At 40.2% G+C, this 288,358-nt stretch overlaps 4 protein-coding genes across 4 annotated transcripts in view; 2 read left to right on the top strand and 2 right to left on the bottom strand.

The window, feature by feature from the left end:
- Nucleotides 1–9,089, bottom strand: part of hephl1b (hephaestin-like 1b) — a 14,120-nt gene extending 5,031 nt beyond the window's left edge. The window contains exons 1-11 of the mRNA XM_070916755.1: nt 8,917–9,089; nt 6,942–7,186; nt 5,258–5,470; nt 4,657–4,872; nt 4,270–4,524; nt 3,560–3,728; nt 2,339–2,478; nt 2,095–2,226; nt 1,081–1,286; nt 540–684; nt 157–369 (exon numbers count right to left, since the gene is read on the bottom strand). Coding sequence (XP_070772856.1) covers nt 157–369; nt 540–684; nt 1,081–1,286; nt 2,095–2,226; nt 2,339–2,478; nt 3,560–3,728; nt 4,270–4,524; nt 4,657–4,872; nt 5,258–5,470; nt 6,942–7,186; nt 8,917–9,089 — 2,107 coding nt within the window. The remainder of the gene's footprint in view (nt 1–156; nt 370–539; nt 685–1,080; nt 1,287–2,094; nt 2,227–2,338; nt 2,479–3,559; nt 3,729–4,269; nt 4,525–4,656; nt 4,873–5,257; nt 5,471–6,941; nt 7,187–8,916) is intronic.
- A 1,858-nt stretch (nt 9,090–10,947) lies between these two features.
- tmem135 (transmembrane protein 135) lies at nt 10,948–17,196 on the top strand. The gene is made up of 15 exons (XM_070917130.1): nt 10,948–11,085; nt 11,505–11,632; nt 12,480–12,572; nt 12,807–12,840; nt 12,934–12,999; nt 13,931–13,977; nt 14,117–14,158; nt 14,252–14,407; nt 14,485–14,554; nt 14,648–14,815; nt 15,057–15,120; nt 15,249–15,325; nt 15,682–15,780; nt 15,890–15,957; nt 16,580–17,196. Exons 1-15 carry the CDS (start codon nt 10,948–10,950, stop codon nt 16,713–16,715), a joined length of 1,386 nt encoding a protein of 461 aa, XP_070773231.1. The 3' UTR covers nt 16,716–17,196.
- Nucleotides 17,197–20,431: 3,235 nt separating this feature from the next.
- Nucleotides 20,432–32,754, top strand: ltn1 (listerin E3 ubiquitin protein ligase 1). The gene is made up of 32 exons (XM_070917262.1): nt 20,432–20,473; nt 20,688–20,894; nt 21,120–21,218; nt 21,521–21,751; nt 21,850–21,902; nt 22,007–22,187; nt 22,547–22,720; nt 22,936–23,126; nt 23,537–23,684; nt 23,779–24,036; nt 24,198–24,509; nt 24,850–25,068; nt 25,180–25,221; nt 25,331–25,520; nt 25,669–25,908; nt 25,987–26,140; nt 26,309–26,459; nt 26,631–26,841; nt 26,960–27,116; nt 27,453–27,566; nt 27,682–27,809; nt 27,903–28,038; nt 28,162–28,306; nt 28,660–28,873; nt 29,074–29,311; nt 29,430–29,507; nt 29,657–29,843; nt 30,017–30,182; nt 30,275–30,495; nt 30,889–31,083; nt 31,308–31,475; nt 31,864–32,754. The coding sequence occupies exons 1-32, from the start codon at nt 20,432–20,434 to the stop codon at nt 31,924–31,926; spliced, it is 5,313 nt and encodes a 1,770-aa protein (XP_070773363.1). The 3' UTR covers nt 31,927–32,754.
- Nucleotides 32,755–66,904: 34,150 nt separating this feature from the next.
- On the bottom strand, nt 66,905–255,766 carry cadm2a (cell adhesion molecule 2a). The gene is made up of 11 exons (XM_070917304.1): nt 255,706–255,766; nt 123,664–123,690; nt 113,437–113,586; nt 100,702–100,854; nt 97,511–97,648; nt 86,453–86,614; nt 85,867–85,957; nt 85,580–85,758; nt 81,601–81,714; nt 67,799–67,921; nt 66,905–67,023 (listed from the first exon to the last, which is right to left on the bottom strand). The coding sequence occupies exons 1-11, from the start codon at nt 255,764–255,766 to the stop codon at nt 66,905–66,907; spliced, it is 1,317 nt and encodes a 438-aa protein (XP_070773405.1).
- Between the last annotated feature and the right edge of the window lie 32,592 nt (nt 255,767–288,358).

The raw sequence follows: 288,358 nt of genomic DNA, 5'->3' as shown, positions 1-288,358 counted from the left end.
ATTCACACAAGGTTATCTAAGCATGTTTATAAAGAACAAAACCTGAAGTATGGATGACTCCTGACAATGTGGAGTGAGGGAAAGGGATGTGGTTTCTGAGTGGCAGCACTGTGTGTGTGTCAGTCTGTTTGTGAGTGTGTGTCCAATATGACCAACCAGGAGTGTTTGGCTGCATGGAGGCAGTCGCAGTGGTGTGAGGGAACAGACTGATAGTGTCACGCGTTGTGCTCTGCTTCTTGAACGTGTTCCCCTCGAAATAAACACCATGGATGTCCACCTCTGTACCTAGCCCAAAGGTGTACCACCTAACTTTGTCCCCGGCACACATCTCCAGTCCGCGAAGGTTCCCATACATGCGTCCGTTCACAGCTGAAATGAAATGAAAGGGAAGATTCAAACCGAAAATAATAAAGAAATACCAGAAATGGCACAAGGGTCAAATTCTATGCGAGCTACAATCAGCATCAATCAAATAACATTTAAATCAAATACAGACAATGAGGTAAAACTACACACCCCTTGCCCAACACATTGATTACCATGCATCTTATTGCTCTCCTCAAAGTCCTCGTCTTCTGGATTTGTCTTGTTGCTGCCAAACATCTCGATATTCTCCTCCAAATACCAGCTCATGTTTTCATCCATGACAGAAAACAGAAGGAAGAACTCCTTATCCACGCCGTTCTGTTAAACAACGTACACACATTAACAGTAAGGACGTGTCGGGGGTTGCAGTCACAGTTAACAGCTTAAAGACAAAAAACGTATTACATTGTTTTAAACTCTTACACACACCGTTGAACATGCAAATGCGTCTACCCATATATGATGTAAACTGTTATACGCTATATTATCTTCAGCACAATGTATTCTCCTTTTAGCTATCTTATCTGCAATGGCCCTATTTCCAGAAGTCCGAAGAATACGTTTCATTTAACGTTATTTAATTGCAATAGTGTTGAGACAAATATGCAATTAATCGCCTGGAAAAAACAAACATTTACCGGTTAAAGCTTCTAAAATGCGAGAATTTCATGTATTTCTCTGTGTGAGAGAGTGTGTGCAATAATAAAGCAGCACCTGGGTTCCTTTCTCCCCCAGCGTTCCTTTCTTGCACACGAGCAGAGGTCCCACTAATCCAGAGTTGGTGTCCACGGCAGGATCGGTGGCAGAGTAGTATAGGTAAGGGACACAGGGAGAATCAGATGAAGATGGACCTTCTAGCACCTGCCAGGTGTAGGTGAAGCTCTCCCCTGGACCAACGTGGGAGCCTGGCTTGTCGACACCTATGGTATTGCACACAAAGGACTAAAATAATGAGATCCGCCGTCACTTCAGTCATCTGTTCATCCACACAGACAACAGTCAAAAGGATCGTCATGTTCTCTCATCACTCTGCTTAGTTCAGTGCTGTGTTCTCTTTCAGTGAAAATAATTTCAGTTCGTTTAAGGTGATGACTGTGGTTACATGCAAAAATTAAAACTTGTATTTGGCACCTTTGTGTGGTAATACTACTTTGAAAATAGATTCAGCAATGTTGCTAAACTCTGTCAGTGCTGCTGATATGAAGAATGTATTTTAGTTACCTATAATTAACAACAGCAGCAGTATCATTCTTCTAATGTACGTTTTAAGCATCTTTAAATAAAAGAGCCAATTGGTGTTAGAAATAGGCTTTTGCAGCCTATGCTTGTAAATTGAGCCTGACAACAGTTTTTATCTTTTAATTTGAAGTATTTTGAAATTCAAATCCATTCTATCGCACTGCAGTTTGTGCATGACTTTTATTTTTAAGGGGGTGCAGATATTATCCCTTCCTGCTTAACCTTTCAGCATGAATTCTTAGAGAAAAGGAAACGTTCCTCAGCAGCCAATTCGTGTTTGAGCTTTGGGTCTTTGTTCAAATGAGATTAATTCATTAATCTCGCCAACACCAGAGGCACAGACTGGGATATTTTCTTCAGTCTTGAAGCAATGTTCATGCAAATTTATGCCTCTGTCAATCTGAATTCTTAACCATTGGTAAGAGCTTCTGTATATCATAGCTCCTGAAGTTTTCCGTGGCTGTTCAATGCAACTGGCTGCTTCCTCACCGTCCTCATAGCTGCTTCCCTGGAAGTGTTTGTTATAGTGCAGGCCATGAGGCTGGATGCTGTAGTTTCTATCAGCTCTATTCATGAACGTCACTCTGAGAGTGTCTCCTTCCTCTGCCCTCAGGACCGGACCTGGACAAAAGAAGAACATTGTGACAATGTGACAGTGTACCACTAAATAAGACACGTAAGATGTGATTTCTGGCAGAAACTTCAGGAGCTTGACGAGAAAAGGAGGCCTTACCTAAGATTCCCAGGTGTTGAGAATCAGGTGTTGGGTCTTTTGTGGTGGTGAAGGTATTGTCTGTGTATTCTTTGTATATCACTTTCTGGTAGCGACCTCCAATCCTTCCACCATCTCTGCCAAAAAACATCTCGGATGCACTATCAGAGGAAAGATATTACGCACATGATACTGTAAGTGAGGAGGGCAGAGAAAGAGTGACTTGTGTTGCAATAAATATGTGGCACGGGTGAAGCAGCGTCGTGGCTTTTCATTGTACAGATAAAGGGAACCGAGCAAACAGCTGGCCAGGGGTTTCACTGTGTCAGGTCAGGGAACAATAACAAAGACACAATAACAACTGAGTCACTGCATCACTATCCACACCGTTTATTCTAGACACAACAAAACTGCCCTACCACAGGAATGACTAGCTCACATATAACCAGCCCCATCCAGAGGCCATACACACAGACTTTGTTCAGGGGTTTTGCACGCCTTAAAGGGATAGTTCACCCCTTAATAAAGTAATGATTATCTGCCTGTTCTTTCTTCTCCAAAACTACTGAGGTTGCACTTTCTAAATGCAAAAAATGTCCATCTGATACGTATTAGACTTTCAGACAATGCAGTTCCCTGGCTATAAAACACAGGTCTTATTTCGTAATAGGTGGCTGGTGACATTTGATGGATATCTAATGGTTTTATGACAGTTGTAGAGATTTGTTGCTGTTGCGTCATATTTTGGATTGACCCTGAGCCTCATCAAAAAAAAGAAGACATATTTTCAGTTTGTTAAAAAGACGCATATTTTGTTGTTTTTTATTTAAACATGACATCAGGATAGTCTCATATTGTAAAGTCAAGGATGTATAAAATTGTGTGTTTGGCAACGACTATATTTACTATAAGTAAAAGTTATGTCTTCTTTGGCTAAATTTGGACAAAAACTAATATCAATTTTCAGCAACTCTTTTGGGCAGACTGACGAATCTGATGACGACGCCAGATTAGGCAGTAAAACAAGATAAATGATCATGAGCCCTGATAACCTACATAGCTAGGAGACAGCTGGCATGGAACCAGGTGGGCCCAGCTCACTATGTGTTTGGAACAAACATCAGTTTTGAATTACATTGGGCTAAATAATGAATTTTTATCTTGCAGTGACCCTCGCTGTTACCATTGCTTTGATTGGACGCAGCAGTATATCACTAATAATTTGATAAGGTGTCTGCCCACCTGTTGGCCTCAATAAGGGATACATTATTAATCAGATCTTTTCCCGAGGGAGCATAGCTCCACCGGATTTTCTCTGCTGCCAGGTAGTAATTCCTCACAATACCGCTCATCACTGTGGAGCTGGCCTCACTGCCACAGGACTTCACTTCATAAAAGGCCTGCATCCCGGCTGGAATAGAATAATAGACACAAACACAAATATTACACAAACCAGAATTCACACAGTAAAAGCTTGTGGTGAAACTTGACCTTCGGAGCCTCAGGAAGTCTAAGGGTCTGGTTTAATAGTCTATAAAATAATCACTATTCCAGGATTCAGTAAACACTTTTAACTTCCTTATGTTTTCCTTTAGCACGAGAATTCACTTACAGAGCCTGTGATTTGTATCGTAAATATATTTGCATATGTTTTTTAAAGCCACTGAGATATGAATAGGCCCTCATGGAAAGCCTGGTATTATACATAGGAAAGGTATTTCGCAAAGTGTCAGCATTAATCAGCAGGTGTGACACCTATGTTCACTGGACTTTGGACAGCCTTAAAAGACAAGTCCTGGCGTGTTAAGAGCAGAACTAGACGCTCTGATAACATCTTGCTTTGACAAAATAACAGATGTGGACCTCACAAAAATGCATTCTCCCGTCAACAACTCTGAAGTCTCAGAGCAGAGGTCAAAGCCGACACAGAGGTTAAAGGTCAGGTGTCCTACCCTGCAAGTGGTCATTAACCTGGCAGGTCAGCAGCCACTTTCCTCTGGCTTTCGGGACCATTTCAGCTGTAGCGAACGTGGCTGGGAACAGGCTGAGGACGTCAGTGCGGTGGCCACGGTCCAGCAGTGTATTCCCGTGGAAGAAGGCAGAATGAATGTCCACCTCGTTACCCATGCCAAACAAATGCCAGGCTACTGCACGGTGCTGGCATAGCTGGATTCCGGGCAGGTTACCAAACATGTACCCACTAATAGCTATCACACAGAGAAAAACACAGACAGAGAGAACACCCAAGTTAAAGGATTGGGGCAACAGGGTACAGGGGAGGTGGGATAGAAAGAAAATTGAGACGAGTACATTTAGATTTTGTGAAAATAATCTCTCACCATGCATCAGGTTTGACTCCTCAAAGTCTGGGTCTTCTGGGTCGACTCCAGCTGGATCAGAGCAGGAAATCCGAATGTTGTCCTCCAGGTACCAACTCAGGTTTTCGTCCACCACATTGAACATCAGGAAGACATCCTGCTCCACATCATTTCGGGCCGGCTCTATGACAGACTCTGGCTTTGTCTGGACTGGGTCGTTAGTCTCCTTCAAGATTCCTGCGCTCATAGAGAGAGATGAGACACAGAGGAACATGCAGGATGGGGGTAAAAAAAAAAGAACATTTAATCTTACTTTTCCCACCGTCTCAGCATCCATCCATTCTCCCTCTGGTTTCCCACCATATTTGTTTTTCTTATGAAGCTTTCTTTGGCAGTTTTTCATTGTAGTCATTAAATGCTTAAGGATAGTTGGTGTAACTTTCTAAAATGGGTGTGGAGAAGCCATTGGTGACTGTTATTATGATATACATACATATAAATACAAATAATGCATACAGAGAGGTATCCCAACAGGCAATATATAAAGACACATTATGAGAAACATTTCTTCTGATGTAAAATCAATAAGGTTAAACAGCATGTAAGTCACATATTCTCATACCTTTCTTGCAGGTGAGCAGAGCCCCGATTAGTCCTGAGGCAATGTCCTTGGGGGCATCTACATGAGAGTGGTAGACCCAGGTCAGGCAGTTGGCATCGTCATCTGTGGGGGCAAATTCTGGTCTGACCTCCCAGCGGTAGGTGTAGCTGCCTCCCTGAGGAACGGAGTCGTCCCTCTTCAACCTGTTTGATGTCCCATCTGGATAGAGAGCCCCTGGAAGACAAATACAAGATGTTTATGCTGAGATCTCCGTTTCCTCTGAAGTTTAGAGAGCTGTTCAGCCTGCATGCTTTCACTTTATGTCAGTAGGAAACAACATGGTCTTAATGCTATGTTAACAAGCACAATTATGAATCTGAGTGCTGTAGAATGAGTGATGAATGAGAATTTAGGAAATATTAAGCATGAAATAAATAATTCATCAACTGCAAATAGGTTTAATAATCACATGGAGGTTTCCCAAATCAAGGTCATATCCATTTCCTCTGTAGGTCTTATCTCTGTTAAGCTTTAAGCCTCCACGCCTGTGTGATCTATAAAAACATAAATGACCTCAGGCTCAGTGACAGATATCACGGGTACACTGACCTCTGTATCAATTAGTAATCGTCACATGACGTGATTTAACACAGAATTAGCTGATTTTAGCAGTGTCATGTCTTGATTTGTTGACACCACAACCCACCACTTCCTCTCCCTCCGCCTCCTCCTCCTCCACCTCCTCCTCCTCTATCTCAACATCTCTCTCTCCATTCCTGTTGTTTATGGAAACTAGTTGGTCACTTAACAGAAATGTTCTATCTGACTGGTAGAGAGATTGATGTAAATCCCTAAAAAAAGCAGGACATCAGTCATAATCAGCTTGAAGAGGGAAAACAAAATATCAGTTTCAGTTTCAGTTTCAAGGCTCTGGAAATTCTGAGGCAGGATGTATCTCCCCAGAACAGTGGGAGGTGGGGTCTTGCTCCTTAACAAAGAGCTGCAGAGTTCAGAATACTCAGGAGACGTATCTGACACTTTTTGCATGCTCACACAAGCCAAACAGTACTCTTTTCGTCTGTATCACATTTGCTAGTCTTCAGCCTGCCAGTGTCCTGATAGCAGAGACAGCCTGGCACTGAAGCAGGGGAGCAAAACATGCCAAGATGCCATCCTTTCAGAGTAGCTTTACACAAAACCACAACATAAAAAAAAATCACATAGAAGAGATTTCACTGAATGACGTACCTGAATATGCAGACAATGCCAAATCTCTTGATAATGGCTCCTGTATGGCATTATATTATGAAAAAAACAACATATTTTTTTCCAGGAGAAATAAGCCAGGGCCTGACTGAAATACTCACATAAAGAAATTTAGCAGAACAGTGTCACTTGTTGAATGAATCAGAACCTTTGTTAACAGTCAGACTTACTCCCTCAGACATCTGTAGTGATATCCAATCATTGCAGTCATTCCTGAAGCCTACTCTGTTGTTAACACATTAGTGCACAAACTGCCAAACTACTATTCATTCTGGAAGGAAATCCATTTAGTAGGAATTAGGAACTACTAGGTATCATTTGCCATGAACAGGTGTTGTCTGTCTGAGCGATATCGAATTGATTTTGCACACGTACATCTCTGTGTAAATACATCATGTGTGTTTCTATGTGTACATATATGCATTATGTAACACTATACCCTCTGTATTCTTCTCATAGAAAACTCCATGGGGATGCATGGAGTAGTTCCTGGTCGCAAAGTTCTTCAGGTGGACCACAATAATGTCATCAACCTCAGCTCGCAGTATGGGCCCCAGGAAACCCAACCAGGCAGGTCGGGGGGCCTGGTGGCTGTATGTAGCATCTGTATACTGTCGGAACATGGCCTTCTTATAAACACTGCCGATACGGTGGGGTCCCCTTTCCAGGAATACAGATGCATGCCTGAAGTAGAAGTGGAAGGAAGACAAAAAGAATGAGAGATGCAGACGCAGGAGAGGACAGGAGAGAAAGAGACAGCTACTAATCCTGTTTTGTAGGGCACTTCTTAAGGTCAAGGTCAGGTTGAAGTCATATTATACAACACAGGATTGCACAATGGCATGCAGTTTTATCTCTCTATCATGCTATATGCAAAACCTTTTTTTGCAATAACAGAAGCAAAAATAAGTGCAAGGAATGTTAAGGTACAAATAGTAAAATATAATCGCTAACATTTCATTTTAAAACATACATGAACTAGGATGTAAATCACTGTAGATGTAATGCCACAGAACAAATTGTTTCTGGTTGCAGCTCTCTAACAATTACACTTGTCATTATTGTGATTACAAGTTTCTGTGGGCTAATAACCTGTTACCTGAGCTGGGACGACACAGTTTTGCTACTGTATATCCAGCTCACAACCAAAGCAACGGGGAGGACAAAGAGCATTACTTTTACTAGATTCACTGACGACCGTGCTGACAGTCTGATGAAGGGGCTTTCACGGAGCACCTGGCCAGAGCAATTTAGTGCTAATGTGCTTCCTCCACCTCCCATTAACTCATCCCTGTTATACAGGATGTATGAAAACAAGTCTTTTTCTGACCATTATAGGCGTGTTTATTTCAGTCATGACGAGATTTGAGACAATCATCTCAATCACATTTGATACAATCATTGAAATGCCATGCAACTGCATCACAGTTATAGTAAAACACATCACATCTGGTATTACATTTTTTATGAAGGGCCACATACGAGAGCCACCAAGTGGAGAAAGTATCATTAATAGAGTAGGCTATATAATATCTGGAGAAGATAAGAATTATTGTTCAATGTATGCTAAAATAGCTTGGTTTGAGTATGAGTACACGTGGCTGCGCCTGTGTGTATTTGGTATTGGCCACTGAGTGTTGGGTAAGCTGGCTGGCTAAGACTGGAAACTCCAGTATTACGTAAGGATGCAACAGTTTCTCATAATTATCTCCATCATATGATAACAGGCTTTTATTTCACCATGAGCTTTTCTTTAATATCAAGTCCATCTGCAACAACTGCTGAAACATCACTATGAACAATATGACAGTCAAATCAAAGTCAGTCACAATAGTGAAGCATTCAGAAAATCCTCAGAAATCCCAGACTCTGATCATTTTCATTCATTGCACCCTCATACATCTTTCTGTTTATTCTTAAAGTACAGCAGCCTTTCATCTATGTGACATCACGGTATTGGTGTCTCTTAATCAAACTCTCCTCTCATTTATTTGAAGGGCAGCTGCCTGTGTTTCCTGAATGTAGTTTGGTTCAGTGTAACACATGGCAAAGGAAGCCTCTAATCTCATGAAAGAAGACAGTCATTCACTGCAAGTCACTCAAGTACTGTCATCTTTCCTGTGGATCTGCCAGACTGCCAGCAAAGCACACAACAATACCTTGAGAGGTCTAGACACTGTCACACCCTGGCAAGATGACATACTGTAGAACTTTTAGCCTAAAACGTTTCCTGTAGTAATCTCTCGATTAGAAAGAGGGGCATCTTTCGGGTATTTTCACATCACTTAATCACTTTAGGCTCAGTACTCCGTATGTGAATTTGATGCGACTTGAAAATGATCAAATGAGCAGGTGATGACATTAATCTAATTGACAATAATTATCCAAAATAACTTGACTGTATCGCAACTCACTCATCATTTTCGACGTCTTTCCCGTTTAGCAGGTTTTTTCCACTGGGTGCATAATTCCACGAGTCCTCAATGATCCCCACATAGTAAACTCTCTCCCTGCCGCGCTGCCCCTCCGCACCGGGGGAGAGAAGAAACAACAAACAACTCGCAAACAGCCCCGAAGCCCGTGCCATGTTCAGAGGGTCGCTCCGTCAGATCAGAGTGTTTAGCGGTGTTTTTTTGGGGTTCAAGAGCAACAAGTGGAAAACCTCCGTTGACGCTTCCATACAAGCACGTATTACTGTAACACTGCGCGCCGGAGCTGCAGCACTTATGAAACTCTGCAAAAGGAAAACAGTTGGCCCATTCAGCCAGAGAGCAGCGATGGTGTGACCGCCTCCAGTGGTGTCAGACGTGCAGGGATAATAACCGCTGTTCTCGCTTTTAATTATTATAAGATGTTATTGAAATGGCCTCCCGGGAAATTAAAAAGTAATTGATCTACTTATGTTAAAATGCAGACTCAAGCACCATGGGGTCGTCTGAATTGGCTGTCAAATTTTCCAGAGGTGATGAATAAGCACGTTAGTCAGCTGCAGATCTCTGTGTGCTCTGGGATGATTTCGTTTCTATTTGGTAATAATGCAGTTATAAATATTGATAATCCATAAATAAATAAATAGATACTTGTAGGTTTCACACCTTCTAATGACAACCAACAAGTCAAGTTAATAAATGGATTTTGGTCCACATTCTTCACAATTTTTGTCAGACACGGTTTTGCTTGACTATAAAGCAGCTGCCAGAAGAATTGTACACAATAACAGGCGGTGCGTTATATCAGCACATTACATTATATCTTCTTGCAGTATTTATTTTAAAGCCAACTCATCCTAATAATGTACATTCCCCTCGTCCCAGCACCTACATCCCTGCATCTGCCTGAAGCTTTGTGTCATACTTTACATCAAAGCTGACACCTGCTGACCAACTCTGAGCAGTACAACTGTAGAGACCAAGGTGGGTGAACGGATGTCTCTGCCTTTACGAAGTAAATTCAGGAGGACACCTTGATAATACACAAACGTGCATTCTACTCACTCTGGTCTTATCCTCATTTGGTTAAGTGAGCGTGATCCTTGAGCTTCCTATTTCTGATAATCCCGACAAATCTCTCAGTACAATCTGCACCCCAAGTGCGGTAGTGATATGCTCCCTCTAGTAAACGTATAAAGTAGCATGAAATGGAAATACTCAAGTAAAGTACAAGTATATTACAGTGTAACAAAATATGCCAGATTTAGTGTGTAATTATCTCCACTACAACCAAATGTATGAAAGAAACACTGGCAAAATCTTGCTGGTGTGTACATTCACATGTCTCCTCTTTTACAGAGATGGTTAACATGTTGTGTCAGACTAAGCCTGATCTGAATCCAGATTTAGGCAGTTAGTTGAAGATTTAGGCAGATTTACGCATTTAGCTGAAGCTCTATGCACAGTGGGGGAGCGGAACTGTGATGTTTGTAGCATGTTAGCAAAGAATAAACCTCACATCTTGTCAACCTATCTCTTTCATACTAATCTTGCTAATTCTGGTTTTAATGAATAATGGGATTTTTGTCTAAGTGCCTGAGTCATTCTACTGAATAATTTAGTTTTCAAAATGATCCATAGGCTACATTTCTTTTCAAATTAATTTAAATTGCAGCTGTGCCAGTGGTCCGTTTCTGTTGTCCCTATTTCTGGCACATATGATATTGATGATCATGATTAGATGATTACGTAAATTAATACTGTGTTGAGTCACACAAAATCCAGAAAATCTGCAGTGTTTTACGATGACTTCATAGTAAAGCACTAAATACGGACAACAATTCGCTGATCTTCAATAAACCACTGATTCAATACTTTATTGATCAGAAGGATGGTCCAGTCCCGACAGCGCCGTGCACGTGCACAGCTCGTGTGCGTGACCGCGCTCCCCTCACAGTGAACGCGCACGACAGCGCGTCGCCGTCCTGCTGTTGGTTGTCAGTGCAAGTTACAGATATGGCTGCCCTCAGCAAAATACCGCACAACTGCTACGAGATCGGTCATACCTGGAACCCGTCGTGTGTGCAGTCTGCTTTGGAAATAACCAGGGGTGCTCTGGAGGTCTCCTTCAAAATCTACGTCCCTCTTTATCTGGTAAGTTTTGCCGTTTGAGCTGCAGTGTTTGGACTTGGAGACTCTGAAGCTAAAGTTAGCTAGCAAACCAAGTATGCTAAGGCTAAGTAGTTCAGAGGGAACGTCTGCAAAGATTAGTCGCTAGTTTACACTCGGGGGGCCAAGTTCAAGTTCATGCACGTGCACCAATTTAGTGAAAGAGGCAAAAACATCTCACGCGATCGGTTGCCACAGCTTGACACGCTCATGAGTAACGGGCTAATTACCAGTCAGATGAAAACACCATCTGATAACGTTAAGTTATGCCAACCGACGAATTCCAGAGTTAACTCGTTTGACCAGTTATCGACTAGTGCACTGTAAACACTTTTCTATGTTTTCTCAACTCTCATGCTAGAGCACCTACAACAGTGACTGCCACTCAACTCTATGTATTGCAGATAGCAGCAGTTCTAAGGAGAAGAAAGAAGGATTACTATTTAAAAAGGCTTCTCCCTGAGATCCTGTGGTCTACCTCTTTCCTCACTGCCAATGGAGGTCTCTACATTGTTTTCTTCTGCATTATCAGGTTAGTAGGTCCAACAAATGTCACACAGATGCACACTGTTAATCACACAGCTCAGTTGAAATTAAGATGATGAGATGCAGAGGTTTCAGAAGCCAAATGTTTGTCATTGAAACTGAAGATTTTGTGGTTTACACGGTAACATGAAATACGCAAATTCACACAAGCCCAAAACCCAAGCAGTCGCTTAGTGTCTGTGGTTAGATGTTATCTCAGGGTCTGTTGTTTTTCAGTTTTCTGAGTTGCTTAAATGTGCCCTTTGGAGTTTCCTCCACAGATGTGTTTACATTTGCATTTCCTCCTCATTAAACATTTGCAAAGCTGTTTTTTGTTTTTTTTAATGTTTTAAATCCGGCTTATTTACACCCATGTTTACTAGCTAGTAGTCTTGTTCTCCATTGCCTTCGTTGGCACATTGTGTTGTTTCTTTGGGCTTTACGGGCACCTGTACATCAGTGGAATGGTGTATGTGTATCAGGACACTCAACCTTGAGTAGTTATATGGGTCACTGTTTTTGTTTTAGTCCCCGTTTTGTTTATCTCGAGGATGTGAGTGGGCATGCATGCATGCATGCTCCATAACACTACTAGAGGTAATAAAGTCCACAGGGTATCTTTTAAGCTCAAAGTGCTGCACATAATTAAAAATGACTACATAGACTGTCCCAAGCTATACAGATATTTTAAACATGCCATTTAGATAATATTTCTTTTTCGATTAAAAAAGTAAAAGATATAAGATCAGACCAAAACATTGCTTCTTTAAAGAAATTTGGTGCTGCCAGTGCGCTTGAGTCCCCTTCTTTCCAGAAAAAAACAGTGAAATAATGTTGTATATTTCTAACTTTAGGAAACTGTTGGGAGGGTTCTACTCCTGGTCTGCCGGGTTTGGCTCGGCACTGCCTGCCTCCTACATTGCCATCCTCCTGGAGCGCAAGAGCAGGTAAGGTTTACTTTTGTTTATTTTCACTAGATTTTTCTTCTCCTACTCTCTGAAAGTCTTTTCATGTTTTGAACTAAAACACATTTGCACAACACTTCACAAAAATTACACTTGCTTTTTGGGACCTAATGAGGTTGTTGGGTACATCTCAAGTATCAGGCATGGCCTTGTAAATAGTGATTCTGTGTTTTACTGAGAATCTGTATGTCTCTCTCTCCTTTCTACCCCCGCCAGGAGAGGCCTGCTGACAATATACATGACAAATCTTGTAAGAGCGACTCTGTTCAATTAAACGTAAAGAGATACTGTATATCTGATGTTGCCACACAATGTGTATGTAACAGTGCAATCTTGTTGTCAGGCCACTGAGACTTTGTTCCGCATGGCAGTGACACGAGGCATCATCAAACCCATCAGACATGGCGAGGTAAGATGAAAGGGAGGTTTGGGCAAGCTGAAAGTAAAGGGAGCTAAATAATACAACAGATAAGACAGGAGGGCCGCGTCTCTCCTCAGGGACTCTTACGTCTGTCTTAACCCTCTGTTATTAAGTGACTGTTAAACCAGCTGTAGAATAATGTCTGCAAAACACCCCTGACCTCACTTCAGAAACATTTTATTCTGTGGGATTATTGCTTTCAAACAGTGCTAGCAGAAACTCATGCTACAGTGAGCAGTTGTTTACGCTGGTTTGAGTTCAGTACATCAAAGTGCTGTGCTGACAGACAGCAGGGAAGCTGCCTGTTTACACTGTGCTTACACACACAAGTTTAAGACTATGTACAAATATACACCAAATGTTCAGCAGCTCCGACTTTATTCCATAGTGTAAATATACAAGTGATGGGAGCTCTTCGTTAATAATTCTGTCATTGATGCAAACAACAAGACTCTGTTGGGTAAAACGTGTGTCCAGCTGGTGATTATCAAACATAACTTAAGTCTGCTGTCTGACCAGTCTGAGAGTTTTCTCTCTCACATCCTCACCTGACTGAGACAAACTCTTTCCCAGCTGTAAACGCTAAGAAGGTTTTCCTTCTTCCTGACATGGTGACATGCTGCTCTTCATAATTACCACAAAGCCAGCATACAATCTGATCAGTCAGTCAGTGTCGCCTGCTGAGCTGAATCAGACACATCCCGTCTGGTGATCAGTTAAGTCACTGGATAATGGTACATTCGGTTCACTTCAACCGAATGCACAATTGAATAATATTGTTCTTAAAATGGAAAAGAAAACAGCAAGTAACCACTGATGACCTTCATCACAGATTTTGCCAGATTGTATCATGGAGGTGAAATGGCCAGATACTTTAGTTTCACCTGTTGTCCTCTCTCTGACTCTTTTTTTCCATTAGGTGCTCTTGTTCTGCATAACTGCATCGCTCTACATGTTCTTCTTCAGGTCAGAGCAGCACAGTGGACGGATTCTTGCAGTGAAATGTGAAACATTGGTCAATTGATTATTATGAATAGCCTTTAAATATTAAAAACAAGAGCGAATGTTTAAGAGTTTGAGCTAAACTTTGTGTTTTATGGTGCAGGAGTAAAGATGGCCTCAAAGGCTTTGCGTTCTCTGCATTAAAGTAAGTTTTCCCTGTTCCCACTGATGCCTTGATATAGATTACTGACAGTGTTTTGGTGAAGCTTAGTGAGGTGGTGTGCGTTTTCTGTCACAGGTTCATCATTGGGAAAGAAGAGATTCCAACTCACTCTGTCACGGCAGAACACATCTGCACAAGGCCCAGTGAGAGGGCAGCTGCTATAGAGACCGCAGACTCCAGCTCCAAGAGGAACATCCTCGTAGCCTACACCAGGGAACTGCTAGAATCAATGTGAGAGAATACACACACATCTACACAGACACACATGGGGAGTGCCCAGTATTAACTTTTTTTTTTTAATAATTCAGATGCAAAAAGGGTCCAAGACACAGATGTTGTAAACATTATCAAGACAACTGCATTTCCTACTGTGTTAAAGTAAGACACTTTTGTTCTCCTGATGGATTTATTATACTCAAATTCTATATTGATGCATTATGAAATACTTATTTCTTTTCTTTCATTGCCCAGGGTTTTGTGAGGATGTTCAGTGTTGGCTACCTGATTCAGTGTTGTCTTAAAGTGCCCTCAGCATTCAGGCAGATGTTCTCGAAACCCTCACGGCTGCCCTCCCTCTTCTACAACAAAGAGAACTTCCAGCTAGGGGCCTTCCTAGGATCTTTCGTCAGCATCTACAAGGTACATTTCATACTTTGTTCAGGTTTTTTCTTTTCTGTGACATCCCATTTGTTTACATTTGGGTTAGGGTCAAACATTAGGGTTTGATTTGTAATCTCTAATGATGATGAGCTCCTCACATAGTTGGCATTATGTTGGCTAACATTTCCCATCTTTTTTTTCTATCTTAGTGTTTCTTTTGTTGTCAAGTGAGTATTATATATTTTTTTAATTTTTATTCATGTGTTTCTCTTTCACTCAGGGAACAAGCTGCTTACTGCGCTGGCTGCGTAACATTGATGATGAACTCCATGCACTGATAGCTGGTAAAACAGGATTGCGTAAACTGTCAAATAATATCCCTGTAGAGCGATCCTCCTACAGGTTCTGTTGTGTCTCAGCTGATTTACTCTGTTTGACAATTGTCTCTTTCCCTTTCTCCGTGTCTTTCAAGGTTTCCTTGCTGGCACCTCAATGTTCTTCTACAAAAGCACAACAATATCCATGTATCTCTTCACTAAGCTGGTGGAGGTAAAAGAAGCAGATTCATATGTTGCATCACAGAAACAAATGTTACTGATTACATAAAAGAAAATGACATTGTCAAGAAAATATACACACCAAAATGAATCTCTCATCTCAAGGATAGACAAACAGTATTAACAGTAACAAGAACAGTACTGAATATCATACAAAATACAACTCAACTCTCAAATAATAAATAAGCTTGCATTAATATATAAAATGTAAGGGTTTACCAATAAATACTGTAATTTCATCACAACAGTAGATTGGCTTGCATGGTAGTAACATTGTCTGCTTATCTGGAATTTATCTGTGTTGGAGAGTTTATCATTAACAGCACATGTAATAACCTCTGTCTTTAGACCATGTACTTCAAGGGCATTGAGGCTGGACGGTTCCCTTACTTTCCTCATGCAGACACGGTCCTCTATGCCATCTCCACTGCCATCTGTTTCCAAGCCGTGAGTAACACACGCACAAAAGTGCATAGCTGTTCACATAAATATGCTTCATACACATTTTTTTTTCGCTGAGTAAGGATATAATGTTTGACTCATTGCTGTTACACAGACTGTGATGGAAGTGCAGAACCTCAGGCCTACATACTGGAAGTTCCTGCTGCGGTTAACTAAGGGCAGGTATGAATGTCAGCTGTCGACCAATGTCTGGTTTGAGAGTCAGTCATAATTAGAACATCAATTGCACCTTACTACTACTAAAACTACCTTAAGAGTTTTATTTTAAAATTGTGTTTCCTTTTCAGAGAGAAATGGCTGCTTTATTTTGTACAGAGCATTCTTTAAATGTTACTAAAGCGGATAAGATGGTCCGTGACCTCAGTGGCCTTCAACAGTGTTGTGCTTGGATAACAGCAAATATGTTAACATTGACTTAAAAATTATATTATGAACCTGATAAAGATTTCTCTAAATAAGATCAGAGGAGGCATCATTTGGTTATGACATGGAGTGATCAAATAGTGGCTTATAATATAATTTTTGCATGACAGATTTATGGTGATGACAGAATTGCAGAGGTACTCTGACATTGTGACATACTGTGGAGGTGTTTCATTAGTTATTAGTTGGGCTGTGACTCATGGTGTGCTACAGGTAAACTATAATTCACAGTTACTGTGTAGTTATCCCAAGTAAACAATTTAATCCAATTCTGTCTTTTTAGATTGTCAATAGTCAGACTGTTTCTGGAAGTTGTACTTTTCATGATGGTACAGAGATTCTTTTCTGTCTCCTCTCCTAGGTTTGCTCTGATGAACCGACAGTTGCTAGATGTGTTTGGGACTCACGCCTCCAGGGAATTTAAAGGCTTTGTGCCCAAACTGGACCCTCGTTTCACCACGGTGCTTCCACCAGGAGCAGACATCCAACTGGGATGATGTGGGACCAGACTGGGAGGAGCTTTAGGGTTACTTTAACAGGATATGGACAGTTTGGCTGTTCTTTCTGAGTAACTTAAGGATTTTTTAAAGGTGTTGTAAAACCTTAGAAGTGGTGATGTCATGTTATGAGATGGGATGTGCTTTGGAAGATGTAAAAGCCCGATATCTGTCCAAAGCAGGGTGTCAAGTGCGGTGTTGCACAAGCACATTTACTGACTGGGATTGTATGGACACAGGTAACTGGTAAAATAAATGAAACACATAATTTAAAGTATATTAATAGAAGTCCTAATGAAACCCTTCAAAGCCATCTGAATGATTTGTTTATATTTTGTCAAGTTGTCAGTTTGCATTTGGCAGGGTGACATTAACCTCTTCATCAGGGGATGGATGGTAGTAGTAAGGTAGACAATCTTCACCCAAATCACAAATAAACCCCAAAAATGGTTTATTGGAAAATAAAAAGGATTTCACTTCAGATCCAACAACATTCCTTTCATCCTTTTAATCATAATATTTCTTCATTTTGAAAGTTACCTGCAGGTTTGTACTGACTGAACACGTTTGGTTATTTGGATGCTTGCTTTCATGTCAGAGGAAACTCACTCACTAATCTTTTTGGAGTTGGCACAGTGATGTCTGATTTTGACTCTGACTTAAGAGGAGAACAAATCAGAAATGATTCCTCCGTTATCATTTCTGAATGTGTACTTTTCAAGACAATGGATGCAATTTATGATATGTATATATATATGTATCATATATATCATATCATATATATGTATGATATATATATATATGTATGATATATCATATATAATTTTTTGTGTGTTTCTTAAACTACATTTGACAGTAATGATTGCAATGGAGTGAGTCACCTTTATAGATACTTAATGGGAAAGAAAGAAAGCATCAAGGAGCATGCTAAATTTGGATGTTAATTTTGTGGGGAATATGGTGTAATACCAATAATTTTACCTTGGAGACTCAAAGTGACAATAAATACAGCTAAGGAAATGTGGAGTAAATCCATTGTTTGTTTGATTACTTTAAAACCTGCATTTGTAGTTTGCAGATTCCTCCATACTGTATTTTTAAAAAGAGATTGGTATATTGTAAATGTATTAAAAAGTTAATGTATAAGAAACAGGTCATATATCGTGCTATAGCTTGAGGTTGATGGTGCAGTGAGAGTTTGGGAGAGAGCAGTTTTTCCATACTATGTGCATATGTCTGAATCTTTACTAATGGCCTGTTTTTAAGTGTGCAAACTAACATGGACGTACAGCAAACAGTAATGATCTTTCCATTACTCCCACCACCCTGCTGTCACGGTGATACTTTGTCAATCCTCGAGGTTTGGCACATGGTTACAATCAGATACTTGGTGTCTCTTCCACCTCTGGTTTGCAGTAAAACACATACATGTACCCTCTATTTAATGCAGAAACTGTTTAAATGTCACAATGGGTTTGACATGAGAATAGGCTTCTAAGTTTAGAGCCAGCCTTTCATTTACAAATGAATTACATGAGCTACGTCGCTGTGCAACACTGAAGAGCCAAGACTTTGGAGTGTGATGCACAGGATGAATTGCTCACATGATAACGCATAATTTGTAGATCCATATAATGCAAAGTCTGAATCATTTGTTAATGAACTTAAATAAAATAAAAGTTCTGAACCACAAAATATATTGTCTACACAGATTTCAAAAAGTTATTGCCACAGTCAACCTGATCCATCCTTTTCATTTCATTCTCTGGAGGTGTCTAGGTTAGAAATGACTTCAATATTACATTTTCACCTATACAGGCAGAAACAGTTTGATTAAATATGAGGTTGTTTCACATGAGCTAGAAAAAAAACAGCTGACTGTTTGCAATTTAATTAACACCAACTGTCAATTCCAAGGTGAACCTTATCGTTTAAAGTCCACATTGACGGAAACATTGTTTACTGAAGGATTTGGTGCCACATTGAAGCGTTTGCCTGAGGCTAACAACTGATCACTTTCTGTGAATAAAAAAGCACACAGCTCAATCTGCTTTTGTTTTTCACTCTTGTTGCTGAGAGATGAGGATGTCTGCCAAAAACATGTTTTGAGTTTTAAATCTTTCATGTTCTTGGAAAAGTATGAATTACATCTTTTACTAAGTGATAAATAGTCACAGTAGTTCTGCAGTTATTGAAATAATGGGAACAGTGGGTACTAATGCAGGTCATGTAAAATGTATGTGTCAATGCAAATGACACTACTGCATCTTCAATTTTGTGAAGTGGACCATTCATGACAACTTCATTCCACATGTGAAATGATAACATATCATTAGTCTGTAAAACTGTTTACATCTTTTAGTACAGAGCTCATATTTCTAGCAGTTGTTTGAACTGCCAGTTTGTTTACTTAAAAAATTGCATTGAGTTCTTCAACCCAACCCAGATTTAGATGTAAAAAGGGTGTATATTAAAATATTTTTCGATTTCAAGTGCATGACTTGTTCGATTTTTTTTTGTGCTGAGTTTGTTCCCATATCATTTTAAAGTTAAGGATTATCTGATGAAGATCACTACCGAAGGAGTTTGAACTTCATTGAGGGCAGAGTTTCTCTGCCAAGGGGTGATTCATGATTAACCGTTAAGGGGGGAAATAGTTGTGTAAGTTGTTCTCTGATTTTTGTCTGTGAAATGCCTCACCTGATTATGAAATTAAACAACATAAAAAATAAAAAACACTGTATCTGGACTACTCTGTATATGCAGATGGTTACATTTCTAGACATGTGTTCCCTTTAAGGGGAACCACTTATGTTGAGAATACAGCACATAGACAATCCACACTGGCATTCATTTGGGATTTGTTGTCAGGGTTCATGCTAGAAGATAAAGCCAACTGTAAGTTCAGCAGCTGTTTTTAAAGACTCCTGACCTTCCCTTTGGTGCCACCATCAGGCCAACATTTCCACTCAAGAAATCTAATGGGCAGCAACAGCTATGAAATTTACTGACTAAATGTATGCTCTCTGAAGGGACACTTTTAGACCTTTCTTCTTCCATCACCCTCAGGCCAAAACGAACTTCCTCTTGTCTGATAAAGAATCTTTATTATTTACAAGGCTGCAGTGCCTGCCATTTGTCTATAGGGGGCAGCGATGAGTGCACTTTTAGTTTACTCCAAATGGAAGAAGAAGAAGTCCATAACGGAAGTAAATATATACGTGTCAAGTAGACACATGTAAGCACCTCTGTTTCATGGTTTCCCATTCAAAGTAAAAGCGTGTGACTTTCAACTGATCATGTTCATACGTTGTCATTTAGTTTTTTGTCTTATTTTGATCTATAAACCGTTATTGGATTTGCGGGATTAATATTTGCCATACATGTCTTATCCTGTTTATTCTGGATAATCCATAGATCTCAATATTCACAGTTTTTATTGGGAAAATGTAAACAGGTTTGTCACGAAATGTCACAGTTGTACAGTACAGTATGGCTAACTCTGAGGGCAAGAAGCTTTTTTTCTTAGTACATACCTTAGACATATTCGGGTTCGCGAGGATGATGCTTTATTTTGAAAGATTTAGACAGGACGTCTTCAATTCCGTAACATCAGCACTATCAGTGGCTTTCGCTCTGTCTCATTAAATACTGCCAACGCTAAAAACTACAGAGTTATCCTACGAAACGAATACTTTTAAGATTAATGCGTATTCATGGGGGGTAAGAATAAACAGCGAACTAAAGGAAATGTTCGGGTAAGTACCAGTTTCACGTACAGTGTTAAAGTAAGATTGCTAGCCACAAACCCGAGCACAAGCTAATATAAACTTCATGTTAACAGCTAAGTTAACGCTACGTGTGGCTGTGCTGTCCCATCTGTTTCATAACCGCGACGTTTCTGTCTGGCTAACGTCACTACTTTCATGGGATTTTCTATAAGTTAACCAGGCGTTTGTCTCCCGCTACCAGCCGTCCAGTAGCGGCAGAGCTGCTGAGGTACTGACCCGGGAGGGTGGTGTCATCCCGGGGTTCGTGGGCTTCGACTCAACGGTCACTTCGGAGCTGAGTTATGTCCCCGCTGTCCACGGCGCCGAGGAGATAGACAACCTGGTAGATGCAGATTTCCGCCTGGTGCTCAGGAAACTCTCCAAGAGGGATGTTGTCACCAGACTGAAAGTGAGTTTAAACTCTAACTGTAATTAACTTCATGGTCTTCTATGTAGAGCCAACCACATATAACACTCGAAGTACCATGTCAATATGTAAAACATATATGCTGCAACCTACCACTTAAAATAACATAAAATTCAGTGTACATTATACTCATGTTGGTTATGTTGAGGTCACCTCAGGGTGTATTTTGGTCCAGGTTTGTGTCTTGATGCTGTGTACTCTTCTCAGGCTGTGCAGGACTTTGGGTCAATGTGTCAGGAACGGGATGCTGAAGAGGTGAAAGGGGTCCTGCCATACTGGCCCAGGATTTACTGCAAGATATCAGTGGTGAGCTGACCTTCACCACACGTTCATGAAATGCCCTTTTTGTATCAATGTCACTTTTAACATACATTCTGAGAGTACTGCATAAATAAACACTTCAGTCAATCCCATCCTACCTAGCAAATAAAAGTAAAGTTTGCAAATTAAGCAGAACATGTATTAAATTAATGATGAGGAATGTCTCTGAAGGTGGCCTGGAACCATACTCAAATTAAGGTTGACGTTTTTAATGGGACTTTCATGTGCGAGAGTGCAAGTGTTTGAGGTGTGTCTACATTAGGAAAAATTGTCTTCATCATTGTCAGGACCATGATCGCCGGATCAGGGAGGCCACCCAGCAGGCCTTTGAGCAGCTGGTGCTGAAAGTGCGTCGCAGCTTGGCCCCCTTTCTGAAGAGCTTGATGGGCCACTGGATTCTGTCCCAGTGTGACACTTACACACCTGCAGCGTCTGCTGCGTGCCAGGCCTTCCAGGCTGCTTTCTCACCCACCAAACAGCCCGAGGCTCTCAGCTTCTGCAAGGATGAGATCCTTAACGTGAGTGATAGTTGTGGCCTTAGAGCGGACAAAGGGATGTGCGCTGTAATCTAACAAGCTAAATGTAACATTAAATTGTTGTTATTTTTATGATGCAGGTACTTCAAGATATTTTGTTAAAGGAAACGGCAGACACACTGAGCGATCCACAGTAAGTTAACAGTTTAGCACATTATAACTTCTGTGTCCATTCCTCTCGCTGTGTGGGCACAACAATAATATATTCTGTCAGAGTCACTGGTACTTGTTCTCTAGAAGTGTGACAGAGGAGGAGAGAGAAGCCAAATACTTGCGCATGCTGACCAGCTCACTGTTGGGGGTGAAGAGACTGCTGTTCCTGCTGCTCCAGGACGACAGGACGGCCATGGAGCAGAGACTAGCACATCTAGTTAACTCTGGGAAGTTCTGGAAGTACAGTAAACACAAGACACCACAGGTACTGAGTATGAGTATGGCATAACTCCACACAAACACCCTAAGTATCAGAATTTATCATTGGTTTCATGGAATTTATTTTAGATGCTCTTGTTACTGTGGCTACGTAACACTACATAAAGGTAAAATGTTAAGCTTCCTTCTAGGTTACAGACAGATTATGTAGAAGTGTTTTATCCTATAAAGTTAACAAAATATAAACTACAATCTGTCCCGCACAAATGCTTGAGTTCATTATAAAGTAAAATAATAATTCTGAGATGTTAGATTATATCTGTTTGTCCTGCCAAATGCCAACTAACACATACATGCTCATAAGCTGTTGTGAAGAAGATATTTCCTCTATGTGTTGCTCCACAGGTGCGAGGGGCCTTTTTTGAGATGGTGTGTGCTCTGTGTGAGTTCACTCCAGGACTTGTCCAGGCTGAAGCAGCACGACTCTGCCCCGCTGTTCTCCTCAGCATTGACGACACAGATCCTGTGGTGCTGCCTCCTGTGTGGGAGGCGGTTCTTCACGTTGTGTCTATGATCCCTGTAAGCTTGTGTTTAAAGGATGACCTCACATCAAATATTGTCAGCTGTTCTATGATGCTGGCTACCCTTTATGTTATTACAGTAGACTTAATGGGTAGTGCAAGGAGGAGTCATATTAACCACTCTATTGGGAGTAACAAATGTGTAGATACTGATGTTTCCCAACTTATAGTTAAAATTGCTTCTAATTTTAGATTTCCCTATTTTTATATCAGGATTGCTGGACTCATGTGAATGCCAAGAAGGGTTTCTTACCTAAACTTTGGGCTCTGTTAAAAGAGGGTGGCAAAGGCATGGCTAAAGCACTGCACCCTAATCTAATGCCGCTCCTCAGCAAACTGCCCCAAGAGGTCACTGATCCGACCTTGGACTTCTACGCCACCTTCTTCACTTCATTCATACAAGGGTAATTTGTTTCTTTGTGTGTGTGTGTGTGTGTGTGTGTGTGTGTGTCTGTACACTTGGGCTGGGGGATAATTCAATATCATAATTTATTGAATTTCAGGGGAACCGTGTTATGACAATATGCTGTAATATATCTGTAATTCTGTTGGTCAAATTAATAATTGTATGCTAATTTTAATCATAATCTAAGAAAATTGATGATTTAATGATTTCCTCATGGAATGATGGAACAGTGAAACACAGTTCATTGCCGAGCAGTAGCTTGATTAGTTTGTGTGTGATTTTGCATATATGTGCCATATCTTCAGATATACTGATGATGAATGATTCACTCATTCTCTTGTCATAAGTTATAAATCATAATTCCCGTTTCACACCCTATAACCTTAAGTATCTGTGTGTTTGTCCCAGTCTGTCTAGTGAACGTGCTGCGACGAGCCCATCGGAAAGTGCAGTTGTAGTGACTTCTGTTGTTGAGTGCTTGAGGTACTGCATACTGCACAATAAAGAAGAGGAGGTGGCTCAGAAGAAAATCCGGACCATGCTTATCTCACAGCAGGTGGGATCACAGTTGCACATACTTTTCCCATCATGTCAAGTCCACTTAAGGCCCTACATTTCTTACATTGTTTTATTGTTTATCTTTTTTGTAGCTGCTACCACTACTAGAAAAGGCTCTTGGAAATCCCTCCCTTCAGAATGGTCCTCTTTTCCTTTTGGTCACTGAAATGCTTGTTTCCTGGGAGAGGAGGGCAGGTTTACATAGTGAAGAGGAAGCAAATGACAGCAAGGAAGTCTTTCAAGGGCTTCTGGCAGACTTCTGGGAGGAGCTTGGTCTTTTGTTTGTGCGTTATGCCGACAATGAGGAGGCCGATCCACAGGTTTTGGAAGGGGTAGCCACCTTGCTGCAGGTGAGTTTGGTTTTGGGGAATACCTGGTACACACAACCTCCCCACTGAAATCTCCATGTTGGTCAATATGGATGTCAGAGCCATTCATGTCTTAAAAAGTGGCAAAAGTGAAACCGAAAATGCCTAAATAAATCTATTCTCACTTTCTCGCCTGTCTCTAGGTAATGCGTTACCCTGAGAGAGTGCAAAGAAAGCATGTCCAGAAGAAGAAATCTGTCAAGATCTCTTTTACTAAGCCGGAGGACAATGAGATAACTGAAGTTGAGCGGGATAGTGTTGAGAAGCCTGTGCAGACAGTGTCGGAGCTTGTGAACGAGAAGACATTTGGGACCCCACAGACCCAGCATTTTGAGGATGTAGTGTGCCAGCTGGCACAACTGTGCCTGGTGCATGTGAATGAGAAAAACTCAGAGAGACATCTTGTTTTCCTCTCCCTTCTCCTGCGGTCTTTCCACACACAGAGGGTCTTCAGTGTAAGTCATGTTTATGTCAGATTACAGATGAAAGTGTATTTCAGTGTCAGTCGTTTTTATCTTTGTAAGGCATTCTGTAAGTTTAAGCAGTTCTGGTCAACTAATCTGCAGGATTTTTATGAACCGTGAATTTGTCTTTGTCATGGCCAAGTCTGTGTAAAATATGTACAATTGAAAGGAATGAGTCTAGCACAAAAACTTTCCAGTGTTAATTTATTTGAACATGCAAAATCAGTGGTATGGCCCTTTTGGATTAAATAATGGAAAGTATTACGTTTTCTAACAGCTCTTACAATTCATTGATGTAATTAACCTTTCCCCTAAACTGTGTCTGTCTTAGACACTGGTCAAATTGGACAATAAAATAACAAAGGACGGTGAGCAGCGGGATGAGGTGAATATGAAAAATCCAGCAATGCAGTTCCTGCTGGAGCGGGCGGTGGTGTGGCTGGCTGAGAAGGGGCGCAGAGACACTGAGCACCTGGTGGAGATGGTCTTCAGCTCCCTCTACTGCTGCAGCTGTCAGGAGACCACCCGCATCCTCAACCACATCACCACGGTAACATATGACCTGTTGTTGATTCACGTTTGTTGATGCAGCGTGATGATCCCTCCTTTTATCGTAGGTTGTTTCTTTGCTGGCATTCATGCTCTACACTCTGCTTTGTAGATGGATTTACAATGGGGAATTATCCTGCAAATCATACAAAGGGTATGTATCATTCTGTTTACACAGACTAATATGTAATATAGGTATTATCTACCTATACATGAAATGTACACTGTTATAATCTGTGCAACTCTGCTATCCGTCCTGTCAGGCATGTGTAGATCCTGAGACTCTTAAGAGCTGTAGTGATTGGCTGAAAGGTTCAGTTCTGGGCGAGCAACTCCTGGGATTGACTGAGGAGCTTTGCCAGTTGGGACTCCGCTCTCCCAATTCTACCTCTTCTACAAGCAACCACAGTTGGACGCTCATCAGCCTGGTTCTCTCTCAGCACCACAACAATGGTGAACACAAACACACACACCAGTGGCTGTCATTTTTGTCTATAGAAAAGTACTTTTTTGCTGGACTCTAGATGCACATCATTTGTGGATTTTCTTATCAGTCACCAAACTACATACATAATCATCTTTTTGATCTGTTTTTGCACAGAGCCTCTGATAGGGGAGGTGTACATGGAGAAGATCTTAGAGAAGCTCCACGCCACTCTGTCTGAGACCAAGAGTCTGTCAGATGCAGGCAACATGGAGCCACTCATCTCCTTCATCTGTGATGTGGCCTCCACATTCTTCTCTTCTGTACAAGATTGTCTTCTACTACTCTCTGCTGAGGAACTCTTGCTCACTGTGTTCCAGCTCACAGCCCAAGATCAAACACACACTCACCTGTCTGGTAAGTACTCACACAAAGCACAAACATATATGGTCAGGGATGCTAAATTACTAATTTTTGTTGATTTCACTTTGAAAGACTCCCTTTTAGATAAGCTGAGGAAAGTGTGTGTAGCTGGGGTCCAGTCATGGGTCCAACACTCTGAATATGAGGTCAAGGAAGGTGGTTTCCTGCACAGTGCAGCCCTTTGGGTTACAAACCAACTTCTCACCGTCTCTCTAGACATTAAAAGGTAACAAAACACTTTCCTCTGACATGGTTTTTAAAAACCCAAGTGGATTTGTCCGTAGTCTTTCCCCAAATTTGGGCCTGTTCAATGTGTCTGAATCTGTACAACCATATATTAAGAATCTGTGCCAAGGCTTTGTTGTGGTTCTCAACTCATAACTTGTTGTTTTAGTTTGCAGGTTCTAGTTCTGGCTGTACAGAGCCTAGTGGAGACAATCATCTCTGTCTGCGATCAAGACTCTCCCCTCCTCGTCCAGTTCTTTACCCAACTGATGCCCAGCCAGACAGAATGGACAAGAATCAGACAAGCCTTACCTCCTCAGGTGAGCCAGCCAGTCCATTGTGCTTACTCAAGGAAAATAACTAATCGAGGCACTACCATACATTGGTTATGAAGAACTTGCAGTAGAAGGATTCTGCTTTAATTAAATCCACCACACGAAAAACACTTGACATTCATGAGTTGTTCTTCCCCTTTTTTCTGTCCTCTGCAGTGGGTCAAAACTCCCTTGCTTTCCAGCCATCACCGAGGAGTTTGCGAAAAATCCTCCATGGACATCTGGAAGTTTAGGGTGTCAACCTGGCTGCCAGCCCACCTATGTGTCTGTGCCCTGTTGGGGAGGGTGACCCTGACTGTTGCACTCATACCTCGTGACCGAAAGGGGGCAGAATGTCCTTCACACTTGCCAAACCTTACATACACAGGTACACATAGGACATGAACTACATTTTTCTTTGTGTTTTTCATGTTTTGTTTTTTTCTGTGTATGTCAATCTGTGATGCTGTTTAATGTGTTTGTAAATGTATGCTTTTCTTTGGCAGTTTCAGAACTGTTGTATGCACTGCAGTGGTGTAAGGAGGTAGAGTACAGCCCTACTATAGTGACTACCTATCACAGCCTGCTGACTGACTGGGGGCTGTCAGAAGGACTCCACAGCCAGGTTCCAATGAAAGCTCTTCTGGAGACACTCTACTCACGGTGAGCTACAATCATTGATTTTTGAACAAGAAATTAATTTAGTACCCGGCAGAGCAAGCAGAAACAAACCCACACGAGATCAACACGTAATGATTTTTTACATAAACAGAGCTTTCAGTCGCCTGGATCCATGGAGCCTCTTCTAAAGAAATGGGTGTGATTCATTTGTTGGACTACACTTTATCTGGCAATCAATAAAAAATTGCTTTCTACCAAAAAGAACTGAATAGAAATTTAACACAAAATCAGCACATATGCACATTTTTAGTTCAAGGCAATTATTTGAAATAATATCTACAATAAATTGTATATATGGATTGTATTGTTAACCTGTAGGTCAGTGGAGGATGGAGGTCTATGGTCTCTGACTCTTGAAAACTACATCCACACCAAAAACTTGGCAGCCACTCACAGTGCAACCGTGAGGAAGCTTTACGGCAGTGCAGACAGGTGAATCCTTTGTCTGTTAATGACATTTTAAATGTGTTTAATGTCACATTCAAAGCTGTTGTTTGACCACTCTTACCGCTGTGTTGTGTATTGAAAATTGTCTGTGTTGGGTCAGTTTGTTCCCAGTGACTCAAAGCAAACTGAGCACGCTCCAGGTGCTCTGCCCCACCATGACCAAAGACGACAGAGAGACTCTCGTTGCTCTGGCTACTGCTGGAATAATCAACTGGCAAGAGAATGACAGTGAGAATACACTCATAAACACACACATAAATGCATACAGGGACATTTTGGACTTGAACCAAACAAATAATAATTTTGGGCTGTGTGTCACAGATGTGTATGGGTGTCTGGTGGTGCTGCTGTGCTGTCTAAAAGCTAACACACAAGTAGAGGAGGAGGTTGTGCAGGCTATCCTGGCCACTGTGATGGAGTGGAGGAACAGTAAGGAGGACTGGTTCCTCTTTGGCAGGTAATCTAATCACATAAAAAACCCAAACATTTACATTTGTTCTCTTTCTGTCTCTTGAAACACTGTTCAAGTTTCGATATTTTCTACTTTTATATCTACATTTGTCACATCTTTGTATTTCAGTGACCTGTCTAAAACAACTGCAGAACAGATGAACCTTACTGTGGAGATGATGCGTTTCCTCTCCTGGCTGGTGACTCATCGTCCGACAGCTCTCGGGGGCAGCCAGTGGGACTTCTTGCTCTGCGCTATGTTAGCCTGGTTGGAGGTGAGACAAAGATCATACATATTTTGTTGTTTTGTGACTTTGAGGGCAGAGGCCAGGGTCAGCTACAGAGTAGTGCCTCCAGGAGCTGGTAAGGATTCAGTTTCCAGGACAGTGGAGCGGGTGGATGCTCCCTCTCATGGGGTGTTGAAATACTGAGGTATTTGAAATGTTAGAGTACTCACTATGCTATCCAGCTGCCCCCTAATAAAACAATATTTGCTTAATATTTATATTGTTTGGTTAAAATATTACTTTTTTTGGGTTGCACATTTTCAGCAACTGTAATTCTATTTATGGCTCACATCTGCTGTCCCTAACTATCTTTGAATTTATTTGATTGCTTCCAATCGCAGACTGCCAGCGACAATGTGTGCAGTCTGTGGAACCCATGGGTACAGCTGTTTGTGTGTGAGAACGCTGCATTGATAGTGAAGCTGAACCAGTTCTTCACATCGTCTTTGCCTGATGAACTGGAGAAGCTGCCGGCAGACCTGTCTGGTGAATGGACAGACTTCTTTGTGGAAGGAATCTCCAACCTGCTGTTGCCTCTGCCCATCAGTATCACCGGTGCGTGTGTGGATTTTAGGAGGTTATGATACAATCTCTGGGAAACAAGTCTACTATCTAAGTCAAGCACCAAAACTTACCTAATACTTGCTTTTCATTTAGCATATCACTAGCTAACATGGTAGTTGCCAAATGAAGAACATTTACACGTGTTTGACTCTCCCAAACCTGTCATCTTTCTGTTTGTTGTCTAAATGCAGATGCCTTCACTGAACCAGACGACCCTGTGTTCCCTTTGGTGGTACTGCAGTCAGTCGGCGTGGCTCTGACATATGTGCCTGTGCAGCAGCTAAAAGAGAACTCCCTGCCACCACGGTTCATAGTGGACCAGAATACAAACCTGCCAGAGCCCCTCCAGACGCTCCTCAACACTTTCTGTCCTCTGCTGCTGTTTAAGGCCAGGCCCCTGCAGATCACTGTGTACCACTTGTTAGAAAAGTAAGGGTTTTGTTTGAGAGTGTGTATCAGTGTGCAAACGTGGGAAACAGTGTTACACACACATATAAGAACATATAAAACAAAGAAAAATGAACATACCTCCTTATTGTCAATACAGGGTCATGCCTCAGCTGCCCGAGTGTGATGGAGAAGGAGACAACAACAAGTCTGATGATGATAGAGATGAGCCATGTCTGTAAGTCAATGGGGGAGATCATAATACTGTGGGTTTTTGTTAGTTACTGGATTATAGGTATTGTCGTGTGAGTTCTTACAGTACTAGACAAAACTATTTTTGGACTATATTTTTTGAATCTTACAGTTCTGTTTCATTTGTGTGTCCAGTTCTCCTCCAGCATCTCTGATGGCCATTGTGTCAACCTGTGAGGAACTGTGTGATAGTATCCTGGCAGGGATTCAAGTAGGAGAGTTTGCAGTGGTCCAGCCTCTCAGTGTGGAGTACTCCTGCATCCTAGGGTACTTGCTGGCCTGGAAGCTGCTCCTCACCTTTTTTAAGTCCTCACCCTCCCATGTAAGTCATGATAAATCCTGGCCTCAGATGATCAGATATTTGGTACAATATGTACAGTGTTTGACTTAGTGTATGAGAGTGTATACAAGCAAACAGAGAGTGTGTTTTGATGTGAGTAATGTTGATATCAAAGTATTGTCAAAGTATTGACTGCTCTTCTGATTTATCTCTAGCTGCGTGCCCATTACGCCCAGTATCTTAAGAGAAGCTGCTCCCTTAACAAGCTCCTCCTTCACCTCTTCAAACTGATGCCTGAGAACCCCATCTACCCAGGCCAGGGGGCAGAGACAAAGGAGACCAAAACCTTCTTTACAGAGAGCCTGTCTCTGGCTGTTGACAGTAAGTAGCACACACACTCACACGGCCTACTGCACGTGGCTGTGAAATGTAAACAGGCTTAGATTTTCCCCTTCTGTGTTTCTTGCCTGCAGAAAGCGAGAGGGTTGAGTGGGAGCTCCCTCATCTGGCTTGCAGTGTGTACTACAACACAGTGCAGGACCTGCCTGCCATGGTGCGGCTGTGGTGGAACGGCCAGGAGAAGAGAGTGAGCGCAGCTGTGGAGAAGTTCACTATCAAATACGTCAGTCCTGTCCTCTCAGCCCAGGAGATCTCATCTGTCCACTCCAGCACTCAAATGTTTGACAGCATGACTGTAAGTTAGCAAATACATAACTGTGTGTGTGTGTGTGTGTGTGTGTGTGTGTGTGTGTGTGTGTGTCTACAACTACAACTTTTACTAGGTTTAGGTTACTTATTGTAATGAAACATGTTTTGGGGGGTGCCACTTTCTTGATAACTCCAGCATATCCGATCATTGCGTTCCTCCTGTACAATCTGATCATCTGATAGATCATCTCCAGGACATTGCACAAAGGATAGGTGTAATAACCATTTAAATTGAACAAATCCTGTGGTGCAACACCTGCATCCCATTTGTAATATAATGATGCAATAACAATAGGCAGACAATAGATTGTAAAGCAGATGTCTGATGATTCGACTGAAAGGCAAACAGTGTATTTACTTATTTATCTTATTGCCCCAGGTGAAGGCACGCTCAGCAGCGCGGGAGGTGATTGCTACCTATTCTGTGGATGATATCTTCATCGAGTTGGTGATTCAGCTACCACAGAACTACCCTCTAGGCTCTATCACTGTAGAGAGTGGGAGACGTGTGGGAGTTGCCGTACAGCAGTGGAGGAACTGGATGCTGCAACTGAGCACCTACCTCACACATCAGGTAGACACACAAACATACAGTGGATATAAACGCAAGAAAATGGTGTTGTAAGTAGTCTGTTGCTCAGCCTGAAGGCCTGCAGCCAGATTATGTCCCTACCAGTGAAGTTTTCTTGAGCAATACAGGCCAAGATGGCTGTAAAGATAGTTTTCTTTCTAGGGACCGGCAAAGAAAAATAGGATGAAACAATTCAGAAAAATGTTAATGTGGGTTTGTGTGTTCAGAATGGCAGTATAATGGAGGGCCTGGCTCTGTGGAAGAACAACGTGGACAAGCGTTTTGAGGGAATAGAGGATTGTATGATCTGCTTCTCTGTTATCCACGGGTCCAACTACTCCCTGCCCAAGAAGGCGTGCCGCACCTGCAAAAAGAAATTCCATTCAGCGTGTTTGGTGAGATATATGTGTCAAGATCCTCAGTGCCTTTTCTGTAGATATTAAAAATAACAATTTACATTGATAAACTTATTTAAAAACAGAATTTTTGATCAATCATAACAGAGAGAGAACAATAGCACTGGCAACTGCAGTTTGTCTGTATATAAGTAATGTGGTACAATGATGTTTCATGAGGATCTTTTCTTTTACTTGGACCTAATTGAAGGCTTAATTCGTAAATCCACAGCCAACTATTGGTTGCATCACATACACTTTCCATCGTAAATCTTACAAATACCATATATAATTTAATACATGACCATTGTAGTTTAAAGTGAACATATTTGACATTGTTTTGTTGTTGTCTTTTACACTGTTATATTTTTTCCTCCTCTTTCTACAGTACAAATGGTTCACATCCAGCAACAAGTCCACCTGTCCACTGTGCAGAGAAACCTTCTTCTAACATACAGTCCGTTGATCATGGCTTAAAGGGTGACAGTTCTTCGGTCAACCAGCACTGGATCGGTTGTGATTACATGAAGGGGTTTATTAAGATACTCTTCTATGTTAAGGTCTAATTTATTAGATCACAATATGGGTTGAAATTCTTTCTCAGATGCTGTCTCTGACTGAAATGGCAGACATTGTTTGGTTCAGAAAAATCATGTTTCATGTGCTCAGTCTGAACTAAAGTACAGTAAAATCTAGTGATAATTGTATGTCCATATTCCGTAGTATGGGTTGATAAGCTGTCAACAGTTTAATACCAGTGCTCTGCTGTACTCTATATGCGCAGCATCACTAGCTCCCTGCTGATGTTTTTCTGTTATTATTAATGAGTTTTTATCTGTTTTTGCAGACTTAATTTTTTATCTTTTGAAACATGCAGGTGTGTAGAAGAGGCTGAATCACAAAGTTGGGAAAATCAAAGCTGGCCAGGTGCTTTATTCGAATATGAGCACCTGTTGAAATGAGTCATTTTACAAACTAAAACAAAGATGGTCGAAGTATTGCTATGCCCAGGACAGGTTTCACAGATATTTCCTAATATTTAGGAGTGTAAAGAGATTATGTCTCTGTGTCTTAGTGACATGCCTTTATACTATTATGACATGGTGAGATCACCTATGAAAAGCCGAGGAAAGGGAACTTCTTTAGGGTTTAGGTTTTTCATTTCAAAATGCCAATGCTCACAAATATCAAAACCTAATGACGTGTGTCTTCCCCTGTGCCTGCATACAGCTGTAAATGATGCTGGAAAGTAAATAAAATACAAATGGATGGATATTAATGGATGCGATTTGTCTGCGATTTGTCTTTGATTCAGTACTTCAGTAATTCAGTAGAGGGGTCAAACAAAGCATACGCACAGAAAAAGTGTGAGCCACATTCCACACAGAAACTGATATTTATATTAAAAAAGTGTGCAAAATGCATGCCTTACAACACATACAAATATTTCTGAGTACTTATCTGAATGTGATTAGAACTCAGCGAGCAATGTCAAAGCTTTATAGATAGATGCATCATATACTAGTTTGTAATGGCATTGTATAACAACACTAATGGCTGATCTGGCAGCCGTACAGGATGTTAGGGTTAGCAGACCGAGTACAGAACGAAGCACAGTGCGTGAGTTTTCCCGATGACCGAGTCATGTAATACAGAACAATGCATATGCAGCGATATATAAATCTGGCATAAAGTCTGCTCATGCATATTTTTACTTTGTGCATACACAGACTTTTACTCTTGAATCTACAAAGTTTTATACATCTGGCCCCAGGTGTATTGTTATGCTCATGATCCATTAAATCCCTTTGCCAAAGCTAGCCTCTTTTTATACGTTAATGGCAATCATCATCTAGGATATTGCAGTTTCCAGGGCTTAATTCTGTAACTATAAAGACTTAATGATCACAAAAGAAACAAGCTGAAGAAATGTATGCATAGTTTAAAGGATAAACCTATTGGGACTTAACATGATTAGAGAATTTATTCCAACTGGGGACAGCATTCCCCTCTCTGCGTGGCTATATAAAAGTATATAGGTCAACAAATGTGACATTTATGATATGCCATCACTTTATGTTAGATAACTTTACTCAAAGTCAACTGTAATGAAGCCCAAGTGCCTCCATGAACTGTTACGTTAACCTGAGCCTCCAATTACAGTTATATGGTACTTCCATACAACTATTACTGTAAGTTAACCTGTGCTAGTTTCCAAGAAAAGACTGTAATTAGCCTCAGCCTGTGACTGCTGGCACCAGTCTCCCACGCTCATTTATCTTGGGTCTACCTCCTCCTCATGTTGAATAATTTATCTGTTTAATGGAGGCCTGCTCTCATCACAGTTGTTCCTATGGAATTAATTATGACAGATTAAGCATGATCAATGAATTAATCCCTATCATTCAGTCCGCCGTTTATGTGTGTATGCAAGTGTGTGTGCACTTGTAATTCATTATTGCGGTCAAAATTTATCAATACATACAGCCGGCATCCATCATCATCTGCCCTTGACCTTTTTAATAGCCATTGATCTGTTTGCCAGGCATAAATATTTATACTGAAGTCCCCTTCTCTCACAAGTTCTGACACACACACACACACTCACATGGACAGCCTCAAATCTTATTGTTCATTATCTGCTTGATTAAGCCGTGGTGCAAATGTTATGAACTACGGTACAGTCCTGTGTGCAACCTATTCTTTTCATAATGTAGGTCAATCCTTACCAGAAGATGGCAGCATAAGCACAAGACACGGCTGTGAGGAATAAAACTACTATTTGAGGAGATGTGTACATGTTAACCTGAAAGAAAAGGGAGTACCGATCTGGACTCTCTGGGAAGAGTAAATTACCTACAAAAATCAAATTTGTGTTGTTACATTTTCTGTCTCATTTAGTTTTCCAAACAAATAATCTTTGAGTTCATCCAAATAATTAATGGGGAATTTTATAAGGGAATTAATAAGGGATCCCATAGGGATTATTAATGTGCCATCTTTAATTACTCAAATGAATTTGATGAATAAATCCAGTCACAATGCTGGGACCTATTTGATATGACAGTTGGAGAGCCAGGTTAAATGTTGCTCACATACTTGACTATGAGGATATAAATAGTTTTCTAGGGATGGGTGCCAGTCGACATGGAAATCAGTGACGTCAGTCATTCTAGAAATAGCTGAAAACAGATAAGTGGTATTGAAAATGTGATGTCACACTACACTGAAACCTACAGACTTTGAGTGTCCTCAACTACTTAGCTATTATAAGATACTATATAAGAATTTGTTGAATAACTGAATATCACCAAAGCATCAGAAATCAAACAGTGATAATCAGGTGATGAAGATTTAACTTGTGGTGAAAAAGACAAAGATCAGATTCTACCCGTGTCTCCTTCCTTATTACTGAAAGTGAGATGCCATCCATCCATTAGCTATCCTACACTGACCCACTTGCATGAAACTGCTGTATTAGTACTAGCTAATTAGCAGCCAACCTGTCTACAACCAGTCAGTTCACTGGCCTTTCTGGCCTTCAAACCTGATTGGCGGGGGCTTGGTTACTTCATAATTAGCCAGGCCTACATAGCTCTCATTTAGCTCTCCCTGACCCATTTGTGAGCCTATTAGCATTCCAAGCCATTTGTAGGAGGCTGGTCCCTGCCCAGTCACGCCACTCCTCAACACTGCAGGCAACTGCTCAGCTCTGGAAATGGCTTTGAATTAGTTAGTGTGTGTGTGTGTGTGTGTGTGTGTGTGTGTGTGTGTGTGTGTTTTGTGCGTGTACACATGCATGTGCCTATCAGTATGACTCTGCTGATATTAGTACTATTGAAATGAATCCCACACAGTCATTTTATTTGCCTCTGTGCAGCCGGTCTCCCTCAACCTCCTCCATCTCGCTCTGTGCCCCCCTCCCACGTTCCCCATCATACAGCACACTGCAGGAAATAACACACTGCATACAATCAATGTCTGAATTTGTTGAATGTAATCCTGGGAATTTATCGGGCTCATTTATCCTAAACTAAAGCAGGGAACTTCAATTCTATTGGCTCTATTTTCTCAACTGCACTCAAAAACAAATTGATCAATTCTATTAACATTTGCTCTTTTCATATAATGAACATAACAAACAATGATTATTGACCTCAATCTATTGGCTCCTAGACATGCATTTGTATCACTCATTAAGGCTGGGAAAGACTGCCTGGTCTGCCACAGTTTAAATCTACGGTTATTACTCTGTCATCACGTACAGGCCTTTTATGGTTTTCTATTACCGCTGCCATGTTATAGCAGCAATGGAGGAAAACCAAAGACCAGGTGGCTGAGTGTGCTGTTTTCAAAAGACTCTGGCTGTGATTCAGAACCACAGTGAGAAGATTTAAAGAGAAAATTCTATATTTTAAGACTATAGAAATGAGAAAAAAAGCAAATCAATAAAGAATGGAACATGCATGACATATCATTTTGTAACAGTAAAAAGAAGAATTGTAAGGTCTTGTCTAGTTTGATCTAGAAAAGGATTCAGTAGTCATGTGTGCATATTCTATTTGTATGACTATTAGAAACATTTTATCATTTTATGGTAAAACGTTTTATCAGAATAACTGCAAAAAGGCTAAATCCACTCAATATCTTAGAAGCACAGCCAAACACTTTTTAAAAGTGCATTTTAAGCCCAATTGACCTAACTCTTTCCCATGATGAAACTTATCAGCTCAAGGGGCAATGCATGGCATAGGACTATTTAAGTATTCTGAAGCACTGCTTAAGTTCACAGTCAAGCACCAGCAGCACAAGCCTGCCTACAAATAACACTGGCGCTGTACTTTATGTCCTACCAGAAAACCTTCTGTGTGTAGCTTCAGTCGACCAACCCCAAAGTGGGGCCCTGGTCTACATGGAGATAACACCACATGAGACGCGTAAAAAGGAATGTGAGCATGACCAAATCCTTTTAAATGCAACTAGGACAAACACATGAGTGGTACTTCCTGAATATTTTAGGTTGTGCATGTGTGTGTGTGTGTGTGTGTGTGTGTGTGTGTGCTAACTCCTGAATATGAGCTAAATAAAGGCAGGGAATAGGGACAGCATGGCTTCACACTTCTGGCAATCACTGCGATTTCATTCTGCAGTGTTATTGTTATATAAAGTTGCAGGGCTTGGGTATCTATGTGCAGTCTTTATGACACACAGTGCAGAGGTGGCAATTAGAGTTCACATAAGACAGACCCCTATCACGCCCAATTCCCTAAATTTAAAGAAACCCACAGGCATGTCCATATATTGTACAAATGCTCTATATATTATGATAGAGGCTAAGAAAATGGACTTCTATACCCTGTGGCAAAATTTGATTTACTGTTCTATTTAAATGGCTGCACTGTTTCTGAGAGGTTGGTGTTTCCATAAGCCTAAGGGTGTTTAGATGCACCATGCTGTAAAGTAACCAGACATTTAACATACAGCATAGAGGGCCCACTGAGTAGAGGAAAACACTGCACTTAGCTCACCGAAATCATACCCTGCATTTAAATCCAACATTTGGATAATAATTTCCACCACAAAATCTTCCATTTTCCATTCCATTTTTGCAGACACACATTTAAGAAGTTGTTGTTGTCTACGAGGAGCTAACTACAAACTTTTTACAGCTGCATTTTTAGCCAAGCTAGCAGTGTGGCTCCAGGGACGGCAATGTAGGTCGGTTGGTCAGTCTACCGCTTACTGTGTCATCAACATACATAGCTAACATTCTCTAATAATTAGCAAATGTTAGCATGCTATCATGCTAAGCTAAGATGGACATCATAATCATTATCTGCTAAACATCAAGCTTTCTAACTAACATTGCCATCATGAGCATGTTAGCATTTAGCTCATCGCACCAGAGCCTCACAGAGCTGCTAGCATGGCTGTAGACTCTTTTTATAGCAAAAGACAGATTTTTTTTCAGAGTGTCCCTAAGAAATAATTCAGAGAGATAGAGACACAATTTTACCTTTTTTAGTTAGTGGACTACCTGTCCCTCTCTGCTTCCGCTGTAGTATCTACTGTGGCGAGTATATCAAAATTTGATCCAGGCTGGTCCTGCTTGTTCGCATCAATCATCAGAATGGCTCAGCTGATAAACAAGTATACAGCGCGATATGATCCGGTGCAGTGCCACAAACTAAGTGAGAAAGCATCAGATCCTTGAAGTTTTACACAATTAGGTAAATCCTAATTGGCAATTACTTTGATTTGTAATCCTAACGGTATTTAATGAGCTCATTTAATGGTGCCATGGAGCATGATAGAGTATGGTAATTGGTTTTTATAAGAAGTGTAAAAATCAAGGTGTGCTTGTGAGGTGGGTGGTGCCACTTCTTCGCCAAGCTATTATGGGGCATTAAGAGAAAGTTTTCTACAAAAGAAGTTAAGGAAAGAATCTTGAAACCCCAGCTGCAGTCCATCGGATAAAAACAGACACGCATGGAGTTTTGAAGTGAGATGTTTTGGCTCTGGCAGCCCTCTTCTTAATGATCATCCCCTGATGATGATGTGTTTATGTACATCCATCTTCAAGGGTAAAACTAAAAGGTAAAAAGAGTCATACAGCTGCCCTTGCAGCTTTTTTACAGCTGTAAAAGTGGACGTCTCACTCTCCCCTTCTAACAAGGTCGGAGCTGTCAGGAAAGAGTGAGGCCGGGGAGCTAATATACTCAGGCCAGGAGGAAGAGTCATCCCTCATACGCGCAGCAGACGCAGGACTGGAGGAGAGAGAGGAGGGAGGAACAGTGTGAGACCGAGAAAAGAATGGAGATGAGTGAGCAGAAAGGGGAGAAGATGAGATTAGGACAAGTCAGACAGGGAAGACAGAGAGAAGAGGCAAGGAGATAATGGAGAACTGGAGCAGGGAGTCGGGGATGAAGAGTGGAGAGGCGACGACTGGAGCTGGCTGCCCTACCCTAAAGCAGTGTTGATATGACAGTTGTCTGAGGCCAAATCTGAGGCCAACTAATTCCACAGATAAATGCCTCTGGCTTTACCAACCTTCACTCTGAGGGATGCATGCACGCTACTTTCTCTCTCTTCTTCTCTATCGGAGAGGACGACTCTTTCCTAACACGCTTTAGATAAGTTATATCTGAGCTGCTCATTATGAATTCCCTACAAAAGGAGACCACTTTTGGCTGATCTGAAGCATAATTCATTCTCGTGCTGTGTTCTTACATGGACTTTATCTTTGTGACATTAGTGCGGCTCAGCCATGCTGGCACCCGTCAGCAGCACTCATGTACACTCATGCCCTGCTTATCATTTTTGTGTTGGATTGGATGTATTCAGCTAATGGCTTATAAATAAAACTAATTAAGCTTATGATAATGGAATGATAATTTAACATCAATTACTCAGTCACTGCACAACTAGGACACTTTGGTATTTCACTGAGTCAAGAGCAGAGAGAGGGGGCAGAGAGATACCTGAAACCAGTGCTGCCAGTGGGCTAATACTCACATTATGTCTACATTATCTCACTGCGCAATGGAGCCATATCAAGGCTAGCAAAATAACAAGGTAATCAATTAAGTTAACCATGCAATTAAGTTAATTAATTGCTTGTATGCCCAGGAGTTTCCTGGGGCTTGTGCTGTGGACCGCATTACTACACTGGCCGGTGATTAGATTACAGAGTTAGTAATGCCATTTGAGGCTCAAGTGTTAGAGCTGCAAAGTGGAGTCCCACTGGTTGCTGTAAGCTTCTGTCTCCAAATTAACAGTATAATGCATCTGACTACATCAGCAGCATAAATAAGGAAATTGTTTGTAGGGATACAAGTTCCAGTGGATTGAGACACTTTCTTTAAGCCAATGTAGTATAGAGTTAAATCTCTTTTGATGGAATCTTCATAAGAATAAAGATGGTATCGCTGCAGCGGAGAGTGCTTTTGTTTGCTGAGGAGGAAGTAAAGCAAAATTGCTTCGGCGTCTAACAGACGAATGCATTAGATACTTTGCTTACTGTGCACAGATAAACAGCTGATGGGAACAACACAACAGGCCTTCCAAATCCTACAGACGTAAAAAAAGAAAAATGAAATGCCAATGTTGAGGTGCAGTTTATTTCAGATACAGTTCCCTTTGTGAGTTTTCTGTATGAACTGTTAGCCTAATTTAAAAGGCAATGGTCACACTGTGATAACAAGGGAAACTCACTCATGTACACTATATCACCAGCGTGTCGCCTCTCAGGGGTAAGAAAATATGTATTATCAAAAAGTCACAAGTCTATACTAAAAAACAGTGCAATGCAATAATAACAAAGGAAGAAAAAACAAGTTCCATACACCACTTAGGGCCCAGATTCACATCAGACACAATGTCCAATCGCATGTTTTTGCAGTTTGAGCCTGTGAAATTGTCTTGGTTATCTAATGTCAAACTTCCAAACTGCAACTTTAGTTGGTTTTGTCACATATTCCATTATATTCTATGTTTTTAACAAGGATGGATACAAAGGCACCAAGTATTGAACTGAACAGTCTGATGCCACATATCACAACCTTTATGACACAACTTAATTTGAGTAGTTTGTGCATGAGCCTTTAGTAAAAAGAGAAAAACAAAATAGCATAATTCTGATAGAAGATGATAATGTATTTTTATGGTTTATACGTGTTATTATTTGCTGTGTTTAGGCTTTTGTTAAACCGTGTTGACACTAGCCAGCTCAGTAAGCATTCATCTCAATGATATTGCTGAATATGCAAATCAGAACTTAATTGGTGTGCCATGATTACTGAAACCCAAGTAAACAATCATCCCAAATCCCTCATCTGTTTATCAATTCATCTCGCTGCCATTATAATTCATCGCAAACTGAGTTAAGGTGTGGAAATGCAATACTTTGACGGAGCACAGGATAAAATGGCAGACTCCCAGCACGCTTTCTGAACTCTAAAACGCTTTACTGCTGGAGTAACATTTTGGTCCAGACAGACCTTCATCAGACCTTTATCAGAAAGTACAAAGAACAGGGTGTACAGAATTTGGTCCATATATAGGTAGGCTATAGGCTATAAACAGGCAATCAACATCAATACGCAATGGCTTAATTCATCATTCATAGAGATAATCTTTTGCCTTTACTTCCACTAACTGACTAAAGATAAAGATGCCACATTGTGATTCAAGTTATCAACCATTACTCACTGAAAGCTAATGTATAGCACAGCCACGCGACATACCTTTACATAGAAATATGTTGTGCCCTTTAGTAGTATCATTATGTTCGTCTTTGCTTGCTCAAGAGAACAGAAATGTTCACATTCTTTACAGAACATCTTTTTGTTTGCACATTTTCCAGAGTGGATATTTTCCCTTTCAGCACATAAAGTGTTTTAACTTGAGATGTACAAAACACACACACACTTGCTACTACACCAGACGTCTTGGTTGGATTTTACCCGAGCAGAATGTGTCCCTGTCCCTCCTCCGTTTTCTCTTGTATTATAATGAACATGCTGACAGTCGAATTAGCATGGTGTCACTGTGGTAGTATGCTTCAGCGACGTGGCTGCACAGCTGTCCCACTGTGATAGCACCCCATACTCTGTTAACGGATCATAGTAAAGCCATGGCAACATGTAGGATGGTATGCAGTGTAGTAAGATGAATGTATCTTTATTTGGATTCTCACTATTGTGCCTTCCAAGTCATTTTATTAAAATTTTGGGATTTTTTGAGAGCTTCTTTTCAGCCACCTTTTTCTTTTTACAGGATTAAGAACACTTAATTTGCCTTGTGCAGAAAATGTACAGGAATATCTTCAGTGATGACAACTACAGTTAAATTGACCAAAAGGGATTTAAATGGTTGTTTCGATATAAGGCACCATTAGGTGATGCATCGATGGTTTTCTTTTAACCAGTAACACATTTTATATCCAGGAATGTAAGTTATCTGCACTAATAGGACCATGTTCAGTCTTTTGTCTGGATATTTCACACACACACACACACACACACACACACACACACACACACACACACACAGAGCCATGTTTCAGAGGACATTACATTGACTTACATTGATTTCCTGGAGACTTTCCCAAACCCTAACCATAGCCACTACTTGCTTAACCCTCACCCTTACCCTAACCCTAACCTAAACATAACCTTACCCAAACCTTAAACCAAGTCTTCACCCTAAAATTGAATGATTTACGTTATGGGGACTTGTAATTTGTCCCCAAAAGGAAGACGAGTCCACCACAATGTGTAAACAGATTTATGTCCCCACAACAATGTGAGTAATACAAGGCCACACACACACACACACAAACACACACACACACACACCATGCTTGAGGCCTGCACCTGAGTCCTTGTACTGCAGGTGAGGGAAGTGGAAAAAATGCTCATTTTAATTGAGTCCCCCTGAGTAAGCTGGGGAGTTCACCCATCACTCTAACACATGGCTCCTATTTTTAAACACACACACACACACACACACTGGAGAGACCTACTCTTTAATAGGCTCCCCTGGGTTATAATGTTATTGTTGATTTCCTTGCAGAAGACACAAAGATGTACATAATCAAATTCAGATGTAAGCACGCACAGACACACTCTGCACACATGCATGAATGCATGAACACTGGCAGAACCACAAGCAGATACTCCTCACTCTCGCACACTCTCACATACACACATGCAAACACAAACACACACACACACACGCACACTGAACAGTATCTAGACTTCCAACATCATCCTATTATCATTGTCAAATTATCTGTATAAACCCGGATATGAACCAAAGTCTGTGGTAACATGAATGTGAATTGTATTGCACGTAAGTAAGAGTCTATTCAGGGAGGGATCATAGGAGGAGTATTTAAACTGTGACTGAATAAATCTTTTCTTTTTGTTGAGTTAAATCAGTTAATAGAGTGCTTTAATGCAAACGGTCCCGAATGTTCTCCTTTTTAGGCACTTTATCTTGTCCAGTCAGCATGCACTTAGTGAGGCAATAAAAAGCAAGTTTGTTGTTAGCGTCTCCTTCCTCCCCATCTGATTTATTGCAAGAGATATTTTTATGGAGGAAAAGTGCATCTGTGTTGGTAAAAGTTAAACAAGGACACCCATACAGCATTGTGTTATGAGTTTAGTTTGATACAATTGTATTGTTGACTATGTGCTAAACCTTTAACATATATTTTGCAATGTTGTACACATTGTGCTGTAGGCAACAGCTGCTTTTTGTTTGCAATGTAATTCTAGTCAAGTGCCACTGCGACCTTGTCTGTGCCATAATGTCAATCACATTAAGTCCCAAAGAATGACTGAGAGCAATTCTGACATGAACCCTAGCGCAGTATGCACTGCACATGCCTTGCCTACATATGTCCGAATATCAAGTCAGGAAGATTGACTTTGAACGGTTTTGACACCAGGCCTGCTGCAAAATATCTGAAAAATGGAAACTAAATGGTTGCTTGATCATGAATGAATTTGAAATTTATGATTTTAACAGCTCCAAAAAAAAAAAAAATAGGACATGAATCCTGCTATACATTCAGTATTGTATTCATAGATAGTCCTCACAACAGACATACTATTGTATTATATTGTAAATGTAACCATCTGTAGCACTGAATGCATGGCTCTAAACATATTTTGGACCTGATGAGGATTAGTTACCATCTTTGCCAAAGCACATATAACATAATTGGTCAATGTCAACATACGTACAATACATATATATATATATATATATATATATATATATATACATATATCATACTCTTCTAAGACATCATCAAGACGGAGCCTAATAGTCCAGATTCAAATTATAATAAAGTAACTGCATAAAGGGCAGACTGCACTTGGATCAATGTATAATTAAACTGGATCAAATCTTAATCAGGACCATTCTGTTTTCAGACATCCCATTGATCAATAACAGGTCTATTACAGAAAGTACCACTTTAAAGGAAGCGTGTTCTGTGTTGCTGATGTTGGGAAAATAGTAGAAAGGAACTGAAGAATAATCACAGATACACAGACATGACAGCCAGCTGATTGTGACATTTTATAAGCTTCCCCTCAAAGCTAATAAGCACTTTCTATCACAGCTCATTAATTAATGTTGCAGTACTAAGATTGGGAGATGACTAACCGCTGGGAAGAATGGAGAAGTGGTTTATGTTAAAAAAACAGCAGCTTGCAGATTCATCTGGTTCCCAGGCTAGGAAAATACCAAATCTAGAGAAGAATGCTGAACAAAGCAGACAAGAGATGTTTCAGTGGCAACATTTATTAACAAAATGTGTGTTCACACTGACCCACTGTTTTAATATTGGTGTGCAGAAATCTACATGCTTACTTCTTAACCTTAGGTCCCCCTTTGTTCCTCACTCCATGTTTTGGCAAAGCAACATACAAGTTTTGTTATTTTATGTTATTTTTTGAATAACATGCATTTTGTCTACAAATGTAGACACTGGAGTATCCAGGCCCTAATAGTCAAACCATCCAGTCTTTGTTTGTGTCCCTCTCCAAGGTGCTGAAACAGTCATACCCACTTCCTTGATCTGTGTTTGTATAAATTTAAAAGTAAGTGACCACTGGCATGACTGCTGCCACATCATTTCCCCAATGACGGTTCCTGTAGATTTTACTCATAATGCTTAACATTGTGGAGGCCACAGTTTGCCTTTTATGTACAGATGTAAGATGAAACTCTGTGTTGGCTGCAACAGACTTCAAGCTTTACTCAAACACTTAGCTTTAGGAGTTTTTATAGACATGACGAGGGCACACTTTCCTTCGCTTCATTATTGTAAAATATTTTTGACCCCCTCCCGTGACCCCCTCTAATTTGCATGTCACTCAGACAGATGAACAGACGAGGTAATCATTTTTCTTTTCATTTTTTTTACAGGCGTCATGAGGGTTATAAAACACATCTAAGACTTGCATGCAGTCTTGTCATTAGTATTCATCTAGCGGAAAGATTGAAAGAAGTTTAGACTGGACAATAAAATTGTCTCTCAGATGTTTTTTTTGACAGAGAGTGCCCGGAAGCTAGGCTTAGTGACATCAGGTGAGCTCTTCCAAGAGCAACGCTTCAGATAAAACAGATAAAACTAAAAAGAAGCAGCACATCTTAACGTCAATATGTTGAAGACCATGCAACTGAACTATTACACAAGCCCTTTTCAGCTGGGTGCTGTAATTTAGATAGCAAATTCAAACAAAATATAAATAAAACAAATAATGTTCGATTAGGTTAATTGATGACTCTAAATTTCCCCCTACGGGCATTTGACTGTGAGTGTGAATGGTGGTCTCTGTGTGTCAGCCCTGCGATAAACTGGCAACCTGTCCAGGGTGTAACCCACCTCTCGCCCAATGTCAACTGAGATTGGCCCCAGCCCACCACTACCCAACAAGGGATAAGCAGTTATAGTAAATGGATGGATGGATTGATGGATGTTCAAAGTGATTTTTAAGTCTTTCCCTTGTTCTACCACCTGCTTTTTTGTTAAAGTGATTTCCTTTGGTGTTGTTATCCAAATCTGTACTCTAACTTGAAGAAGGTACTCACTCCCTGAAGAAGGCTGTGGCTTTCAAATTTGAGTCCAGATTTGGTTGTATAATGCTTTCTACATATGCAAACTAGAAGTTTAAAATGTGTGTAAATTGTGTTTACAGCACAAATTAAGAATCATTTGCATTATCAAATATGATATGAGGAAATCTATCCCCAAAACTGACAGAATGAAAGTAGCCAATGTGTTGTTTAGGTAATTACTAGAGAGCACAGAAAATCAAGCTCACTTTGATACATTTCACCCATTTGTTGATACAATGCCAGCTTTCCAGAAGAAGAAATGGGTGCCAAACTCCATGATAATTTCACCATATGGCAGTTCAGAACTCATGCATCACAATCACACAGTTAAACAAGCTCAAGTTGTACAGAAGATAGGACATGTTGCAGGTCTTTCCACTATATTTGGCACTTATTTTATATGCATTTTTTTCACTTGCTTCCTTGAACTGAAATGTGTCTGATGTTTTGCCCTTTTGATCTTTATTGATTTTAAGTAGTGTTCTATGCTTTTTGATTTACATTTAGCTTTAAATCTGGTTCACTGACACATTTGCATTTTAATGCCTCCCCTGCACTGTGCATAATCATGCGTATTGATGTGAGGATTACACGAAAATCATGTGCCTGGTACTTTGACATCCTATTTGCACTTTTGAACTTTAATCCAAAAAAGTGGAAACCTTGATGTCGGTGTCACTGCAGCTTCTGTAAATGTATCTGTTTGTACTTCACCTCACGTTCCCTTAGTATGGACATGAAATTTACTAACATAAATATAATCTTTTTTAGTGTATGTAAGCTAATCAGAGCAGAGCTGAACTTCGCATCTGATAAGCACATACTGTGCACACACACATACACACACAAATGCACAGACAAAAGTGCAAAGGCACACTGAAACACACACATACTTTCACTTTGGCAGCTGATCTAAACTGGGCCAGGCAAGGCCTTGGAGGGAGAATGAAGCAGTACAGAAAGTACAGCAGCCAAATGGAGAGGTGGAGGGGCCAGAAGGCTGGTGTGACAGGGGAAAAGGGAAGAAATAGGAAAAAGCGAAGAGTTATGGGAAAGTGAGACGTGAGAGGGGAGATAAAAGAGGACAAAGCTTATGAAGCCCCTTTACCTTAAAAACACATTGACTTGAAAGGTTTCCTTTCAAATGAATGCATATATACAGTTAAAAGTTAAGGTGATTCTCACTTAGTCGAACATTTCACCTCAGCATTAGGCCAAGAGGGTCTAATCCCTGTTGAAACCGAGATGCCTGCCCTGCTGAAAGTGTCCCGACACTGTCTGGCCTACAGGGGTACTACGATGTATTGTCTGAATTAAGAAAAACAAGGTAAAATGTCTAGACTTATGTCAAGATGTGTATCCTGTTCACATTTCTAAAGTCAGTATTTAATATTCAAACAAGTATGCAAGTATCCACCAACTACTTGGACATCAGTACAGTTTGTTTTTCTTTTCTTACCTCTAAATCTTACATCGCTTTGTCTACTCACATGGCTTTGAGTTTTGAATTGCTAACGACAGTCATGACTAGACTTAAGGCTGTAAAGGGGCACAAATGTCCTTATGCCTTATGATGCTGGAGCATGTCTGCTCTCTTACAGCGTTTGCAGTTTGGCTTCTAAACTAGAAGTGTATTACAGAAGTCAAACAAAAGGTGTTTGCTTGCGGTCTAGCACTGGGTCCTTTTTGGCCCATCTTAATGACACATCTTCAATAAATATTTATAAAGGGCACTGGGGGATATTAAAAAACATGACATGCTAAGATGGCTTTATTCCCATGAAGATAGAGATCTATGTAGAGTTAGAAAAGGAAGAGAGGTGAGAGAATGTAGGCAAGGCAGTCATTTGTTTGGTGATGGCAGGCCAACAGATGACTTTGGCAAGGACATGTTTGATAGACGTCTGTTACACAGTCTATGTAAACAATTAATGTAACAACCTTAAGGGCAATACAAGGACTCTTTCTTATGGAAGAGCATTATTGAAGAAAACAATGTTCAAGACTCTTTATGTGTATGCACTCACTTTACTCAGTTTAGCTGTGAAAAATGTTGCTAAATGAGACAGTAACAGTGACAGTAATACTTTACAATGGCTTGGTTTAGTAGTTGTTTACAAGGCACATCATCACCATGTATCTGACTTGGCTGAGCTGATTCTTGGTTGAATGTTTATCTATGAAGAAAATTGATTTTGTGAGATTTAGCCTGGTTGTACAAAGCTAATTCATAAATAATACACTAAGGTTGTGTTAGTTTTGCTTTCCCCTAGTGGACTAGTAGTATATAACCTGAGGCCCAAGGATGCATGCACATTTGTTATGTAAGCAGAAGGCTTGTGCATCCCATACACTTCAGTTAGGTTATGCATGCCTTGTATTGAATATTTTTGGTATGGGCCTAGAGTAAGTTAGCACTGAGGAGTTTATGGTAAGAAATGTTTTAAAAACAAGCAACAATACATAGTCTCCTAGCAAGAAGAGACAATACAGAATAGAGGAGACAATTCAGTCAGTCATTGATTGCAAAGGATTTGCAACCAAATATTGATTAGAATGACTTCATTTAAGTTTATGTTAACTTGTACTTGGTGCAGAGAATAATGACATACCTATACATTTAATAGCTGATCTAGTACAATTAGAACCTGTTAATATGGCAAGCATTAGGGGGCAGTCCACCTCCACTGAAATGAATCTCAAAGACGACATTTGCGTACAGGGATGGAGGTCAGAGGTCAATAACTATCCTAAATGTATGTAACAGCTCTTCTCTTTGGATGTAGCCTATAGAAAGCCCTTTACATACAGATAATCTAAGACGTAAGATCGACTGCTTTTTAAATACAAAGTGAGAACAAAAAATAGCAAAAGAGATTTTTTGATGTATTCCAATAACCCAGACAGCAAAATGATATTGATTCACCCTAAAATCAACATCATGGATTCAGTTTTATGTTAAAAAGACATTGATTCTTGTCACACTGTACTTGTTCTTGTTATTCCCTGGTCTGATACAAAACTGAAAAGTCAAAATAAAAAAGAAACAAATATCAATTTTATTTGAATCATATCTTTGGTTGCTAAGATATTACATCAGTATAACATCAATTACATTTCATATTTTAGGTCAGTTAAATCACAATAAATTGTATATCACTTGAAAGGGCAAATATAAATATAGATAAACAACAAATGAATACAACAGAAAACGATTAATATTTATCATTAACTATTCAGGTTGGAAGGGCCAATTTAGCTCAGTTAGTCTGCTGTTACAGCTCAGGAAGATGCCCTGCATTTCTGTACTTTATCTGTAAAGTAGTGGTATTATTTTCTTAAACACAAAATCAATCAAACAAAGACAGAGGATAATTACTGCATTCACACATTTCATAATCTAGATTGAAAAGGAAAAGCATTATAGTCAGTAATTATATCTGTTATCGTCAGTAACGCCTGTGTGTGTGTGTGTGTGCCTGTGTGTATTTTCTTTGAGATGTTGTGGGGACCATAATCAGTTCACACAGTCACATTATGGGGACTCAAATTTGGTCCCCTCTAGGTAAACCCTTCCATTTTATTATTCCTCCAAGCTGACAAAAACTGCTCCATGTGTGTAATGGTGTGTGTGACTACACTACTTCAAGAGAGAGAGAGGTGAGGTAAAGTACTCTCACAAAAACAGGGAACTCTGCACTCTTTAAAACGTTCACTTGTCAAGGATAGTTTGTGCTTTTAATTTGAAAGTAGCCATGGGACACAGTGTCTGTTGAGCTGATGGTGGTATGGACTTCAGCGTCAGACTCCTACAAACAAGCAAAAATGTGTTGATGCTGCAACTTTTCCATACACAACATCATAACTGCAGCAACACACCAAACCTGACGTCAAACCACACCTTTAATGAGACACTAAATGTGCAGAGCTGGGCAGAGTGTAACTTTAATGATGTGCATGATTCAGAGTTTCCCCTGTGTACCTTCCTTCCATCAGCAGCCTTGACTCAGGACACTCTGCTCTTTTTAGGGGAAGGGAGGTTGTACTCGTCTATTTATTTTGTACTTTTTGCACAGGTGTCGTCTCTGCACAGACTGGCATTCAGCTGTGCTATTAAGTTTATTTTAAAGAATTGAAAGTCACACAATGTAAACACACATGTTGTACATTGTCAGAAGAAGTGTATGTCCATTACAGGAACATGTAGTCCCTGTATATTTGTGTATATTTATGTATTCAGGGCCCATTTAATCCTCTAGTTATGGTCATGATACATATCAAGAGATGTGGACAGGGACTGGCATAAACTCTGGGCAGAATGGGGCCAGTAAGACAGTGATTTTGGCCATCTGATAAAGTGTCTGGTCTCCTGTAGTATAACTCCCCTTAAAACACCCTACTTGCGGTGCTCATTTGTTTCATGCACTCCATATTGTCGCATAATCTGAGCCAGCTACTGCCATGTTTTTTTGAGACTTTGTGGTGCCGTGTGTTATTTAATGGCACTTATTATGACCCTGCAGGATTCATTAAAATTAAGATGCAACTCTGATTATGTTCAACATCTGTTTCATATTAAAAGATGCGCTCGCAGGTCACAAGCCCCTGGGGATAGTTTCTCCCTTGATGCTAAGAAGACATTTGACCATTAGAGATGGATTAATTAAGGTCTTTGCTCCACAACATCCAGGCTTAAATAAAACCTAATTTTCATAATTGAGGATTTTAATATCCTGTCTATGGTTTAGTGGTGACAGGTGATGCATGCTTGTTCAGATTTAGAGTCTCCAGGCTCTCCTAGGATCACCCCCTAGAGTTGTCTTTTATCTCCTCTATTATTTTCCTTATCTCTGGAGCCCATTATCAAAGCAGTATGAATCTGCGGGCCACCAGCCAATCACAAATTATGATACTTCCCATTTTGTCCCTCGTTCTGCTGATGACATCTCGATTTTAAATGTCTAAATATATAATTTCCACTAGGAGATATACTGTGAATCTACTCAGTATGCTTTGACACAGGTATAAGAGGGCTGATTGACGGAACCAGACATTTAGTGTTTTATCTGAGATCTTCAGAGGAGAATTTCCCTCCCCAATAGGTTCCCTCTTGTAGTGGACGTCTCAGCTTGGCCATTAATCAAGTCATATCAGTGAAATGTCTCAAAAGTTTGCTGAAGCTAAATGCAACTCATCCATCACATTACTGAAAAGCTTCATATGTAAGCGATGTAGACATTTTTCTTCTCAATCCCTTGTCAATGGAGGATATGATCTATATGCAAAGTCAGATTCTCCCCACACTTGATTAGTTTGTGAGGTCCTCCAGAAAGAGAGAGCAGGGGATGAAAGACAGAGGGTAGAAAAACAGGGGAAGGTACAAGTGGAGTGAAGGGGGAGAGGGGGTAGGTAGAAACAGAGAAAGAGAAAGGTAGAGAGGAGGGGAGAGAGACATAGAGGGAAAGACAGATGGAGAGGTAGGAGGGAGATTGGGTTACTTGCAGATAACATCGCTGTGTGATAGATTCTTGCGGAGACTAAATTGGGCTCGTGGGCTGAGAGGGAATCAGTCTAAGTCCTGAGTGACAGGCAAAGAGAATGCTTATCAATGACTGGTGAGGGGATATTGGACAACTCCTGAATGGCCTCATGATAAAGCTGCTCATTTGTGTGTGTTCCTTGAGCGGCGCGCGGCGCGGTAATCGATAATTCTTTGACATCAATTCAAAATGCACCATTTCATTTTTTGTCTAATCTGTAGTTAGGCTGACATAGATATTAGTCTGACCATTATAGCTGCACTTTAAAAAATGAACAGCAACTCCCTACAGGCACATGGAGCCTCAGGGTATAATACTTTTATCTTGGTGTTGAGCACACAGGATATTTAGTCCAACATCTGCACCAAACCTTGACAATCATCAAAGGGAAAGAGAGGTCAAGTTAAAGGAATAGTTCAACATTTTTGGAAATACACTCACTCGCTTTTCTGCCGAGGAGATTGAAACCACTCTTGAAGCTACCGCTAGCAGCTGATAAGATTAGCCTAGCATCAGCACACATACACACACACACACACACACACACACACACAAAATAGTAAAAATGGGGGATTATGAGTTTGACTATGTCTTGGCTTGGCATGGTAACATCTGCCAAGCAACCAGTAGAGACTCCAGGAAGTTCCTGCATTAAACCAAAAATATATAATGCATTTTAGGTGCAGGTAGGCAGACTTTGTTACCTTTGGACAAAGCTATGCTCGCTGTTTCCAATCTTTGTGTTAAGCTAAGCTTACCAACTGCTGGCTCTAGCTACATATTTATGAGAGTGATATAGCTTTTCACATCTAGCTCTCACTAAAAAAGCACATTTCCCTGAATGTCGATTCCTGTAGTAACGTGTGCTGATGTTAATGACAAGGTGACCAGAAAGTCACTACGGTTCTTCTTTGTGGAGTCAGGGCATTTGTACCCATTTTCACCTTGCTCCCCCTCTCTGTCTCTGTCTGTCTGTGCTCACTGTCCCACTAAACTGGCTTTAAAAGCTCCGACCAGATGGCTCAAGAAAATGAATGGCTGTGCCTGTATATGTGTGTGTGGATGTGGGTGGGTGTGTGTGCGCAGTGACACATTCAGGGTTAAGAGGGACATTAGTGAAAAGTGATTTTGACAACCCATCAGGGTAAGAAATGTCTTAGTCCTTCACCTCGTTCATTCATCTCTATCTCTACATCTCTCTCTCCCTTATTCAATCGCGCCTTTGCTCTCTATATTTTGCATGAGCATCTATTTAGTTCTCAAACACGGTTATTTTAAAGTGCTGCCTGGCATGTCTCAGCGCTGTGAAGTAAAAATGAGCGCTGGGAAGAACATAAAGAACATAAACACCTTTTTTTACAGACTGAACGGAGGAAATATGTGCCACTTTCGTTTTCTGAGGGAATAAAGGTTGTGTGGAGTTGTTATTCCTATCAACTTAAACAGAAACTGACACCGAAAAATATTTAATTTGCAATTGACTTACTTTTAAGGTCGTATTTTAAAACATTGTAAACATACATTCCAAAAATCAGCGACATCAGTTTTACGCAATAAATTATTCCTCATCTCTTTCTGATGTGAAGCACACATTTCAGAGAGAAGACAGCAATTGTGTCTGTTTAATGTTTTCTTAAAAATGAGAAGAAATTATGCAAATTGTAATTACACAGATCCTTTCTATCTGTCAAATTCTCAATCATCATCATCATTCCCCATTTGAGCCTTAAGTCAAAGGCATACCTCGGCCAATTCTCCAAAGAAACTAAGGTATTGTTTTGACTGGAGGGGAAAATGCAAATTTTAATATCTTACTTTCATAAAGTTTCCTCTGCAAATGTTGGTTAACAGAGGAGACTACATATTTGATATGACATATGTAGTCTCCTCTTTGCAGAGGAAACTTTCTGACTGCTTTTGTGTCTCACTTTCAAACATCTTTGTGTATTGAAACCTTAATGATTATATCTGTGTTGGTAATGATTATATCTGTGTTCGTATACCTGTACATTCTTTGTATGCATTTATGTGGGAAGCCATGCATACATGTGGTGTACAAAGTAGAGCTTGCTGTGACTAGAAGTATAATGGAAATTGATTTATCATGCTACACAAATATACAGCATGGATAAATGATAAAGAGGATTCATAGTGCATATTTTTCTCAAGGGAATTCACTTCTCTTCTATGTCACAGACATATAAATCACCTCCAGGAGGGAGAGTGACAGCATGATAGTTTCATGAATTAATAAAGCTCTTGCTATACAACAAAGCCTTCCGGTTAATCCAAATAAGGTCATAACTCAGTTGCGTTTGTTTGCAAGAAGTCACACATGTACTACACGCTACACACACACACACACACACACACACACACACACACACATACACAAAAAGCTGCAACCACTGCTCTATTGCAGCATTTTTCATTGAGGAGATAGCACAGTGTTAATACTTATTATTCAGAAACAGTGGGGAGGTGTCGAGCTCAGCAGTCTACCCATTTTTTAATAAACAGCCCACTGCTGAGCTAAATCATATCATGGTGACTGTGCGTGTGTGTGTGTCTATCAGTGCATGTGTTCGCATTAAAGAAACACACTACACACAGGAAAACTAGGCAAAGTGAGAACAAAAGAATTTATGTTTTTACTATTTAAAATGAAACAATTAAATTGCATAATTGGATTCATGTCCTGTTTTAGTGGATTAAAAAAACGTTAACACATCTTTAATTTTAAATTGCAAACACTGAGAACTTGGCGCTCCGAGTTTCTCGTGCTATTGGGAAGGAACGGCAAGAGCAAAATGATGAAACACTGCATTTGCAATTTTTCCCACAGACAGAAGCATTGAGCTGCACTCTTCAAGGTGACGGGGAGAAAGTGAAATTCTGAACCAATTCAGCCCAGACCGAAATGTGTACTGTGAACAGCCAACATTAGGAGAACTATCTAATAATAAGTCAGTGCAATGGAATTTGTGAGCGAGTGACAGTCAACTCAACCATCATCCATGATTTAATCAATGACCAATTAAATACATCTACACATTTTTTTGTGTATGTGTTTTATTATAGGTTTCCCCATCACGGTGCATTACATACATATAGTTGTGCTTTTATGCAGTGATGCATTTTTTCAAATTTTGAATTAATGTATTTTGGAGAATATTTATCAATCAATCACAATGCTTACATACTGCTTTGATGGTATAACATCTGCTTTAGAAACAAAGTTAGAAATTAGAAATTAGAAACAAGTTTATAGTCACCTGTCACCTATGCAGTGTCACAAAATTACTTATTAATTCAAGACCTCAGTCCCAGAAGACAGAAGCCTATTGTTTATTCAAGCATTCAGTGTTATCAAGGCGATAAGGACATGTACACATCTGAACCATTCTGTGAGGAAATTACTGATTTGCTTGTAAATATCTCCAGGAGTGCAAGGCACACAGTCATATAGCCGGAAGGCAAACACATTATAGTGAAAAGCATTCTGAGGTCAGGCACATACTGTAGGGTCTGTAAGGATGAAAAGTCAAAATGTTGTGAGATGTTTGCGGTTTTTAAATAAGTCTCTGTGTTTCCATCTCTTCAGCAGATCTGCTTCCCCACAAGCCAAAACATGATGTTCTGGAGGGCTGTGCCTATTACTTCTACGGTAAGAAAAAAAAGTGGAGACACGCTTCTTCAGAATACATATTTATGTTGCCACAGGAAGTCAAATAGGTCGTCATTGTGCTGTCACTCTTTTGGTAAGCACACACTCAACAGCTACTGTTTCTTTGCTAAATAGCTTTCTGACTGACAGATAATCTTTTGGATCTTTTCTAGATTGTGCACAGGAGTGATGAGGTGAGTTGTATGGATGTCAGTTGTCATCATCTACATTTGAGACTTTTAACCGCTAATTTGAATTAATGAATTTAATAAGCTCTGCATTTTGTGGGAGAAAATGTATTGCTCAGTGTTAATTGCGTGCAGTATGTCATTTAAGTGGCATACTGCTGTGCTGTTTTACTGGAAACACTCAGCATTGATTTAATTAGTTGCCCTTGCCACAAGGATTACAGTGATTCTGTATTTTAGTGATCTATATTTAATTCCCTCCTAAATGAGCAGACTCTTAAAACATCTTATATGGCAGAATCTGAATTGCAATGGTGGAGATTTCCTTTATGTGGGTGAGTCATTTGTGAATGGGATTCAGCTCTAACAGTCTGTTGTTACACTTGCACCTTGTTTATAAGCATCATACTGCATGTTTTTGAGTTATAGTAATTTCTCTCTGTCGGAATTAAAAAGGGAATGAAAGGTTATCACAGAGGAATATTAACTAACAACAGATTGGTTGAAAGTCTCTGAATGACATGACAGCAGAAGGTTTCGACAGTGCTTCCTCACAATATGTAACATTAGCAATGATTTCTCAGCAACACCATGGCAACAGCATAAAAGCCAGCCTCCCGCTATCTCACTCGCAAGCGGGGGTCTATTGACAGAGACGGCAGCATTTAGTCAGCTCAATGAGGATGTGACATGCAAATCCCTCCTGGTCTGCAGCATCTGCTTAATACTGACCCATGTCCCGATGCACTGGCGGCAGCCACTGCCATAACATCTGTTTAAAGGTGACCCTGACCCCTGTGTAGTACCTCAGTGTAAAATCGTACCTTTCTCTCGACATAGATCATTACCTCTGGCCAAACCACGGGGGGCAGCGTGTGCAAAGTGAGAAGCATGTGGAGTCAGAGCTCAGTGAAAAACATCTGGTTCATCATGACACTTTTGCCCCCGACCTCTGATAGAGCTACAACTTCTTCCAATCCCTTTTTCATTCTTACAGCAGGGTGGGGTCTGCCTGCTAGGTCTCTATGCAAGGTGAAATTTTTAATTAATTTTAATAAAATGAGTTTTGGAACCGCACAGCGACTTTAAAATGTTCTGCTGCTGTCTTAACTACTTCAGGATTTAAAAAATCATAGTACATGAGGTCACATTTCTGTAAAATGGGCTCTCTGCAGTGCCTGTTGTATAATTCAAAACTGTGTCAACAATTATTCAGAATTTAAAGAAAGAAATCTGATGCAAACTAACACACAACCAATGTTGAATATATGATAACAAAGTAGTCCAAATCTTATGTATGATTGCGTGGTAAAAAGCAGCACTGATATGATAAAAGTAACCATATAGAGTTTGACATATAGAGTTCTTTAGGTTAACAGTTGATTTGATAAGGCCTGAATATAGAAGAAGTTGTCTTTAACATTTGACCAATAAAAAGTAGAACTCTTAACTCTGTTCAGTGAAGCTCTGAGGTAAGAATGTGGGCATTCGTATGAAACATGGTTTAGATCAGACCACAAAGATATGGTCTTTCTTCCAATGGAGTGATTGGTAATAACAGGTTATTCATGACATTGTTCAGCAGAATCTATTCTGAAATAAAAATTCAAAACACAAGGTTCAGTGAGCATGGCTTATGTTTGTCTGTCTCATACAGAGAAGAACAAAAAGGGGAGAGACAGTGAAAGGGAATGATTGCTCCTGCCAAATCGAAAGATGCAATGCTTTTTGGTTTGTACTTGCAGCAATTACATAACACAAGCTGCCAGCTTACTGATAGTAAGTGGTGTGTGTCAGTGTATGTTTATCTGTACACTATATGTGCGCATGCAATAGAGACACAAATGCCAAGAGAGTGTTATCGGTTTTAATAAACTATCAAAACTCTTCAGCTATTTAATGAGGCACCTCCATTCAGACCACCCGAGCACACACACACGCACGCACGCACGTATACACACACACACACACACACACACACACACACACACACACACACACACACCCTGACTGCCACAAAAACTCTCATTTAACACTGTGCTTTCTCATCATTTGGAGCTGTGCCCTAAAATGCACAGTCTGGAATGGACAAACCTGAGGCCTTTTATATCCTCCATTAGTTGTGCAGCAGATATAAATTAGCAGTACCACTGCAGCCACGCCAGCATCCAGCCAAAGGCCGACTAATGCTTTGCAATCCTCCATAAAGCTCACATTCCACCATGATACACTTGTACTACACGGGTGTCTCCCATAAAAAAGAGCTTCATAGGCATTTGGACAGACACACAGTGATGTTTTGGCTCTGTGCTGTTATTACTTTAGATGTGAAACAGCACAGATGCTATTAGTTTCATGTCCAGACTGTCAGATTTAATGGATACGTTCTTCCACATAAAATGAACAGTTGGAAAACTCCTGTCACATTTTCTCAACTTTTCCAGTGCACCAAAAGCTGTACAGACTGTCACGATAAATAAAGATGATAAGCCTATTTTTATACACAGATTTGTAAATAGCAAAATCAATTAATTTGCTTTAATCTTTTACAGTTTTTATCAGATATCTTTACCTTTATTTAATACCATTACCATATAGAGGTAGACAGGGAACACAAGGACAGAGAGGGGGATGCAACAAAACCAGTTATGTGGTCGTAAACCACAAACCACCATTCATTTGCTCAGGTCTTTGACATTTTTACGGATATGTGAAACAAAACACACTAAAACACAACTGTTTGCAATTTACCTATACATTACATACATTGTTCATCATCTCAGCAGGATTTCATGTCAGTAAACATTTTGCAGTTTTTTGTTATTTTCATAAATATTTATTTACACGATATTAGACACAAATGCTCCTCCAGCAACACCCTGCTTCACACTCGCAGTTACACACATCTGGTCGACAAGCTGCTTTTTACTACTAGCAAGTCAGGTTTGCTCACTGGACGTACATCAACAGGTAAGGTCACACACTCAGAGTTCTACCAGTGTTGTGATGGCTATGGTATATCGCACTTCAACTCTCACCTAACAAAAGTGGCCTCACATTAATTATTTTATTGTTTTGTCTGCATGACTTTTCATACTCTGAAGGCTGTAACCTAAATTGGTGAAGAAGTACATCTGACACTTCTGTCCCTTGTGTTCAGGCTTAATGTTCCTGTGTTGTCATCTCTGGCATCAAATGTGTGTCCATGCTCTTTGACAAGTTAAATGCACCAAAAATGTGTGACATCACGCCTGCTCGCACAGATGAGGCTCTTAACCTTTAGACTACTGCATTTCTAGATTTTATTTTGTTTTCACAACATATGAAAGATGTCTATATTCACTGCATGTCCCCTGTCAAACGTCTTAACTGGAGGTCACCTGCCAGGTCACCTCTGGTCTTTGGCCTGAACTTCAGAAAAGTCAAAGAGGTGTTGTTTGAGGATCTCAGTGGGTTCATGGGCTCATGTGGGGAAAAGTCCCTCAAAGCAAAGCTTGTAGACATCAAAGCCTTTTTCTGCACAAATTCTCACTGATGGCATCTTGAAGCACAGCAAACAGGTCATAGTGTGTGTGTGTGTGTGTGTGTGTGTGTGTCTGGACTATGTGTGAGTGTGATTGTGGCTACACATGGTCAGCACAATTACCGAACATCAAAGGCTACTAACATCTCTGCTGTCATCCCTGGTCGATCCCTCCAAAGCGAGTCATCCTGCGGAGTAAACGGAGATCTGGCTACACAGGGATGCTGCGGAGGAGGTTGGACAGGAGGGATGAAGTAGGAAACGAAGATGAGTTAAGGGGCCTGTGTCGAGGGCAGGTGATATAATGGAGGCAAAGCGATTAAGAAAAAGATTGGGAATGATAGAGGGATGGAACGAAGTGGCTCTGACTGAAGGAGTGAAAGGAGGCGACCAGAAATGCGGGCAACCGGATCCACATCATAAAGAAGAGGAATGTATTTGCATATGGAGCGGCTGATACCTTCGAGACAGCTCCAGCTCTCGCAGCTGGCAGACTGACAGCACTGGGCAGGTGTGAGGCTCGGCACCGTGGCACATTCAGAAAGTGACACTTAACGAGAGTTGTGTGTGTGTATGTGTGTGTGTGGGTGTGGAGGGGGCGCCATTCATCTTAAACAGCCCTTTGTGCAGCAGCCTTCAAAAATACAGACATACTGTATCAGTTCTCTCTCTTTTCCCCAGTGCATCCATCTGCGTCCTTTCTAATTGCCGTTCCCTTCTCCACAATTTTCTTTTCTTTCCTCTCCCAAAGTTTAACCAAAGGGGCAGGTAAGTGTTTTATCAACTGAACAGTGAACATTCATGCAATTACATTATATGAAAACCCGCGGTATGTGTCTGTGCTGATGACTGATTTTAAGGACTTATTTCATTATCTTTGGATCTCAGCTTTATATCAAACTGTCCTACATGACCGTGTTTAACTTGCCACTGTGTTGCTTGGCCAAGAGGTGGGCTATTCTTCATTCTGAAACAGTCTTGCAGTGACAAACCTAAATGAACGCATCAATCAATATTCCCCCTTACTTTCCCATCCTGCTTTATTCCCATGTCATTTCACTGGTGGCGACAAAGCGGCAAATTTTAAAACAAGCAGCACAAATTGGCCAGTTAAGGGCAATACATTCTGTCATCTTACTTTAGTTTAATATAACACCTCTGTATCCGGTTTTGCTCTGGGGCTTTTTGAATGACAAAATTTGCCTTATCAGCGAATCCCTTGGTAACTAGACAAATTGGAGGTCATTTGTTATATATTTGAATGTTGAGCCAAAATCACCAGTTGTTTCCTTTTGTGGAAAGAATACAGAATAATGGCTTCCAGTGAAACCTCACTGGCCTCTTTTCACCAAGAAACGTATTGACGAATCAAATATTTATCGCAGAGAGTTAAATAACCGAGAGCAAGGAAAGAAAAATACGTTCAGAAAGCTTGTATTTGCAGAAAGTCTAAACTCTAGCTGTAAGGCTTTTGCGATTCTCAATAATGAGTCTGAAGAATTGAATTGTTGCTGTTCTGAAGAGATGAATGTGTTCTATGTGGGTAATATGGTTAGCAGCATTTACTTTAACATTACATTTAGGGTGTGATGGGCCATGAAGCATGATGTTGTTAAGGTGTAGAATACAGACGTTCAAAAATACAGGGGTGGGTTTGTGTTTTGTGACAGCTCAGTGTTGCATGCTATTCATCCATTGCATGGCCTCAAATCCATTGGTGCCTGTCATCCCACCTGTCTCTTCCATCTGTCCTGTTATTCTTCTCCGCCGTCTAACAAAACTGGGAATATTACAAACTTAAAAACTTTCAGCAAAACTTGGGAAATGTTTTCACTTAATTTTCACCAGGGAATGCAAACACTTTGTTTGTTGGCTGCAAAAATCTGCGTCGCAATTAGGGAGGATGAAAAACAACATTGCGCATGAAAAGCAATTTCTGTCTGGTCTTCCTCGACCTCCGTGTCCCAGTTCACAAAACTGCTCTGACTGATTGAGTGGTAATTGAGTTTTTCCCTGACCCCTCACTTTTCATCAGGAGAAGAATCAAACCTCATGCAACCCTCTCCAGGCAGCATTTATTCCTGACAGGTGGGCTGATTGCTGCTTTCTTCAGTCAAACATGACGTCTTATAGCCATTACCTAATTCCCCCCTCAGTCATCATCCTCCGACTCACTGAAAGGGCGGGTACCTCTCCCTCCTGTCTGTCAGGCTCAGTTGCATCTGCACCTTTTCTCAGTCTCTCCCTTTTCATATTCTTATATCCCTCTTCATGTGCTCCATCTTTCCTTACATTTACGCACACTCGTCACCCTTTCACCACCACCAGACGTGGCCATATCCCCAGCCAATACCATAAATAAAAGTACTAAAGGCTTTTACAAGTGAACACTTATAGATCTTATTATTGCACTATACCATGCATGCTCAAGGGTTTCAGTTTCAGGGATTTACTGTGACGCATTCTGAAATCTAAAGCTGTGAGAAAACTTGCAGAAACTATACTTATATATACATATACTTATTATAGCACTATATGTGAGTGAGGGTTCATTCATGAAGTGACCCTGGACAGAAACTTTAAGAAGTTTGGTCCTTTACCTCTCACATTTGTTTTTTTCCCCCAGCAGCATGGACTTTAATGTCAAAATGAATCACAGGTTTTCCTCTTTCTTTTCAATCACTTTTCCCTACATCCCTCTGTCCTGATTTACTGGGACTCGTTTTAAAATTCTTCTACTGTATGTCACAGGTAGAGCTGTTTTTGTAGGTACAGACCGTCGACTAATACGGGAAAAACACTGCTCAGACAGCTGAAAGGCTCCACATGACAAACTGAATGGCATCATAACACCACCGCCACAGCGTGCAGATAGGGGAGCAGAAATGCAACATGAATTATTCTTGTTAATAAAAATTCATGAACATGTGTCTGTGCATGTGTTTGCTTGTGTTTCTGTGTGTGTGTGTGTGTGTGTGTGTGTGTGTGTGTGTGCATGGATCCTGGTGAGAACAAATTCAGATGTTTCCAAAGCAGCAGTATTTATAGTGTATCATCAGTGCTTATCTCTCAGTTCAGAGGTAAGAGGCCTCCAGAAGGAAAATGATGATTAAAAAAAAATAGAATCAGTCTTATACAGATGTTTTGGCAACTATTTATTCAACAATTTTTATTTCATACATGAGAACGAAGCTCTAAAATTAAATATAATAAATCCCACAGACAATGGGAGTAAAACACCTCCATTACGGTGCTATATATCGAATCAAGCCCTCTCAGTACAGCTTGATATGAAACCCCTTATTTCACCAAGGTACATCAGAAGCTGAACTAACATGTTTCTAGCTCTAATCCTGATCTTTACTGAGCTTTACTGTGGATATCTTGTATTTCGTGAGTGAGAGTGCGTTACAACTCCTTCCATCTAAAGACTGATATACATAAAGATGTGTGTTGCTACAAGGAAAACATTATGATAGAGGACAAAAGCATCGAACTGCTTACATAGCATAAGCTAAAATGATATAACATTGTGCATAAACACAACTTCTATCGTTCTTGTAACATGATTATTTGCAGCATATTTCTAACTGTCAGTATTTCAAGTCAGTGATCATATCAAAAAACTGTTTCTCAAGTCTAATATCCCAATGACAGCAAGATGACAGAATTACTGAAGAATCACTGAATAATTTTATTAACATTGTGATAGTCTTAAACTCAACAAAATACATGGTGTCAGCATTCAGGGACTAGCAGAGTGAGAAGTACTCACAAGTCCCCGTCTTAAGACAGAAAACAAACAAAACAAAACAAAACAAAAAAAATCTCTAAATGAAATATATTCCTGAGATGCAAAACAAAAGAAAAACAAAAGATCAAAACATGCGATTGTGTCACATGTTGCTGTCATCACCGTGACAATATGGAGATTGGGCTGATTCTAGTGTCAATATTGCAGAGGAACAAAGAAGTGCACTGAAGCTAAATTGTACAGCAACGACGTATGAAGGGTCAGAGGAGGAGAGAGAGGACTGGACCGGGCCAAGTCATGCTATTAAGACATTAAGACCATGAGTTAAAACTAAATGTAAACCCATACAGTTAAAAAAAGAAGAGTTTTAGATTATGACTCATAGTGGCCATTACCTTCTCCTTCCTCCCTTTTTAATCAGGGATTCAGAGCTGATATTCTTAGTTGACATGGACCTCTAATTTCCTGAAACGGGGGACAAATGCTAGCGCAAACCCAGGGCCAAATGTTTGCTAGACTGACTGCAATATTCTGCTCCTGGGGCAGTGCAGTGTGCTGAAAAGGCTGTAGTGGGATGAATACATAATGCAGAATCAGCAGGTGGAGTTTGGACAAGCCTCAATAATCACCAATCACATCGGCTCGTCTCATCCCTCTTTAAAAGAAGCAGACGGGCAGGAGGAGGGTAAAGAAGCAAACTGGAGGTGTGGAGTCGCAAGGCACAAATAAACAGCTCCCCAAAACATGGACATCCAAGGATGTTCTGATGTCTGATTTTTTTAGTTGTATTTACATTTTAGGATACACTGAAATCTTATGACATGATGTTATTTTACAAGGTAATGATATCAGTGCACTTAGTCAACATCCACAGTAACTTGCAATATAATAAAATGTGTTTCAATTATTACTGTCACACATATGATTATGGCTGCTGATGGCTGCAGGTTTAATCAACTGAATTAGAATGATCCTACAATCTAGAAGCAGTTGTGAATGACAACACTGCTAGAAATCCCCCATTAATTGAACCCATTACAAACTGTTGTAGGTAATTTATAGTGAAAGAGGCAAAACTCATGTATACATGAAAGTTTTGTTGTGACTTTTGTCAGTATGTACCACCACCAACATGAAAATTGTGTGAAATTACTTGCCAAAATTACTGCCAGCATTGCACTGCCTGATCTGCACAAACACATAACCTCAGCTGCACCACTCCCACCTTCAGTCAAAGAAATTGGGGTTCGTTTTGGAGCCAGGAAATTACCGAGCAGAGACAAGTCTAAAAAATGGACTTGAGCCCAATGAAAATGACACTGCGACTACATTAGCGATGTTACTGTCTTGCCGCCAGGATGAAATTAGAGGCCCAGGATGTAGTGGATATTAACCGAACCGATATATATGTTGGAAAGCAAAGAGGCAACAAGTTTAAAGCTTATTTTCAACCGTCAACGAAAAAAAGAAATAACAACTAATATCTGACCCCAAGCTGTAAAAGAGCTACAGTCGATTCTATCATAGTAAAATAGTGCATGATGGTATGTGCCAGGCTGTTAGAATAACAAATTAAAAAAAGATTCAGGTTTGGTCTAACTATCATAAAAAGCCATTTGCAACAAATTAGCTCATTACTGTCATGTCAAAACAAATATTTACATGTGGTTTTCAGGAAGAAAAACAAAACTAATTTCACCATTTACTAAGAAATATCCATCAAATTAGTCAGAGTGCATAATTCAGTAAACGGCACCTTCATTTCTAATGCGCACACCGACTCATCATCACTGCAGACCTGGTTATTTGTGTTCATTCAATATAAAACAGCCTGTTTCTCTGACTTCAGAATTGATAAATCGATTCGACCACCACTTATTTCTAAGCAACAGAAAATTTGATTGACACTGCCATAGATTTAAGACACAATGAGAAGAACTAGATAGAAAGGTAGAAAAAAAAAGAGAGAACAAGACATTACATCGTTGTGATACATTTTTCTATACACACACGTGATACAGAAGGTTTCTAAAGACCAGAGCCAGTCTAGAACGCTTTAGTCTGGATTTACTGAAGGTCCGTGGTGAGGCTGAAGTTAAACCTGTAAATACTGCCGTATTGATTGAAGTGCACTAAAATTTTAAAATATGGAAACTGTGGCAAAGCTTCTGCATTTTTAAAACGAATAATGAATGTATTTTAAAATGTAATATGCAACCTAAATGCAGGCTAAAACTGAGGCGATCGATCTAATGATTCCCAACTTGCAATTCACTCCAGCAGTGCCTGCGTTACAACACACAGAAGGACCTTACTTGCTGACCTTATTTGCATAATGTTGTAAATTGGCCATCGAATTGAAGACAGCTGGGCCCACTATTTTATTGCCCTTGGTAATAATTTGCTCGCTCTTAGCAGATTAGTGCCTTGCCTTTAAGTCTTTAGTTCCAGAGGCCGCAGTGTTTATGGCCCTTTCACAGGAGCGTAAATCCGCCAAAAACCTGCAAACTGATGAAAGAAGAATGATAGGGATATATGAAAAGAAGCAGAAGGACATGCTATGTTTGTCGTAGTGTGTGTGAAACTTTCATTGCCTCCAACATGAAGGTAATGTTTCTTTTAACGTCTTTAAACTCTGATTGGAATTTAAAGATTTGGTGAAGACACATTTTCTTCCATTTCTGCAGACAAAAGGTACAAGACACCATAATTATTTTTCTTCCAGATTTGTTTCATTGAGTTTTGTATTTTTTCTTGTTTTTGTTGATCATACTTTCTATATTTAACACCAAATCCTTCCGATCTGTAAAACCTAAGAGCACGCCATGAACACAAGAAGCCACTGCTCTCCAAAATTAAGTTACAAACATACTTTCATTGTGATTCTCTCTCAAATAACTTCAGTTCAAATAAATTAAACGTGAAAAAGAACCAAACAAAAACATGCCAATGTGTATTACCAAAGTTTAGTTTTTACACATTATATACATGCCTTGTGCCAAAACAAAATACATTTGTTTTTCTAATAAGGACTATGCAATGAAAAAATAAAAAAAGCAAATAGATAAGGTGGCTAATATACAAATTTGAAGGAATATGGGAATCCAGAATTTAACAGCAATTTTCACAATCAACCACATTTTAGCAGACACAATATACAGCAGGGAGCTTAGAACCATTTAAACCAAAAATATTAGAAACATTTTTTTTTTTTATAAAAAACATGATTTACCTTACATTTTCAAAAAGATGCACTGTATTTATTTTTTCCCCAGAACTGAATCAAAGACAGCCTTGTCGTCTTTCCACTACCCATTTGAATAGAAGAACCGTTCCCAAGGCAATCTAGTTGTTGGCAAAGGAACACAGTTACTCATTCAGACATTTTTGTGCTTCTCTATTTGTCTTCAGTTTTTAGTTTTGGAAAGGAGGCCCCTGCAGATCTATGACCCAGCACTCACACACTATCTCCTTTTTCTTTTTTTTTTTCTCGCTTGAAGACCCCATGAAATGGAAATCAAAGTTCAGTTAAAGGAGAGCGACTCTGCCTCAATGGAAATAAGAGGAGCAGTTAAGCCGTTTGAGAGGTGGGAGAGTACGACATGTTGGTGATATATACAGTTTAACTAAACTGTTTGAAAGTGGTTGAAGGTAAATTTGTAGGTGACAATACAATCAGAAAATGTGACTTTAGTCAAACTGAACAGTATTTGTATAAAGTTATATTATGATTGGATGCTTATCTATGAGCCAGTAAATTAAGAGATATTCGTATACAAACCACTGTGGAAAGCTGCCTGGACCTCAAGCTTACAAGAGGCATCAATCAAAATTACATTACTGAGAGAGAGAGGAAAATTGATTTAATACTTAAATTCCCCGAACATACTGTAACTGTGTACTTGTTTTTGTCCCATATTAACTCCTAATGTTTAATTTTACATTTCACGGGGTCCGTAAGCCTTAAAATGATTCCAATGTGACATAAACAAAATAATTCAAAAGTCAAAAGCTAAACGCATTTCAATACAATTTATACAACTTTTAGAGAAACAGGAGATTGACTCATTCTGTACACCTTAACCCTTTATGTGGATCACAAACTACTGTAAGCTGTCAAGAGGACACTGAAGGTGTTGGTGTTTCGCTAAACTGCAGCCTGGACAGTGCAGGAATATACAGACAAAAGTACACAGGGACAGCAGATTTAGCAAATGGTTTTATATACTTGATTGAGTTTATTTGATGGAATGCTTCCCATCTGTGTGTAGTCTCTGTTCTAAACAATACCACACTACCCTTTATTACCCCTACCCTAATAATGAAAATCATAATTTTACACTTATCTGACAAACCTTGCTACAGTGTTACACAAAACCTTCTTCTTATCTTACAAGGGTCAACTGTTTAGTCTATTTAGAGGGGGATGGGGTTGGGTCATCTAAAAGTACCATATTCAGTGTGATAGACAGTATAGTATAAGGCGTAAACAGCAAAGATCTTCATTCAAATAAAAAAGATGCAATGCATAATTAAAAGCTGTGAGCTAAGCAATGAAATGATGGTCCAGTTAACCATCTACGAAGCATTTACATTGCTACTGACAGACGATACATGAAGGCATTGACAGAAGTTCAATGGCGTCTGTATTTTTAGGCACCGTGTTGATGTGAGATATGATATGTGTTGGTGTACGTGTGTGAACAAAGGGGATATAGTATTGTGTTTGGGTGTCTGCTTGGAGGGAGAGAGGATGAACTAGGGGTCATGTAAGAAGCAGTCATGGTAGATATACAGACTTCCAGGCATTCATGTCAAAGATGAGGAAAACTATGAGAAAGGGGACAACTTCAGCAGCAACGGCAAGCTGCCTGTGAAAACTGGCTGCCAAAAAAACAAAAGAAAGAAATAAAGGACAATATGTAAATGATCAAAAAAAGGCAATAATAGGAAAACACTTGGGGAACCTCTCTGTCTGTGGACTGCCGGCAGGTTCCTCGTTGACACGACGGGGGCAGTGGTCAGAGGTGGAGAAGGTACGGGGGAGACAGAGAAAAAGAGATACAGAGATTGAAAGAGGGGAAGGGAAAGTAGAGAGCTGCACAGCTCCCCCTGCAGTCTAAATGAAGTATTCTTTCTTTTCTTCTGCATGCGCATGGTTGCCCTCAGCGTTGATGATGGCTGTGTCGGCGTCGGGCGCATCGTCTGCTCCTTTGGCCTCATTTGTCAAGTATGTTCCTGCGGAAATGGAAAACAAACCTATATCAAGGAAAACAAATACCGAGCAGCCCTGTGTGGCGTTTTTTTGCCTGAGGCGAAAAACACATCTGAAGACAACATCAGTAATGCTCCATAATTCATATACAGAACGAGGAGAAGCTAGGGTAGTACGGGATATGTAAATACAGCAGAGAGTAAGTGTGTTAAACCTTGCATCAACAAACACCTTTATTGTTCTCAGGGTAGAGACAGTCAAGGCTTAAAGTTAGACATCCAAATAATGCGATGCAACTCTCAGTTTTAACTAAGAGCTCTATTTTGTAGCATCGATGTTGGAAACTGACTTTGGACCCTCAGCTGTTTTGCTCTTTTTCTTTCTTTTTAGCAGAGTCACTTCATGTATTACCCAGGCATGCCATATATTGAAATGCCATCAATTTGCATGCGAGTCGTACTATACATGTTTTAGGACAGTTTAAATGCAAAAAAACGTTTATGCAATTTCATATCTCTCTCCCCAATATAATATTAATATTCTAAATAAATACAATGACATTTCTGGATTGTTTTTGAAAAATAGAACAAATAATAACCCAATGAGTCTTGTGTATACACTAGTGGCATCATACTATGCGTGCAGGATTTGAGCCTTTATTCTTTTATCTCCACTGCAGGTATGTCATACACTTGTAACTTGGGAATTGGGGAAGGACTCTGAGGTCTACTGGGACGAGTAGGACATGCTCCACTAGTTCCATGACCCTTGAGAGACTCAAGTCCACTGTGGTTTTACCTTTATGCCTGGCCAGGTATCTTCCCAGAACGATGATTAAACACAAGGTGACAAAGACCACTACAGCCACCACTCCTCCGATCAAGGCATGGTCAGTGCCGTGCTGCCCCACAGCGTTGGGATCTGAGGACAGACAGAGAGAGAAACAAAGAGAGCAGATGAAGGCGTCGGTTGGTGAGGTGAGGGCGTGAGGGCAGAGGAACAGCAAAGACAGACAATACAAAACAGAGCAAGGAGGAAAAAGAAGATTATTTCCAGCTCGTTCCTGCTCTAATGAGCTGCTGTCATTCTTCTCTCCTTTCACATCATGCAGTCAGAGCAGAGCTGCCTAGCTCTCTGAGAATAATAAAATGGAGAGAGAGAGGAAGAGAGACGGACACGACATTGACACAAAGAGCAGCTACGGGCAGACACACATTCGCCCTGCAAAATGAAGGAAAAAGAGAATGAAAGAGAGACTCTGAAAAAAAGAAGTGAATAATTCAGGATCACCCCCACGGTGCTGCAGGAGTCCCCAACATGCAAACCAGGGCAGCAGTGAAAGAGTAGTACACAGTAAATAAATCATCAGATGGAAAATAAAAAGGAGAGATCAATCTTTTTCTGTTTCTTGGCGAGGAAGGATTGTTGTTAGGAAAATGAATTGGGTGTTCGAGAGTTGCTACAGGTCCCCAGCTGTTGGAAAAGCAGCCGAAAAGATAGCGGAGTCATGAAAGAGTGAAGGATCTGCATGATGAGGCTGTTCATGCCTCATGCAAAACCCATCAAAGGTTTCCCTCGACTTCAACAATAGCTTATTTCCTTTATTCACCTCGACTTCCCTTTTTCACAAAGCCTGGCTCGCAGGCTATTCAAGGTAAGAGTAAGGACGTGACACTGTCGGTGTCCACTGTAGGTGAATCAAAAAAAAGTTGACAGTGATAGCGGTGGGGGAGATGGGTAATGGAATAGTTATATTATTCATATCAGTCCATGACACCTGAGAAATTAGCACTCATCTCATTATCCTCCTCCGAGTGCCAGGGCATGCCATATACAACCTGTCACTTTGTGTGTACGTGGGCTCATGATAGCTAAAATATGGCAATGTCAGAGCAGAGTAAGCAGTGATAGAGGGACACACAGAACACGTCGTACATTGATACAGTTTCTCTTCAGTATTCTTCTTTTCTTTCTGCGTCCGCCCATGTGGCCAAATTGAACAGCTGGCTCGCTCTCGCTCCATAACTCTCCACGGTCTGAGTGACCAAGCCGCCACACTTCACTGCTTCCCAGTGGACAAACACACACTCATATAGCGACACACACGCTCATATACACACAGACGTGCGTGGCGTGGCTTCACTGTGCTGCAGTTCTGCTTGGTCAGTGGAGCAGACAGTAGAGGAATGTTCCCCTGGCACGGCCCAGCAGGGCGAGGACTCGGGCATTTAGTTACACACATGGCTGTGTCTCTTTGCCTCTATCTGACAGGACAGTGAATGTTTTTTGTTTTTTTTTACCATCATACACACTCACTGTCCTACTGCTGCGCTGCAGTTCAGCTGTTAAAACCCAGTGCAGGCACAAACAAGCCATGACCATATATGTCAGCCTATAGAGTAAGACACACTTTGGCCATGCGATGTGTTGATGTCATGTCCAAGAGGTGTGGAGGTTTGGGCTGTACGTCAAAGCCCTTGACACTTGCTGCTACTGTATCACTTCCTAAAAGGAATACTCCACCGAAAATCTGTTTTCTGCGTAGAGTTGAAAGGCTGCTCTGAAAAGATTGTAGCTTGATCATTTTTTTGCTCAGTTACTTACAATCCATGCTATTGCCTCCTCATAGCTCCAAAGCTCCACCAGGAGTAGCACATTTAGTGATTTACTGGCATTGTTATTATATATTATTATATCATATTATTATGGATTATTAGATGTTTTGACGCTTTTTTACTCTACATGGCCATTTTGTAGCTACTCTGAATCCAGGCTGACTACAGTCAGTGAAATCACCTCAAGTGATTACTCTTCACGTGTAAATACTTTTCACGCGAGTGCCTTCAAAACATCGTTCACCTATTGTGTTCTCATATGTATTCTGTTCTAGTCCACTGCTACTCACAGAAGGAGAAAAATACAGCAAGTGCGAATGAAGACACACAGAGAAAGGAAATGAAAAAACAGAGATTGATGGACAGGAAAAGGCTGAAATTTCAGTTGGAGCAAGATGGAAAAGGAAAGACGACAAGGAGGAGAGGGGATCTAGAGAGGAGGGTTATACATTTTTATGGCTCCAAAACACATTATCTTTTAATAAGGGCACATACATTCTTCTCTGTGTGATTTAATATGAGAGCGTGGCAGAGCAAACTCCTCTTTTAATATTTATAACACTCTCCTTGTCGCCCGGCCTTGCGAGTTGGGCTTGTTTAATAAATTAAAGGGGTTCAGGGCATCTGTGAGCCACTGCTTGGCCGGACTGAACCAAAAGTGTAGCTCTTAAACTGCCCCACTAACTCCTCATCTGATTCGTTTCATTGATGCTGGCTCCATATGGGGTTACCATGAAAGGATATGTGATAGTGATACTGTATGGGCTTCCAAGAGGATGTGTAAAGTCTGGAGATGGAAACAGTATAATTTAGAGTCATATTATCCGGTCAGATTAAATGACAATAATCATATAATTACATTTCTGGAAGGAAGGTGAGGCACAATGTACATCAAAATAAAAGCATGTGATTATCTGAATCTTTTATAAGAATATACCATTAAAGTTGTCTATATGTGTTCTTTCTTCATAAGACATATCTGGTCAGAACTGGCAACATGAAACATATTTCTACTCCAAACTCTGTTGTATTACAGTAGAAATGCATTGCTAAAAGATTTCAGGTTCAGGAAATTATTATGTACCTAGCACAAAGCCAGTTTACACTTGCGTAGATAGGGCTACTACTGGTAACAAACGGGCAAGAGCTTTTTACAGTATTCTCATTCTTCAAATACTTACATTTGCTGTGAATGTGTGAAGAACTTCACAGGAGATGTTTGCCATACTTTAAAGCACTGTTACAGCATCTCTTGGGCATGACATTATACCATCCTCTGCACTGCCTTTCATCTAAAGTCGTCTTATAAATTGACAATCTCAACTGATCAGACGCAGCGTCCTTAAATCCACTGTATCAGCATGCAGCTCAAATGGCCTTTACACACTATAGCTTGACATACATCTCTCTCTTTCTCTTTCCCCCTTGGTATTAAATTTGTTAATATTAAAATTCATCCCCTACAGGCATCTTTTTCTTCTTTTGGATTACACTTTTTCCTCTTTCTATCTTAGATATAGCTCTGCAAAGCGATGGTTCCAGTTGCTCAGATCAATAAAGCAGCAGCTAGCTTAAGCATGGGCTTATAGAGCTGCAGTGTCCTTGTGTCTGTGTTGTGGGTCAGGGAATCTTTGAGCGTGTGTGTGTGAGCACAGCATTGCTCTAAAATATTAGTTTGCATTAACAGGAACTCAGATTCATGAGCAACACTGAAAAAAGCCCCGGGAGGTAAGGTGTGACTTTTATGTTTTGTAGTTTGTTGCAGTTAATATTGTGTTTCTTGTGTATTTACGAGATAATGACTTTTATATAAGATGTAGCCTGATTACCTGAAATAAACTGTGACCAAAAACAAAATAAATAACACCTTGCCTCGCCTCGCCTCTAATGACTTCCATAGTGTTAGAAAACATTGCACATCACATCATTAAATGTGAAACATAAAGAGACACATATTACTCCACATTAACTCTGCTGCAGTGATGGTGAGTTAAAGTTAGAGACACAAAAGAGAGAGTGCCTGCAAACAGAAAGAAAGTGGTGAAAAGTGCCTGCAGACTTTACTTGTTCGATGAGTCAATTATGCCCAACTTTTTGGCTGAGACTGGAAATTCACCAATCTGCATCTAATGCTGGCTTTACTGCCAAGATGAAAGAGTCCCTGGAGGCTGTAGCAGAGGGCCAAAAGACACATGTGCGTACACTTTTGAATGCATGCACCCATGCATGTGAGAGTGTGAGAAAGACAGAGAAGAGGAGACGTTACATGTTTGTGTGTGTTTGTGTGTCCTTGCACATTAATGCTAGCTGGGTCAGAGTGGATTAATTAGATTCTGAAAACAAATTACTTCTGCTAATCATTCAATAAAGCCCACACGTGGACTATCTTGAATATTCAACAACCTCCTTCTCTCTTCTCAGAGTGAAAAGAAATTGTGGTCAGCAGGGTAACGGCATGAAGTTATAAGCAAAGCAAGATAATTAATCATATGAATTCATTAAGTTGCATGCAAGAATCAATCTATCAAAGCAGCCCTACGTTCAGCAAAATCCATAACCTCTTCAAAGCAGCAATAAAATACAACAAAGGAAGAGGCAGGGAGATAACATCAATGTTGCACCTGTGGTAACCCAATCATGACTATATTGCTTCTGCTTTTCTGCCATAAACTGCATTATGCTGCTGGTTAGTTTGGAAGAATTGCATTGTGCGAGGCAGAACAAGAGCAGCAGAAACAGAAGCCCACACAGAAACAAACAGGTGATCCTGGAGGAAGCAAGTTGCCACCACAAGCCCAACATTCCCCCCGAGGGAGACAAGCAGAGAAAAATGAACAAAGGACCAAATAAAACTTCATGTCAACAAATGAAAATTAGACTGCCTCAAATGTGTGTGTGCATGTGAGTGCTTCTTCAAGATTGCTGAAAGTCTCCCCTGCCATTGAGATTTAATGAATAGAAGGGCTATTACATGTAATTCATAACACTAGCCCCAGGATCTAATGATTTCCCTTTTTCTGTTCTACACTTTATTCCAAATTGTTGCTATAATTCTTCCCCAAAGCGAGTTAATGTGACAGGTCATCAATAATAATTGCCCAGCAATAAGTGGAAAGACCTTTGCATTATGTTTTAATTTCTCCTGTGCTTCTCAGCTTTATGGTGGAGAGTGGAAGACAAAATGGAGAGAAGATGGTTGGTACTGTTCAATATTTAACCATCCCCTCCCCCCCGGGGATGCTGCAACCGGAACCTAGCCTTTCTGGTTTAAATACAGCGACTAACCAGCTGCCCTGGACACTTGCCCTCAAGAAAATATGTCTTTTACTCATCATATGGCCTAACCTGTGCCCCCCATTTAAAACAAGATCAATAGCAATGGAATAAAGCAGTTAGGAATCCCTCCAAGGGATGAAAATTGTCCCTTCCCTTATTGGGTTTTCACAAAAGGTTTGTCCTCTGGTCCAAAGCAGCTTGAGTAGGTGAATGTGGGGTTAAAGACATAAAAGATTACCTGTGGAGTGCAACCTGCCCTTTTCATCCCTAAATAATTGGTAACAGCTATAAAACAGGAGCTGTCGAAATTTCAACAGTCTAGCCTAAATTTTAAATTATTAACAAGAGTAATATGTCTCATATGTGTTTAGTTTTGATATCACCTTTAGCTCAATTATTCTTATTAACTCCAAATTTCTGCTGAAACGTTTTTCATTTTTTTAAGATGTGAAGGACGTACAATTTGGTAAAGGTAGAATTTCACATGGATAGCTAGAGTATTAGATATTTCATACTATGTTTTCATTTCAGTTTAGCCTCTTCTATTCCTTTCTGATGGATCTGAAAAACCGACCAAAATAAAAACACCTAAAAAAATGCAAACTTTTGATATGCATGCTAATATCTTCAAAGTATTTGTAAAAACTGATTAAGTGGGTTGAGGAAACAATTCCCAACAGTTGGATGAAACCTCTTACTTAGACAGCACCTCTGACTGAGACACATGAGCAGCTTTAAGACACATTACACAAAGGATCTGTGTTCCCTACTGCTTTCCCATCTCATATACACTATATTGCCAAAAGTATTCACTCACCCATCCAAATAATTGAAATCAGGTGTGTCCAATCACTTCCATGGCCACAGGTGTATAAAATCATGCACCAAGGCATGCAGACTGTTTCTACAAACATTTGTGAAAGAATGGGTCGCTCTCAGGAGCTCAGTGAATTCCAGCGTGGTACTGTGATAGGATGCCACCTGTGCAACAAGTCCAGTCGTGAAATTTCCTCGCTCCTAAATATTCCACAGTCAACTGTCAGTGGTATTATAACAAAGTGGAAGCGACTGGGAACGACAGCAACTCAGCCACGAAGTGGTAGGCCACGTAAAATGACGGAGCGGGGTCAGCGGATGCTGAGGCGCATAGTGCGCAGAGGTCGCCAACTTTCTGCAGAGTCAATCGCTACAGACCTCCAAACTTCATGTGGCCTTCAGATTAGCTCAAGAACAGTGCGTAGAGAGCTTCATGGAATGGGTTTCCATGGCCGAGCAGCTGCATCCAAGCCGTACATCACCAAGTGCAATGCAAAGCGTCGGATGCAGTGGTGTAAAGCACGCCGCCACTGGACTCTAGAGCAGTGGAGACGCGTTCTCTGGAGTGATCGTGCTTCACCATCTGGCGATCTGATGGACGAGTCTGGGTTTGGCGGTTGCCAGGAGAACGGTACTTGTCTGACTGCATTGTGCCAAGTGTAAAGTTTGGTGGAGGGGGGATTATGGTGTGGGGTTGTTTTTCAGGAGCTGGGCTTGGCCCCTTAGTTCCAGTGAAAGGAACTCTGAATGCTTCAGCATACCAAGAGATTTTGGACAATTCCATGCTCCCAACTTTGTGGGAACAGTTTGGGGATGGCCCCTTCCTGTTCCAACATGACTGTGCACCAGTGCACAAAGCAAGGTCCATAAAGACATGGATGAGAGAGTTTGGTGTGGATGAACTTGACTGGCCTGCACAGAGTCCTGACCTCAACCCGATAGAACACCTTTGGGATGAATTAGAGCGGAGACTGAGAGCCAGGTCTTCTCGTCCAACATCAGTGTGTGACCTCACAAATGTGCTTCTGGAAGAATGGTCAAAAATTCCCATAAACACACTCCTAAACCTTGTGGAAAGCCTTCCCAGAAGAGTTGAAGCTGTTATAGCTGCAAAGGGTGGACCGACGTCATATTAAACCCTATGGATTAAGAATGGGATGTCACTTAAGTTCATATGCGAGTCAAGGCAGCTGAGCCAGTACTTTTGGCAATATAGTGTATCTCTTAGAAGGAAATCATTAGGTGAAGTCATTACTGTTGCCTATAACAGACAGCTAATTTAAGATGGGTTGATGCTTGTGAGGCTGGTTAGCAGTCTCAGCCTAGGTCAGCTGGCGCAAGTCTCAGGAAGCCAAACAGGGTAAGAGTGGTCCTGTCTCACTATTCACATGCAGCTTTTGAGCCAGCACTCACTTGAAAAGGGAGGAAGCTTAGATGCATCCCAACTTTTGAACACTGATCAATCCCTTGTCTCTGCTCTTGAATTCTCCTCGAGAGTGTAGTTACTGCTATCATCTTCAAGAGGAGAGGAAAAATCATTTGTGTTTTGCTTTAGAGCACTAACCATAAAAACCATGACCGTTGTGGATTACCATGGTAACCTCCACTGGTCCCCACTGACAGTTGAAACATCAGGAAGCAACCAACCTTCTGGTATCAATTCAATTACACAACAACTTTGATGAAGAGTCTCAAGGTTGTTGGTGCATTTCTTTACTTTTATCTTCTGTTCCTCTCAGGGAACAACTAATGGACCAAAGAAAAGAGAACTTTTACTCTGCAAGGCGGTGGATGGGTATTATTTTAGTTTTTCTGTCTTCTCTACAGGCAGAGACACTAGGCATGAATAATTGCTGTCTTCTCGGCAGTGGGCCCTTTTTCTCTGGCAATATCAGGCTAGAGGGGCTGGGGTTGGCCACACGAATGCTGATTATGAGAAGTGAATAGTAAATATTTTAAACACCAAAGAAACCCTTGTGCATGAGTCAACCTTTCAGCTCCACAAGGTCAAAGCTAATTTGCAAGCCATGAAAAAGCATTTGGCAAATTTTAGAGAACTCAGTGGTGGTGGTGGTGGAGGGGGTGTGTTCATGGAAGGGGGGTCTGATGACATTGCACAGACCTCTGATAGGTAGCGCAAGAGTTATTATAGCCATTAAGGCTGGCTGGGCTATTGAAGCAGTGTGTGTGTGTGTTGGGCATACCTGCCAGCACTTCATTAATAAAGTGAATCAGAGACTGCAGTTGTGCATCAGTCCTGGCATTATACAGTATGGACGAAAAACAGAGGAATCTCTTGCATATATGTGCACTAGCTACACTCCAAAGGTCAGCAACAGTTAAGATAAAAGGCATGGGTTACTGTCAAATTTACATTTCCCATTAGAACCGCTGAGTCAACAGTATAAAATATTTATTCACTAATATTCCTGCAAGGGTGAGTAAATGCTTCCATTAATGCCCACTAATTATTACTGTAACCATATCACCAAAACTAGACCTGTAAAAAGCTATTATTGTAATATCACACAGTAAAGCAACATCACATTTCATGTCTTACAAACACATTCTTGTAAATACAGAGAATTTAATCCTACTGAGAGGAGCACAAGTCCTTGCTATGTACAGAGAAAAAAGGTGGTGGTTGTCAGCTCTGTGGCCACTTTACATGCATGTCATATGTCATGCAAATACTGTTTCGCTCTCACTTTTGGATTGTGCTGGATGATATGTTGTTGGTGAGTTAAAGGCTATTTTTGGCAAAAAGTGAATGAAGAAAACTGAAAAGCACAAAAAAAAACGCACACGAATTGCATCTGGAGCTCAGTGTTCTCTCATTCAAACTTTTCCTGGCAAGAAAAGCCCTAAAATGATAGAAGTATATTTTGTATAGATGTCCAAAGCTTAGTTCAGTAACCATTTTTATGTATTTTGATTTGAACCAGAGACAGAGACACCTTTTTTCAATGTTATATTAAACTATGTTATATAACTATATTTTTATTCAATTTGAATTTATTCCAATTAATACTACTGAAAGGTCATTTTATACTGAATTACCACCAGTTTGTTGGAATCCAAATTTAGCCCTGGGTCTAATGATAGTTCAGCCTCATATTTCTATCACAGAGAATATGTAGCTCAGCAGCATCACCTTGCATTTCCATTGGCCTGTGGTTGTCATGGTAGCTAACAGGGCTTATTAAAATCAAAGCCAAAAAGACATCACTCTTGACTCTGAAATAGCACTAATATCACAGGAGCTCAATTACGACTAAAGGTCTTAACACTGAAGGTCCGGGAGTCTTGGGTCACACGTAATCTTAGAATAGCAATAGTCAAAATAGAAAAACAAACACACTTACAGACTCAGTTCAGAGCTACAGCACTTAATTTGATCAAAACACTCCTGAGATTGCTTCTGCGGAAGAAACTGACAAATAATTGCTACACAAAGCCACAAACACATGATTTGCTATATTCCTAACGGATTTACTGTAATGTTGGTGAAGAAAACATATTGGCATTCATTGATCAAATTTCTTCATTATTTAAATATCCCAAATGAATTCAAATGCAGGTTCCAGTTACAGCATGATGAAGCTACATGTTTAAGGTGGTGGAGAAAATCAGTCAGGTGGCTACTTCCACACAGAAATAAACATGCATACTCTAAATTAATTACTCCATTAAAATAATTCATTTGACCTTGTTTGTACATTGACATGGGGTATTCGTCACACGGTAATCTCAAATTGCCATCACCAATTGCTGCTATAGTACCAAGGAGGGCCTTACACTGCAGTGGGATTATGAACACACAAAGCAACACTCATGATGTGACTTTTACTACATTTCTCAGATCCTGTATGTACAGGCCATTCTGAATTTCCAAATCAGTACCAGACTCAAATTACCTTGATCACTTCCCAGGGTTTTTAGCCTCGACAAATTTGGTTTGGTTATTTCACATGAGAGATTTCTGTACTTTATTTCCTCTGGTTTAAAATGGATGTTTTAACTTCTGCCTCAGTCTTAGTTGTGGTAGTCTTTTGCTATTTGGAAAAATCCAAGGTGCTGATGAAGGGCAAGAGAAGAAATATGCAAGACTGGAATAAGACAGATGGCAGAACAGAGAAAGGTGCACCTGAAAGAGCTCATCAGCTATATAATATGCTACTATTCTGCATACAGGCTACAGTTCTGAACCTACACTGTGTATTTCCCTTGGACAGGAAGACAACTTTATTAAAAAGACAAAACGTTGCAGGGCTAGTACAGCTCCACAGTTGTTTGCTTTCATCCAGAGCTCGTGAAAAGACCTGGTAATAAATCAAGTAGACACATGAAAGCAGATAGTGTAGTATCCTGTGACTGGGGACGCAGTGAAGGAGTCTGATATTTAGATTCCCTGAAGATACACTGAGAGCTTCAGCTCCTCTTGTGTCTCTGCACTACACAAACAGACATCAGAGAAGAATTGAGACACGCTGATGAGGAATATCCAACAATGTGTGGAAGCCTGTTATCTAACGGGGTCTTCAGAGAGATGTGAGGGTAGAAGAGAAGAAGCGGGTGAGGGAGAATTGAAACAAAAGCTTTGATAGAACGCAAAGAAGCAGACGAAAGGTAGAAGAGGAGTCAAGACTCCTGAAGGACTTTAAAGATGGTAATTTAGAGAAAGCAGCGGTGATGAGAGGAAATTATTCTGAGTGAATGGGACTGTGGAGCACCATGAAGTTGAGAGGCGTGGAGAGAGTGAGTAAAAAAGCGGAGACAGGACAGAAGGTAAACTCTGCTACATCTATATGTCGAGAGAACAGTCATATAAATGAAAATGAATGAAGCTGCAGAGAAAAACTGCAGAGAATTTAGAAGAAGAGATGTGTTAATATTAATATAATTTTGTTTGAATTTTATTTAATAAGCTTAATTAAATACATATGTTTTGCACTATGTCTTGTGAGAAAATATATGGTCTTAAATATGTTGAATTAATATGAAAAAAAACATTTTATGTGCTAAATTTATTAGAAATTGTCAGTCATAAATATAATAACATAATAAGTCAAAAACATGTCACAACTTTTAGAAATCATGATTAAGATTATATAGGAGTGAGCAAGCTCCTTTGCATACATCCTATCACAGCACATTAGTTTTAAATTGACATGTCGCTCAAAAACTTTGATTGACATTTCACTCTACTGTAGCAGACATAGCGCCATGTCAGCATTATTGTTGTAGTGCCGCAGCATGAAAAGAGACAGAATCACTGGGTTACTGGAATTCAACCAAACAATTTTTAACTTTATCCAAAGTAGGTCTTTGTCCAACTGTGCAAGCCGTGGTGGGATTAAATGTCTAAGTAATTGTGATATTTCACCACTTCCTGTCCAGCTGCTAATAAAACTAATATTGGCCAAACACAGAGAGTCTAACTCTGTTCGCTTCGGATTATGAAGGTAAAGCTTAACATAAATGATGTCAGATCACGTAGTACATTCACTATGAATAAATACTTGTATTACACAGATATCCTGGAGATATAGCCTAATAGGCAAGAGAGAAAATATGTTCCCGGAGGTTTGTGATATGCACTCCTTTTCTCTAGCCATGTTCTCCAGCTCCACCTGAGGGATCCTGAAGCTCTCACAAGCCAGGTAGGATATGCAATCCCTCCAGCACGTTTGGGGTCTGCCCCATGGTCTCCTCCCAGCTGGATGTGCCAGAGAGCCTCCACAGAGAGGCTTCCAGTAGGCATCTTGGTCAGATGCCCAAACCAACTCAACTGGATCCTTCAAAGACAGAGCCAGTTCAGTTGGGGATGCCGTAACACCTTTCAGAGGTGGGCATCTTTGATCAGATTCTTGAATGATCTCAACTGACTCCTTTTAATACAAACAGACTCAGCAAAGGGGGATCATATCAGCCATCTGACTACCCAAAACTAGTGACCATGGAGAATGGTTAGGGCAAGGACAGACTAGTAAATTGTGACAACTTTCACACCGACTATACAAGACTGTATTACTCATAACAATGGCCCAATCGCTTATATTTCAATGGTGCCAACCCACAAGACATCAAGGGAGACATGGTCATAAATCTTTTTCCCGCCCATGTGTGTCCATACATGATTGGATGTACACACTCTCACAAACCCTGCAGTATCCTTGCAAGAGTAAAGAACTGGTCCAATGGTCAACAACCACAATGAAATCTGCTTTGCTTCTCCTGAATCTGAGGTTTGACAATCGTCCGAGTCTTCTTTCCAACACACTGGCACAAGCTTTACTGGGAAGGATGATCAGTGCATTACCCCAGTAATTGGAGAACACTTCTAGTCCTTTTTTTTGAAAAAGAGAATCACCACCCCTCCATATGTTTGTCCATAGATGATATCCCCAAACTTCATGCGACACGGAAGAGGTATGTCAACCATGATAGCAAAACAATATACAGAAATGTCACCATTTCAGGGTAAATCTCATCCATCTGGCACCTTATCACTGCATCTACCTGTAAGTCTTCCAACTGTTCTTCAAATCGTTCCTTTTATCGCCCATCAATTTCCCCAGTTGAGGTCAGCAGTACTTCACCCCTGTTGAGAACATCTTTCTGGTGACCACCAGCTGGTTCTTGGGTCGCTGCCATGACAGGCACCAGTGACCTTCTGGCTACAAATTGGAGCCTACACAATGGGCCACTAAAATACCAGAGGTATCCCTCCATGTCCTGCAATAGTTCCAGCTTCCTCCTCACCAGAAAGGTGATATTCAACCTTCAAGGAGCCAGTTTTTGATGGGGGCAACATAACAAGACCTCCACCTTTGCCGGCCATCTGACTGGCAGCACACATATGTGGTGAACCCATATTGTGCAGTTTGTGAGCTAAGAAATCTTTTTGACATAACATGAGACAACAACACTATTATGGAGGTTTTGGTGTCCAGAAAACATGCTTTGTGTGGATGGTTTTAGTGCTGCAGGACGGAGATGACAATTTAAGTTATGCTGCATATCAGTGATTTTAAAGTTTTAAAGCCATAAAGATAACTCTCTGCATGATGTCAGCCTCTGCAGCAATGAGAGATGCTTGAAATTTGAAAAAAAAACAAAACCCTCAGCCTTTTTTGCCTCCCCAACATTTCTTTTTCAGCCTCATAACAGACTACATCCCATTATTCATAATGTATATTATAATGCTACAAAGAATTATATCAACACCGTTCATTCTCCTCAGAAATATATTCTCTACGAACACCAAATAGCAGTAAAATGTCCATGTAGCGGCCACAATGTTAACTCTCTGAAAAAGAGCTTTTCAAGTCAGAATTCTCTAAGATTTAACACAGCATTAGGAGTCATGATGAGACATCTCCAGTGGCCAGACATTTTCAGTTGGACATGACATTTGCTTCTTTGAGGTTTCAGGGCACAGAAGTACTGAAGTCTTTGAAATGCCAAGGGGACAGTGAATGGAGTATTTGAACAGCTAGACTCTTTTTGAATACAATGACCTGCAGGGTCTTAGAGACTTAGAAAATCTGAATAATGTCCTTAATGTAAACACACAAAACAGGTTATCTTCAATGGACATGTATGCCATTGTCCAATGGAAAGACATACAGTTCATGTTTACAGTCCTCAAGGGGTAAAAAGAAAAAGAAAGGGTAGACAAAATGCAGAAGAATTGTTGTTTATCATTAGATATTTTTCCAGTTCTCAGTGTCTCCATGTCTCAGTGTGTCCACAGACAGGGACACTGACGCTTGAGGCAGTGAAGTAGCTGAGAGAGACGTAATATGTGACAGAAGAAAGTAACAGGGAAGTGGGAATATACAGTAGCATGCTGAGGGGGCTGTGGAGATGTGTGGGGTGGTACTGTACCTCTGTTGCCAGTGACTGTGGGGTCTGAGGCGTGGGTGCCTAATAGAGCAGTAGGATCTGAAGGGATGGGATGTAGGGGGGGAGTGGTGGATGGAGGCAGGGTTGTGGGGACGTCTGGTGGAGGGGATAGACAGACAGACACGTATACACAAAAACAACAAAAAAATGAATTCACATGGGGATAGTTAGATAATTTAAAAGAGCAACACAAACTGGTCTAAGGCAAAACATTATATAGAGATGGGAAACAAAAAAGGGTAAAATTATGAAAAAAATCAAAACACAAACACCAGATTGTTGAAAATGCACTTTCTAAAACGCATTAATAAATTACTGTTGATGCAAAGTGATGCACTCCATAACATACATTAATTTAAGCATTGCAGATCTTTGATGTTTTTGCTGTGTAGTTCATGAACCTAAATTGATCTCTATTTCTTCAAAATTGGGTAGCTAAAATTACTAATTGGGTAGTTAAAGCCTCTCATATGATTTACTTTTCATGATTCTCTTTTGGTCAGTGAGTCATATTTGAAGAGACAAACACAATATTGAATAGCTGAACGTCTCATACGTACTTCAGTATTTAGCATATACTGTATAGAGCGAGAGCTACAATTCATAAAGAAAGCATGTTCATCAAGGAAAAGACATGAATAGGTTTTGGCTATATTCAGACTTTTTCCCGCATGGGAGGGAGTAGCCTGTGGCTATATCTTAGTCAAAGTGCAAAATCTGAAAAAGAGTGATGCAATATGTACTTAAAGTGTAATGGAAGAAAAATGTTGCAAGTTCATATATTCATGTTATGTTAGAGGCCCAGTCCTCTATATCTGCCTTGTCATTATGATTTAAAATGTTGTGTCTGTGAATGTAGGGGTCATTTCTGTAGCAAGCACAGGGTTAACCTTGAATCTGCTAATGTTGGCTGACATCTGTGAAGACAGACTCTGCACCGGGAACCTCTCAACATATGAAAGTGAAGAAAGTTGTTTGACAAATGATCTGTGGCAATTATCCACGTTTGCAAGGATCATTTCAGGAAAAGGCAGCCAAGCCATCATTACCATGTTCTGTTTTTGACTTCACACTACAGAATAATGGTAAAAGTGATTCATCCAAGACAGCGTTTCTCATTGTCACATGTTAAAGCAACAGGAAAAATGAGACTGAAACATTGTGTGACAAAGTTAATGAGGTTACACTACCACCTTGGCTTTTATGTTTATGTGAACGCTGTTTCTTATGGTGAGCTAGAGGCTTTTAATTGGCTGTGGTACTCTTTCTCAGGGCCAACTGTCCTGCGTCTCTCTGTGACATTTCAGCCTTGGCGTGAATCACTAAGCAGCTAAGTGCATGTCTTCAGGAAAGAGGGAAGAGAGAAAACGTCTCCTCGTTGGAGGGGAACCATTAAAAAGGTATTTTCCAAGAATTATGGTGGCAGTTGTGAAAGGCTAAAAGGTGTGCTAATCACTAATGAAGGGTTGGAACAGACTGGGTGCCATTTCAAAAGAAGTAATGAATCAGGATAGGACTCTTTGACCCTCCCATACCCAATTGCCTTTCTTGTGGCATAGAATTTGTCAGTTTAATAACATCACTGTCATTAAGTGCATTGGTTATTCTTGTTGTTACATTCAGCTGGCATTTGACGAAATTGTTAGGTGCACACAGGCACCATGGCATGACGGGCAATTAAGTAAGGAAGTGCAAAATCTCGTAACAACAGTAACGTAATAAAGGGCTCTGATAAACCTAACTGAGTGGACCCATAAATTATTAAAGGAGATAATTACATTATTTATCTTTTAACTTGGTGATCCCTAATCAATATGCAGCTATAGGTTCTCTTTTAACTATTTAACTGGCATGGAGTCTCAGACATTGGCAGGCAGCACATTTTCTCCCCTGCTTACCTGTATGTGAATTCTGCTTGTGAGCTTCAAATCTCTCTCCGCTTCAACACAGCCTTCACACAAGGTTTGAATTTGAAGGAAAAAGTATCATAAATATCAGATGGCATGTGTCACTCCTCAGTGCTGACCTGTTTTGTGGCTTTGAATACAAATACGGCGACTGTGACATAAGTTATTGGTTTTAACAAAACATCTTAGTGATAGAACAAAAAATAGAACAAAATAAACTACATTTGGGGTGGTTTAAAAAAGGTCTTCATACGGCATACACAAAATATATGAAGCAGGTTTATAGCTTTAAATTTGTCTTGTCACAGGAGCCACTGTGTAGGAGTACAAAATCAAAAATATAGTGTGACCATAACATTACAAAATAGGAGAAGTCCATTTTGATTTTACCCATTTTAATTTTACTTAGCACACACTACTAAGCACTGCCAGCTGAAGATCAAGTAGTAAGCCATATATATATATATCTATATATATATATAGATATATATATATATATATGTGTACAGTCTTATCTTGATACATGGATCTATTAAACTACTTGACTGTCCATGTCCTCATTTGTGTAATGACAAGTAAAGTCAAGATCTTTCTGAGAGATGTATGATTTCTGTCTTGTAATCAATGGGCCACCTTGGCTAGCATACAAAGTTTCCACCTTACGGGGCGTGGAGACAGTGGACACGCACATGGTTCTGTTCCAGCTTATTCTATACTTTCTGTATCCAAGTGGCCGCAAGATTTATGAGTGTGCTGACAAACGTGTGAACACGTGCATGTATGCATGACTGCCAATGGTATAAACAAACCCATTTATTTTTGGACTGTATCTGCCCCTTACTACGTTGGGTGTCTGCATACACAGACATCTTTACACATGGTTGTCGCCACATACGGTCCTTGGGTACATGGAAAGGTAACGATATTAATGTTGCATGGACCCTTGCAGCCATGCAGATACGGAAAGTATACATTGGGTCTTACTGTCGAGTGTCTTGATTAAATGTAATACATTACAGCTGGAGTGTGTGTGTTGTTTAGCAATTGTAGCATTAAAATTGTTGAATGTTCCTGACTTTTCAGGTGTTGCTGTAGCCTTGGCTATGACCACCAGGAAGCACTTCATGAACTATTGATAGTAACCTTGGTTGCATCCTTCATCGGCTCCACATCTGGTTATTACTGTACACCCACCAAGGACAGTCAAGAACATACTAGAAATCACTCTTGCTCAGGCAAAGCATAGCCATCGGCACCTGAGAGGTTTAATCTCTCTCGTGTTTTTCATCAGATTAGGTCTGCTTTTAAAAAGAAGAGCAAAAAACCCCCCACCCCCCTAGGTCCATGTAATAATAATAATGTAATATTTTATTGATTTCTTTTGCCTCCAGTCGTATGGTTTCTCTGGCCAAAAGACGACCTGCCTTTTTGTGCTTCATCACACACTGTCCTAAAACGGAGGGAAAAGAGATGTGTCACTGGTCTGCTGTTTTTTGAAGCATTATTACTTAATGCCAAGAGACAAATGGCAGCGGAGAAACGGAATCTGTTTTCCCTCACACTGAGTCCCTTTATCCTCCACCTCCTCTGGCGTTACTAGGAATCACTTATCCTTCCTGGTGATATTCCTGACAACGCAGCACTAAATTCTGCCTCCCTCACACATTTCCCTCCTGGTGTGTGTGTGTGTGGAGGATCGGGGACGCAGGTTTATTTAAGGAAAGGCGTTGGTGGCATTCAGTGTCACCTGAGGCCCTTATTCTCCCTGTGAGAGATGGTACCACTAATCACTCTTAGCACGGATACACTGTGCAGATCAGGAGGTATTATAATCCTGGTTTTTGCAATGGAGTTTGGTGCTAGCTTATGCTATTCATATGTAGCAGTATTGGAGTCCAACGCGTCCTCTTGTAGCTTTTTTTCCTTTTTCAGGTTGTTCATCTGTCAGTGGTGTCAGATGAGTAACTGAAGAAGATTTCTCTTGTTTCCTTTACCTTCGGACGTGATGACATGAAACATGATTACCCACATAGCAGCCTTTCCTCTGAACTCACCATAGACGTAGAGTACATATACAGCACTGCTGGTCCCTAGGTGGTTGCTGGCTTCGCAGCGGTAGGTGCCATTATCTGTCTTGTTGAGTGAAGTAAAGGTGAGCTCCCTCCCCTCTACAATCATCCTGTCCAGGTCAGGAAGTTCACCCCCGTCCTTTGTCCACATCACAGGATCGGGCCTGTGAGGTTAGAGGATGTGAAAGAGATCCAAGGCACGGTACATTAAACCTGTCTGAAGCATTGTATAAAAGGGTGACATCAACAAATATAGAATATGAGTGACTTACGAAGGGTTTCCTTTGGACACACATTCCAGCTTTAAATACTGACCCTCCTGAGGGACTGCAAGGGAGTGGATGATCTCCACACGAGGAGCATCTAGGGCAGACAGAGAAGGCTTGAAGTGAGGGGAAGACGATATGGAAAACATTTACATTAAGATAACTATCCCATGATTATCTTGATATTGTGTTATGATGTAGTGATTTACAAAAGCATTCAAAATCAAATGGTAAAAAGGCACGAGACAAAAATAGTTCATCCCATTGAGTTTTCCTTGAACAAACACATGGAGATTTTCATGGTCGATAAATTGTTATGTTTTTCTCCTCCAGACCAGATTGGTATTGAATGATGAAAACACATGTACTGTAAATGTAAAACTGTAAAGAAGAAAACACTTTCAACTCTGAAATAACATAAATATAAACCCTGCCACACAAATGTGGGTATTTGTAGGCTGAATGCCAACAGGATTCATAAAAACACTCCTTACAAAGGGGATTTAGTTACTTCCTCTTTCATGTATTTTTATCCACGTGTCCACTCCATGTGTGCATTTGAGTATGTGCGTGTCTTTGTGTGTATACTCACAGTGGACCTCCAGTACTTCAGTGGCCTGCTGTGGTGTCTGTGTGAGTGCCACATGGTCCACTTTGCAGGTGTAGGCCACTCCATCATCATTTCTGTCCACATGCAGCTGCAGAGAGCTCCGTACAGTAAATGTCTTCCCACTTGCATTCACCTCTTTGGCACCTTTGGAGAGAGTTGCATACCGTCACAGATGCAGCACATTTATCTTGCAAGGTGGGATGGCCACACACCAATGTGATGTCCCTGTGTTCCCCACTTCGGTTAAGCCCTGCTTTACAACCACAGCCAAACTCCACCAGGGTCTTCTATCCATATAGACAAAGGCTTATCATGCAATGCAACATGCGCCTAAATGGAAATTTCACACTATCTTTACACTGATGCTGGTTATATCTTGCTATATCATAGTTCTTGGATTTCTTGGGCATTTGGGGAGAATTATACATAACATAATTCCTGTGAAAATTCTGCACTGAAAAAAGGCTTTACACAAAAGAATGAACAATCAAACAGAAAAATTATCAGAAAAGCTCACATCACACATCTGCCTGAATGCTGCTTTGGCATCTCTACAGTACACGTCCAACTCTGGTCTGGGCTCTGAACAAAACCCACCTGCCTCACCTCTAGGTCGGGACTCTTTGAATGTAATGTGTATATTTACACCGCAGGCATCTTTAAGCACCTCTAGCTTCACTGCTCCCACACATGCACTTTACTTCTACCTCTCCCTCCAAACCTCCTACCTGACAACCATGTCCATGTCCTCATTGGGACAAAAACATTACCAGGGCCAATCAGATGTGTGGCAATAACTTCAACAGTCCTCTCCATCTGTACAACCTGCTCTCAGAGCTATCCCTGCAACACCTGCCTTGTCATACCAACCAAACAGCTGATCCACCTCTCTATGCCCATCAGCTCCCCAATCATTTGCCAAGGCGTTGGAGAACACAGCGTCCTCAAATGATCTACATGCTGTCCTGAAATTTGGCTTGCTTCTTGATCACATCATTCCGCTTTTTGCTTCATTTGCCTCCCCAATGATATAGGCCTCAGATAAGCCAAATGTGTCTGATTAAAGTTTCATGACCAGCACTCATGGCACCAATCTTTGACCACAACATTAGTGTCCTCGAAATCTTATTGGCTCATAATAAATCATCATCATGCCTCGTAGGTAGAGAGGCACTTCTAACTACAAAGTCACAGACTTGACTCCCACACCACTGACTTTCTCCGTCCCCGTCAAACTGTCCTTGAGCTCGACACTGTGTGCATGGTCTCTATCCAGATGACCAGAGTTTCAATGCCATACAGAATGACAGAACCTGTACTAGACGGAGATTCTTCACTGACTCTTAATGTGTTTAACACTTTCCTAGTTGTTTTTACCAGCCTTTAAAAAATAAAGTTGAAGAAAGAATTCCTCTCTGGATTTGGGAAACAATGTCCTCTGTAGTGATCCTGCACAAATTCATCCTAGCAGAGGACATCTGACGACTTGCCAACTTTGTTACGACGCTTCAGCCTACACATATGACATGAATGTTCTCCAATATCCCGAAACTGTTAAGTAATACAGATGGCCATCCTCTTTCAGACCACACACTTAAGCCAACATTCACAACACTACTGCTAGATTTTTTTTCCCCTACTAGCTGCTTCACAACTTAATTGTTTATATGTATCTACCTCCAAACAGGTATTTTTAACGCATTCTTCTTTTCAATCACATCTGTTCAACAAGTCCTCTGGAGGTGGTTGTTCTGCTCACATCATGCCAGCAGCCAGTATTTTAAATCATATCAAGCCTGTTCATCCACACTCCTACAAGGTGTTTTCAAAAGAGGAAGAAAAATCACTATTATACTGTATTCAGCTGTGCAGTCTTATCTCTGCATTCAGGTGTCGCCCTGCTTTGTAAAATGGTGTCTCTTTTTCTTTTTTCATCTTAGCAAATTCAAGAAAGCATCAGTAAATGTACAGTCTCTCTCTCATGCTGGTCGCCTTTGTTTGTTTCTCCTAAAGAGACCGTTTACGCTCCATATCCTTCTCTCCTCTGCGCTCAGCTGCTCCACTTTCTAAGCACTCCACCCCACTGTCTCCTCTCCCTCTCGATTCTGCCAATCAACGATTCCGCTCAGTCACTTCCCCCAACTGAGGCAATGAGCCCGCCTCCCCTAGAGATGAATGACTGACAGGTCTGCAGTGTTAGCAACATCCACCCAGACAACAGGAGAGAGGGAAAATGGCTGGATTTCTTTTCAAAGAAGAAATTGCAGGAGACAAAGGAGAGTGAAAACGAGTAGAGGACTGGAGAAAGAGGATATTGAATATCTGATATCATGGCATGCTTTCGCAGTTGCAAACATTCTCCTACTATTTCTTAGTTATTCCACGTCCATATAGACTACTTACTCCCTGCCTCTTTGTCTCTCCATCAGTTAAACTTGTCTTTCTCCTTCTGTCTGCAGCCCTAGAAGGTTCCCTCCACAGATATACTGTTTTCAAAATCCCTCTTTCCTCTATTCTCCTGTTAATATTTGTATGCTACTGTTGAGGTTAGTATTGGGGTTAATGAATAGTTGGTTTAACTGATGCTTTAATGAAACACTGATGCTTTAATTTGACTGACACACTGAGATGAGATGAGTCCCATTAGGTTTCATGAAATGACTTTTCTTTGGTAAACAGCTAATAGTACATTTTGTCAATCAGGTGGCTCAATTTTAAAATTATTCATCAAAAAAAAAAGAATTATCTGGAAAATCAAATCTCTCTATTTCAAAAAGGTTATGTTGCAGTTTTTACCTGACTTCTAATTTGCTCTATATTTTTGTTTTAGCAGTTATTTTTTTAAAAATATATAAAAAATATTTGTATATTTATGAGCATGAAGGAGCTACAACTTGTATTTCAATGCACCACCCTGTGTTGTTAAATGGCAAATAAATTACCTAACAATATGTCAATTCAAAATATTGTAATGGCTTTGTCTGAATAAACTAAATGAATCATCCTGAATTGTGCAGTTTGATTGTGCTCATATGGTATGCTGTTCAAGACCAGAATTTAAGTACTTCAATCAATGTGATAGGCACTCAGCGATGCCCCGGCAGAAACCAACTGTTCTGTCTGTACTTAAACTCCTCTATTTATTATTGTAGTTTGGCTTTCAGCAAAAAACACAAGATTACTTCTCAAAGTTAGTTCATAATATTTCTAAGAGGCTCCTGATTGTAAATGCGCCCCGCACTGAAACAGCACTATTGGAGAGATCGAGAAACTCACTTTCTTTATAATTCTGCTGTGTGACTTAAGTGTGTCGACCCATTTAGATTCTTGTCTCATGGCAATTTGAATGGACTCTGATTGCCTCTGCGTGATTCAGGGTAAGTAACTACAAAAACTGACTTGCTTGCACAAAGTCCGAGTTCATTAATATCATTATTTGTTCCAAAGGCTTCTAAGATCCACTTTGAGAACATAATAACAGTTCTCTAACAGCAAGTAATACCTTGTCGTTAAAGTGCATCAATCTACATTCACTCTGTTGGCTTCTGTGTGTGCGCATGTGTGTGGGTGAGAGTAGGTATAATTGGTCTATAAATATCATCAAGCTGTCATTAAAGCTCAAGCTTGTCAATCAAAAAGCTCATCTGGCCAGTCTCATTTCACACATACACTGTTTGGTGATCACACCTAATCTGTAAAAAAACATTTAGTTTGCCCTATCAAGAGAGTTATTGTTGGAACTAATCAAAAATATATATTTTTTTATTTGAGTTACTTCACATGATGGTGGCTTTTACTGAATGAGCAAAGATGGTGAGGAGGTTCAGCTATGATTGGCGACTCTTGCTTTCTCTGTGGGAGAATTACATGCTGCAGTGTTTCTATCAGTACTCACATCAATCTTGCAAAGTGTTCTTTTCTTTTGCAGCCATTCTTTGGATTCGATTCAGAATTAAACACTAAAATCAGTATCCTAAAATATTAAGAGTGGGTTATTCAACTACTTCATGATAGAAGGCACATAACAGTAAAGCACATTCATACATACATCATCAGATTTTGTTTAGAATTTCTGTATAAAAGTACCAAAACCCTTCTTGAATTGTCTTTATATTCTTATTTATACTGACAAGCAAACTAAAAATGCATCTTCTTTAAGCTCTTTGGCCTTTCATCATGGATATGCACATACATATATACATAAAGTGCAGCCAGCAGTAACCCCACACGTATTGTCTGAAACTGCCCGCTCCCATTATATTACATCCCTTGTCAGAATTAGAGAGACTACAGTGCAGCATTTTTTTGAGTTGATTTTGATTTGGTTGAAAACGTAGCTGCCAAATGAAAGAGCGGTAAAATATAAACGCTTTCCACAGCTTTTCTGTGTTGTATATCTGAGTCCTTACTGGCATTGGATGTTTGTGCACGGTCAGGGAGGGACACATAAGAACGTTGTCACTTATTATGTTTTGCTTTTGTTTTTAAATGATTAGCTCCCAATCAGTCAAATAGATTAAAGATAATTTAAAATGGCCAAGCAGCTGTAAACACAGTTTTTACACATGATTTACTTAAAAATTGTTGGGAAATTCAACAAGTACAATAAAAAGGTCTCACAGTTGTGTTTGTGTTTTTCAAATCGGAAAAATGGATATCAGCATCATATCATCATATTCACCTGCCGTACCTCTCCTTAACAAAAAGCCTGGCAGTATTTGGCTGCGACTGTGGCACCCTGTTCTGTGGGTGGGTGCTCAGAGCTCTGCATCGTTGGTGTAAGCCAAGACAGAGCCTTGGAGGATTAGAAATGGAAATGACAGGTGTAGAAATGTGAGAATCTGACCCTTTCATGCCATTTCACAGGAGAGAGGGACGACACAAGAAAAGAAGATGAAGGGACAGACAAGGAAGACAGAGGGGGACTCTGGGGTGGGGGAGGAATTGTCAACAGCAGCGACAGAGCTGACTAATCCTGGCAGCAGGGGTCCGTGGGCTGACTCAACATACCCTGAACTGCATCCCATCTGAGATTTAAAACAATTTGCTCTAGCAAGAACAATGTAAAATCGTCTGTGGGTGAGTGTGAGGATAATCAAAATATATAGTAACACAAAAGTGTACAGAAAAACATATGTTGCCCGATAAGTACCCAATTTGTGTGCTGTCAGATGAGCTGCGCAGCAATAGGTGACTAAACTTTAAAACGAGCATCAATACCCAGCAGGTTCCAGCTCCTGTGAGGTGTGGAGTTGATATATTGAGCCCCCCACCATTCTCTTCACTTATTCTGGCTACTGAGCAGTGTTCAGGGAGCCTGTAAGCACCCGCCCCCCGTCTGACCTGTCTTACCTGCTCGGCTCCAGGCTTAACTGACGGGTGACTACGACCAGGGAGCACTGTTAAATGTTAGGAGGGTTTCTATCAGTGCCTGCCCAACCTGTATTATAATGTCCTTTCTGACATGAAACTCCCCAAGCATTCACAGCTAAGAAGTGTCTGACTGTGGATCCACAAAGACGGGTTTTTTCCTAGCCCCTCAAATGGAGAGGTCTGGTCGGTCTCGGTGCCTTGGCATTTAGAACTGGACAGGTGCTCCACCTCCAGGATGTTGCTGTTAATGGGCACAGACAGTGGGTGTAGCAACCTGACCTCCTCTTCCTTCGCTCGCAGTGCTCAAGTCTAACTCTGTTAACCTGATCTCACACTCTTACGATGCCAGAGACAGGAAGAAAACTGAGATACACCTCTACATGGGCATATTTAATCAAGGTGATACAAGTTTAAAGAAGGAAAGAAAGAGAGATATTCATGCTCAAGATATCTCTAGGTAAAAAACAGAATTGTGATGCTACAAAAAGATACAAGACAACATCTACCCAGAGAGCTTTACCTCATCCAGTGCCTTGATGTTAATTAATATACCAGTCTAATAGATTTGCACAGATCTCATTTCAGGCATGTGCTTGTACAGAACGTGTGCACAAGTACTTTTGAGTTTGTGCTGCACACGTATTCAGGATAGAAAGGGTGAATATGCGTTTTTGTGTGTGTGTGACTTGGGCATCTTTTATTCATGCCACTGTGACTTGCAGGAGCCATCTTGAAATTACATCTTTAATGGCCATTGATCCACTCCACCCCAGGGAGCTGGATAGTATAAATGTAGTCCCAACACAGACTTTTTAAGTAGTGTGCAAGGTTGTCTAACACTGACAAAATGACTGAAAATGTATTTTCTTGTAACTCGAAAAAACTTTAAATTCCTGAACGCAATTCTCATTGTGGTGTTCACAATGTCACCAGCAGTGTCATCCACTTCAACATCATCCTCTTTGGAATAAGCTCCAGGAGCTATTGCCTATTCACTTTTCCCCAATAGCTCCATCCAGAGCAAACCTTAGAATAATGATGGTCACCTTATTCTGTTCTCACTCACGGTAGTCAAGGACAATTACCCATAAGTGAAGAAATAGCTTGCACTATTTCAAAAGGTTGTTCAGTCACTGTTCAGCTCTTCAGTGAATGGGCAGACTTGAGTGATAGTGTGTTGAAAAGTCAGCAGACAACGACCTAAAATAGTGCGAGGTACGTCTGCAGTAATAGTTCCTTGTCCTTGACTAACAAGTTTGACAACAGAATAGGGATGTGACCGCAGGCGAATTTGAATCAAATCTTTGTGTTTTCCCCTTAAGCCCCTTTGGAATAGAGTTATCACGTAACATGATGAAGCAATAACCTCTACAGTTTAGGTCAGAGAGTATGATAATACTAGTCCGATAGCGAACATCCCCGCCCTTATTTGAAATAAATATTCATTTCATCTCTGCCTTGCTTGGTCTCCACACAGCTCCCTCTGGTTCAGTGGTGTGTAAACAAGTGCTACATGTGGTGATATTGGCAGAGGTCTCTCTGGGTTACGGTGTGTAACTGAGATAGAAATATATCATTACTGGGTGGGGACTGAGGGGATCTGAGGGACAAAGAGACTGAGAAATAAGAATATTGGATTCCGTTCCACACACACAAGCTTATGTCCTTACACGCAGGCTGTCTGCTCCATCTGTCTGTTTTGCTCTCGCAGACACACACTTACACACACACACACTTAGCATAGGGTGTCCGTTAACTGCATGCGAATGGGTGATGGACTGCTCCAGTGGCTCTGCCGGTAATATAATCTTCTCCATTCCCCCAGATCCCACACCAATATGTCACAATTGTCATTTATTCCCAGCATGGTCGCCCACAATCAGATGGCTTTTCACATTGAACACACCCTGATCCTGTCAGGATGATGAACACTTCAAGTACACTCACATACGCACAAACACCTACACATGCATACATACATACATACATACATACTTGCTTTAGTGTTTATTTATTTAGTCAGTTTTAAATGTGGAAAGAAAGTCCGACCGCCAGAGTGTCTTGCTGGGTTCGTTTTGCTTTTGGCTTTCACGCAGTTGCACGTAAATTTACAGACACATAAACTCTCTACTGGTGTCACATATAACAAGTCAGGCTGGCTGTGTCCTGAGAATAATTCACACCTTCTTATTACTACAAGAAAGTGGACCAATTAGTGGCATAAATGCATTAATGGTATGACAAAGAACTAAGTGTGTAAGGGTATGTGTTAATCATAATCTCGAGAACAGACTTTTTTTCCTGAACTAAACATGTCCTGAATACATCTCACTGAGCGATGTACTGCTAATTAAAAACAGACACCTACTTGTCAGGAAAGACAGAGTATTAATTTAGGGATCAATGTTTCCTTCACCTCTGAAACCAACAGATGTTTCAGTATTTATACAAACTAAGTTAATATATTATTTCTTGAGTATAATACAAAGATAATGGTGACAAGGCCACTAAGGAAAAACAATTCTATCAAAGTTCATGGATTTGGTTTTATTAAAGGTGACACAAAGGTGACGAAAATCAGATTGGTTATTTGTCTTCACTCTGTCCAGAGTCAGTTTATGCGATTAACAAAGCTTTTTTAGCAAAGAGGATGTTCTGAGGAAGTCCGAATAAATGTGATGACATAGATTTAATATCATCTCCCAACTCCAGTTAATTAAATGGAAAGATACCATGATATCTGCTTAAAACTGTGTGGAAAAGCAGCATTGATTTGGGCTTATCTGCTTGCTTATCTGGACCCTGGGAAACCCTAATGCGAGATAGCAGGCTGAGCTGTCTGGGCTTAAGCTCGGGTAGAAAGGGTGTAATGGCAGACACACGAGAGAGCTTTTCAGTGAATTCAGTGAGGGCCGGAAACATCACCTTCCGATCGAAATTCCTGACGAGTCCAAAAGCAGATCTGACAAGAATCTTCTAATCTGACATTTGTATAAAGTCTCAAGGTTCTGCTTTCCGTTTTGGGACAATGTTACCAAGATTTCTTTTACAAAGAGAAACTTAGCGCTGATGTTCTTTTCCCTTTCTTTGCATAAATCATTATATATATATATATATATATATATATATATATAAATATATATATATATATCATGCATAATATAACTGCCTGTTATATTATTAGTTTCAACAATATTAAAGGACATGAACTATAGAATACATTTACACAAGGGTGAACCTGAACACACTATTCGTGTCCTTTCTGGGTAAAGAACTACAACCTTGTCACAGTGAATAATACACTGATATAAAATTGCACAAGGCCCAAATTAAAGATAGTCGTCGGCCAAGTTGAGGAGAGAATTATAGCATCTGACCTTAATGAGAAAGCATATCCTCTTGAGACTACCTTCACTTCAACCCACCAAGGATATCTCTGACTACCTGTTAACTTTCTGTGGTAAATTAAAAGAACATTATGTTCTGGCTATGTTTCCATTTGCCTTACAGGGAGCTCTTCTCTCAGTAGTGGGCCACTGGGAGCAGCAATAATCACCCATAGAGACACAATAAGCCTGTAAGGAAAAATACTCACTCTGCTAATTAGAGTATATTCTTTTTCTATAAGCTTCATGTTCCCCAGTAGGGCAACAAGAGGAAATGTAAAGTGGAGTGACAAACTACTATAATACATTACAAAAACGAGTTGTTTAGTTAGATTACAAAAAAACCCCAACAGTATACGACTTGGGGATCTACTCATCAACATAATAAGTGAAAGATTGCTAAGACAGGACACAGGACATAAAAGTGTGATACTGGTCATAGAAAGTAACAAGTATTCTGTTTCATTTTAATGAATGATGAGCAAGTAAACAACATGTGAGGTTTTGTCAGTGTTAATGAGCACAAGGATAGGAAGGAAGATTAGCAGCTAGCATGCTGCTTCAGTGCTTTTGCAACCTCTCAGTTACCAGGTTACAATTGTTAAGGTGTGTCGATTGTTATTTAAGTTATTTAAAATGCTATACATAAAAATATTATAAAACACACTGTGCATTAATTTAAGAATGGGAATAAACGTGCAGCCAGACAGAGGACAGACCTACTCAATGTAGTCGGTGATATCAGAGAAGACAAACTGATAGCAGACAGAGGAATTATTAAAATGCAAAGTTAATAAGCAAAAGTCATGCATGCTTTGGCAAAAATTATTTTTGTGGTTTATTAATCCTTTGTATAAGCAGGGGAATGAACTCTGTGAAGTGTCTGTGGTGTGTTTCGCATCCCGAATGCCATTTTACTTTAAATATTTCTACATTTAATTGGGCATTTAGGATGTGCAACACCTGGCTGCTTGTTATTCTCACTACTGAGTTTCGGTGATCTGTTGTGTTATACAGAGACTTTGAACGTTTCTTTCCAAAGCTGCTTTTTTTGGGGGATTTCTTAAAAAAAAAAAAAAAAAGAAAAAAAAAGAAAAAGGTAAACCTGTGATTCTCAATCCTATGTCTTTGTTTACACTTGCAGTCATTTGAATTAGAAAAGGACGATTTGCATTTTGTTTTCTGCCTTTAATCTGCTTTGTGAAACAACATAGAAACCTTCGTAGAAGTTCTGCAACTGTGCTGGTGATCTGTGACAGTTTGTCCCACTGGGTTTGGCATTTTATTTGATACAGAACTGCATTTGTTTCTCTCTTCCTCAAAAACCTAATTTTATCATTTCATGTCCTGAGCTCTCTTTTCTTCAATATTCTCTCTCATTCTCTCTCTCTCTCGCTCTCCCGTTCAAACAATTACAAAGCGGATGGTTCATCAAGTAGAGCAGAGCAGGAGTGTGTAGTCCAGTCAGTGTGATTTAGAACAGCCCTCTGATAACAAGGGAGGTTAATGTATCGGTCTCAGGCCAGAGGACACATGCTGAATCTGCTCTATTAGAAACAACTTGTTCAGAACAAAAATACACTGTTGAGACATCCGCTGCAGCAGCTTCATGGTGCCAGGTTCATGAAAAAGACTTTCTGCAGTATTTTTCAAACACAAATTTGTATTTTCTGACACATTTTGTGCTATGTTTGTTTTTTACAAAGTGCGTTCTGAGCCAAGCTGAAATGTGATAATCAATATTTTTTTAGCATCTGACAACACAGTGGAGATGGGGATGACTCTCCAAAGACAACATTAAAATTGAGCAGTTTATTCCAAAAGGAAACTATAGCTTAGTATTAGAAATATCAGTTAAGTATGATTATAAGCATAGAATGATCTTTATCCTTTTAGAACTATTGTAGTAACTAAATTGCTTCATTGAGAAAATTCTAACAATAACAAATATTAAGTCTAATTAATCAAGAACATCTTTGATTTTGCTTCTGAAAATAGATTTGCCATGTTTTCAAAGATGCTCAACTTGATGATGTTAAAAACAAACCGACAAGCAACCTGTTTTCAATGGATAGAAAGATGGCCCCAGACCTGTTTATGGAAAAGGGATAATTTTATCCAATCTTATCAGGATTTCCCCTAAAAATGAGTTGTCATTCACCATAACTCTCATTCTGAAATCCATGACATACTGTCCGTATGACATGATGCACTACGCCTCACAGTCTCTGTAGCCAAAGCAGTGATGCAGATATGAATGCAATAAACAGATGTTATATACCTTTGACCTCCTTTTCATTCCTGAACCAGCGGAGGTCCGCGGCAGGCTTGCTGCCCTGAGTGATGCAGGTCAGAGTGATGTGGTCCCCCTCCATGGCGGGCTTCGTCAGGCCATCGATCTCCGGCTTCTCTGGCACACCTGAAGGATGGAAACGGAAATCACAGCGATGGAACTAATTCACGCACAGTGGTAAGTCATTGTGCAACAATAATATTATCATGCCTTATTGGAAATTCTCCTCCAGCTTGCACTCCTGCAGGGAGATTAGAGAGGGGACTACAAAGCAGCATCCCTAAGCTGTGTCCTGCTCGAGAAACACATCAGGGAGGATTCACATCGGTGGATGGTCTCTCCATCATTAACCACTGGACCATGCCCTTCGTTAAGGGTTGGTTCACCCAAATGACAAAGAAAAATATTTTCTCACATACATCTAGGGGTATCTAGCCATGCAGATAGTTTGGATTTTCTGATATCTGTCTCTGCCTCAACTCAAATGCAATAGAGGTGAATGGAGTTTTGTTTGTGATGCTCACAGAATTGAAAAATTACAAAATTCAACAGCGATTTGTCTTCCCAGAACCAATGTCTAGGTTTCTCTGGGCAGACCATTTTTCACTGGAACTATTTTCTACTAAATAAATAGCACTCATGACTCATGACACTCATGTAAGTCGAAAAATATGATTTTTTTGTGTGTACATTTGGGTAAGCAAAGGCTTGTGACTACAGAGGAGGCCACAAGGTTGTACAGAAAATGTTAATTACTGGCCTTTCCTATAATGAGTGTTTTAAGCGTGGAGTGTCTGCCCTTCTAATGTCAATGAGCAATAAGTCTGCCTCAGGCTGAGTGACTGAAAGGTCTGTCAGTCAATGCCATTGACTGACTCTGGCCTTGTCTGTTTCACCACCTCCTGTAAGGTTTATTACCAGACTTAAAGGTCCCTCCTGTTTTCTGTTTACCATCCTTTCGATAGGAACAAATACAATCCTAACTACAGCTGCTGCTTGGTTGACACAGTTTGCAGTGAGATCAATCCTTCCTCATGGAACACGTAATTTTTAATGTGCATGTTTTTCTATGCTAATTGGTTCAATGCATAATTTCAAGTGTGTAAAGTGCAAGTGTCACGAAATCTAACTGTGTACTGTGGTGCGTGTGTAGGTATGTGAATGAGTAAGTGTGGCTTGACTCAGAAAAGTGTTTGATGGTTTTTCTCCCAGACTGAACGAGAACAGATCAAACACAATGTTCATATACAGTCACGTTCCCCTTGGGTGGCTAGAGGCTGCAAAGCTTTAATCCTCCCTCTCTCTGTTTGTGTGCGAGCGTGTGTGTGTGTGTGTGTGTGTGTACGTGTAGAGCATTGTGTGTTTCTCTGCTCATTTGTGCATCATGGATTTGCCTGTGCTGTGGTGTATTCATGTGTGTGCATGACTGTTTAAGCATGACCAACAGTGTTTTCAAGACATGAAAAAAATAAGAGCTCGATTTTTGATGCGAGGCGAAAAAGAAAAAAAAAAAGAAAACTGGATTTGACTAATAATTCCTATGGTCATTGTGATTGCACTGCTTTATGGTAATCTACAGATTTTATAAATATGTATTTTATACAAAGTTTAGTGAAGGCATTTGTATAAGACGTTATGTAGAACTAAATCAAAGTCAGTTACTAATAATAATTTAACTTTTGTGTTGTGTTTTTTTCATATGTCTGGATCGATTATATATTTTAATACTAATAGTACTACAATCCTGTCCTGTTGTGCATTTTTAGCCAAGCTAGCAGCATGGCTCAAGTCAGTCTGTTGGTCAATTCACCACTTTGGTCCACACTGAAATATCCATTTGATGGATTGCCATGAAAGTTTGCACAGGAATTCATGACCCCCTGTGAATGAATGGTAAACACTTTTACATCTAGCGCCACCATCAGGTCAAACTTTTTGTCCAATACTTTATTTTATGACCAAATACTTAACGCTTAATGCTGGAATGGTAACACCCTAAACTATTACACCTGCTGAACTTCACCATGTTAGCATAGTCATTGTGAGCGTGTTAGCATCCTGACATTAGCATTTAGCTAAAAACAAGGCTGTGCCTCAGAGCTGAGGCTAGAATAGACACTTGAATAATACTGATTTATTCATTGTTGTAATTATATTGTTTTTAAAAATGGTGTTAATGGTAATAGATAAGCACATGTTTGTATTTATTTACCAAAATATTGTGAGAAGATTTGAATATGAAGCTCATTTCATTGCACATTTATTTAACAGTTTTGTATTTTGTCCAAATCATTTTCAATGTATTCTTGTGTTCATTCCCAGAACTCACTGTCCTGACACAGTGGCAGATAAACCAGGCCATTTCCCAGACCATTTTGTATGTTTATTAAATCTCCCTCTCTGCTTCCTGGCTTGCACCATTAACTATTGTTCAGTATTGCAAAATAATTTTCTCCATATCCTTATTGAGCAATAGCCTTTAATGTCTCTAATTCTCAGAATGCTTGTTAACACAGAGAGCCAGCTAATGGTCCTGGAGTGCACTAGCACATCTATTAACATTAGCGAAAACTAATTGGCAAGATAATAAGCCCAGTGGCAGGAAATGTGACAATGTTTGTGAGGGGCGATGATCACAACACAAACATTACTAGAGGGCCTAACAGTATGTTTTTATTTGTTTGCAGATGCAGGCCCAAGCAACAGGCTATTTGTAACCACAGTCAATTGGTTGTGAAAGAAAAACATAACAAACTATAAATTGTTTAAACTGAAAAATCTACCAAAACAACACATCTTGCAACTAGAAAGCTTTTAAAGCTTAACCTCCAGAAAGGTTGCACAATTGTCTAGAGGTGTTATTTTAGTAAAACTATTTTGAAATTAACACAGTGACACACATAATGATAAAATCATTACATACATGTGCCAGCGATTTATTTTTTCAAGTGATTGCACTACACCAAAAAATCTGGCAATAAAATGGCCAGTCAGAAATGTTAACAACCCCATTCTGGGATCTGCACAAAAAACACGACTCACTTTTGATTATGGTCCACCTGATTTCATTGTAAACTTTTAACACATTTGTGCATATTACAGACTGATGTTATGCAACATAGTATGCACAAATTAACATTTCCTTCATGCAGGAATTAGACTTAAGATCATGTACTCACCTAGAACAGTCAGGTAGGCTTTGGCTGTTCTGACAGGCATGGTGAAGAGAGAACAGGTGTACATGCCTTCATCAGACAGCGTGACATCGCTGATACTGATGGTCAACTCCGACCGTGACGCATGCACCAGTTCAATCCTGTTGTCCCTTAAAGCTGGACAGAGAGACAGACAGGGAGACAGACAGTTAGTAAACAGTACAAACTGTTTGAATATCAGCAAAGTAAAGTGATGAGAGCTATCTCAGCAGTGTTGGGAGACGCACTTCAACTGTGATCAGAGTGTCATGATTTGATCATCATTTGATACACAGTGATATTTAGAAACAATTTAGTTTAACTCTTGTGCTCCTTTCATTGAGTAAAACTAGTTTATATTATGTTTTCAACAGTTGCTCTTTTGTATTTTAGACAGAGTGGAGGAGGCATACTGAGAGACATTAACAAAGGCGAGATGGCCGCAGTAGGAAACAGCAAAATAAAAAAGAGAGATCAGTGGTATGTTAATATTTTGCAGTTCCTCTATTGTGTGTGTGACAAAACAACAACAGAGTGTAATCTTAATCACACACATTAGTCCTCAGGATATGCAATTTTGAATTTTGAAAAGCTGAACTTGGTAGTATGGTTATTGCCAATGCCTAAATGTGTGAAGCTCATTTTCATTGTTTACTACTTTGAAATAAAAATAATACTTATGCCAGCCAAACCAAGCAGTGTAGCACAAGTAATACATGTATGAATAGATTTAAATGCATAGAAAATTAATAACTGTCAAAACTGAACTTTCTGTTGAGTCTGTTGAGCATCAGTACACCTTTACAGTGAACCATACTCATACAGTCTTTGCTACTGGAAACTCTTGTAGACATTTTACTTATATGAAAATGTAATCTTCCAAAAGACATAACGGGAATGGAAATCAATACTGCAATAACAGGCTGAGAAAGAGGCCTAATGAGAATTTGGCAAGATGTGAGAGTTGAAATGGATCTGCTGAAATTGGATGGCTTGTTGAAAGATACTCGTGGTCTTTAAAGTAGACTTTAAACTTCACTGTGGTGCAGTGGGAGCATGCACAAAGATTTTAGAATGTGGTGACATGAAAATGACATGCTTCATGGCTGTTGTGTCCAGGGGGGTGCATTGCAAAACCGCACAAAAAAAACTGGTTTGTACATTTAGAAAAGACCATGTGGATTGTTGAGAGCGTAAAAATGTCATTCATTCCGTTTCTGTGGCCTTGGCTGCTCAAGAGAGTCATTTAAGCCTTCCTTTTGCAAGTACAACACCTTTCTACAAATCTTATTTAATATGAGCAGCCAAGGCTACTTTTCTTTCACTCTCCATCAAAGTGACTTGGAGCAATCCACGCTCAAGTGTGTGTGTGTGTGTGTGTGTGTTTGTAAGCGTGTGTGACTGTGCATGTTTGTGTTCAGCAGAAACAAGGCATGATTATTTGTGTACAGGTGTTCATATTTTCTTTCATGTGAAGCCACATGAAAGAATATTCTTATCTTATGGTAATTTGTGAGAAATCATATAAAAAATAGAGCATGCTGGTGTTGTAACCTCTCTACCAAGATCTGAAGACTAAAGGCCATTAGACAGTCTGTTTTTAGAGCACTTTAAAGAGTGGCTGGCTGAATGGTGAGCAACGATACCCGAGGTATCTAAAGAACTGAAACTGTGTTTCAACATCCTACAGCTTTAAGCCAGCATCACAAAAGTCATATTTCTTTCCCAAATACCTTAACCTTCCCCAACCCACACAAATTGTGTAACTTATTCTCAAACTACAACACAAACCTTAATATACTTTATATTAAAAAATCTATAAAAGATTATAACAAAAGTATGAAATGTGTTATTTACCAAAGATGTCAATTACAGTATCAGCCAAGTAACCTTTGGAAAGAGCTTTTTAGAACATTATCACTGTTTAAAATGTCACTTTTGGCAATTAGTTGAATTACCAGATTCTGAGTCTTACATTTGATTGATTAAATCTTTGCCATCAGCTGCGGTTTTTACCCACTCGCAGCTGTAATTTGTCAGTCCCTGGTAAATGTCTAGCCCTTGAGGTGTTCGGCACATCAGCTGCGTTCTTTTTACAGCTTCTGTGTAAGCATTGCTGCGATGATCACGGACAAACTGTCAAATGTAGAGAAATGTCAGTGAGCACACTATCTTGTGTCATTTTGTCTGTCATGGGATGGATAGCCTTGCTTTGCTGGTTCCAAGCTAAACACCTACAGTAAATGGCAGTAGAGTTGTAATCAGTTTGGCTAAACGACAGCTGCTCTCTCTCATTTATTATTGCATTTGTTCTGTCCCTTCCCCTCCCTCGCAAAACTGGTTATCTCGACATGCTGTGTACTGAGCCTGAGCAGGCGTGACACGTTGATATGAGCACATGACATATCTTTAGGCTTGTCACTGGTGACAGTACATTCCTGTTCCTATGTGCGTGTGAGTACACATGGCCATCAATGCAAGACCACCAAATTAGATTTAGTCTAACGCACTGCCAGTTCGGTTAATGGTGAGACCTGTCCTGAAAAGATAGTTGTTATCTCTCATGCAGTGCATATACACAGAAATGTATACACGTGGTCGCATCAAAGAATGGATTATTTGGACTGATTCTAGACAAAGAGTAGATTCTCTTTGCCTCTGCACATCTTTCTGTCTTTCTTTCTTTCTGTCAGTCTCTAAGTTTCTCTCCTTCCTCCTACCCTCGCAGACCTCATTCTGTCGACTCAGGCAGCTCCACTAACCTGTGGATGTCTACAAGTTAAACAATGCTTCTTTTCAACTGTTGTCTTATTTGCTTTGGGCAAGGAAGTGTGAGCAGGCAAATGTCAGAAAATACATTTACTGTTGCTGGCTTGCTAGCTGTCGCGATGCAACTCTGCTTTCTTCCTTGTCTCTCCTCAGCAGCCCTTTCTGGGAAGTTGTTTGTGTGAGAGTGAGGGGCATGGGTGGATAGATGGTTCTTTGAGAAGTACATAGAATATTCTGACTTGCTGGTCTGTCTAAGCAAGCTGATGAGGACATGAACTCAGGCCCTCTCATTATGAATGCAACTTCAATGAATAATTGTAAATATCAAAACGTCCTGTCAATCATCACCTGCATGATACAGCAATGAACACAGATGATTATTGAATTTAGATTTCAATACTCCAATACTAAGGATACTATAATACAGCCAAAAAAAGTCCCACATCAACAGCCAGACCAGTTAGACCGCCAAGATTGTTTTGTCTTTCATTATTTTCTCCATCCAGATTCTGACAGTCTTTAAATTCTTAGTTATGATCGTTTTAAAGCTTATTTGTCTCCTTCAATGTCAATCAAACATACATTTAAATAAACTTCATTTATTTAAAACATGAAAACCAAGATTCTTGTAATTTTTGCTAATGTAGACCTTACAGCTCATACACAATATTAATAAATGAGTGAACACAGTACAACATCTTCCATCTATTTTTGTCCATTTTGTCCTCTCACTTTTCTTCTCCCTCGCAGTGTAACCTCTGGTCTCTCATTCTATGCCCAGGGAAAGGTTGGATATCGACAGAGAGAATAGAGGAGACGAATGCATCCTTTGCTATTTGTCTGTGAAGATGCTGCAGCTGCCTGCCGTCCATTACAGACCATTAGCGCCGACAGTCCTGAATGCGTTCATGGAGGACGACGTTGTTGTCAACATCAAAGAGTGGCGGATTTGTAGTCCGCAATAACTACTTGCTGAATGCACGACCATACTTTTTTCCTCATTTAGCCTTAGTCTGCGTCTGTGTGTGTGTATAGAAAGGGAGGCTGAAAGCAAAGCTGCACTTGTCAGCATCAAATGTTTGATTTGTTTCTGTTTCTGCAACAACCCACCTTGACATGTGGCAATTTTATGAAAGCAGATGCAGTTTGATATTCGGAAACCCAGTGGGAGCAGAAAGATTTATCATCTTATTATGAGTGCTGATGACCGTCAGCTCCGAGGAGCCGTCCATGTTGAGGTTGACCGTGACCGATCAGATGACAGAGAGTATACGCCCATAACACCAAAGCCACAACACTCTCTGTTCCCAAACAGTATATTCAGGAAGAAACTAAACAGAGAGGGGGAAGTGTCACCTATCTTTTTAAACTAAAATCTCCCGAGGATGAGAAGAAAGGCACATCTTTGAAAAGGAAAAGTCAGACGGAGAGAAGCTGCACAGAGAGAAGGTCAAAGATGTCTTGTTTCTTCTAAATTAAAAGTGACATTCTTATTCTGGGGGAAGACGTTCAGTCAGCTGGTGAATCAGTCTTATTGAAACTGACTGTAAATGGATACAAACAAATGTTCTGCATGATGTTACATTCAATCCTAATCTTTGAACAGTTAATGAGTAACAGGTTAATAAAAACAAAGTGTGTTGATAAAAACAAAGTGTGTCGGGCAATTTGCACCAAATAATTTTTTTTAATTTGTTTCCTCTTTCGGGTCATTTCACCTCTCTCTCACCTCAGGCTCAACAACTTCTTTTTTCTCCATGAAAGATGCTTTCTACGTCATATTTTCTTTTTCACAACATCCTGCAAATTATTGTTTTGTTGGTTTTAACAACATACTGCAGTGGATCTTGTGAATGCCAGGCTATTTGACAACCCATGAATGCATCACAAGCAAAGTCATAAAGACATAACACAACAACTGTTGTCTCCCCTGCTCCAAACACAATTACTAGTAATGGGGTTTGGTCTTTTGATTGAGTGTCCACATCTGACTATGACACAGTCAGACGCAGTGGTGAATGCTGTTGATCACTATTGCCATACCATGCAGGATGACACAAGGACCCCAAAACTGTCCAATAAATGATTAACCTTCATGTTTACAACATTGCACAACAACTAAACGGCAGCCATTTACCTTTTTTTGATTCAGATCAAGGCAGCCAAACTACAGGTGTGAAAGCCACTTTAGAGTCCAAAAAGCCTTTCCCAGCTCAACACGAGGAAACCTAAATCTATTATCACACTACAGCTGATGGTTTTGTGATTCATCAGTATGTTGCCAGAGCCTCACAAAAACTGCAACACATCACCGTGCAGACACATTCTATGTAGTACGTGGCAGGTGTGCTGTGCAGGCATACAGCGCATATTCACATATCTAAATTGGCTGCATATCTAGCAGCTCTCCACAGCTTCTCCCCGCCATCATTAAAAGCAGCAGTTGAGTAAACATGGCGTGTGTGTGCATGTATGTGTGTGTGTGTGCATGAAAGGTAATTAGATTTGTCCATTAAGGATGCGTTTATTGTATAGGCACACAGAGAGCATGCATAAGCAAATAGTCACGACTCACTTTAAACATCATGTCATGTTTGCATTTCACTTTGTCCCTTTATTTCCCCTCTTTCTTTCCCCTCCTGCACTTTCCTCTCCCATCCTTTCCACTGGCCTACCCTTCTCCAACCTGGCCTACCCCCCCCCCCCCCCCCCATCCGTTCATCTATCCAGGGACAGTATGTATTAGTATAGAACCTTGGCAGGTGTTTGCTCATTCAAGTGACACAGTTTTATAATGAGAAAAGTGCAAATTTCAGAATATACATCAGGTGCCTGTGTCTGGATGTGACTGTTCTCTTTTCCTTGTCAACAACCCATCTGGGGACTTGAGTTTGTCTGTGTGTGTGTGTGTGTGTCTGTGTGTGTGTGTGTGTGTGAGGGAGCAACATCGAGAGAGAGAAGCAAACAGAATGCAATGTTTATTGAATAGCTTAATGTATATTCTGTATCTCAGCCGTTCCTCAACCCCCATTACCTGTTATACCTTTCCGAGGCACAATGGCTTTTTAGAATGTAAAATGTGCCACACTCCATACAGTAATTGGCTTGTGGAGATTTTTCCTGTGACAGAAATGATTTTCTTTCATCAGTTTCTACCTGCCATGCCGAGTTCAGTGGGACACCTCCACCAGCCCTACTTCATTAAGTCCTTGTGAGAAGCGGGTCAGTGGGGAGACAGCTCTTGCCTATAAACCATATTGTATTTTGCATAGGGATACATTTTTCCCCCTCCAGCTCAGGAGTAGAAGAACACGTACCTTGGCCTATAAGGAGTTTCATATTTTTCTGGGGTACCCACTACAGCTATCCTTCAAAATGACTTTGAAAAGCTTTTGAAGGAAAGTGGACACTCTTTGTAGAGCCACATCTTCTCTTTCATAATGCTAAAAAATCCTCATAAATAATTCTTGATTTTTCAATTCTATTATAATACATGGTTTCTTTTCCCCAACTCTGTGCTCCAGAACTTTCTCCCGGAAGAGAGGAGGAATAAGCCTGCCACCAAGTGTGAGCTAATTATTCCCATTTGCCTCAGGTGCTTTTCTCTACACCTCGCATATGATAAGTGGCTCTGCTAATAATGGCAGTAATAACTGGATCTATTGCTTCATTTGACAATGTAGTCTCTTTTCACCTGAACCTGCTTTACAGCTCTACAGCAGAAGAAACAAAGCTGACATTTGCCTGACACCAGTTTCTCTGATCCACAAGCAACACACACACACACACGCCGACGCACTCTGCTTTTAATTGTTATACCTGTCTGCACCTCTAAATACAATGCAAACACAAGTAAGTAGAAAAAGCTTTTTTTTTTTAATCAAAAGCTGAACGTTCTACTCAAACGCAGACATGTGCAAAGAGAGGTGAAAGGCGAAGAAAGAAGTCGCAGAATGCTCAAGGTCAAAGAAAAGTTTTCCTGTGTCTTTCAGAGGTGATAACTGCGTCTGAAAGCTCTCATGAAATGCCTCCTTAATTCCTCTCCTTTATCCCACCAAGGCCTACATTCCGTCTCCTTTTTCCTCTGTTTCCTCCTCTCATGTTTTATGGTCCTTGTCTTGGAGAGAGGGGACTTGTTAGGGATCTTTGGAGATTTACAGTCAAGTTTTTTTCTATCAGAGAGAACACCGTACCAATCTTCAGACCGATATGAAAGGATGTTTCATAGAGGCACTCTTCCAGGAAATGAAAAAAAAGAGAGAAAAAAGACAGCTGTCTCAAAAGTTTAACTTTCCTAAGATTAAGTTTTGAGAGAAAGTTCTGCTATCTGTTAAATAAAAAGTCTGTCAGGCATTTCTTATATTGTTATTTACTTTGGAAAACTTTTAAAAGCCTATCCCCTAAATTGCTCAGGCACAGATACTCTGAATGCATCAAAGCTTTCATGGTTGTATACTGGGGGAGGTGGAATGCTTGACATTCCACATGCACACACATATCTGTGCACTTACATACTCACACAACCACAACAGCCAGCAAATTGATTCAGACAGCTGAATATTTGACATCTGAGGGCCCGAATAGCTTCATATTCAGCAGCTGAGGGGCCTAAAAATGAGCAGTTGGCCCTTAGCTGTTCACCCATAACACTAATCTTAATGTTTAAACAGATTCAATCAATCGGCAGATGGCACAGCGTAGGAAGAGATGTCCACCGCAGGTACAGTGGGCACTTTGGTCATTTTGCAAGCACCATCAGCATATCTTATCGCTGCAGATACTGTTACTATACACATGTAGAGAAACTGTATTGTTTTAATGCTCCAAGGCATGTGTGTGGTGACTCACTGAGTTCAGACTGAGGGGAAATTCACAGTCACTGTGACCTTTTCACGGTCAGTTTGTCTTTTCCTGGAAACAGCATGAGCCAAGAACAATCTAGCTCAAGACCACAAATGTGGCCTCAAAATTTGCATTCATCTGGCAACATTTTGAAACATAAATCAAGCATTTTGTTGTTGAATGAAATACTGTATAACTGCAATCCATATTCATCGTTTTGATAATTTCATTGTCATTCAGATGTATACAAAGAAATAGTAAATTAACTGAATCTTGCACAAGGTCATGTAATGCTTATGTGAAATGTAAAGGCTATTGGCCCATACCTACTATAAAAAATAATACAATAAATAACAAAAATCTTGTTCATCATTTTTTGATAGCCATTCTCCCTAATCATTAAATAAACCTTTTGATTCCTTCTAAAATGAGACTTTTAGATCCAGTCACATTAAACAACACCAACAAAGAAAACATTATTAGATAATGCAAACAAGAGGAAGAGTTGCCAGTACATGTGCTTGCCGGACCAGTCTTAAAATCATTTCCTGATGTCCGAAAGGGAGTCAAGACTGAATAAAAATGCAATCAATTCCAAAATAAACCCAAAACTCTTGAAATATAACCTTGAAGAAAGAACTACCCCTCTACCATGAAGCAAGAAATGTCTGTTTCATCCTGCAGAACACCGAGATTCTCTCTACCATGACACCCTGATACCCTAATGTCACGCCGCTAAATAAATAACAACTGACACCCTACCTGAGAAACATGTTTCCATACTGCCAGTACATGTGCCTGCAGCATGAGCCACATTTTGGACAAAGCTATAATGTATTCAGGTCTACCAAATGTGCGCTGTAGTATACTTTATGATGCTTGTAAGGACAGGTAAACCATGATCCTGCCAGACTCTGGAAGGCAGGGGTGGACAGATAATTAGGGAGAAGAGAAGGGGATCAAGTGCTGTAGGTTGAAAATGAAAATACAGACGTGGGTGTTGGAAAAGAAATGGGATGAAAAATGGTTTGCAAATTACAATAACCATGCTGAATAAATGATTTAAATGGCATACCTTAGCCAGTGCTCACACATGATGAGTCCACTAAATAGGCCTGCAAATTTAGCCTGGAAAGTAATTACACATAGGGTCTTTCTAGTATGGGAATAATGAAGAAATTGTAATTATGCCTCATTGCAAAATTTCTCCATCCAGGAAATAAAGCTATTATCAAGTCTTGAATTGCATGAAACCAAAAGAGCAATTTGTAAAAAGATATTAGCCTCTTTTGAATCTTGTAAAGGAGATAATCCCTCTTGCCCAGTGCTCATCTCTCTCTCACTGTCGAAGCAAAGCTTAACTCCCTCAGTGGTAAGTGATGGAAAGGACAAAATCGTCTACTTTTGGGACAATGACTTATTTGTAATTCAAACAACTCTTCACAGCCATCGGAGCACCTTTGAGAGGACTGAAGACAAGAGGAGTCTCTTTCATCCGACTAAACGTCTTAGAGGTGAGCTTCAGTCCTGGCATTAAACAACAACAGCCGTGAAACCGGCACCACTCAAAGGACTGTAATGGAGTCCGTTACTGCATTTGTCTTTGAAAAACCAATATGTTTATGCTAATGCTCTGTGGCTGACTTTAATAGAGGATGTAAGTGACTCTGAGATACGACACACGCAGGCACATGTGCACAGACAACAATCTGTTGACAACAGACATTATAGATTCAGCAGATTCTGTAGTCTGTAATATGAAGCTATTCTGTATAATATAAGTGGAACATTTTATTTTTTGCATCACCTTTTCAATTAGACTGCAATGAATAAGTCACGTAAACGCATTATTTTCTAATGGAGGAGAAATGATTAGAAACTCAAAAAGAGTCGATATCTTAATTGCGGCACATTTTCCAGTTCAGATTTCTGCACTGACTTCTAAGTAAAACTACTGACAAAAACTAAAACTTTTTAATCAGTTATGAACTCATATTATGTTTGCAAATACTTATGCGGAGTCAACCAGTAACCTTAAAGAAGGTAGATGTTGAGCTTTATAAAAATAATTTCTTGTATGTTGGCACAAAAGAACAAAAACAGATATTTTCCAAATAATTGCAACAGAGCAAAGTATGCAAAAGTTGGTGAGATGGGGTTGTATTTTTGAACAACTGTGCTTGCCCTAATCCCCATCTTCTTCTTCTTCCCAACAGGCAGCAAGGAAAATTAATCTGAAACCTACTGTGCTCAAAGGCGTTTGCAGCTGAGACATCTTTCCTTTCTCACACTGCCAGTGGCATTTTGGAAACACTCACCATCTCATTGCTCCCATCAGCATGTGCATCTGAATTTGCCATGTTCGGCACGACACCCCCAAAGCACACACACACACACACACACACACACGCAACCCGAAACAGCAATGTAATTCTGAGGCCTCAGTAGTATCCCTTTGCTTTTCTGATAATAAGAGAGTCCTTGGCTGCTTTTTCATTTCCAATCTCAGAGCTCTGCTCTGGAAATGCCATGAAATAGACCCCCAAGCATGACCCCTGGTGTGATATGGAATAACCTGCAGAGAACATCAACTCTTGAATTTGATGTTCAATGCAGCTTTTTACCGCTGCTCTTTCCGAAAAACGGTAGGTAAGTGAAACTGTGAATGGCTGAAAATTGAAATACTTTGCACATGCATGCGTTCACTTACTGTATGCAAAACAGAACACAGACACACACATGCACACAAACACACATGCACGCATAAAGTGCACGGACACCCAATAGCACAAGGCAGCCTAGTGGAAGAAGACTGTGTAAATCCCATATGTGCTTAATCCAGACACTTACAAGAGAGTGTGATTCATACTCTATTACACTCGACTAATACAGCTGAGAGACGCACAGGGCACAATCATTTCAGCAGGCATGAACCAACAAAATAACACCCATGAATCCTCTTTACGGGGACTTCACTGAAGAGGATGTGAAAGGTCAGGAATAAACCGTTTGTACTTATTAGCCATTAAAACATTGGAGGCTTTGTGTGTGTGTGTGTGTGTGTGTGTGTATTTGTTAGTGTGTGTGCATTACTGCGCCTGTAAAAGTGTGCGAAGATGCAAGAGTTTGCATTTGTTTAACAGAAGGAATTTCTCTGCAGGACCGTGCAGGTCTCCAGTATATTAAATGTTTATCATACAGAGCTTGGAGTCTTTCCTGCAGATCACATCATTCTCAGGCTATTTTCTCTCAGGAAGTGGGGTGTGAGGTTGATGAGGTTTTTAAAGTCCCATATTACAAGACTTCCTTTCTTCGGTTTTTATAATATACTATATATTAATAGTTTAATAAAAACAATATTGAAGTTATATATACTTATTATTTATCTTAATTTATGTTGCATTGTTAAATATTGCAAAATGTACCTAAATACTCACGTTTGAGTAAACATGTTTTAACTGACCTGCTCCCTTTTCTTTAAACATTAGTGACATTGGGCAAGTATTGTATTGGAAAATCTGCAGTCATTAGTTTCACCTGTCAGGGTCCACTATTGTGGCTACTATAACCTTCATCATTGAACAATATGGGGTGTCTTGGGAGGCAGGGATATGCTTTAAATGGTTTATTTCTGAAGCAGGCACTTTAAAGGCAGATGCACAGGCACTTAATAGAAATCGCTACACTAGGTGTGGTTTTGATGTCATTGACGCACACGAAGTGTGTTAAACGAGCTCAATCAGCTGTTTTGCCGTCTCCGTGGATCGCCGGTGAGAAGTGGGAAAACGAAACTTAACTCTGCCTGCAGACTGGTGCGAGCCGTGTGCAGAGGGCGTTGCCTAACAACGAGGTAAGCATCATTGTCCAAGCCTTTGGCACAAACATCAATAATCGTCATATCATTCTGCCCTGTATTACTTTACAAAGAGCCGGCTCTTTGAACCGGCTCTTTCGCGACCGACACATCACTATCATTTTGGTCTGTAACCCATCGCAATACCTTGGACAAAACACACCACCAAATAGCTAATTGGGTGCAAAGCAAGGTACAGTCCATTGCCAACTGTGTGGAAAAAAAGATGTGGCTCTTTGATTTTAATTTAATGCTCTCACACCATCAATTATACACGAGCACAAAATGCTGCACCATCCAAGGCTCAGGTGATTGGGTTTGTTCATTTAGCTGAAATTTAATTCATACTATGTGCTAGAGGCAGTACGAGCTAAGTACTACCGGCTTGCAGTGAAGGGCACTTGCACAGTGGGGTGAATGGTTGACTTTGAGAGTGTGTGGGCTGATGTTCTAACTTGCTTTGAACAACAATATTATACTTTTGAGTACGCATCTTTTGATTTTAGATAGAAAGGTATCCACCACCTCCTTCCCATGGGATGTGGTCAATGCAGTCGAGGATGTAGATCAATATAAACCAATGACAGCAATCACCTAAACTACTGCAGCTATCTACAGTAGCCTGCTCCTTGTACCCCTGCTGATCCCAAATTCAACCAAATCCTCCCTGTTTATCCATTTCTACTTTTCAACTATCAAATACACACAATAAACAATTCTGACACTGAAGTAAAATGAACTGCACACAAACAAACAAACAAACAAAATATAAAGCCCCCAAATTGTTCATGGCTCACCACTGGTTATCCTGTTCTAGGCAAAACAAGCCAGAAAGAGTTCTGGCCATATCTATTCTCACCACCAAGTGTTCTCCTTAGCCGAGGCGTTAGTGTGTGTGTGTGTGAGGGATAAAGTAAAAAATAATAATAGCCATATACTATCCATCCAAGTGTGTATCTTTTCTTATGTGCCCTGAATGCACTTGCTGTGAAAACATAGCACCGACAGAAAAACGCAGACACATGAAATGTGGGACAAACGCTATGACACAACAAAGACAGCAGCTTATTCAAGCGACAAACACACAGGAATACGAAGGTTTTTTTTTCAGGTTGCTCTCCAACCTAAAGAAAAAAGAAATCCTGTTTTTTGTGCATTTTGTGCATTTTTTCCACCACCACAAAGCTAACATAGGGAATACTTTGTAAGACTGCATCTGTCGTCTGGCTGTGGCTGTCTGTCAATCTCCAACTCACCTTTCTTGTCCCCGAAAAAGAGGGTCTGCTGTGCTGGGTTTGACCACTGGAGGGAGGTGTTGTCATTATACTCCACACGGCAGGTCATGTTCGCTGTCCCACCCTCCGTCACCGTCATGTTCTGAACCAGAGGGTACTGACCGCTGATGCCTGCAACATGACACATAGGAGAAACATGTGAGATGAGATGAGGATGCATCAGGGGGAGGGAGAGAAAGATACAGAGGCAGACAGAGTGAGTCAGATGGCACATTTTTGATTGCTTGATTTCTAAGATGGCTTTAGTTAATTAAATTTCCCTAATAAATTTAAATTCAGCATAACGATGATCATATAAAATGAAAACTATGAAGGTGGACTATAAAGTAATGGGATTTCTTATCCAGTTGGTTCATAAAGACGAACAAAAAAATAAAGAAAATACTTTTCTGGCACTGGAGGAGCAAAATCAGCTCCTCACACTGCTGCACAAAGAGAGGTAATCTGGTTTATGTCTTTAAAAGAAAAAAAAGCTTAATACCCTAATTAAAAAGCAAATGTTCAGGCAGGATGGCCAGTCACTACTGTGTGCTAAATTGGACCCTAACACGGAGCACACAGGGGGCATTTAGCCTGCAGTACCAACCCTGAAACCTCAGCTACACAGGGAAGACCAATTAAAAAACATTCTCTGTGGACTGTGCGTGCATGTGTGGATGTGGGTGTGTGTAATGGATGGATCCAGTAAGAGAAACAGAAACATATAATGTTATATTGTTATATAAGTCTGTGTGGCCTCTAAGCCGAGCAAAGCTAGGTTTCAGCACCACGGACAGCTCGCTTTTGCAACTGTTTCGTCAATAGCTGCCTGCCAGTTTTCAGAATGTGAACAACTCACACTGTTGTGTGTATGTGTGTTTGTGTGCATTGGTGCATGTGTGTGTGTGTGTGTATGCTTTAGTGTGTGTGTGTGAGGGAGGCTGTAAGCAAGTAAATAATAATAACCATAAATCTATCCCTGTCCCCATCCCCAGAGGACAGGTTTTAAAGACTGTGTGAATAAAGGCTTAGGTAAGAAAGATTATTCATCCCCAGCTAACTCTCCCGTCTTAAACCACCATCCCCCCAGGAAAGGATCATAAAATTGAAAAAAAAAAAAAAAAAAACATATATAAGGAAAGAAAGAAAGAAAAAATATTTCAAAATTCAAATTCCATTTCTGTGTTTGATACCTTTCCCTTCAAACTCTGTTAATGTGTTGGATCACATTCAGCAGGCAATTCTGTGTTTTCCTTACTTCTGCTAATGACTGCACAGGTAAGAAAAACAAACCCTCAAATGGCGCTCGTCTACAGGGTTAGCAGGTGAGGCAAACCCCATCACTGACAGGCCTGCGGTGAAGGACATGTTGGGAGGAGAGAGGATGAGGTGAAGGAGGGAAAGAGAGGCAGAGAGAGGTAAGTCAAGGAGCACGGGTCATTTCCAGTGTTGATTAAGGCCTCCCGAGGTTAATCATGCGTGTGAGAGATAGAGAGGGAAGAGGAGGGAAACGGAGGAAAAATGGATGTGAGCTACGGGAGGCTAGGATTATGTTTTATTCATGAAAGTTTTGCATGAGGCATGATCTGCCAACGATTTACCGTTCTCCTGTGCCTGCCCTCTCTCACTCTCTTTATTACTTCCTCTCTTTAAATCACTTACTTTTCCTCATTTTTCTCACTCATGCAGTTGGCCGACATAAAGCCCAGTGTGATGCATTTTATTTCTTTTGTACTGGCCACAAAGGGAAGTAAATGGTTAACCTCCATACGGAATGGTAGAAATTATGATTTTTGAGTGAGGTTCTGCACAATGTGACGTATGTGAGTATGATTTCAGCCATTGCTGCAGTGGATGTGTCACTGCAAATTGTCACTGAAGATGGAGACAGTTTGGGAATATGCTCGCTTGTTGTAGAGTCAACTCTGTGCTTATCCCTGAAAATATTATCTTCTAGTTTGTTCTCTGAATGATCTGCTTTTGACATGAGATTTGACTGATTTCATTATGTGAAGTGCTGGGAATATGGGTGCTTCCAAAATGTTTTATATATCCAGATTTGTATTGAAGACTATGAAACAAGAACACAACACAATAGAACAGCATTTGAATAGAACTGCAGGAAATAAACATATGGAAATAGAGAATATTATACTTTAGATACGTTTTGACCAGTGTTTCTTACATTTCTGCACAGTTCATGGGAGAAAATCTATGATGCCACTGTAAAGATTTTCTGCCACAAGTGACCCTGCCTCCACTTGTAGTTTATTTATCAGGACAGAAGATAAGAATTAGAAACATCAAAGTGTCTTTTTGGCTTTCACCTCTCCAATGGCTCTAGTGTCTACACAAAGTTACAATAGTCCGGGGATCCCTCTGCCTAAGCCCTGCGTCAGTGCCTGGTGCTACACGTCCAGTGGGACTGAAAGGGCCAAAGGGGCCACAATGATGGTTATATTAGAACAGTGCAGTGCTCTGTGCGCCTAATTGGCCAGTGGAGTAGGTTCTCCTCTTCTCCCCTCTGGCCACCCAGACCTGATTTTAATGTATCTCCTGAGGGAAGGAGCCAGCTGTTCTCTCCTGATTTCCATGTCTAAATTTAGGTCCTTCCCTCACTTCAACACAGTTTCTTGCTCTATCTTTTCCAGTTCACATCCATTCCACTCAATTCCCTTCTCTCAATTCCTCTGGCTCTCTCTCTCTCTGTCGCGTTTCCTCCTCTAGTTGATCCCTGAAGGGTGGCATTTCCACTTTCTTTGTCTCTCTCTTTTTCATATTCTCTCTGTCTCCCGGTGTACCCCCGTCTTTTAGATTTATCTTGATCCTACTTCCTTTCTTGTGCTCAATTGTGCTCTATCTCTTATGGAGAGCGGGGTCAGCTTAATTGCCCTCCACTTTGACTGACATGCCAAGGCTAAGCCAGGTCAACAACATCCTCATCTGCATGACATTATGAAGTAATGACATAATGAAATTGGCTTTGCTTTATTAAGCTTGAATTGGATAATATATATGTCACCATAAATGGCATATTCTATAGAGCAATGCAAGACATGATTCATCTGGGATGGTGACTATAGCAATGTGGGTTACAGCTGCCTCTAAACAAATAGCAAATCATTATTTCCTCTAGAGACACTAAACCAGAGCTCATTCTCACACTTTACCCTCCACACAGCTGTCTCCCCAGATGAGCTGAAGCTTACGTTTTAATGGGACCACTCAATACCCTCCCTCCACCAGTGTATGAGCTGGCTAATAATCAAGGCTGGCTGCAAATCTTCCCCACAATCATTTGGACTTCCCACCACATGAAAAAATGCATCCAATATTTCTCAAAAGACCAAACTATTACTTATCCCAAAATATATTCCCTGTGCAGCCAGCAGAGATATTCACAAGACACGAAAGCACATTCAGACACACAGTACCTGTTGCCAAAGCAAACTACTGGACAAATAATACTGATAAGAGTATCCTGGATGCTTCCTGTCTGTTCTCCGACATGACCTTTCAAGCAAGAGCAGCTGAGTCTACTAACCTTTCTTATTTAGGCATTCAAGAAGCAGAGAAAAAGAGAGAGATGCAGACAGACAGACGGACAGCCTGGAGCTACTGACCTTTATACCAGGACTGGAGCTCAACTGAGCTGTAGAGCTATGATGTATGGCCGGGAATACAGGATTACAAAATGGATGGAGGCAGTCCACAGTTTTGATTTGCTGATTCACCTTTTAAGCCAGTCGAACAAGCCTCCTAAATGCAGACTTGGGATTTAGTCGCTGCAAATTTAGATATCTTACATATTGTAGAAGGTGAGATTTCCCTGTCTTGTTTGATTATAAAGCAGGTCTAGGTGCTGTATAAATACTGTGAAAGTATCAAAACGCTCAGTCCATGGAGAAGTGCATGCAGCCCGTATCAGAAAATGTGCCTTTAAATGAGCCATAAGGTTGTGATGTCACAACTATACAGTCACCGCACTAAGCCATGCCAACAGCTCATCTGATCCAGGCACAGCACACCCATCAAGTACAGGGACGCTCATCCACCCGCTCATCCTGTCTGAGTTATTGGACCGCTCTGCTCAGGACTACTCTTTTTGAGGTCTAAAACGACTTGTTTCAGACAGAGGGTGAACTGAGAGGCTGCATAAAGGGCCAGTAGAAGATAAATAACTAAGATAAATACTTTTTTGAACAGTGACTCATGCAAAGCTACTCTAGTGGTGTCCCAGAATAGAAATATAGAGCTGAAATGAGCAAAACGTGGGACCTTTAAATACTCAAGCTTGAACTAAAACTGCATTGCCTTATAGAGATATTTCATTAATAATGTTAATTAATTTCTCAAGGTAACAAGGCATTATCAACACATGCTGTTGTTTTTATCATGACAATCATGTGCGAAAAATTTGCATTGCAAACCACATACAGTAAAGGCACCACTGGACAGCACTGTCTTAGATACTCATTGTAACTTGAAAGCTGCGGCTCAATGTTCCCACTCAGAAGATCACGAATGAGATGCAAAAGATTATATAGGACATGACAGTTTTGCCGTGACCAGTTAGTATCTATAAGGTTACACAGGTGGCTGCACAGCTGGATACACCAGCTTCTCAGACTGAGTGATTCTCAGAGTGTCAGGCAGCAGGGTGGCCTAGTGATTGGAGCGACCGTACAAGGTCAAGAGTTTGATCATCTCAAGAGCTGGTGTGAATTCATCAACCAGCCATGTATCCTGTCACAGCGTCCTTGAGCAAGAAAACTTATCCCCAACCTCCTTACTGGTTTAGAGCATCAGAAAAGTGTTGGAATTACAAAAATGTTCTGTAACTTTATTTATTTTTTCTGGGCAGGAACCAATTTTAGCTGATAATATACAACATTGTTGTGAGTGACTTCCTGGAACAGAAACTAACATTTCCGATAAGTGCATCATCACTCCCTGCCCTCGCTCTGGGACTTGTCCTCCCACTGTGACAATTTTCACACAAACTCCTTCCTTTTTCTTAGGAGCATGTCATAGACACAGTCTTGTTTCTCTCTCTTTCGCTATGACCTCTCATGTTTGGTTGGAATGGGGACACAGTTACATTACATGCACAAAGTGAAATTACTTTACAATTTATCTTCCATATATCTCAGGATCTATGCATTTGCCCATAAAAATCTGAAATAACTTTTATGGAGACACCATCTGGATATCAACTTATTGTGGGTCACATTGTCCCCTTCTTCTTTTCCCTAAAATATCGACATTCCCCAAGTCTAGAGCACATGCTTCAACTAACGTATAACTAACAATCGAGGCATGCACACATGATGTATAAATACATGTGTAATATATTGCTTTCATAGTGGATGCTGGCAGAATTAGTAATAATGCGTAATGAAGACCTTTAATATACTGAACTCTATGAGTTAAAAATATTTATATAAATCATATTATTATTATGCAAATAACCATAAATTGGGTTATGTATGTTCTCTTTTTCTGCTTTGTTCTGTTTGTGTTTCTGAGTGAACTGTATTTAAATTTCGGTGTGTGAGAGTGTGTGTGTGTGCACATTTACAATCTAAACTTGCTCTTTTGACAGTGATAAGATTCCTGCTGTGAGCAAATTGAATGCAACCCCTGCAGAGTGTGGAGCTACCTTTGTATTCAGTGCTGGCGTACAACCACCTCAGGACAGACATTTCTGATCTGGAGATATGAAATTAATTATCCGGCATCAGAGAAGGCTGGCTATGGCAGTGCTGTTGTCATTTACATGCAGTAATTAGACTGGGCAGCTGTTGGTGCTGCCATCACAAACTTGACATCCAACTCAACCCCTGGAGTCAGATCAACAAAATATCACCTACTTCTCCATGGCGCTATTAGGTATTGTTTAAGTGTGGCATGGAGTGACGGAGAGAGGGCAGTTTGGTAGGAATCACAAGTTGTCAGAGGGGAACGTGAAGTCTTTTTTGGCATGTTGTTGAGATGCGAGGGGGGGATGTTTCCAGTAGCATCTGGGGTGTGAAAGGTGTTAACAGACGTTGTAAAGATAATGACAAAACATCCAGGAAGAGTTTCTCCAATGATAACACCTTTTTGTGTGTACAAAGCACTACAAGAAGCAAACATGCCAGAGAACACAGCGGTTTCTCTTTATTTGTTGCTGAGGAAAAACTGCCGCGGCTGAACTTTTGTGTAGTATAGGAGCAAATCCTATATATCATCATTTATAAAAGCCCATGCACTACTTTCAAATTGGTGACCAGACACGCTGCCAGACACCAATATCATTTGCCCAGTGTTCCTGCCCTTGATTCAGCCACATCAATTTAAAGGGCAGAGATATAAACCTCTGCCCATTCTCTGTGTGTAGGCTGCCTCGCTCAGTCCAGAATGGCCAGAGATCTCACTATCCCTTCTGAGCCAAGGGCAGACATCTCACGGTTTTATGACAGAGGTAAACCTGGCCTTCATAAATAGTTCATACACTGCTTTCTTCCAGCTGGCAAAAGCGAGCAGAAGAAGCTGAGAGCAAAGGCGAGCTAGGTAAGGACAGAAGTACATATTTTGACAGATAAGTGAAAGCAAGGGAGGAGGGAACGAAGTAAACAACTGAGCCAAGTGCAAAAACAAAGGAGCAATGTCTTAAACACCTCCTTTTAGCCACATTCGCTGAGATGTTAAGCAGACATGTGAGAAACATGCATTTAAATTATTCTGACTTGATTTATGCAGAAAAACGTAAGCAGGTATAAGTACATTTTGCCTCTTTGCACATCACTTATGTATATGCTGCGTGTAAGTGTGGATTGCGTGTGTGGGTTGTGTGTTACTGATGAGAGAAGCTGACTAAAAGTGAGCAGGGCTATATATGCTAAATGTTACTTTCAGTTCATCTTTTTTAGAAATAACAAAAATCCCAGTGTCATCTGTGCGCTACAAGGACACAGAAGGCAAAGGTTTTGCTACGTACAGTATATCTAACCTCAAATATCCCACTCTATTCCCTCTTTAAATATAAGGCCAAGCAACGGTGAAGCAATATTAGCAGTCATCCACACACTTGCTGGTTTAGTAGGTTTTGTAAATTAAATGTCATAAAAGCATAAGGTCAGGGAAATCAGATTTATTGTGGCTATTGAAATTCTCAAATGTTCTCAAACTGATGTGGAGGAGAAATTCTTCTTTTTATCACAGGAAGCAATTCATTTTTTATGCTTTCATACAGGGTGAGAGCAGGATGATCGCAGACTAGGGTGGCGTTCATGAGGGAAATCAGACTAATCACTGCTGCCACCAAAAACTCCCAAATTCCCCAAATCAACATGCCACAGTGTGATTTCCTAATGTGTGGTGATGTGTTGACAGATACTGTTCATTTAAGAGGTGATCTGGGGAAATACTTCTCGCCCCAGGGGGAGAGCTGCAAGATTCAGTGAGCAGAAAGTGCAAGTTTTAAAAGCAGCTCTTGTGATTTGACTTTCTTTGCTGCAATTCTCTTGAACCACAACTTCCAGTCAGGGCCCACAGTGGCAGGGTTGACACTAAAGATCTCGCCTCAAAGCCAAGCTCAGACTGGTCTAACCTAGCACGAGTACATTTGAGTGCAGCATTTGAGGAAACTCCTGTAACTATCTAAGTATCGCTGTCTTCAATGTCCACGAATAAACGGCTATAAATCCTCTGAGAAATCGCAGAAAAGAGACACTCCTTATAACATCAGTACATCCCCCAAAGCATTACGGGAACTGTAGTTTCAAAACATAGCGTATGATTATCATCTAAATAGAAGTAAGACAAATAAGTAGTAATAGGAGTAACTTTTTTACACTATCAATATATATATATATATATATACATACATATGTATATACATATGTTTGACATTACTAAGGCTCAGAATGTCCCATCAACATGGTTCTTATATTCTTGGTGGGGGTGAGCAGTTGTTTTGTCAGAGTTTGAAAACCCCTGATTTCAAGTATTTTTCTAATATACAACCTTCATTTGGAGTCGGGAACTTCTTTACCCTGTGGAATACATGTTGTACAACACAACACTCTCTAAAGTCACATTGACTTTAAATAACATGAATAGATTCAGATTCAGAGCAATTTCAAAGACACAGGTTAAAGGTACCTTGAAACACACACACATGCTGCACAGGTGCCATATATCCATGTGATGTGTTTAATGAGGTTCTTTTTCATTTTCATTTGCATCCCTGAAAATGACACCATTACATTTTCTTAAAATAACCCTGATGTAATCTTTCACCATTAAAGTGTAGGGACAGGAAAAATAATCTTTGGTGCTAATGAACATGTACAACACAATGTACAAATTAATATATGCACCCTTAACCAGTCATTCAGTCCTTCAGTCACACATCACTCTCTCTCACGCACACACACGCTGGTGAACTGATGCTTTGAGGTGAACTGAGCCTTTATCTGCCCACTGATCAGCATGAATCTTATCTGGCTTGTTATGTTTTCCTACCAATAGCCTCATTATAACGGTGCGAGAGGCAGGAGGGAGACATGTGCTTAACTCTGATCTACACATCCTCTGTTCCCCTATTAAGAGTGCAATGGATTTCCTATACTGTCACAGTAAGATAGAAAAGGATGATAGCCAGGTTAGGGTGACCTTTACAGAGAGGAGGGGGTCAACAGTGAATGAGACGGAGATCTTACAGTTAAACACATGAGAGACGGTTTAAATTAATTACGCATTCAGACGCAGCAGGAAAACGAGGACATCCTGCATAGTGAAGTGTAGAGGGGAAGCATGTGATGTTGATGCTGTTTCTATCATAGCTACTGCTGAGGGTGACGATGAGGAGGAGGAAAAGGCAGATAATATTGTAAGGAGAGGAAAGGGTTTTGACATGAGCAATATACTAAATGCATGGCAGGCAAACTTGAAACGTGAAAGCGACGAACCTTGAAATAATATTATTTTCTGAAAACAGAAAGTAATTGGAAAGAGCATCAACACAGGTGTCTTTTATATATGGACGAGATTCGATTTTTTTTCTAGGTGGGCCACTTGATTCTGATCAAGCTGTTTACATGAGGTGTTTTTACCCTGATTGGCTGTTTTTCTGATTATTTTCACACACCTTTACATGTGGACACATATATTTTCATATTGGTCTGCCTTTATGTTCAAAATTGGCTCAGATTGTTGAAGGGAAACGCTTTATAACACACACTTAGAATGAGTTTATCCCTCCCAACAATAACTAAAAAGACTGCATTCCACCAATTATTTGTTAATACAATTTGTACATATAGCCAAGTTTGTTAGGCTGTTAGATGTTTATCCTTCCATCTCATCTATTATCACACCTCTGCTCAGGATGTGACTGTATTCAGGACCTGTGATCCTATAATCATTAGCCAAAGATGGTAACTAAACAGAATGAGATTATAGTCGCGGTTGACTAAATTCTTAGTTTTGAGAGGCATATTTACTGAAGCACACAGCTGAATGAAATCAGGTTCATCTCCTCTCAAATAAACACTCTGCCTCTTCTCTCTGACTCGCTCTGATCTATAATCCGTCCTCAGACACAAGGAATGATGGAGAAGATTTTGATCGTTGTATTTTACTGCCAGTTTTCCAGAGTCTGGCAATGGTAAAGGGCAACATCACACAATTAAATTCTCGATTGTTCATCTCATGACCTTGGGCTGTCCTTTTCAGTGTTTATGAGCTTGAATAATTTACTGGAAAATATGGAATAAAAAAAATGTCTACGAATATTGACACTATGATGAGTTTTATGTTGTAGTGGTGCTATGTAAAACCAGAATACACATTCTAATCCCAAGCAAACCATTTTGTTAGAGTCATGTTTATCACTGTCTGGGTAGTGACGAGTAAACAATGCATAGTGCAGTTTAGTGTGTTTCTAAAATACACTAAAAATTCCATTACAACAAAATAGCTTATTTGAAAGCTGAAATGGAATTTGAAATTGCTGAATGACAAAAGACACACAAAAAAAATCCCTGGCCCTTGAAAAAGTGGCTTACATCAAAAGATTACAATATGACTGCTCTGGAAATAAGTAAACAACAACAACAACAAAAAAACCCCAAGAGAAAAGTAAATTCAGTTTCACTTTACTGATGTTAGTTTTGTCAGGCTGAGTTAGAGGCACAGCAGGGAAACGCAGCCACAACTCACCTCGGACTTTGCCCTTTGAAGCCATCACTGGAGTCCCCAAGTAGACAAGAGGGGTTGGATGGACAGCAAGAGAGGCAGATGCCAGAAAACAGAGAGGAAAAAGAACAAAGACAGAAGACAGAGCAGCCGATTAGATAACTGTTTGAAGAACAGTGTGCCTCTATCTGTTCGCGCATATGCAGAAACAGCATTGTCTTTATCTTGAATGTCAATCATGAGTGCTGAAACCCTCCGATCGTTCAACCCTGAAAGAGAATGTCCTGATTTAGCTCATCAGCAAATTGAGACCTTACAGTGTGGCACCTTTTAATTAGTCGCATCACATCATCTGGATCATGCAAGGAAGCTCGTTGCTTTCTAATAAGCTTGCAAGACCCATAAGGATATGAGCATACTGTAGATATCATGTTGCTGATTAGTGAATGCTGTGCTTCATTTGATTTCTGGTGGAAATTACAGACCTTTTACAACTGACTATCTTGTTTTTAGCTGACGCCTATATGGCTCCAGTTGTATGGGGACATACAGGAAGTAACGATTTGTTTCTGTGTGTGTGTGAACTCAGGGTAGACACAGTCAGTCATGCACACACTGGCGCACTATCATATTAGGTTGTGATTGACAGCACTGTAATCAGTGAGGAGAAGCACAGGCAGGAATGCCAACTGTGATGACTGTGCCATGATATGGGAGGGAAAACCATATAGGCCGATATATAGCCATGTATAAAAAACTGGGACCACAACACGGAGGTCCTAACCAACAACAAGAGCATCACCTCTGAGACATCCTGCCGGTAACAAACACAGAGGAGAGCTGAATAAACAACATAGACTGTTTATTAGTGCGTGTGTGTGTGTCTGTGTATTGGCATGAGTATCCCGAGGGAATGACTCTTATGCTTCACACGCACTGCTTTGCCAAATTGATGGATCTATTGGAATGCCTCCAGTGAGCCTGAAAACCTGTACAGCTCTAAGAGACGGCGCCTGGAAACAAATGAGGGAGGAAGAACAAAGAGAATATAACTGCTGGTGCCGAGTCTGCAGGTTATAAAAAAATGATTGTGCTTTCTTTTCGATTACAGATTAATGAATCATTCCGTCTATACACAGAAAGTATAGAATTTTCCATTTTGGCTGATCAACATACTGTAAATAGGTTTGAATGCATTGTCAGAGAGGGAGGTAAAAAAAGCAATCCTGAAAGCAGACACGCGCCAGCTGCTGGACAGTCCGACCACTCTTTCAACTCTCACATACATACTGTGTTGTTTATATTCGAGCGCCATCAAATCCTGATAGCCAATTTTAAGTGGCTGATGGAGATGATTATGTTGTGTTTGTGCTATTTCACAGCTCGCCAAGGTGCAAGATGGATAGAGAGAGGAAGTGAGAAAGTGAAAAAGAGAATTTCCTGTGATTTTCTTTTAGTGAAACTTAATTTGCAAACACTTTTTGATCTTCAGCATCACAGCATATTCAGTGGCACACCACACGGGCAAATGAGAGAGGAACAAAGAGCAAAAACAGTCATATAAGAGAAACATTATTGTGAGCACAAGACTAGACTATTCTTCTCTCACACAAACATGCACACAGGTAGCAAATTTCACACCTTGCTGCTGTGTCACTGGTCAAGAGGGAGAGGGACCAAGAGAGACACAGGGCAGCGAGTGTCACATCTGCTTCCCACACTGCTTCCTACATGAGACTGATGGCTTTGTGAAATATTCCCTCAGCAAAGTCTGACCTCGCTCTATTCCTGCCTTTCATCCCTGCTGTCAAGGTATGAGTTCACTGTCACAACTGCGGCTCTGTGATCTCTCCCAGCCAAAACCCATGGAAAAACAAAAAAGAAGAAAACGACCGATCCTGGAGACAAAAGATGGAAAAAATATATTTTTACAACTATTCACTCGTAACAACAGCTGAAAATATAGACAGCTATAGGGAGAGAGAGAGTGAGAGAACGCAAGCAGCGAAGAAAAGAGAAAAATGGTGGGACTCTTATTCACTACACTCTCTGCACTTTTATCCCAGAGTATTACAGTTACCAGGCAACCAACACAACAGTTCGGTAAGTCCTGGCAAGCTGAAATTGAATAAAACACTTTTCATTCCACTCTCTCATTCCCGCCATTTTACCATACCATGAACAGAGTATTCCCAAAAGGGTTACACAATGACCACCTCTCTCATACTCTATTCAACAGAATACACTAAAGAAACTGGCATCTAAGTGGGATCAAATTGAGCTATTTTTCTATACAGTATTTTAACCTCATATGCTGGGATTCCTCCTTATCCATTGTCCAAGTGAGTTACAAGAAGAACTAAAATATTACCGTTAAGTAAGTATTACCGTTCACATATCCAAATTGTCCTATGATGAGCAAGAAATGTTTTTTAGGAAATTGATATTCTAGGCTATCACGTCTGGGATTTTTGAATTCATTTAAATCTCTTTTAAGCAATATTTTTCCTTCTTTTTCTTACTTTTTTAAAAGAGTAGTAATGAGTGTTGACCCTACAAAGAATCAACACACCACTGTATTTTCCGTATCTCTTAAAAAATCTGTTGTTTCTGCAGTTGGTGGACCAAACTGGGGCCACAACAGCACCGATATTGGAAGTTCAACAGGTGGTGAATGTTGCTCTGTTTCTGTTGGCCTTTGTCTTTGGACTCAAATTGGACTTTTCCTAGTGGTCAAAAACCAGCTTTAACTTCATTTCATGGTATCTTGAGTGTGCAAATTAGAGTGTCTCGTGTAACGTAGTGCTTTGACTTAAAAAACCTGTGATCTGAAGGTGAAAGCCCACTGACATTTACAGAAGAGAATTCAGAGTCAGCTGAATGACGTTTGATCTGTCCTGCAAGTTGAAAATAGTGCAGATGTGCATTACACAAACTTGAATACATTTTATACAACTGATCATCACAAAGGCCTGGTGATTAATACCTTGATACCTTAATACCTACATTTTAGATAAACATTCAGAGTTCTGTTTGTTATTTTATGTAGAGGCATAATTGTGATTCGAACATGAAGATGTAAACCACTTTTTGTTACTGGTATTTACCTAAACCAGGCCTGAAGCTATTGGTCTAGGTATCATGTGTATGTAAACACACACACACACTTTATCTGAATATGAAAGGTGATTGACTGTATGGCGGTGGAACAGAAAAGCTCTGAGTTGTAAGCAGGTTGTTCTCCGCCTCTGCAACCGTCAGCGGGGAGCCGTCATAAATAAACTGTGTGATAGTTCATACAGACATACTTACTGTGACACACAGACACACAGACACACACAGACACACACAAACACACACACACACACACAATGCAGTGATCATAGTATTCCCTTAGGGTATAAGTCTCCTGGGAGGACATGTGTTCAATTGCAACAGCCTTCCTGTTTTCCTCTTCTTTTCCTTCTCTGTTCTCCCCGCTTCAACTTATGCTCATTCAGGAGTTTGTCTCACCTGCCTTTTCACATTCTACCTCCGTATTAACCCTTTGCTTACCCGCATCGCTCTCTCTCCCCTTCTGTATTCCCTTGCCCCCTCGGGCTACCTTTTTCACTGTGGCAGGTATATTCAGAGTCTGACATGCAGCAAAAAGCCTATGGAGATCGATGTGTGCAACGCGGCTCTCTGTTCTGTCACATGGCATGATGGAGAGTTTAGCTTATCTTTCGTACAGCAGCAGCTGTTTTGCCATATGTTTGATGTACTCCAGGCCCTTGGAATCCAACCAATATTCCACCGGTGAGCAGATTGCTGTAAAACCTTAACACAATCTTTGTCACCTTCTGACTTGGCTGCACATGGAGCCATCAATCCACGCGTACACAAGAGCATAAAAACATTGAGCAAAATATACATTGTGACACATTCATAGCAGTCCCCAACATATTTGTGACTACTTTGATTTCAAGAAGATCATCTGCATAAAAATAGCTCCAAATGAATACAAGCAAATGTATTTAAATCTTACATGATTTAGCAGCAAATGTATTTAAATCTTATTTGATTTAGCAGAGCTTTTGCAAAAGGCCGCAATTCATCTCAGGGTAATAAAGGAGATGGTAAACAGTGTTAATAGATGGAATCAAGCTTACTTAACTCAGCTTATTGCCACCATACTGCCTGCTTTATTAGATCTGTCTACCTCGTCCTTGTTTTCTCACATTACAGGCAGACACACATCTGTTTGTTTTGTCATTTAATCTAGCATATTTGATTTCCACTCCTTAACACAATTACACGTACATACCCTGTCCATGGTAGAATCATCTGCTCATAAGCCAAACGGCCATAGAACACACACGAAGACTCACACACACACACGTTTACACACACACACGAGCACACATGTTGATGACACATACACACATACACTTCATAACATTTGTTTCATCCTTACTAAAGATGGTCTACAGCAGGTCTCTGATGAATCACTGTCACCAGACCATGTGTGAATGACACCAGGCAATCTGGATCTATCTTTTTAGCTTTCTATTTTCTGTTAACAACACAGTGATCAACTCCTGTTGGTGCAGTATGGGTCCTATATCAATAATTATGAAAAATATCCATTTTGTCAAATACTGTTGACAACATGGCAGCATTGTAAGACAAGAAAAGAAGTTGCATAATAGGGACTGAGTGGTTGCTTTATTTTGATGGAGGTGGAGAATTGAGAATATTTAATGGAATCGTGAGAATATGGGATCATGGGATAAAGATCTGGGAATGTTTGAGAATAGAGTATGAAACTCAAGACTATGCAATATGATTTTTTTTACTTCTTCGTAACACCTGTTGTGGTGACAATGTGAGCATCGCGCAAAGATAATGACTCAAGGGATTCACAGTTTATGCTGATTGGCGATAGCCTCCAGCTAAAAACACAGTGAACACATAGGGGCTTTGCACCTGAAGGATTGCCACCACTTTGGGCCTCATTTTTGTGTCCGCGTAGATGAAGTACAGTGAAGATGACCCAGCAAAATGGCAGCTCATTTGAAAGTGTGGTTTTCCTGTCTGTGCTTTTGGTAATTCAGCTGTCATTCGTGACATAACTTGCATCAAAATGGAAATGGACTTGAGGGAAGTGTGACTACAAGTTGAGTGGAGCAGCACAATGTTGGTGTTCCATAATACACTAATGCTTTCACTTAATCAAACCAGCTATTAGCATTCGTGATTTTCCTGGCTTTGGTTGGCGAATGTGTATTAATACACAAACAAATATAAACACATAAATAGATAAAAATCCATTTAAAATGCAGTAACAGAAAGACAAATGGACAGAAAGAACAAGGAGTCAGATATTAAAAAGCCAAAAGTTGTGAAATATTTCTTTACTGACACATCTGCTCTGTGCCCTCTGGGAAACAAGGACTCCCCTGACTATATCAAAGTTAGTGCAGCACCATATGCCATCTTATACGATAGAAGGGTTGTGAGGTGTTGGGGCAGTTACACTTACAGTAGTTAATATTTTTTTCTCCTTTATTCATTTTATTTTCCTTCTTTGCTTTGTTCACGGGAGATGCATAATTGAGACAGGAGGGAGGCACTAATTCTCTTCACTAGGCACCGGAGTGATAATAGCTATGCTTTTCTAATACTGCAATGTTTCTGAAGCAGAAGTGATGGAAAATGTACAGTCAGGGTTATATAATGATGTGTCCAGTATACAGTATAGGAAAACAATGGAAAACGCATCACACATGCCCACCTACCAAAGAGCATTAATATGTTGAACCAACTGACAGGTTTAACCACTGACATAGTGGTAAGATCATTGTTGCTATAGTTATTTGAAATCTAGCATAAGCTAACCAACCATGAGTATTTATTTAGAGCGGGGATTAAACTGTTGGCCACAACCATGTTTCAACTGTGATACAGATTTTTTATGGACATCTGCCAAACAATTAGCAACAAGTTTGTTCTCCGGCATTGGATGACAGTTCTTATTCATTAGTAAACCAAAAGGAACGGACAGAAAGTATTAGCAAAGAAAATAAAACACCTTAAATTTGTTGATTAATAAGAAAAGTAATCTGTATTCACCTTTAATTCTTACATTTGTCTTGGCTCTGGTTCCCAAGTTGAGGTTAATTACAGACCTGTCTTCTGTTCTAAAAAAGTGCATGTAGACAGCCCTAACACAATCCACAGTTAGTGTATTAGGAAGAGGACTCAGTGACAGTGGCCTGGTGGTTTTAATGTCAGGACATTTTGGTTTACAGCTCCTCTGTCACTTGACTTCACAGCTGTTCTATAAGAAAGGTCACGGCATGCACAGCTACGCAAAAGCACGCACGTGTACACAACTCACTACAACTACATGTTCTTGGACATTCACCCGCACAAAGTGTACACACTGCACATAACAAAAACATGTTAACAAATGCATATTTCACAGGTTTTATTCACAGAATGCACACCCATGCTGCCATATATCACACTCTCCCACGGACGCAGAAAACCTCATCAGAAACAAGTGACACTATGCAGTATGTACTGCACAAGATTCTGTACGGATCTTATCCCCATGGGTAGAGCACTTTCATATATCATGTTAATTAACTGGGACTCTGCTAGACAAATGGTGAGCTTGGAACTCTCAGGTTTTATCTGTTGGAGCACAGTTCTGAGATATTAAACATCAAAGATCTGACATCCCGGATGGCAAAAAATACATTTTCTTAGATTTAACCAAAAGAGTACACATTGCTTTTAAACCTGTAGGCTTTGAAGCACAGCTAAAACCACAAGATGTATATAGCGCACCGTGTTAGTAATACCTGTGATGCCAGTCAGTAGTGAGTAATCATTATTGCTGTGACTTTGAAATTACTTACTGAAGAATCTATGGTTTACTCTCCATTTCTCCTTTCTCACAGATACGTGAATTGTCTCAAAAGCCAAACCTTTATGGCGAGGATTGCAATGCCAACTGTCTGTGTGATGTAGCATTCTGACTGAACGTACCATTACGAATTTTGGGATCGTGTTCTATTGCCAGAAAGGTACATGTTCTACCATGTTTGTAGCGACTACTATCAATGAAAAAAAAGTAGGCCACATGCGTTTTTATGATGTTTACTAAACAAAAACACTGACAAGCAATTGTGGAAACGTGACGGTCAGCAGAAAATATCGGAGCCCTACTCACCCTCTTTGTCTAAATCATAATCATATGAAACCACACCCATGTGCCAATTACCGTAAGTGAGTAACCAAAAGAACGTGTGCAGCCTAAATAAATAATAAACAACAACACAGGCTAAATACACATTTTGGCTCCCACAATGTTAACATGTCTACGTTTATGTTGTAAGATGGCTGGCTTGATGGCTTTTTAGGCCAGGCTTGTGCCAAAGCAATGTGCCAAAGCACAAGCCTGACAAACAACCAAACTCTTCCCACTAGGCATAAATAAAAAGGAGAGTCTACATGAATTATGACCCTTGGGACTATTTAAAATTCTGCATTTTTGCATAAGAGTCCAAACTTCTCAGCCAATACTTATTATTTGACTTTTCCATTTGGCACTTGATGAATTCTTGATGAGTGTGTTAAAAAACTGGCAAGACAGGAGCACCAAACACATCTGATGAATCCCTCTAAGACACCCTCTGGACTGTAACTATGGCAGCGCCCTATCACAGAAATCTTCAATCCACTCTTATCATGTTACTGTGGGTAATATAGTATGCAATGCTTTTTTTATTCATCATAGTGCAGTGGATGGCATAAAAGAGAGAGAGGCGAGGAGGAATGAGGAGCAGACCAGACGAGAGAAGATATAAGTGGAGGTTTGACTGTGGTCATCTCATAAAAACTGCCCTTTGACCGCAGAAAAACAAATACAGACACGTGCATGCGCATACACCCACACACACACACACACATACACAGCCTGAGAAATTTTGCCATTTAAAGCCTTGAAGAAATTCCCCCTGGGCTCGAGAAGCACATTTCAATTTCCACAAAAGACCCGGGGGATATCGAAATCATGAATCTCCCCAACAAGAAAAGTCAAACAAGAATTGCTATAGGATGATGGACACACACACACACACACACGTACACACACAAACCCAGCGCACACTGTCAAACAGGTGCTGCCGTTGGATGATGGACAGTCCAGGTACAGCCTATAACTCAGCAGATGCTTTTTGTTTCCACTGCTTCTTCAAATGAATAGTTTAGAAGGTGAAGTTATATTGTGATAGATGCCTTGGGGGTAACAAATGGCTTCCTCCAGACAAAGCTTTGAAGTGGATGCGTATGCCTGGTCACCAACCTGTAATCTCCAGCCATTCGTCACAGGGTGAAGGGACAGGAGATTTCCAAGGAAAACTTCCAGATAATACAAGCTTCATTTTTTACCCTGTGCAGAGGTCAAATCCCTGCAGGATATGGAGTTATGTGGCAGCCATGCTTTATTCAGGTGCTCTCTTTAATTCAAACATATGGATTATCATATATTTCTGAAGGATTTTCTATTTTGTGGCTTTATCCTCGCTGTTAGTCAGGGATCGTGTTGAGGAGGGAAACTTTTATCCTCAGTGGAGAGGAACACATAGCGTCTGGAAAATGCCTCCTCCCCTTGATAGTGAGACTTTGATCAAAAATGTGTCATAGCATTTAGCTCGAGCTGAATTATTCAAAGGTCAGCGAACAAAGGCATGTTTGTGCTGTGTTGCATTACAAAGGCGAGAATGGTGGTAAATTGGCAAAGTGTTCGCTGTGTCTCTGTAGGGAGCTGACCGGTGAGCCTCGCCCTCAAGGGACCATTTGGCATCAAACAGCGCAAGCTCCCTGTGATTGTTAGTGCTTCAGTCAACGCCAGGCTGTTACCTCACATTTTCAAACCATCACCTATAGACCCTGATCTATTTGGAGCATTGTGTTTCTGTGGCATTCCAGCAGGTTGAGGAGAGAATAGACTTCCGACAGGAGGGACTGAATGCTCGGGACCTGTGGGGCCCCTAATGAATGTTGCATGTACTGTATGTGCATGCGTGTGTTAAGATTTTGTGAGTTTGTTAAGATACAAAATACTGTGTGCTCTCTCACATTTACATGCAGATGTGTGTGTGTGTGTGTGTGTGTGTGTGTGTGTGGAGTGCTGCAGTGCCAGGGGTCTTTTGTAATGATGGCAATAGGCAATCTCTAGGGCATCAGGATGGCGGCCTGTCTCAGCGCGCAGCAGCTCACTGGAGATCGCAGCTATAAAAGATAAAGGGAAGAAGAAAGGGCTCTGAGATACATGTGGATTCATCCTTCTTTCAAGTCCACGACTATAGCTTACTCTCTTTTGGCTTGCATTCTCCTCCCTTTTATCCCTACACCAGCAGCTTTCTACCTTAATGGCGTTTTTATTTATTTATTTTCTTCCCAAAAACAATCAAAACATGTGTTGTTCTGTCCCTGGGCGGGCCAGTGGAGAAGATGAGAGCAAGTAGAAGAGTGGAGGAAAAACAGAAAAGGGGGAGGAGGACAGGAGACAGAAGAAAACGGCTAACCTTGCGTGTTTGTGTGTGGCCTGTGTATGTGTTAAAGCATTCATTCCACTTCAATAGCTTGCATTATTCATACAGTGTTTCTTAAGCAAAACTCAAGCAAGTATGTGTGTGTGGGTATTGTGGATTCACATAAATAAAAGACAAAAAAATATACCAACACACACACAGACAGAGACAGAGAGAGAGCCGGAAGTGCAATAGAGTTTCTAATGAAGCTACTGTAGTGAGGTGAGCAGTGCTGCAACACACAGGTTTCCCATGGGAGATAAACCAGCTCCAGCTAACCAGGTCAGCCAGGCCTCCTGCAAGGATCCTCTGCTCTGACGTCTCCAGCTTCTCCTTCTCTGGTATATACAAATCCTTAATAATAACTTCAAGCAATCTTATAATATTTTCTTCATCTTATATTCCGACATGTTGTTTTTAGTTCTCCTTCTCTACATTACCTTTTTACGTTTTCTTTCTCCCACCCATTGATCTACCTATTTGCCTATATTATATAGATCAGAACAGGATATTCTCACGTCACACATAGGATTATACTGTTATGAAAGTGTTATTCTGCGGGGAAAGCTATTACTTGCTGTAATTACATTCACTGGGGATTCAGCTAATGTATAGGACAGCAGCTGAATAGACGTGACTTTAGCGTACCAGAATTGCACATATTTCCCTACACTTTCAAGCCGAAAGTGGCAAATGGTTCTCCCATATAACTAAATGTATATCATTGTTAATACTTTCTGCATATTTCCTTATTGACTTGCTTCTATTCTAGTGCTTTTACCTGTCTATTGAGTTACATTACTGATGTTAGTCAGAGCTTTGCACCCCCCCCTCCCCCACTCCATCTGTTTTGTCTTTTATTTTTTGTGTGATCGTGTGGGTGTGCTTGCCTCCTGCCGGGCTGGCCTGGCAAGAGTCCTGCCAGGTCTTTCTTGTGTTAAGGATTTGTTTGTAAGTGACGTACCTGGTTAAATGTTGCATTTGTTTTCAACCACCCAACCTTTCAGAAATACATGTTTATATGTATTAAACTTTAAATGTAGCCTTTCTATCCTGTCCCTAACATCTTCTTACCCAGTCATTCACTAGATATATTACTTTTTGTATGCAGGTTAATCTGAAGAGCAGCCTGTTTCATTTGTCAAAGCAGTTTGGTCAAATTTTAGATGGTGGAAAATGTCTTTGATTGATTAAGCTCAGTAAGAATAAAACTGTATTCATTGGCACAAAATTACAGAAGTGAAGACACTGCAAGACTGCAGAAACAGGTCTATATCACTGATAGGATAAATGTGATAGAAACAAATATCACATGTATTTATTTTGGCAGAATAAAGACCAATATACTTTTGTTGTCAAATCAAATTAAGAAAAAAAATGACATCCAGGTACTGACAAACCTTGCCTCACCCATTACCTTTCACCCAAGGCTGTTAGACATGAATAAAATCCATTTCATGCCTCAACTTACATTTACAGAAGAACAAAGGAAAAAAACTGTGTTCAATTACCAAAGACAAATTTGAACTCATCTGGGTCATTTTGAACAAATTGAACTGGAACTAATTCCTTCCGATTGTTACAATTGAACTAAATAAATAAATAAAATGGTGACTTGTTTGCTTTTCTCCCCATCAAATTAAAGTTGACCTCAACATGCTCCCATTATAGCTACCCACAGGCATGAGCCCATGGGAGCTGTGTAAGGGCAGGGGGTGGGGGGTGCACAGAGCAGCGCTAAACTGTGGAGTAGAATAACACACATCATAACACAGCTTATTATTATAAAAAACAAAAAACCCTGCATATTCCTGTCATTGTTCCCATCTATCCTAGCTTTCATTCAAACCAACTCTCTCTCACTTTCCTCTCTCCCTGTCTTTCTCAGGCATTACAAAAGGTGTAAATTGGACACAGATAATTGAACATTACTATCCTGGGAGGTAGCTGGCGCCATCTGTTAAATGTCCGCCCCCAACATCACAGAGCACCACACAATGCGCCCAAATATCCCAATGCACCATGCTGCACATTTGTGTGGGTATGCATGTGTTGCTGTGTGTTTTTAATAGAGACTTCCCGTCTCCTTCAATTCACCGATCCCTGAATACATTGAGTACAGGTACTGCATTCAGTTTCACAAATGTGTTCTGGCCAGTGTAGGAAGAACTTTATTTGTAAATCAAGAGGTCTAGTAACATTAAGTGTAGATGATTTGTAGTAGCATGTATTAGAACAATATTACAGTAAATTACTTTATTATACAGTAACATCAGAGAGGTGGACATCTCCTACACAAATAGTTGCTATGGTACAACAAAAGGGGTGAGTTGTATATTTAGGTGTGGCACATTGCAAGTGTCAAATATTGTATGGTGTGTAGTCTCCTACAGACTTAATTAAGTCATAAAGAGCACATTTCATCTGCTTAAGCTTTAATTTAATTAAGCTTTTAATATAATCTAAGTGATAAAATAAGATAATGTAAAGAAGTAAAATCGCTCTTTCCATCTAAGCTTAGCACCATATGACTACAGGGTTAGAAAAGAAAAACACCATGTCAAGAGTTTGGGCAAAAATAAACTTTGTTCATACAAACCAACTTTCTTTGTAGTTGCACCTTTGGCTGGAACTTGCTGTCACCAGTTACCCACTAATTGTGCTCCACTTCGTGTCTAATGGCTGGTATCGTTCATTCCTCGTAGAAGGTTTTACATACATACTGAGCATCCTCTGCATTCCATAAGATTCCCAACAAAAACCCAATTATTGGCTGGGGCTGGATTATGATGTGTGGTTATCCACACAAATAATGAGGGAGATTGTCTATGTGAATTTCTGAAAAGCCTTAATGGTCCTCTCCCTCTCTCTCTCTCTCTCTCTCTCTCTCTCTCTCACTCTCTCTCTCGCTCACACACACACACACACACACACACACACACACGGCTGATTAGCAGTTGGCATTTTGTCTTGGCTATGTGCTAAATGAGAGCAGCAACATTACCATCTCAAAGATGCTCTCCTCGCCCAGTTAATGGTCAGGACACAATGGCTACTCAAACACTTGATGGATCATTGAAGGATTATGTGATTTGGCCTCATGCCTTTATGCTCACTTCATGCGTATGCGTGTGAATATGTGTGTGTGTGTGTGTGTGTGTGTGTGTGTGTGTGTGTGTGTGTGTGTGAAATAAAAAGAGACAGAGACATCCTGTATCCTGTAGGTGTGGACTCCTACAGACCTCTCAATGGGAGCAACAATGTCAAGGAGCTGCAATGTCATATCCATCAGAGCTGACTTTCTGTCAGGGCCAGACAAAGGTGTTGACACCTCAACACCACACAGAGAGTGAGGGGGCCATTCAAATGTCAGTTACCTGACACATAGCCATGCTCTCATGGATGAGTGGTAACCAGTGATTGTCAGTTGGTAACTCAGGAAAAAGGCCACTGCATATATAAAGCTCAAGAGGAGCGGTCCACTGAGATTTAATGAATGAATATGTTTTCATCCTCTGAGGCAAGTATTCAGTTGGTACAATCACACCTGTCAACTCTAGCAAATCAGCACTTATGGAGATGAGGCGGCTATCGCTAAAGCGCCACGGCCATCGAGAGGCCTATTCAGATTGCTCAGTCAGGTGTGAGACTGTCAAACCTCACCGCTGTTTGCAGTGTCTAATAAAAGTTACACTTAAGCTATAGTGTTGAGATAATTTAACGATGAAGATCACACCTTACCTGCAAATGTCACTCGAATGATCAACAATGAAAAAGCTTACACAAATAAAATCCATGTCTTTCTTTGACGAAAGTTTTTTTTTTGGTATCTGGAAATATCTTTGGGAATCTTTCAATTACCTAAAGACAAATAAACTGAGTTGGTCTGGCCTAGCTGCCAGGAATGTCAGAGACCGTAGACGAGATGACCTCTGAAGCTCACTTATCTTTGAAAAAGAAAAGGACATTTTATACAGTAGAGGTCTTTGTTCAAGGAACTTAAAAAATTGCCTGACAGGTTAAATGTAAAGTAATCATTGTTTAAAAAACCTTTACAGGCAGTTGACTTGGCTGGCTTCTCTCACAAGAAAATGCTAAAATCGTTCTAATCAGACAAAGATGCAGCTCTGACTTGGATTAATTCAGATTCCACTACCACCAACAACTATTTTCTGACATCCTTCCATTTACATGCAAAAATCATCTTGCAGTAATGGACTTATGGACAAACCAATGATTAGATGATACCATAAAGCATATTATTTCACCAAAAGCACCGATGTGAGATCTCAATGTGCTGCACTGCACAGTTTGGATAACCACAAAGTAGCTCTCTAGTTTCCTCTCTACCTTTGTAATGTCTTCAGTACCAGCTGGCAACAAAAAATGGGCTTCAACAATCACAGCAAACTCATGACAACAGCAAATGTCTTTGTCCATACATTCATTGTTGTTTTTACATCGGGGTTCAGAGGGTCAGAGGGTGAAGTGAAGTTAATCACTGAACCGAATACTGAAACAATTAACTTCTGTCTGACAATCTGGAAGAATGACATTTCACTTTAAAGTAACAGTCTCCCCATAGATATCAGCTGGACAACAGCACTCCTAAAAGACTGACCCACAGCCTACCTGATGTCAAGCAATACAGTTTGGTGTCAAATTCCTTCCAAATGTGACAACCCAACAAAGGATTTAGACATCTCGCACATATGTGTGTTAAAGATACAGGAAACTCAAAATCTTTATTTCTTGGGTCAGATGCTGGGTTCCAAGCCATGGAAAAATAGGTCCAAATGGGGAACTTGCTCTCACCTGGACATGTATGATAGTCATTAGCCAGATTAATGTTGACTTCTGTTAAGTGTTAATCAGTTCAAGGACTATAACAGGAGAATTGTAAAACTAAGGGGCTTTTTTCAAGAGACAAAGAAGATATTTGTGTGCTGCATGAATTTCACCTTTACACTGTGTCATGTTTGTTTCCATAGCAACCTACACCAAGTGGCTTCGGTATTTCCACAGTCCTCTTAATTTTATTTGCATCTAACAATAGATATGGAAGAAACATTAAATCAAGCTTCCTGTAACTTTGAATCCCAGTCCCTCAGACTTCAGACCATCATGAGACCAGGTCCTGTCCACCCTCCTAGACTTGCCTTCACTGGCCTGGAGATCACTGGGTCTGCACTCAGACTCTAAAACAAACGATCACAAATACAGTAGACTTCAGAAACAACTTTTGGTGTGCTCTCCATGACTTCCACTGACACACATATACACAATAGGGACACTGACTGGCCAGGTCTTGTTATTTGTCTAATATTGCAGCTACCTTCATCCCAGGCTCTTGAAGTAATGTCTTCAGCTCCGAAAAATGCCTCCAAGGCAATTCCTGTCTTTCATCGTAAAATAAAATGAATGTCTCCAAGAAATATGTGTTCTTTCCCCCACTCAAATCATGTTCTCCGATATATTATTTCTCTGGTTCCTCATATTCCTTGATTTACTTCAGCCTGCAAAGTTTCGTATTCATATCTTCCTTATTGGGTCTTTTTTATAGTTATGTCTCTTATGTGATTCTTTTACATCAATACATTCCACACATTTATTCAGATATTTTAAGATGAGCTTATTTACCCTTGCAGTTGCTGTAAGTCTCTCTTGATAAGAACACTTGGCTAAAGTGTAATCTTTTTGTGCATATAGCATATTATAGCTAGAAAATTGACATGTTGATTTCAAAACGCCCATTTTAGCAAATAGGTTCTGGTAACTGACGTGAAATAAACAATTGCTGTGCATGAAACAATTAAAAATGGCGATGATTACAACAACACTTCTGCTAAACCCTTACAATTATTTATGGACATCTCATTTTCTTTATCCTTCAACAGTCCTGTTTCCTGTTAACATTGCACAAGTACACAAACACAATCTTACTCCAGTTTCTCATTTTCCCTCCACTTTGTTCTTTTTTTTTAGCTTACTATTTTTAGTTCCCATCATATCAGGTAAATAACAACGACTACTCCTTGCAGTCTTTTCTCCTTACTTTCTGTATATCCTAACATTATTGGATAATAATGCTCTTCCTGCTGAAGGCAAGAAATCAGCCTCTACCTTCCAGTTTTATGAACTCAAAACCATATAAAGCTGTTTGATTGCTTAATTGAGTTATTAAACAGAAAGAAAAAATCACCAACAATGCATAAAAAGATGGATGTATATTTGTTTCATTCTTTTATATACAATTTTTAGACACATACAGAACTCACATATAGCACTTTAAGTGGAGAAAAGTTCATCAGTGTTGGATTTGATAGGACACATGCTAATGTGACAAGGCTATAGGGAGGCTGATAATGACTTAAATGTACAAAGCATGTGTTGGTATGCAAAGGTGTGTGTGAGTATGTGATAAGATACACAAGGCCTTAATTGTGCAGAAATGTAGATCGTGCAGATAAGTTCTGATACCTTATGATGTCTGTGGTGTCATATAAAAAGAAACAGTAATGTAGGTGTGAAAGGGAGGAAAATTCTATTTACAGCTTTAAATAATGGTAGTCTGTTCCAATTATCAGTGATGTACTGTAGATATGACACAAACAGACGTGCATATGTGTGTACATACACAAATACGGTTAACAACTAAGCTCACATATTATTTCCTCTTTGGTTTCTTCTTCACACATACATACATTATTTAACACAATAACAATATTCCAGAGTTTGTGTAATAATGTTAGAGGGCAGTAGAGTTACACTAGCAGCTGTTAAAACTTATGTTATGAAGATTTAGAACTGTTCAGAGCAGACTAAAGGCCCTTTAATATCCATGTTTGCTGCTGTTGAACGAAATACCGCAGTTGAACTCAAGAGTGCATAAAACATCTGAGAGAGGTGAACTTGAGCTGTTTCTTTGTGAACCAAAAGTGATGATTTGAAGTCTGTCCAAGCCAGGAAATCATGTGTTTGATGTGGTTACATTTCTGATTTTTGTTGACATTTTCCTGCACTTCTCTGAACTGTCTTGTAAATAGCCAAATTACTTTATAATACCAAGGAAACAAAGTGCAGAGCACATCGCGTACCTGGTCAATCTCCGAATAAATAAGCAGAAAAATAGAAACATGTTTTTGACGTTTTTTTTTTCATGGTGCAAAACATGAAGAGCAGGAGGCAAATTGAGAATATATTTTCATGAATCAAACAGAGATTCAGTGTGTGGATTGATTGCCCCCTGCATCTCGCAAAGGAAAGATAGCGTCCCCTTTTAAAGAGATAATGAAATCAGTGTCACCATGTTTTCAATGCAGTATGAAGCACAAACATATCTAAGTCAATGATTCACTGAAAAACATGCAATACAATCTTTGCAGTATGATAAAATAATACAAATAGTTCATTGTTTGCGAGTACATGTAGATTGATTAATTTAAATGGCTAAACAATAACTTAAATACTGCAATAAATATGTGGACACAAATATAATTACTCTATATATTAAATATAATAATCTGTTAGCATGAAGGAAACAGCTATTTGGGTTTTTTGGCATTGAATGTCAAATAAAGATTTAATTTAATTTGATGTGAGGGACATTTAAGGGAGATTCAAGAAACTTTCAGGGATGTTTGTAAAATACTCATTATCTCAAGTTATGCAATCAAGACTGTTAATACTGTTGATCACCAAGGTTAAAACATGAAACCCCCCAGTACACTGCTGGCATCTGCTCTGGTTTTATCTTGTAAACCTAAAACAAACGAAAATTCAATATAAGTAATATAAGAAGTACGTCCATGCCAGTAACAATCCGTTATTGAATTCAGTTACATTTTGCCAGCAGCAGACAATTTGATTTAACCGTTAATTGATAAGGTAATGTTTCCCCTCTTAACAGTATCAACTTGAAAAAAGTCAACCTCAGAGAAATCAGTTAGACACAGTTAATGTCTTTTGTTTGCCTTTCTTCTTCCTCAGTCTTCTTCACTTAGCCTACACTCTTTGGGATAGGTCCATATTAATAGACACCCAATTGAAATATCCAGACAAGTCTGAGCATGGCTCCATTTTGTTTTGCTCACTTCACTAGAGGTCTAAACGAAGGTCCTCTTGAGCTTATCAAACTATTTCCAAACCCACTGGAGTACTTCAAAACTGGATTTTAATTTCTGCAGTGGCTTTCACAGATTTCAGGGAGAACAAAAGTCATCAGAACTCTTGTGGTTCTCCACCACTGAACAGACAAATGGGCTACCTGTGGAGAGACAAACACTAACTGTCTGCACTGACATTTATAGTGCTGCTGTCCTGAAAGAAGGACAACTGGAGGCCACGATCAAATATCTTTCCTGTTTTAATGGGATGTAGTAACCTCTTACATCAGCACACTTTCACTTAGACCCTCCTGTTAGTCTCAGTTGGCTGCTCTTTCCTCCCCTGAGAGAAACTCCGCAAAGGACGAGACATTTTTTTAGAGGAAAACACACATGCATGTGCATCCATGCATGCCAAATGCACACACATGCACATGAATGTAGACCGTCATTTATACGTGGCAAGACAGATCCCTCAACCCATTTCTGTATGAGCGCGAGAGGCGTCACTGAAAACTGACATTGTTTGATATGTAATGTCAAATTCTGGTGAAATGATATTTGATTATGTGTGTATGCTGTGCAGAAGCACTCAGTGAGCTTTGCCAGCCGCATGGTTTGGAGTTAGAATGACCACAACAGCTTTCTGTGATTAGTTTGTGTTTAAACCTCAAACATTTCAGTCTTTTTTGAATCTGTTTCACAAAATGTTCAATGCAGGATTGTCTTGGAGCATAAATACAGAGGAAAATCCTGCCTCTGAGTTGTATTGATTCCAGTGCTCCAGTCCAATGTGTGTATGCGAATGCATCAGTGTGTCTGTGTGTTTATATTGTTGTGTATGTGTGTGCCCTCTGCATCGATCCCCCACTTTGTTCCAATTATCAGTAAGGGTATGGGGCCTAATATTGCTATTCACACAAGCATTAGAGCAACAGAGGCAAACACTTCTGAGAACGGAGGCAGGAGGAGGAAGAGGCAGGAGCAAGATGCAGAGCTGAAGGAGAGGGGAGAAAAGAACATGAATAAAAAAATAAATATTTCAGGTTATTTTTATGCACCTTTTTTAAGATTGGAGGACAGATCCCTGGGCAGCTTCTATATACCGTGAATCTTCCCACCCCACCTTTTTGGGTTAGTCACTCAAGACAAAACAGGGTTGTTCGGATATATGTTCGGCTCTGATGGCAACTTTGTTACTTGAACAATACAATTTTGTTTTCTATCAGTCATTATGTACAAATATTTTTTTTAAATAGTTGAATGAAAGAAAATTCTAGCAATATATTTGTGACACAGAGCAAACATAGAAATGCTTCTAGTCATTTGTAAATGTCTTAAAGCTGACTGATGACTTTATCTTCAGGTCATTGGCTACAGCCACATGACATGACATTAATGAAAGGTTGGGGTTATGATGGCATGATGATGACATTTGTAATCACACTTAGAGATAGTGGCATCCACAGTGCCTGCACTTTCAGGGGGAGGAGCACCAAGTAGGCCTGAAATTATTTATAATGTGACGCAACTGAGATTTTCTTATGGTCACTTCTATATTCAAGTCAGAAGACATTAGTTATTAATGCTTATTTGCATGTGAACATGCTGACTGCTCTTTTCTCTGGGTTGTCAATGGACACCCACAGTGTAGATTAAAAGATTTAGTGCTGTTACAGATTGATTTTCTTATTCTCCTTCTATACACACTCCTGTCTTTGTGTTTGTGTGTGTGTGTGTGTGTGTGTGTGTGAGTGAGTGTGTTGAGTGTACCGGAGTGCTATGCAGTTCCTCAGTAATCAACTGTAACCCATAAACCCTGGGTTGGAGGTCATCGTCGCTGACACATAGAACAATTATCGATCGTCTCTCCATTTATCTTAACAGTTTAGAACAACATGCAGAGATATGGAGAATCTTAAGTTGATTCATTATCACAGGCTATCACTTGGTGGCCAATATCAAGTGTTGTGCAACTTGTAAATGGGGGTTACGAAGAATAGGGAGAAACGTAATGCCAGGGAAAGAGAAAATGAGATGCATTTGTGTCAACTTGTCTGTATGTGTGTGTGTGTTTGCTAGTGTGGATGAAAATCTCCCTTGCGGTTTGAGACGCATTGTTTGATTCCACTGATTCCACAGTAAGAGTCGCCGGGGGCTTGTTGCCAAGGTTCAGCCAATTGAATTAGGGATTTGCCGTTCCCTCCTCAGTCCAACCCTCCTGACCATTTCCTGTTTCTATGGATCCCTGAGGACCCTTCCTCTCCATTCAGCTGTGGACTGTAATTGTATTTAGGATGCCTGTGCAGAGCCCAATGGAATACACTGCGAGGAGAGAGAGACAAAGAGAGATAGAAAGTGAGCTGAAAGGATGGAATAAAAAAGAAGGAGAAGAATGAAGAAAGGAGGAGATTCTTAAAGATGGATGTCTGTAGAGGGTAGGGGTGGTGGGGGGCAGCGATAGACAGACTTTCCACCCATCCGAATGGAACACAAGGTCATTGTTCTCATTAGGTTTCCAAGCCTGAATAACCTAGGCTGGTTGGAGACAGTTTGGTGTAAGTACTGCAGTACCCATGCTATAAAGCAGGAATCTAATAGGCTATTATATCCAAAGACATTAGGGTGGGAGCAAAATGATTTTCCTTCACCCTCCACCCAATTTAGAAGCAGCCGTGGTATTATATCTCAGAGTAACTATTATATTTCAAGTCTATAGCATTAAAATAGCCCTGAGTATGCCATTAGGACACATGCATTTTTAGATACATGTATTGCATTACAATCAAAACAGCCATTTTAATATCAATAGACTTATTTAGCCTAGTTCATAGACAAACAGTCTTCTGTCTGTCTGGAAAACAAGTTTGAATAATATCAAGGTGTTAATAAATGCAAGTGTGAATTAATTCACAACATGGGCGCAATTATCAATCAGAATTTAAATGACAATGTATTCCTAATATTAACATAACAGCAGGTGTGACACATTCTGGGACCTCTGACAAAAAGAGTTTCTTCACATTGATGAATCCTGTTCAGTGAAATATCACCTCACCTGCCCAAAGACCTTTTGCTTAGGACCCCCTGAAGGTTTTTCTCCCATAACCACCCACTGGTGGCACCTCTGTATACAGAAGCTGGACACAATATCATGAACACCTGTGCAATTTAATGCAATGCATTTCAATAGAACAAATGTCCCTTTGTCAACTGCCTGGCATTGTACAGTTCATGTTAATTGTGTGCATTATAATGCCATTTAACACACAACAACACATCATAACAAAAATGAAAACAAACACAATGGGAATCAGGGGCTTACTGTTTCTCACAAAGTGAGTTCAATATAGTCAACTTATATTTGAGTCCCGTTTTATAAAACTGTTTCCCAAAAATGGTTACTGTATTCATTTCAGAATAAGACTCATCACACTATTGATCCCCACTTGCAATATGAAAAGAGCAATCAATTAGTAGGCTTTAGCTTGAGTCAGATATAATTTCAAGTTGGCTTGTCAACAGATGATTGATACTGCTATCATTCACAACATAAAGCCAATCAGAAAAAAGCACCACTTTTAAATCATAACTTTCTTCACAGCTACCCACCAAAATTTGTTCCTAAATCAATTTGAGATGAACATTTCTTGGTTTATCTAACATGTGTAACACATAATTAAATGTAGTAGTTTCCTCAGTCTGGGAGGTGGCAAGTTATGTGCTTATCTAACGTCTGATTTTCAATTATGTTGTCAACATAGACATAGACAGCATGAGTTACATTTACTCCAGTATTCTCAAATATTCACTATCAACGTGTGACCCCTCAGCTAATACTGAGAGAGACAATGCATTAATTTGTGTACATACGCAGACTGTTCAGGCACTTACAAAGTGTCTTTTCAAAAGTAAAAAAGACGAGAAAGCAACTGCCACACAGTTCAAGCATCAATAATCATGCTCACTATGTTGTTGTAAGTCAGATCATTCTGAACGCTTAGCAACTTAATGCTGATGTCTGCTCTTGTTTGAGTGACATATCTGCCAGACAATGGAGCTGAGTGCATTTTGATTGGAGCACACTGTTCAGCTCTGACTCAGACTGTCACCTTGCAGCTACAGCTGGAGAAGAGATCCAGCTTGACAGGCTAAGAGACAGAAGTTCACACTTGCAGAGATGATTTATTCAAAACTTAGTGTGTAAGTAGCCTTCAAAATAATGATGCATTGTATCACTATCACACATTTTATCACACACTCGCACCATAGAATTTGTAACTCTTTAAATCCAACAATTGCAGCTGTGTTTCTGTCCAGGGTCCCATTTCTGTGTGTGTGTGTGTCTAACTCCCTCTATGGTTTCACCCGCTGGCCCACATCCAATGAGACCATAAAGCTATCTTTGGTGGTGCCCAACAGTTTTGTCTGACATGTGTTGGTCAGGGTCTGTCCTTCTGTTGCACCGCTTGGATCAAAGGGGGAAGCTACTCCACCCATCTGTGTCACATTTAATTTATCGCAGGCACGACAGGCCTTGCTTGCCTTGATGGCGGGGGCGTGACACATGTACACGTGTCGGCCCATGCTCGAACACAGCAGAGAGAAAGAAGGGGGACGCAATATGGCAGGAGATGATAGGAAGCTGATTCTGTTAAATTGATGATTAACGAAGAGAGAGAATCAGGCATCAACATAGAGCTGCAACAACCAAAGGTGAAAGCATATGGCATTAGTGCCCTTCCACTCCTTCTCCCATTGCTCTAATTCTTTCTCTCTCCACTAAGGATGAGAGCCCTCCTTGGTCTCGCTTTGATGACCAGGTTCTGGGCAGGTGGTGTGGAGTGACAGGAGGTAGCTCTGCATGTGTGTGTTTGTTTGTGTGATTGTATGTATGTGTGTGTTGGTACGATAGAGGAAAATCCATCCCCACAGTAATGAGAGAGGTGCCAACTGCTCTTCCATCTGGCATTGAGAAAACTTTCTCCTTCTCTCTTCCCTCCTTGCTTTCTCACCCCCCACACTTCTCATCATCTGTTCATTTGCTTCTACTTCAGTATCATCCGTTTTGACATTTTCAGATGATGTAAACACTCAACTACCCACACGCACTTCATCCTAGCCCAACACATTAGACCTGAGAAATTCAAGCTACACCTCCCACTGAATTTGAAATTGGTACACCGGCTACTTACAGACGGAGCCAATTGGCAAAAACATCTGGTTACGAAATATCTGTGACTTAAATGTACTGTACTATTGTTGTGCTAGTGAATTTGCTTTTCATGCCTCTGTACTGAATATTCCTTACAAAATTCATCTGCTTTTTTGTGAGCAAACCTTTCTTATCCACATAACCAAACTAAGTAAAAACTTTCTCAGGTAAGGCAAACTTACTCACTTGAAAACCTGAGAGCTCTATAGCGAGTCCAAATGCAATGGAAGATATGTCCAGACATTACAGAATAATGCTGATGGTAATGTGAACACTTTAATTATACATTTCCAGTAAAAATATCCATATTAATTAATAAATATTGAACATTGAACCAACTGAAGGCTGGTTCATCTGACAAAGGACTTGCACTGAAGAACAGAATCATTACCCACGCTGATCCACTGGGATTACAGTACATTTGTTGAAATCTTGCACAAACATAACCAAGCGGCCACATAATAAATGCACAAACTTTGTGCTAAATCAGTCTTGTTGGTTAGAAGTTCTGGATTCTGCCAGTTTACACCATACACAACCATAAGGAGTGTAGGAGTCATGGACACCTTAGAACCAAATCCAAACTTGCCAGCAAAAGAAGCTGCAATTTAAGTTTCAATACGATGCGATGTAACAGAAATATGTCGTTGGTTTGGTGAAACGGCACGTTGGTGAGTTAAGAAACAAACTTCCTCTGGAAAGTTGTAGAAAGTAATGTAAACAGTATATTATGATGTGTGCTTTAATATGTTGTTGCACTTCACATTGGTCACAAATAAAGGACAACAACATATCTTCATAAAATGTCTCGAAGGACAGGAATTGTAGTGAATACACACCATTCATCCAGACACTATTTACTCTACACATACCCGCCCTCTTGCTGTATCTCTCTCTCTCACACACACATGCAGGCGGGCAGACAGACATGCCTGCATACCACACACATTAATTGACTTTCCAGCTTCATCCCAGGCGTTTTGAGTGACAGGGGACGCCAGGGGAGATGGGTAATGATGAGGCAGCTGGCAAATGGGCTGATGGGTAATGAGGGACCCGTTGCTGGCAGAAGATGGTTAGACGGTGAATTAAACAGTGTCTACTGTGTGCTAACCATGCTATATACATTCAATATGCTATATGCAATATGCTATATAGAGAAACCTGGTACATCAAACAAACTTCATCTGTCACTTGTCATATTGTTGAATTAGATTTTATACACTGCTCGATTCTTTGCAGCATATTCTGCTAGGGTTATGCCAATCACCTCTTATTCAAAACTGGAGCCGTACAATAAGCTCCGATACTTATGATTGTGCGGATGACTTAGAAAACTAGCAGCTGAGGCAGTGCTACAGCTGAGGGGATGCAAATTGTATTCACGGTGCATGTGACGGTACCAAATTTGCCCTCCCTATTTTTTACACAATTAAATATATGATCTGAGTTTTTAAAGCCACTGTCCATGATTGGTGTACAATGCCATTTCTGTTTACTCTACATCAAGTCCACTTCTGCAATTTCAATGCACTTGTTCAACATAGCCTTGCAAACACATGCACACAACTTTTCATTCCGACAAATACAGCATGACCCTCCGTTTCACCTTCCGTTCCATTATCTCTCTTTCTATCACAAATGTTTTACATATTTAGCAGATGCACTCGCTGTCAATATCAATAACTAACAATTTTTTTTTTTAAATGTTGTCATGCTCCTGATTGCCATCAATTTAGGCTACCAGCAGTGGGCTCGTTCTTCCTAAAGAAAATGTTGTGTTATAGCACTTTTGTAAGTTATACAGCCTTTTCACATGTACACCTTCAGTGGTGGGACAGGTGTTTGCAGGGGTGGGAGAATATCCCTACACAAAGCCTTTTAAGTTTAAACATCTCTCTTGGGTATGAGGTATTCTCTTTTAGCTGACTGCTACTGTAGACATTCAGTATCCTCTGTGGGACACTGGGATACAGAGAAGTCAAGTACAAAAAACATTACCATTTGGCAGTGTGTGCACCGGGATTTTTGGCCTACATGAGCGCAGTACATACCATATATGAGAAGACAGCGGATATTAACATTATTGACTGTGGGCCTATGCTGTAGAGCATGACAAATGGTTCTTCATGACTCATGCTATGTGAGCATGCCTGTGTGTGAGAGTGTATGTGTGTACTGTATGTGTGTGTGGGGGGGTGTCATCTCCCTTATTAGCAAAATGACCAAAATGCATTAGAGGCGTTAATGACGCTCACAAAACCTTACACTAAACATTTGACTTTTTGTATTATTCACATTGTTATTACTTGTTATTATTTCATGTGTATGACAATTGTTGGTTATTCTGATAAAATGCCATGTACATATAATGATTTGAATTCATGCCAGCATTGGTGGGAGAAGTGCAGGTGGGAAACGGCTCCCGAGTAGAACAAAAATTTACTGCTTAGTTCTTCACACGCTGGTCCCATCCAGCACTAAAGCAAGCCAGTTAAACTGGCAGCACAGGACTAATATTAGACCTTTTCATTGGACTGAATTTTATTGTGGTGGATGGTAAGATCTTATGAGGTACCACAAGGTGTATTTCTCCAGGCCTTGAGTAGTTAAAGAGATAAAGGGGTGGTGGCTGTTCTTGCCTTAGGTGCTTAGAGACAGTGGCAGACATTGTCCATTTGGGAGGCCATTAGAAAGATGTAGTATCAAGCTTTTTGCTGACAATAGCAGGGACCTTATATGTTCTCTGTTTATTATTGGCCATTACAGATATTTACGGCGGCCACCATCAGTGGCTTGACCCCTGAATGCTTCCCACTAACCTCTAACTCCTAACTAACTAAGACCCTGTCTCCACAGAGCACCTCTTTTTTTTTTAAAGATACCACTGTTAAACAGGTGCTCGGGTTGCTGCTTCTTTCCCTTTGAGTCTAGTCACACAGCAGGAAGAATGACACTTTTTGCTTAAAGGTCTACAGTTTTAATTGCTTGTGCTTGACACTCTGAGCATACTCACAGGCTTAGTTTTCAGCACTATCAGAAACATTCAACAGTGAGTTGTTTCCTTGCTCATTTTCATGCCTGTGGGTGCAACCTATTGGCACTTGTACACAGCTTAAATAGCTTAAATAGGCTAGATATAATGAGCAAACAGATTTGTGTTTATTTATATTCATAACTATTGAGTTAAAGGGAATGCAATCCTAATTCTCTGTTACATGTTAGAAAAACATGAAAAACACTGTCAAATATTGGCATATTTAATCAAAATATTATGACATGTCAGTCTGTTTTTTGTATATGCGCTCCTCAAAAACAAGATGGTAAATATCAAGGGATTTATTATGATAGATAATATATTTGAACCACATCAAATTCATCAATATCACAGGAAAATCAACAATATCATTCTCATCTCAAATTCATATCTACCAAGTTTTTCCTAATTTCTTCTCTACAAATGTGTCAGTGACCAAATATTGTTTGTTATTTTAAAGGGATTAAAGAGGCACTCTCTGCTAATAGATCAGTTCAGAACAGTTTAACTCAACTGACAAAAGGCTCCACAAACACAATGCTCTGGGGAAAAGTCAGGTAAATCCTGCTGTACAGCTTGGTCTGTCCAAGGCTCTGTCTGCAACAGGGTCAACAGGTAATGCCAAAGTTTGGCAGCTCATTATTCTCCTCCTGAAGTAAGATTTTGTATATGTTGAATGTCAGTATTGCACATTCAGTAATGTGCTGCTTGGCTCTGGAGACTACTTTACATGACATCATGACTGTATGTCAATCCATCTGAGGGGAAATGAGGGATTAATGACAATAGAGATGTAGCTCTTAAAGCAAATTAGTAAAAAATAGGTGCAGAGAAGTTGCTAGGTACCTACGACATCCCATTTAAATTCTTCTGGTTCTTTCTATTGTAAATGTGGTAAAAAAAAAAAAAAAAGAGAACACAGGACTGCAAAGATTGATTGACCCTTATCACTTATAAAATCTTATAAGAAAAGACACATTCAGTTACTGAATAAAATGAAGCAGAGTGCGATACGGTAGATAACATATAAATGTCACAAAGGATGGCAAAAACTTGGGATTGAAAGTGAAATAGGACGTCCTCGTGAGAAATCCAATTTCTTTGATATTCAGGAAGAAAGAAAATATAATTTTGACCTCAATTTTCACTTCTGAGGACTGAATGTTATATTAGCAGCATCACTAATGTGTAGTTACCTGTCAGGCAACCCCCCCCCCCCCCCCCCCCCGCCCCAAAAAAAACAAAAAACGCTTTGATCAAGTGGGGGACAAATGGATGTGTTCAAGGGGAGTGGAACCAAGTCAGCTATCTGACTTTTGTCAGAGTACAGGAAATTGTGCGCTTACCTGTTGATGAAACAACAGCGGTCAGGTAACAGTCAGGCAAGCAGGGAGAGGAAATGAAAGACAAAATGAGAGAAAGAGAAGACATGAGTGTGGATTATTGTTAACAAAACATGTCGAGAGTAATGAAATTGTTGTTTTGCAACATTAAAACACCATTGCAACAGAGCAATGTTTACCAAAATTCATTCATTTTTTGTTATGATGCTTTTGTTAAAGAGGACAAGGCTACCTCTGCTTTTATGTGACAATGCTGGGTTAGATTAGTGAGTGTGTGTTTGTGTGTGTGTTTTTGGCTCTACAACAAATTAGTCATCAAGGCAACAACGGATATACCTATTCCCGAACTCAGTGAGGGACCTGGCTCTTTAAGGACAAGCCCTGTGTGTGTGTATGTGTGGAAAAAGAAGAAGAAGTATATGCAGTATAGAAATCCTACCCGTCTCACATTTGAGCAACATTAAGTGAAGCTCAGGAGTGGAGCCCAGTGAGAAGATAGAAAAGTGGAAGGGAAAAACACACACTTCCCAGGGCACCAAGGGGAAAAGCTTTAAATGCTGGGACACCAAACTGCAGTGACACCCCAGCCTCGATTGGATGCTTCAACTGACTGGGAGTGTGTCATAAGCTGGCAACAGCTGTTGTGTTTAAGTCCATTAGTTTTTGGGGAATATTACGTTTTAAATGAATTATGTTGTGTAAATGACTGGCTGATCTCCCCCGGATTCAAGAGGAGAGGGAAGATAATCCACTCCGCCTCTCCCTTTCTTCGCTCTCTCTCCCTTTGTTTACACTAAGCTGTGCCCCCAGAGGAAGGATAAGAGGGTTTAGTGAGGGGTTGCTGTGTGTGATGTCACATACACACGCACGGGCACAGTGCATGCGTGGATACACACATGCACGCACGTCCATTGAAGAGACTGAATGATTATGTTAGTATAATTACGGAATAAAGGAAACAAAATGAATTTTCCGAATACCTGGTTTTGCAGGCAGTTTGACTGCAGGTGAAGCCAATTAACAAACGAATCTTCATGTATACATGTTGTTAACAATTTTATCTGTGCTGATTTCTCTAAAGGACTGCCATCAACAGCCTTCTTGGCACTGCACCTCAAGTCTATTTCCTCTGGTGAGAAATAGTCCCACTTAACAGATAATGTCATTTCCTTGTCTCTCACAGGACAACTAAAAGGCTAAACAGTCACAGCCAATTTCATGATGGGATCACAATGTTCCTTGTTACAGTGAGATCGCAGTGTGGCTTTTAAACCAGCATTACTTACTACCTGTGTTGAGGTGGCATGTTTGTGTGTTTGAGAAAGAGTGCAGCGTATGCATGTGGCAGTCAATACACAGGTTGTCATGATCAGCTGACAGGAAAGAGGACCGATTGACTATCGACAGGCTGGACGAATCAAACGAAGCCGGACATTACTTTATGGACAAGACAGCAGAAGCTAACAGGACCACTGGAGGCAAAACTTTTGATTCCTAGCAGTGTGCACTTTCTGCCATATGTTTGCCTCTCTGTTTGTCTGCTTCCTCTGTGGGGAAGAAGAGCTGACACACAGACACATCGACCAAAGGAGGAAAAAACAAAACAAAACAAAAAAAACCCCAACTCTCATCAGGGACCCTCTGCGGGACGAACTGCAGGGGCAGGGACGTGACTGAAGCACCTTTGGATGAAACATGACTTGGAACCTGAGGCATGTTTAATAGCTGTCAAAACTTAAATCATTCAACATCAAAAGTAGTCTCTTGCACAAGGTCTTACTCAACCACAGATGATATCTCCTGTTAAAAGCAAGAGAAAATGAACATTTTGACTCACACACCCTTTTGTGGTAAACTTCAATTGTATTCAATTGGCAATTTTATTTTGTGAGAAAAATTTAATTTGTAACGTTTAAAGTGTTTATGCATCTTTTTTGGTTATTTTTACATTTCAGTGGAGACCATTATAAACTCAGAAAGCTAGCTTACAAGCAACTAGGGTTGTAACAATTCTTTTCACTATTGATGAATCTGTATCAATTTTTTTGACTAATTAAATCATTGTTTAGTTTATAGAATATCAGACAATAGTAGAAAATACCAATTAAAATTTCTCAGAGATAAATAAGCATCTTCAAATTACTTTTCTCCACAGAACAGTTTAAAATCTAATTGATATTAATGAAAAGAAATTAATTTCAAAATGGTATAAAACAAAGAAAGAAAAGCAGACAATACATTTTCTGTTGATTGACTCATTGATTAATTGAATGTTTCAGCACTACAAGCACCTCCAACATTAGCTGATGATTTTAATCCCACTGGATTACATAGCAGATTTTGTGCAGAATGTGCAACATTCGGCCATTCAAAAACATTGGCTAGAATTCTAATTGTTCTTTTTAGTTGCTAAAGAAACCGAAACCTAAAACTGCTGGTTTTTAAACTGCAACATTGGACTCAAATTGTGGTGGCGCCTGCAGCTCATTAATATTGGAAAGGGTTGGTACTTATGTTTTGAAATAGGATACTAAAACTAAGTGAAAATATGGCATTCATTAAATAATGACTCCCGTATTGATGTTTTGAAACATCTGTTGTGTTTGCTCATCAGGCCTAAAGTGGAAGTTTGGTATTGAGCGTAATCAATAGCTTTCTAATTAGGAATCAACCAGGGGACAGCTGTTAGTCACTTAAAAGGCAAATACAATATAACCACCAGATGCCACCTATACTCTGGGTGTGTTTGTGTGAGCATCTGTGTGCGCATTGTAGGTAATGCAATTTTTATGTTTTGTTTGTCGCTGTGTGTTGTTTTGATTTTCCACACTTTTAATTTGAAGTAGAACTTATCACTGGTCATAAGTTTTGTTGCTCAGCGGGCGAGAAAATAAAAATGATGGAACTAAGGTCAATACTGCCACACATTGTTTTTCTGCTCACTTGCGCAGCAGGTTCAGTGCATTCAGTTATGCCACGTACTCACGAGCAAGGAAGAAAAAGTCTTTACATAATTACATGTACTTTTTATTGATCTGAATCACGAGGCACTTCCAGTCGATGAATTACAATCATACACAGAACACTTTGAAACACGATAACTAGACAGGACTGAGTCTAATTCACTTAGGGGTAAAATTCAAGGTTTCAAAGAAGAAAATAAATGATCGATCTACAGTTAAGTGTGAAAATGAATACAGTAAAGATGAGATGCAAATGGTAATTGTCTTCTTGATTATATGACTATTAGCAGTTTTATTTTGTTTCATGCCTTTCTTGCTGATTCTAACTGCCTCTCGGCACACAACTGGTAAACAATATGTTGGCCAATGATTTAGAATTTGGCTGATTATTTGTTGATATTTTTCAGGCATCACTCCACCACAACAAAGCAATTTTCCAGATTGCCCAATGTCTTCTCTAGGTATTGTGTTTAAAAGTGTAACACAGAGGTAATGACATCAAAGGAAATAAAAACAAATTAAAAACTTGAGATACTGATCCACGACTTAAAAAGAATGTGGGCCAGGGGTGTAAAGTGGGGATCCAATGGCCCCTTCCCTACTTCCTACCCCCCCCTGCTTCCACACACACACACACAGCTTCGAATGGCTGATGTCATCTTCACACCTGTAAAGTGTCGTTTTATATAAATGTGTTTGCTTTCGCACAAACACAGATGCACACAAATAAATAAAAAAATAAATAAAAATAAAAAATACTGTGTCACCATCGCGAAGGTAGCGAGGCAGGAGCTGCACATTACATTAACTACACAAATCAACCAATCAGTCTTCTGTCTTTACTTAACAGGGGCACAGCAAGTCACGGAGGCAATCGGAAGACTGATTTCTTATATCTGAATGAAAAGCTTGGACTTGGAGTTTGGTGTACACCTGTTGCATTTGTCATTCATACTATATTAATATCTAAGTTGGCTAAAGATAATCAAATGGAAGATTTGTTGTTCTATATATGTGGTGAGTCAAATGGTGCGTTGTATATTCCAGTTTTCTCAAAAGGAAGTCTGTGTGGGATACCCAATTGTGCAACGCTCAAACTGACGAGCACACACAGCAATTTTTGACATCTTAACCCCCTAAGACCTGGCATCCACATGCGTGGACATCACATTTTGGGTTATACCATAATACTTAATTCTGCTTATATGGAAATTCAAAATTGTCCCCGTATGCGGAACCACATCATGTCAACAGATGATGCTTCGTTTTTATACTTATCAGAAATTAAGATAGAGCTTGGGTCTTAGGAGGTTAAAGATAAGGAAATCAGTTTTAATTGACAGCACTTTCCTTTTGTTCAGACTGTGGCTGTATCTGTTGATTCACCTCAGTTAACTACTCCTAATGGTTAATGGCTTGAAATGGCTTGAGTCCATTAATCCTTCTGTCTGGCAGCATCAAATCTAGCATCATTACCTCCCATTACAGCCAATGCTGACATTAGTAGCTGGTATACTGCAGCCATCTAATCACATTAAGAGCTTATACAATGCTAAAAAACTTGATCTAATAGAGGCGTGGGGAAACATAATTTTGCAGTGATGAAGAAGGCATACTGAAACTTTCAAAGTCATTCATGGAACACACAGAACAAGTGATATTTCAAAATATTTATATCAAGCTTGGTGCTTTGGGCACATGTATTTCAGGACTTTCCATCTTGCTATAGGCTGTTCGTCCTCCCTCAAAATCTTTTAGACGCAAGAAATAAATCTTTGACTTGGGTTGCCCACCAGACTTTTTCACCCTTCTCCTTTCATTCTGATTTAATGCACATTTATTAGTGTTAGTCTATGCTACTTTTACAAAATATTGGATATAATATTAACTAATTGAAGACATTCATTTTAAAGTACTTCCACATTTTACATTATTGTCTTTTATGTTGTTCTGGTTTGTTGATTGTTGAATTGTGAGTCAAACAGAATAACAAATGGAAGAAAGCACGTAAAAACTGAAAAACAGAATAATGTTGAATGAGGACTACTTTTATCGTAGGTAAATTTGGAATAGGTCACGCTGAAACAGCTGGTGTTGTGGGATGAAGAAGGGTTTGCTGAAATGATAATCGATTAGTCAAGTCAATTACCAACTATTTTGAAACTTGATTAATGACTTATTTACTGGTTTTGCTGGTTCAACAAACGTGAGAATTCGGCCCCTGCCCCTTTATCTATAGTTAAGGCTTCACTTCTTACCAGATGGAAACAAATCAAGGCTGGAACAACGGTTAATGCTGGACATAAACAGCGAGTAAAAAGTAAAAATGTTTGATTATTTGGCCATTTGCTTTGGACTGCTTCTTTCACTTTGATCAGTGAAGAAGGGTTTGTAAGGAGTGGTACATTGCATGCACCTGAGAGTGCACACGAGCACACACAGACCTCTTCCTGTAGACTGGAACTGTGTGGTCGATTTTCCCAGTGTATGACCTGTCTTTATCTCAGCAGGTACATGGCATTCAGGTATGCTTTCTCCTGAGGATAAAAGTGAACTGACATGTGCCTTCACGCAGGAACATATATATAAGCACCCACATACACATACAAGCCCATTTACACTTGTCTTCTTTTCTTCCTTTCACATCCATTGTATCTGCACAGAATCCTGACTGACAACTTAAAAATACCTCAAACGGAAAGTGAGGAAATGTTTTACCATACCCATTTGCGCCACACAAATGCCAATCAAAATAATGGAGGCATTTGATTTAAGGTTTGTTATAGGTGCTAGTTTTCTTTGTGATTCCAAGCTGAAAAGTAGTAATTAGTGTCTGTGGTTCTGTCGTGGTACACAGGAAGGGGTTGGCAAAATTACATATTTAGACACAGCAGGGAACCCAACCACGTTCCATTTTTCTGTTTTTCTTGAAGTAAATCATTTGTTTGTTGAATTTGGTTGTGTTAGTGTGTATGGAGCAGGTATATTTTCATTTCAGACTGGCAGCCGTTGATGCACCTACAGTACAATGCTATGTTGCAATACTGAAAAGTTTTAAATAGCAGTGAAAGGCCACATTATAGTGTCCCATCCTGAGGCTACATCCACACTAATATGTTTAAAACGCATAACGTTTGCTACGTTTACACCCAGCGTCCGCACTACGCTGCAGACCCCATTTTAGTCTGGAGGGGCGGAAACAGAGTCTTTTGAAAACAATGGCGCAGACACCTACATTTGCTTCCTGATTGAGTCTCACCAGTCACAACGTGTCCTTCCCTGATTTGTCACGCCCCTATCACCTGACCCTTTTTTGTCAGAAAACATGACTACCAGCGGATAATTCAACATGGATAAGGAATTGCATGCGTTGAAGCTAACAGCTAGCAGATTTTGGAGGCCTGAATGGATGTTTTATACACAAACTGTATACCTGATGCGCAGGCATGGATAATCATAGTTGGAGAGCAAAAACAAACACTTTCTCATTCACAAGATTTGTGAGAATTTGTACAATCTTTGGGGAGTGTGTTATCATCTACTTCCTGCCTCTTACCCCAACAAGCACATTTTACAAACATGAAATACATGGCCACACAAGCAAGCAACTAGTAGCACCCTGTGTTTACAGCATGAATAACAGCTTTCCCCCCTTTCCTTTCGCATGTGTGAAAGAGAGAAAGAGAGCTGTGTTGTGCTTCACTGCTACTGCAGCCTCCCAGGCATGTGGTGGTGTTGATGTGACAATGGGTTTGAGATAGTGTGAGGCTGTGTGCAGCTTCTGGAGAGTGACTCAGCAAGGGCTTAATGAAGGAACAAAGAAGAGGCCAATACACATCTCAAGCTGAAAAGCCACCGTGGCCTGCATTCACCTCTGCTTTTGTGCACAGTTTGTGTACGAATTGTTGAGCGTGAGAGACAAAAAGGGAAAAAGAAACAGGAAGATGGAGCAGCCCTGCCTGCAGTCCATTATCAGTTTCCATTTCCTCCCCATCATTCTTGTCTTTTAGTACCATTTCTTCCAACTGGATTCTCCGTGGTGATGTGCTTTCACCCGTATCTTCACTCTGTTTCACCCTGACCATAGTGCTTTTTCCTCTCCTTTTTCTGCATCCACAACCCCTCTGGCCCTCTCTCTCCCTACCTCAGACAAGACAAGCATCTCAGTGCCTTGTCTGTTCAATATTTCACCACTGGTGGGAGGATGCTTTATTTACTGTGCCTGGGACACCTGCAGTGACTCGCTCTCAAGTGCACAATACAGTAGCAGGAGAGCAGAGGTCAAGGGGTTACAGCTGGGAGAAAAAAGTAAGAAGAGACAACCGCTGGGATGCCAGGGGCGCTGTGTGTACAGTATGTGTGTGTGTGTGCAAGAGTCACAGTGGTTGTGCAGAGAGGTCAAAGCAAAACAACATCCCAATTAGCTGAACAGGAAAGGCTTTTACAAACACAAGGCAACATGGGATATGAAAGGCAGGCTATTGATGTGTGCGTGATCTTAGAAACACAACCCTTCCCCCACCCCAAACAGAAAAATCAGAAGCTTCCAATAGCATCAATTCCCACTGTATTATTCTCCCATCCCCTATCTATAAAAAGGTACCCAGTGTGGAAGAATATCTGTTCATTATGTCAACACAAATGTGGCGCTGCAGAGTCTGCTAGTTGGGAATTATCAGTTGAAGAGTTTAGGGTCAGTCAGACACAAATCTCTGAACCCATCGTCTGACAACCATTTGAATGCAGGTACATTTAAAAAAAAAAAAAAAAGCAAATCTCCAGGGTTCCGAAATTGATAAAAAAAAACTAAATTGTCGTCAAACGATAGCTGATGGGTTCCGAGATTGTATTTTGGCCAATGCGTTTTGCCTCTTTTGCTCTCCACATGTTAACCTGCATACAACCAAAGCCTGCTCAAAAGTGATTGGTCAATACCACTTGGACTACAAATGGAATGTCCCTTGCCTACAGATTCTGTATTCATATACAGGTATCTGTTTATAGAGATTAATCAGACACATACATTTCCAGTAATTGGCAGCATTTACAGTAAATGGCACCTTTCTGACAAAAAAAGATTGACTTTATTATGTTCTGTAAGATGACCACGTTTGCAGCTACAGTTACCACAGCACAATGAACACTAAGTAACCCAGAGCCTGTGAAAAGTAGTTGATTTGCACTTTGCAGACACTGACACAGACATAAAGTTTATCAAAACAATACAGGTGGCAACAAATCAAATGTGACAGATCACATTTTCATTGTCTGTATGAAGGCTGAAATAGCATTTGAAAATCTTTTGTAACCGACTCAACAAATTACTTTGAAAAGGCAAAGAGAGGATGGAAAGCAGGTAGAGGGATGGAAATACACAGCAGGAGAGACAGATAGAGAATGGATGACTCCACCTTATGGAGGATTATCTATTGTATAAATGGCCTCTCATTCAGACATCTCATTATGATTTTGTTGCTTTCAGGCTGTGTTGCTGTTAAATCACTAAACTAAAGGTCTGTAATCCAAATGTAAACAAAAGATTAAGCCCACCTTTAATGTTACATGATCCAAACCTGACTGACAATTATTAAATGGACTAACAAAAGTAACTAAATCTGAGCTATTAATGTTTTTTTTTGTATATATATTTCTGCCCAAGAAAACCCTAGGAAGTGATGATTTTATGATTTGTCATGGGTAATAAAGGCATAATGTATTTGGCAAGTAAATTTTAGCCTTACTTTACAACTGAAATACCTGGAATCAGTTTTCTTCTTTCTTTTCAGTTTTCCGTTTAAATCTTCATCATGTCATTTTAACTTATGTCATATTCAAACAGTCTGTGTCCTGCAAATAAATAAGTAACCAAACAAGCTCACCATACAGTATCTGAAAGAGTAACCTAAGTTAACTTAAATTTATGCCATTGCTTCTGGGAAGTCTCAAATGTTTGCCCTCAGGTATCCGGTTATTACTGTGAGGGGCACACAATCAGCTGTTGTATGGAGGACTGAAAACAGCAAAACATTTTGGTCTTCACAGGATTCAGTGTGAAAACCAGCCTACATGAATCCCTTAGTGGCAGTAATGCAGTTTTGCATCAAGGGCCTATGAATTTCTTTTAGATTAAAACCAGGCTATGTATGCAACGTTTTTCACAAATTCACAATACTTACAAAAAATGTACATTGTGCATTATTTCCACGGGGAAGAAAAGTTAACAAAACAATCTGATTTGTCACACAGCATGATAAGAATCATCAATGTTTCCATTTTTCAAAAGCAACTTAAATACATTACAAATTCAAATTCCTTGAAATAGGTATATCCAATATCCCTGCAGATGTAAGACTGGTGTTATGGATGGAATGATGAACTAAACAATCTGCATGAGCGCACAGCTATTTTAGGATCAGAAATTAATTTGCATTCGTTTGATGTACGATCGCCACACATTTTTTAGCATTCTTTACAATCAAGTGTTTCTCTTCCTGTTTCTCTATCTCAAGCTGCACTGACTAGCTGGAAATCTACCACATGAACCACATGAAACTAAACAATGTGCATTGCTACTTGCAATGATCTTTTCATACATGTTAACTCTCCTTCAGATACAAGATCCACTGGGGAAAATATGAGAAATCAAAGCTTTATCACGGGTCGATCAGGGCAAGGCCCCTCAGATCCAGACGTGGTAAGTCACCTGGCCCATGCAAGGAGAAGACATCATTTAGTGCTTAGAGTCCAACGAGAAAATACTTTTCATGGTCACGTCTGGGTATCAAGGCCTCTGTGCTCTTCCCCTGCCCAGACACACTCAAGCTAATTACAGAGCCTATTGAGCTGAACGAGAGGGAAGAACAAAACCTGTCTCGTCTGGCGAAAGACATTTATAAGCCACCAACGCTCAACATACCGACGATAATATATAATATAATATGTGGGCCAAAATTACAAAGCAAGAATGTAGCTCAGCACTGATTAGAAAAGTTTGCAAAGTGCTGAGTACTTAAGAGGGACCCACAATGTTTTCCACATTTGTTGGAGAGTCACTAAAGTGATCCATTAATCAAGAAATCAACTAGTGTTTTTCAAATGAAGTACGTTTGCTTTTTGTTATGATCTTGGGGTCCCGTGGGGGTGGGGTATAAATGGATTGAGTCAACTATGCAAGTTTAAAAAAGCCCACCTGTTGATACCAATATGCTGTAGTGGTGCAGTGGTGTTTCATTGCATTGACATTGCGTTGCATTTGGGAATTCTTCCTGGTACGTGGATGTTTAATACACTAACGAAAGGCTGGCTCCTGCTTGTGACTTCTACTTTATTAGCTGAGGCAAAAGTGTCCACTGTGTTAGACATACTTTGCTGTAACTGTGTGTAGCTGCTGTTACTGAATCTCATTCCTCCCGCAGATACTTCACAGTAAAAGCCTTCCATGCAAGGGGAAGGATTATAGGTTGTAGACAACTGGACCCCTTTTAATGTGAAGCGGCTAGAGGAAGTGTTGAGTTTGCATGAAGAGCAAACTGCAGCAACAGTGAGTTAACATAGCACGAGAAAGCAGATTGTTCAATTTTGTTATAACTCATAATACCATACTTCTATTGTAATAGTCTGTTTCAATTAAAGGCCTGGTTTTCTCCTCCTAAATAACAGTCATGACCACTATGTGGGATTATTATACTTTATCACTAGCATACAATATCAGAGAGTGATCAGTGGTTTAGCATCCTCTCCTCTTAAATGACCTCTTTTATAGAGCTGATAAACAGCGAGTCCAACTCCAGCATGCAACGAGAAGCAAAGTGGAACAAAGGCTGCTAATGAGATCAAAGTGGAGAGCTGTTTCCTCGCAGCTTGATTCATTCATGACACCCAACAGCCTATGTGTGATATCATTTGAAAGAGCTACCCACATGTCACAAATTAGCTAGTGACATGCCTCAAATTAGCCTTTGTTCTGCATTGAACCACACTGACTCTGAGTAATTGGGAGACTATGATGCAGGACGAGGGAAGTGATGAGTGTGAAGCTAATACTGCGCTTGTGAGACAGAGACAAAGAGAGAGAGAGAATTCACATTCTTGGTCTTAATCACTGTGTAGAAAAACCATTCAAAGTTTCACAGAGACAAGTTCAGTTTAAAAGCACACATTAAAAACCAATTAAGCTGATAATTAACGAAAAAAAGCAGATTTTGTGTAATTCACACTTAAAACATGCAATTAGTTCTTCCTTCACCTTAATGTGCAATAAAAGAGAGAAAAGGGCGAAGATGGAGTGTGAAGCAAACGGTGTGTTCACCGATGTGAATGGATAGATCATACAGTAGAAAGAGAGTGGCTAAATGTAGGGATGTCCCACTGACACTCCTTTCAGTGTATGTATTCATTCCAGAAATCAAAGTAGCATCTTTATTCATTTATGTTGTCTTTTGTAAGTATGTTTTCTCACTTACATTCTCTTCAGTGCTTCTCTGTCATGTCCCTACTACAAAGACGACATTGGAAAGCAAAGCACAAACCGTGAGCCTTGTGCACCATCACGTAAAAACAAAACGCAGGCTACTCTTAGTAAAACAGGGATCTGCCAAAAATGGAAACAGCACACACAAACAACATGCACGGATGCCAGTGAAGCAGCAAAAATGCCTTTTTCTTCAAGCACAAAAATCTAATAAAAGACAGTTGACTACTCTAGGAGGGGTATGTTAGGTTGAACTTGTCTTAAATATACAAAAACAAGATTCACCAGACTCCTTTATAGAGTTAAAAATGTTGCACTGCACATTTGACAGGCATCAGTCCTGCTGAGCAGTGGGAAGTTCCCCAGCCTTGACCTCTGTTGATGACTTATGCCATAATGTCATGTCCTCCAGGTTGTGAATGGGACTAAGCTGTCTGAAAACTGCCAAGATAAATATGTTTGTCGTCAAGGGATGTGCCCCCCCCACCTCCCCCGCCTCTGTTTACTAAGAGTTGCTCCAGTTTGATGCATGCAGTCTGCTCAATGTTTCTTTCAAACTATTATGTACACGTTAAGTCAAAGCTGTGTTGAAGCCCTGGGGGTGTGTCAACTACTGAGTCTTGACTCGAGGGGTTCGCTCTTCTTTGTTGCATCAGGCTTTTGGGGGCTGTATACTGACATTGATGTACAAGTTGGTGCACTCCTCACTAAAATACCCAGTTTTACTCAATTTATTCTTTAGCATGAGGTTGTTTAGTTAAACCAGGTATCATCTACGCATTCCCTTATATCACATCAAAAATAGAGGAGATGAGGAACCACAGACTGACCATTCTGAACTCTGCAGTTGCTCTAAAAGAACTAGATAAACCTGAGGTTAAGCTATAGAGGAAAACAACAGATACAAACTAGTGCTACCTTTTTGGCTTGCACCATCCACTGGAACAAAAACTGAGAGTAATCTGGACCGTATACCCCCGAATGTCTACGAAAAGGGGTCTAACGACAGGGAACACAGTCACATCAAACAGGCTTTGGAATCCTGTTGTTACTCTGACTCGGCTTTTATCAAAAGAACAACAATACCCAAAACCAACAGCAGACCAACAGGGAAAATGGATCACAACATGAGACGGGGGCTATTTTGTCATCCTGTATAGCAGAGAAGTTACGGTTGACTGTTGCCATCCACGGTACCCCACTGCAGAAAACATTAACGGATAAACGTTCTACGCTGTTTATTGCTTTCTGCAGTAATGCAAATTATGCAAAGAAATTAATAGTTTTGACTTTTAATTAAAAATCTTTACTTTAAAATTCCTGGTATACTGTAAACATTTAAGAATACTGTTTTGTTTATCAGTGACACTTAACAGCCCCTTAAATGCATGTACAGTATAGACAAGTGAAGGCTCAGGTAAACACTCAGTAGCATCTGCAGCACTAAAAACACTTCTGAGGATGATAATGGACATGCTAGATGGATGGAAGGTTTAAAATACAGCACGTCAAACTCAAAGAGCTCTCACCAAAGAAAGAGAATACAACATATTCATAAAAGATTTCTCTGCAGTGGTGCTTTATGATTGTGAACCCAACACATAATGAAAGAGTAATGTACTTACGTGATCTTAACAACAACAGTAAAAAGGTTTTTGTGTCAATTCCTTTAAAATGCAAAGTGCAAAGGCTTTTTTCTAAAGGCTTGCTGCTTTATTCTATTTCAGCATTAATACAGGAATAAAATCGTAAAGTCGTAGAGTTGGCAGAGATGGAATTTTCACTACTGAAAGCCTCTGTAGGCTATCATGCAATAATTCCATGCTGCCGCATGATCTCTTGCTGTTCCTCTACTGGAGCTATGCGGTTTCCGGCTATTACCGCACAATCCCCTTGATTGTTGCTCTGACTATCCACAGTGAATGCAACAAAGTCAGGTAAAATTTGAATTCTTGACTTTTTTTGGACTTGTGTTCATGACCACAGTAGCTGCCGTTCTGCAAAAGTTACATGGAGTCACTTTTGGCAAAGAACTGCACAGGCTCATGACCCATTCAGTAGTTGGCTGTCAAATGCGCTTATCAGTTTACAACATGCATTCGAATGAACCATGACATTTATTTCATTGAATTTGATGGGGTTTTATGATTTCTCTCTTTCAGTTATATCAAATGAAATTCAAACAAAAACACAATTGTCTGCCAATTTTTCTGTTCACTGTCGGCAACATATTGGCTCACTTGTGCTGCATTTGCTAACTTGAACTGAGCTTTTGGGAGGAAATTTCCAACTAAATGCACACTCATTCATTCGTGACTGCATTCCATTGCTGCGACAGAGGTGGAGTGAGCTGGGGTCGCTGGTTTTCAGAGGGATTTCAGCAGGGCTGCAGGCAGGAGAGGGATGCTGTGAGAGGACTGATGGGGGCACAGAGCCCCTAATGCACTTCCTTTTAAATATGAAGCTGCACATTAAGCTTTCATGGGCTTCCCACTGCTCCTCTTATCTGGCAAACTACCGAGCCAAGCTGCACGCACACACTCGTGCATAAAGACAAACACGCCTGCACACTCAAATACACACGCACACATACACAATGAATATAGGCACAAGGTATATGTTTTTGAATAACATGATCTGTCCCCAAATTCCCAAAAGCATTGTAAGGCTAAGATGAAAATTCATCTTTAAAACCTTCCAAATTTGTCCTTAATTATTACAAATCTCAGGAAAAAAAATGATTAGCCTAATTCTTATTTTGGTAACATATTCATGTGTGCAGAGTAAATTTCTAATATAATTTAGCTTAGTTCCTCAGTACTTAAAGAATCAACTTGTGAATGTTTTCTTTGGCAAAGGACTCAAGCCACCTACAATCCTTTAAAAACTCTGACAGTTTATTTTTACCTTTTGCCATCAGTCATGCTGTCAGAATAGGTGTCACTTTTCTTTCCACATGGTGGACATCTCATTTTGGATTGAGACTCTTCTTTCAGACCTCCTGAGAATTGAGGTCGTTCAGGAGAATCAAATATTAAAAGCACTGCATTTTTTCACGTCCCAAATTCCATTTGTTTGCAGAGACTGAAATAACATAGTGGTGGCTATTCAGTGGGCGATTTTCAGGGTCAGAGGTTCATTCAGCTGAGTCTTCAGAATTCATAACTGCTTCACTAGCAGGGCAAAGAAACCCTGGAGATTTTGAAGTATTGATTTGGAGACCAGCTAAGAGAGCAAGTAGATTGACAACCACACACACACATACACACACACACAGAAGGTTTCAAGTCTACTACTGATGTCAATATTTTTAAGGGTGAATGGCACAGAATTGAGTTTCTGATATATCTACGAATAGATAATCTGTTGCTATTTACAGAAAAGATGGACATCTCTGTTTTAAATGCGTATTTATTATATATTATTATATATAATTTAACTGAGAAATGAAAGTGTGATGAAAAGATAATCTGAAGATGATGTGGCCACTTGATGTTGAATTACAGCATTAGAACAAGCTATTGTACAGTATATCAAATGTCTTAATAAACTGGGTATTTCTTTGCATTGTTGGTGTTGGTAGTGGCAGGGGTAGTGTGGTGTGTAGCAGGTCTGTGTGTGCACATGGGTGTTTATACTTGTGTGTGTGCATGGTTGTACAGACAGGTTAGCAAAAAGAGCGTGTATTCTCAGAGCATACAGCGTCCAAGATAATCCTGTAAGTCCAGACACAGAGATTGTGGCACGAACTCACTGCCACTGCTGCAGAGAGAGATCTGCCAGTACACCCCATGTCTCTCACTGCTTCTCACTAAGTCTCTGCACTCCTGTTTTATTCATGCTCCTTCTGGAAAGGAGAAACACAAGATCAGGTGTCTGTGTGCGCACATGTGTGTGTATTTGTGAGCCTTTGTGCACATACGGTATGTGTGTGTTCATGCTCGCGTGCCTTTTAGAGAAAAAAAATTAAAAACTCACCAGAGGAATACATCCTGTTTTTGAAAATGTACTGAATAATCAATGGTCAAAAGCTTTGAAGGAAAAAGAACATGGATTCTGCAATAGCTTTACCTCTCTGTATTCCCAACCAACATATGCAACCCTGCCACACATCTCCACCACACAAACACCTTCACATAGCACAACCCAAGTCATCTGCAACAAATTACAGTGTTTTAAGTAACCCTTGCTTTAAGCAACCCAGCAGACCCTGTTTTAAGTCCTCCAGCACCACAGTTTCCCATGGGGCTGGGTGATTGCTCTGGTGTTAAACCAAAGTGTTGCTACATCAGTTTGAAGGAGAAAAACAGCAAGGCCGTGGAGCCATGGACAGAATGGCACTAAGTCAGGGAGGCAGAAAGACAGGGAAAGAAACAGAAATGAACAAACACATAAAAAGACGCAGGGAAAGAATAGAGGAGTCAGAGGGAGGTAGAGGGAGAGGCGGAGAGAGAATGAGCAAGCGAGCGGGGAAGGGAGAGAGAGGTCCCTATTGAGCAGTGGCTGTTGAGTGAATTTATTTGAGCTGTGGCCTCTCAAGTGAATCCCCTGAATGGGAGTAAATAGACAGCAGGCACTACAAGGCAGCCTTGCCTCACATCAGCTGGTGAATGTAAGAGAGGAGGAGGATGGCAACAATACAAGGGAGCTAACAGGTTCACAAGCAGTGGAGACTTAACAACACAACAACAACAAAAAAACAATATGGCAGCAGACAGGATTAAAAAGACAACACAAGTTATTTTGTTATGATAAAAGCAGTACAAACAACAACAACAAAAGCAATTGTCTTTACACATTAAACAAGATTTCCTTTTAATGGTGAATGATGTCTGTTTTTTAAAAATCCTGTCTTGTTTACTTTCATCTGACAACAGATGAATGGTAAGCATACTGAGCACATGGGCCATCTGGGACAAAGGGTCTAGTTAGTTAGCCTTTAGGGCCTAGTCTGTTGTGTATCTTCAACAGCACCAAACATGGCTCTTTTTTCTTTGTCCACAAGACATTCTTAATAGGGTTGGGTGAATGGACGCATATATATTGGCTATCACCAGTTGTTTTTTGGGGGCAATTTTTGTCATTTTATTTTGCTAATTTAATGGTCTGCCTCCTCGAGAATTCAACTTGGTAAATAATTAACCTGTAAAGTGCAATTCAAAGCGTGTGCGTGAATAGGGACTGGCAGTTAGAGTTGGGCCGTATTATGCATGTTGTTGTTGCACTGATTTCCAAAGAGTCTCTCACAAAACAGGGCAGTGACACAGCTGTCTTTAGTGGTTTCTGTCTGATCGATGGGTGCTGAAAAGCAACATCAATTCTTACATTTTATATGAGAACAAAGACCAAAAACTGTATATTCAGTTGTGCACCTTCATTTAATAGCATTGTTATGTTATCGCCATCTGTTTGTTAATTTAGAGGCTGCAAGCAGAGGCGTCCTTCATCTGATGCCGTCGGACTCTTTTTTTTTTCAAATAGTGTCAGATGTTAGAGGAAAAGGTGAAAGGAAATTTACTCAAACAGAGTAAGTGGAGACTTCCCCGCCCCCCTGTGCCCACCCTACTTCTTAATGTTCAATAATTCTTAAGTTGTGTTACCTTTCAACACAACAGAAGTTGTTTTATACCATTCATTTAAAATATATATATTATCTACTATGATTTTGTAAGCTTACCATTATTTTTCAGCCACTTTTTCAGCGTTCAGCTCCTCTCACAGTTATGGCATGATATAGAGTACACATGACACATCAAGCATTGAGTCAACCTGCGCTGCTGGTGGTGATCGGCCGGTAACACTTTTCTCCCCAAACACAAACTGTACAGAATAAGACAAAAACTGATTGCTCAGTGAGCATTTACAGGCCAGTATATGGTGATTATCATAATAGCCTTGTGTTTTGAATTGGCTTTTCATATTATTCCATGAGACTGATGCACTAACAATAAAGTAATGTTTCCTATAGATCTGCTCTGGTAAAAAGTTCCTGACACATCACACAGCCAGGTGAGCATTTTAAATATGGGCCAGAGTTCCAAAGCAACAAAGATACGCAATTGTTATTATGCCTCTCAATCAGGGAAGATCAACTGACCTTATCATATAAAATGCAGTGGTGAGCATGGCTATTATCTACAGTAATGAACCTGAGAGCAAAATGGTAAACACAATCTAAGGCGTTAACAACCAGCATGTTTATAAATGGACTCATAACGATCCTCTTCATATAACGCAGAGTGAAGCAGGCTCTGTGATTGTCTAAAGGGTAAGTCAACCAACAAAGTTTATATTTTTTATATTTATATATATATAAAATATATTTATATTCTGTGACCACCTTGAAGCACTAAAGTATCACAGCATAGCACCATAGCATCCACCTAGAACACCCATTCAATCAACAATTAGGATGATCACCCTCACCAACATCCACGGTACAAACTTTTTCTCTGCGTGTTGATTTTCATACCAGTGGCATGAAGGTGGGTCATAAATCAAACATCTCATGGTATGTTTTGGGAAATGGTTGTTAGAAGTTAAAAATATACACAATTTGTAGTTGATGGGATTAAATGTGCAAAACTATGGCATACCATTGAAAAATAACACACATCCCACAGGCGACATGCATAAATCAATTCATCTCTTTTCAGAACATTTTATAGTCATTGAAGTTTGTAGAAAAGTTAAAAAATAAACAGAAACATCATCAGGACTAGCCCAGGCCTTCTAGAAGCCTATCCTATTGATCTGTAATCTCGTTTCTTCTTACAGCAGTCAAAAGTTTTCATGCCAGGGTATTAGTTGTAAATATTGTTCTGATGGTATCTTTTTATTGCTGCCATGTGTTTTGCTCTCTAACCCGCTGTCTCTCTGAACCCTCCGCCCTTGCCGTGCCTCTCTCTCCTCGTCTTCTCTCTGTATATAAACGCACTCTGTACAAGGTGGCCGTCCACGCCTCTGTGACTAAGTGACTGGCAGTGACGAGCGACAGCTCCTCTCACTTTGTGTGTGTTTATGTGTGAGTGTTACTGAGGAAGACTATGTGTGCGAGTACTCCTGGCCTTAGTCTCACTTTTGCTCTCTCTGTCTCTATTTCTGCCTCCTTTTATCTGTCTACCTGTCTAGTAACATTCCAACATCCCCCTTAAAACAAAAAAAACCCTAAAGCTGAAATGGTGGAGACAAATAAGATACGCCCACAAGTCCTCATTCTTTCACTCTTCATAACTGCATCTTTTCTTTAAAAAAAAGAACAAAAACAAAACAGAAATCTTGTGGTATTAGCTAGTTTGCCATTGGTAAATCTGTGTAATCTGTGTGTGTGTGTGTGTGTGTGCAACTTGTAACTAACTGAGTGATGACCGCTGGGTGACACCATAGTTGACAAAGAAGAGAAATCCAATGAATATGTTATCTGTCAGGAAATACAGCATGTGCTGTAAGGCTAGCTCAGTGTATATGTGTGTGTGTGTGTGTATGTGTGTTTGCGTAAACACACAGTGTTTATGTCAGATAGAGTCTGGTCCTGTGTCAGCTGGCACAGACGAGCATGGCATTAGGATTTTCAGATTTAGCTAATCTCAGAGCAGCCATTCTTTCTGCTTGCCAGTTCAGCAATACAGCGACACAGTGGAGCTTCAGAGCTACCTTCGGAGATGCACTGCATCTTTGATGCATGTAAAAGAGAAGAAAAGAGAGGGACATAAAGAGTGTATGTGTGTGTGCACGAGGTGTGCGTGTTTGTAATTTCTTCTTTTAGGGCAGTATGTACCCTGGCTAGTGGACAGCGCCTCGTGTAGCCATCTCATCCATCTTCATCAGAGTCATCGTCTCAGACAGCTGTTTCACAGCCTAACACTCACAGAAGACTCCACTCACCCACCTGCTCTCCCAACACACTCAGGCACACACACACACACACACATAGAACAGCTATTTGTCCTACAGTACCAATGCAACAGACCCGCTGAGCCAACAGTCCTCCTGACCGCGTCTTAGCTCTGCCAATGTGTGAGCATCAGCATGTGGCAGCATGTTGCTCTAAAAGCCCTCATGCTTATCGCTGCCATCACATGAGAACAAAGTCTATGTTTATTTGTAATTCTTAGCATTTCGTAACATCTTAAAAACATATGCATGGGTGTCATTGAGAAAGTAAGCGATAAAGTTTTCTTAATTCCCTAAAAAAAGTATATCAAGGACTCCTCATTTAAAGTTGTCTTCCCGCACAACTATATCCTTAGTCCTAAACAAATACAGTATGAAAGTGTCTGGATTCAACCTGGAGCCTCTGTTTCCGCCGCTGTTTTCGCAATATCTAGTACATGCTTGATTACTGTCTGTGTTGTGCTGATGCTACAAAAATAATCTTGACTATTAGGCCATGCAATATGAGCAAATTACTGTAAGAAAAATCCATTTGGAGAGAACAAAAGGAGGTAAATGTTTGCATGTGAGTCTGTGTCTCCGAAGCGAAGGGGAGGGAGAGCGAGAGAGCGGGCACGGTGTGTAACATTTGTTGGATAAAGATTAGTGTGGGTCTCTAAGTGTTGAATAAAGAGATTGAATAAAGAATAAAGAGAGTCAGTGGATTAAGGCCCAGCAGCCAGACGGGCAAACTGAGATTAGCCCACACTTAAAGGTCGCACAGCTTTACAGGAAAGAGGGACAATTCCAAGGAGGGAAGAATAACTCGACAGTGGGAACATAAACTGTGACATTTTTGTCTCGTTGTAGTCAAGCATGTGAATGCCATTATGAAAACATATTTAAAAAACATTAAATATTCTAAATTTGATCCCAGCGAGGCTGATCTATTATGACGTGATTTTGAAAAAGAGCAGTGTTACGGTAGCTGAGCTAAGATAGAGGAGAGTGACAGCTCTCATTTTCTTTCTGTCTCTGTCCTTGCCATGTATGCCAATTAGACAGTGGCGCAGTAATGTCTCTTTCTCTGGGCTATGGCTATCTTTAGTCAGATTATACAAGTATGTGACTGCAGGAAAGCATGCACACACAAGTGCACTTCACTCATGGAAAACAGAAAACTGCCAGATTAACTTTTCCCTCGCGTAGGTAGAAGATCTGGCTTGCTCAAACAACTACTGGCTGACTTGAGTTGGTAATACAGACAGCTTAGCCTGTCATTTTGTAATGCTGGTCATTTATTTTTAAAATAAATCTCTACGGCAAGGGAATTCAGTTTGCTAATTATCTAGGATTTTCCTCCATGTGCTGCTTTTTTAATAGCTGCATCTTTAACCATCCCTGACAGCTGCCGACAATATTTCTACCCGTGCCTAGCTGCTCAGATTTCTTTTTTTTTTGCCATCACTCCAATTTGGGATTTTTTTCTTATTTTCCAATATCATAAGATCATTCTGATAATGTAAGAGTAGATTTTCATATGAAATTTTACTTAAGACAGCAAACTGTTTTTTGAGAATTTGGACTTTGGTTGTCATTTACACAATGATGCATTAATTGTGAAAGGTTTACTGACAGACAATTTAAACTGCATCACAGTTTAACCAGTATCACCACAATCCATCATAGTGTTGCCATTACCTTTAACCAGATTTAGTCATTCAGTTATTCAGTCAGTCATTCTTCGTTGACAGCATCAGACATTTGCATCACCACATTCTCTTAGAAAGCACTCTCTTATAAACATTAGATGAAAAAATCTTAGCATTATCAAAGGGGCATGCTGCCTAGCCTCTTTCGCTCATTGCAAATGTTTAATGCTTTGAAAAGAAAAAGTTACATGAGCAAAAAAGAGCAAATCGCTTGGTAGAACAGCTTCAACTCACATTGCTGCATTTGGAAATCACTTGACATTCTGTGGGTGAGTAGAACATTTCAAAAAGATCACGTGAAAATTTTTATGTATAACACTTTCCTGAAAGTGCTGCGTGGCTCGTGGAGACTATTATGGTTTGATGTGTGACTTTCCTCATGTGGCAAAAGCAACCACTCTGTGTGTATTTTCAACAAAAGTAAATCAGTCCAATAGCACACAAATGGAGGGTGTTTTTGAACCACATGAATGCTTAAATAAATATGAATATAAAATATATGAAATGAAAAATTGGTTTCATATGGACTCCGCTTGGTCAAAAACATAATGAATATAACAACATCAGAGACAAAGAGAAGGACATCTAATGAGTTGCGAGTATTACCCACAAATACAACTGTTCACAGGTGTTTCACCACTGATAACATGCTTCAGATAGCTGTTTAAATGACACACTGTCACAGAATAAGAGGGATTTTAAATGATGAATGGGACCCTTGTGTTTATGTTGGTTACAAACAAATGTTTTGTCCTTTCTGTGTCCTTCACTAGGAAACCTATCTGTCATTGCTAATGTAATCTGTGTTGTCCATTAGTGTGTGTACATTTATGGTGTGTGTATGTGTATGTCTATGCTGGGCTCACTATCTGTACTCTGACTATTGGAATGTATCGCAAATCACAGGCCCAAGACAGCTTCAGTATGTGGGATGTATGGGAGAAAGCCATCAGATAATAAATAACGATTGATTATCTCATTCTTAAGGTGACCGCTTGCAGCAAGCAATTTGGCGTGATATCGCAAATTACATTGTGCATTTGACCTGCTTTTGCGAAAAAGGAAATTAAGAAAACATAAATGAATTAATAATAATTGGTATAATAATTTTGTTTTTATATTACATACATCTATATTCAGGGGGTTCCACCTTTTCCTATATAACTAGAGTTACAATACTAGAGTTAATCCTTGCTCTTTTTGAGACAGGCACTTCTAACAGATATGGGCTTAAAGGGGCTAGCAAGACATTTACACCTCCTCCCATGAAATCAGCACAACAATAGGCTGTGGCATTGGGTCATGCACCCATCCACAGTTGGGCAGGGAGGCAAGAGCATGCCTGATATCACACAGTCGAGGAGAACACTGTAAACACCACCCTTCTGCCCATCTATCTTTATCCATGAAGGGTAGGAACACACATTGGTAGCTTAAGTTCTCCTAAAAGTCTGTAGTACCAAGAATGAGCAAGGACATGGGGAAGGATCCAGAAATGTCTTAATAGAAGTGAACAAAGGGGCAAGAGAGTGCACTCTCACAGTACCTACAAGATCCAAACCAACAGGTTCATAAGCATCTGAAGTGCCAATGCAAGCATTGAATTGCATGGCCCGGGACTTGAAAGAGTATCTTATATCCTTAAGGACAAAAGATGGGTTTGGTCAAAGAGAAGTGCTCTCCATGGATGAGCAAGCTGCTTAAGTGGACCAATAGAGCACATAAGTCACATAACCCAAATTCAGCCTCAGCAACAAAGCTCAATTTACACAGTAGCATGAGCTGGACTAATATGGATTATGGGAGCACCATAGGAAGCTCCAGCTGCAATTGTCTGTTGCACCATTCACCAGGTGCTGGCCAACGTGGTTGGGTGGCCAGGCTATGTACTTCTGCATACAACTGTCATGAAGTTTTAAGCTCCCAGAATGACTGATGGCGTTTTCTTCACTTCTCGTGATGAGAACCAGGCAGGACCTGCCTCTGGACAAAGCTTCAGCACCAGAGTGTGTTTTATAAGCTGGAGAGCATAGTATTTTCATGGGCTCTCTGCAGATTTCAACAGATCTCTGCTCCCTTTTCTGGCAGACGAAAACCAACAAAATGAGAATCTGTTGCAACAATCAGAATGAGGCAGGGGGGCATTGTCCACTCTGTGGTCTCAAGTTATTGTGAAGCCCCATCAGTTGCTGTAAGAAAGTTGGGTTAGTGTATGAATGTCAATTGTATGTCTAGTACAGGGAGGCATTTATAGATCCATTGTGATTGGCTGAACCAGCATAGTGTGCAATGTTCAGTACCCTGGTACAATAAAAGTAAAATATACACATTCTCACTCACTTACCCTCTCTATTCTCATCTCCCTCCAACCACTGACGTGCTCTGCCTCTCATTTTCTCCCCTTCAACAACTTTTAATCTTCAACCATATCCTGATGTCTTCAGTCTCCATGAAAATTAGCCTCCTGATTTGCACTTAAAGGTGCTATGTGGAGTTTTTGACCACTACTTCCGATGTATATTTGAGATTTGAGAGCATGACTTCATGATTTCATGTTCAGATTCTGTAATGCTTACCCTTAAAACCCTGCCATCACACTCAGATAGCCCACGCTTGTGCTTAGATTTGCTCTGCTTCTGCCCAAACTGTATGCTTGCACTCAGATATATTGTTGTTCAGATTTTTTTGTGCAATAACCCTGTCAAAATCCCCCAACGAACAGAATGCCAGGTGTAGTGTTGACCAATGAAATTATCGTTCGCTTTACCTCTTAGAGCGTCCCCGTACGGGCGGTTGCTCTTTAACTCCTGCCCTCCACGGCTCCACGGAAGGGGCTATTTGAGTACAAGGGCAGGGTTTTCAGGGAAAGCATTACAAAATCTGAACGTGAAATCAATAAGTCATGCTCTCAAATTGAAAGACCACACTCTTGAATAAATATAAGAAAAAAGCCCCAGGGATGTAGAGCATTGATTTGATTAGTGGGTGTCTATTTTGTTTGTATGTGTTGTACCAATGCGCTCATGAATACACCTATGCATGCCAAGAGTGGTGAGGGTGGAGTAATGCTCAATCTGCCAAATGTAGATTCTACCTATTACACCAATGTTTACACCGGACTTTTAAGTTACATTAACTTCCTTGAAGCACAGTTAGCTATAATGACTTATTTAGATGTATTAAAGAGTATATTGTTGCTAGATATGATGTACACTTTCTAGTGAAATAATTCCAAACATTCACGAAAAAGGGTCAAATGTTTTATGAGGTAGGAAATATATTCAGTGCTTGTTATACCTTTTGGACACATCTTAGTAAGAAACAAAACTAAATTTTTTTTTTACATCTTTACATCTTCTGTTCGGTCAATCAGTGAAATCGTAACAATAGTGGTAAGGATATTTGAAAGGATAGCTGTATGTGTGTAGCAAGTATCAATCACACCACTGTAATTAGGGCCTTTCAGATTTAGAAAAGTTGACCTCGATATGGTCAATTACTGTACATCTTTTAATGTCACAACGCTTAAATTAATCATCCTCTTAAGTCTCATTAAAGTGAGTCAAAACACATCATGTCATGTTTGACAGACAGGCAGACAGTGTCCCAACCTTCCTAGGCAGATATGATATTAGGCAAAAGCAATACATTGTCGTTACAGTTTTCAATCTCATTTACATATTGCAAATTTCACAGGCAATTGTGAAACACTATCCTAAAAATAGTTAATAATTATTTTACTTGATACACGTCACAAACTAGGTGTTGCAAGAAGAGGGTGCAGGGGGCAGAGAGAGCGGGAGATAGAAAGACATAAAGTGGGAAAGAGAGGATTATGCCTCACGAGAGATGAGAGGAACATTTTTTGTGCCCCGAGGACAGATGGGAAAAAGGATATAGGAGAGTAAGACTGGAAATCGGTTGAAGTGCAGCACTTTGAGGAGTGCTGAGCATAGATAATTATACATTATGTATGCTAACGTAAAGCCTATTGAGTATGTACTTAGATAGCTATTGAAGAGTGTGAGAAAAGGACGTTAAAAGCTTACATATTGGATAGAGAGAGAGAGAGAGAGAGAGAGAGAGAGTCATTCATGTAAAGAGCACATTTTTCACACGCCATACCATGAATTCTTTGACTGCATTGTACATTGCAATTAGTGTATGATACATATTGCTATGATAGACAACCTATGCCTGTGACAAAATTGTTCTTTTTACCCATTGCATGAGAACAGATTGTCACACACACACAAGCATGCAAGCTAATACACACAGACACCCACAGTGGGAAGCCCCCTGGTGGATCTAATTGAAGAGATTAGATGTTATCCTGTTATATCCCAGCCAATTTCAGCCCATAGCCAAAAGTAATGCCTGTGAATTCAGGGGTTACAGCAACCTCCACACATAGCATAGCTGTTCCCTTGGAAACAACAGCAAGACAGTCTATAACAACCTGCCTAATCTCTCCCTCTAACTCTCTCTATCTCTCTTATTCCTTTAAAGCACTTCTCCGTCAATTTCTTATGTCTGTCTAACTGTTTTTCATTTACCCATTTCATGCTGCTATTCCTTTATCTTTCTGCCGTCAGGAAAAAGTTCACTGCTCAAAACTCTGCTTCTAAATGTGCCATAATCAAAAAGGCTAGAACTTTACCATAAAATGATCTATAGCGTAAGACAGAAGAGCAAACGCTGTTTGAGTTGCGATTTGATTCCCAGTGGACTCATACGAAACATGGATTTTCAGACACTTTTCAGAAATTCTGATACGAACAAAAGCTGAACAAGACTGTGTACCTGTAGCATATCACGGATCTTATTTTGAACAGAACAACGATGAGGCAGGACAAAAAAAGCAGGGAGAAAAATAATTATAAAGAGCACTAAAGTCACGTATCTCACTCATCGAGTGGTGTGTGACATGCTGTGCTCTCTCGGCAGGACCAGCGTTTAATTAGAGTCTAAAAATATGTCCACTAGTAATGATTACCTCGTGTTTATCACTAATGACTCCACTGAGGCAATCACGGTGTATGTGTGTGTTTGTGCATGACAAGTAGAGCGAGGTACTGTATGTACAGTATGTACCCATGACCTCTGCAAAAAGAGAGGGATGAACTAGTGGAAGAGAAGTGCGACTGAAAGCTCTGGTGGACAAAACGTGGGTTCATCACAATGGTGTGTGTGTGTGTGGGTTTCTACTGTATATGAGATATTAATCCCATATGTGTTTACAGATATAAGCTCCATATGTGTAGGCGCATGCACACCCACTCAGCAAGGGATGAGCTAAGTGCAGTCCCATGTGCTTCATAGCAGGTTGAATTTAATCTGTGCACATAACCTGGGGAAAAAAGGAACCAAATGACCAATTAGGGTAATGTTTGCACCCTAATGCTCTTATTTGCGCGCTGCAATAACAAAGGTTACAATACCCTTGATACCATACACACACACATGCACAACAACACTCCTACAGACCTGCCTGCGCTGCAGGGTTGTGTTTGTTTATCCAACAGTTTAGCTTAACCTTCAGATACCCCCTCCACTCTTCCGTGACCTGGTAAAGGTCTTGTTGCAGCCTCCTTCCTCCTTTCCCCCACAACCTCCCACGCCCCAGCCCATCTCACCTCATGTCCCCACTAAATTCTTGTAATAATCTCAGAAATAAAGAACCAATTAATTGAAGATAGATAAAGATAGACACATTTAAAATGCCATATCAGTATATTTGCAGAAATACATTCAACATTCTATTGCTGAGTAAAACGCATTGATGTCAAGGGTTGCCCAACAATGACAGTATTTTTTTCAGTGCTGAATATTCCTTTTCAGCATGGTTAAAGGTTTTTGAAAATTCAATTGGTAGCTTTTTTTTTATTCAGATAAATACAAAGACTGGCATGCTCCAAAGAAAAATGACCTTTCTTCCCTTACGACTTAACAGTTGTCTTGTATGGTTTCATTGGCATTCATTGGCAGGTGGTAATCAAGTTAGAAAAAAAATCTTATCTTACTGTGTCAGTTAGAAATAAAACTAACCACAGGTCTGTATTTTCACATTCCACCATTCACCCAGATGGCTGATTTTGGTCGAACGGCAGGCAGAAGCTCCTCAGTATTTACCCTATAGGGATAAGGTTGTTTTACAGTACCCCATATAAATGACAATTCAAACTGCTTTTACTTCAGGCAAGCTGTTACTGCATGTACTGTAATTTCATTTCTCAACATTAACTGTAGGAGTGTTGAAAGTAGATATTTTTTGCCAATAGAGCTTCAGAGCAAACTTGGATCGAACAAAGGGCCTGTTGACGGTGGAACAGCCCACTCAGTTCAAATGAATTTTGAACAAATTGGAAAAATAAGGACACACAAGCCCCAGACAGTAATACACTATACAGAGCAAAATACTAAATGAAAATACAAAATAAAAAGGCTCTAAAGACATAAAGCCAAGTTACTGCAATAGTAGCACACACTTAGTTATTGACTTCATGCCCTTAATGGAGGAATAATTTCCAACATAAACTGGGTTCACAGAGTCATACAATCAGCTGCCATGTCCATAAGTAAAATAATGAGTTACAGTATTATAACACTGAATAACAATAAAATCTGTAAAAAATAATAATTTCAAATTCAGAAGAAATATACTCAAAAATAAGTACCAATAAACATACTGATGTTACTATTTATAAGTTTAGCTAAGTAAATATGAGTTTAGCTTAGCTATCAGACTGGCCTGTAATGAGGGCAAAAAGGCATAAAAATTCATCACCGTCATGGCAAATTCTATGATTACTATTGATGCTGCTCATCAGGGATCTCATTGCCTCGCCGAGAATGATTGGTTCTGTCTGGCAGGGAGTTCCATGTATGTGGCTGAAGCCTCCTGTTAAATAGTGTGTGCGTGTGTGTGTGTGTGTGTGTGTGTGTGTGTGTGGGAGGTGATAGGAGTGTTGGTGAGGTTGTCTTGTGATTAATACCCTTATTTGCCACTGCCTCTCCCTCCTCAGCCCTTTCTCGGCCCAAGGTTAGTTGGAAATATCTTGTGTGATTCCATAAGAATATTGGAACCATAATACACCATGGCACAATACTTAAAAACCCATGAGCTGTATTTTTAAGGTTAAGTGATGGCAGTCAATATAAAGAGGAGCCTAAAAATGGTCTATCTTGGTCTATCAGGACTTTCAATACCAAAATCTGCACATTACACAGAACATTAATGAGCATTGTTGTGATGCATCATAATCATCATATTATCTGTTACATTGTTCAAACGTGGCTTCCTTTCTTCTGTCTCATCTGGAGTATCTGACATCACAAACTGCATTCAAATGTTTGTAGTGCACACACACACATAAGCAGACACACCACCCGCAAGATCATGCACACATCATCCACTGATGTATTTGACTTATGCTGTCATGTAGAAAAGTCTCAAGGTTAATTGCTATAGCATGTGTCAGTTCCAGACCCATAAGCTGTAGCTAATAAACACTTGGGAAGCAGAGATAATATCCAATAGCTGATTATGGACCAGGTGTATGACAAAAGCGAGGATTTAGTTTGACATTGTTTTTGACATTGTTGACATTATTGACAAAATGAAAACATCAATTTCTACACTCTTAGACAATGAACTTACAGGTTTCAGGGCACCAGCCTCTTCAGTATCTGTAGCTCAGTGTGACTCGGCAGTCCAACGTCTGAGCCACTCCACTGCTGTCGGGTCACAAGCTGCTTTATCCCTTCAAAGTTATTAATAATTATTGGAACAGTACAAAATAGTCTCAAATATAAGACAATGGCGGCTCTGTCCATTCAGAATTTAAAAGGTAGCATCTTCAAGGTTCAAGGTACATTTATTAGTCATTCTACAACATAAGGCTGCACAAAGATATTGACGTTGGCCTAAACTATGGCCTACTCTCTAATTTTACCTAAGATCAGTTTGCCAAACTCATCCAGCAGTATTTTCCCTATTTTCTTTTATAAACATTGAACACATTGTTTTAAACTGCTTCAAATAAAGCATAAATCTCACCTTAGTGTGGTGTGTGCAAGTATTTTTGAGTTGGGCCAGAAATAGGATTTCATTAAAAGACTGCTTTGGGCCAAACAATGCAGAAGCTAAAGATATTTTGTGTATGCCCCCCTAGACTAACGTTCTTTAGTGAATGGGTGCCATCTTGGTATCCAGTTCTTATAATATGTACTTGACCTGACCATGACCTGTACTTACTCCATTCAAAGAGAACATTGTTGTTAGTATGTAAATACACTGTTGTTAGTATGTAAATATCTAGTCCTTGAAATTACATTTCTTTGCTGAATGTAATTTCCAGAATAAAACATATTATATTCAAGCCAAAACAATATTTTTTATGGAAACCAATAGGTTATTGATAATTTCTGTTTCAAATCCTGTTTTATCGCACTAGACTGCTGACGTGTCCACAAGGATGTGTATATGTTGTTGTTTTACAAAGTACACCTATAGCATTCAGAATACAGCAAGCTTCATAATGATAAGTGAGAAACTGCTAATGGCAGACATAGTATAAGCACTGGATCACTGTGCCCACAAAGCTGTCACTGCAGTTCATGTTGTTCAAGACAAAGGTTGAACAAACCTTTAAAAATCACAATATGAGCCAAAGCACAAATTACCTTCCTAAAATACAATCTGGAGTTTAATTTTGGTAAAAGAAGTGCAAATCTAACTGCATTATCCCAGAAAATGCTGCTGCTTGCATTAATTACCCAGCAATTAAGTTGCCTATCATCATCCGTCATCTGTCACATGGGGCTGTATTTTTTTCCGCCACATTACCATGTAAATTAACAGCTCTTCAATCAATTAAGACACTGATCCTTCTCAGTTAGCGCTTTAGATAATCTGAGATAATAAGAATAATTAAAAAGCACAATACACAACTGTCGTTTTTGACAGCAGGGACATTTAAATGTTCTCTCTCAGCTGGATTTGAAGCTTTTCTCAATATTATCAAACATAAATGTCTCCTTAAACTATTAATCCGACTCATCAGCTGTAATCATTATGTACACACATGCTTTAAATGTATTGTTAGCCAGTCTCAATGAGTGCTCCCCCCCCACACACACACACACACTCAACACCAATACTTTTCAAACTCCTGACAGACTCCTTGCAGTGTCGCGCTCAGTTACTGTGCAGAGCAAATTGAAGAGAAATACATTTTCCCTGAGGTTTCAACTATGTTTATCTCTCTCTCCCTTTCTACCCTTCTACCCCACATCCTCCCTATCTCTATATTTCTGCCTGATGACAGCTTGATTATGCAGAGACTGTAGGAAAGACGAAAGGTTGGAAATAAATTGATATTAATAACTGTGATTTGGCTGGCGGCGTCTTGCCCAGCTATTTTCACATTTTGTTTATATTTGTGACATTATTCAGAAAAATGAACACTTGCTGACTTGAAGAGAAAAGGGAATTCAAGGATAAAATTGCAGTTGTGCATGATAATCAGGGCTAATTTTCATGGCAATTCACATCTGAACAATGATTTAAATGAGTACGTACCACTAGGGCATTGACTGAATGGATTCAGTGACATGCCACACGTTCAGACACACATACAAAGGCAGCCAATTGAAGCCAATGGCTGGCGGGTCATGGTGTGTGGATCAGAGAGGCAGAGAGTAAAGTACGTCACAACATAAATATTACATAAAGGGAGCAGGAGATGATAGAAACAGACAGACCCTCCTGACCTTATACATTATGTGTTGATCTTTTTGTCTCTGTCTAAACATGGTGTCTGAAAGTCTGCTCTGGTTTGAGCTGCCGCACTGTGAATGTCGGGACCAAGTTAATATGACGCATTATTATTTGTAGCTGAGCTTCAGTACCAATAATACCCCCTGTAAACAATTCTCAATGACACAAACAAAGGCAGCTTCTAACATGCACATATTGTCACACAATGGGCTACTAATGGCATCGACAAAGAGACAGATTTCATACACAAACACACATGTCAAGCTGTACGAAATAATAAGACTAATAATAAAACATGAAATCATAGTAACAAAAGCCAAAACAAAGCCGCACCAGGCTGGGCCTCAGCACTGAGGCAAACAGGAGTTTTGCGCACGGCAGGTAATTAAGAAAACAAATGACTTTAACAGCATGCTCCCTTTTCAAGGCATTTCACTTAATTTTAGTTTAAGTACGCAAATAAGTGGGAATCACAAATACTCCAACAAAAATAACACAGAGTAGAATCATATCACTGTGGCTGCTGCACACGCGCGTTCACAAACACTGGCAAACACACATACAGTATATGCACAGCAGAATGTAAATGAGCAGATAAGATGATAAATACTGGGAGAACGGAGGCGTCATTAATCTTTGAGGAGATGAGGTGTTGTAATTAAGGTTGCTGACACATGGCAGACTCCCATAGGGAGGCTGTGACAGAGTCAGACAGGAGAACAGCAAGCCTCTCTACCCGTGCCCAACACCCTCTTAGTGGGGTGCTGAGGTGAACCTTCACTGTCTGGCAGCGTGGCTGACGCGTCGCCTCTGCTTGACTCTCCTCGCCCTCCCATCCTCATAATGAGTATTTGAATTTCTGCAACCCTCCTCCGTAACCTATTTTGCCACCCCCCCCCCCCCCCACTCCAGTGAACTTTCCAGTTCTTCAGAAACAACAACCGCTTAACACAGAGACGGGAGATCTTTAAAAATGCAGCACAAAACTACTTCTGTGCTATGAGGCACTAATGTAGCACACAGGGCAAAAAAACAACCAGTGACACTTGACAGATGACATAACAAAGATATATAAACTGCTCCCACAGACAAACCCCGCAGCAATATATAGTAGAGATATATTGTATGTTTTCATTTCTTTTACAGTCGACTACTGAGAAAATGAAAAACATTTTGACATAATTCACAGTAATTGCAGTTTGTGCGTGAAATCAGTTGAAACATATAGTGTTTTGTATTTAAATGTAACAAAACTGGTCCAATGTGTTTACAGTATCTCATTCAAAACCGGCCACAATCGACACAGTGCTTATTAAAAGCTTGCTACTGTAATGTATATATACTGCAGGCCATCTCAGTGAATGGGCCTTGACTGGGCGTGTTTATTGTGGACTCCCAGTAGCTGGATAAGAGCTGGAAACAGGCTCTCTGGCTGCCAGCCAGTTGGGAGCGGCAATTCTGAGTGGCAGGGACTGTGCATCTTCTCACTCTCTCTTGACACTTAGTTTTTGATTTATTTATCTCTTTGCATCTATAAAAAACCTTTCTTGCTCTCACATAGACACCAACACTGAACAGTACTAGTTTATCTTCACTCCTAATGGTACATTTTGAGTTTGTTTGAGTCTATAAAGAAAGTTTTTCTGTCACAAAACCCTGAAAATTAAACTAAAACTTAAACCTGACCTCAGCTGGGTTCTACCAAACTGGATTATTACATGTCCATTCATTTGTTTTATTTTTTTTAGATGCTCTCTATCAGCTATTATTAAACTGTGAACATCAAGCTTGCTAGGTTTTGCTTTTGTTGGGACATTTTCGATTTTGTGTTCAAAGTCCAGCATCATTGTCAGGTGCCCCATTAGATTTTTGACTTTTATTTTATGCTATTAAATATTTTCTTATTGATAATGAGGTGACGCATTTCTTAAATTGATAACATTGATAAATAAATATAGTGGATCCCCTTTCATAAACATATTGTCTTTACCTAGCTCAATCCTATTTGTGCCATTCTACATTATATTATTATAGTTATACAATCTTTAGGACAAGCACAGTGGCTGAACGGCAGAGAATAGTGTGACATTAATCTGTATTATTTCAGCCTGAATGGAAATATTAAAGAGAGGTACTATTCTAACAATATTACAATCATTATAATTACACAAAATGCGTAACTCCTACAACTGCATGAGCCAATGAATGGTCAGATGGTGTCAAGTGATTTTGGGCTACCTCTGACTATAATAATTCACACACTGCAGTGCAAATTAGCATAGTTTGAAACATAGATTTGACTACTGAACATTTCTTTCACTGGGCGCTTGTGACTGACATATGAAATTTGATTTGCACTTCTTATAAACCAAACAAGTGTGACTTGCTTGTTATTCACTGGATAAATGCGCACAGTGCCAACACAGCATCAAAAGTGCCTGCTGGAGTCCACTCAAACAGAGGAAATAATCTGCATGTTTTTACTGGCGCTACTGTGTGTTGATTGGCAAATGCTTTGCTTGAGTTATTCAGTGATGTTTGCTTGTCAGCATAGGAAATGTTGCATTTTTTGTTGTATCATCAAACTCGACACAGCAAAAACAGTCTGGCTTTGTGTAGGTGCACTGCTGCAGAAAATTTCAAATCCCCCACAGCTCGGGCTATGCTTCCACTTCATATCACACTCGTATCAAGGTGTATGAATTCATTGTAATGGTACATTTACGTCCTACATATGATAAGGCATTAATTCTGGTTATATTCAACCTGGGCCTTATTTTCTTCTTTTGCCATAAGAGTGATTGATTGTATTCATTATTGCCTCATGATCTGGATAAAGTTATTAACACTACTATTTCCTCTCACCTAGACTACTGTAACTCATTATATGTTATTATTAGTCAGTCTGCAGTTTGCTCAAAATGCTGCTGCTGGCCTTCTCACTGGCACCCCTGTGCTGGCCTTTCTTCACTTGCTTCTAATGTGAAAAATAATTGATTTTAACATGTTATTGTCTGTTTTTTTTATGACACTGAGATGGCCCCATCATACATTTCAGATGTTTTAACAACCCTCAAGGCTCCTCCAGATCTCTTAGGTCGTCTCACCCAAAGCTTTTGGCTGTTCTGTCTAAACAGATCCACAAGGGAACATTCCTTTGCTGTGGGGTCACCTAGACTGTGGAACAGCCTCCCTCTAAACATCAAGAGTGACCCCACAATCGAAACTTTGAAGACCACATCAAAGCTTTTGCATCTTTTCTGTTTGCTTGTACAGTTTGTAGCTTCAGTTCCCTGGCAGTTCTGCTTTCCAAAACACACAAACCCAAAAGGTGTTCAAAACATACTCACACCTGGCTTTCTATTATTAGCTTCTCCAGCATGAGTTTTACTGATGTTACATACCCAAGTTCCCTGATATCTTCAAGCTGTTCATGTCACATATATCAACACAATGTAATGATATTTAGTAATGAAGTTGGTTTGGGTAATTTGCAGCATTTCTGCATTCAAAGTACATTTCCTTTTGTCCTTAGAGGCCATCATACCTTAACTCCCATTCCACCCTGAAGTAACCACTGACAAAACCACAAGTACACGCCACAGGTCCAATTGTTGTAACATTTTCTACTGAGTTCCTGAGGCACAATACGATGACTAACTTTCAGCAGAGGCTGCTGAAGAGTTCTGCATTTGAAACCACAATGGATGCTGTGTTTTTATGCTTGTTTGAAGAGTCTCACACCTTACTCACACTCTCATCCAAGAACTGGGCAACTTGACATTTTATTAATTAATCAGAAAGCTAATACTTTCTACGTGGAGTAGCTGATGATAAAGTGAGACATTGTAAACATTGTACCTGTGTCTTTATATAGGTATATATTTATATGTATTACAGACGGGCCCTATTCATGATTGCAACCCTATTCATTAAATTGGAGTAATCCATATAGATACTTCAGAGATACAACTATCTCAATTCTCTGTTGTCTGACATGAATATCTATTTAAGGTTGCTCTAAACTCACAGGGATACAGATTTGTACCAAATTGTTAAGAATTAGCACGTATTTATTTCACAATTTCAATCCTTTTTATCTAATTCAAAACAGTTTTTTAAAAAGAAGTGTGTGTAGAAACCAGAGTTACTATAGTACACTATTATTCAGGTCTTCCATCTGCGTCCATCAATCCTTCAACACATTAGAGGAACTAGGCACGCCTTTTCTAGAACATTCAGCATATATTTATCTCAATAAAGGCTGTAATTCTATGCAGATATAAGCCATAAGAATGCATGGAGCAGAGATCTGAATTATATTTATGCTCCACTAGTAATAAAAGTGCACAAAATGCTAAGCACGCACACACACACACACACACACACACACACACACACACACACACACACACACACACACACAGGGATATGTGAGATGAGATAGACAGAGGGAATGACAACGTCAAGAGAGGACCCAGTGAATGCTGATGACCTTGTTACCTTGACTCCAAGCTGAAAAGAAAAAGTTTTTTTTTCCAAATGTATGGAATGAACACACTAAATCATTTACAGTGTGATATAACATGGTAACATTAAGTAGATGCAACTGAATAGTACATTTCTTGAATCTGAACCTGAATTAAATGAGTTACCACGTCACTTACAGGTCATCTTCTTGTCAGTGCGTTAAGGAGATGGACTGGAGACTATCCAGACTGGCCAGCATGAATGCTCTGAACTTCAGATGGAGGAGAACATGCCGAAGCACAGCCATTCTGGGAACAGGAACGCACTGAAACACCGTCTAATGAGAACAGTCCTGCCGTCCCGCTAAACATGTCACAATCCCCCTGCCCCACGTCACTAGTTTCATGCTCAGAGAAATTCAATCTATCATAATTACATGGGTGTCTGCCTATATTGATCACATGTTAGTCAGGCAAGACTGACAGTGAGCAGCGGAATTAAAATAGATGTGTGAGTACCAGGCATGAGCTAAGGGACTTCAACTCCACTTTGGCGGAGCAGCACACAATTCTACGAGCCTTTAAGTGTCATTTTGATAGATCTCTTTCCACCCCTCTCTCTCTCTTGCACATACATACAGATTCAGTGGTATATGTAACCTATACAGTACAGATGTAGTACATAATAGATATTGTACACATGTGCATTTAACTCAAGAAGCTGTTCAAAAGCACGGCTGCTGTGTGTATAAAAATGGTCGAGCAGCCAAGTGTTTGAAAGTCATGAATTATATGTTACAACATACCAATACCCAAGATGCATATACTGTAGGGAGTGATGGCTACTCCACCCCCCCACACACGCACACCAACAGCGTATTACTCCCAGATGATAGTGTGCTGCCTGGTCCTTTACCAAGATTAACAATAACACAAGCATGTGCATCATCATCATCATAATTCCTCACATTGTCACATTGTTTTCATCCTTTTCTTAATCACCCAATTCATCATCATCATCATCAATCTGAAATCCCGTCTGTACTTTTACCACACTCTCATGCATCACATGCGTCTTTCTAGTTAGTCTTGACATTCGCCAAAATAGATCTTGAGATATTTTTCATATTGTAATTCACTTGCTCTCTTCATTTTTATCTCATATTTGCTCCCTTCCATCATACCTCCCACCTAATTTCTCCACTGAAGGTGTCAGACTGACTCCCTCATTCTCTCTGGAACAGCTGAAACCTTAATGGTCCCTAATGATAGGCTCAAAAAGAGTGAGGGGAAGGTTGTACTGTGACGGCAGAGAGAGATGAGTGAAGAGAGTGGGAAAACAGGATAGATGGGGTGATGAAGAAGAGGTGAGAAAACACACTGGAGGGAAAGAACGGCTGGAAAGAATGTGTTGATGGGATTAAAGTGAATGTGGAGGAGGAGATGAGATAGAGGTAAGGGAGGGGATAGAGGGGAATTGGTATAAGCTTGGGTGAGCGGTACTGTAATTGGTGTAGCAAAGACAAATAGAAACAGACAGGATGATTGAGAAAAGGCGATAAAGAGATACTGTAGATACCAAGAAGCAAGGCACCTACAATGTGTGTAAATGACCCATAAAAAGATCCAAAGGCTGTAAAAATTGAGCTTTTTACAGGTCGGATACAGCCATGTTCAGCTACACTGCTTCTGCACAATAGCGGGCAGGAGAGAGGAACCTGGGATGTCTATGTTGTTCCCCAAGTGTTAATGTGTTACCATCCAAACAAGCAGACAGGCATCAGCCAGCTGGACAGCCATGGCAGGATCATCACACCCACCTCAGCAGCATATTGACGGCTGAGAGAGACAAACAAAGTGTAAATGCACCAGGTGTATACGTGATCACACATTGCATGCTGGCCAAAGCAGGCACACGCGGGTGTGCCCTGTTCATGAGCGCATGCACACACGCACAGATGAGGAGAAACACTGTCAAAATGAAGAAATTTGTGTTTTCAACATCTGTCAGATTACAGCTCAGCAGGGAAGGCAGCAGGATAGAGAGTAAAAAAAACAGAGAGAGAGAGACAAGAATTAGGAGGGAGGGAGTAAGCAAGCAGGGTACGACTTGTCCATCTTTCATCTTCCAGCGAGCAGTGGATAGTGGCTCATTTAGTATGGGAGTCACACACAGACATAGTCGGGGAGGGAACAGGGAGAAAGAATAAGGGCCTATTTTTTAAAATTGCTACTTGGTAGGGGTAAGTGTTCTGCAGCAGTGTAGTAAAACCACATAAGATTTTGGAACTAGATATCATGAAAAAATAGAAGGGGTTTGAAAATGAGAAAAATAAAGAGAACAGGAGCAGGGACTTGACAAAGTTAAAGAATGAAGAGTGGATAAGAAAAGAAAAGGCTGTGGATTCAGTAGTCAGTCTATTCTCTCTCGATAAAGCTGACATGATCTGGGTCGATACAAGGTCATTTGAATACAGAATGGTTCGTTCCAAAGGTCCACACATATACCCACACGCTCCCACAGAAGGAGAGTAACCAAAATGTTTAAAAATGATGTAAAAAAAAAAAAAAAACTAGCCAGCTTAGTCACACACCCTTAGACACACACAGTGAAAAGGGTGGGGGAGTGAACAAAAAAAAAACACAGGCAGAAAAAAAAAAAAAAGGCCGCTGACAAATTCAATTTGCAAGGGCTAGAGCCAGTGCATGCAGACAGGCCTATATTAGTATTACTCATATGATAGAGCAGCCCATCCATCACACACACATACAAAAGAATGGGAAGGAGATGAGAGGAAGGAGGGGAAGGTAGACAAGAATAGAGGTGAGAACAATGCCTCTAAATAGCATCTACCAATAACTGAACGGTAACTTCATGTCTGTTACTTCTGCTCTGAAGCCAGTTTTCTTTATTCCGTGGTCTCATCGAACCATCTTTGTGTGTGTGCAAATACGTGAGTTTGTGTCCGTGTGACGGAGTGTGTTCGTTACCACTGACCTCAGGGGGAAGGCAAGATTATTAGAGCTATTGTTTTGTGAAGGACAAAGCCGAAGGTTGCAATCCAGTCTGCCTCCACCTTCCTATCCCTTCTGGGGAAGACAGTGACGTAACACGCAGGGATGGATGCAGTCTGAAATGCATTTTACTGTATATTGCCATGTAGGTCACTATTCCCTAGACAAGCTTTACTTTATTTCTCTCCTTCTCTCCTTCACACAATATGTGTCACTCATAACGCGGGTTACAAAAGAGGAAATGTGTGGAAAATGTGCTTCGCTTTAACACCTGAAACTGCAGACCCAGAAACTGAATGTTTGGGAATTGTAAAGGCCAGTACACATCTCAGCTGACTTGTGAAGGCTGAAATATTTTTTTCAGAGACAGGCAAGATTATTGTTATTTGAACTTTGACTCTGGTTGTGGCTGACCTTTCAAGGCACTTCCAGTCAGGTGAAGGCTTTATGTGCTGATTTGCAAACATGGAGAAATGAATCTGTGTGCAGCACAGGGCAGTACAATACGTGCAGTTACAATGGTGAAGATCGTTTTATGTTGAAATAAATACAACAACAATAAAGACCCGCCAGGTAAAAACAAAACAAAACAAAACAATATTTTTCACATTGCTTCTACTTTGCTGTCCTTTCACTTGGCCATAAACTACTGTCAATAACAGTCAACACTTCCTGTACAGATCTTCCACATGGGCCCCTTACTATTGTTTTAAAATAGACTTTGTGACATTGTGAACCTGTCCTTTAAAACCTACAAGGAGGGATTATGCCCTAATGTATTTAATGCTGTGGAAATTCATTATCCCGAATCTATCAGTACAACACTTAAACATGAAGGAAGTGTGTACACCAAATGTGAGCACATCAGTAAATGGAGACATGTCTTATCAAAATATGAAAATATAGAAAACAAGAAAAATTAGGAATAAAGTAATGTCACTATAATAGGTCAAGTTAAAATACCGGCCTGATTCTCTCTGCAGGTGAGGTAAATAAACTATAATTCATGGTGTGTTTTTTTTCCTTCACATCCTTTGTTCCATCACTTCCACTCCCATGATGATGTACGCTATCGTCATGGCTACCTACGCTCTATTTCACAGTGAGCACAGAGCAAAAAGCTTGTCAAGTGTGCACCCTCAGGGGTGTGCATGTGCGTGTGTGTGTGCATCCATGTGTGTGAGAGAATATTTTCTTAACCCCCATCCTACTTTTTGATCTGGTTCTCCTCCTCATGTGTCCTTAAACTGCTCCCTCTCATCTATATCTCCTCAGTCTGCATATTTTTTTTATTATCTGTTTGCCAGATCGTATCTTTATAAAAAGCATTTCCCAAAATCTGTCGCACCATTTGATCTTGCACATAATTAATTAATGAATATTGCAATCAAGGAGGGAAAAAAACCTTTACTCTGCATGCTGTTTACTGTACTCTTGTGAATCTACTGCAGCCAACATATACACACACACATGCAGACACACACACACATCCCAGTTGGTTAGATTGCTTGGACACCCAAATGTCAAGGTCACCCTCAGAGTTCAAAAACCATCACTTTGTTTCTAAACCAGTGTTCAAATGAATCCTGATAGAAGTCACTAATGCAATCAACCTTTTAGCCTCAATCCCAAACCTCCATTCTCCATGCGGGGCAATATGGACTCTGATGGGGCAAAGGACAGTAACATGCCCCCTTTGACAATTCATGAGACTGCAATAAGATAAAAATCAATAGAAAAACAATGTACGAGCCCAAGCAACCTTGTGCTGTTATAGTTGAGGACAATTGTTTGACTTTCGATCATTTTTCCACCCGTAACACTTTCCTTAACCTCAACCATTATTTTACATCAAAGCCTGGTAAACGGTGCTCACGAGTGCCAATTTCTGGGTTCTCTGATCTTGAAGATGGAGCACATGCGGGGCAGGGCCAAACACACATGCGAGCACATACACAAATATCTGCCAGTTCGGTGTCATCGCTCTGTTTGAATGGAGTGTTTATTGGCTCTCACTTGGTCCACAGTAAATCCTCCCAAGAGAGCCCCTGCCCCTTTCAGGTCAAACTCATATCGGTGCTGTGTTTGATCTTAGGTCTGCACAAAAGCAACTGGGAAACAGCACTGCTTGTGGGGTGATGTTGATATCAGGAAACTTCATAGGTATGTATGTTATGTTTAAAACAAAAATTCTCCAGAGCTGGGATGTAAATGTGTGGCAGAGGAGGTAATTAAACCCAAATTTGGGGTGGCTTAGCCAGCCTGAGTTTTACAGGACATCAGAACATCAGGCAGTCATAGAAAAGACAGACTAACAAGATGCCACACTGAAATTACTCTGTGAAACAAACACCACATAAAAAGTGAAGCCAGATGATATTATACTGTAGATCTACAACAAGGCTCAGCAAAGTCTCTTGTTCAATGTATTGTAAGATCTTCTCCAAACCTCAAAGAGTTTTGAAGTGTCTGCTTAATGTATGTGTGTGTTATAAAGAGGGATGGAAAGCAAAACAATCTACAATGTTGTGTGCATGCGTGCTTTTGTGTGTGTGTACATAACTGTGTGTTTCTCATTAATGTGTTTTTGTACCAGCGGGCCCCAGAATGATCTAATACAGAGGGCTGGGCTCTCAATTTGTGGTGTTTCTAAAGCCTATATTTAACAGCAACAAAGCGAAGACCCCAGACCGCAGTTCCCTCCCACTCAATCTAACTCCATTTTACATCCATCAAAAGGCTCTACTTTTATCTCCAGCAATTCATCTGGGACACATATGAGGACCTTTCTGGAAAATAAACAAGTGCAGAAATAGGCTCTATATTCCTCCCTCCCTGCTCTAGTACACAATGATTTTATATCCAAAGATATAAACTCACAACGATTTTATATCCAAAGAAATGAAGCAGCCAAGCTCTATTTCATAACAACCCGCAGAATAAAAATAGACGCTAAACCGACCTTAAACCACACTGCTCTGTGCTTCAATTTAAGATATACTGAAATTCACTGCTGTAAAATGGAAATAATCTTACAGGACATTTTAATGCTACCATACAGCGTAGCTCTTGTGTTTGATTCAGCTCTTATCAGAAGGGTTTAGATGTCTCATATACAGTAATACTGCACTAGCCCTTTTCTTAAATCTTCTGGTGATAAATAAGCTTGCTACTAGTTCACTGTTTTGTCTTGTGACGACTGCTTTTATCCCCATGTCCATGAACAGAATTTGTGTTAAATTAAGGTTTTAGAAAAGTTCATGCATTCTACCTGATGCTCTAAAATAGTTTACTGCACGACAAATAAAAAGATCTAATCAGTACACAATTACAAAATAGAAGCTGGTGAAGATAGAACGTGTGTGTGAAAGTTGTGCAGTTTAATTCTATTAATTTGAAGTCTTAAATTCATGACACTTTTTCTTATACTATCTTTATGATGGACATGTAAAGCAGATGCTAAGCATAAATGCGCTACAGGAATGCTTTGATGTTATTGGTTTGTCACCATTTATACCAATAAAGCTTAGGTGAACTGACTCAAGCTGAAATAGTTGGCATGGTTTGACCTTTCACAAACAGGACAGTCACTCCTGCCACGTGTCATGACTCAAGCGTGTGCCCTATAGTGCTCCCAGTCATCAGTAATTTTCAGGTTTGCGTTGGCTGTTAGAGCAGCGAACACTGTACTGTGAGTTTCTGAGCTCTGTTATTGCTGGCTCCGTCCCGTAGCTTGAGGTTAACCTCAGAGATACAATAACAGAAACACACACTTTCCCTTCTCCTCTCTGTCTGCCTTTCAATCCCTCTTCTCTTAAGTCACATCTCCCTTAGTTAGCCACAAACACACACATGCACATCCTCCCTATCTAAACACACCTCACACTGCAGAGAACATGGTAACTTCAGCTTCATAGCTATCTGGGCCGAAGGAAATTTGGGATTAAATCAGAGTGTGCACATGCTCATAGAAGCATGGGCAAGGAAGAATGAGACTGCACAGTGTGTGTTCAAAAAATGTGTGGAAGTATCACAATCCCTCTTGATTTACATACTGATTTCAGCGTAGCCCACTACACTTAATGAGCTGATTTTAATTTGCACATTGACATATGAGCTTACTTAACTATCAAGTAAAATTTACATTTCATTAAAATAGAGTGAATTTGAGTATGTTAGTCACTTTTGAGTTTGGACTACATATGACTTGAATTTATTGTTTTTTCCAACAGCTCTGAAACAGTAAAGGCCAACTCACGAGGGTTATTTAAAACAGATTTTTTTTGTGCAGCTGGTGCCTTGGTGTTTGCCTATCCAGTCACAGATTTGGGTCTATTTGATGTGTTTCTTGGTGCTTTGGTGGAGCCTAGACAAGCCAACTGCTCCATGGGTTTAGCTCTTTCCAATAACCTGAGGGTTGTGCAGGGTTTGTGAAGTGTTTGCCTGTATGTTTGTATGTGTTTGTGTTCCCGATCTAATGTGGCCTCTAAAGGGATGTGACAGCTCCTGGTGTCTGCAAAGGGAGACTAGGCCAGTCCTGAGCCAGTGTGGAGGTTGTTTACACCCCCAAAATGTGATATATCACACAAGAAAGGAAGAAAGGAAGGGGAACTGGCACAGAGGGTGATGAGATTTGACAGCTTTCGAGTGTGTTCTTTGTTTGTGTGATTATATCTTCTGCTCATAAAATAAAAAAACAAAGAACTGTGAGACTCTCTTCTAGAGGCTTTCATTGACTTTTGAGCACAGTATTTGTTCACTGGCCTGTGTAAATCAGGACAGCCTAGGTTATCTATAAATGCAACAAGCAGAGCCAACACAATATACAACTTGCTCTCATTGGTCAGAAACTATGGGCTGGGGAGGAAGAAGCCCTACAGCCTCAAAGGACTTTCCCCACATACGCATATGACTGCTACACATGTCTATTCAAGCATTCAAGTCAAATCATAAGACGATTAAGCAAGAACACTAGGCTATAAGTAGCACATCATAAAACCTCTATCATGAAACCAGTTCCCCAATCCCACAAGAAAATATGCACAATCTAAATAAATATGGTGCTCTATAAGTTTAATTTGGATGTCTTCTGCTAACGAATAGCTAATAATTCTTTCTTTTTCCCTCTTTCGTTCTCTTTTTCTTTTTTCTTTTATGATGTGCCAAACCAGTAGTTCATGACTCCAGTAACCACTTAAAAAAGAGAAAATAGAAGGGTGGTCTCCATTGCAGGGGCAGACATGTATCCCAGATGAGTAAGGCTGTGCTAATACAGACCAGATGTGTGTGTTTTGCTACAGCGTAGCTGCAGCACAGTCTTTTTTTGGATGGTGGGTTTGCCTGCTATATGATCCAATCAAAGCACACCGAGATGGGACAACGGTTTTACCGAGGGTTCATTTGTTTCTATTTCTGTAGTCAGACTTACTCTGCATGATCAAAAGTCTGGGTGCTTAATGTTTTACCAGAGACAGCTGGGAGGGTGTCTGTCTATGCACGTGTCTGCTCAACTGTGTGTGTGTGTGTGTGTGTGTATGCAAGTAAAATATTCCCTGTCTGTGCAAGCACTTGTGTGCCTATGTGTCTGTATAAAAAGAGGACAGAGGACATTGGGAGTGGCTGCTCTGTTAATGTCCTGGTGGAGGATGGGTGGAATGAGGTTATGGAGGGTTGGTTGAGTTCAGTCCAGCAGCTTCATTAAACTGGGTTTATGGAAGAGAGGGGAGGATGATGAGAGGAAGAGTAGATCCAAAGTGCAAAGGAGGAAAAATACTCTTGTGCATGGCGGAATCAGTTATGGGGAAGTGCCAAAAAGTGAAGGGTCTGATTACGTTTATCTTGATCTCATTCCCATCACTTCAATCTCACAGGAACGACATTGGAGTGAAGACACTCACCTGGCTTTTGCTCATGGCACCTCTCAGCTCTCTCTCACCATCTCCTTTAAAATTATTTACTCTTTATATGTTCATATTTCTGTTTTTATTTTATGATTCACTCAGCAAGTATTAGTGATTTTGATTAATTTAGAAACACATTTATTGTTGTTCAGTTAAGCATGGAGCTCTAGCGTCGAGGGCATGCTACAAACCAACAATTTAGTTTCAGATATACTCGACTATGAAAAACAACTGACTGTAAGATATGTTCAATCTTCCAGGATGTCAGGAATCTGAAAGTTATTCATGTAGTGTTGCCACAAACATCCACAGAAAGTGAATAAACAAGAGCTCCTGCGAGCTCGGAGGGAGATTGAGTCATTGCAGGTGGGTGAGGAGGACAGCCGAGCAGTGATGCAGATTTGCTCACTTCACACCTCAATAATGTCAGACAACAGGCAGCGCCAACCACTTCCTTATTCTATCCCACTGACAAAAGAGGAGTAATAAGCGTGTGATGTTGAGAAAGACATTCCCCAGAGCAGTTAATGTAAAGCCAGCCAGGAAACAACAACAAAACAGATTTCAGCTGCCGACATAATACAACAAGAGCAGTTTTAAGTGAAATACTACATGTGTCAATAGCCTACAATTTAGGATAGCATGTGTTTAAGGCACTGCCTCTGAGTTACCTGCTGGTTGGAGAGGAAATATGTGATTGATGGAGCACCTGTTTTTAGTGAAATAGTAAGCTGAGGAGTGATGGTCAGACTTTATTTTTATAGTCCACTGCTGAAAATCAAATTCCTGTCAAGTGATTGTAATGTGTCAGTGAAGAGATATTCACTGTCTGGGTTTATCTGAGGGGCTGAGTTGGTGCTAGAAATAGCGTCAGTTTGGGCTGAGGATTGAAAGGTTGCATCGTCTACACAAGATAAGTGGTCTCAAATGCACTCACCTGCAGGTGCAGAGTCAGAAGGGAGCGTTCATGTCAACGTTCAATGTCAACATATAATTGTTGTTCTGGTAATGAAAAAGCCAATACACACTTATTTTCAAATTAGACTAATGCTACATTTCTGGAAAAATCTAAGTACATTTCCTTTGTATTGAAGCTTCCTGACCACCTGTAGTCAGGTTGAACACCATTTGAAAGGTCAGTGGAAAACAGGGTTAAAATTCAAGTGAAAACATTATTGGAGAATTGCTGCTCCGTACAAAACCCAAGCGGTGTGCAACTTCCAAGGTCGCACTGGGTTCAGCCAATCTTAGCAATACAATGGCTCGAGCCAGGAGCAAAGTAATTTTTCTGGGATTCATGTGTCGATAGTCTGAGGACAGAAGATTAGTTAAGAGTTTGGATTAGGGTTGAGCTAAAATAAAAGTTACAGGGTTATCGCCAATAAAAAATAGACAAATCTCCATTTGTTGGAAGATTTTTTCGTATCACCTTTTCTTTTTGCTTCCACTGTTCTGCTCTCCAGATCCTTGTGCATGTTCAACATAAAAGACAAGAAAAGCCCATTACTTATAAGGCTAAAACATACCAACAACAACATGTTTGAAAACTCTCAGTAAGCCATCTACACCAGTAATAGGTCGGGTTCAAGTGGTGATACTGGGAGTACAAACTATTCTACCATTACTGAAACCATAGAAAAATGAAGAGGGCTGTTGCTCTGTATTTAAGAAGAGGAGGTAAAGGTCTGGTGGAATACAGTCAGTTCTTTTCTAGAAGGTGCAGCATCATCTGCATGTAAGAAAGCCATATAGAAAGCTTAACAAAGGACTGGAAGTGCAATACAAAATGGAGAAATAGATTTGTTTGGAACACCGAGGCATAAACTCTCCCCAGTAATGAAAAATGATGCAGAGGACAGAGCAGAGCTGACAGATCCCCAGAGTGAGGAAGATTCACATGGCTCCATGTGGAGTTTTAAGATGTGGGGTTTTATTTACTAAGAGAGGCAATAATTACCTCTGTTTGCAAAGACTTAATAGGTGGAAATTTATGTAGTTTAGCACCTAATTTATTAAGAACATTTATGCAAATCAAGTCAGATGCAATTTTCCAATTTAAATACCTGAGGCACAACCATAGTGAACAGTCTCAAAGCAACAGACAGCAAAGAGGAGTGGGGAGACGGATTCCCAGTTGCACCAGCCACCACCCAATAAGTCAACAGTGGCCACAAGAGACTAACTGATAATTTACACTAATTATCAAAATAAATAAACATTACAGATGGTTTGCATTAATATTAACACAAAATATTTTCAGTTTCTTACTGTGCCCTGCTATCACCAAATATAATCAAGTGCAACAAACATGCTGAAAGTCATGTCTGTGTGCCCAGGTTAGCAGATGGCACTCTTTTCAAATGCAACCCGCATTAGCGCAGCGATGAGTTTGTGGCTCTGATTACATCATTGTCCTGATTCAAAGTTTAATGAGTTTTTACATGATGCCTCCAGCTACAACTTTGCAAAAAAAGAAGCAAAAGTGAACAGTACTGAAATGGTTCTAAGAAAAGGAAGAGCTTTTACTGAAGATATAAACCATGACCTGCAAAAAACCTTCTAGTTCATGTGCAATACTCAAGTGCCACAAACAGTCTGTGATCAAATGAGGCTTTTAAGCTGATATCAGTAGTCATGTTAAAACTAATAGACCCCATGAACACAGGAAAGAGAATGTTGCCGCCTGTACACAACATTGTTTGGTGAGCCAGATCTGTGATAAAGCTCACCACCTAAAATCTTTTGAAACAAAGTGTTAACAACTGTCTTTTGGCAGAAATTGTCAATGTATTTTCATTTGTTCCAAGAGCTAGGATGGCGTGTCTGAACTGGAAAGACTAGCACTACCCAGGAGCTCACATAGTAGCTGCCAGCTCGTGTAGCTTTTTTTTTTTTTCAATTTAGTTACCTTGTAACCATGTATTATTATATTGAAATTAAAACACAGCTTGAGGTTAGAGAAACTGAAAACCCCTGGACATCTTATACATGTGCATCTTGAACTGAATGATTTTGATTTACACCACAGCATCCATGGCAAGAGCCTAGAAGTTTAGCTCCAGGAGCAGACAAATGGACTCTTGGAAACACAAGAAAGGATGGGAATAGTGTACCGCTTATACCCTGCTTTTGGGCAGATAACTCTGGCAATAAGATAAACGCAGGAAGGGCCTCTTAGGGTTTACAGGGGTTTATTTGCTGCTGAGATGTCAAACGGTGTTCGGTAAAATATTGCTTGGTGATCTCCCCTGGTTAACCCATGTTCAAAGAACTGAAATGGACTCTCCCACTTCTTGTGAAAATGTATCTGTGATAGCTCTCGGCTAGAAAACCTGCCAGAACTGCCAGACCTTTAAACTTCCTGGCAACAATTGAACAGGCCCAGTCTGAAATTTCATGGGAGCAAAGAGAAATATGAGCTTCTGCTCGGCTTTACATTTTTGCCGGCATGAATTAATATGAGGCTCTCGAAAAAGTAGAGATTTAATGGTGTGCTCAAAAAAGTTTCTAAAACAGGCTTAATGTGGACCTGTCATTGCTGCACAAACAAACAGTGTGTGTTCCCATCACTCACAAATACATAGCGCTTCAGAGTAGGTTTCACCACAAAATATTGACTCACCTAGAGAGACAGAGATAGAGAGAAAAGCAGAAAGAATGGGGAAAAATAGAAAAACAATAGTTGTCATCTTAATGCATCAAATTCCAGATCATTTCCTACAATGAATTTCCCCTATGAAATGAACACTTCTATCTTACAAACAACGTATGTGTATTGTACGACTGTAACACAAGGCGAAACTGGATTCTTAGCATTGCAAATTACTGTATGTGCATTTATTGAGGTATCCTTAAAGAGATGCATTCACTTTCACACACAGCAGTGAGGTCTTCTCTCCTTCATAATGGAGAGTAAACAGTGAAGGAGGATCAGAGGAGAGACTAGTCATCTTTCCCCGCTGAGTGACTGCTAGAGACTACAGAGGGGGTGGAGAGTGTGTTTATTAGGAAAGAAAGGATGCATGTATGTATATTTCTGTGTATGTGTTTCAGAGGACGTGTGCGAGTACGCAAGTGGGCGGATGAGATTCTCGCGTCTTGCAAAATGCTGAGAGATGTGGTTCGGTGTCAGCCATCATTGGCAGCTTAAAATTATGCAGGAGGCTCTGTTTTCTGCTTCTTTTTTTCATTTCATTGTATTTGCATGTATTTGCAGCTATTGATAACAGATTGTGCGACATGTAAATGCCAAGTCTAATATATCCATTAATGACATTTCTTGAAAGCCTGGTTCCACTTGCTATAAAAATGGCTCATGTGTATGTGTATGAGGGAGTAAGAGACAGGAAAAAAAAAAGGTAAGCATGGACAGAAAGTGAGAGTGGAGGGGTAATGAGCCCTGGTCTGAAGTCAAAAGCAAAGTAGAGGCTCATCTCCTCCAATCAGACGACAGCAAAACTAATGAGGCACAAAGAGAGAGCCTTAAGAAACCTCTCTATAGCTTGCACATTAGCTCGGGTCATTGCCATAAAACCTAACATTAGACAGTCAATCTCACCTCGATGAACAAAGTGATCCAGCAGGTGGAAAATAGTTACTTTTCTTCAGTAAACACATTAATGCCTCCGTGCATTGACTTTACGTCATCATGAGCAAACACCCAGCCACAGCTCACCCTGCTGGTGTTGCTGCCACGCAACAAGCTCAGCTCTACCTGCTGCAGGAAGCTGAGCAGTGTGTACGGAGGAGCACATCCTCCTGTGCAGCTACACTGACATGGATAAAGACACACTAATGTGTTAATGGATGCTTTACCCATCAAGACGCATCTGGAGCAAGTGCTGACAAGGTGAAAGTGAGTGTGTGTATCTCTCTGCGTGTGTGTGTGTGTGTGTGTGTGTGTGTGTGTGCGTTCAAGTGTGCCCAGCTCTAATGTCTCACCACATGTGCTTATCACATGTGACGCATTATTGCAAGCAGAGCAGCCAGTGAGTGAGAATCTCTGCTAGTGGAGCAGCATGAAACGTGCAGATCAGGTTGAGGAACCATAAATCTCAAAACATCAAAAGTAGGACTGCTACCAGCCATCAGTTTTATGATCCTTGTCCATTCAGGCAAAGTCAATGGACATGCAAAATATTCTTTATAGAATATTATAGTTATATACAGACGCAAAAACAAAACTTATCGTCCATGATTGTCCATGTTTGCCCTACAGTACTAAATTACAAGCTGTGTGCATTCACACTGTGAATCTATTGCTGTCACTAATTATAAAGCCTCAGAGCGTAGTAGTATGTATCTTCCAGGGAACTCAAACAACTACACAAAATACTTTGCTGTTGTCAAACACACTCACAGCCTCTTCCGCTGAAGAAAGACCAAAATATCTGAAGTCACGTTTTTGTCCGAGCACAACCTCAGAGCAGCCTTGTGACTGCTTGTAAATCCCCTAGATGATTATGGCACAAAGCATAGAGGCAGAGGGAGGAAAAAGTGTCTGTGTGTGTGATAAATGAGAGGAAGAAAGAAAAACTGCTACCAAAATTTTTTTTCATTATTATTACAACAGCTCATGCATTATCACCAGGACTACACATACTCAGGAGTTGCTTTCTTATTTGTAGTTTTCTTTTGGAATCTTTTAGAACACCTGGAAGTCTAAGACTTGTGTGAGGCCGAGTAGTTCACTGTGCATTACAGTTCGGTCTAAGATACTAATTAATTAGGCACGGTCTGGGGTCCTGGTTGTCTTGGCCTCATAAACCCATAACAGAAGTAGTAAAGACCAAAGACGGTGTATGAGAAGTGTGAGTGCGTGAGTGAACACCGTACTTCAAACAACTACTTCACAATTCATCTTACCAGATAACAATGAAATTGTGGGTAGGTTTTGCCAGGCTATTTTTCTCACCCCCTCCCTCCCACATGTAGCTGTTAGAAGCAGAGTGGAAGCAAAAGTGCTAAAGAGATGGCAACGTACAAAGAGACACCACACACTGCAGCGTGACTTGTTAGAAGAATAAAACTTTTCCTGGGGGCTTTTTGTTGGCCTATCAGTCTAGGATGCCACGTAGTTCATGTCCAGTGGACTTGGTCTGGCCAGAGATCTTTATCATTTAAGATTCCCTTCTCCTCATTGCAAACTACGCTTTGCAATGAGTGTAGTTTATTCACTCCATCAAGTTGATGGAAACGCGACTAATTCGCATTTCTTTTTTGCTAAAGTTCACTTAAAATTAGCTTGACACTTGAATGGAAACACGAATATTGTCAGGCTGGTCAATAAAGGCAAAATGCAAAAACAAAAAAAGCCTTAAAACAAATCTAACTTTATTGAGTGTGAGGTCTCTTCAGTGAACTGTCAACTACCAAGCTTCTTGCAAAAAATAGTTACAAAAGTTATCACATAAAAAAAAATCACTGACAGAAGAAGAGGAATCTTAGATTTATTAGACACATAGTGATGTGAGGTTTGTCATGTCAATAATCTCTTTCTATGCTATATTTTGGAGGACAGTATCTCTCAGTGGGACGTATATACGGAACAACTATTATTGGTGAAAGCCGAGTATTTGGCATTGTGTTAGTATGTATCTGAGCTGTGATGTGCACTACTTAACAAAATTAACTACTGTACATATTCAAAATGTATAAAATATACTATTTGAAAGACTCAATTATAAGACCATGCAGTCAAACCATTCCACAAATGTTATGTGCAGCTGCAGTGATCATTACTTTACCCTGAATTCTAGTTTAATGGATATCCGTAGTGCATTTGCTTTTCACTTAAGGACTCCATTAGTCTTATGTTGTAGAAAAGATTGCTTCTGGTATTCAGATGCTATTCTATTCAGCAATCTAAATTGAAGGTCTGCAGAGGTGGCCTTAGGTATATTCATCAAATTACATTTATTCATTTGGCAATTTCAAATCTCAATCAGTTTCTGTTGTATTCCTTTATGCTGCATTTAAAGTGATAACAACTACTTTTCAGAGAAAGAATGTCAAGATTTTTCATATTGCAAATGGACCTTCAAAAAAGGAATGTGCTTTATACTAGCTAAGTAGAGGAAAATGTGAAATGCATTCCTTCAGAAAAAAACCTAATAACTCAAAATTATAAAATGAATTAAAAACTTAACATACCACCAGACTTAAAAGCGGTGTGTTACTGCCTGCTCTACTTGAAAGTTGCATGCCTATTACCTTTGACCACACCCAGCAACACTGATGGATGAAGTGAGAAGTATGATCTGACCTGTAATCACGACCAACAGTGATGTCATGGGGTAAGGCTCAATAAGCACTTTCTTAGTTCTGGTGACATGCAAAGTAGGCTGTGCAGTGGATTAATTAAAATTACTGCTAACTTTGACTGGCTCCTGTATGTGAAACTGAGGGCCAGATTTGATCCAAAAAAGGACCCACCCATGTACTGAATTAAAAACATTCTCTCCAAATCCAAAGATTAAAGGTTTGCCATTCTCAAACTCATTATATTATGTCCTAAAAGACTGTGTGTTTATGTTGTTTAGACTGGTAATGTATTATCAAAAGCAGCATTGAAGACTCATTGAGTAATTTGTGACTCATGCCAGCTGCTGCTGTTGACCAAGGGTTTGCAGTATTGGCTCTGAATATGTCCTGTAACTGGCATGAATAACAAAAGCACATTAATATAGCAGAAAGGTGCACAGTAAGTAACAGTACATGAGCATAATATATAAATAGATATGTTCAATTTTAAGGGTCAATCTCAGTAATGGGACATCTTACTTATTGCTCATTTGAGGTCGTCGGCAGCTTTCTAAAATATTTTAATTATAAATGGAAATCAAATATGTTCTTGCCTGTGTTTGGTAGTAAATCAAGGTACTCACTTTCGAAAAAACAATATTGACTTGGAGTGACAAATTCATGGCAAATTCACAACATCTAATTACAGAGCAGAACTTGGTTAAAGATTTTCTGACCATTAGAGTTTGTTCAAATGATCGATTTTGGAAAAAGTCAATATATAGCCTGCATATTTCTACTCTCATAACAAACCAGCTTTCCCTGGAGACACCCAGCATCCTATTATGTTAAATGTCATATTGTCTCATCGCCCACATTTACTTGTTTGTGAGCAAACTGATAAAGTGATGGTGTACACAGTCACAAAATCAGTGCCAAATGTCTGCTATTTATTATCATATTGACTGATACATGTGCATCGCCTCTGCATTGCTGAACCTGCAGAACTTTAACGTTGTCATTACTCCCATGGACACAGTAATATCCTTTTTTTCCCAAATGTTTCTCACAATAAATCTTGAGCCAAACAAACCCGATTGTGATTGTTTTCAATTTCTGTTCTGATTTGTGGAGCGTTCATTTCAGATTGAAAACAATAATTTTTCCATCAGCATGTTTGAGCTAATGTGTCTGCAAACACCCACATACTGTAAGTTTACCCCTGTGCACATATACTGGGTAAAGAGCCCGGCAATATGTTACACTGTCTGAAAGTCTTGGTTAATTTAGATCTCACTGTCTGTGGAAGCAGCCTGAAAACCTCGGCTCTACTCCAATTAACTCTGTCAGCAGCCAAAGACTAAACTCTGTCAATTTCCACACTTTGTAGCTCACTGAGTGTTTCTCTGCTCCTCACCGCAAAAGCTTCATCCCTTTTGCCCTGACGCACAAACATTGCAAAATAACTGAAACCTTGTTTGAAGTCAAAGAGAAAAATGGGACAGCGAAACAAATGTTTTGGTTTCTTTCAATTAATTTTTCTTGTGAAATGTTCTGCTAATAATGGCAAGGAGAAAATTGTGTTTTCCAACCAACAGTTTGTGTAAATACCCAACACGTCCTCATACCTAAAGTTTGTTTGCCAATGACTCCCAAAACAACATGACCGTCGGAGAGTACCAGCGACAGCTGTACCGGAATTTGGTGTCCACAATTATAACGATATGGTTAACATTGTGAAAAGGTCGCAGTTTGGTTCAGTTTAGGCACCAAAACTAGGCTACTTGGTTAGGCTTAGGAAAAGATAATGGTTTGGGTTAAAATAAGTACGTTAGTTACGCAAGTTAAGTTACGTTCCTAAGTTAAGTCACGTGACTTACAACAACTTACGTATGTCACTTAACTTACGTACATAAGTTACAATATGGGACACAAACACAAGTCACCAGTGGAAGTCCTGTGTTTGACCCATCCATCCACCCCCACCCACCTCCTCCATATGTGGACTTTACTTACTACCTCACCTGACTGCCTACCTCCCATCATAATTACTACGGCCCCTAGAGGTAGCAGCCTCACAATAAACATAAATTTGGGTGGTAATAAGCTGCTTGCACAGACAACCTATACTGAAACGCAACAGTTTTGAGCTATAAAAAGACACTTTGGAGACTCGATGTGTAGTTACTCAAGAAAGTTTTCCCTTACTTTATTTTCTTGTCTTTTTGTTGCACTAAAAATGTGTTTATTTATATTTCATTCCAGCGTCAGACTTGAGAGGATATGAAAAATCAAGGTAAAAGAGGAAAGAAATGTTAAAATGGTAAACATATTCATGCAGCAATACGTTTCTTTTCCCCATGTGGGCTGAATTCATTTATTGGCTTCTGGTTTGGGTTGTAGTTAGAGGTTTTAAACTCTATATTCCCAATTCCTTAGGGATTTGTATCTTATTATTATCTGAGTGTGCATTGCAAAGAAAAACAGGAAGTTACACACTGATAAAGCATGGGAATTCTGGGGAAATGCTGAGGAGAGGGGGTCTCAAATGTCACATGCATGGGCCATGGGATTAAGACTAAAATCCCCCAAAGAGTGAGTGTGCAACACCACTTACCCGACCACATTTAGTATGTTTGTGCTTATATAACAAACTGGAAGTCCCCAGAATCTGAAATTACTTGCAGTTGCAATTTGAGAAAAAAAAATCTGTGGTGACTTGGAAAGTCTAGAGTATCAAAAGATTTCCATCAAAGCACATATATGACTGAATCAGTCAGTTCCCATTTACACAAAATGTATCAGGATAGTGAAGTCTAACAACCATGGAAGAGGATCACAGAATCCCTTCAGAATCTCTTCTATAAATTAAGAGTTTAGCTTGGCTCCAAAACAGATGAAATACCTTCTACCTTTTTTTTGCAACAAGATACCTCTGTGAGACATTTTCTTCTATGACCTCTCAGTTCCGGCATGGCTTCAGCTTGAGAATGAGCTCATCTGGTCTCACTTGAGAGAAGTATTTCTGACATCTTCAGCCCATGCATAGCCACACACACAATGCAGATAATCCCCCTTTTACTGTGTGATCTGCTTCTGCCCGCTACTATCTGGATATCCTTAGACTGCTATCAACATATAGTGAAAAGGAATTTACTGTACTGCAGAATCAGTAGATGCCTCAGTAACTTTTACTGGTCATGCTGAAGTGTATAAGACCAGGATTATCAGTCATGGTTCATAATTCATGATAAAAGCAGTCTAGAAATCATAAAGAATACAAGTCAATATAATTGTGCCTTAATTTCGATATTTTGAGTTATTTTTATACTTGAGAAGTAATATACGTCACTGGCTGACTCAGGAAAGTTTAAGGACATGTGTAGAAACACACACAGCTGCAGAGGCACCAAAAATAAATCTGAGGTCTGAAAATCAACACATTCAGGTTCAGTATTAAATCACTGCTGCGTTGAATTAACTCAGCTCCAATTAAACCACAGTAAACACACACACACACACACACAAACACACAGAAAAACACTCTTTCCCTCCACTCTCTCTCTCACACACACACACACACACACACACACACACAGACGTTTAAACAGGGAGTGTCGGGTTACTGATAACAGCTCTAATATATTTCTAATGAGGCACCTGCCAGGCTGTAGAGCTGCTAATTCACTAGTAGATTCAGTTGAACAGCTAGACTCTCTTCAGCTCAGCGGGAGTCATGGACACATACGGAGAAAGAGAGGGAGCGAGAATTTTTGAGGAATTTTTACCTGTCAGATAGTAATACAGATAATACAACAATAATTAGCTTAAAAAATTGTACTAAGGTGTACCTCAGCAACATGAAAAGCAATGCCTACCACAGAGCGCTTCAAACACAGTGCTCATTCAACGACCATGTACAGCAACACACAAACACGTCTGAGCAACATTTTTGTCCGATATTAAAATATCATCTACCCAGGCTTGAAAAATGCCATCGCACTCTTTGCATTTACACACAGCTTTTTATGATGCTATGCCATTTTTCATGCGAACTATGCAAAGCAGTGGAGCAGGTGGGGAGGTAGCACAGTCAATAAAAACATATGGCAGGTGCAGCCTTTATTTACTTGTCAGCTGAAATGAGAGAAAAACATGATCTTTACTGGCTGTTAGGATGCATCAGAAGCAACAACAGGTGAACCAACCTTTGCAGCTGTACAGAGACGTCTTCACTGTGAATGAGGGGAAAGAGCAATGACAGGTGGGAGGAGATCACATGGCATTTCTTCAGTAAAGCTGTGTGGAGGGTTATGTGTGTGTCACAATGTTTCAAACCCTGTGAGCACTACTTTCCGCAAGTGTGAACACACTGTGCAGACTGCATTTGCACCTGGCTGACATCCAATCGCAATTTAAGCCGGGCTGCATCCGGAGGTGATCTGGCAAAGACGATCACATTCACATTACAGTGCATGTTGTGGGCATGTACAATATACCTTGCATGAATGTGCAATTTTCTTTGCCCTGGTAAGATATCCAAATACAGATCATTTTACCAGGAGTGAACCTTCCACCTCAGGCTGCTAAGCCTTCCTGATCTGTCATAGTTACACTAAGAAACTTTTCAGCTTTGAGGCACACTGTTGACCAGGCTTAGTTGATGCCACCCCAATACTTGTCATCTTGTAAATAATTTTTTTTCTCCAACATGATGATAGTACAAGGCTCAAATCTGCACCTCTTTCCAGCTGCAGTAATTGCAGGTACACTTGTGTTTTTAAAGTCCAACTGAAATTTGTTGGATACAGCATATACATATCTGCAGTGTGAATCACTTGCCCTGTCTTCTCTGAAACTAAAAGGGAGAAATTTATATTTTATAATTTTTGGTTTCACAAAGGCGCCCCCCATTAATTTGACACAGAATACTGCGCCGGTATCCATCTGTCAAATCTAGCATAAAGCAGTAACGTCAGTGGGCAGAGCAGACGGTCACAGTGAGCCAGACAGCAGCCTGCTACAGGCTTTGAACAACAACCACATTAGCTTTCCTGCTAAAGTCTCATGAACACACATCTTGTCCTGCACCTTGTTGAACGAGCAACCAAACAAACATTCACCGAAGAAAAGTGCACTGCTAACGTCAGATTGCAGGCCAGATAGTTAATTAGCTGTTCAGCCGCAGCACATTAAACAGCATGGAAACGTACCAGCAAATGTGACATTGGTCCGGTCACATTATTATTTTTGACTACACAAAGGGATGACTAAATGGGATTTCACTAGGACTTTAATTTTGCATATACTTGACTTTGCTGTACACAATTACACTTAGTCACCGTTCTGGTCTGTAGTATGTTGCACAGTGTAACAAAATGTTCCTCTATCTTCTGCTGTATGGCCTCTCTGATAACATCACCAGAAGCACAGCTTCTTTTGTCTAGTAGTCACAGTACTATGTGTATGTGTCTGTGTGTGTGTGTGTGTGTGTGTGTGTGTGTGTGTGTGTGTGTGAGTGAGTGACTGAGAGAGACAGAGAGAGCACATGCAAAAAAAAAAAGCATGGGTAGGAGATGTGTTGCTCTACCCAGAAGAGTGAAGTGACAGCAGGTTGCTAAAGAATTGATGAGTAGAGAGGGGACATGTTTCACCTAAGACATTTCCTGCTGTGATACATGTCCTCCATGATGATTTCCTGTCATCAATATCATTACATCCTGCTGAGGTGAGTTGACAAAGTTATCTGGTCTGTATCCGTACCACGCTGCACCGTGCCAAGACCCAGTGTGCATGCAACTCGAAAGAGGGGGATGTGTGCTTGTGTATTTGTGAAGGGCATGAGAGGATTTTATGAGGATGGCACAGTGAGTTATTCATTTCGAAATGTGCTTCTCCAATCCAATTGTAAATGCCTTGCTTGTATCTCAGACTGAGTCTCCCATTGTATATGCCATTAATTGAGAGTCCATAAGTCCATTTGTTGTTTTAAAATGATCCCCATGAACAAAGTTCATCTACCTTGACTATCCGCTTGCAGACGACAACTCAAGACAGCCTCAAAACAAATAAATATTGGTGTGCATTTTAAAGCGGGCATCAAGCCAGAACAAACATGCATAAAATTAAACAAACATGAGTCATAACATCACCTTGAATTGAAGATACAGGAAGAAAAACAGTTACTGAGAAAGTGAAGGCCTCCAAAAATGAGAATAGTTTAAAGCTTTCAAAAACACTCGGACCAGCTGCATTAATGAACACACTGTCTTCTACAACAAAAAAAGACACAGTTCATGCTATCAATATTTACACAAGCAGGATTCTTTAATAGTGTATATGTGGTAAGCAAAAATGCTTGCAGGCGGTATGCTTCTCAGCCACCTCAAGTGTTGTATAAACCTCCTTACAATCTGTCAAAACATCATATCAGCAGATGCTCTGTAGTGTAGCAAATCATATTTCAGTGGTTGAGTGAAGGAGAGCTATTCCAATACCACACCGCTGTCCTGTCAAATCACAGGATACTCGCCAATAACAAGAACCTTCTGGCTGAAAACCAATGAATCAAACTCAAATCTAATAGCTCAGACACAAACTTAATCACAGCTAAAGAAAAGAGCCTATTGAGGATCCTCAATGGCTAGTGAGTGTAAAGAATTGATATTTCTGCCAGAGGTTCAGACTCCAAGACTAGCATCTGATAATAACAACAGATGTGGGAGAACTGATAGACATAAGAAATAATAAGAGCGTAGTTTGAAAAGGTGAAGGAAGAGGATTTGACATTATACCAATTTCAACATTTTCTGAACTTCCCACCATTTCTTATGCACATTCTTACTCTCATTGTCTCCACTATGCCCCTCACAGCTTTAACCTCCTAGGACCTGGCATCCACATGCCTGGACATCACATTTTGGGTTATACCATAATACTTAATTCTGCTTATATGGAAATTCAAAATTGTCCCCGTATGTGGAACTACATCATGTCAACAGATGATGCTTAGTTTTTATACTTATCAGGTCCCAATAAGCCAAGATAGCAAAGAGAAATTAAGATAGAACTTGGGTCTTAGGAGGTTAAAGGCTTTTCATTATGTGAGAAGGGAGTGTTACTTGATGGAAATAAGCTTGCATTAATGGCATTTAAATGATTAATGAGTATCACTAGGAAATGACAAACTGGTGAACATGTCACTCAAGACTCAAAATGAATGAATAAATAAATACAAAAATAAGTAGACGCTATATCGTCATATCTAAATTATGGAGTGGAATACAGTTAATATATGAATTTGAGAAAACGTATTTTGTTTTAATCCAGTGACTTAAAGTTAGAATTTTCCACTGCTACAATTCTCACAGAACTGGGTCAGGTTTGCACTTTTCCCACAGCAGAATACCTTAAAAAAAAAAAAAAAAAAAAAAACCTCAGAGACTTTGTACCTTTGATCTAGCTACAATACTAGCCTGCACATTCATGCAAATCTTTGCAGTTGTTTGCAGTAGTTGTTACGCTGCCAGTTTGTGAATACCCTGTAAACACAAAGTGGCCACACTAATCTGATATATTCCAGTGCAGTGCTTGCACAAGAAACCTTTTTTTATTATGTCACACAAATAAACCAGGCTGAACAAAAAGCAGGCCAAATGAGAGTTACAAGAAAAGCAGACCTGACTGTGTTCTCGTCATGACAATGAAAATGCATTAGAAACAGGCGCCCCCCTGAAGATCATTTTAATGGATGACAATCCACTTGAGGATTTTAAGCCAGACACTCCTCACTAGTAAACCCAACTATTAGAGAGACTCAAAGTCTATATTCAACTTCTACCTGCCTCTTACAGTCTTCAGTAACCATGGAAACAGAGAAATTTGAAAGAAGAAAGGTGGGTAAAGGAGGAAGACTGAACTCTTGTACAGTGCAGATGGACGGACGGATCAAATACAATAATACAGAATTCACACAGTATGTATTTGACATACTAACTAACACTCCCCTAGCATCGCGTGGAAGCCTGAAAGTCGTCAGGAAATGTTCATGAGAAAAACTCTTGATAAGCCAAAGGATGTCACAGTTACAGTAGGAACTTTAAAATGTCAACTATTGACAGTGCTTCACTTCTGTGTTAATTCAGGGCAGATAAACAGCTTAAAAGATAAAATAATAACACACAGATTTGATAGCAGCAGGCTTATGGCTTGGCCTTTAAAATGCCATCTCTCAAGGCATTATCTGTATTTTCCATTTGGAAGAAACAGTTACCAGTTATTGATGTCACATTTGAAGAAGCAGGTTCTAAGTACTTGAAATTTTGGATATGAAACTTAATATACAATAGTTGTTTTGTATTTAAGATATTTTCATTTGTGTCAGAGTAGTAAGAAGTTAAATCAGCAAGCATTTGCTCTCTGAACTCATTTTAACGGTCCAGCAACAGAGAATATGTGGACAGATGGGCAGAGAAGATGCTGTACTTCAATGTTTGTGCCTTCATCATCTTTGGTGTGACTTTATTTTTCCTGTCCTGTCTGTCTGGTTGGTTAGAATAGCTCATCAGAAATGTTTATTCCTAATAATCTGGAATAACTCACCCTGTCAATTTTCCTCATCAGTGTTGTTTTTGTTTGTCAGAGGCAAGAATGCCTCCATTTACATTTTAGTTAGTTTGCCGGTGTTCTAACCCAAAGCAATTAAAATGAGTGCAGTGGTATTTACCAGTAAACAGGATGTAATGTAACAATCTTTTGTGCCATAACCTATGGTGAGCTTCCAATCAGAAACCTCATTTGAATGCTGAAAACAATGATGTACCATCTTACAAATGATTGCCAATGAGAACAAGAAGCTGCACATCGTCAGGTACATCAGCAACCAGCTACCCGAACTAAATGTTAAAGTGCAGATGTGTGTGTGACAATAAGGAGGGTTTGGTGTTTTATTCAAGAAGACTTTTATGAGTCTCTGATCTTCAGGATTCAGAAAGCGATTTTAATCCGCCCAGCTGCACTACCACCCGGAATCAACATTGCTTTACTTACAAGCCTCAAACAATCTAATGCAGTGGTTTTCAATCTTTTCAAGCTGTGAACATGAAAATGCCTCATCAAGCATGCATAAAACAAAGGTGAACAATTTGACTGAGGAAGAAAAAAAGTCTGACAAAAACAGACTAGCCAATTTGTGAGCTAGAAATATGTTTTGTTAGCTGAACAATGATCCCTCTACCAGCCTGAACCACATGTTATTAACCCCATTGCTTACTGTTGAATTGTTTAGGCTGGTATAGATACAGGTATTGATTGACTAGACGTATTCTCCTCTGCAGTCTACAGGCAACATCAGTCATGTTCCCACAGTTATTCTGACATTTCCACTGCTCCCATGCAAGCTTACTGTAAATAATCAAAAGGCTAACAACCAGGCCATTAACACAGGACACAACCAAAGTTAGTATAGCTGTAAATGTTCACACATCAAGGTTAGCTGGGCAGTGTTTGCTTCTGTAAGTCATCCATTACTGTTTAGATTGGTGGAAGTGGAGCAGTTGATTTGTAATTGGTGTTTACTTTCCCACACGAGCATACAGCTAAGTAATGTATATTGCAAAATCCCTAATGTCCTCATCATGGTTTAATTCCAAATAATGACAACACAAACACTGGTTTACAAAATGGCACCTGCCATGGTCCTCCACTCGCAGACTACAGTGTGACGCCAGCTAACCCTAACCTTAACCCTTTATCAAAATGTGGAGATTTTCGAAAGCGTCTTCTATTCTGTTTCCGCTCTTTCAGTGTGCGATGATAAAACGAGGGCTTCAGCAATTAACAGGACATGTCTGCTCAAAGATCAACATGATATAATGGGCTATCACAAGTACAATAACTCTAATGAACTGTACGAAGGAGTACACTGAACTTAGTTTCTCAGTGAGGTAGCTTATGTAACAGAAAACTGCTCTTGAATCAGAAACTGACAGACAATTGACCTGGAAAACAGGAATATATCAGCTCTCTACTTCAACCCTGCAACCTACTTCTCTATAGCAGGAATATACCGTAAGCAGCGTATATGTGTGTGTGTGCCTGCATGTGTGTATGAAGAGGCCAAATTCCATTTCAGAGTTGTGCCTTCCAAACGGTTTGCTGATTGAGGCATTTAAAGAAAATTAGCCCCGCAGCCACCATAAATCTCTCTGCTTTTCTTTAATGAATGCCGCAAATCTCACATTTCATTTCTCATTTGCATATGAAAGGCATCACCTTCACTTCCACTATCTCTACGTTTGCACAAACTGAATTGCAATTCCGTAAACGAGGAAGAGAAAACATTTAAGTAGTGATATGTAGCGTAGTTTGTGTCAACATCTGCATATCAATTTGTACCCAAAACTCAACTCTGGAGTCTGAAGTGGACCGGCTCATTCAAACCTCGGTGAACCATCCCCTCTGATTACAAAGTTATTATGCACCGGGAGACGAAAGATAGTTATGATGCTCTATCATCTTGGATGATCCCCATGAACTTAGCACTACCATTCATCACTTCAGTGGCTAACAAAATATGATGCTAAATGAGAATAGGAAAGCATTATCAACTGAAGACAACATAGCCGGTGTTTCAGTATGATGAATATTTGGCTTTTTGGGAGTAAACAATCATGCCTCAGATGGCTGCTGAGGCAGAGGGGAGGAATAAAGCAACTTCTGTATGGCATTCACAAAAGCCCCAACTTAATGGAAGTTTGAATTACCATTTAAATAGGATTTCTTTTGGGGGAAGGGGAGGCATCATAGAGAAAGATAAATTACATTGTAAACAATGTCAAAACAGTTTAATGACACATATGAAATGAAAGTACACACCCCGTGCTTTCTTAGCTACTGAGTGATATAAAGAGTGGATTGAATAAATAACGAGGCAGCCCGAGGAAAAAATAGCGACTGTGCAGACTTGTTTTGTCTCTAGCTAAGGCTGCACTTTTAATTGACTTGAATAAAAAACTCAATTACAGCATTCTGGCCACCGGAGGGAGAGAAAGCAAGCGGCAGAGAGAGAGACAGAGAGAGAGAGAGTGAGAAGGATAAGAGGGAGGGAAGGAAGCAGAAAGAGGAGTGAATGAAGCATGAGAGAGGAATGAAGGAGTTATTGGGTCAGAATGGCACCTCAGGGGGGAATCAGGACAGCAGACAAGCTTTTATACAGGCCAGTCTGTCTATGGGAATTACACCTCACTGAGAGGTGGAAGAAAGGAGACTAAAAAAGAAAGGGGAAGAAGGTAAAGTGCTTTGTCAGTATCTTCTTCTATCCTCTTTTTATGCATTTATTGTCATCTATCCTGTGTTATTCCACTGAGGCCGACTGCGATACTGATTGAAGGTGAGGGGCATTGAATCAAATGAAATCAGTAAGCAGTCCCACTCAGCTGAGGCGCTGATTTAGCTTCCAAAGAGGACAACAGGCCTCGTACTAGGAGAGTATTAAAGTGAAGAACATGAATAGATAAGAAGGCAGCAGAACAAATGGTGAGCGTGATGCAAGGAGAAAGAAACTGAAGATTCTTTGTAGAGAGAAACATCCTCAGCACCACATAGTGACACTGTCAGGCTGATAAACCGTGACTGATTAGTGTGCTGTGTGTATGTGTGTGAGCACAATGCATTTTTTATGTGAAGGTGTGGTGTAGCTGTGGGTGTGGGAGTGGTGATAGTAGTGGGGGTGTTGTGGAAGAGTGGGTCTTCCAGATATCCTGAAATCAGAAAACAACAGATTCTTTGTCAGCCTACAGCAGTCAATGCAATGTTTGCGGACAGTGAGCCAATATATCCGCCTTGTGTGCGTGCATGTGTGTGTGTGTGTGTGTGTGTGTGTGTGGACAGCAAGCTGTTGTTCCCATGGTTGTGTGTTATTGATTAGTCATCTCTGTGGGCAATAGGAGCTGTTATCAGGCCTGACATGGAGACAGACGGGGGTGGATGATGCATGGGACGGGAAAACTGTTCAGACGCAAAGATAATGGAGCTACACACACACCAACACACACACACATGCTGCAAAGATGGACTGGTACACACTGGCACATGCTCCCACAGATTCTTGCACACACAATAGACCTGTTACACAACTGAGCGCAAAATGTATTGGCAGCGATAGATTTGTTTTCAGCACCATGGACAGCACTCTAAATCTTGAGCAATGCCAGAACACAGTGCATATGGCTAATGATTATCTATTGTAGCGCCCACAACCATAATCAGCCATTACTCATGGAAGTTAAGTGCAGATGCCCTCAAGAATCACAGTAAATTTACCAAGTGAAATCTCAGAAGTGGAGACAAAACTGAATGTAAAATGAGGGCACGCTGTGACGACCAACCCAGTGCTTCTCACAACCGTGACACACGCACCCAGGGTCCAGGAACTCACCTATGAAAGAGAGACAAAAGAAGAGAGAGAGATGGAGGTCAGAGTCAAAGAAATACACTGTATAAAATGCAGTGTGTGTACGAAAGCAGAGAGTATTTTGGACACTTAACGCTGTGAAATGTTGTTGAAATGCAGTGCCTCTTCCTGTGAACACACTGCATTTCAACAATACATGTAAAACAGATAGTGTGACACACACACTTATTAACACATTTATATTTCCAGATTGTTAGTTATAAAGCACTTAACACATACACACACAAATCAAGGCATTATCCACAACTCAATGAGGTAATTCTCCACTGCTTAGAGCTTCACTAAATTAAGCTGAAAAAAAGGATTCATTACAGAAACTGTGATGAATGTTGGACGCAATTTCTGGGCTGAACTAAAACTGGTTAATCGGTATGTTTTGTGCAATTAATGTAACAATAAAGTCTGAAAATGAAACACTAATGTTTTAAGAGTTGGTGAATGTTTGAGCAATATTCCCCGCATGGAGTCTATGCTGTCCACTGCTTCATGTGACAACAGCAGTACATCACATAATCTGAGGAAAAGGTTTTACTATAGAAAACTTTGTATGTGCTATTATTGGGCAAAACACAGATTTTTTATGAATTTAACATGTCAGTTAAGTCTTAAATTTTTTTCTCATATACTCGCTAACCCGTGTCAGCCTTTCCTCTTTCTGAGAGCTGAGTGAGCTGTGTGTAAATGTCAGCTGTGGAACTGGCTGGCCACGAGAGGCCAACCATGGGCACACAGGGAATAGATTGTCATGGCCTGCACTCTACAATCCTCTCCTTCTCCACAGGGACAGGTAGACTCAGGTTTTTTCCAGTCAACCATGAAAATACACAGAGGTCAAGCTTTGCACCATGTCTTCCACTCTCTCTCTCTTATGAGATGGACAGGGTAAGGTAAGGCCACAGACCAGACGCAGAGAAAGTGATCCATGAAAAGGAATTTCCATAGAAACGTTCGGTACAAAGTGGTGAAAACATGGCAAGGACTAGGTGTTGACATTTGACAACAACGAATCACCAGTGGTAAGTGATAAAGAGTAAATCATATCTAAAGTATAAAGTATGGCTGTACAATATGAGGGGGTCAATAATAACAACAGAAACACCTAGTTATGTTGCATTTCACTCAAAATGTACTGCTTTTGAAAATTGTTAACTCAAAAAAAAACAATAAAACATTTTGTTCTAGTCTTGACTAGAAATTGTGCTGATATTAAAGATAGATATTAAAGACCACCATCATTAGCCTTGTGCACTTGTTAATCACAGTACTTTGAGCAGTAACAGCTCAGGAAGGTGCTCAAAAGACTAATTAAAAAATAAAATAAAAACATGAACATAAAACATGTTCAAACTACCAATTAAACCAAGAAGTCATGCCAGCCTATTGTAGCAAAACAAAAGCAGTCTGTTGTCTATTGCCTAGTTTAAATGAGTAAGTGTGAATGACTTGTGAACTCAGTGAAAGCCCCATTAAAAATAAGCAGAAGAGCTGAATATAATCTCCTGGCCAGCAAAACTTTCCACATCCTTTGATGAGGGAGCCTCTGCAGTGATCGATGCATCCTCACAGAAAAGCCTGCTAATAATACAAGCTTCAGTTTAGGTAAAGCTTGCCCCATTAAAAAAACAAAAAAAAATCAAAACAAATGACACATCTTCCCATATGGTACAAGTTTTTTCCATTTGTAAAACTCCTGATATATTCTCGTGGTAATAACGTAGCCACCATGAATGCGAAACTCATCATTGGATATTACTGAATTTATTACTCCAGCTTGCTTACTTTGAAGACAAAATCATTATTTAAATACAGTCAAATTAATTTCAGCTGGCAGCTGTTGAATATCTTCAATAGAAAAGAATCAAACTATTAAAACATGCCACTGAAATGTATATGCACATGATTAACTTGTTTTGTTGTCTAATGCAGCTTGGATCTCCTTGAATTACTACATTATGAAGGAACAATATTAAATTTAGGAAGCCATGTCTACAGGTAAAGTTGTCAGCCTGTTAGCCAGTGTCTGTGACATCTACGGTGCACCCTTGGAGCTCCTCATTTTTCTCTAACTGGACTAATGAACACACATGGCTGGCTTCCTGACAGACATTAAGCCCTGTCCTTGACAACAGCAGAATTAATATAGACATCTGCTGAAAACTGTCCGTATTGGACTGTAGATGTGGTACTTGTACAAGAAACCAGGACAAAATGCAGAAATACTGATTATCTTTACTCTGTGTGCATGTCTTACCCCTTGTCTGAACACTATTGAGATATTGTGAGATTATTGCCATGCCTAAATCTGATACTTAAATACTTTGCCACTCACCTCTTTTCCCTGTCAGTGCAGTCAAAACATTCCCTCTCCCATATATTATACCTCCCATATTTATTTACTGTCTCTCCTTATTTGAACAAGGATTCAAAACTCTCTGATTTGTGGCTGACTGAATGCAGAATGGATCATCAGCTCACAGAAAGCTTCTTTCACTCCTCAGCTACGACAGTCTAAGTCAATTTGCATCACATTGTCTTTCAGGCAATATAGTGGAAATGAAACCATTAAAAGACATCTGAATTGCATTAAACAGTAAGATCATTAAAGAGTTAAGAAAATAAGAAGCATACAAAGAAAATGACACAAAAGCAAGACAGATTTTTGTTACAGCTAAAATACCAAAGTGAACTGCAGTAGCTGAGGTATAATAGCTGTCACAGAGCAGTGGCCAAATACCTGTCAGCTTGTTACTAAAATCTATTTTTTACATCATTGAATATCATCTCTGCTTGTCCAATATGTAATCAATAGAACAACAGAGGACCTGATGTGATCTGCTGTATATTGAGCTCCCCATTTTGCTTATCTATCTATCTGTGTCTCTCTACAAATGCCAATTAGGGGAGAAGGTGCCAGTGCTCTAACCTTTCTCTTTTTAGCAGGCTAGACGGTCCAGTGAGGGGACACAGAGACAGAGCATGTACTCATGTACACACACAATGAGAGAGACAGACAGACAGAAAGGACTGGGAAACAAAGAAGAAGAGACTAACCTGGCTGTTTCTGTTTGGGCGTAAATATATTCTTAATGGGAGATTGCTAAAAAATGCATCATGGACTGAAACTCAACTGACCCCACTGTCTCCTCTTGTTATAGAAAAGAACAAACAAAAGCACTCGACAAAAACAACAACACAATGAGGACAACAGCAAAAAGCATTACTGTTAGAAAACAATGAGACAGAGAATTATGTAAGTACCTAATTTGAATTTTTGCTCAATGGAAACATTATTGAAATAGATAACAGCCCAAACCTCTATCTCTCTAATAATAAGTATATCTGGCAGTGAATTCATCTGATTACATAAGCGCTTCCATGTGCATGCACACACGCCTAATTTTTGTTGATGGCTAAATTAAGAGAATAATTAGTTACAATGGCGAGGAAGATATTGCATAACCCTGTTTTGAATCAAGCCGACAAATCAATAGGGAGTCTGTTCTTGCTGCTTAGTTTGTGCCGTCGTACCCAGAAATGTTGACTCACTCATGTTATTGACCAGGAAAAGGTACTACTCTCTGGGAGCTGTTCACTGCAGGGATGTGTGTGTGTCTGTCTATGATGAAATGAGGGAACCTGCTGAAATAAACCGAGCCATGCCTGACCATTGTATTCCTTTGTGAGATGTCTCTTGTTTTGCCATCTTTCATCCTATGTTTATTCTCACTACTCATCCCTAACAAGGCATGACGCACACCATTGAGAGGTGATGAAAGGATTTGAGTGACAGCTGAGGTCGGATGCACAAAATGACAAAGAGCCATTCCACAGGGAGGACCCAGATGCAGCAGGGCAGCGGGTCGTGAGCCAAGTCACCTCCATGGACAGTAAACACGATGCCAATGCCGCCTGCGTAACAATAACCCTGAACCCTGACCATTACAGCATACGGTGGGTGACCCCGTGGCCTCCAACAGCATGGATGCTAATGGGACAGACTGTGTTAGTCAAAACACATTAGCGGGGGCATCAAGGTCAAAAAGTCGCTTGGTGAAAGAAGTTGTTTTGTGTCTCATCATTCTTTTCACAGGTAGTGACACCCAAGTGTTTAGAGAGTGAAGAGTGAAGTGTTGCTGTTATTTTATAGAGGTAAATGGCTGCTTTGTAAGTAGGGCCCATCCATAATACACACACCTTATTGTGTGTCTGCGTGTTTGTATGTGTGCACACGTGTGCACGTGAGTGTATTGATTTTCTTTTCCACCTCTTTTCTCATCTTTACTTCGCTAGCATACCTGTATTTTTCTATTTGTTTGTGGACATTTTCTCAGGGTTCACTCTGATGGAAAATGCGATCTTGTCCCATCACCTCACTTTCTTGCCCCCCCCCCCCCTTTTTTTTCTTCTGACTAATAGAAATTCTGTTAGTATGTTTGTATGGGATGAGAGATGAAAATGATTTTGTGGATAGGAAGAAAGATGGCAATGGAAGGGAGGGAGTGGGCGATAAAAAAAAATGGCAGAGGATAGAAAATCGATGAGAGATGAAATATATCAGAACTCCTGGAGCAAGGTCAAGAGGATATGATCTCTCACAACACACAGTTGTGCCTCACTGAGCCGGAGGGAGCAAGCGAGGTGGAGAGAGAGCAGGGAGACAAAGAGGGGGAGGATGAGGGAAAGTGGGAGTCACTAAGAAAGACAAACGAGGGCGGGGGCCAAGACAGACATACAACTTTTCTTGAGAGAAGCCACTGTGCATTCATCAAAAGCAGCATCCTACTCAAAGCCAGTGTTTGTCCATAAGGGCGAGAGTGCTGTTACCACAAGCAGCGGACACACAGTTTGCTGATGTTGGCACAATAGGGTCGGGTACAAAATGTGGAAATTAATCTTCCTTCAGTCAGCTTTCTTCCCACGCTAACTAATTCAGCAGCTAAGTAGCTAAAGGGGCCAGATCAGCAGGCTGTGTCTCCACCCCGGTCCAAGTCCTGGTTCCATATGCACAGACCATTAGAGCCCCACTCTCACCTCCTACAGAGAGCAGGGCCAGATAACATCTGTCTACAGCTACCTCCCCGCAAACACTCAACCAATTAAAGATCCATTAGCACTCAGGCTCGGTGGGTGGTGTGTGGGTCAGTATGCCTGTTTGTGTTTGTGCTCATTCTCTAGGTTAATGTAATCTTTTTTGTTTTTTTTTTGTTTTTTTGTTTTTTTTAATAGTACATGAACTGCAATGTGTAATTTACACATTTATCCACATGCACACGGCATACTCACACAAGCATAAACACACATTTATTTCCGTGTAACCTTTGTTTTCCCTTTCCGCGCACTTGGCCCCACCCCCACCATGTATCATTCATTAGTCGCCCCAGTCTTCATCATACAATTTTAATACATAATAGGGACAGAAGTAGGTCATTTGACAAACATGTCACATCTGCTCCAATCAAGGCTGCACCTCCTTTTAGCATCAATGTTTCATCCCTGCTTAGCACGAGAACATAGGCTCGAGGTAGCAATGAGCGGGAAACACACCTGAAATAAAGGGAGCTGTTGTTTGTGATGACGTGCCGTCGGCATCTCACAGGTTCAACCCTGCTGAGAATGCTATTATTACAGACAGAACTGTCTTGTACTTGGGGCCTATGTTTTGAAGTGAAACGTATACATAGTTACAGCAGATGCAATCTCAATTATTCCAGGATATATTCAGTTCTGTACCACAAAAATATAATCATCACAAAGCGTCAGGGATCAAAGCAACCTTCGGCAGTATCGCAATGACAAACAAAAGTCCTTTATTGTCGAACACAATACAGAAGATTAGACCCTTACTTCGTGGTCCTGTTGCCTGAGATTGTTTATTTTCTGTGTGCTACATCATGTACCTGAGATGCAAGTATTATTTAGTGTTTTAAACTACTTGAATGCTTGGCTGACTGCAAGAGCACAGTTGGCATTGCAGTGGGACTCACTTCCCTGAGCTCGTCAAAACATCGTTGCATGTTTCTTTGGATATTCCTCCCCCTATTTCTTTGGCATTCATTTGCATTTATTGCCCAGCCTGGATCTGGGCAGTTTTCCAATTTTGCATGTAAATACACAAACATGAAAGCTGTAAATGTGGAAAAAAAAGACATCAGCAAGACACACTGTATACAGAAATAGCAATTACAAAATGTCTAAAGAGGACATTAGGAGTTGGAAAGTGAAACAAAGAGGCCAGATGAGGCGCAGACTTGCTCAGAGTGACCCAGGTGTCAGCTGGCCCCCTGTGGTGTCCTGTCCCTCATCACTGACCCAGGGGAGGCAAAGTGTCTGCTGTCCCCAGAGTGCCCTGCATGCCTGTCTGCTGTCCTGCACAGCAGTCTGTCTGTCCACCAACTGGCAGAGCAATTGCTCAACACAATCACGATGCACACACACACAAACACACACACACACACACACACACACACACACACATCCAGTCCATCCAGTATCATACCCCACAATATTTCACAGTTTAACAGGGGATCAGTGGTGTTCATTGTAGGTGGTTTATATATTTGTGCACGGCTTGTGATGTGTTAGAGATATGCACATGGAGAAATGCTTCTTTAAAACACTTTATGTGCAATAATAATGCAGTAAGATGAAATGAGATTTACATGACCAACACAGCATATAAACTGATGAAAAGAAACACCCTCTGGGTCTGTATTCATGGAGGTCCGGATATTGTACTCAACATGTAACCGTTAAAATATCCATAATTTAGTATAGCAGAGTGAATTGTGTGTGCTGTACAGTGTAATATATTTGTGTTCATGGGTATTTAATAGTGTATTTCTGTGTGTGTGCATGTGTGTGTGTGTGTGTTCTCCCTGTGGAGAGATAAAGCCTGTAGCCACTGAGCTTTGAACGCATCCACCACTGGAGACAACATGCTGGCTTTCAAATCCCCATGTCCAACAAGAGTCACTCGCTCTGCTTCCACACTGCTCACAGCCATTAATTTGTAGCTATAGCCTAACACACTACAGTGACTTCAGCATGGTTATTTGCACTGAGGTTTAAATTGTCAAAGGAATTATCAATGCCTGCGTGTTTGCTCCACAACATGGAACTTGTGAAATCGAGAATGAAACTGTCACCAATACTGTACTGGCTGGGGAGGCTAACAACCAGCAGAGCAGTTATTGCTGCGACTGAATATTCTAGTCTGGATGTGCAGGTGGGGGATGGGACTAGATCAGCGTCAGAGCTCAGGGCTAATAGGCTCATACATGGACACTAGGATTAATAATGACTATATCGGCAAACAGAAGTAAGAGACACTATACAGAGCACATCATTGCAAAGGTAAGCAAGTGCCAATTGCATTAAATTACTTGAAACAAGAAATAAAGGAAAAATATAGGGATATCCAATCCAATTATTGTATTTCCGCCATGCATCCTCATTTTGTGCTGCTAGTTTGTGAACTGGCAGTTATTGCCTGAACAAAAGAAAAGCTCTTTCCCTGCAGACTATGAACATCACTTCTGCAAACTACAGTGGATCTTGATCGAGACGGAGCAGGAGAGTAAAAGAGAGAAGAGGAGGGGAGAGAGGGGTACGCTCAGACAACCTCTGTCTCTTTCACTTATTGTTACAAGTAGAATATTTATCCATGCCTCAGTGCCCAACAAGAAAACATTGGAAGGCATTCTCTCTCTCTCTCTCTCTCTCTCTCTCTCTCTCTTTCTGTCTCCCCCTCTCTCACTCAGCCACTCTCTCTAACATGTGCATGCTTGTGAGCAAGTTATGTAAAAAAAAAAAGGGGGGGGCTGTCCACTTAAGCAAGACAAAGTAAACAACACACTGCCCCTGTGTGTGCCACAGCGCTTCACATATTCCCCACAGACTGCATGCCTGTGTTAATTGAGAGGTAAGCGCTTTTGAAAATGGCACAATTGAGCTTCCTGTCTCATAAAATCTTCCTTATCAACAGCCTCAAATGCAAAAAAACAAAACAATTACTGCTTCACTTGATGACAGCAACCAGGATTATAAGTGCTAATGAGCTCAATCAACAACACTTGACGCGTCTGCATGTGTTTGGGCACGTGGCCGCTTCTGTGAGTGAGCACGTTTGCAATTCTGCTCTGTTTCTGCTCCAATAGTTTTGCAGTGTATTGTAAGATGATATGTACTGCAACTCCCAATTATTTTCATCATTGATTAATCTGTTCATTATTCCCATTAATCAATTTACTTTAGTCTGTGAAATGTCAGAAAAGGCCAAAAAAATGGCCATCGCAATTTCCCAGAACCCAAAGCAGGAGTCCAAAAATATGGATTTTACAAAGATAATGAATCCCTCACATTAAAAAAGCTGAAACCAACAATTATACGTTAATAAATTACTTAACCAATAGACAAATTATTAAAAAATTTATACATTTTCTGCTAATCAACTAATCGATCAATCAAATAATCATTGCATCCTTAGTATGCTTATGTTATTAACATCATATTTAATTATTTGGACCCTGCAGCATTTGAAAGTGGACATGTTTACTGCAGTCATTTCCCATTTACTGTTTCTGTCATTTGTCATTTGTGTTTGCATATGAGATGTACAGTAGTCCATCACATTATGTTATGGTCCTGTCGGCTGCACTCTCACTGTGTTGTCAAACACCATTGTAGACGTCAGATCCATTTGTGAGAGACAAAGTGTTGATGCAGTTGCATCTGTGCCTGAATTAGCAGTCATGCCTGTCTGCTTTAAGGGACACGGGACAGGCCATCACTGAGACAGCATATTTTCCCTTGCAGTAGGAACCGAGGATATTCAGGAGTTGATTCTCTGGAGGGAAAAAAGAAACGTGGAACAAGTGTACGTTTTGATGAGCCAGCCAACTTCCTGCGCACCTTTAGCATAAACCTGTGTTCAGGATGTTACAGAACAGCCTGTTAAAAATGCTAGCAACATACTAACAACACATTTCTCCTCCAAACAAGAACAATCAAATCCCTTTGCTGCTCTCGCCTTTGTTCCCCTTTTAGTAGTGACAAGCCCAGACGGCGGAGGGAGGTGGATAGAGGAAGGGGAGCTGCCTGCCTGTGTCCTATTTGTAGCGGTTGCCAGACTCCATAAAATCCCCCTCTAGTTGTGGAGAATATGTCGCCCACCCACTGACAGCCTCCTCAGCTTGACACACTCAGCATTGCCAGTGGGAGATAGTGGGAAGAGATACGCAACCCAGCTGGGTTAATCCTGTTACACAGTTATGCACAGACCACAATCTCACCTAGAGAACACATACATGCATAAATCAAACAGCAGCACCTTAAATATTGGAGCATGTTTTGAACCCAAACTGAGACATTTTACCTGTTCACAACAAGTCTTAAAATGATAGAATTGGTGTGAAATTAGTTTTTCACAGGTAATATTTCTAGCAGGGCAATATTTATTCTTCTACACTAAGATTGGTTGCCATGTAATGTAGTTAGCTAAAACATAAACCAAGGATGTTGTGTGTGAGCCCACATTACCAAATCCACATTTATCACCGAGAATGGCTGATTCAAATGCAAATGCATCAATCTCTTCAAAATTATGCCTGCTTGATTTTTTAAAAATGCCAATTAAATTTCAGGAACAGTCTTCTCCGAACCTGTGATGTATTCAACCTCTCAAAATTAGCTGCGAGTCAGACATTAATATTCTTCAAGCACATGCATTTATATTGAAAAAGAATTAAGTCTATTTAGAAAAGCAAGTGAGTTGGAAACAAAAATTAATGGAGAGAAAGTGACCATTCACATACAATGAATTCCAATTACCTTCCTCTGCTGTCTAAGCTCAGACGCTGGCACCCATCGCACGACAATGAACACACACTGACTGGATGTGTAAACCAAGAAAAAAACAATTCTGCTTCAGAATGATATTTACATAGGAAGCTAAAAAAAACATTGGCAAGTGAGCATGTGGTGAAAGATTAAGTGAGATTCATAAGTTCATTATAAACCCACAACTCTCAAAATCACATTGGATTCTAAACTCAAAATTGAAGAATGATGAGCTGATTAAAAAAAATTTGTTAAAGCACTCTGCTCTATTTTACAGACAGATGTTATAATGCACATCGACTTTTATCATATGTGACTTAATAAACAACTTATGTCAATCACCAAGGCCGGCTACATGATGCTTTCCACTTCCTCTTAACAGTGTAAAACGCACCACAGGCACAGACCTACAGCCTCTTCACCCCATGTACATTCTTTTCTTGTTCCTTGACTCACTGTTGCTACGTGTGACCCAACACAAAGCACTTCTCCTTGTTGTTTACAACAAACAACGCACTGCTGCTGCACATTCCCAATAGCACAGAGAGCTTAGCATGTGATTAGGGCTCACAGTGCCAGGAGTAGAAAAACAGTCCAAGTTTTAGCTAGCAAAAAGGGAAGTGCACTTCAAAACATGTTGCCATTAGTCACATAGCAACAGCAGCCGCCATCACCAGTGCTTCCCGAAAGCATTTGTTAAAAAACGGGGGTTACTGTAGTGAAAAAGGATAAAAAAAAACCATCATACCTTTGACTAGGACAGTTGCTATGTTTCGCTTTCACTTTACATTTCTGTACCATTCTGCAACAGTTCTGGCCTAAACCCTGTAAGATCCTTTACATTTTGGGGATTCAGTGGATACTCTTATCAAGACCACCTTGTGTCCAATAGCTCATTCATTCCATCAGTTGATTCGGCTGAACACGTGCGCCACAAGTGAAAACGACTTAAAAGCACAGCATCCTTGATATCTTATCTTAGCCCTTTAACCAGCAGTGGAGGTGCACAGTGTCAGCTCCTTGTCACTCTGTCAGCTACCCTAGTGTCCCACTCCATGTTAACATGCAAGTCCCTATCCAGTAGGCATTAACATGCAGGGCCAGCAGCCGCTAGGTGGGCCTGAGCAGAGCCCAAGGCAGGTGGCAGATAGTCAATGTGCATGCTCCTAAATCATTCATGTAGCTGGGTGGAGGGGATTGTGTGTGTGTGTGTGTGTGTGTGTGTATGTGTGTGTGTGTGTGTGTGTGTGTGTTTGTGCGCGTGAGAAGAGAAAGGAGAGGCTTCTATTGATGTTACAATATAAGAATAGAACAAGTGAGAGGGAGCACTGGATGAAATAGTATCCCATAGCCTTTGTGGGATTCCACGAGTGGATATAACTCATTTGTATATTCCTTATTACCATATGGGTCCCCTGGATGGAGCAAGAAAAGAAGATAAAGAAATGTGGGGAACGAAAAAGGAGGAGAGGAGGCCGGGTGTGGAGGGTGGGGTGGGGAAGGGTGTGGGGGGTTGATGGGATTGGAAAGATGAGAGGAGAGAGGGAAGGTGAAACTGACATTCTTGAGAAGGGGCAGGCCATGCGGGCGAGGTTTTGTTAATGAATTAGTATGCATGGCTGGTACCACACAATGACCTCGAGCAAGGAGCTGACACGCCATAGACACGAGACTGAAACTAACTCTAACACCACAAATTATTACCTTTTCATTATGGAAATTAGCCCTTCCTTCTCATTCCTCCCACTCTGTCTCTGTCTCGCTTCTCTCACCTGCTCTTTTTCTGTTCCTCACATCTCTCCGCTTTGCTCTGGTATATTGGAGGAAGAATGGTGTTGACTCTGAAAAGCAATTACCTGTCATTTACCTGTCTCTCTCTCCCACTGATAATGAATTTCAAGTGAAAGGTGAAATAATTATCTTTTCTCCCACAAAATCAAAGCTGTGGGCGGGGACAGCCACTGTCACAATATGTGGCATGCCATATGGGATTAAAGGATTCTCAGTAACACATACGCCCACGTACGATATAGACACTGACACACACATACAGTACAAAGTTGTTCTTTGAACTGCATTTGCATGAAGAATACTTCAACCTCAGCTGAGATCGTGACAGCAAGTCATCTTTGTGCTACCTGATGGCCTCTGTGATCTTAAAGTTCAGCTTTAGATCTGGCAGCAAAAGTCATCTGGAAGTAAATGTACTGTAGCGGTGATAAACTGATTGCCTGCGCTTTGCTAACAATACTAGACAGCAAGATGACCATTTTTTACTTGATCTCAAGACACTGGATCAGTTTGTACATTGCAAAATCACAGACTCACAGACGTTTTCAAGTAAGCCCGAGGATTTAAGAGGTCATAATTGAAGTGAATACTGCAGCACTGCAGGATGCAACAAACACGGCTTCAAAACAAATCAAGTGCAGTCGATAGACATACTGTAACTGACACAACATAATGCCTCCCATTTAGGGAAGAGAAGCTTTCCAACCTATGCTAGACACAATTACTGATCTAAATATAGTATCCCTCCAAATAAAGAACATGACATATTAAGGGAAAAGTTCTCTTAAACCACTAAGCCCACTACTGAATATTTTAAATATGGATTCATCTGTGAAAAAAAGAAAACAGGAAAAGAAAGGAGAGGAGAAACATGAGACACCATATAGTTTAAACAACTAGCATTGAATTTTGTGTTTGCGGGTGCAAACAGAGGTTTTAAGGGAAATCGATGGAGATGCTTAAGTTTCCAACAGGGAAATCAGGGCAGGCCAAAACAAACAAAAGCCACTTCGACAACACTGGGAAAATACAAAGAAAATGTAACTATGTGTGGGTATTTGCTGAAATGTGGTTGATTTATAATGGAGGATAGATAGTGAGCAGCTGTTAAACCATTAGTAAAGAAATGCCTTTTTCCAGCCTCATTTTAAGCATCTTTACACAGTCTTTTTCCAAATTTACTTTTATTAACTATATTAACCCCATACTCCATTAACCTCATATTGTTTCCCCATAAAAACTTCAAATTGCATCCCAAACAAAACACTCCATACACACACATACTGTATGGACGTGTTTGTTTCCAGGAAGCATTAATACTAAATTTTTATTAAAAGAGTTTTCACTTAGCTCTTACTAAGCTTCAGACAGTCAAGTAAGAATGTAAAAATAGACAGAATCATATGGCAGCAGAGCACATAAACAGTTTCTCAGGAGAAATTACCCGACTTCCTCAATAACCTGATCGTTTGTTTCCAGCTAATCAAATATCTGGCCTGGTGTCAAGTTATGCCACAGAACAATGAAAAATATGTAAACATTAGATCACCAGATGTATCACGGAGAACAACTGCTCAATAAACTTTGTTTCATTGCTCTGATGTTGGTTCAAAACACAATTATGGTTTGTGTGAGTCAAAGAAAAAAAAGTCCCATCCCTTCTTCCTCCTGCCTGCACACTCTACTTTCTTCGTTAGGCGGTTTGTGTATGCGGCTGTGTGCGCTTTCCAACTGTGTGCAGTGTGTATGCGTGTGTGTAGCTGGGGATGTTGCATAAGCTTTCACAGCAGGCAGTTGCTCAACATGAAAATAAAATAGGGAGATAGTGAAGAGAACGGAAAAAGATGGGGAGGGCACGGATGAGGAGAAGCAGAAGACGCAGCAGGAAGACAATGACATGGGAGGTGAGAAGTGGGTGAGTGTGGGGAAAAGATGGTCGTTGCAGGTTCCTCCCTGTGGCACCTTCAGGAGAAGAGCTTTTAGCAGCAGGCAACAAAAAGGGCTTTAAAATGATAACTGTTGCATATGGACAATCACCGGCTCCCTCAGTTTGCAAAATAGTGGGTGAGTGAGTGAGGAAGGGAAGAATGGAAGGAGACAGAACAGGAGGGAATGAGAAAACAAGGACAAAGTAAGACATCATTTTTAACACATTTGGAAAACTTATTTTGCAAACCTTCTTCATCCCTCTCCATCTGATGATCTTTAAATATCCTCACATCCATACATTATCTATTTTCTGTGTGTGTGTGTGTTTGTGTGCATTATGTGTGAATGTGAGTGTGAAAGTGTGTATGGTCTACTTCTGGCCCATGCAGAGCATGATGCCTCTGTCGATATCCAATCACTGTGAAAAACTACACTCTGTGAACTAAAAGCGAACCCCAGGGAGCATCGGACATTTATCTGTGCCTAACAGGCTTCCTCAGAGTTGGCTGGGACACACACACACACACACACACACGCGCCGCAATAGTGTTTGTATTTCATAAAATTAACAGATTCACACATTTCAAATTCACCATTAGGACAAAATATGAGGACTGCTCTAGTATAAAAACGAGGTTTGGATAGATTTTCTAAACAAGGAAAAATTCTCATGGCACCCATCCCTCTCTCCCTCCTTCCTTCATTCATTCATTATTCTAGAGTTAGTTTGTGTAGCAGGCTACAGCATCCTGTATATGGCTCTATACAATGAAATTCACTAAGTGTCCTTTGATAGTCCAATCTGGTTTTGCAAAGCACCTGGCACTATGCCACAGTAAAATTAATTTCTACCAAATAAGTAAGCTTTCCTAGTATTTTCCTGTTTACTACAAATCACAATCAGCAAACCCATAAAGGCACACATTATGGGGAACTAATGAGCAAAAGCAAGAAAACGTGGTTTGTTTTGATATTCTTTATTTTGTTTTCAGCTGACTGTCCATTTTGTCCCACACAGTAGCGGAGACAAAAACAGGCTGCAATAGTGCAACGTAGACCGAGAAAAAAATTGATAGAGCAACAGAGACAGAGAGAGAGTGCAAGCCACAGATAAAGAGAGAGGTGCATGCTGGAATCTCAACACCTGATCCACAAGCAAGCTAGTTAGAGGGAGGCTCTTTGATCTCGGGGGAATGTCTTGGTTTGTGGAAAGCTGATTGGAGACAAATCCGTGTTATACACAACACACACAAGCACACACAAACACACACATGAAAGACATATTGGATGATTTTACTTCTCTTTTAACAATAATGTGTCTGAGTACTTGACACTGAAGACATAAAGTGTTTTGCTCTTTTTTTGCACATCATGTCAATCATGACATAGTTAGCATGTATCAACCTCATTAACACAGAGAGCACTCTCAGCCCCACTAGAGACCACGCAGACACATTTGTTTTGGATGAGTTACTGTTTATCTGATAACGTGTTCACAGGGAAGAAGGCTGGGCTACCTTTTTTACTGCTCATACTATTTCTGTTTTTTAGATAAAGATTTTTTTTTTTAAAACCCAAATCGCTTTCTTTCTGTTCTCTCTCTCATGCCCTACTTTTCCAACGGCAAAAGTTGATATTATGCAAATGCTCACTAATGCTAATGTTTGAAGGCTGGCACAGGCCTAATTTGCATAAGGCAGCACACTCAGCCAGTGAAACAGAGTGACATGCTGACCCTGGTCAGGTTGCCAGGGGAACACCCCCCTCCCACGCCCCACTCCCACACACAAAGACAGACAAACTGAAACCACAACTGCGCACACTTTTACTTTGACCACTACAATGATGGTCAGCTCTGATGTGCCACACTAATTCCCAATTAAGGGTTCACAACTTTATCTAGTATACCACGCAAAGTTTGCCCCTTGACTGCACATCCCATGGTGAACATGGCCCTGTGATCCAACAGGCGCAAAATGACAGCGGTAATGGGCTGCTTTTGTGTCCATCACAGCCACTTAGCTCTGCTTTTGAAATGGAAATAGTTGGATTACTGACAACAATAGACTCAGTCCTCTTTTGGTTAATTTTTTACAAAAGAATGACGAAGAACTATGTTAAGCTTCTCTTCCTCTTGCCACCATCTAAATAAAGACATATTTCCATGTTTCAAAGTGCTACTATTGTTTTCCACGTAGACACACACACACACACACACAAAACACCCATTTGCATCACATTCAGATGGGAAAGGAAAGATACATGAAAGCATGGACGGGTAGGCAGCATCGTTTATATGTATGTGCCATGCTTTCAGGCAAACACACACACACACACACACACACTGTCCGCTTTCCTGAACAGAACAATAGCTGACAGGGATGGATGTTCTGGATTCTAGCTGCTTAAGGATTATGTGAATGGGTCTTCTCAGCACACGATAAGCCAATAAGACCTTTTCTTGGACAGCACATTTGGGCTGCCGGGATGCGACTTTCAGGAATCCTCTTCCAGTCAGAGCATCTATGCATATATCAAAAAGGACACTTGCACAAATTTGCTGAGAAAATAAAGAGACGGAGTGAAAGAGGGGTGAGATAGAATGAGAGGGGGAGGAAAAAAAGAGAAGGAGAAGAAGGGAGGAGTCGAATGGGTGGATGTGATTTACAGTCAGGCTGGTCGCACGTGTACAACTGCTCGGATTCAGAAGCCACAACAGCAGGTCCTACAGCTTCTATCTGTTTATCTGTTTATGTAAGCCAACAGAAACGGGAACCAGGCATTTTTCACAACAGCCTGACATCTCTCTACGGTATGATGTTTTCTCCCCTACGTTATCTGAACCCATGTCAGGCATTCACACAATCTTTCCCTATCTTTTCACTCTCACATCCTTTCTGTTTCTCCTCCATTCCCTGACACAATCTCTTCCTCCATTATGCTTCTCTTATAGCCAAAAAGAAATCATTCAGACTATCAAAATTGAGATTGTGTTAATGATACGTCTGGATTTTTTGTCATATCCCCTTCTTAACGTTTATTTGATGACATTTTATTGTAAAAGTGTTCATGTTACATTTTAAACATCCGGCTAACACTTCAGAAGATGGTTACACTGATCAATTCTGATCAGAGTCAATCCAAATTGGCTGACACTAATTACAAATGACTCAACTGGTGGTCCTTGAATTTCTTCATCAGAACAAACTGATAATAAAAGGGGATTTAAATAAAGAATTAGTTTAGTTATTGAGTTTTTCTCAACCAGGTTTCTGGCATTATAATGATTTAATCAGAGTTTGATATTTACAGAGTGTAAGCAAACAAGTTCACACATCCTTGGATTAACAGAAAGAGAAAATGTAACATTTTTTTCCACTTCTTTTATCCATTCTCTCCAAAATGTATTGGCGGGGCTTTGACACTCATGATCACTTCAGGAATTGACATTCACCATTGTCATACTGTTTAACTGAGAACCAAGCTACAAAAATGAAGTCATGATAACGATCTGCTTTGGATCATAAAGGCAGAGATACCTGGTTACAGCAACGACTAATGATGATTTGGCGGTTCCACCACTTCTGTCAAGCTCTGCTGTGAGGTTCAACAAAAACGGTCCATCAAAAGCAAGTTATGTATGCAGTGTTAGAATTTGATTTGGAGCAGCTGCTTTTAGCCACATGGCATTTCAACCATCTTTGCAACCCTAAAAGAAACAGTGGGACTCAAGATGTAAGGCCAGATGGGCTGGTACTAACAAAGGCAGGTTTAGTTTTGAAGCTAAAGTAAAAATGCAGCAAGGGAGGGAGAATTGTTCAGGATTTTAAAGAAAAACAGACAGAAATGATAATCTTGAGGGTATAATGGAATGTTATTGATATTTTAGCCTATTACATTAGAAATTATTAGTTGTGTTAATATATAATAATTTAGAATAGTGAGTCCAACTATGCAAATAACATGAGTATCCTTACTTAAACACAATGCGAAAGAGGTGACTTGAACAGGGCCTCTAATGCTGGAGGTTTTGGTATAAATGTTGAAAACAGGATCGGCGTTGGATCAACCAATTCTTCGGGGGCTAAATCAATAATTCATCAAGGATTGAAAGCTTGATCAGAACATACGTACTCCAGAGCAGCTTACAAAGAGCAAAACAGCAGGATAAGCTTTGGTTCCTGCATCACTACAAACAACCAGCAATAAAAGGCGCAATGCGAAGAGACACAGTGACACAGTGTTCCTGGGAGAGAAGTGAAGAGAAGTGCCACAAAAAGAGATAATGAGAGCATACTGTATGTGTCAGCTATTATTTGGTCACATGTTACAGGATTGTTATTCAGTCTCTTCAATCTGTTTTTTGAGCCTTTTAGCCAACCTGTGATAAGTTAGGGTAAGCATACTTCTTTTGCTTTCCAAACCCCCAATTATGCTTGCTGTTGAGGAACAACAAAGCTTGGAATGGATGTGCCTCCTATGTGTTACAAGCGGGGAAGCACTCAGCCAGCTATCTTTGTATTCTACATAGACACACACACACCTTTTGTTTGAGAGTGGCGTGTACCCCTTGGCAGCCTTTTGGAAGTCCCCAGGGCTTTGCACAAGGATATAAAATAGCCAGCCAGTAGGAAAAAGTAGCCAACTTGGGGAGTCTGGGGGCATGCCCCCCCTGGAGAAAGATTTTGGTTGTAAAAGCCCAAATTTGGTGGCCTCTGGTACATTCTAATGCCACTTTTCCATCAACCACACTGATACTTGATCATATTTATCACTGCAGGAAGTTCCATTACATTATATTTTATTTCTAAAACATGATTTGGTCAATGGCAAAAAATTCAAAAGCGTTTGAAACTTAATTTGTACATTCATTAAGCCCATAAACATTTTCAATTGTCAAGTTGCTGCCACCAGTGGTTTCCGAAGTAGATCATCTAATGAGGATGGCCCCTGTCTGTACAATCAATGCAATTCGTAATGTGTTTTGTCATCAATAATTTTTGCTAATATCTGTCAAACACTGAAGACAACTCTCCGCTCTCTACTCAGCAGGACACAACCTCTCAGCTGAGTGCACACACACATTCCTATAGAGCATGTTGGGGCGTCACTGATACAGTCAGATAGGCACGTTTCTCTTTCATCATGCTTGCATTGTTTTGAAGCGGAAGCTAGTGGTCGTAAATAAATGTAATCGCATGGCGAATTTGTTAATCAAAACTATTCTATTAGAATCAAAATGTAATATATAAAGTAGCCGGCTGGACTTGGAAAGTGTCCCCTCTTGTAACTCCTGTTCACATCATTTCTAGTTTGCTAGACTGAAGCCATGTAGTTATGCATTTCATAAATAAAGGTATGCATGAATGAAAAAGACGTATTTATATTGTGAAATTGATTAAAGTAAAAAGTAAAGTAAAAAAAACTTACATATCTGTGTTGAAAATTGAGGTGAAGGGCCTTGATTTAAAAGGTGCAGTGGCAGTGTGCAGCCCGTGGGCCTTGCCTGCCCTTCATCATTGTGGATGCCTGTAAGTCCTCCTCCTATGCCCCGTGTAAATGAATTTCACAGATTCATTAGACCTGGCGACCAAGGTTAATCAGCTCATCATTTGGTAAAGAAAAATCTTAGAGAGCATCCCAATGACGAGGGACTTCAGCTTCACTTCATCCTTAAATGCTTGAGAAAGCAGAGAAAATATGGCATCGTTTTAAACTTTCAGACAGACATTAAAAACCATTTGGAAACAGTTTCCTCAACCCCTAAATCTAGACTGTAAGATGTTGATGGCAGCTTTAATTTAGTTATCTGATTAGGCTCTGGGGAACACACTAAGTTACAATTATAGTGGGTATGGCTGGAGGCATTGAGTATGACTTTGTTTTGCCACACACGCAGTGTTTCTGTGCCGTATAGAGCATCCATTTATTTGTCGCATGTCTAATTCAAGACTGCAGCATATGCACTTTTCCCATTCTTTTATCCCTATTTCTTGTTTATGAGTTTTCTTTCATTAGAGTGGCTTTTTAATTACTGCTCCCTCGCTCTTTATGGTCTTGTTTTTTTCTTCTCTTTTTTTTTATCAAAGTACTTCTTTGATAGTTTTATAAGTTGCACCAGTGGCTGTGTGGTAAGCAGATTAATAGGAGAGTAATGTCATTAAAATGGTAATGTGTAGACTTGGGCGAGATGCTGAAAACAATAATACTCCACTTGATTAATGACACTCTAAAGCATGAGCATGCACAATAAATTTACACACACACACACACACACACACACACACACGCACACAAACTGCTATAGTGATTTTACATTTATATAACAAGCCTTTTCATTTTTAAATTTTGTGCACTTATTTTTTTGGGTAAATACAATTTTCACCGGTATGATATTTTACGTTTTCTTTCAATAAATGAAATGGTAAATAGACTGCATTTATATAGTCCCTTTATCTAAAGAACTTAACATTTTGCCTCTCATATACACACACACACACACACACACTCACTGATGGCAGCAAACTACCATTCAAGGCGCTTGCCTAACCATCAGGAGCAATTTGGGGCTCAGTGTCTTGCCCAAGGAGACTTGTGGACAGAAGGCGTCAGGGATCAAACCATGCGATTAGTGGACCACTGGCTCTACCTCCTGAGCCACAGGAGGTTTTATAGTTTTACTTTAGAAAGTAGGTAAACACAGTATTAAAAATACTTAATCAAAGCACAGAAACAGAGTTAGAGAGATATAATACATGTACACACACATACACGATGACACACAAACCCATTGCACAAACACAATGGACCTGGAGATGGCATTATGCAGTGTTGTTGTGGATGGTTTTTTAATGAAATCTGGAGCTGTCTGTCTGCCATATGCAACTCATGGTTTCCAACCACAAAGACACAGAGTGGGTGAAAACAAAACAAAACAAAGACAGAAAGGGAGTAAAAGAATAAGGAGTTGGGAGAGGTTTTGATGATTAAATAAGGGAAAATTACTAGTTTGAAATAACAAATCTGGCAGGGTAGCCATAATTGAGTAAAAACCTTACATCATTTCCTTGGTTGCAAAGCTGAAAGCTTTAGAAACCTTGGTAAATAGGCTAGAGGATAAATTAGATGTGTTGTTCAAAAACTTCTTGTAGAGATCCTAAAACATAAAAACAGGTGTGACAATATGCTTGCTTGATCAATCATGACCCACAGTACTCCTCTTCCTGAGGTAACAGGGTTGCATCAATTATATTCAGAATCATGTTATCGTCTTTTAGAGCATGTGAACTCTGCAGTACAGCTTGTTTAAGTTCTGTCAATAACAAAGAAGCGTGCTTGTAAAGAAGGAGATGTATGAAAGCAACCGCTAACACAGAATGCAGCTTCCTGCCACAAAACAAGGGCTAGCCAGCAACAGAAACGTATGTGTGTGTGAGTGTTCATCTTTATGATTCACTGTGCCTGTGTATCTATGCCTTCATAGTTGTTGATGGGAAACAGTTGGCAAATGGTCAAATAATGACCAATGGTGACAGAAACAGAGTATTTGAGGGTCTGAATTCATTTTTTCTCTCAGCCTCCCAGCATGCAAACAAATTCTCACAACCATGCTTGCTTGAAATGGCTCTGTAGGAATAAATCTAGCTCCTGGGCTACTGCACTAGATACAGCACAACACCCTGTGGGCTAAGCCCACACACACTCTGATGTGTCTGCTCTACATGCATCTCTCTAACACACATTTAAGATAAGCATGCATGAATGATGGTGCTTTGTATCATTTAATTTACTTAATTATCTAAATGTATTGGGGTTTTTATACAATACAAGCACTTCGAAAAGCAACTGAAAATGAAGTCAAACATGCTCAAACATAAATTTTTCATGCATGCATGCACACAAACACACACCTCTGGGCCAGCTTCCAGGAGGGAGTTGAGGCCTCTCAGCCAGAGCGGCGTCAGGGGAACGTAGTCTCTGATCATTTAATAGGCCTGGCCCCTGACAGACAGCGCTCGCTTCGTCAGCCTGTCAGGGGGCCAAAGCTGACCCTGCAGAGCCATTTTGGCTCTGGCTGGCTGCGCGCTGAGAGGCTGAGAAAGACAGCAAATCCAGAGCCTCAAAGCTTCTGTCTCTGTCACTACTGGTCATTATTTAACCATTCACTAGCAGTTTTCACATCATCAAGACACATAAGCAAAACCCTCAGCCACACAGACACACTCAGGGACAGACAGAGAGAGGAACAAAGATAAACCCATTAGATTTCTGCTGGTACTGAATCATTTATTTACACTTCTTGTGCAACAGTGGGCTTTCATTGATTGGAGACGTAGACACATAAGCAAACATAAACAAAGACATAACACAAATCCTGTGCGCTGGCATTCTGTTACTTTGCACTATACTGTGCCGTAGGCTAGAAGTCATGCTGCATTTGTGGCACAACAAAAATAGAATGCCAAACAATACCAGCCTCCAAACCACAACTGTGCCTGTAGCAAGGGAAAATGACAGCATGTCTGCACGCTTACACACAAGCATGTGCGCCATAACCCTACACACCAAACAAACCATGTGTACGGGGCAAAAAGGGGGGGGGGGGGGGGGGGGGGTGCGATGCAACATCAGCAAATACACCTCAGCATGCCAAACAAGTTACACATGACCTTGGTTAAAGGTGTGTGTCTGTGTGTGTGCGTGAGAACCACACTGATCACATCTGACCTCCATGTGACTGAGACACGGACATTGGCTGAGATCAGAAAGACACCGGTAGCTGTAGTCTGGTGGGTGGTATTTGAGAAATCACATATGTAAGGCAGGATGCTTGGTAATTGGTTACTCTATTTTATTACAGGGACGTTAATATCCGCTCTTTAGACTCAAATGATTTAAAATCATGGAACTGCAATGATCTACTTCCATGTAAGGACCTATTATGTGACAGGCTGCTGTCAGCAGCAGTAAGCAGCATGCACAAGGCTACAGTCAGGTCATCTCAGAGTCAAATGTAACATGTGTCCTCTTGTTGTACAGCCTTACAAAGTAATCGCCTATGACGTTAACACATGTCTGCACCTTGTCATTTTTAGTGAGGACAAGGCGAGAAGACAGCTACTGAGCAGAACCGGGTTTAAAGAAAATCAGTTTTCTGTTGTTCCAATAGAATCGAATTGAATGCTGAGACTGGATAGAGGAATCATTCTTCATGCAGTGCAAAGTTTGTAAGTAAAGACTACATCATAGTTAAGCGCTTCAAATGCCCATCCTGCAGCTATGGCTTGACCCATTTCTCAAACTGATGATCTGACATAAGGTCTGACAATGTGCAACTGCAAAAGAAGAGCATGTTTTCTGAAATATCCCTGCAGTAACATATATTTTCATTTCAGTGGGTTACTGAGCTGCACAAATTGTTGCTGTTATTTCTAGCTTCTGCAGAGTGCATATGAGCCATTAAATAAACATGAACACATTAATTCAGTTATAAAATACATCGATATGGCTGGATCAGGTTTGGCAGTGCACGCCTCTGCTGATGACAGTTGTCTGCATTGGCATGAGCGATGTATTGAAAAACCAAACACGGTACAGCTTTCGAAAGCTTTGCCAAGACACACTGGACCAAAGCAGACGCGATAAAAACCCAAACCCATCCAAATAACAACCTGACATACGCGCTGTTCATCTCCTGCTTTGCTAGATCAACACAGATTGGACTAATGTATCACCATAATCCTCACAACGCTGAATCCTAACTGCTGCCTCGTCCAACAGCAAAATGATCTCTCGCTGGCGTGTGGAAAATTGTCACACTTTGATTTCCACTAACAGAGTCAGGTTTGTCTTGGCTTGGCTTGGTTTGTCCACAGTGAAAGGAGCTCACGGCAACCTGTTCCCATATAAAATCCTACTCAGTGAGTTTTACTGTTAATGCCTCGCTGCCACAGATGGATTATGCACGGAAACGCAAGGGGGGATAGGTGAGGGACAAGGTGCTGAAGCATGGCGTGGGTGTATTTATTACAGTGAACTGCAGCAGCAAGTTGCTAATGAATGCTGAGGTGTTTTTTTTTGTGCGTACCCTGGCGTGTAGGTGTGAGTGTGCGATAACTCAGGAGCACAGGGCCACAGCATAATAACTAGGTTTCTATGAGGCAGAAAAGTAGAGAAAACACACACACACACACACACACATACACAACCAGATTCAAAGGGGCCCCTCGTTACTCATGCATGACCAGTCCATAATGCACTTCTGCGCTTTCACTCACCGTTGGCAGGACAACAGAATTACTGAGAAAAGGATTTGGGAAGGCAGGATTTGCCAAGACTGTGGGAACAGCCAGATTCCTTCTTATACCACAAAAGATGGAGGAAGAGCAGCTCAACTCTCCCATTCTCTAATACATAAATTCAGAGCAGTGAAAGTATTATCCTTGATTGTATCACCTTCTTTCTCTGAGCCTGACACAGCAGTGAAAGTATTTTTCCACTTGATTGCATGCAAAACATTTGCACATAAAAAAAAAAAAGTTAGTTGAAATGAAAACACTAGGGTAAGATAAAGCTGTATTTTCAGCATGAAACAAAGAAAATGATGCAAAATGATGGCACCTGCAAGTCATATACCTTGAGCTGTGTATAAATGTGTGTTTGTGTTTGTAAGGGTGTGCGTGTGTATGCACCCAAGTATCCAACTCTGGCTGAGCATTGATCGGTCTGGCTCCCTACAAAGAAGATGTGAGGAGACAACTAATGGAAGAACTAGCCTCAATTAGCCCACTGACTGATGGGAAATGTGATTTCATTTAGTTGTCGCTACAGACACTATAAACAAGTCATGTTTCCCCTCCAGGAGACAGAGCAAAAAGAAAACAGACATACACACATGCACACACACACACACACACACACACACACACACAGACAGACAGAAAGAGGTAAAGTCAGAGGGATTTGAGATTCCTTGCAGCTGTTTAGCAGCTTACAATATGAACATCGTTGTCGGTCGTGAAAGTTTTATGCAGTCTCATTATGTTAAATGTGTCCGTGTCACCTGTGGCATGGAGTCCAATGAGGCACACAATAGCCCACTAAGTGCCACTGTGTTCAATTAATGGCATCGTTTTCATCCTAGTACAATTGAAAGTGAAAAATAGTGAGACCTCCTTTTTTGTCCACCTCAAACTTTTGTTCTTGCTAGCACATCATGCAGATTTAATTAACACCAACAGGAACGAAAACCCCACAGAACCTGTGAGCAAGCCTTGTTAAAATTCTAATTAACATGGCTGTTAAGAGATAATTTTGTGTCCTGTGCAGTGTCCATCCCTGTATAATTTGCTTTTTACCAAAAAGTGGCCTTTACAGATCAATGCCTAGGGCTGTGTATTATTTTAAAGTCAAAACAATACCTGAGCTTTGGTACCAATAACAAACTTTTACTTATTTTGACAATTATGTATTTCTACAAAACCCTTTAAGCCAATCTTAACAAATGTATGCTTTTAACTTAAGACAAAGCAGCAAAACAAGCTTTATCAATATAAAACACACAAAATTAAAATTAAGAATATATCTGATCAGAGTAAGTAAGCACATCTAAGAACCTAACCAAGCATATAATGCCACATAAGCACATTTAGTCAAGTACAGTACAAAAGGTAATTGTACTTTACCATTTTCTGCTACTTCATATCACATTTCAGAGGCATAGTTTTTGATAACTTTAGTTACTCTTCTGATTCAGATTAATAATACAAAATATAACCAACAAATAAATTCTGATGTAATAGTATAGATTAAGATTTTAAGACTTTATTGATTCCCTCCCCTGAGGGAGCTTCACAAGCTAGCCAGCAGATGAAGTATAAAAAGTCAATATAATCCAATAATTCAGTTATATAATATATACTATTCTGAAATGAACCATTCTCCAGGATGACTACTTTTACTTTTAACTACGGTTTGATGAATACTTTTGTACTGTTAATTGAGTAAAAATGACACTGTAGTATGGCTACTTTTAGTTACTTAAGTACAACATCTGAGTACTTCTTTCACCTCTGCTAAGTGGTGCAGACACATTTCAGTTGTTGCCAAACCATGAGATTCAACACCGAGCCCTTCTCTTGCCATGTTATGTGTTTTTTGTTCTTCTGCATTTACAAACAAACAAGCAATGCTGTTCCTAAGTTTGAAGATTTTTTTTTTTACGTTTTCTGTCCTTTAAATTTCATTTGTAGAAAAAATGTGTTAAGTGCATTTTATTTTAATTTGATACAAGCTCAAGTTATTATCTATCCAGATTTTCATTATGGGACAAATGGAGGTTAGCAAAAGTTCAGTCACAAAGACTGTATTCATGGTTTGGACACTGTCAGCTGCCTTTTTGTGTTTGAACTGTTTATTCTTAACCAATTAGATTCCTCTGCTCTTAACCAATCATCTTGAGGCTGTAACCAGATGTCCATATCGTGTTGTTGTTACCTATCGCACCCCCACCCCCACCTCCAGCATTCATCAATAGGCAGCCCTCAGATTGGGATACAACTCCAGGTCGCGTTTAACAAGCTCCTCGGGAAATCCTATTCCAAATCAAATCCATTAACCCTTCCAATGAACTACAGCAAGAGGTTGCGTCACATCCACATTCCTTTCACCACCATCGATGTCTCCATTAGCGGAATTTATATGCTATACGCTAAACATTATACAGGATAAGACACAGACAAGCTTAGGTCAGAAATGATCTAAGAGTCCTGACAGACGCTGTATTAACTGTCATTTGGATGCACATAACCTTTATACACAGCTGAATTGCCCTAGCCCTGATATAAAGCTGAAGTCTCCCTTCATGCAGAGAGAGAGAGAGAGAGAGAGAGAGAGAGAGAGAGAGAGAGAGAGAGTGCAAAGGACACAGAGAATGAAACAAAGAGAACATAGCTTGCTGCTGTAACAGTTTCATCAGTACAGCCTGGGTGCATTCTGATGGAAACAGAGCACTCTACGTATCCCTCTGAAGAGAGGAAATTATATGTCATGGTCTATAAAGCAGGCGCTTTATGTATTTTCAGAGACTGTATCCTTATGGCTTAGATCATTGTACGGCGGGTGTAGAACACTCAGTTATGACGACATCACCTCCTTTTAAGACATTTAGTTTGTCTGCTGCAGCTGACTGCAGGAGATCAAGCTACTTTAAGGATAGAGTTTCCCAAATTCCATTCACATATTTTGACCAGGTCAGAGAGCCAAAATAGAAGTGGGGCAACATAATGATATGGCAGACCTTTATGCCTGTCAAGTGCCATATTTGTCTCACTCATACCTATTTGATATTTTGAAGACTTGGCTGTGAATATGACTGCTCCAAAGAGGGGGAGAGGAGCAATAAGGGCTAGGGATTACAATTGTCATGAACTTGTATGCACCATGACATGAATGGTGAAGGAGTATTTGCTCAACATATATTAAAGTTATAATCAGTTACACAGTATTGTATACAGGCCGTTGTTACAGGTTAAAGCCAGATCACCAAGTGCTGTCTAGAGTCTCATAGGTTCTTTGGGTTGAAGATTTGTCAAAGTCAATGAGAAAAATACCAGGAACAAAAGGGACATCATCAAGACTTGCAACAACAAAAGAAAAAGGACCAAGTGAAAAATAGAAGTAATCAATTTGACTGGGCAAGCTGGGAGGGAAATTTCACCACTATGTCACCACCTAGTCTGCCAGCTATGCATAACTCACAAAGAGGTTCTGTTACATCCACGTTTTACCCTTTTCATTTGGTACAACATCAAAATATTACTAAACAGGTGAATTTGCTTCTTTTTTTTTGACACAGTCATCCATCCCTCTGGTTTTTAGTGTATTTTTCTCCCATCTTTTTTTCTTTCTCCCAGGCTCAACACCTCTTTTAACACTTCCTTATTCTAACCGCAACAACCACAGGGCCATCTATAACCTCTGCGGTGGCAATGTATCTGTCACAAAGGCCTAAACCCTCATCAGCACCCACTGCTTGTTGTGGGGGGGTCACAGCCGTCACAGCCGTCACAGCCATTTATCTGATGCATAAATGGCTACTGTAGCTCGCTCTCTTGCTCTGGCCTACAGAGTTTCCAGACAACAATCTACAGCATGCAGGTTTCACAGGAGAAGGAAGATCAAATCATACAATAACTATTAACATACCGAATCATACAGTACATACATACATGTGCCTTAGTACAAATGGAACTTATTGTAGTGTCAGCCAAGATTAAGTGGCGATATATTTTATCAAATTTAGTGCAAGGAAATCAAATTCAGGAAATATGATACAGTATCTGGTTCAGTTAACTTCACTGCTGCATTTTAAGTCCAAATTCTCTACAGATATCAGCAAAGCAAAGCAAACTTTACTTACTCACTACCTTGGGGCTGCTGCAGTGAAACTTTAATGTCTGACAAGGACATCAACATAACTGTCTCCAAACTTCTCTGCCTCTTTAATTTGGTCACAGGATCTGCATTGCCATTGGTATGCAGTTTCCGCCGCACCGCAAAACTCAGTGGTGCTTGTTAAAACACTTTTCATATCTATGCAAGTGCAATGAATGGTGTCTGACAAGGGCGCTTGTGTGCCAATTGGAGTATTCTCATAAAGGAAGCACCCTGCCAAGATGAAAGCCCCGGGTGACGCTGGAGAGTGAGGTGTCGAGGGTAAGAGAGAAATGGAACATCCAGATAGGGAGGAGAGAGAGAGTGGAGGAGTGGAGGGACATAAAGAGAAAGGAAAGAGGGAAAAAAAACATGTGAACCAACCACTTTTATTGCATTCATTGGGATGCTTCTCAAAGAGCAAAAAGAAATGGACCTTATAAAACATCACCTCCTCATTGTTGCTGTTTATCTCTGTGATAAGTGTCCACATACATAATAAATGGTTCAAACTCGTATGCTATTTGCATTTGCGAGATAGTGTGTGTGTGTGTGTGTGTGTGTGTGCGTGTGTGTGACTTTATGTGTTTGAGCACAAGATTGAAGCTGTGTCAAGGCTCATTTCCTGAATATCTCATGCATGGCTGCTGTTCTTTTTTTGGCTCTGTTATATTTTTTCCGCTGAACTGTCTTTCATTTATTTTTATTTATTTATTTTTTTCAAATTCTCCGGGTTAATCTGTCTCTGCTCCAAATTCCTGTCTGTACGTGGTGGAGGAGCAGATGTGATATAGGAATTCCTCTGTTCTCCCCTATCCATCCTGTTACCCCCACATCCCTCTAATTCTCTCCTCACCCTCAACCCATTTATGACAAACACACACACACACACACACACACACACACACACACACACACACACACGTTTTGCTGTTACCCTCGTCCCTGTCTCATCCCATCTTATCACAGCGAGGCTTTAAGAGAGCATTGGCACAGCAGTGGCCAGTAACATGTCACTCAGGATCCCAGCCGAGCCACAGGCACAACATATACTCACATAACATCTCAAAACAACCCATCACCTTCCCTTGGTGCATTTTCTGCTGTCTTTGTCTGCTTGTGCTTTGTTACTCCCACCTTTCTCTTTCCTGTTATCTCTTCTATCAAATGTGGTCTCCTTTGAATGACAAGTACCCACCGGATATCAGGAGAACTGCTGAGACTTCAGGGATTATGCTATTAATTTTTCTAATCAAGCTGGAAAGGGATGAAAGCACTGCAAGCTGTTCAAGTAATATTTCTGTTTGGTATAGCGTCATCCTTACTTTAAAAGGCCTAATTTGATACAAATTAGCAAATAAATGTGTACTTAGTTGCTTCACAAGAACATTCAACAGTAGTCTCTGCTATTTCTTGCTCTACTCTCGATATAATGATATTTCTGTTTCAAAAGGCACCTTACAGTGCATCACCATGTACAGACGTCATGCACCATAATGTCAGTGATTTGCTTACATCAAAGTGGAAAAGTGTCATTAATTTAAATGTCACACTTCCTATCTATGGTAGGGACAGACCTATATATATGCAGGAATAAGCACATTCCACCAGTCCAACAGAATGACAGAACCATGTGTTTATGAGAGAACAGGATAAGACTGCAATTAATCACATTCATGATTATCTTTTACTGATTATTTTCAGAGTTACATAGAAGTAGAGCTGCATTATGTGGGACATAAGAGGACATCAAGGCTAGTGTAGGCCTTGATGTCAGGATCTTATATCAAAACTACAACTTTTCATTAAAGATCTATAAAAAAAAACATTGTCATCACTATATATGTGCCATGTTGAAATGAGCATGTAGTTTAAATGGTGTAAATTTACTGCTGACAGAAAATTTCTCATTATTTCATATTACGGTCAAATTATTACTTGCTGTCATGTGCAATATGTTACGGAGCACTACTCTCTGTATTGCAGGGTATCACATTGCTCTGCGATAGTGTATGGATATGGAAATGATCCATATCCAACAGAGTATCTCAGATATAGCCAATCTTACTATTTCTGGATTCTGTTTACAGACTGCACTTTTCTTAGAATTCAATTAGTTGTTTTTTTTCTTCATAAATGCCATCAGAGTTATCAGAAACTCATACCCTGAAGTGACCTCAGCTCTTTGATCATAATGCCTATGGGGGTGCCTTTTATGCCTAAAAGGTGGCTCCAGGATTATGTCATGTGAAGGTCACCCCCCTCTCAAGCAGGCTGGACTAGGACAAGCTGTATTGAGTCTGAAGATATGGCTCCTTTTTGGTTAGAGGCTCACTTTTAATAAGGTCAGGATTAGGGTGACCAGTGCATTACGACAAGGGCTTAGGATCAGCGCTTAGTCCTGGAGAGTAGGCTACCATTTACCAGCTCAGTGCAACTGTGGTTAACACTGTCTCATTATTACTGCCGTGCTGGGAGATTTTGGGCCTATCTCTTCAGTAATAGCTCATGTCTGCAGCTCTGTGTGTGAGTACGTGTTTGTGCGTGCGTGCGTGTGTGTGTGGAGAAGCAGGAGTTGGAAGGTGACCACTGGTGGGAGGATTTGTGTTTAATATTTGCTATGCTGATATCTCCATTCACCATTTTGTGGTCCCCACCTCCTCCACTATCCATCTCAACGACAGAGTGGCATGATAGTGTTGCTCTGAGGGTGCTTCTCAGAGGATTAGCAGAGATTAGCATTAGCTGGTCCATTTGAACTGGATACACATGCAGCAGCATAAACATGTTGGCAAACTAGTCTGGGATTGTAGCCATAGCATGAATTTGCAAAGGGATATAAGAAAGCAGTGGGAAAGAGAAATATATAGTTTCAAAAAGAGAATGTCACAAAACACCTTCAGTGTAGGAAAATCTCCAAAAAGGAAGTTACTTAATTCAGCCGCACAAATGCGTTTAATAGCAATACAAAAGGCTTGATTCAGAAACTTCCAAAGTCTTTTACTTTACGATTCATAAATCGAATTTGTATTCCACATTTCACGTGGGTCAGTTTCTGCAAAGACAGTCTCTTAGTCCTCTTATTTTGATGTGAAATGGTCAGATGATATGAGCTGTTACAAGAACACTAACAGAAGCAAAAAAAAAACAAAAGAACAATTCTGTTGATAAATTCTTTAGTGAAAAAATGCTGTTATTATTATTGAAATGTCACACAATCCAAAAATAAATGACTGCTGCCAAAAGCCAGAACATGCAGCCAAGGTTACAACTGAAATCCAATCCATCAAAACTAATCCAGCTGTGCTAAAATCACTTCTAAGGTGGGCCACAGATTAACATTTACAATGATGAAATGCCATAGCAGTAAGGCTCTGTCTAGTGATGTAAAAGTTATGTAAGCAAAAAAATGTTGCACCAGGCTGCCAACTAACAAGGATATAGTCTTTATAGATTGTTTCAAAGCCCACAAGCAGTGCTGGAAAACCTCACATCGTGGACTGAAAATGTTTACATTAAGCATACTTACTAATGAGTCTTACTGGATTCCAGCTGCATGAGAACTTTGACTCACTTCAGCCAGTGGAAGCTTTTGACTTGTGGGTGTAGGAGAGTGATGGACTGAGTAATTGAGTGCCCTGTGAGACAAACACTAATGAGGAAGATAAAGGAGGAATCAAGTTAACTTTCCCATTTCTAATGATAAGAGATGAGGAGGGACAGAGAGGGAGTGCAAAGAAAAGGCCATTCTGTTCTCCAAAACAATGCATCTGCTGTATGTCTAACTTGTCTACTCGTTTTTGCAAAGCACAATGCTTGCTCTACCCAACCGGAGCAAAGTGAAAGAAAAGCAAATAGCTTTAAGATAGGCAGTGAAATTACCCGTAATTGGAGACCATTTAAAAAACATAATAACTTCTTTGTTTCCTCAGCAGGAGGTTCAGGACTGGGGAAGCTTTTTGATTAGAACTGGAGATGAGTTAGCTATAAAACTACTGAGCCAAACCTTAGCCAGACTCATGCAGAGAGTGTGTGTGTGTGTGTTTGTGTTACATCTGTCTGCCAAAATGCAAAAACTAATAATTCTGGAGGAGGCAGGATTATTAAAGTCCAGTGTCAGTTCAACACAGACCAGTTGAAAATATTTCATCACACAAATTCCCACATGAAGCAGCAGGAACAAGCAAACAGGCTTGTAAAATCTCAAAGCATCAATGCTAAACACCAACTTACAAAAAATGCAAATGGAGCATGAAAATATGTATTAAAATCCAGCTGGAAACATGCCACAGCATCTTTAACAAAGATGTGTATGCAGTGGCAAATTGTCACCGTTCCACTGAGTAGGATAGTGGAAGTAAGCTCAGGGGTGTGTGCCACTTAGGATGGGGGGAATAATGTTGTGTAGCATATAATGGATTTGCAATGTGGCAAACAGAGACAGATGGTGGAGGTGCTGTGTGTTTCTGTGTGCTATGTGTTTGCTAGCATGGACACACACACACACACACACACACACACACACACACACACACACTGCACACAGCACAATGTGTGTGGAGAAGAAATCCCTAAGGCGCATTATGTATGCTGCTGCTCGCTCATCCAAGCCAAGGGTCTCAGTTCATTTGGTTTTTAACTGTTATAAATTGTCTCACTTGACTCCATCTTCCCTCCCCTCTACAACAGGCCTGTGGCAATCTCTACACAGAGAGCGGCCAGACTCCAAACTTAGAACCAATATAGGATTTTGGAACACTCCTTAGAAACAGGATCCATACTGGTAGAAAAAAATATAGACAACTCTAAGCACAACTAAATGGAAAATATCATTCAGTATGACATCAGAGCCACGGAGAGAGGATCAGAGGCAAGGCTGTATGAATGGGTAAATTAAAAGTACTTGAATGCCTGTATTTACACAGATCAAGACGGAATTATACCCAGCGCACCAAAGAAACCTCTTCTGAGAGCTCAGTCCGTTTGCAACTCTGATGTTCAGGTCAAAGATGTTCCTGTATTATGCACTGTATGAACATATATGTGTGTGTATGTGTGCGTTTGTGTGTGTGTGTGTGTGTGTGTGTGTGCGTGTGCGTGAGTCCTAACAGGGGTACGGGTGTGAAACCTTTTCAACTGGATGAAATTTCACACTTGTAATTCTCAAAAGTAATCACTTAATTACAGGCTTTAAATACAATGTGTGTTCTCTCTGGTTTCACATGTAAACACCCCCATAGAACTGTGCGCATACACACACACACACACACACACACACACACACACACACACACAGCCTACCATAGATCCTCCATTTTCTCCCATCTACAGCCATAATGTTCAGCACATTATCACTTTCCTGATATATAAGAACTGAAACAACACGGCGGTAAAAAACTGCTTTGATTTACGGTGTGCACAATGGAAGGACCAGTTGAGTTTAAGACAAACAAAACTGGATTCTAACTGCATCGTTTTACTACATTAGATGTGTATAGAAATGGTGCTCATGCAAAAGAGTGTCTAATAGCTTTCAAACACCAAATTAAGATGTGGGGGGACCCTCAAGCTGATGATTAGACAAGGGACTAGAAAGTGACTTCTGGCGATAATACGAATACAAAAGCATACACACATACACACTCAAGTGCACACACACACACACACAAACACAGGCACACACAGAAAGTCAATTAACATGAACATGTGTCTTTGGGGAATTATATTTCAATTAGCATTAGCTACTTCTAGGCTTCCTTTGAGACCACGATGCTAAAACAAGTGCATAGACATGTATTTGTGGATGCAGTAAATCCTGCTTTTCAATTAGGACCATGACATAACTCCATATTGTTATTGTATAAGTACAAGTTAAGCAATCAAGCACTAAATTAATGTTTTGCACAACATTAAAAGAGCCATAACGTTAAAACGAAGCAGATATAGCTGATGAAGATGCATTTCGAAGCTGATTTAAAACAAAATAACAGCAACGAGATATGAACAAGTGCAAGTATCCATTAGAAATGTGTAATAGCCATCAGGAGGAAATGAGCACCGTCATTAAATTAGGGATGCAACTCATTTTAGGGATTATTTTATGGAAGGGCTTACTTTATGAATAGCCACTGGGGGAGCACCTGTGGGATTTTCTGCAGATATGGGTTCATTTGTGAACTGACTGGATTTACTCTATAATGGACCTTTGGCTATACAGACAATAATGGTTTTATGAAAAAAGAAGAGATGTCGTGGTACGTCCCTGTCTCAACCCCAAAGCTGAGTGGCCTGGATGTAGAAGTTTTATCATTCTCTCCCTCTTTTTGCTCCACCTCCAACCTTTTTCAGCATATTCCATGCTAATTTACTCTTCCTGTCAAGCCTGATTTGACTGAAAAATGTGTGTGTGTGTGTGTGTGTGTGTGTGTGTGTGTGTGTGTGTGTATATATATGTAGACACAGACGATTTCAAAGCTTCATCCTATGTTTAGTCCAGCAAATGCAGTCCCTGAAAACAAAAGATTTGTCTGCTGTTTTCTCACTGCTGTGTCTTTACACCTTTGGGTTTTTGTGTGCATAAGTGTGCATGTGTATTTGCGGGAGTGTGGTGTTTTTGGTGTACATATACACTGTCTGGAAGAATGTTTCTGTACACAATGGGCCTACTTTGCTTTGGCTGAATTCATTTCTGTCAAGAACAGACACAGAGTCCCCAAACAATATCAGAGTTGGGGCAGGAGAGCAGAGGGAGTAGGCAGAGTCACGGCTGTCCATATCTTTATCTCTGTTGAAGAAAATGATTACTGTAACATGTACTAGCAAGTCTCCAGACTCTGCCCCCTGGGAGAATTGCGTGAAAGGGAGCTGTCAGATGAAAGGGCACATAACATAAAAAGAACATTATCTTTGCAAAGAGTTGTTAAGAGAGGGGACGATACATGAACCTGTAGAGCACATTAGGTTCAACTGAAAGTGCAAGTTAAATCAATCCACTTCATTTGTTTGCTTATTTGCAAGTCTGCATAAATGTGAGTGTATGTGGGAGAGAGAGGGGGGCAGAAAATAATGTCATTATATTGGGCTTTCTTAATTTCTCTTTTCCTTCAGTTCGAACTTTCTTTTACCTTTTCCTGGTTTGAGTGAAAGATTACAACACCCTCTGCATGAAGAGTTTTAATCCAAAAGGTGATTGTGTTTGTGTCTCTGTCTTCCAGAGTGTTTGAGATTAGTGACACATGGCTTGTCAAAGACTGGAGCTTCAGATTAGCCATTCGCTAATCCTTTTGGAATTCAATGCTAATACAGACATCACATATGTGTGTACGCAGACACACAGGCTGATGCACTCACACTCAATAACACAGTCTATGTCTTTACTAATATATGCACTGGTGTGTAACTTGTGCGGGCAGATTATATCTAATAGCTGAAGTCTGACTCAAACAAAAGAAGCCAAACATCCGAGAAGTTTGCTTGTAAATCCAGAAGTATCAGATAAATCCCTAAGTTTCTCTTTGAGAATGATGCATCATATCGAATCAGTGCTGTAGTTCATAGTGCAGAGCAAGTTGACCATTCATAAAAACACTTTTACAACCTCCAGCACCTCACATCTGTAAACGCATTAGTTCATATTCTGACTTGTGTACATGTTAACTTTGAAGAAAAGCCCCATCAGCTGATGTGTTAGCGGAGCTTGTATACTTTTTTCACCTACTGGGAGGTTTTTATTTAGGGCGCAAATTTGCTGCCTGCTGCCGCTGCTGCTGTTGCAGCCAAATCCACCTGTGGGCTTGTATTCTCACCGTTTCTCCATGGGAGACTGCATTTGATCTCTCCCTTCTCTCGCTTTGGGCTGGCTTTAAATTACACTCTGCTTAAGAAATGTGAAACACAGTCTTGATGCCAAAATAAAAATCTACATTTATTCTGCGTTGATTCTCTACAAAAAAATGTTAATTTGGGGATTAGAAATGTGGTTTGACATGTTCTGTATTTGTAACCAGGAAGCCATTAGCTCACAGCATCACCAACATATGATTCTATTAGATAATACATATATATAATATCACTTTGGCTAAAATGATATACCATTTATTAGAATTAAACTGATATCTTATAAATGTGACATATTCTTGAATTTAAGCCTGACAACATAATTATAGATGTTTGTTGATTTGTATGCTTGAAATGTGCAGTGATTAACACAACCACCCATGATGGTGCGTCATTGCCATCACACAGCCAATTACCCGAGAGTATTCATTCTATTTTCAGGAGATTCTTGCCAGGATCAGTAAAGCCCTATAGTGCAGAAATTCAGAAAACTGAATGACTGCTTTAAAGCTCAGGGGACGTGTGTGTGTGTGTGTGTGTGTGTGTGTGCCCACACAATGGGGTGAGCTGGAAACCTAGAAGTTATGTATGAAACTTCAGATAACCATTTTCATACCAGTGTGTGCAGACATACCAGCAGGCTGAATCTGGCCTCTCGCTGAATCTGTAGCTTTTGGGGATATTTAGCAATGAGCACACACAGCACTTTAAACATAGAGTTCAGATTTGGCAGATGTTTTCTGAGGTTGCCATGATGACATATAAAGAGTAGGCCTATAATATTAGATTACTGTTGCTTGACAAACCAGTTAATTTACTGCTTGCTTGGTAAACTCTTTCTCACCTTTCTATATCTAATGACATAGTAAAACAATGATGCCTGACTTGGCTGGCATTGCAGTCTGTGCCGCGTCATTCGGTGTGGCTGCATCCTATTTTGCAGGCTCATAAAAGCCTAGGAGCTGGTTCGGGAGCTGAGCTATTGGTTGGCACTGTGCGCATTGAAGGATATTTGCATAAAGCTTAAAACTTTTTAACTCCTCAATGGTGTCTTGCTAGGTTCTGTTTTTGCCACCTGTGAATCACCATCTGCGACTACATGTGTATTAAGCTTAACAACGACTGGCCTCCTGCCTCTTCCTGCCTCATTACATCCCTATGTCTAAACACACTGTAAGAGCGTCTGTATTTAACTTGACATAGTTGTACATTCCAAAGCAAAACCTGCCCCAAATGCACCAGTTTGCTGATATGAGAAAGAGTTGGAACAGGTGGCAGGTTCCCGGTTGGTGTTTCTGGAGACGTTCTGGAGAGGCACATTTCTGCTCTGCCATGAAGAGCTTGTAAGCTCCGAATCCAACCACATCCCCCTCCAGCCTCCTCCTCCTTTCTGTTTTAACTTTTTTAACACCTGGACTAACAAAAGAGTGGCTTTGATCATGGGAAATCCCTTGGCAGAGCGGCAATGAATCCACAGTGGAGCTCCGTGTGTGTGTGTGTGTGTGTGTGTGTGTGTCTGAGTGTGTGATGCACATTGAGCCAGTGCTGCTCTACTGAGGATTCTCCGCATTGAAGCTTCATGGCATCATTTTAAGGTGTTCCACCTGTCGAGGCACGGCCATGGAAATGAACACACTCGCAAAACACACAGAGGAGAGAGGGAGAGTGCAAGTGAGCAAGAAAGAGAGAACATCTTGTTTCTCCTGTGTAATCAGTGGCTCTGCAAACACACACACACAAGGCCGCTTGTTATCAGAAGCTTTCCCACGCTGCTGTGGTACAAAGCTCCACACCAGGATGGGAGGATGAAGCGAGGGAGGAATGGACGGAAGTACAGAGGGATGGAGGGTCAGCCTTCAGCAGCTTAGACTCACTGCAGGGATAAACACATCCCTCAGCGGGGGTTTGTATTTAGGCTAGCAAGATCAGAGTTCAAAACAGACTACCAAGCGGGCAGAGCGACAGGAAACAGACAGAGCAGCGGAGATAAACAGGCATCTAAACAGCAAACAACAACCAGTGCACATATCACACACTTTAGCCGGGGAGATTGCACATTCCTCCTCCACACCTCTCCTCCCACATTACTCTTACATCAACTCCTCTATTCTAGAATATCTCCCTCTTTCTCTGTCGCTCTCTGCCTCCATCGCCCATCGCCTGCCGCTCAGCCCCGAGCTTTTACGTAAGAGGCCCATTTGCATAACAGGCTGTTTTCTCTGGCTCCGGCATGGGCACATGAGACACACTAGATAATATGTTAACAACCCGGGCTGTTGGTAAACAACAACCTCCATCACAACACTTCACATTCACACTATATACCGCGCAGGTCTAGTCGGTGACAGAGATTCGGTGTCTCTGGATCTCCTGATGCCAGCTGGCAGCGGGCCAGAGGGGCTGAAACAGCTGTCATTTACAGAGCGCACGGATATGGCTTCGGCTAGATACACTTCATTCAGGAGGAGGCTGACCTGCCTGCTGTGTGGAACCTATACAATAATAGGTCTTGCACCGAGAGATGACTGTTCAAATCAAGCAGCCTAGCATTATCCTCTTCAGGGTTAGCGAGAGAGAGGAAGAGAGAGAAGGAGGCTGATGTGAGTGTGTGTGTGTGTGTGTGTGTGTGTGTGTGTGTGTGTGTGTGTGTGTGTGTGTGGAGCCACACATGAAATGAGCCCTGACGTGCGCTCTGCTGTTTCCTGGCATGCTTATGTCTTTGCTTAGGCCTCTTCAAACATAAGTTATACAAACAGGGCACACATTTCCAGGAATGCATGCAATCGCACACACTTGTAATGAGCGCGCCACCTTTAGGAGGATAAAGAGGAAAAGAAAGGCTCTGGAACGTCAATAAATGCTGCAGTGCGAGCTGTCAGATATACCAGATACCCTAGGATACCTCATTACATACCAATTCATTTAGTCAAGAACGGCCTCAATCATGTGTGGTTATCAAGAAAGGACTGCTCTCTCTCTTTCTCTCTCTCTCTCTCTCTCTCCTGTATGTGCACACACATACACTTCAAAGAGACAACAACAAATGATCAAGGGAATCAAGCACAAATGATCTCTCATTTGGGATTTCTCATTCACTCGTGTGGAAAACATCAGTTAAAGTCAAGACTTTCATGTTAATAGATTTGTTATCCAGTGCCAGTAAATACATCTTGATATGATTTGAGCGGGATAGAGTGGACTTTATATCACAAAACTGAAGCTCAGTGTGGCATCTGCGGCCCTGCTGTTAAGACTGACAGCTGTTTCAGAGTAAATCCATCACCCCCCTGCCATCGTTACACACAGCGTGAATGTACCAGGCCAGGAACAGAAGACACGTTCCCTCTTTAACTTCTCACATAAATGGTATTTTTTGTCATATTGCCCTCGGATGCCTCTTGACTTGAATGCCGTCCAGTGCTTAACATTGTTTTCTACGCTGTATTTTAAGCATACTGAGAAATGACCACATAAAATACCACTGGATTGTGCTCGTGACTTTGTATCAGATTTGTTAAAAGTGGAAGTATTCCAAAAGACAAATCGATTCCACGCAGCTGAAGCAGCTGAAGCATGAGATGTGGTATGCATCTTCAAAATAGGAGCCCGATATGAACACAAGGCTTTACAATATCAAATACCAACTTGAGCTATAATAAATCATACTTGCATTCACTGATCAGACCCACTAAATGATTGCAGCCCCAGAATTCACAAGTCTTTTCCTCAGAGCCGACTGCATTGGCCCAAATGCTCTTCTCTGTTGTTACTTGCACATTTATCCATTTAAGACACTTACAGATTAGCTGTATAAGTATAAAATAAACCTAAAAAGTTAAGGTGGCACTCTTTCATCAAATGCTATTTTTATGTTTTATTTAATTCATGTTCTTTCACTGTTATTTATCTATTCCAGTTATACTTTATAGCATGTCTACAAAACGCACTGAACCGTCTCACAAACAGACACGCGCAATGCACTGTGACCTTGACCCCCAATGTCACCTTACTCTGTTTACAGCCGGGTCTGTCGCCTAAACACCACCGCAAACTGTTTATCGTGTAATCATGACACATAATCCCGAGATCAGAACAATATTCACATTTAGTCGAGTTCAGCCGTCGCCAAATTGATTTCCATCTTGTAAACTCGAAGGTAAGCACAGACATCACTGGTGCAGTGTCGGAAATATCGGTTTGATCTGAGAGTAACAGCGGCCTTTATATTATCAGCTATCGTACCGGAAAAAGTTAAAGATTAAGTTTTCAATGAAGACTCGTGTCATTCCAATCAGGTCTGTGCATCTGTTCCTATAACACAGGTTATTGACGATATAAAACCTCATGCAGGCACTGTGCGCACTAGCCACAGACACCACACCTGAACAACAAACAGAAGTCAGAAAACAAAACAAAAAATATTCATCAATCAAGATGATCTGCGCGTCTGAGAGCGTCCGAAGCTGCAGTAATCAGCAGCATCAAACAGTTCAGTGCGTAAAAACGCTGCCAGTGTCTCTGACTCATCTAAGTGCTGCAAGTCAACAACAACCGCGGGGCTGGTTACTTCACGGTGAGGTGTGTCTTCCTAGCGGGCTCATTTTTTTCACTACCACTCACGCACAGGACACAACACGAGGTCGAGGATGCAGGAGACGCATACGCCAGCCTGTGTGTGTCTACGCCCCCCCCCCCTCATTCCTGAACATTACCATCCAAGAGATCCCAAATGTTACAGGACCTGCTCTCTCTCCTCTGGCCGCCTCACATCACGCACGTTTGCATACGTACGTGGGCCCTACATTCAACGCACGTATACACGCGCGCGGGAACAGACACACTTGTCCATGTGAAAGAGGAACCTTGCGCGCGCGAGAGAGAGAGAGAGAGAGAGAGAGAGAGAGAGAGAGAGCCCCGCATCTTTCTGCCCGGACCCGCGCGGTTCTGCCACTTCACCCTGCCCTGCCGTTGGCCTGTAACACGCACGCGTAGCTACACACACATAACGCACCGACACGAACACATGCATGTACGTGCACCACTCGTCCCAGGCTCACCTTTCAGAAGAATCCCATAAATAGTGTAGAGGGTGAAAATCAAATGACTCTTGAGATTCATCCTGTCTTCTTTCTTCCTTGCTCTTGCCTTCCGCGCTAACTTCTCCTCTCCGTCTCTCCACACTGGACCTCGAACGGGACCGGACGGCTTCGTCAGCTATCCAGGTGGAGTCCTCTGGAGTGCGTCTTTAGTGCGTCTCTGGGAAAAAGGGCTTAACACAGCCGACTTCACGACCCAGAGACTGTGTTGCTTTTGAAAACGGAAATGTTCTCGCTCCTGAAGAAACAATGCTCTGATATTTTCAGGGATGCACCAGCGGTAACAGGCTCAGTTTACGGGACTCTGCGCAACAGCAGTAAACCTCAGGGACTCAGAACTGCCGTCCTCCGGTAACAGAGTAGATGCTGCCGCTGCTGTACTACTGTCTGCCCCGCTCTTGGTCTGCTGTGGCGCACAATCCACAGTGCAGGGAACACGAGTGGATTGTTTGAGTCCCGCCCACACAGCTTTTGACGGACATGAAAGGTGAACCAATCACGAAGACCCGAGGCTAAACGAAGTGGTGGGGGAGGCAGGGGGGGGGGGGGGGGGGTCAGCGCCTGAGACACACTGCAAAGAATATCAATTTCTTCTAGTTTTTAGACTCACTGAGTGTTAAAATACTAGTGTGAGTCTCAACAGAAAAAATGCCAAATGGAATGAGCCAATCCTCCTTTTCCATGAAAAAAGGTTTTTGAAAATTTTTCACAGATAATGACAAAAATTCCTAAAGTGAACTGTTTTGGGAACAATGGGATTATTTCCCTTCAGTGGCACAATTTATTAGCCTATTATTTTTTTTTATGTATTTATTTGCTTGCACAATAAAAATAAAACTATGTCAAATATATATGATATATAAGATATAAGATATATACTAACACACTTACACCCACATATACACAAAAATAAAACCTGTGGAGAGGTGGGAAGCTGAAAATGACCGCACACATACCTGCCCTACGAACTCAAAGCCAAATAAAAACAAAATTACATTCATTATATATAAACAAGTTAGAATTAAAAGCTGAAATCTCTGCAACAGCGAGTTGTGGAAGGTTATGTGGAAGCCTGCTGCCACTTATCTGAGTCAGCCGCTGCAAAATTTGGAAAATGCATCAGCTATTTGAAAGTGATTCGTGATATCAGTGCGTGAAAATGTGGCGTGAAATGCATTGCTTCCAGGATTCTGCTTTGTCTCAAATGGACCTTATTATTATCAGCCAGATCAGGGTACCAGGGTATCATTTTTTGCAGTGTACAAGTAGAATGGGCTCAGAATTCAAAACAGAAAGAGCATGCAAACATATGCTTCTGGGCGTGTGCTGTCCTTTCCACATGAACTGGGTAATGTTTCACTGCTCGCTGCTCTGTTGATCGTGATGATCCAGGTTAGAGGGCTGTGAAGTATTAAGGTTGACAACTGCCAGAGCTTTGAAGATTGTCTTGCAGAGGCCAATCAGAAGGGGGTGGAGAGGTGATGTGGGATGGGATGGGACAAGGCAGTGTATAGGTGTAGGGGACAGAGGGTGGAGGCGGTCTAAGCCCTTTCTAAAAAGCTGTTAAGACTGAAATAGAGAGAGAAAGAGCGGCATACAAGGGGTTGATGAGACAGCAGCGTTGGCAGAAAGGTGTGCAGCCCGCGGCTGAGGTATGCAATGTTTGCTCCGGTTATTTGGGTGTCTGTTCCTTCTGCAGCTCTGTATGTTCAGGAAGTGAGAAGCAGTGTGGGCTGAGGAACTGTATTTGGATATTTTTCGTAGATAAAAGTGCCTAGTGACCACTTGCAAACAATAGTGTCTGTTGCAACAAACAGATGTGAACATAAGAAGATTATAATGAGCAAGTCGTCCTTTGTAAAAACACTCTGTGCACATGACCACATGGCTTTATGGCCAAAAACAATAGAATAGAACAGCATGGAAGAGCCCACAAAACAGCTTTGAACTATGCAATTACTTTACGTATAAAAGTAATGTCAGGCATCATAAGACTAATCTCAGGAGGGACATCAGAAGCTTTGCAATCAGAGGCGTTATGAATTAGTAAGGCATATGTAAAATGCTGGCAAAGTGTGGCTAGTGTGATTGAGTTAAGGATCTATCAGATGTTTTATGTAATGAAATGTATTTGGCAATCACGCACTGTATCACAATATGTCTAATCTTTCATGTATTCATATCTCAGTGGTAAAGACACAGGGTCTCTCTCCCTTAGACAGCATATTTAGCTTGATTATAAGATGGCTCCTACAAACATCATATGCATTATTTATAAAATTAGCTTTGCTTATTTGAAGTTGCCTACCTATACTAACAACGTCATTTCAATCACACAACATGAGAGTGCACAAGTGTGACTCAGTTTTGTTCTGATGTTCTGAAAATTCAGATGCAGAACCAGTTTATTTTCTTCAGCATTACTATTAGCCTGCCTTGACTCTCAGCTGTAGTCATTCATCTCTGTCTTCTTCTGGTACTTTCAGAAACACAGATCCTGTTTTGTCCTCTCATATAAACACACTGGTCTATACATGTACACACACAGACACACACACACATGTTATGGTGTCCCTTGTTTTCCGTAAAAGATTTCAATGTTTGTGGAAGACGTTCTATAAATAAACTTGACTTGACTTGGCCTGCTGATCTCATTTTGGGTCAATCCACTTTAAGAGGGGCTGCTGCACACCTTGTAATGGCTCATTTCACACTCTCAAAATTGGTGTGTGCCATCACTAGAGGCATAGCAAGGAACCACGGGGTCCTCTCTAAAAAGCTTTGGATCCAGGAGAGAGGCCAGTCAGTGAACTGATGGAAACAGCACATTCAAGTTTCCGCCTCACCTGGGATTGTCCCGGTGCTCCAGATGGCAGATAGACCAGTCTCTCTCTCTCCCTCTCTATCTCTGTCTGTAACACATGTACACACACACACACCCACTAATGCACACCCTCCTCTCAGAGTTTCAAGTAACCACCACCTGCTCCTGGCTGAGGCCATTGTTCACTGGTCCACCTAATGTAGGCTGACACACGTTGCCAAGCTGAGGGCCGAGCACTTTGGCGTGGATGGAACAAGGCGGGGCACAACATAAATCACCTCACCTTTTATATTGAAATTTTCTTTCATCCATGTCTGAGTGTGTGTGTGTGTGTGTGTGTGTGTGTGTGTGTGTGTTTGCGCAGAGGTTTAATTGAGTGACCTACTTTGTCAATTCTATGCAAAAAGATTCACAATAACAAATGTGAAATAGATAAATAAATAATAATTGAATTTGAAGAGACAAAGAAAAGAAACGGATATCAAAGAGGGGATCACACAGGCCTGTCATGAGTGCTTTTTTTCATATTTGCAACCGAAAAGGAGAATTATGTTATTTATTTGTATTTAGGAAGGAGTTCTTGCAAACACACGAAAGTTTAGTGTATCTGTTTACAAAGCTTTCTCAAATTAATGTATTCATTTACAGTTAAATCATGAAATCAGATTTATATTTTAACCACAGAAGCCAATACCCACTACAGTAAGTTGAAGATTTGGTACAATATGGAGATGCAACTGATATCTCGATGTTTTTGAATATTACACATTATGTCCCCTTCTCCTGACATGTGTTAGTAACATACAGTTTAGAAGTTTGTGGTGTGACAAGTGGAAGTGTGTGGGTGTTGTTGCCAGGATTTGTTTTTTGGGGGGGGGGGCAGAGGGGGTTTGGAGGGCTCTCTTTTCTACAGCACTCTCCTGCCATCCATTTTTCATTTTCCCTGTTGCCTGCTATCTACTTCAAGCAAAAGGCATCACTTAGTAGATGAGTTAACAGTGATCTGGAACAGCTTTTAAGCGTGAAACTGATTTCAAATCACAGCTATTTCAGGACTGCTGGTGCTCATCACATTATGTGTGATAATATTGCTTTTAGCTAAGTTTGTCCATGTATGTGCAGTTCAGGATAGAATGCCTGTCAACACACATACCGTGTAGTCAGTATGCATGCCAAAACTGGAAAAGTAGATACATTCAGTGCAGACAGAGTAGCAAAAAGCACATTGATAAGTTGTGCTCCTGCACAGATGGCTAACTGTGAGGAAGGAATTGTTATGTGGCTAATACAACGCACCAGTAGCTGAAAAGGCTTCACAGTCCAGTAGCTACTATCCAAAATGGATGTATAACTTCAGCATGACACAGGCGGCTTCTCTTGCAGACACCTGAGTGTTTTCTCCCACTGTGTCTGCAGTATAAATGACCTTTCTCTCAAAATTTGGCAACCATGAAGTGCCACAGAGACCAGGGCCATTGCAGGCTGCCACACCACAAGGGGAGACTGTCCGCCAAATACAACCAGATCCAAAGCTCAGCAGCAGTGCTGAGATTAGAGTGGCACACCAATTGTTTCAGTACCACTCACTCGGAAAGTGTTCCTAGACCAAACTCTGAATACAAAGACGGTATGGGACTGCCCTCTTGTTAATGAGAGTGGCAGCTTTCCACATCCATTCAGAGGTGTTAAAAGACTGTGTAGACGCACCTTCTGGATAACATTCACTCTCACACTTGGACTAAAGCATGTATGTGTCTGTACTTGAAGAGTATATGTTTTATTGTGAACATCATTGTTTGATTTGCAGTAGATACCAGGCACTGAGACAGGAAATAAAGAATGTGTTGCTTGTGTTGCTTGGTAACTAAGGTCAAGTTCATATCCGGGCATATTCAGGAACAGAACATTTACTATTGGTCGCTCCAAAGCTGTGTGCTATTTGGCTGCAGGCTTTAAAAGACCACACTGGTGGTTTTGTGTGCTTTTAGCCCATTAACTAGGAATTGTGAATATTTTACCTTTCGTTGTCCATAGTATTAAATTAGGTTGTGCTCCTTTCTGTTAAGAAAAACAAAATCTGTTGTTGTTGGCGGAAATCAGTCTTATGTGGTGGCTGTTGTAATGGTCTATATGTGAAACTACAACACTGGAATGACAGGCCATTTAGGCCACACAGAATCAAAACCATACATACACTGTAGCCTCACACAATATCAGCAGTCAATTAGCAGCTGAACTGCTTTCCTGTTTTATGAAACAACAAATCTTTTTCAACTTTAATTAAACATGAATTCTTCCACGCACTACTGTTGAATCATGGTTTCTCAGATTCTCAAAATATTCTTTCTTACAGTACAAACAAAATCATTATTTCTCACACCCACCACTGTTCTGTCTCACACACAACTCTGTAGACACTCCTGTTGTAAAAATATGGTTTTGTTTGCATTACACTGAAAATAATGGAAAATATTTAAAATGCTATGCAAATCCAATAAATAAAAAGACATAAACATTTCAGAATTATGTTCTTTGTTGCTCATCTTCTTGTAGGATGCAGATCACACTGGAGTATGACCTGTTTGAAAAACAGGATAACAGTCTGTGTGTGTTTGTGTGTGCGCGTATCAATTTGATTCGTAAATTTGAACTTCAAAAGGTCAGAATCCTCTTCCTGTTTGTTTCGTTGCTTGTGAAATGTCACATTATGTCTTGTTGGTCGTTCAACATAGCTTGTGTGCCACAGTAATTTCAGAGACAACACCTGCACCAGCACCAGTCTTCTTTTTTTTGCATATTAAAACTGGATTGCAGAGAAGTGTGGGAGAGGTAGTTTGAATTGTGTTGGCCAACTTGTTGCAGGTGATAAGAAAAGCAAAACATAACGTACCTGATTCAGTTACATATAGTGTTACAATCTTACAGTATGAAATATTTCTAAGCTGTCCTCAGTTATAAGTAAAGACTGTTTCTCTGTGCTCTTTCATCTTATTGTTACTGAACATCTAAAACTGGTGAGACTTTTGCAACATCTTCGTTCCTTTCCTGCGAGCACAGGAAGAGCAAGACTTTCATTTCTTTACACAGAATGAGCAATGAAGGGCAAAGCCTGACGTGCCCATTAGACAACGCTCAAGTCAAGCCTGTAGTCTTGTTTTTGTTTGTGCCTCTGTCTGTCTTTTTATGTTTTATTTTTCTGCCTGCCTGTATGTCCGTCTATGTGGTTGGACACAATACATAATTTGATTCAGTCGGATCCAACACTGGTCTGGAGGGAAGTAGCCCGAGCTGAATACACCAACTGTTTCCTGGCAGTCAGAGATAAACTATTAGCCAGTCCATTTAAGTTACATTTCCGTGTTTGATTGCCATATTCAGCTAAGCAGTGCCAGTGATGCCAAATCAGTGGGAGTAAAGCTAAGATCAAGTGCTAAAAAGAGGTTCCTGATGCATCAATTTTCCAACCACACTCAAAAAATGATTATGGTGGCTGAGAGAGGCAATTCTGAATGTAAAATGATGAATAGTTATAGTATTTATATGAAATAAATGAATAGAAATAGCTCTTTGGTGCATTATCTATGGAGAAAAAAAGAGTAGACAATTTACCCAGTAGACATGTGCAGGATTCATGAGAAATGATGGAGTCTTATTCAAAGATTATATATAGATAATAAAAAAAGATATGCTAACACTGAGTGCTGGGGTAAAATGAAAGCACAATATGGATTACTGAAGCCACCTTAAGACTTTGTTTATATTTTTAATATATTGTTTCAACATGTTTCGATGTTTTTACATCAGAGACCAACCACACATACACACACACACACACACACACACACATGCAAGGTAATATGCTCCATCATTTGTCATTTATTTGTAATATGAGTGTGACTGTCCACAGCTGAGGTATCTAGTTGGGCCAGAGACCTCTCACTCATGCAGAACCACACAAATGCCATGTGCACGCAAACATGCACACAAATACCATACACACATGAACATACAGAGCAGAAGTGTAGACTGAAACCCAACAGACCAGAGCTTGCACAGATTTTGGGATGATTCAGTGGAGAGGTTGGCCTTCAGCTCACGCAAACGCACACATGCATACTCTCTCTCTCTCTCCCTCTCGCTAGCTCTAGCCTCTAGGTAAGGGAAGGCTCACGAAATTGAGTTCACGGTGGTCGCTTAGCAATGTTGAGCAGAGGGTGTGCTATCAGGCCAAATTGTTCCGGTTCCTCTTGGCTCCCCTCAATTCCGTTTGAGTGTTCAGGGGTGGAACGACGGCACAGTGATCTGGCGGCACTGACATTTAGAAAGGAGGAAGTGGAAAATAAAAGGCAGACAGTGAGAATTTATCAGCTCCTCACATAAAAGAAGCTGTAACTTAGACAATGGCAAACGTAGCAGATCTTTCCTCTTTAACAAAAAATTATTATTTGACAAGAACGCTTGTTCCACATTTTTTCCATACAGTGCTATAAGTGCTTTACTTTTAGTAAACAGAGAAACAGTGAGAAGTTTGTGAAAGAGCCAACACTGTATGTCATGACGTGTCTTCAGTCTAAAGCTTTAATGTGGAACCTGGAACCAAAACTTGGCTACATATGGATGCACACTTGCATGCAAATGCTCACACAGTTTCAAAGCCCAAGGGTGTATGTGGCTAATTAGCAGATAACATTTTCCAAACCTCACTCTCAGCACTTTTCTACCATTTTCTTGTTTTAATTCATTTGATCTTACGGCTACAGATGTAAGTGTAGGAAAATGGGTAATTTGGCAGCCCATCTATTCCGACTTCATCTCATAGTAAGGGACAAAAATTACGGGCACAGTTTGTTTTTTCAGCTTGTGGGTGCAAAGCTGGGTGTACAATCTGCTAAATCCTTGGCTAAATGTACAGTCTTGTCTAAATTACCTCTCAATCCCGAATATCACCTTCATACAATCTGCCAAAAGGAAGTTCTGTGTGAAGATCAATTCAATATGTAGCTTATACAGCTGTGTGTGTACGTGTGCATGTTTTTATTACTGCTTGAGGCTGCAAGGAAACTTGGCTACTACTGATCCAGATGTTTCGCTCCACTTGCACCTATTTGACTGCAGCCCTTGATGGAGAGTACACTGTTCATGCAGCCATGTAGTAGGAAACAGACTACTATTACATTTATTGCCAAGTTCAAGGTCCAGAAAATACTGGACAAGCTGTTTTTGTGCATTGATAATTGGTTATTGATTCTTATCAGAGAGATTATGCTGGTTTTCCAGGTGGATGGGCAATCATTCCAACAGTGACTAGTACAGTACAGAATATGTCTGTTGATGAGGTTCACATTGTGGTATGATTGCCATTACTTTAACTGTCTGTCAATCTCCCTCAAAAAATCCTTCCTCAGACACTGACTCTATCTGCCTTTAATAACCCTTGGCCCAGGAATGTTGAGAAGACAATGTCCGCATGAATTGTAAAACATGTTTTTCTCTCAGTATTGGCCCTTCATCTACACTAAGCTAGCATTTGTGACCACAATAAATTGAGCTTTTTGACAATGGTCTCCCAGATGGATACATGCACTCTGGCATTGTAGTGTTGATGGGGAAAACAAAAGCACTTAAAACATGCTGATGCACTTGTCAACCTTCCACAAACATGGCCAAAGTACTGCTCTTAGCAGCAATGTTAAGACGGCAATTATCTGTTACCTGCAACCTCGGCTGTGATTACTTACACTGAGTAACCTGGCATCACTCACTGCTGAAGGCTGTGTGTGAGGCATTTCAGCTTGCAAAAAATGACAATGTATGGCCACTGAATAGTAATTAGCACTGGCTGGCAGCAGCAATATGAAAGACATATAGGTGAAGGCAGGGCGTGTTTTTAGCTTGCAATGCGTGACACTGCTGGCCTGTGAAGAACAGTTAGTGGTAGCAATAACAGATAGCAGCAACTGTTGCAATAAGATGAAGCAGGCGTTTAGATACAGCACTCTGTTATGTGTATGTGTGTGTGGGTGTTGTTTGGCGCTCAGGAACACCAGTTGATGATCAGTTGATCTGGATGGATCTTTCAACAAGTAAACAACATTTTTAAATCCACAATAATATGGACGTAACTCTGTCTTTCTTGTAAAGTATTTTGCTACATGAAGGATATATTTGACACATCAATGAGGTATGTGAGCAAGGGCTTGTGGACTGGTCCTGTCCCTTCTTCTTAAGCCAACGTTGAGCAGACAGTCACTGTCTGTTCAGAGACTTTGGGGTGGACAAAGAACAAACATGACTTTAACTTTGCAGCCTGCAGAATATGGCAGAAATCGTCTTTTATTGATAGGATGTTTTTCCTCTCCTTAAAACTAGAGAAACTACAGAAAGTGAAAATGTCACAATACAATCTTGGTACTAATTCAGATACCTGGGGTTGCAGGGACTAGTGTAGGTCTAAGAGGACTTGAATACTACAGCTGCAGCAGTCCTAATGATATTGATGGGACTTCCTAACTTAGCAGTAGCAACTGCAATGACCTAATCTTCAGTTAAATCATCTGTTGCAGAAGGAAGCTCTGTCATACAGTACTAGCATGGACATCCACTGAGGATCTAGCTGTTGTTTCACTTTAGAAATAATAGGGTATATCCGTCATTCACCTTACAGCAGCTTGCTAAGCTGCTGACAAGTACTCTCACCTCTCAGCTTTAGGATATGACTGTATGGCAGCTTCATGTGACATGGGCTGGTTTGCCAGTTATTACTTTGACTTACTTTGACTGTCCAATAATCTCGTGGAAAATGAAAGAAATCAAAGTAAAATTTTAAAAGAGAATCTATTAAAATGGGAGCTCCTTGAAAGACAAGATGTATGTCAACACGAATAATGAATGCCAACAATTCAGGAAAAAAGTATTCTGTTTTATAAAGTAAGTAAGCGTTTGTCAGTGAATTTCAGTTGGCTTCCAGTTTGATGTGATGTTCATAAAAGGAGAGACAGAGAATGTGGTGGAGCGAGGGTAATGGCGGGGTCCCGGGAAGTTGACAGTTAGTTGGCATCCAACTGTTGATAACCCGGGGCAGATGGGGGTGTCAAACGCTGGAGCCACGAGATAGAGCACAAATGTTGGTATGGACATAAATGTTGGAAAAAAGCGCACAAAACCATGTGCACATTTGTTTTTAAATGATGCATTACCTAAACAAAAGGATAACACGCTTGGAGCAAAATGCTAATTAAGCAAATACTGTAATTAGACAAAAAGCAGGATTATTTTCTGTTGGCATCAATACAAATTTCTAGATACTTAGAAATATCAAATTGTAGCTGACAAAGCATTTTAAGGTCACTAGAAACCCAACTAAAAAAGCAAAACATAAGAGAGAATTCCTGATGAGTAATTGTATGTCATACTATATCTGATTAACTGACATTGAGTAAAGAATATGCGTTCACGTCTTCTTAAATCTGGCATCAAGAAACCCATGCTGTCATGAGTTGGAAAGTGATAATTTGCTGCAACAGAATTACGGCTCATTCATCTTTGGATCAATCGGGACTTGGACTTCTAAAGACTGCCAGATTTCCTCATAGCACTCATACCTCTGTGTTGTGCTTCTCTACCAACCAGTACAGCTGGTGATGCCAACGTACCTGCCTTTGCTTGCCACTATTTTTAATTCTCCCTTCCTTCTGCTGGCTAATCCATTAAAACTGCTCTGTTGCTATTGACTGGGATTTTTTTGGGATGTGGGAACTATAGCCAGATTGTCCAAATCAATCTGGCTGTCTCCACAGACTGTTGAAGGAGCCAGGTCTATCCAAAACTGATCCAGTGACCTTTTTTCAGACCAGTAAGCGCTAAAACAGACAGCATGAGTTGTCACTCAAAGATGCTAGTGCTTTTCTGTGTGGGCATTATCACTCCATTAGAGCAAATACACTGCTAATCTATGCCCTGCTGTGCTCCAGAACTCATCTTCTTCAACAAAAGCAGCATTAAAAGTACTGTTTGATAACAGGTAGTGATTGCTTGGTAAAAATCAGCCTTTCAGCAGTTCAGAACTCAACATTACCTGACAAGGCTACATTTGCATGTCTCATTGTTACCAGTGCAGTTTGTGGGGCAAGATCATTACTAAATACATTAAATATTGTGTCACTGCTTGTTTAAGGATCAAAAACTCACATTAATACAGCTATTGTAAAATGTAATGATGCATGTATATTACAGTCAATTAACTGTATAATGAATTGCTTGATTAATTACATTCATTACATCATAATCCCATATAATTATAATCCCTCTGTCTGCATTTTTGTCAGGATGTCCCGTCTGTCTGAAAACCATCCCTTAAAATAACTGTCAAAGGTTTTGGTTCTGTTTTTATTTTTGGAAGTTTGATTTAGTCCAGGACTTATTTTGCAAGCAGTGCCTAAATTCAGTTGAGAACCTTCTTCAGCCACCTCTTCTACTTCAAGGGAAACTCGCTCTGACTTTGAACATATTGCTTCAAACTACAGCTTTGTCAGTTTCAGCAGAGAAAGGGACTGATGAAAACCTAAAGGCTGTCCAAGCTAAGCAAGTTGGCCTTTGTGGCCATGGGTGTTGGTGCCATAAATTCTCAGCTGAGCCAGCTCAAGTCAGCAGTCTTGTGTAATTCCGGTACTTAAGGCAACCACAGGTCAATTCTGCAATCAATCCAACTCAGGATGGTGGACACAGAGAAAAGAAACAGAAAGTGTTATACTCAACTCTGTGTGTTCAATTCACCCAAAGGAGCCATGGATTTCTTCAGTTCAATCACGGCAGCAAATGTAAGGGCATTGGAGATACTGGTTGGCAGTTCTTGTGTCCCAGAGGATGCGCAACATGTGCTTAATTTTAGTTGTATTGGACGCTACTTGTCTTTGGACCAAACTCAGTCTGGAAGTCAGTCTAGTTGAAAAATCCTTCCTTCCTCAGTTTGGACATTACTGTTTCACGGTTTTATTACGGCTCTGCAACTCCATTTACACTACACAAGTCAAAGTTGTTTTGTCAAGTTAAGGTCAATACAATAGGTCAATTGCAATATTAATGTATCGATTACATTAACATAGCTGGGTATGAGATTGTTCTCTAGCTGCTTCATGTCCTTTCACTGATCAGCGTGACTTCTGTTTCATAATTTCAATGAGCTTCTTTTGGGGAATGATCTATGAATTGTGGTTCTGCATAGATAGGGGAGCAATTTATTCTTAATTTCACTCAATATTGTTTGTTTATACACTTTCAGACTTTTTTTGTAGGCACTGATTCACTGGTTAAAACCATGACCTTTCTATACCAATTTGCAACTGTTGAGTGTTTAAGTTAAAGTGTTAAGAGTGTTAAGTTAAAAGATGATGTGGAATTAGATCAGGAAATGCTCTTACTGAGCAAAGATAAAGGTCATGTGGGGTAAGCTGACTGACCCCTTTTGCAGCCTCTACATGATGTTGGAATACCTCCCTTTTTTCCCAGTTCTGCAACGAACAACATAGCATCAAAACTGTGTGAGGCGATGTCTGTGACAGTGCCCAACAACCATACCAGCTTTGATTGTGAGTTATCTTTCAGTGCTCATCATCCTAAAACACAGGCAGCTATGAAAATGAGTGTGACTCAATGGAAGGCTCATTCTCCAACTGTAAAAGAGGTCGCAGAGTCTTTTGGATGTAATCTATTTGTACGTATTCAATATATGGCTGCGGAAACACCATCAACTCACACACACACACACACACACACACACACATTTTTTATATTTTAGTTTCTTTTCTCTTTTCTTTCCTTTGTGTACTGTTGTTGATATTAAATCCCACTGTTGCCTTTGATGTATTTGTTATTTTTTATTTGTAATTCTCTTTTTATGGTGTACTTGTCTCCTGATAATGCAGAACATCCTCGAATGAATAGTAAATGTCTGTTTCCTTAAAGTGAGTTTTAGTTTTTGCAGTCTACATTAATTATTAATGGTTTGTTTGCAGACCATGTAACCACTCTTACAGTATACTATAATCAACTTAATACTAAAAAACACTGAAAAAAAGAGTTTCAGTTTCTTGACTATCAAATGGCAGTTTGAACAAAATAAATCTTTTAACACCACATACTCACCTGCTTACACACTATTACATCTACAAGTACCCCAGGCTTCATAAGGGTTTATATCATGCAGCAGAGTGTGTAATAGTTTAAAAAAAAACAAATCAAGATGTCTAAGCAGATGATTAGACAAAGGACGGAAAAGTGACTTCTAATATCAACATATAACTCACGTATGTTATAGGCCATAAAGTTTTATAAGCTGGGTAGATGAGTTCATGCAATTGTTCATTCCTACATGCATAAGCAATGACTCATTTTAGATTTTAGAGTTGCTGGTAGTGCTGGTACAAGCTTTGCTATTATGTAGCCCACTCATCTAACCCATGTAAACCCACTACAGCCTGTACTCCTGCAGTAGGTTCAGTAATTATCAAGAGAAAACCTTTGCTACATTCTGTCTCCAAAGTAGCATCGGAAGATGTTTATAACCTTTTCTTTCTGAGGCAAACACTTGATTTGTTGGCTTACATTGGTAATACTTTATGATACAGCTCACAATTTAACTTCAACTTTAAGGTATAGCGAAAGAAAAACAGACTATGGGGAACAAGGAGTAACAATTCGGTATTTTAGAGGAAAGGACAAATAAAATATACTGTAAGTATTTTTTTGTTGTAAAAAACTAAATTGTGGATATACTACACCTTTGATGAAGACTTTTAACATTTTCTAAAAAATATGTGTTTCCATGATTTTCTGAATTCATGCATTTCCCTGTTTTCTTTTATATTGCAATTATTTTTCTGAAAATGTTCAGGCTGTGGATTCACAGCACACACAGCTCAAATTCTGGTCAAATTTGCTCATACAGTATGTGCAATGGTGAGTATCTATAGAATATAGTAACTTACAGTGTGTCACAAAATGACTGAGACGAGTCATATGAGGTAGCACAGGCTCAAATGAAAGGAGAAGGCTCATAAAAAGAAGCATTTTAGTTAAAGAAAGTTGTTTGTATAGTTTTGGATAGTAAAGGCCTACGGAGTCCTGAAATAAGAAAAAAAATGCTTAGACAGGGTAACTCAGGGGAGCTACCTTGCCTAGGCTTGCCTGCTGAGACCCAACACACTGTCAGCACCTTTTTCAGTCACTGTGCCGTCAGCTCACCATATTGAACTGGGAATTCGAGCCACAACGAATGAGGAAGAGGGAAGAAGCACTAATACAGGACAAAAAAAGACGAGACAGACAGTCTTTGCAGTTACATGCCCTAAAACAACTTGGTCATCTAAAACTCCATCTGCCACAACTTTCTGCCTCACTACATAAGGCCAAAGCACTTTATAGACCTAACACTAAACATCCATATTAGACACGAGTCATCTGCTGCAGAATAGTCCAATATGATTCTTAGAGATGTTGGACTGGGTGGGACGCAGGTGTAGGTGTTCAGTTTATCTGTGAGATGAAACAGATTCAGTAGGTTATTTTGTTAAAAGTAACTTTTTGGAGACGTCCCCTTTGCCCGCTATAGTTGGATCAAAGAGGTTTTGCACTGTATAAAACCTGAGAAAATGAGATCCTCTCTCAAAGTCTCCCTAAAATCTTTTTGGTAAGACTTCAAAATCCCTCTCTGACTAAGCCTGGACTATATAACCTATAAGAACAATGACATCTCTTTTGTCCTTTCAATTTATGAGCTTATTTATATAAATGTGTCTTTTTATATCGTCTCTTTATATCGCCCTGTGTTACTTTTAATGCCTTTTATGTCTCATGTAAAGCACTTTAATATTGTATAGGCGGAGTAGGGGTTTCTGGCACAACTTCACCTACTTCCAAGGTGCACAGAGAAGAGAAAAAGTCTGAAGAGGTCAAAACTCCAGTGACACTTGTAGTATGTAGAACACCTTTATTGACTGACACGTTTTGGCTCATGGCCTTCTTCCGGGTCATCATCGAAGCACTTGATTGATTGTCTTGGTGCTACAAATAAACCTGTCTTGCCTTGCCTTGTAGGTGGGAAGCAGCTATAGTGGGTATGGGTGGATAGGTGGCTTCATGGGGGGCCGTGGGCAAAACAGAGGATATCATACTGCTGGCCTTATTTAATATATGCTGGTAGATGCAATTCAATTGATGTGTGATGGTTCATTTTTAATTGTGCGCACAAATTAATTATTATTTAATGAGACATAGCTTAAAAGTCCTTTGAGATGTTTTTTTGTTCTTAAAGGCTACATACATGAAGAATCTTTTACAATTCTTGGTCCCATCCCTTCCCTTCCCTCAAACCTTTTTCATTCACTCTTTTATTCCCTTTATCTACATTTCCTGTTTCCTCTTTAAGCTCTGCATGTGTCAACATGCACTGTAGGTGTGTGTAACAGAAAGAAAATATGAAATGAATGATAGATACAGTATGTGTCTCAACTCGAATGTGAGAAGGTGAAAGGAAAGGGCATGAAGTGTTAAACCTCACTCTTTTCTCTCTGGTCTCTGGTGGGAAGCCAAAATGAAATTACCTCTTCCTGCAATATCACCAATCTGACTCAGCACCAACTTATTGTTCTTTTCTCTTCATTCCTATTGCTCTCTAGTTGCCTTTTAGTATTATCCTTTACCTCCTCTTCTGCTGCAGTACTGTGCATGGCCAAGGAATTCAACCTAAGGTCCCATGTTTATCTATTATTTTCTACTCCCCTGGTTGCTCCCCCCACACTCCATCTCTTATGTTTTCTCCCCACGTGTTTTGTGCTGTTGATGGGCCACAGAGAAGTCATTAATTCCCTACACAGTGTGAGCGAGAGCGCACACCAGAGGAGAGCGGGACTGAAGCATTCACAGCTCCGCATCCTTCTGATCCCTCAGCCAAAAGAAAAATATCCCCATGGGCCACAGCTCTCGCGCGCGCGCGCGCGTGTGTGTGTGTGTGTGTGTGTGTGTGTGTGTGTGTTTGATCTTGTGTGAAAGAGAGAGAGAGAGAGAGAGAGAGAGAGAGCAGGAGAAAGAAGGAGAGTGATGGCTAACCTAAATCACAGGTATTGTTCCAAAGTTAGGTCCCTTGGGAAAACTGACAGCTAGCTCATCACACCTGATGAGAGTGATACCTGGGATTTATAGATGTCTGAAGGTGTCATGGACCCTAAAAGTCCTGAAAAAGCCTGTCCTCATCAGAGATCCATTTTGTTATTGTCTGTGTGATCAGGCACAGTGAAAGGGGTCACTAGGCAGTGCTTGACCTACTCCTAGAATGATCAAGCTCATGCTAAGCACCCCTTTTGATTTGCTGAGCTTTAAAACACTATGAATACTAAAGGACTGGATTCAGATAATGGACTCACACAAAAGACATATATTGGGTATTTGTTGGGTATTTGTGTTAGGATGATACTATACAGTACTTTTGTCCAACCTAATCTTTCATTGATTTACATTTTATTGATTTTGCTATATGAACAAACGCACAACATATTCAATAAGCAAATCGTAACAAAACAATATAAAGACAAAAAAGAAAGAAGATATGCCCACACAAGCATAAATATACACATCTGCATGCATATATGCATACGTATATGCATACATACATGCACCTACACACATAATATACATACACGTATACAACATGCACAGTTGCACACACACATATTTACTGTTCTGCTTTCCATAGACTTGTCTTCCAATATGACTAATTCTCATTTCATTTACCTTCAATATGATCTATAAAGTCTCACTTGTCCTTTGTTATGTTTGGTTGCAGTAACACATCATTCATAATGTTAATGTACTTCAAAGAAGACCACCCATTTTGGTCCCATAACGTTCAGTCATTCTGAATCATTCCTGACTGAACTGAATAATCCATTCATGAAAATATGGTTCTTGCTTCGTTTATAAAACCTGCCACCCCACCATTATGGTAGTCTGAATCATATCCAAAGCTCTGCTAGTAGATCACCTCATATATACAGTCTACAAAAAGGGCATTCACATCATTGACATTTCCAACGATCTGCATTATGTCTGATTTTAAGTCTAAACATTTTAGATGTGGTCCAATAAAAACAATTTAGTATCTTAAACTAATTCAGTGTCATATTTAAATCTAGAGACATGCTCTTGAAATGAGGCTCCATTCCACATTGATACCAGGGAGGTGCTCTCTCTGGTGATAACATACATTTTACTATTTGTCCAAAAAAGAAAAAAGTGATACAACTGTAGCTTTGGGAGATGCAGACCCCTTTCTGCTTCAGACTTCAACCGGTTCACCACATCCTGGGAGCTTTTTAACAGAATTAATTGATTCATTTGGGAAGAGCAATAGAGTTCCTTCAACATTAATAAAATATTCATTATAATCAAATCTACTAGTTATGTCCACAACTCAGTCCAGTCCAGTGTTTTGTATTCAGTATTTTTGCTTTGCTGTTCCGTTGGACGGAAAAGCAAAAACATTTTAATAGTCATTGTGTGTTATCCAAACACTGGAAACAAATTGTGATGCTGGCTGTGTCTCTAACACTATCTGTTAGATAGAAAGTGTCTAAAGTTGCTTCAGAGGAGAGGACTAAAGGTAAACTAATCCAGCGCCAGCAGGTAGTGTAGTCACCACAAAAAGGGCAACAAAGACAAAAACAAAACAAACGCATTCACACTTTTATCACCATGCTGTAAAATGCTGCACTGACTCCATTTATTTCATAACCTTCACCCTAAACTCATTCAAAATGGAAATTTATGGCAGTCCAATCTTAAAATAACATGTAAAGTTGAGGTCAAGGAAAGATTTCACTTTAATCTTTGAGTACACTTCCTTGTTAAGTGTACTCTGGACTGCATCTCTGATTCTGATGATGGCTGTTGAGCTGATGACTAGTGTGGATTAATGTGTTAGATCAGTGCCACTAAGCGCGTGTAGAGGAGATTGGTCGCAAGACGCTAAAACATGCCATTGAGCCTTCTTTAGGTGTCGTTACATCAACTGTGTGATTGGAGATGCCCAGCATTTCATAGTTGTACTCATCCCTTTCCTCTAGCCTTCAAGTACGCACTACATTATTAGGATACTTTGCTGAGCCTTGTTGGAAAATCTGCTATTACCTTCGGTCTGCCCACAGGAAGGTCTGACTACTTAGTGAGCTACGGTGCTCAGCTCTTCTCTCGTGCAAGGACCCTTGAATGGGGTGGCTATTTGCCCTACATAAAAGCCAATCCAGCTATTACATGCATGTCAGATTCTGTTGCCGCCGTCTCAAGGGAAAAAATACTGATCCTGAGTAGATCAGATTTTGCTAGATCAATTGATGACAGAAAAATATATCACTTAATACTGAGACAGTATAAACAAATCTTGAACAAATGTTGTCCTGCTATACTGACTTTGTTCATGTGCTGATTTTTAAGGGTCTGTGATTAACTAATTCCTCAGTTATTGTCACCCTGCCACTCCGATATCTTCTTATCTTAATGTTTTTGCTCATTAGATATATTTCAACATTCAGGCGATCTACAGCCCGACCCAACAGGCAAGAATAGCTGTTTGGAGGCAGCACGACCCCTTCTTTCAAATTCCTGAGCTGCAGTTATGACAAAATATAGAGGCAACAGCTTTGTACTTTTGGGGGTGCTGCAGGGGCGTTATGACAGTTCTCGCCAATGTTTAAACATGGAAAGCACTTGCCCGCGGCTGCCCTTGGATCATTTATAGATTTGACGATAATAAAATACATGACTTAATTTTCAGCAACTTCCAGCTCACTGTAGGTGACTTTATTTACTTATTCTGAAATGTCCATGCCTAATTTTGTCTGCGGTTGTCCCCTTATCTTTTAATAATCTAACAAGCTAATACAGCCCTTTTCAGTATTTTTGTTGCTGCTGCTTCTTTGCTGACCATATTGTGGGTACTGTGTGAGTACCAGCATCATTGCAATTGTCATCATGTAGCTAAAAGCATTGCTTATTTACTCAATTATTTCTTGCTATATTTCATATGTTGTATATCATGCAGTTCTCATTTTGATTGTACAGTAAGCAATGCTGTTATCACTATGAATGGATATTACATTGCAAGATGGGATATTTTGGCTGAAACCTAATTAATTACTTAGAATATTTTAGTGATTCGTTCAGTATCAACATTTTTTGAGACTTGCCAGATACGTTAATTAACAACACTTCCTCATTATGTTAATAGAAAATGTAAGCATTATGTTTTCTTCCAAATGTATTTGCTGTTGCTGTTTGAAAATTAAACAGTTAATTAATTTCTAGGAGACAGGGTTGTCCTGTTACATTGTTTGTGATAGGAGGTCAAAATCCTATCTGTAAAAAATCCAATAGTTGCTTTAGACTGTTCTGTTTTCCTCTTATCTTGAAATGGCCCTACAGCCATTGTGAAACACGTGGGATGAAAGTCAAAATTCTTTTACAGAAAAAGCCAGCGAGATTTGAAAAGATAAAAAAAAAAACATGGTGTACCGTGACAACATGACTCATATGTTCCAAGCAACCCAAACAGGTTTGAAAAAAAAGGCGAAAAAATAAAAAAAACTTCTGTTGTGGGCAGAAACACACAAATGAGCCTGCAACCAACGTGAGCTATAAATCAGCATTGCAGGAGGCTGACATTAGTGTGTGTCACCATTATACATGATCCAACTAGTATCTTTTGAATACGATTGCTGTCCAAATACAACACACCATTTGTGATAAGACACGCACTTTGCATTTTTCACCAAATTCATGAGCAGAAACAAATATGGTACTTTCATGCAGCAGCTCATCCGCCATTGCTTTTCCTGCCTCCCTCCAGTGCTGCTAAGAGCTTACGGAGGGGGGGGTTCATTGTTTCTCTCAGTTGCATATTTTACGATAGTATTCATGTGACATTTTACTGCAAAACAACACCAAAAACAACTGTCTGCCACACATAGCAGCTTGCATTTTGTTTTTACAGTTCTGACCATAAACATGACTATGTTTAGCTCTCTGATACAGAGATCCAAAATCAACTCTTGGCCCTGTGAAGCCCATTCAGAGCTCATTGGATGCAGTGAAAAGACACATGTGGTTCAAGCTAAAAGCTTTTCCACCCTTTTTTTAGTTGCTACAAAATTAATTTTTTTTAGGTACTTTGAGGTTATCACTGAACAGTTTTAGAAAGGTTAGATAAAGAATTCAGAAACAGTGTGACTCTACTAACATGTTGGTTCAACACAACCCTACGCAGTTTTAAGGCTGCAACCTTTGACGTACAAGTAATCTCCTTGCTGGATCCTTCAGCTTTACTGTCCCATCAAATTGCTTCTATTATTTTTTTTAAGACTGAGGTGTCGGTGAGCATGTCTAGACCCAAATATACAATAAACCTTGGGTTTATGACAGAGGTCCAGATGATGATGGGCTTGAAGGGTTCCTGGGTGCTGACAAACTTTCCGGTCATCAGGCTCACCGAGTTTACAGGCCCTCCCTGTGCTATTAACACACACACATTTGTGCACACAGGCAGGGGGGGAAAAACACCAAAATTTGTTTAGTGAGGACCAGCTGCTGCTTTAACATTGCACAAGAAAAATACTTTTCTGGTAGCTTTGCCGCAGTGCACACAGAAAACTCTGGAAAAGATTAAGTGCCCTCCACAAAATACAACTCAGATCTAAGATGAAAGGACACAATCACACTTCAATAAGACGCAGATAAAATATTTCGGTGTTACTTTTGAGGTTAATTTGGATTAATAAACTGATATTAAGTGGCTGCCACAGGGTCATTGGCAAAATCATGAATGTACAATCCACCTAGGAGCTTTTTTAACAAACCACAACCCGCTCCCTTGTTTATTGTTGCTCAGTCATTAGCCTTCGTTTGGAGTGTCGCTATTAGGGAGGTTTGCAATGTTTGACCCAGCACTCAAAGATAAATCAAGCGATGGGTCATTACGAATCAGCATGAAATTAGAGGTTGCTGTACCTGTACTCCTCTTCAGGGAAGTGTATCATAGCTGGAATGCCCCTGATTCTAAATCTAGCGTCTCATTTTACAAAAAACTGATGTCTTGTTATGCTCTTTTACCTCAAAGTGCCATACAGTAATTGCAAAGAAATATGTGGCGTATTAATACCTTAGCATCCTGCAAGCAGGTGGAATACCATCTATTTTTGAAATGTTATTTTGCATGCTCAAATCTGATGTCTTGATCACAGAATGCTCAGATGGCTTTTTCTCTGTCGGTTCTGTTAAGATTCATTTGGATTATGACAAGTTTAAGTTTGTTTAAAACAGCAGCTATTGAGGAGATAATTACAGTATGTTTTAAAAGACTAGGGAATTACATTAGAGCTTCTTCATGACTTGTAGCATTTCAACTGTCCAGGGCTACAGTGGAGCTGTATTATTATTTTGTTAATTATTTTCAAACTTCAGAAGATGCAGAGTGGACCACCTGTTTAACTGCAACAGGGAACCAATGACTGTCAAAAGGCTGAGGAATACCGTTCTGTATTCCTGTCTTTTTTCATTGCAAGGACTCACAACTCTTCTTAGTCTCTGTGAATCCCCATAACAGTAATGTCAGTGAACATGCTGTCAGGCAGTTAAGTCTCTGTGTCATTTCAGCTACATTTTTCAGTGTTTGTTTGAGCTTCAGCACCTGTGGTTGGAAGATGATATGGAGGATGGGATTTTTTTCCTGTTGGTTAGAGAGAGTGGAGGAAGAGGCAACGAGTGCACACTTATGTTTCTCATAGCAGGGGCTGCCCATAGTAGCCTGTGTCATGTATGATCAAATAAAGGTTTTCTCATAGAGTAGTATCCAACAGTGCGCCCAAATCTCCAAGAGTCTTATCAGCTCAGTGATTACATTTTGAAACTCAGCCGTAAGTGGAATTGAGTTTCATAACATCAACAGTGAGTTAGGAGGAAAACTTGGCATTTGCTATAACAATGCTCAATGTATCTTTAAGTAAAGAGGTTCCCACTCCCAAAGCAGCTATTATGGATGATTCTGTGGATACAGAGGCAATGCTAAAACATTTTCAACTAATCAAATTATTAGAAAGCAAGGAATGGGAGAATACAGTCCTTCACTGCTGTGATGGTTTGTGGAGGAACCAAATTTATAACCAGATATTGGATGATTTTGCTAAACCCTGGATTATGTTCATAAATATACAACATGGATACAGTTCAATACATAATAATACCAAGTGCTAAGCAGTAAAGTGTATAGAGATGTCAGAGTTCAGTGTGTTCTCCATATTAAATGTCCAGTATGTGCCAGGGAAGAGACAGACTTATCCAAAGTTCTCCACCTCTGCAGGTCAGCCAGAGCCAGCCATGTGTTTGACTATCATGTCACTGTCAATAGCAGTCTGATTTAAAGCCATGGCACATCTGGTTTTCCAAAGTTTTAAACACACAATGCTGATAAGGCATTTCAAAGGCATCCTCTCTTCTGTGAGGTCATACATGACTGAGTTGCAGTTAAGATTGAATAGGCGTCCAAGTCCTTTTAAGATGGTCTAGACCAACAGTCTATCAAGAGGTGCTGTTGTGTCTCATGGTCATCACAATAAATCATTGGACATATATTTGTTTTTACAAAACAACTCCAAGAAACCAAAGCTCTCACAGGAAGTCTGCCAACAGAGATAAGCCACCGGACATCTCCAATACTCTCTGATAGATGTTTATTCCTCAATATTTTTATCACCTCTGTGCCTTCACCATCAGCTGCATTTTTATATTTAATTAACCCTCACCCTTTGCTGTTATACATTCGTTTTCTTTTAGTTACTTCCCTTATTGTACCCCAAACTAAGTGGACTCACTTTTTGTTTAACTTGATTAGCATTTTTTTGGGTGGAAGAAAAATGTGGAAACTGAAGGTTGAAGGTTTGGATGAAGGCAGATGGTCAAACCCAGTATTTTAATTTCTTGTTTAATATTGATTAAAAAACTAAAATTGCGTCTGTCACTCTCTGCTCCGATCCAAACTCCATCTGTTTTAACATGGTTTAGTTTTGCTCCAGATGCTGACTCATACAAATTTAAATGATTAGTTAAAACATCCATCTCCAACTGATTTTTTATAAGAACAGTGACATCATCGGTGTAAGAAATGGCTGTAACCGTGCGCGCTGTTAATTATTTTAATTAAAGGACTTATAAAATGTTTAAAGCAGCGCTCAAAGGACGGCCTTGCTTCAGACCTCTCTCCACTTCAAACGACTCTGTTCCAAAACACAATTTACATGTTTACAGACACTTGATTTGACATACAGACATTTAAATGGTTGAATAAATGCATCAGGAAAGCCATTTGAGTTCATCACAGCCCAGATAATAGGCCAATAATATAAAAAACTTTTTTTTATCTGGTTTGTGTAAAATTTCTCTTAAAAAAACACACATTATCCCACATCAATCGACCACAAGCACATAACTTGAAGCCTGGCAAGATGAATTCTTGCGTGAGCTTGCAAATCCAGCTGCCTCGCAAGACTGAATGGTGGTATTGAACATAAATCGTGATGTGCGGAAATTGTCCAGTATGGACACACTGCATATGGATACTGGGCTGAGAGGAACCTATCACAGGGTGAGGCACTAAACACAGATTATCACACATCAATCAACCTTTAATTGCTCATGTTTGTTCTTTATATAATTTCGTCTTTTATGTTACACCCTTCCTCTCCACCTCGCCTCATATGAGGCACATTAATTCCTGCATTGGCACTGAATGGTTACACAAAACCATCTGAGAAGTCATCCTTGGAAACTGTTTGGAAAAAGGCAGGCGTTTTTAAAAAGTACTTGGCAGGTGACTGGATGGATGAACCATCTGTCTTTTACAGTCTATCACAGGCTAGTCTGACTCACCGGATGCGGCGCTCATTGGATAATCGTTTTTTCAACAGAGAAACCGCTGTTTTATGTCATGATGCCTGACCAAAATCAGTCAACTCTGCGGAGGGGGCAGATTCAAGGGTCTGGACCCAGGCAAAGGTTGTGGGGAAATATGTCTTCCCGCTGCTAGAAAATAGTCTCATTACTTTTCTACAACTGTGACTTCTCACTAAGAGCTGTGGGATTTGGCACAATATGCCACTCTTAATAGCATCAAACCCTGTTAAACAAAGATGTAAGCTAATAGAACAATTTTGTGTGCACTTCACACTCCCCCCACTACCCTATACTTACAGCTGCTATTACTACTACACCTATACTACTGTTTCTAGATCTGTACAGCAAGCACTCTTCCTAAACATTATACAGCCTCTTCTGTTATTTTTGATTTACTCTGAGCCATATACATAACTAATTTTACATTGATATGAAACAAAAAAACAAAATTGTAGAGCTGTAGAGACATATATACTTTGCACTTTTTTAATGTTTTTTTTTAATAAAAGCCTTCTAAAATGCTTCACCATGATATTATGTTTCTGATTCAGGTAAACAGACATGTTTGTGTGCCCATGTGTATTTTTTTTTTTAACCTGTTACCGGTTGTTTGATACCCGGTGGGTTCAGCAAGGTAACAAGAGAGAGATGGTATTTGATTCAAATAACAGTATATACACAGCAGAACAAGGTTATAGAGTACGCTGTAAAACAAGAGCAGAAAGTCATGAGGTCCAAATCATACAGCATGCTGTTTGTTACATGGTCGAGATTTTGGGAACTGGGATCCAAAAATAGATGAGATCATCATACCCCAGGATGGATGAAAGAAACAAAGAAATGAGATTCAAAGAGAATAATGAGGTGGCACTGGTTTGAACTGGAGACCAAGGAAGTGCAGGGATTGGAAGAGTGTGTTATATAAAGCAATGTCTGCCTCAGTGCTTAATGGCACAGTGAACAGAGATGTAATTGATTACTGTTATCAGTGGACAGGCAGTTACTGTAACACAGATAAAGGCAGCCATAATACACTGCTCTGCAATATACTGCTAGACTGATGGAAACAGACTGATGGAAAACTCAGGAGTAAGGGAAAGGAAAAGAGAGAAAGGAACGGGAGAGAATAGTCGAAATGAGTATTGAGACAAAGGAGAAGAGACAGAGACAGAGGAGAGGTTCTAATAATATAATGGTGTATTCATATATCAGTGTTGTCTTTTGGGGGGAGGTTTGATGTTTCCTCACATGCCTTGAGCCCACCCTGTTATCCATATTTTCTTCACCAGCACACTTTCATCTTATGCCATTTATTATCAATATCCACCCATTCCACCCTTATGACACCCATTCATCTCTCCTCACCTATTCTTACCCCCCATTTCACTTGTTGGCTCTCAGCGATCACCTGTCCCCACCCCTCCTAAATCAAGTCTCCCTCATCTATCACCCCTCTCTTCACTATCTTCACCCCTTTTAGTCTTTCTCATCCATTCTCCACCATGCTGCTAAGCTCCTCTGACTTGGGCTGAGCAGAACAGATCAGAACAACACTGTTGCTGCAGTGGTCACTGGCTAATGACCAGAGGCTGTGAACAAGCCAAAAACCCATTAAGGGTAAAGGGAAAAAAAGAGAGAGGATGATATCCCTATTAAGAGATATGCGTGCACATTCACACAAACTCAAATGTGTAGAAACACTCGCTGCTATGCTCGTGGGGACAGGAGCATGCGCCCACATGCACACAGTGGACAAACCCAGACAGAGGCAGGCGCATAGAAGAGATACTGCAATATTTAATGTTCCTGTGTGACTCATGTCTCCTGAAAGCCCATGCCTCGGCTGTAAATCTTTCAACTTTTGCAGCCCTCTGTTTTGTTTAGTGGTCATCTGGGAGCAAACACACACACACATACACACACACACACACACACACACACACACACACACACACACACCTACTCACATATGCTCACAATGCCTCATAAACCTTTACAGTTATTATGATGGAAATCACACAGGCATGTTGAGTGAAGGCAGAGGCTGAATTAAGATCTGTATTGTTCAGACTTTAACGTGCAGCTTTGTCTGCCCTGTGTTGTTGACAATGACTGCTGTATTTTGACAATGAATATTAGATACATGACATTACGAAGTGTATTTTATTAAAGGCATGGCTAACGTGGACCCCTGACTTCTTACTTTTGCTTTCTCTTATAGTGGCACATATTATACATATTACTTTAATGTATATCATATGCATACGGCCTCAATTCAAGGTTTTTGCCAGAAGCCAATGGAAATCAAGATGACCTTGTATTTTACATGAAATAAAACTGACTGGTGACATCTGTGTGACTGTGTTTATCCACACTTATAGGAAATCAAGGTATTGTCACAATATTCCACTGACAAACTGGTGTTTTTTACAGATTAATAGACTTGGAAGACCCATGGCATATATCTGCCAAATTACACAACTGTAGTGCCAAAGTAACATGTCCTCACATGGTAAAGCAATACTACAGGATGGCTTCTCGGCCTCTGTTACACCACCTTTACTCATACAACAAGCGTTTCAAGTGGGACACTGAACACATGCTTGACATGCGTTTGATCAATTTGTACCTGTCTTGGCTCCTCTATACACACAAATCCGAGGTCAGGAATGACGAACCATAGAATTCAATCTGACCTTGTACAATATATACTAGTTGCTTCAAAGAGCTGTCAGCTTTTGAACATTAAATTGTACAATTGCAACAATTCTACACTCACGTTCAGAGAGCACAAGTCAACACCACAATCTGCTATAAGGTTATTATCACGTAATGCATGTTTGTGGCACATTAGAATGCCAGATGCACTTTGGGTTGTTTGAAATTTTCACTGATGCAAAATGAGAGGGCTCACAGCATCCATCTCCTGCATCAATAGTTTACTTATACCTTAATCCGTGCCATAGTCCAGCTGAGGTTTCATGGAACTAAAGAGTTCACATGTGATGTTGATATGCCATTAATTGAAGCTCCCGGTTGCCATGAATAAAGCAATAAATTGTGGTGAGCCACCCACAGATCAAGAATCAGTCAGCAAAAAAGTCTGTATGAAAGTAAAATGCAGACATTCAATGTGTGCTTTGACTGAGCAGTAGTTCACTTTTAATTTAGAAGAAAAAAATGATGCCAAGTACTGCAAATTTTTGTTGACATATGTATGTTACCAAACAAAAGTGAATTGAAAGAACATGGTAAGATACCACAGTGAAATGTTAGTGTACAGTAACTGGTTCAAACTGAGGTAAAACTGGGATACTTGAATAACCAAACTAACAACAGTAATCTCTGGCCCCCACCATCACACCTCCATGGCTGGTGCAAGAACAAAGAAGAGCATGGCACACAAATGGAAGGAGGAGTCACCAGAGTCCTGGAAGGCAGTTCATCACTTCACACACCTGGCTTCCGTCCCAGCCTGTTAGAGGCACTACCAAAGACCCGCCACAATCAAATTACCAGGAACACACAGCAAGGTAACACAATCAGTCCCCCGGTGACTTCTACACCCTGTTTTCTGGAGATTCTAGCTCAGACAGACCTCCACCCCCACCGCTGCACAGCCTGTGACAGAAGCTGAGCAGAAGCCTCTTTCTGTTGCCAGCCTTCTTCAATCCGCACACATTTGGACCCTCCAGATGATCCACTGATTTGGCAAATGAGAATGAATAGACAGACACAATCTATTAGAATGACTATCTTGTTGTCACTTTAGTGCAGCCCCTCTGTAGATTTTTAAATAGTCCAAGTTGTGCTCTCTCTCTCTAAAGGAATGTGTTAACATTGAGACAAACTGACTGAGAAATGAATATAAGGACATGTTTTTTTAAATGTTTTGTTGGAATGTTAATGGAATAATGGAATAATAATTGTACTCATTGAGACTTACTCAAGATTTTTCCGAAAGATCTGTAAATGCAAGACAACCAATTAGTGACAAGAACAGTTTACATTATTTTCTACTTCCATAACACTCAACATGTAACATACACGTTACATGTGTGTAATTCATACACATGCAGTTTGCACATAAAGACTTGGCTTGTGTAAACTGAGCCGATTAGGTGAAACAGAAAAAAGCTGGAAACCCAGAAAAGTAATCACTTGTACAGATTGTGTTCCAGACATCTTAAAGGTAATTGTAAGAATTCTAATTAGATTTACCTTCACGATAAGGTAGGGATTAAGGTTCAGGATGTAACGGTGAGGCACAATCACCAATGTGTCTACATGAGACATGTATGCCATGTATGCCAATAGAGTACCTTGACAAATTAAAATCGAGTGTGTGTATACTGTATGGATGTGTGCGTATGTTTGTGTGTAGAATGAATTGCATTTTGTAATTTACAGCACCAGCCCAGCCTTACTATATTGAGTGTGCTGAGCTTGTGTGTGTGTGTGTGTGTGTGTGTGTGTGTGTGTGTGTGCAGCAGTTCCCAGCTGTCTTTCTGTGCAGGATTGACTCCGTTGTGTGGTACTTTCCCAGCCATGCTTGAGATAGCCTGAGCTAAGCTGGCTTGGTGTAAATTGATAGGAGAGCGGAAGAGAGGTTTACTAAATTTGTACAAGTAAACACTGCAATAATTTTCATGTATCACTTCAAACCAAAAATGAACTGGGACTGCTGAAGGTCATTAGGCTCTGCTCAATCGTGGCTTGTGTATTCTGACAGCACATTCAACAAAACAAGCAGTGCAGAGATTGGTAAACACACAACCCAATGCTCCTGAGCACAGGATATCAAACCTATTTGGCTCAGAGTTTGAGGTTTTTAATCGGCTTTCAGAACTTTGCTACCCTACCTCCTCTTGGCTGGAAATTCTTCCCCCAGATTGCTTTTTTTGGTTATGCCAACGGATGCTTGTTGACATGCAAAATCCTTGAATGTTAAGGGAGTGAAAGGACACGTTTCAGAATTTGGAGCATGATTGCGTATGGTTTGGGGAGCTTTATGTCTCTTTCATAGTTGATGTGCCTGAAATGAGTGGTGGTTCATAATTAAAGAGTTTGTTAATGCTGCAGATTTATCCTGCACACGCGCTTTGTCAACATGAAGTATCACACTTCAATCTTCCTAAATGTCAATTTAGAGGACCTTAAAATATAGCTAATTATTGGAGCAATGTTCACAAAAGCATTTTCTTTTCATTTGAATCAAATTAATTGTATTTTCTTCAAATGAATTCAAATAATTCAAATAAATTCACTCCATTATAATTCAAAATTTTACAGTCCCATAATTGAGATTACACACCAATGTAATGTGGAATACTAAGAAACGCAAGATTGCACTTAACTACAAGTTTACTACAATTTGTATTACTCAACGTTGATTTAGACATCAGACCTCTTTACAAATCTACTTACAGTTTCTTTCACATATACGCATGCTCACACACACAGACACACACACACACACACACACACACACAGACACACACACACACACACACACACACACACACACACACACACACACACACATCCATGCACACACAGGTCAACAGAGATATTCCAGCAGAACAGCTCAGAGAGAGCCTCAGGATGTATTTAGCCGACTGGAACACTTATGGCTCATCATCCAGTCTTGACTCCTCTCATCAACCTAAGGGAGAACTAGACACAATCTGCGAGCACAGTCTATTAATAGCACCTATCATGTTTTAATTACAGAAAGTGTGGATACCACGTCTGTGATTACAGTAATTACACAATCTTGACAGTTGATAAAAACTTGAAAACTGAACACAAGTGACGCCCTCTTCTGTTGCTTGCCTGGATTCCTTCAAATTACACATGAACTTTTATTGAGCCCATTTTTTCTAGAATGATATTTACATTTGCAGCCTGTGCTATTCTGACCTCTGTTGTGCTGCATTAAGTCATAGTGTGTGTGCGGACTTGCATGCAAGGTTTCAGTGTTTATAAGGTATTTGCAATTTCCTAAAAAGGAACTCTGTCCACTAATCGATTGGCAACGAAGCATCTTAGTTTCAGATGGATTCACTGTAAGAAAAGTAAGGTCAGTTACTAAATGTTTGAGGGCAATCTGGCGTTGTCTCTCAGATCCCAAACTTTTTACCCCCTCATCGTACCTGAGAGCTCTTGTTTTATAATTAATGATAACATGGAAATTTTCTCTTAGGATGAGTATTGTTAGTGTGACACTCATCCTGAATTAGCATTGCACTCTGCTTCATTATTCAGTGTGAAACGTTTGTAATGATGCCAAAGCAGAGGGCATTGTGTTCAAATTGAATTCAGCCCAGACTGGATTGTCCCTACCCAATTACAGATTCTTCGTCACTAGACAGTCTTGAACAGCTCTGGTTGTACCTGTGTGGGTTTATTCTGCACGTTGCTGATAAAAATCAAAAATTTGAATCCAATGCCCAACTGTGAGTATTGAGAAATTTGCACGGGAAACATCAAACAACAAAAAAAAATCATGTCTGTAGAATGTTGATATATATATGAAATAATGTCTCTGTGAAAATGACACAGTTTAGATGATGTGTTTTGTTGTAAAAAAAAAATTAAAATTGAGCTCAATGGCCACAAAGAAAGACTCCGTTAACAATCCCCCGTCCAAACACACATGCATGCACACATGATACCAAGCCTGTTGCAATGATATGCACTCAGGTTACTTTCTATTCATAATCACTGAAAAAGTCCCAGGCTATCCAATTTCTGTCCCTTTTTTTCCCACACTGTGAATCTCAACGCAAGTCATGCTTCACAAATGTAGAAACGAATGAAAGGGGTGGGATGAATCCTGATAAATTTGAATTCTTCCTCTTTATTAGTTTTATCTCAAGTGTAATAATGCATTCAGGGCCAAGTGGAGGCAGGCTGCAGGAAAATAAGGAGCATCTGTCAGAGAGATCCACATGCAAAAACAGAGCCCAGAAGCCTGAGTAAAAGCACATCACACACTTAGAAACACACTTGAAGGATTTAATGGGCATGTCAAAATAAAACTCCATGCTGAGACAGAAAGAAGTATCTTTAATAAGTCACCATAACTGTTGAATGATGAAAAGAAAATGTCAAACACAGTATTGAAGTAACATCATGCCAACTAGGTGAAAGACCATCTTGTTTTATTTTTACTCATCAATCTGCTTGTGTGTGTGTCTGAGTGAGTGTTGGTCCCTACTCACGGGCAGGATGCTATTCTTAAATTAGTTTAATCACCCAGTACTTCACAACCTCAGGCATGCAATACAATGTCTCATCTACATAATGTTCTGGATATAGCGCCTCAACCAATATCTGATGTAGTATCAGCTTTAACACACATAATAATTGGCATATACATGAGCACTCTGACACGCATGCTGATGTAAAAAAGCCCACATACAAAAGATTCACAGAAACATCTGACAAAAAGCAAATATGTAGCCACATTACATAGGTCTTTGTCTCTCTCTAAATAACACAATTGTATGCAAGTGTGCACATACACATGCTTATACTCACACTCGCGCTAAGACACACACAAACTCAGGACATTAGATAGAGTCAGGCAGGGATGGTGCTATAAATTACAAAATGCAACTCCAGCTTATCTCAACATTGATTAAAAGGGAAAACTGGCCCTGAATACCATCTAGAGCCCAAAATGGTTAGAAATGAATAAATCATAGCTCTTATCCCAAACAGCAGAAGGAGAAAATGAGCAATATCCTAGAAAGCTTTAATTTTTTTTTCCCAGCGTAAATATGAAGGGTTGTTTAGTGAATTCTAAGCAGATGCTTACCTGATTGGAATTTGATGCACAGCATCAAAGGTGGAGTTTTGGGGAATCCAGTGAGAGGAGAACATATTAAAATACAGCCTTTAATTCCACCATGAAGAGTAATTTGAAAATACTGTAGATAGTACATCTAAAAATAAATTGGCTGTGTAATTTGCCACATATTGGATCAAAGCCCATGTGAAGGAAAAGTAGAGAAGTAATAAGAAAATGTTTATTAATATTATTATTATTAATAAATATCGTACATTTCAAGGTTTTTGCTGTTTTGCTTGTATCCAAACTAATTAACAATGAATGACCAGGTACAAGGTACATTTTGCCCAAGGAGTTTTTGCCAAATTCATTGTATAGATATGTCATAGTATTTTACAATAGCAGGCTGCATATTTTGAAGAAGGCTAATTGAAATAGATCATCAGCCCAGAATATAGATTGGTTTATTTTTATCTCAGTCATTTGCAGGCATGAATTGGACAAATTACTCTTTCTGTTTCTCTAAATGATGAGATGAATCGCCCTATTTAAAATGTAGGTTATAGCCACTGCTCTGATTAATGAATTCAAGAAAAAAAAATGTAAATGCATGTACTCAACCCAGCTGAATATTTCCCCCTCTTCGTGGTTCCTCCTCATCCGCCCTCTTAAATCTGAGGAGCTTGAATAAACAAGCACAACAAGCACACAGCCTCACACTGGCTTACTTCGATTCTCTGTTGTATTAGTTGTGCAAGACATATAATCTTTTGCAGTGTTGCTGTTGTATATCTCATGTCTGTACAATGAGCATGACCAACAAAGGGGAGTGAAGAGAAGAGGTGCAAGGGTCTTAAAGTACAGACTCTAGTAATAAATAAATAACTAGACCGTGTTTTATGATCAATTTTGGGGGAAAATTGGAAGGTTTTTATCAGCAATATTTTTTCTCAAAAAATAATGAAATCCATAAGCTTGGTCTTGTTGAAAAGGTTCCAGCATCGGAA

The sequence above is a fragment of the Enoplosus armatus genome, chromosome 13, assembly GCF_043641665.1.
Source record: "Enoplosus armatus isolate fEnoArm2 chromosome 13, fEnoArm2.hap1, whole genome shotgun sequence".
NCBI classification, from domain to species: domain Eukaryota; kingdom Metazoa; phylum Chordata; class Actinopteri; order Centrarchiformes; family Enoplosidae; genus Enoplosus; species Enoplosus armatus.
This window is presented reverse-complemented; position numbering and strand designations above follow the sequence as displayed.

Coding starts and splice junctions, on each gene's coding strand:
- tmem135 (XM_070917130.1), top strand. CDS start 10,948: ATGGCTGCCCTCAGCAAAATACCGCACAACTGCTACGAGATCGGTCAT. Junction 12,841..12,933: donor CAATATACATGACAAATCTT/GTAAGAGCGACT, acceptor TCTTGTTGTCAG/GCCACTGAGACTTTGTTCCG. Junction 14,408..14,484: donor AGGGAACTGCTAGAATCAAT/GTGAGAGAATAC, acceptor TTAATAATTCAG/ATGCAAAAAGGGTCCAAGAC.
- ltn1 (XM_070917262.1), top strand. CDS start 20,432: ATGGGGGGTAAGAATAAACAGCGAACTAAAGGAAATGTTCGG. Junction 25,222..25,330: donor TCCTGCAAATCATACAAAGG/GTATGTATCATT, acceptor CCGTCCTGTCAG/GCATGTGTAGATCCTGAGAC. Junction 27,117..27,452: donor CTGGAGACACTCTACTCACG/GTGAGCTACAAT, acceptor GTTAACCTGTAG/GTCAGTGGAGGATGGAGGTC.
- cadm2a (XM_070917304.1), bottom strand. CDS start 255,766: ATGAATCTCAAGAGTCATTTGATTTTCACCCTCTACACTATTTATGGG. Junction 97,649..100,701: donor AGCCTACCTGACTGTTCTAG/GTGAGTACATGA, acceptor TCCATCCTTCAG/GTGTGCCAGAGAAGCCGGAG. Junction 85,759..85,866: donor GTGTCCAAAGGAAACCCTTC/GTAAGTCACTCA, acceptor CTAACCTCACAG/GCCCGATCCTGTGATGTGGA.